Below are 288,358 nucleotides of genomic sequence, written 5' to 3' on the forward strand. Positions count from 1 at the left end.
ATTTTATTCATATATTTTTATATAGTTATATATATATATATATATATATATATATATATATATGCACAGACGTTTAACAATTATATGCATAACATATATATGCAAGACGTTTTAACAATTTATTATTTATACATTTTTAATACATAATTTGGCACATATACTGTTTCTTTTGGCTTCTGCAACATTTTTATCATCTATTTTATATTCTATTGTTTCTTCTCGCAATTCTGTTTCTTCCATGTCTAGAACAATTTGTTCTTGTAATTGCAATTCATCCTCTTTAAGCAAACAAATATTGTGAAGCACGCAGCACGCCAATATATGATCAGATGTAAAATTCATGCGACTTATTGCCAGAACGTGTAACAGACTTCTCCAGCGTTCTTTTAGAAGAGCAAATGTTTGTTTGATTATCATCTTACTGGAAAAATGGCATAAGTTATAATTCTTCTGTTGTTTTGTGAGACTTCCATTATCAGGATACGGAACCATAAGATGTTGATGCAGTCCATAAATAGCATCTCCAATTAGATGTGTGTTATTTGGGAAGTGATTTGAATCATTAATATATTCCTGAAGAGCGTATAAGTGAAAAATATGAGCGTCATGATCCGAACTTACATTTCCCACATGAACATGTGTGAATAATCTTGTGTGATCACAAACAGCCTACAAAAAATGCAACACAAATCGTACTTTGTTAATTTATAAATAGCTATTTTTTATAGTAAATATTAAGTTAATAGTAACAATTTATATAATAAATAATGCAGTCAATAATGTAATCATATTATAAAAGTATTATATATTTACTTGAAGCTGAATTGAATAATGGCTCTTCTGATTCACAGAGGTCTCTGGATTGTTTTTGGATGAAGGAATATTAATATGGGTACCACCTATGACACCAATAGTATCAGGAAAACCACTTGTACAAGAAAAACCATGTACAATATCCCGTATTCTATTTCCTGTAGGCCATACTATATATTTTGTTGCGAGCTCGCGTAATGCTCTGGCAACACGACGCACAGATCTTACAGCTGTGCCTTTACCCACATTAAACCGTTGATTTATAGCACTAAAAAAAAAAATATTATTTCATATATAACTGTCTTAAGATTTAACATTATTTGTAATAATCTAGATATGATTTCAACACTTGCCTATAAGAATCTGTAGTTGCAAAACGCCATAAACTTAATAGAAGCTGCTTATCTGCAGGTACCATTTCATTTCCATCCGTAGTGCGAGTTAGTTTCTCTCCAATCTCATCCAGAATAAATTCAAATGTCGATGGTAGCATCCTGTCATTAAACAAATGCATATTAAATGATACGAACAAAATGATCTTTTCATGAACTTTTAAGTCCTCATTAAAATAGTGTATACATCAAATATACAATAATAATACATACTGGAAGTGAGATTTGAATTGTGCACTGCTAAGTGATGGAATTATGTGTTCAACATAATCTTCAGCCTCAGGATTTTGTCGACAATCTTTTGTTATGGAAACAGTATCCGTAATTCCTAATAAATCTTGTTCCATAATTAATTGTAAAATGCTCGCATTTTCGTCTTCGTAAATGTAGGAAGATGGTTCAAGAAAAGTCTTTACAATGCACATTAATGCAACATCCATTTCCATGTTCAAAAAAATATAATCTGCTTGTCGTTAGTAGAATAAAGGGCGTGGAATAAAGAGAAAGAGAATCTCTTTATTTTGTACAATTCTGAAATTATTGCAAGAACCTTAGAACGTGTATATGTATATATACACTTATTAATTAGCAATATTATCACCTAATAGGAAATGAAAAAAAATTAATACCACATCAAACAGCTGTTAATTGTACGACTGTCAAACCTCACATATGTATATTAAATATTAAATAACCTAGATTCGACGCGGCTCGGAATAATAAAAATTATCCACCAATCATAAGTAGTGAATAATCGATAATCGAGCAATCGAAATCGGAATCGAAGGAAGATCGCAATTTTGAGGCGATATATATTTGCATTTGCACCATCTATAAATTTTATATGTTCTATGACATTGATAAAATATAATAGTGAACTGGCGACAGATGAAATGATAAATACATGAATAATGAGAAATATAGCAGTCGATAATCTCGGATATTTTAGTGCAATTTTTGTGAATTTATCGAAAGTGTTATGTAATTAATCGTACGACAAATAAACATCCATCGCGAATTAACGAGGATCGCAAATCGCACATCGCACTTTTTGCGCACTTCATCCAATTTATTGCAATGGCTACGATAACAAGTTTATCTAACGAAGTGATCAGCATTATCCTGGGAAGTGTCAGTGTCAGCATTAAGGACGTCGTGAGCTTTGCTTCTACATGTAAACATTTTCGCAGCATGATCAATGATGATAATGTACTTTGGCAAGACAAGCTTTATCAAAGGTATTAGTCCTTCTCATCCTTAATATTTTTTGCAACTTTTGCAAAATTTATTGTAAATAATTTTTTTTATATTCTTTGATTTATTTCGATTTATTTGATACAGCACGTGATAAGCTGTATTTTTCATCTTTCGTCGAATGTTGTTAGGCTTATATATGTACAAGGACTCACATTTTCGTTGTATTCAGCAAGTAATATAAGTTGGATTAGATTTAAAAAATGCAAATGGCGAATTATATTGAATAAAATTTTCGTGTAAATTTCTCGTTTAACATGATGGCAAACGAGGATATGAATGTCGGTATTCTTTTTTTATTATAAAACCAGACTATCTGTTTACACATGCAAAAATATTTAATCTCATTGAGCTTAGTCATATATATAATGATAAATGTGCTGTTATTTCCTTGTTAGATTTCCTATTATGATGTAATCTTATAATTATAGCAATGTAGTCTCAATATAAGTAGTATTTCCTTATTGATATTATATTTTATTGTTTAGGCATTAAAAATTGTTGTGCATTAGACAAGAAAATTGTTGTATAATTTTTCTAATTTATTTGAAATATATAATTTTTTCTTATAAAACACAACAATAGAATATTACATACTCAGAGAATTATATAAAGTATCAATCTTTTGTCTTAATTTTAGATGGCCCGACTTGAAAAGAGTCTACAATAAACAGAAATGTGAAGGGCATATAAATTTTAAAAAAGAAGTAAAAGCAAGTATGAAATGCAGGAGAGAATTGTGGTGTTATGTTATGCAAATGTCTGAAATGCACTATTATAAAGATAATCTATCTGACAGTGACATGAAAGATTTTGATTCATTATTCCATCTGGATAAAGGCGCATATCATATGAATTATTATTTTCTCATAGATGAGCTAATGAGTATCCTTGCGCAATCTCCAAGGTAAAATTTAATAAACTGTTCAAATATTTTTGACCAATATCTGGATTTATTGCATAGTTAATATATGTATACTTTTTAGGGAATCTAATTTAACACATAGATATTATGTCAAGAAACTTCTTCGATACCTGCAGCAATGTCGTTTAAAGAGTATATGGCAAGAATTTATAAATTACCCTGATAAACAACAGATTTTAGAACAGGCAGCTACTATTCTAGCTCAATGGTATCAACCTAGAAAACGTGTTTCTTACTCGCGTGTAAAAGCATCATTGGCAAGTATTGCACAGCAGGTATTGGAATGCCTTAAAAAAGAACATCCTGAGCATTCAATATTCTCAACGTCCACTGAGCTGTTTTCCTTTTGGGAAAATAATAATATTGATGATAATCAATGGAATAGTACAGAGGGAAAACAGATTATAGATATTCTTCGAAAGGTTTTATTCGATGAAATGGGTTTTTGTGGATGGCTTTGTGTGCATTCTGCTATCACCAATCAAAAATATAATTTTATAGATTGTGTAAGTTATAGATTATGATACATTAATAATAGTTTAAACTATAAATATATATCTCTATACTTATATTTTTGTAAATATTAATTTTTTTATTGTGATTTTTAATGCATAGGTTTTGGAAAAGAAAAATGGTAATGCAATATCCCTGGCAATAGTATTTCACGGTGTGGCAAGAAGACTCGGTATACGTTGTGATCTAATATCTTTTCCAAGTCACTTCTTTTTAAGTTGGAAGTCAAAATAGTAAGAACAAAATTTTATTTCTCTGGAAACATCTCACTCTTCTCGATTTTACTCATTTTTTATTTTACATATATTCTTATTGCTTACAGCAACACAACAAACCCAGAAGATGAAGAATGCTTCTATATTGACGTTCTGAATCGTGGATCTATTCTAAGCAGGAATGACTGTCCCAAAATTCGTGGTGCTAAAAAGTGTCCTATAGAAAATTTCAATACATACAACAAAACTAGTCCCATAGAGGTTGGCAATTTTTATATATTATATACATATATACAGCTTTTAAATGTAGCAATAGTTAGTAAAAAATAATAGAAATAATAATCAATTGCAGATATTAACAAATATATGCTAGATCAATAAAACATTTCATAGACAATTAGAAAAAATATTTTTTATCTATTGCAAATCTTAGCTTTATTTATATATATATTTTAAGATAATGTTGCGGATGATCAATTATTTGCAAGTGATAAATCGTGACAAAAGGACAGAAATACGTTCATTACTAGAGCTTCAGCATCTGTTAGAACCAGATAACATTGACACGATTGCACAGTTAGGTCGCCACTATATGCAGCATTACATGGATTTATCAGATCTCATAGTTAAATTGAATGAAATACAGGTATATACATGATTTTTTTTTATATATAGATAAAAAAGATTCAAAATTTTTTTTCTTTAATTTTAAAAAAATTTATTTATATCTATTTGCAGAATAACTGTAAGAATAGTAGATGTGCAGAAGTAAGACGCGCCGAAATGATATTGGATAAGTTTAGGAAATATACAAATCATCTGGTAATATATATTATGATTATGATAATCATATCACATTAATATTAATTTGCGCATTAAAAAGTTAAAAAATATTTTTATATAACAAAGAGATATGTAATCTAGAGTTTAATCTTATTATTTTTATATATTTTCGAGTAATTGGCTTGGCACAAATGCATGTGTCGAACAAATATATTAACAAAGTAATTTGATCAATGATTTGTATGAATTATAATCACATTAATTATCTATAATCTTTAAACTCATACAGAAATCAATTTTATATATTGTGACATCTTGAAAGCATTTTATATCAAATCTTATATCAAAGCATTTTATATCTATATAAATATATAAGAGATATTAAATTTTGATATTAATCTGCATTTTCTTCCTAGCCTTACAATAAAATAATAAGACAAAAAAAAAAGCAAAGGAAAAAGGAGATGATGTTTGCAGTTGGAATGATTGTGACATGTCATGATGAAATCAGAGCTCGCTCCTTAACAGGTGTAATTATTGGATGGGACGAAGAATTTAATGTACACGTGGAAATGGAATGGAAGCAATGCATACCTTTATATAATAACTCCAGTACTCTATCGCAACCATTTTACAAAGTTCTTTGTGAAAACAATAAAGCGTATTACGTCATTGAAGGTATAAGCAAATTATTAGAAGCATCTTATATATCTTATGGATATATTTCTATATTATATGTTTGTATATTGTATGATTATGACATTAATTATTTATGATTTCATCTACACATAATGCAAAAAAATGACTATTTTGATTATAGATGCTATAAAGAAGACATCTTTACCGAGTTGGATTGATCACAAAGAAATTGGCCGATATTTTTGTAAATTTGAAGATTTTTACTATGTACCAAACAAAATGTTGGCAGAACATTATCCATGTGATCTGCAAATTAATAATTAAGACTCGATAACTTCTACCAAAATTAATAAGTCATATTCTTAATCTTTATCAAGATACTATTTAGACTTTAGACAAAGACTTTATAAAACATATTGCCCTTTTTGGCTGAATAATTATTATATTGTGTAATTACATCAAGTATCAAAATAATTCATAAACTAATGTGTTCAAAACTGAACTACTGCTATTCGCATTCCACAAATTAAATTTAATAATTAGCAATTGCCAACGATTAGCCAGGCTAATAACTCGTGAGATATTAGAAAATAGTATTTGAAGCTGGCTTATATTTAGCGTCCGGCTATGGGGACTCTCCTTCCGGTTCGGTACGAACAGATAGCTCGTCTTTTGCTATTATTTTTTCTTTTCCGTCGCTCGCGAATTAGAATAGTGATTCGAAGTTTTTTTTGTAAAAATAGTTGTAAATATTCGCACATAATGTGATAAAAAGTGAGACATTTTCTAATTTATTGAAGATGAATTATAGAGTGAGAAAATCTTTAGTTTCATATTTATTTCTTGCGCAAATGGCAAGAAAACGTTATATATGATTTTTTTGTTAAAAATTTAAAACAAAAAATTTATATATTTAATATATTATTTTTTATTTAGTGTCTAAAACTGAAAATTTCTGTGAATTTGAAAACAGTATATCTTAACATAATTGAATATTAGAAGATTAATTGTTTTAAAGAGGGAAAGTTCTAATATATAGATGATAGTTTTAAAACCAAAATTATATAATATTACAAGAAGTTAAATTTATATGTATATATCTTGTATTATCTTGAAGAAGAGAGAAAGATAAACTTGTATATAATTTTAATATATTGTATATTTTATGCACATCAAAATAATAGTTTTTATAAGGATAAAATTATTTGATAAGAAATTTTCTTTCTCTATATATAAACTACACAAATATTTGAAGATTTGAGTTTTCATAAAGTAAATCCAAAATTAAATTTAAAACAAAAAATCTTTATATTATGTAATATAAAATGTAACTAAATATTTTTAATTAAGTAACTAATTTAAATAATAATACGATGAATTTTCACATTCTTTTAGAAACTGCTTTACATTTCCGCAAAATCTGTTAATATTTTTTTTTTTTTATCAATTTACTATATTAATGCGAAACAAATTTGAAACACAATTAACTTGTATGTGCTTTTTTTGCTAATGGAAAAACATATAAATAGGAAAATATTGCACAATATTATAAATAAGATAACTCGATGTATATGCATTTCAATTCTCAATGTATTTTACATATCATTTACATGCATTACATGCAAGGTAAAAATAATTTATAGAAATTGTTATATATGTATATATGCATACGTTATATACATATATTGTGTGAGTAATTATTTATATAAGCACATTCATAATTACAATATTTTTCACTATTTCAGAAAATCTTGACGAATGTGCACATACATCCAATACGTGCTCAGCGATTGTGAGAAAGAAATAATCTTGTTATCGATTATTGATTAATGGAAATAAGATCATTTTGGATAGATATTTGTTTTATAAAAAAGGTAATATTGACAATTGCATAAATCTCTTATAAATTTAACATATATAATATATTCCAGATAAGTTTGCACATTTTTATAATATAATAGATTATTTGCTCAGTTGATTTTTAACAAAAATATAATGAAAAATATCACAGTTTTTAAATTTTAACGTTAAAATATTTTCATTAAGCTACGTCAATCAAGTGATGCTTTAAAATTAAAATTCTATTAAAATAAAATTGATTTATAAACAAAAATTATATACTTATATATTTATATACGTATAAAAATATAACGTTCATATATTAATTTCTTTCTATTCCGATTGGCTCTTTTCTCATGTGTTGTAAGAAATTTATAATTTAAACAAAAATTAACATCTCTGCAACCTTCCACATTTTTTATGCATCTAATCAAATGTTATCAAATTTTATGATTGTAATTAAATATTATCGAATTTTATCATTGTAATAAAATATTGAGTTATGGTATACATACATATATGTATACATATATTTATAAATATATTTATAAATATTTACATATTTAAATAAATATTAATGTTAGCTTATAAATTAACAACTACATAATAATAATCATATTGTAAATATTTACAGGTCTCGAATATCTACAATTATTATTATGTCTAAAATTTCAATTTCTTCATTATGTATACATACATACATATATATATCATGATATGTGCATAAAATCGAGATACGACGTGTGTGCATGTGGGGAGCTGAGCGCTGAGCCTGCCGGTGGGGTGGGGTGGGGTGGGGTGCCGGTGCGCCGCGCGGAGTGGGGGCTGCGTGGTGGGGGCACCGGCGCGCCGGCGCGCGCATCCCCCCACCCTTTACCCCCACTCCGCGCACCGAATTCCTACGGCGCGCGGCGCGGCGCGGCGCGACCGCGGTGACGCATTGACGTAGCGCCACTCGAAGGTCAAAGTCGCGCACATCGACACGCGCTCTAATATTACATATTATATATTCTATGGTTGCGCGACTTGAAATTGGCAACACTGGTGTGCATGTAAATTCGTGTAATAAGATATCGAGTGCTTCTGAAATGCTGTTATGATATTTGACAACATATTATTATAGAAGAAAGAAAATAAATAAAACGGAAGATTTAAAAAAAGGGACGGAGAGAAAGAGTGATATAGAAGAGTATCTTAAAAGAAATAGACAACAAGAGAGAGAAATAATTAAGAAACAGACATTTATAATTTGTTCCTCAGTAATTCCATTCATCTTAACGTATGTTTAACTTGAAGTTTTTGATGCAAACTTATTTTCTATGAGTATAACCTATTAAATGAATATTTACATTAGATTTTGGGTAATTCCTGATTTCAGTATTATGCCAATTTTGCCTGAATTTTCGAAGCATTTAAGCGCTGATTTTATGGTGAATCTAGAGGAAGACAATGACATTGTGTTGAGTTATCATAATTATTTGGTGAGATCATCGGATGCTGCGTTATTGGAGAAAAATGATACATGGCTCAACGATATCGTGATAGGATTTTATTTCGAATATTTGGATCAACAATATAAGAAGGATAATAAGAGACAGTTATTATTTATCGATCCTGGAGTGACTCAGTTATTAAAGATGCAAGCCCCTTCGCAATATGATATATTTCTTGATCCTATTGAAGCAACAAGTTATGACTACATATTCTTTCCTCTGAACGATTGCGATGGAAATGAGCCAGGTGGCTCGCATTGGAGTTTGTTGATATTCTCTCGTATAGACGAGATGTGTTATCATTACGATTCATCAAACAGTATTAACAGAACTACTGCAGAAAAATTTGCTAGGGGTGTAATCAAATATTTTCTTCATAAGCAAGAAAAAAGATACATTGAAATGGATTGTCCACAACAAAATAATGGCTATGATTGTGGTTTATTTGTCTTATGTTTGGCAGATTTAATATCGAGATATATTCTGAAAGGTTTGAAAATAAGTGATTGTGATTGTAGTGTAGTTACAGAAATGGTCTCAAAAAAACGTATGGAGTTATTAGGATTGATTCAGGATTTAAGAAATATATACAATGATGAATAACAGAATCTATTAATATTTCAAGTGTAATTAAGGTAATTATATTTTACTTCTATATAATAAATTTGTTGCTTAGTTAATATTAATCTTTTTTTCATTATCATACTTGACATTTATATATGTGTACTACAATTTGACATACATTGCTAAATGTTAAAAATTTTACTTCTCTATAATGATATAAAAGTGATAATTTATTTATTCTTATCTTAGTTAAATAAAGTAGTTTAGATAAAAAATATATTTTTAGAGAAACAACTATATTTTATGCAAGTGTTTATAATGCACAATATAGTATATCAATATTTTGGATACAAATATGTTAAGAAATTAGAAATTTATAGATAAAATAGAAATATAGTATTGTATTTTAATGTTACATTACAAGCAAAACTTATTTTCATAAATGACTATAATATGACGCATGAATCACCACATCTCGCATAATGTCTTTTAGGGATGCACAGCCTGGAAGAAACATTGGCAAACAAATTTTACTAAATTAAAAAAGAAAACATAAGGTCACAAATTGAGAGATGTTAAAAATTATGCTTTGACTTGCCAGTTAATGCGAATGCTAGATCGATTTCTCTTCTCATAAGTTCAAGAATCTCGCTGGCATCTTTTTCGCCATATGCCAAACTCCAAAGCATCGGTCGGCCAAAGAATACCTGAGAAAAAAAAGGCCGCAGCAATTGATGAATGTAAAAGGTACAAACAAGAAATTTTCTTATTCAGTGATTAAAAAGAAATCATATTTGAAAACAACACGACTCTGATTCATAAATTGAACGAACTGTTCAAATACTTTTACGCAAATTGTTGTAATCTGCCATTCGATAAATTCGTCATACCATTTTTGCGCCCAATGCCAAGGCTTGTAATACGTCGATACCTTAAGTCACTCCATTTGATTTGATCTCCCATGCCTTTGCTTATTTCAGGCAAAACTTTGATCTGCAAATGTGATTATTTTAATAACTTGCTTTGTATACTATATAGTTTTAAATTGTTTAACAAACTCCTCATACTATATAGTTTTAATTGTTTAACAAACTCCTCATAAATTTAATACAATTTTTTCAGCAAGAATTATGAACTGACCGTTGCTGGAACACTGTCTACTTGACGTGCACCATGATTCGAAACAATAATGCCATCGACCTCATTTTCCATGGTAGTGTTGTAGATCTACAACAAGTGGACTAGAATACTATTTGATTTGTTTGGTGCATTAAATATGAAACATGTGAAGAGATCTAACATGACAAGATAAGAAAATTTTTATTAGCAGTGATATAGATATTTTAAGCCATTTCACACATCATTCCAGGACAGGGACGGATTAAATAATAATGCGTTAACGTATTCAATAAGGCCAGAGCCGGTTTTTACGCTATTTATTCATTGTGCTAAATCATTTTCAAAATTTGTAAATCTAAAAAATGTGTGTATATATAAATATTACATACGTTTTTGTGTGCTTATAATAAATTTTATTTAAAATTGAAGTATATATAATAGAAATTGACAATTCTCCTTTAAATATGCGAAGTTAAATTCATCTTGTTTGGTCTTTTTATGAATACTAAATTAAAAATATAATTTAACTTTTGGCAAAATAGTTTGATGAGTAAAAGATATATACATTAATTGCTTTATTTGTACTCTTTAATAGTGAAGTTCTCATTCTATAACTTTTGTGATTTATGTATAATTGTGTATTTTTGCATTTTTTTAGATATTCATTTACATTCGATTCTCTCTATCTGTAACATCTGGAAATACCTCAAGTGACTCGATAACGCGAATTTATTTTTTACATCGAAGCTATTTTTTGTCACCGGAGAGTGGCGTATCGATATAGTAAGAACCAGCGTTTTGAAGCCAGTACGTTCGGCGCGTCTTATCAAATTCAAGGTAACATTTCTGTCGTTACAAATGAAGAGCTGGAACTATTTTATACCATCTGGAGCAGCTTCTGCCACTTCCTCTATACTACTCGTCGATATCGTTGGAAGAATAAAAATCGTTCCTGCTGTCTGAGCGGCTACAAATCGATAAAGCGACGATGTAAACATATTGGTGTGAGAATAGCTTGAAGAATCTAACTGATAAAAATTAGATTTATTAATTTCATTGCATTTGCTTGGTATCTTGTAGAATTTTAATTATTGTAGATTTATTTAATTTTATTTATTAATTTAATTTCTCTTGTTTTCGATTATTTCCGTAACGCTCTGTTGCAGTTGTATACTATGTTATTTGTAAACTAATTCTAGTTATCCAACCGATTTCACTTATATGATTACATCACGCGAGCAATATGCAACATGCACAACGACCTGTTATTACATACATTGTTCGTAACACCTGTTAGATGATCTCTTTCTAATAGAAGAGCAATTATATGTTTCTTTGGCGTATTTATATTGTATAGTATTTATATTCTATTTTTATTGTACAATCATTTTATTCATATACAGGCATTTTGTACAAAAAGATTAGAAGTTTATAAATTCGGTATAATTATTAATCAATTTTTATTCTTCGTCAATTTTCAAATTTTCTCAAATATTAATTATCAAATATAAATATAATATTAGAGAATATATATATATATATATATATATATATATATATAAAATTATTGAAGGATATCTTGGATTTTAAATGTTAGAAAAAAAATGTTTTTAAAAAAATAATCGCGAATTTTATTCAACAAAGCAACAATCATTTAAGTTTTCTTTTCGATAAGAAATATTTTCAACGAATGTGCCTCAGATGAGTAAATGAGCTATATATAATTATTTTCTTAAAATTTATATATATTTTTAATATTTGTATATTTATATATTATCTCGATTGCGATTGATCAACCAAAACCGTTAGTGCAAAAAACGCACCAAAAGAGAACGTGCGCGTATAGAATTGATGGAGAGAACGAGTTTTTTCCTAGAGCACACGCGAGAGAGATCCTTGGAATCCGTGTTAGTGTTGTTAAGTCCAGGCTGGTCTTTTTATCTGTACCATAAAACGTTCATTTTGATTTTAAAAGATTCCCATGATTGAGCCTATGCATATAAAATATTTAACATTTTATAATTATTTACCTGTAATATTTTTTATCTTATTTTATTTTCGCACCTATTGATTATGACACTTTTAATTTCCAAAAACCAATAAGCAGTGTGAAAATAAAGTGAAATAAATAATATTACATGTAAATTATATATATGTATGTAGTTTTATAAGAATTATTTAACATTTTACAATTGATTATTCGCATGTAATATATTTTATTAATAAATAATCAATTGTAAAAAATATTAAATAATTCTTAATGAAAGGGCAAGAATTAAAGGATCCAAAAATATTAAAATACAATACTTCGCGCTCCTTATTAATAAACTTTGAATTAATTTTTTAGAAACAAAGTATACAGGACTTTTGCAACACTTCACCGCATTCCAAGGCGCATGCGCGAAAAAACCGGGCTGGCACCGTTTCCGATCTCCGATCGGCGTCAGTCATCGCGTGGCAGTTGCGCGTGTCGTTTGATTTATCACTTGTGCGCTAATTCTCCTTATCAGAATCTCGCATCCGCCGAGACGCTACAGCCGCGAGAGAGTCGACGAAGAAGAGATTTCGGTCGTCGAGCGGGCAAATGACATCACGTCGCAGCAAGGTCGTTCGCCAGGTACGCGAGGAGAGGCGAGGAGTCGAGGTTAAGTCCTCGTGATGAGACCGGCTAGCGACATGATTCTCTCGCGAAGATGAGACGAAACGTGATCAGCCTAATCAAATTCTTCCTCCTGGCGGTGCTTACGGTGTTCCTGACCATCGTGGTGTTTCGTTATATGCGCTCACCGCCTAACCGTCAGACCTCGACGCCACTTGACGTTTTGGCAGCGGCGGTCAATTCGAGGAGCAATCGAGGAAACGACGAACATCTGGATCAGGTACGGGATCAGGTGGAATTGAATGAAGTCGATCGTAATTTCTCATTAACGGATTTCAATTCTCCCGGAGACAATTGATTTAAAAAATGAATATTTTGTTGAATTTAATTTTCTTAAAAAAAAAAAAAAAAAATGACGGCAGAATAAATTTCGCGTTAATTTTGTCAAGTGAGGAATTGAGAATTGATATGTAACTTTAATTGGTTTTAATTTGCCAGATATAGAAAAAGAAAATAGGTTATCAATTATCGTGTTTTAGATATTGTTGATAATATTATATATAACATCGTTCTCAGATATACGAATTGATATTATATGCTGATTATATGAAGGATTATATTAGATAACATATACGCCGGAAATCCACGTTTCACAACAGTTAGCAAACGAGTTTTGGTTGCATTCCTAGTGGCCAGGAATGTACGAAGGCTATTACGCACCCAAGACAATTGTTTTTTTGTGATGATAAAAATTTCATTTTCTGATGTCTAAAAGTCTAAAGCCGTAATCAGACTAGAGATTGAGATTGGGATTAGATTGAAATTTCATCAATCAGAGCAAAGTTTACAAACTTGAGATTTGTTTTCTTTATTTTGATTGGTTATATTTCAATCTAATCTTAATCTCAATCTCTAGTCTGATTACGGCTTAACATACTTTGCATCATAGATCGTTGTCATTTTTTTAGCTATTGCAGTATTTTTAAATATGAAGAAAAAACTGAGAATTATATATATATTTTTTTATTTTAATCTATAAAATAAACACGCATATTTAACTAGAGAAAATTAGTTTGTTACAAAATAATAGCAATATTATTTTATTTCCAATTATTTCTAATTCGATTTTTACATGTTTCACAGGATGAAAAAATCGATTGGCATGACTATGAGAAGATTAAGGAGGAAGAGGAGCAAACTGGAATGGGAGAACACGGAAGACCAGCGTTCCTTTCCCCATCCCTCGATACACGGAAGGAAAAATTATATCAAGTAAATGGATTCAATGCCGCTCTCAGCGATGAGATCTCGGTAAATCGTTCAGTGCCTGACATCCGCCATCCAGATTGTAGGAAGAAGAAATACCTGAAAAACTTAGATCCGGTCTCTGTGATAGTATCCTTCCACAACGAGCACTTAAGCACGTTGCTACGAACTTGCTGGAGCGTAATTAATCGCTCGCCGCCCTCTCTCCTGGAGGAAATTATATTGGTCGACGATGCCAGCACGAAAGTGCAGTTGAAGAAGAAATTAGACAACTATATTGTGCAATACTTGCCAAAAGTATCGATCGTACGATTAACAAAGCGTTCGGGATTAATCAGAGGCCGATTGGCGGGCGCGAAGGCGGCCAGAGCAAAGGTTCTCGTATTCTTGGACTCGCACAGCGAGGCTAACGTGAATTGGTTACCACCATTGTTGGAACCCATCGCGCAAGATTACAAAACCTGCGTTTGTCCGTTCATCGATGTGATAGCCTACGAGACTTTCGAATACAGAGCGCAGGACGAAGGTGCCCGGGGGGCATTCGATTGGGAGCTGTATTACAAACGACTTCCGCTGCTTTCGGAGGATCTGAAGAAACCCGCGGAACCGTTCAAGAGTCCCATAATGGCGGGTGGTCTGTTCGCCATCAGTGCCAAGTTCTTCTGGGAGTTGGGCGGTTACGACCCAGGCTTGGATATATGGGGCGGTGAACAGTATGAACTCTCCTTCAAGATCTGGCAGTGCGGCGGACAAATGTACGACGCGCCGTGCTCCAGGGTCGGCCACATTTATCGCAAGTTTCCGCCGTTCCCTAATCCCGGCCGCGGCGACTTCCTAGGAAAGAATTACAAGAGGGTTGCCGAGGTGTGGATGGACGAATACGCGGAATACATTTACAATAGACGGCCGCATTTGCGGGCGCTGGATCCGGGAGATTTAGCGGAGCAGAAGGCCCTGCGCGCGAAATTACACTGTAAACCGTTCCACTGGTTCATCGAGAACATAGCCTTCGATCTCGTGGAGGTTTATCCGCCCATCGAGCCGGACGACTTCGCCTACGGAGAGATTAGGAACATGGGCGCGACCGAGTTATGTTTGGATTCGAAAAAGCGGAAGAGGGACGAGCTTATCATGGTGGATACTTGTATCAAGGACGATCCGAAAGTGTTGGGTGAGCAGGAATTCCGACTGACATGGCACAAGGATATCAGACCGAAGGATCGCACAGATTGCTTGGACGTGTCCAGAGGCGAGGAGAAAGCGCCTGTGAGCCTTTATCCTTGCCACGGGAAGCAGGGTAATCAATTGTGGCGCTACGACATCGAAAAGCAGTGGTTGCAGCATGGTTATTCGTCCAGATGCCTGGACACCGACCCGGGCAGCAAGAGAGTGTTCGTGACCGCGTGCGATAAATCGTCGCCCACTCAAAAGTGGCGGATAGAACAAGTTAACATGAAGGCCATTAATAATTGGGAGAACATAGGACCCAAGCTCAAGTGAATTTCTCCTTTCCCTTGTACTGCCATTCTCTTAGACAGGTAGGCCGGATTCCTATTCGTACAGAAAGGAACGATCCCTTTATTACTAGTCATCACACAAATTTCAACTTGAAAAACATATTGCGTTTGTATTGATGATTGATGACGAGCAGGAATCATCACGCGATCAAAATAATTTTGCACGTAGCGTAAAGATTTTCGTTCCTTTAGATATATTAGATTGAATAGTAAGCATTTTTTTTCATATATATCGACAAATCTATACATATCGCATAAGCGCTCTATCGTGCCTTACATTACATAGCCATACGCAGAAATATAATACTTTACTATTATTAAGAATCATAATAATCTTAACATTTAAGTTTTGACTTAAAAAGAATCGCTCAAATTAATATTATGGTAGACGTTATATTCTTTCAAAAAAATGTTGCTTATTAAGCAGGACTGATATATTTCATTTGTATCATAGTTTAAGTTATTGCAGCAAAATTAACAAAGTTTTAGACAGTCTATTGAGAGAAACTGAAAATTTATACAGAATTACAAAGAGTTACAAATTATCACATTATTTTCTCGAAAATTATGAAAAGTATAACAAAAAAGAATTTTTTTCTTTTATCTGTTAAAGTTTTCTAGAACTTATATGTGTGTGATATATAAAATGTGCAACTGAGATCTTTAAGGAGAGCAGAGAAAGTAAGTCTTCCTTTTTTTTTAAATGTTTTAAATTCTCTTCTCGTTAATAGGGGCGGAAGGGAGGGGAAGAGAAGATAGCGGCCTATATACCACACAAAAGATTCCATTAAACTATAAAACTCTTCAAAAGAGAAATTCTTTTTGTTATCTCTAATAGTTTTCGAAAAAATAGCTTGTAATAATACTTCATGTAACTCTCACCATGTATAATAATCATATAATTCTTTACATTACTCAATATATAATATATATATTATAGTCTGTGTATGAACAAGTATTATGAACTATTTTTTTATCTAATTAGATTATTTTAGCCAGAAAGTATATAAGATTGCTTTCTCATAATGCTATCATAAGTAAATTGTAGAATAACATGAAATACGAAATATTTCTTTTTACAATAAAAAGATATTACGTGCAACAAGATATAAAGTAAAACATATAACGTTATATAACGCTTATAACATTAGTTATATATAAGTTCAACTTTTCTTTGAAATATATCTTCAATTGAGTAATGAAACCGACACACTTTATTGTCCCAAAAAAATTCTTTTGTTTTAATTTTATAATAAAATACGTATATAGAAAATCGTGATTGTTATTGAAAGTTATTCTGCAATATACTTAAAACTGATCAAAATATTAAATGGGGCATATAGAGATTGCGTTAGAAATAAACAAGAGCATTTAAAGATTTAGTTAGTTTCTTTACATTCATAAAACTCAATGTATGTACTTGTTTATGTTTGAGCATGGATCGTTGAACGAATGTGAAGTGGTAAATGGATGTTGTATAAAAGAGATATTGTTAACTGTCTGTGATTGTTGGTATATTTGGGCTTTCATTTTTGTGACTATTTTTATAGCATATTTATATATACATATGATTTTCATAGAAAAAAGGTTTGTATTAAACTCATATATATTTTACGATGAATGTAAATACCAATCTGATGATGAGGAAACGAGGATACGCAATAAAGTTATAACTGCAATCAATCAAATTTCGTGCTGGTATTAATACTCAACAAGTATTTTGCAAAGTACATCGATTATCTTCCTTTTTTTAAAGGATAAATTGATAATGGAAAGATAAGAAGCTTTATGTTTAAGAAACTTTTAATTACAGTAGTATTCTGACAAGTAATTTCGATAAATCGTAATATTTTTTTCTGCCATTCTTATAATAAATTATTATCGAATACAATTAATCGTATAATTCATATCAAACTTTATAAAATAATTAACTAATATTACGTGTTTTCTAGTTCATGAACATTCTGTTTATTTTTAATTACAACTTGTCACTTATAATATCATAGAAATAGAGATTTGCAGTCTCATATTGGTCCTATATTAATACTTGAACGAAATATTATATTATTATTTTAATACTTATCGGTATAATGTTAATATTAATTCTAATTTGAATGAAATAAGAAAATTCGCGAAAAGGGGAGGAGACGAAGTTGTGGCATATATTTGTTTAAACTTTACTTTATTACATTCTGTTAGAAATAATACACAAAAGATTCCGCAGGCGGCAGAGATCTCCTTACTGCATACACACGTGCGGGTATATCACCCCTTTCGTAAGTGAAAGCTCCCCGCGAAAAATTGGCAAACCGTCGCCCGCAACCCCCCGTGTGTATATATGTATGTATTTCCGTGTGTATGTGTGTATATATGTGTTTATATATGCGTGTGTATGTGTGCATTTCTCTTTTTATTTGAAATCACCCAGCGACCGCGCGCGCACGCCAGCACGTTGCATCTAATTGAGAATATACACAATCTTAATAATTATACTTCTATTATATTTACATGTATATATATATATATATATATATATATATATGTATATCGAAAGAGAGAGTCTGCGAGGGACCATAAATAATCGCGCGGGTCGGCGGCGGCAGAAGGGTCGCAGGATCGGTTGGCGAGTTGTTTTTACGAGCTCGATAAGACGAGTTTAAATGAAAAATGCCTGCATAAATGCGCCATTTTTTTTTAAAACGGATATGTAGCGCGCAGGACGACCTGAGCGCTTTTGTTCTTTTGGGGGCTTCCAATCTCGCGCATCTTAAACGAGACAAATCTATCTCGTTTTTATTCTCGCCTATCAAACAACACACGGAACTAGAAGGCATCCTCGGTAAGACGTCTAAAGGACCGATAATTCCTGCGATCTTAATATATTGTCGGATCTATTAAATCCTAGTATTTCGAGATACATTTAAATCCTAGTGGTTTTTTTTACACGTCCTTCAGACGTTTTCCGGACGTCTTTTGGAGTTTTGTATTGTTCGCGTATCGTCATCCTGTTGTTCTCAAAAGACAAGGATCTCGATTAAGGATCCAGGAAGTACGTACGCGAAGACAAAATTACGAGCGAAAACGTGAGCCTCGTAGTTTCTTCATCCGGTAATACTCGTTCCGTATTTTTTTTTAATTTGTAAACGCGAAACAGCTAATTTATAACAAAATAACGAAAAGAATTTAATAAAAACACTTGCAAGCGCGAACATTTTTAATTGATTACCTCGTAAACGTCTTTGTGTAAAAAAAAATATCAGAATTTATGAAAATTAGATTGAATATATGTGACGTTAATAATTTTTAAGACAATGTTATTTCGCGATAAAAAATAGATCGGTTTCATTTGATATCTTCCGATTGGCAAAGTATGTGAATAAAAATTTCTTTTAATGCGCCTGCAACATTTTCAAGTCTTCTAAAATTTGTCTCGCTTTGGAAAATCTTGTCATTTTTCTTCGTGTTTCTATTACGCGTATTAAGAGTGTGACATTTCTTTTGTCAAAAATATAATGTATAGACTATTTTTGTCCGCAATATCGAGTCGAAAATACGTCACGTGCGCGAAAATTAATAGATTTTTCTCATTCTTATTTTTTTCGCGATTTCTTTATAATATATTTTTCTCCTTCCCATGTTATGCAAATAATTCGGATGGGAAGTGAGAGTAATTTTCGGAACCGACCGGAAATCGGTGTTCGCGATGCCTGTCAACGTACTCTGTTAATATCCTAAACAACACAGAAGTCCAAAAATCGTCCAAGAGACGTGAAAAACGTCCCAGAAGTGTGATGGACATTTTCCGGCGACTTTGCGACATCTGCGTGTTAATTTTACATTGATCTCATTTTTTTTTTAAGTCTCGATAGCATTTTTTTTCTCTCGCCATCGCACACAGTGTATCCTTAACACATTTACTGTCCATTTATTTTAGCTCTCTTACAGCCTCGCTACTGCATCCTGATCGCGTTACTGATTGACTATTTCCTAATCGAATTACCAATTACACATTCTCACTCTTGATTTTTGTATTTGGCTAAAAAAGGTTTTTATTTCAGAAATTGCATAATAATACATACGTGATCATAAACGTATAGGTAACATTATTATCAGCGATACGTCCATGAATCGTATGCGTCCATACGACAAATTCGTAGGAACGTTCATGTGTGGACAGTAAACACGTTAATAATCCTGCATAATTCCTTACATTTATGTGTACTCGTCCATCTCGCCTATAAGCGCAAAAATGTTCTCTTTATTTGCTAACATCTATCATCCAATCAAGTTCCAATATTATAATGTCACATCCACGAGAGAGGAGGTTTCGAATCTGGCCTCATCTCCTTTTCTTCGTGTCAAAAATCTTATCTAGCATTATTATTAACGTGCCGTCGAAATTGTTCGTCAATTAATTTGTTAATGGCAAGTCTCTTCAATGAGACTCTTGCATCTTAATAATCAATCCTGTATACATGTTATATCGTTTCTCTTATATCTTGCGTCTAATTCTCAGGTTTCGTTTCAGTATTAAATTGAACGGAATGACAATTTCCAGAGTCTCGCTGGGGCAAAGCAAACGCTAAATAACAGTATACGGAAATTCTAGACTCCGTAATGTATAATAGATCATTGTTTTCCTAGCTTTTTATATCGCATTGCGATTAAATTGTGCTATGGGCGAAAGTAACAGCGCAGTGGCATTTACATTAATTCTACTCTGTTTACGCTCGATTCTCGTAAATTTTAACTCTTTCGCCATGACGCGATTCAAAATATCAAAGAGAGTTCCAGACAATAAATTATTTGTCGGTTTAATTTTTTTTATTCGTGTCGCACATTGTTTCTACACTTTTTACTTTACTTCTCTTTCATTCACTCATTCACTCTCTTCAAAAAAACACTGCGTATTTGGTTTCGTGTGAAGAAAGCGTAGAAACTAGAAAGCACAAACATAAGTTATATAATATCTCACGCATTAATAGAACACAATCGTCTCAAAATCAGGGAAATTGAATATTTCAAAATTGATTTCAAAAAACATTAAAATGGAAAAACTTTTGTGGACAAGAAGATATTTTTACATATATTCGAGAATACTATGTGCGAGCGATAATCAGCCAGTCCTTTTTAGAGCTCCTCTCATTTTGAGAATACTGTGTAAATTTGATCGAAGTTTCTGTTTCTACTTAATGAACAAGTCTTTGTTTTATTTTCTTTCGTTCTCAAAGTTTTCAAAGCTAAGTGGCTTGACACTTATTAAATGCGTCGCAGCGAAAGAGATAAATTAATTAATATATTTTTAGTGTCGAAAAGACTCTACGAGCGTATAAAAAGATGTTTACGTAAATGTTAAACGCGCGAATAGAAGTGCGAAAACATATGCTTCTCATATTTAACTTTGGTAAGGATTACGTTTGCGAAACACACAGACTGGCCCAAGGATCATACGTCAGGATCGATATTATGTCAGAGCCTTAAAACCGATATTATTCATCTTCGGTGAATTCGGATCTTTAGCCTGAACGCAGATTCATGACCAACAAATCGCTGTTTGACAAATACTTTTCTATTCATTCCTTAGATGGTAACTAATTAAATAGTTTCGTAAACGATATTGACGATTCGAACGATCGCGCTGGTGCACAAAGTATTTACAGTGGATGATAAAAATGACGTCCCTTCTTCCTTCCTTTAAAATATTTTAACAAAATTTTGTGAAGCATGATGAGAAAGTTTACACAAATTCTGTTCGAATAAATTTTAATGTGTAATTATTTTTCAACAATAGAACGAGATTATAAAAGAGGGAGTGCACTCGATGCATCAGCGCTCGCGATCGTAAAACAAAGTACAGCGTAAATATACATTGACTTGCAAGTAATCGAGGTAGTTTACAAATGACGAGTCACTAGCTCACACGTCAAAGGCAAATGAGAAAATGCGGAGAAGAAATCGCAAATCGAAATCTGCAGAAACGTTCACGGTCTATTGTGTTAATGAAAAAAATTGATGACAATGAGCGACAGAGCGTATAATCTCTTTCCACGGTGTTAGTCTCATTTTATTTTTCTTATTAATCGGAGCTCCGAGAACATCCCACAGATTTATATTAAATGTGTATGAAACTATTAAATCTTCCCTTTCATTTATTCGTAATTTTATTGACTAGAGCGTTATTCGCGCTGAATACAATTAAAATTACCTTTAGAACTAGAACTAAAGAAACGTCGATGAAACTGATATTTTTTCTGTTTATGAGAATTAGCTTTACGAGCATACAATTTAAAGAACGATTTTGGTTTCTACCAGTGCACGCATTTGCCTTTGATTTTTTTTTTTTGACTTCTGTCTGACGACCCTCGTACTCGAAAACATAAAATCGCAATGCGCCGAAATACATAAAGTAATTAATAGCAAATTTCATGGTTCGTCAATTTATATCTGCGAGATGGGATCACGCATATCATAAAACTGGTGCACACACAAACCTCCCTTTTTTTCGTTTCTCTCTTCCCTTTACTTTATTACATACACAAGCATTGTAGGAATAATCGTATATAATTCCGACGAGTTCAAATTTCCAATGTAAAGACGTTTCATTATGTTTGCAAAAATAAGTAGAGGCGATTTTCGCTTTGCATCCTCGTAGCATTCTCGCGAAATCTATATTCAGCGAAATTACACTAATGTTAAATGATGTATGTACGCGGGAAAATGACATTCCGTCGCAATCTCTACTGTCCCCCGTCTCTCTTCCTCCTTTCTTTTTTAGACTACAATGCCGAGCGCTACTTCATCTTGATGGCAGAAACGAGACAATTTCAGCGATCTTATATTACGTATAATGCGCGCTCGGCTATCGCACACAGTTTATGTCTCCCTTATTTCTACCACGCATAAGATAAATGACACTAGTATCATGACACTTCAAGTTTTTGTGAACCATATCTCTCTCAAATTAAAAAAAGAAAAATAGAAATGAAGTATCTTTTATACATGATATTATACGCTTATTATTTAGTGGGGGTAAAATTAAATATTAAATAATTATAGACTACATTTCGTGTTAACAAAAGTGAACTTAGCATACAGTCTGTGTACAAAAACCAGGATTTACAATAGCGTTTCTCTAAATCTCAATGTATATATAATAGGAATATAATAATTTTTTTTTATCACATATAAAAAGCAGTTGTCTGTGTAATGTCTCTATATGTACATGTTTGAGTAAGATTAGGTACCATTATTATTTTTAACCAATAGAAGCTATTATATAATTTGGTACACTGTGTTTAACTCGGTATTCGATAAATACGAACAATAATAATCAATACGTCATTATTTCCTGGTGTCTTGACATAGTCGTTGGTTTTTCGCACGAAATCCTATTATACACACGGCTCGCTTATTCCACGTTACATGTGATTTTATTATTTCTCTTTTTTTCTTCTTTTATATAAGATTATTTTTATATAATATTCTATATATATAACACACACACGTTCCTTTCTTTATTCAATAAGTCAGAGCAATGGCCAGTTCATCAATTCAAAGGTCGTTTTTGTCACTCTCTCTTTTTCTCCGTCTCTATTTCTCATTCTTTCTCGTAGAATATGTTACGTGGTATGCCGGGACGATTTTATCGAAACGCGCTATGATCGTTCTCACAATTTTTGCGAAAAGACCACAGCTCTATCAACGATATAGGTCGTACCATACAACGATACAAATTAATTATTTGTTTGCTCCATATCGTCTTTGCGTCTTATTACTTGCGTCACGCTTTTTCTTTTTCAATTCCTTTTCTCCGTAAAAATTTGTGCTCCGAATGAGGACAGTGTTTTCATTTTATTCTTACGGGACAACTCGATTTAACGTCGTATTTAACGTATTATGCGTCATGATAAACTAGAGTGGCCCGCAGCAACCACGTTTCGGGTTCCGAAATACGTTTCAACGGTCGTATAAATATCTCTCTCATCGATGAATATTATATCGAATCTTACGCAAGTTTCCTGACAAGTTTCTAGCTTCTTTTTCCCTTTCTTTTTTTCATAGTCAACTCAACAAGCGAAGTATAAGCAATCAAATTTGAAGCAACAACTTGATTCTTAAATATCTACCTAAAAGTACAATGGAGTCGCACAATGTCAAAGGCACAACTCTTTCAAATCGGTCGAACTGAAAGAAAGCACAACAGGAGGCATCATTGGCGTATGTTGAAATTTTAGCAGCACGGAAGGCCGCCGGATAAGTGTCTTTCTTCCAGAATGCTCGAGATTATTAAGTACAAGAAGGTTCTTTTATTCTGTTGTTAAAAGATTAAATAGCAAAAGCTATGTTATACATATATCGCACATAGCTATATGCACATAAATACATACATACATACATAAGAATATATGTATATATGTATATATGTATATATACATACATATGTTAGAGCATAGCTTCGCGATAACTGTGCTTTCTCTGAGATAAGATGAGAATATACTAACTCGTTTTTCTCTTTTTTTTTTTTTTTTGTAATTGTATCTTTCGATCATTAAAAAGTTCTATTTCAACTCTTCTTTTTTATTAGTAACAAATTTACATAGGCATACGGAAAATTATGGTTTATATTCTTGTTTTCTAATCGGCAGAGAACGGGATTCCGTAACACTACTCGCTATACATTTATACAATCTTATGATACTCGTTAAGCTTGAATCGACATGCATTAATCGAGGCAAATGAAACTCTTAGCTGTACTATTAGTTTTATCGATCTCTCTTAAAAAGAGAGAGAGAAAGAGCGCGCGCATCTTTATATATTTTTTTCTTTTCTTTGTCAAATTGTCATTTCTAGAATTGGAAGCCAAACAGTTGTCGGGGGACACAAACAGAATGATGAATGACAAACAATGTCAAGATTAAGGAGAAAAAAATTCGTCGAGAATTGATTGCCTCAACCAGCATGCATTAATTCAGTTCTCAGTCGTAATCGTTTCCCATTTCGTTTTCTCATTTGCGATTCGAACATTTATAGCGCGTCATATTATCAAAAAGAACTATCCACAATGAAACTAAGAGATTAGCACGAATTTGTTAAAGATCACTAAAAAAAAAAGACAAACCCTCACTTGTTATATCTGTACATATGCTGCTACTGTTCGCCACCAAGCTTCTGGCGCAGTAATATCTAAGTATTCCGAAATCATTTCACTGAGGCAGCAACTTGGTAGAACATCAGTGTTCAGCGTTCATTATGGATCCTGACTGGTATTTTGTGACGACTCACAGTTCTGCGGATTATGCATTTGAAGCGCTAAGTGGGGCGTGTGTACTGGAGAAGGTCCTGGTTGAGGCTGTTGTTCTTCTTGCATTTGTTGAATTACGGTAAAATCGGGATAACTGCAAAAAGAACGAACAATTGTGAATTTGTGCTTTCATCAAAAAATAATCATATTATTTATAAAAATGATAGCTATTGGATAAAATACAATATCTAATATCTAATTCAATAAAACATTCATCGATAAATTCTAAACTGCAATATGTAAATATTTGTAACGTACAGAGAAATTTAAGTAAGCGATATTTTCTAATTATTACCACTAGAATTATATATATATATATATTTGTTTATTTATTTATTTAGTATATAAAAGATATAGTATGGTTATACAACTTACTCCATAGATGATACTCCAGAAACCCATCCTAAGTCTCTATTGTTACGCCTCTTGACTCGGTATGAACTTTGGAATGAATTTTTAGCAGAAATATTGGAATATTTAAATGAGTTGGGAGTCTGATATGTAAACACACGTTTTTCAGCTTCTTCCGCGCAATCCTCGCTTGTCTCTTCAACTTCTGGTTCCTCGTCCGGACATAATTCGCATGCTCGTTCCAAAGTCTTCCTCGCACTATTGCTACGTTCCAAAACATACCCATTCGCGGAATCATTGGATTGTGCTGGCGGAGACCAATTATTGTACGCATGTGTATAAGGCGCCGTAGAGGCATATGGTCTCTGAAAATAATATATTTATTCAGCATTTATAATTATCTTATTAATATCGTGCATATGTGAATTACTATTTTTAGCTGTTTAGCGGTACACACTTTGTCGAGTTCATCGTGGAGCCAATCTATGGCGTGACTCCATTTTCTCTTCAGTTCCGGACTATGATGTAAAAGCTGATGGGCAGGTCTACATTTACTAAAGAGCTGTACCATGCACTTGATACACTGATAAGCTCTTTTTTGATAATGGTTTTTACTTCTTTGGATTGTTTCGAATAAACCCTCCCGTTCGTCGGGAACTCCTGAAAGATACAGTCTCGATAATAATTATCACGGAACCAACTTCAATGTTTCGCGCGAAAGAACAAACTTACCCTTGAGTGCGTTGTGCACGCGATGCGTCTGCCAGGAATCTTCCATCAATAGTATCGTAAGCAGCAGATCCGTATGATGCCTCAACTCGTGAGTATACGCGAAACCTATTTGCCACAATAATTCACTGAGCACCGTTCGCGACAGGTGTGGATTCTCCCAGCAACAGTATTGCAATAATTTAACCGTGTCCTCCGTCACATTAGCGTCTTCGATCAATTTTTTGATGTAACTGTATTTTCAGGACAGAACAAGAGTAATATAAAGTTGAATAAAAAAAAGGCATATTATTTCCCGCTATTAAAAATACGAATTAATCAATTTCTCACCTAGTACGGACAAACAATATGTCAGCCGCTTGCGGCTGGATGGGCATAAGATACTCCGACTGACAGGCGGGATCTCCGTACGGATTCGGTAAAGGTTCTGCCCGGGTCTGCGTGTGACTCGAGTGCGCTTTCGACGACACATCGCAGCACCGTATCAACATGCTTACCACTTGATGCAGTTTAGTCAATTCGGGATACTGATACTTTATGGTAGGCCCCGGGCCTTCGTCAATGGCGACCAACATGAACGTAACCGGGACATTTAGCTGCAACGAAAAAAAATTACTTGAAATTAGATACGCGCGCGAGAGACGCGATAATATCAATATCAACGATTTATATATCTAATATGTATAATTGTCTTCTTTTTTTACCTTAAGCAATTGCGCCTTCTCGGCGAGACCGAGCGAAGCGTACGCGTGAAAGAGGGAGAAGTAATGAGGAAGATGACGCCCGTGATCTGAAATTTCGCGATGCAGCAACGACAGTACCGCGTGTAACAGATGATCGCTGAGCGTTGCTACCGGATCCAAGAGTATGGCTAATAAAAAAAAATATATTTATGAATTATACAAAAAATGCATGTGGTGTGTATGTATATTATTTTTTATTATAAAATTATTTATAAAATATTTTATAATTATAAATATTTTATAAATAATTTTATAATTAAAAAAAAAATATATATATATATATGTATATATAATTTCTATTTAATTGTTTAGTACTCACTCGGTGCATTTAGGCTGGGCGGAGCACATGGACCATCTTGTAGAGAAACATGTGCAAGGAACACCAAAATCTTGAGAAAAGCAGTGCGTACTTCTGTACTGGGACAACTCAAGAGATATTCACAAAATCTATATAGATAACAAATAATTAATGTTATTAAAACTCAAATGTTTCTCTCTCTCTTTATGTGGATAGATTATGTATTTCGAAAAATCTGTTGAATTACCTATGCGGGTGATTGAACAATACTTCATTGGCGAACCAAGAACGCACTGTTTTACTGCTACGCAAATGATGACATATGATGTCGTACCAATCTGTCGCCGTTCCGCGTAATGTTTTTTTAGTATGAAAGCCCGTATAGAAGAGAAATCTTGATGCTAATTGAACCGACAGCATTGCAAGCTCTTCCGCTTCGGGACTCTAAAAGTATGCGAATATGTTTATTAAATGAGAAAAACCTGTTGAGAAAGTATGTGTGTATCTTATATATGCGTCATGCAACTCACGAGTTTCTCATTTAGATTCTGTCTGTTAATATTATGTGGATTACAGGACACCAATTTCTTGATAAACTGAAAATATTCGGCACTAAATTGATTTCGGTGGTGCATAAATTTTATATTCTGCTTCCGCACGCTGTATTCTATCGCCGATGGCATTTTCATAACTCCTAGTTTCGTATCTGAAAAGAAACGATCGCGATAAACGAGACGCTATATCAGCTGAGATCGATCTTACAAAATTTTATCGATATACTTACACAATGACAATTCATTTACACTCTTCATTAGAGAATTCTCTTCTACATCTAATCTCGTATAAAATAACATGTACGCGTTCCACCATCGCTTCTGTTTGCGATAACTCATTCGCTTGAGCATATGATCAAATACCTCCCCTAAATAATCACCGCCAAAGCATTGAGATTTCATTTCTTCTTCCTCTTCCATTTTACATTCCGTCACGTCGCCGTCATCGAACTTGTACCACTTGGCAGTACCATCATTTAACCTGCAAAATTATTGAATATCAATTATTAAAAATTATTGAAAGAGTTTGTTCGTCGGTCAGTTACACGTACACGTATTGTTAAAATTACCTGTGTAAGATGTAAGAATAGTAATGGCCACCGCTAGCCTGACCGCTGTGAACCACGATACCAGTTAATTGATACTTGGTGCACGTTCCTTTCACAGATTCTTCATAGTCACAATCTATGACCTCTCCCTCCAGTTTAGCTAAACCAGAAACGGTATAGGGTTCCATATCCAGATCTCGCGGAAACTCAAAATAATCGTTGAATTTTATGGCGCATACGCGCTCGAAGTCATACTCGAATCTTTTCAATTGAATCGCCAAAATGGGTGGCAGTTTTTTTACGCACAATCTCTTTACTGTTACGACCTAAAATAAAACCCAAGATATGTAAAATATTTAATCGAGTTGAACTTTGTCTTTAGTTTGTTTTTAAGATGTATAAAAGATCCATTTGTACTTAAAAAATATATAATATTCCCATCGCTGATAAACTATCATCTCTCATTATGTCTCTTTTTGGAAATTATTTTTATTACGATACTTTCAAAGGATCTTTTATAGATTTGTAAGAATGTATTAGTGAAAGAATCATACTTTTTTGTTACACTTATCACAATGGTAAGCGTCTGCACCTTCTAGCAATTCTCCCTTTACGTATTGCTCAAGAGAATCCAATAAATTACTGTGATTCCGTATGTCCACGCTTATCACACTGAACGGTTCTTCTTTGGAATATCTGAAGACAATGTAATGCGGTATTACAGTTTACCGAAGAAAGAAATATGTAAGAACTAAAAAGGTACCTATGAGGGCAACCTTTGCAGATTTTTTGGTCGCTATACGAGCCACCAAGAATCTTGCCCATTATCTGCTCGTGTCCTAAGGCTTTCAACGCTTCGTCTAGACTTTCTACCAGACTCATAAAAAATTCTACCGCGTCTTGCTGTTCTCTAAGATTTACAGGTTCTCCTTGAAGCCTATAAAAATTGAATTCTCTCATTAACTGCTTAGCGCATACATAAAAAAACATTAAAATTTATACATTATTATATAGTAAATATTATATAATATATATTATATTAATTACTAATTATAATATAATTAATTAATAATATATTATATATAATAAATATTATATAATAATATATCATATATATATATATATATATATTAGTATAATTATACATATATGTATATATATATGTAATAGTTATATATTATATAGCAAAACTACATTTCTAGCAGACGTAAATCATTGTGCTAATTTTAACTTGTAAAAATAAAATTGTACTTATTCTTACTTGAAATGCTTCCATAATCCTCTAGGTATGTAATATTGTAATTTGCTATAAGCCAAGTGACCGAATATTGCTTGCACTTGCTTCAAAATACCGATATTATATTCCTTTCTAGATTCATCGGCGCCGCACTTTTCTTCGTTCGTATCATTGTCGTTCGTCTCGATCGTCTGCTCCCCTTCGATCCTCTCCTCGCCCGAGAAATCCTCATTTAAATCAGTCGCCGCGCCTTCCGCCGCCAATAGTCCGACCCTAATGCTCTCCACCATGTACAATTGTTGTAATACTGAATTCATGTAGCAAGTTGCCCCTGCATTCTTCAAGCCTACGAAACCTTTAAGCGGTCTATGACCCACAGGTGGTAGATAATCCCACTCGGCCAAAGGCTCGTCCTTCTCGGAGTAGAACATGTCGGTGAGCATTATGACTAGAAGTTTCATGTTGGGTACACAGCCTACGCAAAGACCTACGAGCAAGTCGAACGCGGCACTAGTCGATTGAGGAGTACTGCAGACCGGACACGCTTGCGATGGGCTCAGTTCGCCGGTGCTGCGTAGCTGCAGCATCAGACGAGACGCAGGGAACACAAAGTCCTCGACCAATTCCTTGATCAGGTTAACCCCGTGCTTTTCGTCGGAGCCGATCTCGTATTTTTGGCTTGGCGGTAAAAAGGCCAGCAGTTCCTTGGTTAGACCGAGGTGACCCTCGAGTAAGGCCTCGTCTACCTGAGTCTCTCCGGTCTCCTTCATGTTATCCCGAACTTTCTTCAACCACGCTATCTCCACGTTTAACAGCGTCTCCGCGGTCGTCAAGGGACAGCCCGACATATGCGCGAAGTTCAGTAACCGGCACAGAAGTTGAAAGTATTCGTGACTCTGCTTCGCGTTCTCCGTAACGATGGTGTTTAAAACGGCGAAGAGAAGAGTTATAGTAACCAGTAACGTTTGATGTCCGCCACTGCACCACGTCGAAATGAGAAAAAATTGCTCGCCGGCGGCAATTCTAATGGCTCTCGACGTACTAAGTAGCACCAGGTCTATCAGGAAAGTGTGCCATATCTTGTCGCGCGATAACGTTTCTAACGCCGATGGATTCAACACAAGGGCGATCGTTAGCACTTCGAGCGCCTCCTTACACACGAGGACGTCGTTGTTATCGGGATTTCTCTGTTCCTTCTGATTAATCTCGTGCATCGAGTGAAGGACGTCGTTCGACGCGTTAATGTTATTCAAGTTACCCGTGGATGCGGCCCACGCTAATCTAATTATGGCACGTATAGTAGCCACATCCGGTAATTCCCAGGAAAGGGCCTGCACGAAAAGCTGCCGACATCGATCGGCCTCCGGCCCGCCGGATAGCATTCGATGGGCCAGATGCTGCGCCAATTTGGCCGCTACGCTTCTCAACATGTATTCGGTACTTTGATTCGGTACACTCTGAAGTGCCTGTTTGAGTACTGTCACTCGACCGCGATTGTTAACGTGATTGTCATGATTCTCCGGAGTACCGCTTTGAACCTCGTCCATCACGCATGCCATCACGTTACCCATCACTGTCAGAAGAAGCTTGCATAATCTCAGCACTGTTAAATACGCAGAGCGTTTTGTAGTCTCGTCCGCATTTGGTAAAAACTTGTTTTTGGTTAGCATATCGAGGATAACGCCCGCTTCGCCGCATTTTATGAAATTATATTGAAATTCAAACGCTCTCTCCGACATGGGGTCGAGAGCAGGCATCAACAAAGTATACAACACCTAAAAATAAAATAAAAAAGAAACGTTAATGACAGTACAGGCGCAAAGGTGTAAAAATAAAATTTGTTTAACGCGCACTCACCTCTAAATTGTATAAAACTTGGCTAGGACTCGCAGTAAAAAATAGAGAATCTACCGTCGTATTCTGCTCGTTACAATGATACTGAGAGGGGTTCTGTAAAGCTTCGTCGTCTATGTAATGACCAAATAACCACTGTAATCTTGTTACAGTGAAGGTATCCGGCGGCACCAATTGTAAGAGATTTCGCGCACCGTCACGCAATTGCGAATGTTGAAGCGTGCAGCCAAGATCTGCCAATTGAAAGAAGAATGTCGCGTATTGCGACCTCTGCGACATGACCTGAGAACGAAATTGCGCAATTAAATAAATAAGAATACAATATATAAGAGATGCGGGGAATGCAATGATTAAATTTTACGTTAATAAACTTACCACACCGGGCAAACTGTTCTCTGCCTCTACATTTGGCCCGTCGTACGGATGATGCGGGGAACTAGTAGAGCTGTCAGAGCTACTATCCGGTGAGCTTGGCATATTGCTATTTACTTGACTGAGCTTCGCAGATAATAACTAAACGAAAAGCAAATATTCATGAATTATACGAATCTTTATGTATATTAAACTTTTTAATAGTCTTCTTATTGATATTCACCATTTTATCTCTCAGTGGAATCTGAGAAAGGAGTTTCCTATCATCGGACTGTTCCAGCGAATCTCCATTAATAAATAAATCGAGTTTCACATTCGTTCCGCTTGCTTTAATCCTACGTAATATCTGACGTCTCAATGAAGCTAACGTGTCATTACTATGCGTGAAGATATCTATGTCGTCGACGTTTCGACCAGGACTCGCAAAACGAATAACAAGTGACAGATGCTTGCCACGAGCTGCTCTGTAATTGAAATAGAATTTGAATATTGCACTTACATCGGTATGTGCGTTTGTAAGAAGAAACAAGTTCTCGTTATTATATACAACTTTACCTGTGCAATGGTAATATTTTTCGTTCCCCTGGAAAAGCTGTATCGCACTCGTTTATATATTCCTGCAAAACTTTCATAACGCGACACATTTTTATGGCTTCCATTTTAATTTTATTTGTCATTTGTTCTTCACGTTCCTCTTTTCCGTCCAAATATACTCTGCTCAAAACAGTCACAGTATCATAATGAGCTTTCAGTCTGTCCATGCATTCCGCTATATACGTTTCATGAAATGCTAAAACAGACGACTGCAGTCGTGGTCCTAAATTAGTATTCACTTCCTTTAAGAGTTCTATGCCCCTGTTTGCAATTTCCTCTGGGCTATTTGTTACTACCTATAGATAAATAAAATTACCATTGTTATGCAAAAGTACATATACAACATGTAAAACAAGACGAAAAAAAATGCAAAAATAAGAGAGATGCAACATTACGTACTCTCCATAAATAATCAGTCCCAATTAAATCCACATCATCCATAAGAAATGTTCTACGTTTCAGCTTCAATTTTCCTTCCTTAGAATTAACAGCTTTAAAAAATCTTTCGTAACATTTAATACCGCTTTCTGTAAGTAATGTCGGATCTAATTGCAGTATATTATTTTGAAAAAAGTCTTTGTTTATTGCTGGATCTAAATCTGGCTCGTCTCCCATAAGCTTAGAGAACCATTTAAAGCACGCCTCGCGATCCGAAACAAATACACCCTGCTCGGCTAAACATTGCCAAATCTGCTCCGCCTGATCGGCGCATAACCATAATTGTCCATCCTGAAAAATCCATGTAATGTTATTCAATGTATTTTTTAACAGAAAAATTCATGCTTATCTCAGTATTCCAAGATCTGGAATGTTTCCTACCTTTAATAGGAAACGCAAGAAATTCAATCTTTCCTGCACTTGCATAATATGATTGTAGCGATCATCAGGCATGAAAGTATTCACGTCGATTTCAGGATTTTCTTTCACCAATTGTCGCACTTTATCCATATAATTTGTTAAACTATTTGTTACAAGTATCACTACTGAATGTTCGCTCTGTAAACGCTCTATTACTTCTTGCCTGTGTAATAACAATAAAGAGTATGTGATCAATGTAATGTAATGTGCAATGTGTATCTACATGTATATTTGTGTATGTGTATATGTACACATACCTGTAATGCAAATGATGACTACGTGTACTATGACCCAAGTTGGGATTTGGTTCATAAAGGCAACATATTTCGCGAATTTGCTTTAATGCAGGGAGGGCCCACTTATCGCCATTTTTCAACTCTTCAACACACTTGTCCAACCAGATTGTCTTTTGCGCGTCTCTTTCTTGCGAACATGAATAATCAAGAATCTTTACGTGAGCATTCAACGCCTGATCCATAATTTCTGTAGGGACTTCATCGGAATGAGCCAAAGTCCAAAAAAGTGTCAACACCTGGCGATAGAAACAGTAAAGTATTTCAAAGTCTCCGAAATATATTTACATGTATATGAACGTATATATATTGAAGATTCGTCTAACCTTGTGTGCCATAACGCCATCCTTATCATCCTCTGCCAGTCTCCTAATCAGTTCTAGTAATTTTTCCCGTTGTTTTTTATTGGCAGTCCTCCAACTTGTCTAAAAAATTGCACATTTGATTGTTAAATTTTATGCGATTTAAATTTTGCGATAGTATTATTACACTATTGTAATAGATACCTGAAAACACTCAAATAAATGGTCAAGTTGTTCAGGACTAAAATCCCAAGCTAATTTGGCTAACAAATCATGAACGTTTTTCACAATCGCCTCGTGTTTACCGGCTTGAGCCGCCCAAACAGCATCCAAATCTTCTAATGTAAGTGCACGTTCTTTTATAATAAAGCGTAAGATCTTCTCCAGCTTTTCTACATATTGCGGCTGATGTAACGAATCTCTGAGTACAATTTCCAAAACGCCATTGTCTTTAATCCATTTCTGTATCACAAATAAATAGTCCTTAAAGATCTTTACAAAATTTATGATATAATTGTCAAATTCATGTGGTATATATATATTTAGTGAAATATTCACATAATACAATACAATACACTTTCTCTTTAACATGATTTAAACATTATATCGAGATATAAATATATATGTATATAATATTGTCGATTTTTAGGCAAAACTTACTGCCATACGCTCTGCTGTAAGCCATTCTTCCTCCTCCACTATTGTATTACGATGCTGGTGATAACTAACACTAGATATTACTTTATTAACTTCATTTAAAGCATTCATCTTCCCATTAAAAGAAGAAATTTGTAAGAGTCTCAATATCATCTTCAGTCTCAGTATTTCCAAGTTCTTTATCATCTCTTCCTGATGAGGTACTCGTGACACCAAGCATTTAGCAGCTTTGATTATGGCTGATATTGCATCGTTTTTTGATTCGTTTTTTGCCTCCTTCTTCAACTCGTCATCGGTTAAATTATTCAAAATAAGAGGTACCATTTCCTATATAACAATATTTTTTGAAACTTATATAAATAACGATTAATGATAAATTAAGAAAAAATACTTACAACAATAGGCATCAAATATTTAACTATCGTGTGAACAGTCAATAGTTCATAACACAAGCCAAAAGGTCTGATTAAAGCATAAATAACTGGCACTGTTAAATTACGTCCACTCTGAAATCTAGAGAGCAAAATTTCAAAGCCGTTGAGACTCCCGAATCTGCAACAGAGATTTATATCAATTTGTATTGAAATAAAACACGTTTGCACACATACACAATATATGTGTGTACATATATATATATATATATATATAAAATACCTGTTTATAAGATCTACTAGCCAACCACGGGGACTTCGCGAATCAGGTGGTGGGCGAGCGTAAAGTTCCTCATCAGGAATATCACTACCAGGAGGAACGGTTTCAGAAACTCTTACTGCATTAAATGTGTGAAATCTAGAAACACAAATTTTGTCGATATATAAGTATAATCATATTAAAACTCATATCTCGTAATCAAGAAAAAAATTAAAATATACACTTACTTATTACTAGGATTAAAAACCATCGCCAGTAAATCAAGTAGAGGAAACCAATCTTCGTCTAATTTCAGGACACATAGTTCCACCAAACGTGCACAATTAGCATTAATACAGTTGTGAATATTTAATTTCCAACTGTTTACTGCATCATCTGTTAATATTTTGGTAAATGAGATTGTGAGACCTTCTCGAAAAAAGCGTTGACACGCTTCGCTTTGTACATCAATTCCTGCAATATAGTAAACACAAATTGCTACATTCTAATACATAGCAAAAAATAAATGCTACTATACAATCTAAAATGTTTAATTACACTAATACAGGAGTACAATCATTTATAATATATGCATATAAACAGATAAACAATTATAGAGAATCATCTTTAAGAAATTTACAATGTATTACCTTTTTTACAAAGTTCGATACTGGCTTGTAACAGGCACTCTAATTCTTGTTCGGGTAGAACTGGTACAACCCATCGTGGACTAGATATCTTTTCATGAAGCATATTAAGTTTGGAAATAGGAAATTCAGGTTCTCCATGAAGTTGATTGCTATCCTCCACTGTAGTGATAGCGTCATTGTTGCATTCTGTTTGTACCACATTCTCAGTGAGTTGGAGTCCCGACATTGTGTCGGCCAATTGTTGCGGGCCTGGTGGACTGTGCATCTATACAGAACAGATTTTTCGTACATTTTACTCGTGTGATGCAATCAAAGCATATTGCAAACCATTTTTTGCCAAATAACTTTATAATCTAAACACATACCTGTGTATTTTGCTGGCTGTCGGGAGGGTCTATGCCAACTCCCTGGCCCCTAGTGGCAATCGTCATTTTACACGTTCTTTGTTACACCTCAATTGTCTCAATATCTCTTGGTCCAATGATTACACCACCAATAACAAGCATCCAACTTATATACTGACATTAAATATAATTGTATCCTAAAGGCCTTGTTTTAATAAACTATACCTACATTATCTGAAACAAAGGAAGAGAGAGGGCACAATCTTAAACACTGTGTTCTTTAGAGTTTGCTGAAAAACAACCAAGAGAGTTTAGCGCAGCTGCGTGCATCAACAATGACAATTATCAAATTCAGTTTACGAGCTCAGGAGCAATAAAAGAATTTATAAATTTCTCAAGCTCTACAATTCTCGACAGTTACATAAGCGTTTATTTTTCGAATAAATCACAACAAAAATTATAGCTCGCAAGGCGATATATATATTCGCGGATAATAATATAAAATATCCTAATTAATAATTATTCTAAACTTTTCAGAGAAACGATCGCGGCTGCGGTCGGCCGACAAATCTACGTGTTGGCTCGCTCCAACCGATGAATAGTTGTGACAATCGGTCGAATGTGCCCGAAAACGCATTCGCGGAAATCGGACCACGCTAGGGCTTCGTTTTTAAGCAACGTAGCGCGATGGGACTTACAGACGGACAGGACAAACGAAATTCTCTCTGTCGCTGCGAGGAAGAGCGAGTAACTTTACATTCTCAGGATCGTGCGATCGCGCAAGATTACGATCTCGAGTCATCACCGCCGCAGAGGAACGAGATGAACGCGCGAGCTGTCAAACGTCAAGGAGTCGACGTCGCCGTCGACGTCGACGATGACGACGACGGGGAGCGGCCGGTGTTCCGAGACGGGATACGAGGCTTCTCCGAGAAGTCGCGCACGACGAACGAGTCTCGACGAGGAACAGGATCCGCACCGGACGACGAGACGAGAAACACCCCAGAGACGAGGTAGTACGGAGTCGAGCGTACGAAAAGGAGCGAACAACGGGGGAGAGAGAGAGACTCGAGACGGCTCGTCGCGATAAATCGTCGTCGAGATCACCCGGAGGACGATCGCGGAGGACGATCGACGACGAGGAGGATTCGCGCGGCTGGCTCTACCTACGCGACTTATTCAGCGATAATCCTCGGCGGTCCAGGCAGCGCCTATTTTCGCTGCACGTTCGCCGCGACCGGGCTAAAACCTCTCCGGACAAAATGGCGACTATCCTAACGATTGGCACTGCCGTATATTAACAAAAGCGCCGACTATTTCGGCCCACGAACCGCCCGAATACGCGGACAGCCTCGATCCGCGGCGACGATCGCACCGCGTCCGGGGAACGATCGGCGCGACGTATCCCTCGTCGCCGGGGAACGCACCTTTACATAGTAAACGTTGTAGAAATTCGTGTGTTGCACTTTTTTGACGTGACGTTACGGAACTCAACTGGCAAATCTGTAAACACGACTGTCGCGGCGCTGCGGTGCCCGTCCGAGACGACTTGGGGGTGACGAGTGACGGCCGCGATTGGATAGTTTCCCTTGGCACCGTCGTCGCCGATGCCCCGCTCGACGGTGATGGCCCAATGCGAGAACCTTTCCGATTCACGCGGCAATTGCGAAATCATTCCCCCGACCGGAAAAAGAAGGTAAGTATAATTTTGAAGGAAAAAGAAAATAAAATATATAATCGCGCATTTTATGCGAGAAATGTAGAATATATACAAGGTAATATAATATATAATATATACATAATATATTATATATACATTGATATATTATATATACATATATATGTACACATATATTGATGTTTATATTCCTACACAACCATTGATTTCTTTAATAATTTATTTCCATAAATTTCATCTCACTATACATAACATTCGCACAATTTTGCTGCTTTTGTCTGTCATAATAAACTCTTATTGTATCGATGATACGCATACACATATTCAGATACATACACACATTGTTACAAGTATACAATCTTATATGGACTTATTTCTCTCATTGTCAGTTGAACAAGCTTCGTCATTTTGAAAAAATGTGCTATGTTTTTTATTTATACTAAATATATATAATTAAACTTATTTATACTTTTTTAAAAATTGCAAAAAAATTTTTCTTGATTTTGTATTGTATATAATTATATAATATAAAAGAATATTTTTTTCTGAATTATCTAAAAAAAAACATATTTTTTCTGAATTATTATCTGAAAAAATTATATTGAATATAATATTGAATATTGAATAGAACATTAAATATAATCAAAACAATAATATTTAGAAAGAAGTTTAAGTATTAAATGCTATTAAAAGTTGATATTTAAAGTATTTTTTTTTTTTTTTAATATTATAGAGACTGATCTCTACATTCAATTCTTATAATTTACGAAAAGTAATATTAGGTAATAGTCTTGTGCAGAATGTTAAGCTCATATTTAAATGCAAAATTTACTACTGCACTCTATAAAAATATTAGATTACTTCAAGTTTTAAAACTAATGCTTCACACGAGAAAAAAATAAAAAAATTATGTAATTCCAATATTCTCACACTTTCTACATTTACTTTTCATATTTCAATCAGAAAAGGTCTGATCAAGTTTTAGTTACAATAGTGAATTGTGTCAATTACACAGTAGACTGCTTTTATTTTGATCATAATTATTAAATTGCACAGTCATTTAAGATTTCTTGCTAAGATTGATAATGAGCACTGCGACTATCTCTATCATTATTAATTTTTAGCAAAATCATACATAACAATAAACATATTTATTTAATAATATCTATTAACTTTCTGTTTATTAAACCTAATATGACCATCTATTCTTATTTATATGTGTGCGAACACAATTCTTGGATGCAGTATCAATTCAATTTATAATTGTCTTGAGAGATTCAAGATTATTTTTATCTTACAGTATCACACATGTGATATAATTTTCTCATTTTTTCAAGTTGTCAGATTGAATAATTTGATTTGCATTCATAAGTGTAAGTCTAATTTCTTGCAACTCTTTTACTTTAAAAAGCATTTGATCGCAATTTCTTTTTTCTTTGCTTGTCGAGTTAATTCTGTTCGACATCTAGATTGTTTATCATAAAGTGAGCTCTTCAAGTTCTTTTAGTAATTCATCTTCTTTCTTGATCTTATCTAATTGATTAATTTCTAATTGTTTTCCCGATTTTAATTGCTCCTTCAATTTAGAAATTTGATCTAATTTCTGTGACATAAATCGAAATTGTTACCATAAGTCTTTATTATCTGATAATAAGAAAGAAAAAAATAGTGCTCTTAATATACTTACGCTTTTCACTTTCTTTATTTTTTTATTCTTTTCAGGATCGTCTGTTAATTCCATTTTTACACTTGTCGTTGCGTTTGTAACTTGTCCATTAACAGTAGAATTATTCGATTCTAATTCTTTTTTAGCCTTTTTCGCTTCCCGATTTTTCTTCATTTTCAATGCAGCTTTCGATGGATTTGCTACAAATAAATTTTAGAGTTAAAAATGAAATATTCAATATGCATTTGCATATACTTACATTCTACAGGTTTAGAAGGTGGCTCTATGTCATCGTGCAATTTGAAAGTGATATTTTGTCCTCTGGCACACGGTGGTCTATATGCTTCTTTCGGTGCTTTAGAAAGAGACATTTTCAATAATTACTATATATTATTATATATATTTTAAAGTTAGATTCTTATATATACTTAGAAAGATATTACTGCTAAAATATTCATAAAAATAATCATTACCTTGCGATTGACTAGGATTAGAGACAATACCCTCGACTGCTTTATAACTTATAGGTTTTTGTTGGAAAATATTTAAAGGGAAATTTTGCCAAGTCACCTCCCATAGTTCCTCTTGGTTGTTCCAAGGTCGTTGATACACTAATGAGCCAGTGTAATGCCAAATCTTAAATCTAATAATGCATGTCTATTAATTGATAGTACATACAATGTATTTAAAACTAAACACAATCTCTTTTTACACGTTTATTTTTACCCATTGCCTATTCTTAATCTAGGTGCTGTAGTTGCTGTCACAAAATGTTCACCATCCGGTGACCACTCAAGTAGTGTAGTATCTGGTGCATCAGTTTTAGCAATAAGTTTTCTGTTAGCGGTATCCCATAATTCAATGCCACCTCTAAGATTGCCAAATCCAGCCAAAAGCAATAGTGCACAGTAGTCAAGGAAATTAATATTATTATTTTCTATTACAAGTATTAAATATGGTTCGATTACTATTCAATTAATACTGATGAAACATATATAGATTTATCAACACATATGAAGTAATAAAAGGATATTGTTGCCATGCGGATTGTAATATATGCTATTCCTATGTAATGTTCCAAATTCAAAGACTGCTTCGCACTTAAGATTAAACAATGTTGCTTTAGCTGGCATAAAACCATATATCACACAGAATTCTGTATTTTTGGGAGACCATTCTACCGCATGTATAGGACCTTCTTTACCTAATTGAAAAGTTTCCATTATAATATTGCTATAAAATTAATTTTAAATATAAATTTTTTTTGCAACAAAAATAATTTTTTTTAAACTTACTGAATGTGACCATAGCAGTATCTCCTTTCGTGCTGAAATAATGTAAAGTCTGTTTTCCATAATATGATGCACCAGTTTTGTCGACCTCAGTACTCGTCATCAATAATGCATTTGTCCCACGTTGATGCCAATAGATATCAACTCTATCTGCCTAAAAACCATAAAGGTGATATTGAATAAAAAGAGAAGACACATAAATAATAATTATATGATTAGAATACATTCAATGATTTACCTGAAAAAAGCTTTTGCTCGCAAGTGCTTCTCCGATCTCAAATTTTGGATATTGAAATAATCTTCCAAAGGAGGGTTGACCAGCCCTTCCTAAGTTATATTAAAAAATCTTTAATTTAAATGCATATTTTTAAAATTCTATAAAGTAACATTAATGTTTTTAATTTAAAGACATACTTAATACACATACTTAATAGTTTTTAAAACACATAAGTAACAAGTCATTAATTATTATAGAAGATACAAAATGTGGAGAGTGCTACAATAGCAATGCACATATAAATTTCAATTTGTTGAATTTACAAAGAAATGTAATTAGCGATAATGTATATGTTAGAATTGTATTGCATTGTATTTTCTGTTCTATTTAATCGTACATTATATATAAGCATATATGATTCAATATAAATATAGATACTATTATTTTGAATTATTTCACATAAATCTAGATAAATTTAAAAACTACTTTGTGCAATTACATATAGCGATATAATTTTTCTGTTTAAAAAAATACTTACAAATTGTATGCTGTATAATAATTAGAAAACTTTCCATAGTAGATCCTCATATTTTGTGTTTTGGAAAATGCCAATATGTATGTGTCTATTATTTTGGGTTTTTTAAATAATATCATAAAACAATATATATGGTCAGAAAATTACTTGAATATCTTCATTTTGTCACTTTTACTATATTTCTATCAAATACATCATATATGCTTTAAAACAAATAAACTGAAATAAAATAGTATTTTGTAAACTGTAGCATAAAGTTAATGTAATTGTACATGTATTACTTCCGAATCATTTCATGTAACAATATTATCCATGTGTTTCATTAAAAAATTCTCATTAAGTATATCAACAGCAAATGCTATCAAATTATATATACAATTTTATTAAAATGTTATATGTATCTTTAAAATGTATAGATATAGCTATTTTTGTATTTCAGTATATTATTGTAATTAGTACTGACTGACTATATATATTGTTATGTAGAAAAAATATTATATTATAATAATAAATATAATTACCAGGCATGTAGCAGAGAATATGATAGGGAGCATTACCAGGTGCTATACTAAATTTGGCAACTTTGCCCGCACTTATCTTGTGCACATATCTATCAAAATTATTATCTTCATATAAAAGAACATTTGCCCCATTCAATAATCCACAGAGTTTTTCATCGCTTGACCACTGTGGTTCCCTATTATTGATATAAACTTGAAATTATTTCTACATCTCATACATATATTTAATGATAACAATGTCAGCAATGTATACAAAATTGATTCCCAGATGGATTACCATTTGGTGTGTCTATATTGTTATTGTAATTACTAAATTCCAACTCTTTAAATTTAATAAGAAAAAAAGTGTTATAATGTAAATCAATTATATGATACATTACCAATTAATCTGTTTCTTCTGCACAAAACTGTGAATTAATTCACCATTTTCAGATTTCCATATGTGAAGATTTTGTGTTCCCTGAGGACTCGTTTGTGTTACTGAAATTATATTACAATATTTTCACTATTACAGGTATAATAAAATTAGCACATTAAAATTTTACCTATAGCTTTCATACATATATATAATTTGAAAATAATTACCAAAAGATGGTTCCCAAGTTGCGAGATACGTGCTACAGGTAGAGAACTGAATAGCGCAGATTTTAGGTCGCGCAATTTCAGCAACAATCTTCCAGGTCTCGCACAGTACAATTTTAACACTAACAGCATTAACCCATGCAAAGTACCGGCCATCTGGACTAAAGAGCATAGCCTTACAATTTCTGCTTTCATCTTTGGGAAATGTTTTGACTGATTCGTAAGATGGTGGACCTTGCGCTAGATTTATACCAGTGGATCCTCTCACTATATATAAATATTAAAAATATATTAGTATCTTTCTCTTCCCATATATATAATGATACAAATAATTGCTACACTGTATACTCTTGCACACATTTGTTGAATAGAATTTAAATATAAAATTGAAGGATTTTTTTATGATAAATGTATGTATCGAGGTGAGAGTGTCCCAACATTTTTTTTTTTAATCTTATTCTCGCGAAACTCACGTCAGCAGTTGGCATTCGGAGAGTAACACGTCAGCAGTTATAGGTTAGAATACGGTATTTCGTATTTTCGTATATTTTATCGCGCGCTTATAATTTGCAAATATTCATTCGAACACATCGCTGTTACCATAAATACGCCCGAATTTATTCGATATTCACGAGACACGTGTCTAACACATATTTATCGCGAAAGAACCGCGCACTATCCGGAACGGAGGATTGTAAGTGGAGATACGCGCATCCTCGAGGAGGCAATTCACCCGGGCGATCGTGCGTTCAATTGACAAGTGACACTCTCGCTCAACGTACACAAATACACGTGAATATCTGGGAGAAAACGCTTACCAGCAACGCAGGGAATCGGCGAAGCCATCTTACCACCGTCACCATGTGGTATCGCGCAGTCGACATTACGTATGTTCGTGCGACCTGAAGTTGGACACACTTCCGGCTCTGATGACAGATCACGCGTGCCCGACTTCAGCCACGTCGATACGGGCGATATCGACCGTATCGACCAGTTGACACTCGAACTCGACCGCGCATCTCTTCGATATGAGATCGATTGACAGCCTTTTTCAAATAATCATATATATCCATTTGTGATCAATCGACAGGATAGCGCGCGATTCTCCATAATAATTTGCACGATAAATATAATTTCACCAACGAGTCGAATTCGCGCGATTCCTTGGCACGATTAATCTATTATACCTTCGATTCGATATATTTTCAGTCCCATTGTGTCCTCTGTCACTTTCATTACAAAAGTCATATTGTACTTTTACGAGAACGAGAGGGGATGAAATAATCTATATTTAGAAACGCGATTGCGAAATATTAAATGTTTTTTTTTTCGCCTGTCACATATATCGCGATAATAAATTTCGTAACGTGACACAGAAAGCTGCGTACACTGCTTTTTTGACTTGAATAATAATATATATATATCATCTGTCTCACTGTCGCTCGGAACACACGTAGAACAAAACACGCGCGCGTCATAAGATCCATCGTGCTACGCACCGTGAACAAAAGCAAACGCACAGTGCTCCGAAATACTTTCTGTGATCAATGCATTGTTTGTACTCGACTGAACGAAATTCGTAGATGTACGCATAAAGATAAAATATCTATGGACGGAGTTATACGCGATCACGCAGATCCATTTGACCACCTGCCGAATTACGTAGGGCATGGCAAGTTCATGCTTCAGGTGAGTGTATTTTATTCATCAGTTTTATTAAACGATTTTATCATACACGTGCTTGCCATTCTCTGTCCGAATGACGGACTTGTCCTCGCGCGAATGCGATGAAAATTATCGTATTTGTTTTATATATTTATCGAGGTTAGGTTCTTCTCGTCACACGCCCCCTTTTTGTCATTTATATGTATATATAAATGGGAAAATCTTCTTAATTTATCTTCTTTTTATGTTATTAAAATTTATTTTTTATTTCTTTCATTTCTTACATATTTTTATCATATATCAATTCACATGAATCGTTCATATCATATTTAAAGCAGCGTGAAACGTTTACTTATTTCATCATCTACTTACAGTTAATTAATCAATTGATTGTATTATAAAATTCTACTTATTATATTAGATTTTATTACATCTCTGTTTCTCTAGTGATGTGGACGAATATGGTTTTGAACGACCACGTGATTTTGATTATGAAACTTATGAAGATTTTATGTCAGAGTACCTTAAGGTTCTGGCAAAAATGGCCAAGAAATGGGGAAAAATTATTGGCGAAGGGAAATCATTACAGCGAAGTATTACTATAAAGAAATATGTTCGTAAAGGCATTCCAGGAGAACATAGAGGATTGGTAATTTATATTATAAAGTTCCATTTATTGTACTTCAAATTTAAACGTTTAAAATAAATTGAGGGTCACTTAATCACAGGTATGGCTCGCTGTGAGTGGTGGAGAAGAAATAAAAAATACGTCGCCAGAACTTTATCAAAAATTATTGCAGTTTCCACATAATACAGAAATTGCTGAAATTATAAAAACTGATCTCCCAAGAACATTTCCAGATAACATATTCTTTAATAATACAGAAAATCAACAGCATCAATTATATAATGTGTTATTGGCATTTGCTCATCAGAATAAAACTGTTGGGTATTGTCAGGTAACATCCAAAATGCAGGCTCTTAAAATATTTTTAATGAATATAATAAATGTACAAGTTTTATAAAGAAAGCTTCAAGCAAGATGTTTGCTAATTATTGTATCTTACTTTGCAATACTTATTATATTTTTTAGGGTTTGAACTATATAGCAGGCTTACTTTTGCTTGTAACAAAAAGTGAAGAGACAGCATTTTGGTTACTAAAAGTGTTAATTGATAAAATCTTACCAGATTATTACACATGCACTATGGATGGTCTAATTACTGATATCGATGTGCTCGCAGAATTAGTAAGGTAAAACATAACAAAACTTTGACTAAAGTATCATCAATAATATTCACATATATATGTGTATATTATTTACACAGGATAAAAATGCCTGATGTTTATCAGCATGTAACAAACTTAGGTTTGCCTTGGGCAGTAATTACAACAAAATGGTTTGTGTGTTTATTCGCAGAGGTCTTACCTATAGAGGTATATTTAATTATTAAAACATTAAATATAATATTTAAAAAATACATGTAACTACATATTTTTAATATATTCGAAATATTTGTATAAAAAAAATTGAAAATGTTAAATAGTTTTGAATTTGCAGACTACTTTACGTATTTGGGATTGTCTCTTTTATGAAGGTACCAAGATTATCTTCCGCGTTGCATTAACGCTTATAAAAAGGAACAGATCTAATTTATTAGCTTGCCAAGACTTTACAACATTAGCTGAATGTTTCAAAGAAATTACAAAAGACAGTATTGTTTTACGATGTCACGAGTTTATGCAGGTATATATAGTTGTATATGGAATGTAGCCCAAATATTGGTAGATCAAATAGGTAGATCAAATTTACTGAGTTTTTTTTTCTTATTTCACAGAGTATTTTTAAAGTACCTGGATCACTGCCTGGTAACACAATAACAAAACTAAGAACAAAAATAACACAACAACGTATAGAACAAAAGCAAGATAAGCTAGGACGATAGTATTATTGATCGAATTTTTCCACATACACCGAAATATTCTAGTCGTTATGTTATTCATTTGCATCTTTTGCAAAATGAAAGCATGTAAAGTTGTATTATATATATTTTGTTATTGCATAATTATTCTATGCCCTATTGCTGTAAATACAATATTTCAAGAAAATTTACTTAGCAATGTAAGAAATTATAAATAATACATCTTCTCAATTACACTAAATTTATTTTCACTTATTACTGTATATAAATATAATTTAAAAAAAAACAAATTATAAAATATTAATATTTTATCGAGAATAATGAAATATAAAGTATAATTGTGATACGAAATATAATGAAAGTTGTATCATTGTGACATGCTTTATTAGCGGAGAGATTACATGGGAATATTAACCAAGTATCTAAAAAGATGATTAGCCTCTTGTAATATTTTATTATAACTAATGCCAAGTTTTATATATACTGCCTTTGTTTACGCATCAACTTTTTGTAAACTTTTTAATCTGGATATTGAAATCTCGAAATTATGTAACAGCAAATCAGTATGCAGCTTCAAAAAAGCTTATTTATTATAGGGAGTAGATAATATACAAGATTAAATATGTTAATGACTATGTACATTAAAATTTGGTTCCTAAAAAATAACATAAAAATCAGATATATTACTGTGTACTACAGATTCTCGTTTTATTGTTTCTCGAGTAAATCCTTTGCTTCGTTAATTTTTGCAGCAATATATGGAGAACCACCGCGATCTGGATGATTTACAGCCATCACTTTTTTAAATTGGTCCTTTACTTTCCCTTTACTAGCTGTAGGTGATACTCCTAAGATTAAACTAGCTTCTCGCCTGGTCATTTTTGGCTCAAAACCACCCTTATAATACTTGTTGTTCGCTAGTGACTGCAAATGTTAAACAGTGTCAACACTTTCATGTACACGCAAATACAACTATAAAATCTGTTAAAAATATATATCATAGACATTCTTACCTGAGAATCTAGCTTCTTCACTGTCTCGGCCATCTTCTGTGATAAATTTGGCATTCTCTTGAGCAAATAACGACCAGCAAAGCCTACAGCAGCTAGGCCAATACCTGCTGCTACAGCAGTACTCGCCTGAAAAAAAATTTTTTTAACATCTTAAATTCAATGTTACAAATATAATAAAATGTATTTTAATAAAGAAACAAAGGTACATGTCAGAAAGAGTAAACTTAACCTTCAATTGTTAACTTTAAAATTATCAGCGTATTAGTATTGAACGTCAATGACATTTAATAGGAATTATATAGCTGCTTTTACAGCGATGTCCTGTTTATTTTACGATAATAATGTTGCATGTTTATTGATATGAAAAAAATGATGAAACACTTATATACCTTCGATAACCTCGGCATTGCATTTATTCGTTACGTTTCTCGATGAATGTTAATAGAAATTATAAATTTACATGTTTACAACATATAGAATACGGATTTTATTCTATTAAATATTTCTTGACGAAATCATCAGAGTTCTTACCATTTTATTCAGAGTTTCAAAACAGCAGATATAATTTTTTTTACGTACACCGAGAGGAAAATTATTTTCGTAACATGTTGCATGCTAATGAGCTACATTCGCTCCATCTATGGCTGTTTTTAAAGACGATCTTATCTTATGATAAGATCATTATACTGCATTATCGATCTTTCATACATTAGATACTACATAGACTTTTTGTTGACATTTTATACAATCTTGTGTGTGTGTGTGTGTGTGTGTGTGTATGTTACATATTATATATATATTATAGCTATACTTTTTTTATGTTTTTTGTTTCTATTTGTTCACTTTTGAGTCTTGCTAAAAAATATAATTAATTATTATTACATTTTAAATATAATAAAGTAAAGTATAGTAAAAAATGTGTACGCCTACGATATAAGCAAAATGCAGAAAATAGAGTTTCTTTTGTACATATACACTTTATAAAAAGTATATAGATGCATTTTTTTTATACATACATATAGCTGAAAAGAGAGAAAGAGACGAAGAACGACATATCTTGCACTTTAGATGAAGAGAAAAATAAATAATGTAAAGAATTGATAGAAATGATTATTTCGTAAATATGCATCGAAAGTTTATGTCACGAGGAGACGTTTCTTTATACATAAAAAATTATATAAAGATATAACGAATACGAGAACTTTATATTCCCGAAAATAAGTATATGGAACTGTCATTGCTCGACATCGTTAAGCTTTTGCATGTCATTTACGTGTTATTTTAAAATCAGCTGTTAAATGTCATTAAAAGTCAAATGGAGAGCACTACGGATTCTCCAATCTTATATATTATATATATATGTTAAGATATGTTAAGTATCAGAGACATACATATGCAAAGATGCGACTATGAAAGGCTACAGAGGTGCGCGACACGAGTTACATTCGTTGTTACATTTACGTGTTTACACGTGTGTAACGAAGTGGTTGCAAAATACACACAAAACGCATGTATAAAGTATAAATATCAGTTGCCGTTGAACCTGATTTCCAGTAAATCCTGAAGAAGGCGAAAGACTTTCAAATACCGTCACAGTTATATCTAATTGCGCGAGACTACTATCTCTATATTTACGCTAACATCCTAACGAGTTGCTTCTTCGTATATTAAATTCGTCTCGCTCTAAACTTATATATATATATTTTTTTTTATCTCGGTGAATCTCGGTTCCGTTCTCTAAAACTTCGTATTATAAATAAAATTGAGAAAAAAACAAGGCATCGCTACGAACATAAAGCTCCGATCATTTTGACCTATATATGAGCGAATATAGAAGGAAGTAGAGAATCCGGCACAGAGAGGAAATCTCTCGCAGAAATCCCTCCCGTCTCTCTTCGTAAACCATAGAGAAAAATGTCGCAATAAAGGTCGTCCGGATTCGTCCCGATTTTTCTCTCCCTCTTCTCTCCGAAACTCAGGTGAGAAAACGTCTACGTCGCAGCAGTTACTCGCCCAACAAGTCACACAACTATGTCCCAACGCTATTGTAAGTGTATTACATCTGCGCCGCGCGAGCTAGCATAGGACATATGCACACACACATACATATATATATATCTATATGTGAATATGTACATATATACGAACACATGTGCACAGAACGAAAAGTAGGTTCTGCGCGAAGCAGAAGATAGCGCATAGAAGTTCGCACGGATGAACAAGCGCACGAATGTGTGTTATGCAAATCGTGATTGCGGGGGGGATGCGCCCGTCGGCGATTTAAAATCATATGTGTGGCAAAACCACGCGCGAATTGACGCAAGAGAGAGCATGCATGTTATGTGCGGGGGAGATGCTCGAAATTAATTATATTGAATACATTTTTTTTGGAGACGCGTTTTACATTCGAATCAACAGGGAAAGGGGGGGGATAGATATTCACGTGCGCTTATATATGCATATGTATCACACTTTATATGGGTGCGCAACAATCCTTCTTATAAGAGCCTGTTTAAGAGCGTTAAATCGACGTTTCTGGACCAGCGAAATTTAATTGTCAATTACAATAAAAGTCATCTATTATTGTTATATTTCTTTTGCATTATCTACGTCGAGGTTTCTCAATCTCTCCTTTCTCCCGCGACACGCTAATTTTTATACACGCTACCGCGATATTATATTATTACGCGCGCCTAGATCTGTGTGCGATGCAGCCGCTTTTAAAGGCTTACATTATAGTTAGGTCGCTCTTGGATTGACATAGGAGAGAATATACATACATATATATACGCACACAAATGCAAATAGTTAGGAGTTGGGTTAGCGTGTCGCGCACGCTCGATACAAGTTGTGTCACACGTCTATTCGAGAATATATACATATTTATATATGAACCGAACGTGTTTATATGTATGGATCGAGGTGTTTTATATACGCGCTGTGTGCGTTTGTGTACGTTTTATGGGCTTTGTCCCACGGAACCTTCCTCGGAGCATAAAACGTTTTTCACTCTTTTGTTTGTCTCTCTCGTGGTGATAGCGCGCGCGCGCGAGAGAGAGTGAGAGTGAAGTTAAATACACCTCGAGGAAGGCGATGAGGAATGGCATCCGCGCATTTAGAGACGGAAGAGAAACAGAAAAGGAAAAAAAAGAAAAACCAACTCCTTGTGGATGGGATACGCGACTCCCCCACGTAGGCGACTCTGTATTTATAGGCCCCGTGTTGCTCCCGTGGTAGATTACATCGCATATGTATACATATACATATATATACATATACATATATATACATATATATATATATATATAATATAATATAATATATATATATGTGCGTGTGTGTTATATGTGTGCACGCGTGATTGCATGCGTATACATATATACATACGAGAGATTCGCGAATCGTGTAACGGGTGTACGTAATAATGCTTTTGCACGCATCGTTACGCGCCGTACGTTAAAATAAACGAATGCTCTAACGACGAAGGGAGACTTCTGGCAATCGTTGTGGGGGTCACGACATTGGTCCATTGTTTCGTTCGTCATATGTGTGCGTTACTTGGTATATCTTCGTCTTTAGGATTAGAGAGAAAGAGAGAGAAAGCTTTCTTTCTCGCGGCTGACAATCTTACATTATCTTATTCCACGCGATAATTCACGCCGATATTTATTATCGATATTTTCAATATTAATGATATTTATTATCGATATTTTCGATATTAATCGATATTCGATATTAATGATGTTCTTACGAGGAATAATTTCATTTTTTTTTTAAAGAAGATAGATTCATCGATTCACGGAAGATAACGAGTACAATGACCTGACGTGAAATTGCATTTTCTCTAATAAAGGATATTTACTTGCATTGCGAAAGTCACGTTTTATCGTGGATCGCGAATAACAACGCGATCGAGCAACGCAAAGTCGACAAACGTAAAATGCATATTTTGATTTAATAAAGCGATCTCGCGATGGATGTTCTTTTAGCCTTGTGTAGTAAAACCATCTCGTGCGATCTACAAAGTCATCGAATATAATGACAATTCGAGCGAAATGAAAATGAGTCTCGAGTATAGATCATTGCTTGAGACAACACGTGATTTTGCAAACACGTGTAATTTTTGTAAATGAATGACGCAAATATTTATTATTTTAAATTCAAAAAATGATATATAAAGAGAGCGCGAATTAAGGGAATCAATTTTTTTTTAAGAATTAAGAATAATGTTAGAGAGATTACATCATGAAATAAAAATGTCATATCGTTCCGCATTCGTGGGTGCAAGGACGATGAAGCAATATGCATTTACGTATTCTTTCGATCAGTATATATGAACGATGAACGATGTCATCATATATGCGCATATAATAATAAAGTCGACGTTTTAGCGGATTTTTTTCTGTTGAAATTAAATATATGTTTGCTAAAATATATATCTTAATTTAATCAGTCTTATTATTGTGTCACAAATTTAAATTTAATTTTATGGCTCCATTCAAAATTCCAGAGAAAATAGAATAGAAATATATATATCGCAAAACTTGCCATCGAAACCTCGCTCTTACAGGTATTGTTACTATATCTCGACACAAAAATGACAGATAATGTAATCAACATAAAGAATAAATATTGCATGTGTTAAACGGAGAAAGAGAGAGAGAGAGAGAGAGAGAGAGAGAGAGAGAGAGAGAGAGAGAGAGAGAGAGAGAGAAACATGTTGATATAATTATACGTATGCATATACTTATATATTAATGATAAATTAGTTTTTATCGAGAGCGCAGAACGCGAGTCGCGATCCAGCGGGGTCGAAGCAACGTGCGCGAGATGAGGCGCCGCGAATCGAGAAGAACAGAACGCAACTGCGCTGCCTTGCGCCGTGCGAATACGCGAACAAGGAGGAGAGGAGGACGAGGAGGGTCGCGAGGTGGTCGAAGTAGGGACCATACGTCAGCATGTTTCGCCTCGCTATCGTACGGAGAATCACGGACAGATCAAACATGGCGATTCAGTCGCTGTTTACGGTGAGAGCAATCGGTTTCTAGCGCCCTGGCGGCGTGTACCAGTGCGGGAGAGAGACTTTCTAAGGGCGGATCGAGCTCGTGCCATCGCGAATTGACGGATTTTCGTGAATATTGTGAGCATGGAGACGTGCGAGGCGGAAACGACGGCGGAGAAAGCGTCGGGCGGCATTTGTGTCGATAGCGAAGTACGTGACGCGAAGGGCGTCATACGCTCCGTAAAAGCGGAGCCAACGCCTGCGGCGTCATCACGCCCACTTGCCAAACGAGTGCCGCCATCTGTCGGCGTGGGCAAGGAACTCAAAGCTGATCGTTCCAGCGGGAATAAGGTAAAGAAATCTTACCGACCGAATGTTGTTTTGAATTTCAATTCACAAATGTATATCAATTTACGAATATAATTAATAACAACAGTTTGCGTTTAGATACAAGTTTGACATAGTGACAATTTGTGCCATAGTCTACAGTTTATGAATATATTTTTTGAAATGTTTTATGTATTTATTTTAATTAGTTTTATATAATTATACTGTTGTTTGTATATGCTTTCTCATCTCGAGCAAATTTATAAATATATTATGAATATGTTATGAAATTATTTAATGATATATAAATAATGTTTTTGTTATGTGTTTTACAGTATAAAACGTCACTCATAAAGAACTATGGAAAATTGGAAAGCGGTAGCGGTAGCGGTGATCAAGACGGCGGTCAACATGAAGATACAGCGGCAAAAAAAAGGAAAACGCGCAGGGGTAAACCCAAGCATAGGAAGTTAAAACCCTATTTGAAACAATTATCTTATCAGCAACAGTTGCGGAGCAGGTGTATCGGTAGAATTGCAAAAACTAATAGGCAACCGCCAGCCCTATATAATACAACGCAATTTCTTATGGATGATCACAGCGACTTACCTGATCTTGAACAAAAATTATCGGAAGCCGCATCGTTGGAAGTACCTGCCATGTTTCAAAAACCACCAGCACCACCGCGTACTCGTGATTCCAGTTTCAGCGTAGATTCCGATGAAGATTATTTTTATTCATCTCCGGAAGATGAAGAGGAGTTTCTGACAAAAGAATTTTCAACTGCATACGAGGCCCTTCATGAAGAAAGATTGAGCACTTTAACTAAAACAGAATTAATACAGGAATACAGGCATTTAGAAGCTAAAATGGATTCATTGACAAAAAGATTACGTAATAAGAGCATTCATCAAATGGAAGAAAGAGATTCGGAAAATAAAAACGTATCTACTACAGATTCTGAGATAGCGAAAAAATTGAAATATTTTCAACAACAGATTAATGATCTGATACAACAAAACGACCAGTTAAGAAGGGAAAATGAAATGTTACGTACTGAAAAAAGATTATGCGCGAGCAGTTCCGAGTCTAGTGTCGACAGTGAAAGCGATAACGACAGTTGTAGCAATAGCAATCAAAGTGGATGTAGTTGCTCTTTTTCAAGCCCAAGAACATCTCCCAAGCATACTTACAAATCTAGATTAGATAATAATATAAGAACAGATAAAAAAAATGATAGCTGCGATACTAGCCAAAGCGAAAGCCCCAGAACATCTATTACACCTACTAATTTCTCTAACAGGCATATGGTTATGAATGAAACCGGTGATTTTCCTACATAGATTCTAATTTCTTTTGAATCAAATTTAAAAACGCGTTTAATTATGTGCAACAAACAGCAAAAAGATCTGTATTTATATGCGATTGATTTGATTAATTAAACATATATTAATATATATTAATAGTATATACTATATATAATATTGTATATAATATTAATATATATTAATATTGTATGGATATTAATATTACGTTCAATATTGTAAAATTATGAATAGTGAAGCATACAGTGTATGCATTTATTCGATACGTGTACCTTAATATTTAAATATGGTGAATTTTTCAGTAAATTTTGTTGTAACAGCATTCTCAATCTTTCTCTTATATCTGCTAAATCTTGTTAAACTATTATTTAATCTTGTTGCAATTTACCGGTTGACACTTTTCTCTTTTAAAACTTGTGTGTACATGCACAGTTATATAGATACATATATATATAACAATACGATAAATGTAGGATTAATAGGAATCTGTAGCGAAACTACTCTCGCATCTGTTTGTCCTATTTTGTTATTTGCTTTAAAAAATATTTACATGTATCATGCATTGCTTCTGTTTCCAATTTCATACACAATGCGCTTTAATACTTTTCAACTTGATTTTTGTTCTTTTGCATACTGCCAATTACAAATGCTAAGTTTATAAATGGACGGTCTACAGACCATCAACTAACACGGACTTATGTACATATATGCACATGAGTACATAAAGCCACAATTCTCTCTTTTAGATTCATTAAAAATATTATATGTATTATATGTAATATATTGAAAATATGTGATGAGAGAATTATATTATAAAAGAAATGTATTAAAAATCTTTGTACAATTGTATAGTTTTAGAAAGTAAGACAAAATGTTAGTTTATGGTCTGAAAATGTAAGATATACAAAATATGTTTTAAATTTCCAAAATTTGTAATAAATCTTAAGTTCTGCTCTGATACACGTATGTTTTTATCCTCAAGTTAGAAACTAGACACAGCTAAATTTTGAATTAAATACGATTACAGCAATATATATATTACAAATATTTCAATTTATTCTACAAGAAAATAATTTTGTATTAATTAAATTATTATATTTATTAAATTTGATTATATTAATCATCAAAGGATTTTAATGAAATGAGAACTTTTCCTGAGAGTTATAAATAAAGAATATAGATTTTGTTATATTTAATATTGAGATACTAAATTGAGAAATTAGAAATAATATTCATATGATATTTGAACTATGTAATAATATTCATATGATAATTTAAAACTTTAATTCTTTTAAATTTCAGTATCAGTTCTATACAGATATATTTCTAAAAATATGTGCAAAAAATATATTTTACATATAATGGCAAATATAATGGATAATATAATGGCAAATAAGAACCAAGAATATGCCGTGTCTATTTTTCCATCTTACAATCACTTATTAAATGGTAGTATTAAAGAAGACTATAACGAAAATGAAAATATGAACATCTTTAGGCGTATACTAGTAAAAAAAAGAAAGCGAGAAGAAACTGAAAGACTAGACTAATTAAATTTCAATAATACCTGACAAGTCGCCACATCATTTGTGCGTAAAGTAGTAAAAATTCATTTTATTTTTACTAATTTCGAGTAAATGAATTGATAAGAAATGAAAAAGTTTCAAGCGCACACGGACGTAGGGTTTTACTTTAGTGTGCGTGTTAGGGTAGCCTCTCCATGAAAACACGCTGTTGCACCCTCATATCTGTTCTTTTCAGCTTGGCTGCACTAATTCAGAGCTTAGCTTTTTCCTTTCAATGTGGAGTAAAAAGATAATTTTGAACTGGAGTAAACAATAGAGTAAAAAAGTAGAGTAAAAAGATAAATTGAACGAACTGGTGCAGCTATTTCAGTTGAAAAGAACAGACCTCTTGTTGCGTTTACTATCTGGCAAATGTGACCAACTTCACGGCGCGATAAATTGAAAAACACACAGACAAACACAAGTGGAAAGGGAGCGCTCGGTTGAAATTTGTGAACGTAGAACGTATGCACGAGAGTATTTATCGGCCAGCAGATCGTATATTATGAAAGCAATGTCTCATCATTATATAGTGACGGCGCACAAACCAACGGCTGTCACTGCCTGCGTGACCGGTAAGTCGTTTATTCTGTTAAAATTACAAGATGAAAGCTAATATCGCTTTTGTGTAATCGTTTCGTTGCACTCTACTTTACAAGGTAATTTTACCTCCCCTACGGATTTGAACCTGATCCTGGCTAAGAATGTACGTTTGGAGATATACCTTGTAACTCCAGAAGGCCTGAGACCTTTAAAAGAGGTCGGCATCTACGGTAAAATAGCAGTCATCAAATTCTTCAGACCGCTGGTAAGGTTAACTTTATGTATGATGATTTCAAAGATTCGCGTATTCACACCGGTTATATGTTTTTTTCTTATATCAAGTCTTGTATCATTTTTTTTTTTACCAATAAGAGACAATAGATAGCATGATTATTTCAATGTTCAATAATTTAATGTGAATTAGATAATTTTTTTAGTTTGTATTTTTTAATATAGGGAGAAAGAGAAAATATAGATAGAAAAATATTATCTCTCTAAAAGAGAGCGAAAGGAAAAATATATAAAATTTATATGTAAAAATTTATTATTATATTATTCAAATTGCACGTAATTGTAGCATTATTTTGAAGCTTATCTTAAAAATTTACTTGACTGTAAGAGAATAAATTGTGTACTATAATATTTATACAATTTCAATTTTCTGAAAGCACGAGAAGAAGGATCTTCTATTTTTATTAACAACAAGTTATAATGCTATGATCTTGGAATGTACGGGCGAAGGAGAAGATATAGAGATCATAACAAAGGCTCATGGGAATGTGGCTGATCGTATTGGAAAAGCTTCGGAAACTGGGATTAAAGCTGTTATTGATCCAAAAGCTCGAGTAATCGGTCTTAGATTATACGATGGTCTGTTTAAGATCATACCCTTGGATAAAGATAATCCAGAATTGAAAGCATCTTCCATTCGTATGGATGAACAGCAAGTGCAAGATGTCAATTTTCTCCATGGATGCATCAATCCTACCTTAATTTTAATTCATCAAGACATTAATGGCAGACATGTGAAAACACATGAAATCAACTTGAGGGAAAAAGAATTTTCAAAGATACCTTGGAGACAGGATAACGTAGAGCGGGAAGCTATGATGGTCATTCCTGTACCTAATCCTATCTGTGGTGCAATCATAATAGGACAGGAGAGTATTTTATATCATGATGGTACTACATATGTCGCTGTAGTACCACCAATTATAAAACAGAGCACAATCACTTGCTACGCCAAAGTCGATAATCAAGGATTAAGATATTTGTTGGGAGATATGGCCGGTCATTTATTTATGTTGTTTCTAGAGTTAGAAAAGAAGCCCGATGGAACGCAAGTGGTGAAAGATTTAAAAGTAGAGTTATTAGGCGAAATCAGTATACCAGAATGTATAACTTATCTGGATAATGGTGTAATATATGTCGGTAGCCGGCTAGGTGATTCCCAATTGATCAAATTAATTACAAAAGCAGATGAAAATGGATCCTACTGCGTACCTATGGAAACTTTCACTAATCTAGCACCTATTGTCGATATGGCTGTTGTAGATTTAGAAAGACAAGGTCAAGGACAGATGGTAACATGCTCGGGCGCTTTTAAAGAAGGTTCCCTTAGAATTATTAGAAACGGTATTGGCATACAAGAACACGCAAGTATCGACCTACCAGGGATTAAAGGTATGTGGGCTCTTAAAGTTGGCGGTGGCAACTTTGATAATACATTGGTGTTGTCGTTTGTCGGGCAAACTAGGATCTTGACTTTAAACGGCGAAGAAGTCGAAGAGACAGATATACCGGGTTTTGTCGCAGATGAACAAACATTTCATACGGGCAACGTCACTAACGATTTATTTATCCAAATAACTCCAACATCAGCTAGATTGATCTCGCACGAAAGCAAAGTAGTCGTCTCCGAATGGGAACCGCAAAATAAACGGACCATCAGTGTGGTAGCCTGCAACGGCACTCAAGTTCTTTGCGCCACAGGAAATGATCTGTTTTATATGGAAATCTCATGCAATCAGATTGTACCCAAAGGATTTGGTACCTTGCAGCACGAAGTAGCATGCTTGGATATCTCCCCTCTGGATGGTCTAAATGAGGCCAAGATCGTCGCTGTTGGACTTTGGACAGACATCTCTGTTCGTATCTTGACTCTGCCCGGTTTGGAGGAGATCAATAAGGAGCTTCTCGGAGGCGAAATTATACCCAGATCCATTTTAATGACTTGTTTCGAAGGCAACACGTACTTACTTTGTGCCCTGGGTGACGGCAGCATGTATTATTTCACTCTGTACAAACAAAGCGGTATGCTTTCGGACAAGAAGAGAGTCACCTTAGGTACGCAACCCACGGTTCTCAGAACTTTCCGATCGCTCTCTACGACGAATGTATTTGCATGCTCAGACAGACCCACTGTAATTTATTCCTCGAATCATAAGCTTGTCTTTAGCAATGTGAATCTCAAGGAGGTGAATCATATGTGTTCTCTGAACGCGGAATCGTATCCAGACAGTCTAGCATTAGCGACAGACAGCACCGTCACGATCGGTACAATCGACGAAATTCAGAAACTGCATATAAGAACGGTTCCGCTCGGGGAGTCACCGAGGAGGATCGCTTATCAGGAGAGCTCTCAGACCTTCGGCGTCATCACGATGCGCGTCGACGTGCAAGAGAGCAGCGGTGTCAGCATCGTCAGGCATTCCGCGTCCACTCAGGCAGCTTCCACGTCCAGCAGCAGTCACATCGCGTCGCACAACAAACCCAGCGGACACACGGCCAGTGAGATCGGCCAGGAGATTGAGGTACACAATCTTCTCATCATCGACCAGCACACCTTCGAAGTTCTACACGCGCACACCCTGATGCCGACAGAGTATGCGTTATCATTGATCTCGACGAGATTGGGCGAGGATCCGACCTCTTACTTTGTCGTCGGGACCGCGTTTATAAATCCTGACGAGACTGAGCCGAAGCTGGGTAGAATATTATTGTACCACTGGAGCGATGGAAAACTCACGCAGGTTGCGGAGAAAGAGATCAAAGGTTCCTGTTATTCTTTAGTAGAATTTAACGGGAAACTTTTGGCGAGTATCAACAGTACAGTACGGCTGTTTGAGTGGACCGCGGAGAAGGAGCTTAGATTAGAATGCAGCCACTTCAACAACATTATAGCGCTTTACTTGAAAACCAAGAGTGACTTTGTCCTAGTAGGTGACCTTATGAGATCCCTCACATTACTTCAGTACAAAACTATGGAAGGTAGTTTCGAGGAGATAGCTAGGGACTACAATCCCAATTGGATGACCTCTATTGAAATATTAGATGACGATACTTTTCTAGGAGCTGAAAATTGTTTCAATCTTTTTATATGTCAAAAAGACAGGTATGTGTGTGATACTATTATGCAAAAACAATTAGATTTGTATTTTTAGCGAGGTAACAAATGTATATTGTTTCTAGTGCCGCAACGTCCGAAGATGAGAGACAACAGATGCAGGAAGTAGGCCAGTTTCATCTAGGTGACATGGTTAATGTCTTCCGGCATGGTTCATTAGTGATGCAGAATTTGGGAGAATCGAGCACGCCTACCCAGGGTTGCGTATTATTCGGAACCGTCAGCGGTGCGATCGGTCTTGTGACGCAAATTCCGTTTGCGTTTTACGAATTCCTGCGCAACTTGGAGGAAAAGTTGACCAGCGTGATAAAAAGCGTAGGCAAAATAGAGCACAATTTCTGGAGGAGTTTCAAGACGGAATTAAAAATTGAGCAATGTGAAGGATTCATAGATGGTGATTTAATAGAATCTTTCCTCGATTTGAGCCACGAAAAAATGACGGAAGTTGCGACGGGCCTTATGGTAATTCAATCACATATTATGTTTCCCCTCTCAAGTGTATATTTACAAATAAATTGTAGATTATAATTTTCAGAAATATCTTAATTCACATTATTTTTTTTCCATAGATTGATGATGGCAGCGGTATGAAGAAGGAATCGACGGTAGACGATCTTGTAAAGATAGTAGAGGATCTCACAAGGATACATTAAATGTACAAGTAAACAATATTACAAGTCTTTGTGAAAAGTATCTGTAAGGACGAGAAGATATATGAAGATATAATAGAAGATAGAAGAGAGAGTCAAAAAACGGCTATTTAAGGGGGAAGGCAAAGGCGTTTATACAGTTATCTTTGTTATCATTGGTAGCATGTAATGACATTAACGGCATTACAAACACCGCAAGTAATAACATAAATCTACTCTTTCGCGGCCCCTACATCCTTTCGTATACATCCGAATATATACATGCAAAACACGTTATCGATGTGTTATTTTAGAGATGCTGTTAAAAACTGTAAACAAAATTCAGATTTCTTCATCGCTAATTTATCGCACGTTTTTTGTAGCATCCTCAATGACAAGCAGTATTTTTGTATTTTTATTTTAGACTGCGCATGCGAGACGTAGACTGTACGATGACAACACGCGTTAATATATATCTTCTCGAAGAGTACTCGAATTTATAGTACACATTTATAACTTTGTAAGATCGAGTGTAAATAATAATAAAAAAAAGACGAGACACTTTAAGATAACGTTCCTTCTCATCGCGCAACAATATACAATCGTCGCTCATTTATTAGCATTGAGTGTGTTTTTCAGCGTTTCCGGATCGAATAACCAGCTGCGTAGATCCTCTACTCCTTGACCCGTCATTCCACTGGTCTCCAACACGGTGATCTTCTGCGTCACTTCCCTTTGCAAACGCGCGTATTGCAACATCAGCAGAGCTTCGTTTCTCATCTGACGATACGAAACATCCATTTTATTCAAAATGAGCGCGACTCTTACGTTTCGCAATCTCGGTTCCACCAGGAAGGAATACAGCAACACACCCGCTGCGCTTATTTGGCAAAGATTACTTGTATCTACCACGTAGATTATTTTATGAATCTAACAACAATATGCAAATGATGTCTCGCAACAATTATTTCATAATTGCATCGTGCAATTATCGGATTACGACACGAGTACCTTGTCGAAGTAATGCTTCCATATCGGTGCTATGTTACCTCCGATTTCTTTGATCACCATGTCGAATTCGCCAGTATCATTTTTTACAGTAAATAAATTTATCCCATTGGTAGGTACAGTACGAGTCGCATCGTCGATCTCGTCTCCTTGGAGACTTTTCATTAGCAGAGTTTTGCCCGATTTAAATGGCCCAAGGCAGAGACACATTTCTTTTTTATATTTAAAGCCTCCGTCTCGATTGTCTCGATTCACTTTTTATGTTAAAACATATCTACGAATCGTCTGACTGTGAATATGCCGCAGTTCTCTCACACTTGTATAGAGGATGACTAACTATTATTGATTTAACAGATTTACCGTCAGAATATAGTTTCACATTTCGACAATCGAATTAAAACAATGCTAATTAAGGCGTGCAGTTGCAAAATTTGTTGAATCAAACAATTAAAAGTGTTTTAATAATGATTCGGGCTTTCTTATTTAAATACTTGGCACTATCAAAAGTTAAAAAATAACATTTCAAAATTATTTAAAAGTTTCAGAATATATTTTCTTTTTATATTTCTTATGATTTTAATTAAATTTGCAATTAAACGCCTCAATTAAAATCACAATTTTATTCATAACTTATAGTTTCAGCACAATATAAAGATTTTCATAGATTCCTTATTAAATCAGTTATATTTACATTTACACAATGTGTGAATATGAACACCATATATATAATATACACTCTCTTTCCTCTAATACGAAAAATATATTAAAATTGCACTTACAATTTTAAGCTTTTATTGCGATATAGTTTTGTTTGACAAAACTAAAAAATTAATTTTTCTATCTATCCCCTCTCCTCGTCTCCCCATTCTTTAAGAGAAAAAAAATCAAGTCTCTCTACATTGCGTCCTATTAAAAATCTTTGCAATGAAAAGTTAATGTTGTCAAATCACTATCTAAGTAATGGCAGTAATTTCCTAACAATATTTTCATAGACAAATAAAAGATGTACGATATGATTTTTATAACTATACATAGTAAATATTGCATATTACACAAGAAATTTTGAGTACATCATACTCATTGCATTAATCATAAAGACATTAATTTCTTTCATTAATAATGTAACGAGACGAGTTTTTTTTTTTTTACTTGCTTCTCCATGTATATAACATATGCACGTATGCACAAAAACATAAATATCATTTTCTTTGATTTCACATTGATTATGGCTTATCGCACATTTTCATACGATTTCTTAAATATATAAACATGTTTACTAATGTCTATTGCAAAAGCTGAAAAAAAAGTTACAGAGTCTGATAGTGTATTTTTTCACACACATCTTAAAAATATGTGTAATAAACTAAAATCGAAGAAAGCGTTGTCAATATTAAACATTAAAATATCTTTTTAAAGGACGTACAGTTTTCTAGGAACGATTAACACAGAGTAATGAACCTTTGTGAATGCTAGAATAATCTTTGTGAAACACAACAATGAACAAGAGTATTTGTATAACAGTTTATATAAATCATCGAGTGCGTGTATATCAATCATGCGTATCAGTCTCCACACATAGCTTTTAAAATGTTTTACGTTTAGTGATCAAAAATTTCATTTTACGCACATTGTAAGTGTCATGACGATTTCAATGAATATTTAAGTAAAGATAAAAGTTTTCTCTCTAATACTTTTGCGCAAGGCATAGTATAATTGCATAGTATAATTTTTATTCTTGCGTTCAGTTCAGTCTAAAATCTTTACAAATATACATTTTACACAAGTTGCGTATACTATAATATCTTTCATACAGCGCAGATAAGTGGTAACAAACAATTTCGCAACAACCAGTACTTTCCCACCATAAATAGTTTTTACATTTTCTGTTTTCACAATAATATCTCTGTATTATAAAAATTATAAAATAAAATTCTCATTTAAGATTTTATATTCTAAATCTAGCATGTATTCATTAAATATATAAGATGTAAATAAAAGCACAATTTAAGAAATGTGATAATGCTATTTATAGTGAAAAAGTTCAAATACACACATTCGTTATGTCATTATATCTTCAGTGCCAAGTGAAGTATCTTGTTTCATCTAATGTTATTCGATCGCTGTGGCCTGTTAACTGGTTAATTAGCCGCAGTTAATATAATTATTTTCGAAGTAGAGAGAATTCCTAGGCGTGCTATATATGATATCTTTTACAATAAGGCACGCACTTGAGTCGGCATTTGCCACGAATGCAAACGCTTGTCTTTACTTCCCGCTATAATCTGAAAGAGAATAAAACTCGAATCAAACTTGAATTGATATTTAGCAGTATCAGCATCTTATCTTTACTCACTCAATTAAAAATGTAATAAAAATAAATATTTTATTGTGTGTGTGATACTAAAAAAAATATATACTTTACAAAAAAGAGAAAGAGAGAAATAATACAAAAATTCAAGCAAAAGTATTAACGAGAGAAATTGTTGTAACAAGTTTAAGTTCTTACATACCTTATTATGTACAACTTCTATACTCAGTAGCATATTTCCTGGGCCAGGTATACTACATACTAATTTGTTGTTCTGTAAACAAATTTAATTGAATATAAATAATGTAGATTGATCAATAATTGTAATCAATTAATTATATTATATTTACAAGCGAGATAACACTTACCCTTGTATCAAAAACGTAAATATTGCCGTCGTAACAGCCTGCGAACAATAATTGCCCGGAAAGCCGCATACATACGATACCGACTCCAGCATCGTATTGAATTGCTTGTTCACCCGTCTGTAATCATATGTTTTTTTTATGAATGACAATTCAATTCAATTTCTATTTCGAAAAACATAAAGATATTATTATGCGTCGTTTACCGTGAAATCGAAAACGTTGATCGATGTGCTACTCGTACCGCAATAGATCAGATTATTATGGCGCATCAGGCTGTAAACCGTGTGATTCTTCTGGCCGCTAATCGTACGAAGGAACAAGCCGTTCTGTGCATCTCGTATAGTTATCGGTTGGCTTCGAGAGGCTACGATGAGAATTCTTCGTGGGCCTTCATTTGTCGCTTTAAGCGCAAGGACGGACTTATCCGAAAACTCTATACTATGTCCTTTAATGCTACTAGTCTGTGTAAAAAAGAAAAATTGTATTTATATTATATATATTATATTATATATATTATTATAAATATATATAAAAACATCTAAATTTAATATGTGTGTTAATATTACGAATAGTTTTTATACAAATATCTCGTATATTCAATGTTCAAATTCCGATTTAGAAATAGTTTTAAATCGATGTAGAATTAAGAGAAAAAGCACGTATTTTTACCTTGATCTGGAAACGCGAAACATGTCCGGATTTAGTTCCAATAAAAATCATTCCCCATGCTTGATCCATGCACTGAATCGGACTGTTTATCTGCACAGGATTCTTTATCAATGCACCCGTCTAAAAAAGAGAGCATTTTTTTTAGTTCTCCATCAAACGCTTGTTCATATCGTTCAAAGCGTTAAGTCTTACCATTATATTGTAACAACGCAAAGTGCCGTCTAAGGAACCGGAATACATAAATTCCTTATTAGCGCCTGCTATATCCGATTTATAAATATGCAGACACGTAACCGCGGATTTGTGACCTTTGTAGATATTCAATATTCCGTTAGACGTCTGGCTATATCTGTATATCTTGCCGTCCTCGCTTGCTGCTAGGAAAGAATTCTCAAAGACCTGGAAAAGAAGAGAGAACAAAAGTTATTTACTTATTTAGCGCTAAGCCTGTCTTATATAGAAATGTACAATCAGATACTCATCAGATTATATACCTTAATATCCAAAATAGGACCTTTGTGGACTGTATACTGCGTTTTCATCGCTTCTTCCTCCTGGTTGTCAATCTCCATCGAAGCGGGATCATCGTCATTACTTTTCTTAATCGGTTTCTCTTCCAAGATTTCAACCTCGGTGCTTTCTTTATCGTAGGATTTCTCCGAAAGAGAGCAAGAATTTTGCTCTCTTTCGGAAACTGCAGCAGGAATCATCGCGATATCTTGATGACACATGACACGTTGCGGATAGGATACATCGCTCGACACGTAAGGATTGATAGCGATTATTCCAAGTTCGTTGAAAATCTCCGAACTAACATTTCCCTTGAGCAGAGTATGTTTACAATCGATCAGTCTTACTTTACAGTTCCTCATTTGCCATTCCGTATGCTTTCTCTTTTTCGCTTCGGTCTTGTTCTTCGAAGAAGCTGCGGATTCCGCGGAGGAACCACGCGATTTCGCCCGATTTTCAGTCTTGATTTCACATTCGGTGTTCGATATCTTTCGACCAGTCACTTTCTGACCAGCACGATTCCTTCTAACGTTGTTCAGGATCTTTTCATCGCGCATCGCCCACGTGATCGCAGGAGATCTGCTCCTGCGTTGCGTTAATTGATCCACTCTCTCGTGGATCACGCTCGATTCTTGTTCGCTGCTGTTCGAGTTGGAGTCGACTTCGTTCATCTTAGTTGGCTTGACATTTTCATTGGTGTACCTGGTGCTTCGACGTACCGGAGGGGTCAAAACGCCGGATTTTCGACGGGACTTTGATGCTTTGTTCATCTCTGCACTCTTCACCTTATCGAACGAAAAGGCGGAAGTAGTCGTGCCCTCCAGACTAGATCTCTGATCCACAGACATGTTGGATTCTTCCGATTTTTCGCTCGCACGATCGATCGAGATGGAACTCCTGGTGTTTTGATCCAGGATCGCCTCGAATACACGCGATCCACTTTCAGAATTATTGCTCCTTTCCTTCTCTTTAATGTTTACGTTCCTCGCATCTCGATAATCTTGCTTCGTGTCGCACGAAGGTTGTTGCTCGGCATCCGATTTCTTCTGCTCCGCGTTGACTTTCTCCACGACGGAATCCGAGTCACATGTTATATTCGTCATTGCTATCTTATCGTTGGATCCTGCACTATCACCTGAATCTTCGTTCTCAGTAGTATCAGAATATTCGGAGCACTTTGCGGTACTCGATTCAGGTACATTTCGGGTATCTTTCACGCCATTGATTGTCTCGTCCTTTTGCAACTCGCACACGTTATTTTGTTTATCACCGTTTACGTTTACTATCGCATGTTTATCCTTCTCGACTATATTCGTTTCGCTCCCCTCTTCTCTTTTCTCTTCTTCTGCGACTTGGACTGACTTGACCCTTGATGAGGAATCCTTAGTCTTCTCGAGTGATTTCTCAGTGTTGGCTGTAAACGCGTTCGTGGTAGAATCGACTAGCTCGGTGCCGATGATGCTGCTGCTGCTCTCCGTGTTTTTAAATTTCTGTAACAATCCTAAATTTAAGTCATCTTTTATCAAAGTCTTAGGTACGGATACCTTAATGTCGAAATTGCGCGAGGCAAAGTTATTAAGATCCTTGGACGGAACACCGGACTCGCAATTCAAGGAATGGCTCTCGATTCGAGTCTCTTCGGGGGTGACGCTGCTGTCAGGCTCCACGTTGCGTTCGTCGTAGAACGGGATCTTGCTCTGATTCACGACTTTAAAAACGTGATTCGATCCTTCAGATACGTCGTTGTTATCTTGCTGCTGTACCGCGGTCTCCTCTAGATTTTCCTTCTCTCGAGAGGGCCAGTCCGAATTGGCATTTGCCTCGGCGTCGACGTAAAACTGATGCTTCTCAGGCTGCGACGAGAGATTCGACGTCGTCGGAATGTCATTGGAAACGCTTTGCGCCTGAGGCTCGTAAAGATCCTCCACTCTGTTCTCCGCCACCGCGTTTATCACCTCGTCCACGTTCTTCAAGACCTGCGGATCTATCTCGGCCATGTTCGCGTCGTCCTCTTTTCTTTGGCTGAGCGTGTCGAGCAAATCCCGCTTCTGTTGCAGCTTCCTGATGTACAGCTTGGACAGGGGCAATTCCTCCTCCTCCATCGTCAAATTATTGACCTTCTTCAGGAAAATGTGCAGCTGTTTCTTCTTCTTCTTCCGCACAATCGCCTTCAACTTTCGCGTCCTGGCCTGTTCCTTCTTGAGTTTCTCGTCCAGCAGAACGAGACCCGTCACGTTCCTGTTCTCGTGCATCTCCGACGCGGTGTTCTGCACGAGAGAGTCCCACGTGCTGTCGTCAGAATATATGGATAGAGACTCTGGTGTTCTACGCATCATCGTCACAGACTGACAATTCATCCTCGCTACCTTGCTCGGTATTAAAAAATCGTTTTTCTTATCAACGTCCACGTGTTCCTGTCTAATAGAATCGTCCGTACGATTTTCCGCAGTTTTATCCAAAGCACAGATCGAAGTAGGCTTCGAAGATTTATCGACAATATCGCACTCGGTCTTCTCAGCGGTTTCCTTAGCGATCTCCTGCACTCGTGCATCATGATTCATCGTAACGTTCGATTCGGACTTCTGTATCGTAGGGTCTTCGTTTGACACAGGTTTCTGAATCGTAGCGTTCGATTCAGGTTTCTGTATCGTCGCGTCTTCAGCTCCAGCGTTCATGACCGAAGAGACGTCCGCTTCTTTGCTTGCAAGAGTCTGCTGTTCCGTTGTCTCGTCGATATCTTTTTTCTCCTCCTCGAGATCTTCCTCCTGTCTGCTGAGTGTCTGTTCTAATCGCGGCGTTTTCTTCCATTTAATCACGGGCATCTTCGTCTTCTGCGTGTAACGCGTGATCTTGTCGTCCTCCAAACTGCGAGACGCGATTATCTTTCTCCGTTTATTAATCGACGATTGTTTCGTCGATGTCGATAGATGCTTCTTTCGTTTGGCACAATTCGTTTTGGCATTTCGCGATAATTGCGTTGGGATTATTCCAACCTGGTCGGAAACCGCGTCGTTTTCCCTATTCACCACGGTACTTTCGGTGGACGAGGTATTATTCAGCAGTATCTCGTGCAATTTCATCTTTTCCGTCATCAACTGGTGCATCTCGATATCAATTTCCAGCATCCTAGCCAAGATCGCTTTCCTCGTGCCGGTAAATTGTTTCTTCAGCTTCCTCGTCAAGCCGTTCCTATTCAGATCGAGCCTCCCGGATCGATACTTCATCTGCCGTTTATCCTTCAATTTATGCAAGATGCCGTTGCGCTTCTTTCGATCTTTATACACGTCGTCTCTCGTTCTTTCTCGCATCTTCTTCTCACTTATCATTGCGTCGAGTTCTTTTATCTTTTTCAACTCCACAACTGGATTATGTTGTATACCACTACTGTGCGGGCACTTGTCCATGGAACACGTTGCAACCTTACTCTGACCAACACTGGTATCCGTCTGAATTCGTTCGTCGTTCAAGGTGCTGTTTTGCGTCGACGATATCGTGTTTACGTTTACGTCTTTAGTGTGAGTGTCTAAAGAATGCGTTTTTGTAGCGTTGTGTATGTCAACATTCCACGTCGGCGCTTGGTAAGTCGAGTTATCTGTTTCGCTTTGTTGTGCCTTCTCCAACATCCCCTGAGCCCCCTCCTTGGTCGACAAATTATTGAGAGACTTCAAAAAGGGGCTCGTCGCAGCCTCCTTCAACGCGGCTTTCGTCGGGACGTTTAATGTCCTTGGCGGTGTATTAGTTACGATCTGCGAACGTTCCACCGACGTTCCTGATAAATCTGAATTGTCCGTCGACGAGATGCGCTTCAAGTCGAATTGATATCGCGCCTCCTCCTCGTCGTGCGATAAATCCGCGATCATCGTTGTTTCTGGGGTGATGGCTGGCGGAATAATATCGTACCTAGCCGGACTCGTTTCTTGATGAACGGAGAAAGTCACCTCGTCCTTGTTGTCGAACGCGGCAGCGCTCTGTAAACGATCGTCCAGGTAAAACATGTCGTTGTCCAGCTGTTCGTCGGAATCGAAACCCGGCAGCTTGTCGCAAGTGATTTTCTCCGTGGATATATTCGTTTCCAAGTATATATTGTGATTATTGAGATGCTCCGTGCTCTGATTTTCCGATAATCTCAGGGCGTCGTCCGAAATCGCCGCGTCGTCTAAAGCATCGGACAAATTGGGATCCGTCGTGGTAGTAAGTTTGCTCGTGAGATCCTTCGTTCCGATTCCATCTTCCTGAATAATCTCCTCCTCATTAATAAACATGGATTCCTTCATCGTTAATTCCGGATCCGCGTATTTCTCCCCTCCTATCAATCGTTTTTCCGCTTCATCGCCGGCATTCATAATATTATTGTCCTCGTGTAACGTAGCGGCGATTATTTCGCCGTACAAAGACTTTTCCACGACTTGTCCCTGTCGATCTTCATCCGCCGTCAAGTCGGATTTGTCATTCTTGTCCGCGCCTGTCTCCTTATTCGAAGCAAGCAAAATATCGCCGAAGGCGATGTCGAAATTCTCGTTGATACTCGTGTCGTTAGCGTAAGGACGCTCCAACGCTTCGTAATTCTCTCGTTCTTTCGTGATCTTCTCTCTCGATGTTTCCTCTTGATTGTCCTCGATACGTGTCGCGCAATTGACATTACAATTATTTAAGGATAACTTGTCCTTCTTAGCGGCATCGGTTTCGCGTAATTCAAGATTGAATAAATTAGGCTGCTCAAAATCCATCATGGTCTCTTGAAGGAAGCCTTTGAACGGGCTACCCACGCTTTCGGGAGAGATGACACCGTTCCCCGCCTTAATTCTCGTGTCTTGCTGCCCTGTAGAATTTTCGTTCGAGGTCGATGACAGTTCAGTCGTGGTTTTCCTAGATGAAGAATCCTCGTCCGCGCTCACAGATTTATACGTGCAGTCCGACGCGACCAGTTGTTCCACATTGTTTATTTTATTCTTATTCATTTCGACATCACTCACCGCATCCGTATTTCTCAATGGTTGATCCTTTTCAGCGTCGTCGATGCTATTTGATCGAGATGTCATATCTGATTCAGAAATGCTGTTTACATAGCGTTCTTCGATCGTATTCGCGCTCTTCGAAAGATCTAGATTATTCGACTCTTCGACTTGAATCTGATCCGCGTAATTTTTCAACGAGAGCTCCGCATCTTTCGTCGCGTTAAATTCTTCACCCGACGTAGAGACGTTCGCTTTTACGTTATCGCTCGAGATATTGATAGAGGCTGCCGGTACAACATCGAGTTCGGAAGTGACATTAGAAATTTCTCCTGCCCTCTGTTCTTCTCCATTCGCCATCTCGAGACTCGCTGCATTATTTGCACTTTCTATGTTACGATCCTCTTCATTTCGCATCGTCTCGGATGAATCGGTGCTTTCGATACTGCCTACGATTTCTCTAGTATTTTCTCCTCTAAATTCTTTCGCATCCTTATCAACGCCGTGCGATAATTCGTTATTGTTATCGATATTTTGCAGTAAAATTGTTGATGTTTTTGTATCTATATAACTATTGTTTACCTTACTTTTGCAAGGACTCGCGGTGCATTCAATTTTCATTTTGTTCATATCACTCGTATCATCGCTTTCCTTCTCTCTCGCATCCTTCGTCCTTGATGTTGTCTTCTTCAAGGGATAAAACTTTGTCGAAACGAGACTGATGGATTTCACCGCTATTGCAGATTTCTTTTTCGTTTTCTTCTGCGCCTTCGTTGTTTCCTTTTTCAGCTTTAACTCTTTGCTTCCTTCCGACCGAATGTTCTTGAATCTTTTAGAATCGGACGGAACTCTGCTTTGCAATTTTTCATCCGCTACGTTTGCTGCAATTTTGAAGCCTTTTTTAGATTTCGATGATATGGTTTTAGTCGTTGTTACAATGTTAGTATTTGCATTAATGATAGTAAGTGTATATTTACCTTTCGATGTATCTCGATCAATTTTCTCGACAGCGTTGCCGGTATCGATGACACAATTCGAATCTCCTTCTATAGGTTTCGATGTTATTTTCGGGATCTTGGATCTCTTCGTCGTTTGTCTCTCTTCTTGCTCGACATTTTTTCCCAATGTCGTCTGCGCGATATCGTTATCCTTACTATTCATCAAGCAGGGAACAACGGCTACTCTTGCCAAAAGTAATCGTGGATCCTGAAGGGAGCCGTCGTGTGTCGTACCAAGTACAGATGTAGATTTGTTGATTGGAACTTCTAGCTCGGCGATCTTCGGTGTGAGGGATAAATCTTGAGTCGACGTTGCAAGATTTTCTTGCCTCTTCGCTTCTCCTTGCTCGTTCATACGACGTTGTATCGTGCGCTCATAATACGTCTTTATGTCGATCTTCTTACAGGCTCCTCGAGACTTTTGACTTGCAGTAGTAACAGAAACACCTGACGCGACAATCGTAGCTTTGTCCGATACGTTAGCAGAAGCTGAGATATCACCTTTCATCTTAATAGCACTGATAAACGATTCATTAGAAGTGCACGTTGTTTCATCCGATTGTCGGAGTATCGTATTTTCGTCAGAATCATTGCGTAATAGATGCTCGCAATTTTTTATATCGCTTGCGAAATTGACAATCGGCGGTGGATCTTCGGTTTCATCCCGATTACAGTCGACGTCGGTTGTTGTTTGATAAGATTTATTCAAATTCTCCGAGCATTCCGTCGAATTAATCGTATCCCAATCCTCTGGTAGAGTCGTAAATATCTTGAAGAAAATCTTGTTATCATTCGTATCGGCATTCGTTTCTGGCATTTGCTTCAATTGTGCCTTGGTCTTCGGTTGCGTCGGAGAAGCCGTTGGTGGTCTGTCTTCAGCGTGCGATTGATTGACAATTGTCAGTGGGATCCCTTGTATTGTCAAAGGAGCAGATTCCAAATTACCGTGAGACTCCGGAGGCGAATACGTTGATTTATTTTCCATAACCACGTGACTTGACGCAAATTCAGCGTCTCTGGTATTTTCTTCTTGACCGATGTCCAATTCTTCTTTGACAATTACTTCTTGCGTAATTTGACTTTCCATAATTTCTTTCTTAATTTCGTTTTCCGTCAGCAATCTTGTTACTTCCTCGTTTTTATCTTTATCCAACGAGTCGGAAGTATTCGTGGTTTTCTTGCTTTGTTGGTGTTTCTTCTTCTTCTTATGATATAATCTTTTGTCTTTTCGCAATTTTTTATGATATTTTCGCGATTTCTTCGACTTCTGTTTCCGTTCCCGCTCTATCTCGGCGTTCACCTCGTCTCTTATCGTTTCATTCAACGACATTTTCTTGGCGACTTTCTCTTTCTCCTTTATCGCCCTCAACAGCTTTGTAACATTTGGTTCCGTGTTGCCACTACCATTGCTGCTGCTGCTGCTGGTACTACTGGTGGTGGTGCTGCTGCTGCTGCTACTACTGCTGCTGCTGCTGTTACTATTATCATTGTCGCGATCGTTATGATACTCCGAGTATCCTACACTATGTCTTCTGTCATCGCTGTGACGTCGCCTAGACTTTTTATGCTTGTCTTTTTCCAAGGTTCTGTGTCTTATAATTGTTATATGTTTCGAGGATTCAGACGAATGACGGCGTCGTTGATAAGATTTTTTAATACGTCCTCTATTTGATAAATTCTTGTTGTTAGTATTAATTTTTTTTGTAAGAGAAGACGAAGGTACTGAGTTTGCTTGCGTTCCATATTTCGCTTCCCACTCTTCTTTGGTAAGATTCCTGTACGCGTCTGGATCTTCCCGTTCCTTCCTCTTCCATCTGTCGCATCTTTCGATCCAGCGCGCGCAGTTCTCCGATTTGTGTTTATCTTCTTCCACGAGCGCGTCTTTCTCCGCGCTCCTCATAATCACGCCGTCATCGAATTTCTTTGCACTTTGTTGACCCGCACTACAATGCTTCCGTTCCTTTACCGCCGCAGGAGTTTGATTTTTCTTGGTCACCTCTGAAAATATATCATCCAGATCATGTTGTAGAGCCGATAATCTACTACTAATACTAGATTTATTAGATACAATAGTACTACAAGTATCGTCTTTCAAATTAAACTCATTACTTCTACTACTAGTATGATGTATCTGCGCATCTCTGTCGTATCCCGCTTTTGTCTGGTAGCTTTTATTTCTTTCGCATTCTTGGCTTATATAGTTTGATGATGCCGGTCTATTTGCGCAGTCTCCGATAAACGATGTCGCGGGACTGAACACATGATCTGCTTCTTCCAAGTGACTGTTCTGGCTACTCGAAGCTGCTGCTGCAGATTCGACATAATTGTCCCGTTGCACATCCAGCTGTAATACTTCGTTCAAGTGATGAATAAATTCTGTAGATAGATCCGTAATAGATACAGTGGCATCCGTCTCCAGCATCGCGTTCAACTGGTTCAAAAACTCCTGCTGATCGTACAGCTTCATCTTTTCATCCTCGACGTGTCTCATCTCCAAGGATAACGTAGACTTCTTTTCTTTGACTAGACGCTTCATTATGACATCAAACTTCCGAAGACTAGTATTATTCACCATGTTGAAGATGTCATTTCTACTCATCTTCAAAAATCGACTGATGATTTTGTTCTTCCAAGATGCTTCCGAGTTAGAGATATCGTTCTTTTCTATACAATTTATTGATTTCTGCGCATTGTTCTTCGACGACGAAATATTAGAATGAGATTTTTCCATAGGAGCATTTTTTTGTATTTTTTTGTGACACGATACTGTACTTTGATTTCCAATTGATTCGGATGACGGTGTGCTTCCTGAATTATTCTCATTCTTCTTCAAATTCTTTCGCTCTTCTTCACTTCGTTTTAATGTACTTTCAAAATTTTTCTTAGAAATTAAAGGCATTTTTTCCGATTCCACGGGTTGTATTATGCCATTTCTTTTCTCACTACTCTCTCGCCATCCAGTTCTAATATTCACTACTTTCGTTTTATTATTTAAATTAAATACTACTTTAGGACGCTCTTGTTCATTCATTAACGACGTCTCAGTAGACCTCGTATTTGTATCTTGTACTATAGTTTCTTCCGATGGTGGATGATCCAACACTCTCGATTCCTGAATTATTTTCTTACTATGTATATCATTTCGTTTTGTTTTCTTCAATGTATTAATTTTGCCTTTTGGTTCTCCTGGAGGCAAAGATATAGATTCTACATCATTAACTGAATTAATTGTGGTATTACTTTCGCAAAGAACTTTAGAATTTGACTTTTTATCTCTCTTTTCCGTTATATTTGTCATTTGTTTTGCAAATTTCAAAGCTTCCTGCATGTCATTTAAACCGTCGTCCTTGTTCGCATTGCAGTCAGAGAGCCGCGAGAGTTCTGGCGAGGAAGATGAAGATGTATAGGTATTATGGGATGTTGTATGCATTTGAAACATTGGATGCGATGAAACATTTGTACCGATGACAGGATTGCCTGATGGCATAGAAAATAATGGAGAAAATTGCATTGTATCAATATGAGGTGGTAGATAAATGTTACTTTGACTGGGCACTTCTAATGGTAATGGTTGAGATCTAAATCCTCCTTTTGAATTTAATTCTGCATGCATTTCTATGTTATTATAGATGGCAGGTACCGGATTTTGGACATTATTCCATGCGGGAAATTCTTTTCCTTGAGACATTGTTGACCTCAGCAAAGGTCTCATATTCGGTGGTGGTGCTGTAAGATCAAATAATGATCTCAATGGTGGCAAATCAGCTGTAGAACGCGAAGGCATAACACGTGGTTGATCCTGTTTTGTAAGTATCGGTGGCGGAGTACTTGGGTCAAAATCAATAGGCAATTTTCTCTGCTCAGTATACCGAGACAGTTTTGGTGGTCCACTATGAAAGGGATTAGTCTTTTTTTTCGACAATTGATTATCCAATGTAACATTATTTAATACTGATACAGTCGTTACTACCGGTTGCAATGATGCTGAACTATTATTATTACAATTATTACTACCTGAACTTATTGTAGGAATCTGGGATTCTAAAACGTCCTTTTGAATTTCTAAATTTGTGGTCATTGGCTCCTGTTCACTTTCCGATACATTTTTGTGTTGCAAAATATCCTGATCTGTCAAATTAGTCGGGAGCGGTATTTGCTGTAAACTTCGCTTCTTAGACACATCTTGTTCTATCACCGTAGCATCTGTTGGATGTTCGTTTCCCTGAGAGATATCCTGTTGTTGATCACAGCAGTCTTGCAAAGTATTAACCACAGATGCATTAAACTGACATTGAAGATCCGAGTCTAATAATCCACTTTCAACATTGTTATCTTCGTGTAAATCCGATTGTTCTAAATTGTGAAAATTATCGACTGATTCATGAAGCCAACTGCCCATTTCTAAATACTCATTCTCATTCGACAAACTTGTCATTTGATTATTAGGTATTGCTTCTAATTGAGATTCATCTTCATTTTTATCTAATATTCCTATATTTCTATTTGCATTATTATTATTATTATTATTAGATACATATTGTGTGTTATCGAGTCTCGAATTGTCAGAATTTACTTTTCCAATGTCTCTCATCGGATCAATGAATGTTGGATCAAGTTCAAGCTCCCCATACTTGAGTGTAGCAACATTTCCATTGTTCTCACAGTCATCCTCGACAATGGTGGACGAAAGCAACTTGTCGTCGTTCCAAACATTAATCATTTCACTGCCGCTGAAATAAGACAGTTTTTGCCTCAGACGATCCGCCGTTTCCGATATCTTCTGCTGTCGCTCCTCTTCAGAACCAAGTAGTGGTGGCTGCGATATAACATCTGTCTGACTATTCTCTATCTGCGGGCTATTCAAACAATCCGGCGAAATAACGACAGCTTCCTCGTAAGCTTCCGGAGGCACAGGCAGTCTATTTGGGGCGGGTAATCGTGCGTTGTAGCTGCCAAAACTCTTTCTCCTGCCGCCCGGTCTGTACTGCGGATTACCACGTGACAAGTGGGGCTGAAAAAATATATTGTTCTGTTGCCAGAGCATGAATGGCGGGAGTCGCCCCGGCCTCGGTGGGCCTACATGTCGGAAGGGTGGAGGTGGGAATCGGGGTCTACCGAACGAACTTGCGATGACACGCGAACCTCGTGGCTTAAAGCCCCTTCCTCGGTTGAAGCTGGTGTAGCTCATCACAGTCTGCCCTGAGATGACGTCTATATACCGTTCTTTTTTTTCTTTTCTTTTTTGGAGCACGTGCAAAAGAAGAACACAGATTAACACCGCACAATCTTGGGCAGGTTAACGAAGCGTACGCGTGTCGTAACAACGCGGCACATCGTCTCTCCCACGACGACAATATACATTTATTATCACACAGTTTATGTATTATTAATTAACGTGATTTTTCGCCTCCCGTGATCCCTTATCTTTCGTGTGGACTCGCGTGTTCCCCGGCTGATCGAGAATCCTCATATTTTTCTACGTATTTCGCTATTAGTTGCATTCGTTGCTAGACTCTACCTCGACGTTAGATCCGACACTGACATTTTACAGCTAACCTCTCACACACAAGTCGCGCCAAGTCGATTCACCGGCAGAATTCTCGCAAGTTCTTTCAACTGCAAAAAAGGATGTTACAATATTAGTAGGACGTTATAATATAATATTAGAGTATGGAGGGGAAGGGAATCGTGAGTATAACTGACGTTTATCTTGCTTTCGCGAAACGATCGAACGACTTCGCGCGGTGCAACAATAAGGGATGAAGATCCGCGAAACACTTACATATGTATATATATACAATGTTATATATCGCGTGCAGCGAGATCAGATGTTTCGTGCTCCAGTTCTGTCGCGAGCTCCCTTCTACGACGATGCGTTATTTTCGTCCCCAATGTCAGGGATACGCTGCACTTTACAACATGAATATCCTGCCTTTCACCTGTCAAACTGTAACAGAAAAACTTTCGAAACGCGCAACGTGGAGCCTTCAATGAATGTTTATATAAACACACGGATATCTCGTCACTCGTGAAGCAACGTGTTGCCACAACACATGGTTGTTATCATCATTATCCGTTACCTCCGACAAGTATCGTCCAACTATTGATACAAGGCGCGCGACTTAAGTTAGTTAAGACTTGGACGATATCCCGTCGAGACTAGACTTGATTTTCACGCTCGATTACGCATTCGCGTTGTACGTCTTTGGCACAGAAACATCAACCAGTCACGTGTCGAACATGAGGAATAGAACAATATGGCATCTCTTATGCTAGATACGTAATTGGTGGATTTTTCTAGCTATGTTTTTTTTTCTTCGCATTCTGTATGAATGAACCTTAATGCTTTCGCGCGAAATATGAAAATTTCCTACACGAAGCAAAGTGCACATATTTTGCATTTTGTTTTATCAATATTTCTGTTATTCTGTTCTTATCATCGACATATCGTGTATATGTCGATGGTTCTTATCGATAACTTGTTTATTGGAAAAACATGACTGTTGAATTTTTAGAATAGGATAAGAAAAATTTACATTCTATTTATATTTTTCTAAATTATACAAACTTTTCTTTTAATATAAAGACAGCGAATCGGATCTATTTTTTATTAAAATTTAAAAAGCGAGTGGACCCAATTAAATATTTATCATTCTTCTACGTATCTATATTTATACATTTTGTTATTAAAAAAAAATTATCGATCACGTGTTTATTCATATCTCTAAATATCCATTTATAGTATATGCTACAAGGTTTTGATATACACGATTTATCAGACATAATTAGCTACAAAATTAAAAATCGTGTTATACTTTCTCTTAAAAAAATTATTTAAATATCCTTATATATATTCCATGAATAGAGAAATGAAGATTTATTCTCGCTTCTCTTTTTCTTTCGCGCCGTAATTCATCACAATTTTATTGTGCAGTAAAATGTACAGTCCATTACAGAAATGTGTACAATTAATATATTGTACAATAGCAGAGATATATCTTTGGATAACAAATTTCTGTGGCAGAAGAATAACATTTCTTGAACACCTTTAAACGCTGTACAGATATCGAAGCAAACGCGATTGATTTGCTGTACCGCACAAGATTGATTAAAGTTTATTGAATTAGTCGATTATGTAGTAGAATTTGTGCAAGAAAATCATTGGTATTTCTCTTAAAAATTGTATAATATTAATAACTGTATTTAACTCGATGCCGCAAAATTCAAATTCTATGAATCTTTTATGTTAAGTTATACAAATAATATTGAATGAAATGCACACATAACTGTTCTTCAAGCTGAATCCAGCTGAAGTTATTATACAATACACGAGGTTAATTACATAGATAAAAAGATAATTATATAAGATAAATATACATTTAGTCTAACTTGCTTTTCTGTAGAAAATAATAAATACATATATTAGTATTGATTCTCTCTTCTCTGTTTTATATTAATATATAGAATCATTGCATTATAAAACATTTTATTTTAAATATACCTCATTTTTAACACTCTGGAAATAATTATATAATTTCTTCGCAAATGGAGAAATGCTCTATAAGATCGTTATATATTATTCCGCACAAATATTAATGTATGTAAACATTTGCACAATATTTTTACATATAGATAGGTATAGAGTATAATTTTATTCTTGTACAAGAAACAATTAACGGGCTTGGTATATTCTGTTTTTAGGCTTCTTTTCTTCTCAAATATATAGATCCAGCCCTTTTCTTTAAGTAAAAGATTATTCAAGCTCATTTCTTGACAAAAACCATCTTTTTATATCTGTTTACTATTCTTCTGCATTCACTAATCTTTTACTCTGCCGAAATCGAACGCAATACAAGAAAATTTTTTGATATTAAGAACAATTGATTTTAAAAAGTTAAATAATGGTAGCAATACTAATGAAGGTATTAAGTACAATATTTATATATATATAAATACAATCAGTAAAAGCATGTACATATATATATATATATGTATATGATGATAATAAATGAATTTTATGTTTATCGTGTGTGTATGTGTGTCTGTGTGCATATATATTTAATTAAATATATCATATTATATAATGCAATGTAGCAATATATAACATGACGTACATTCGGAATAATTTTAAACGACTTTGGAACCATTTTATACGCTTAACAATTTATATACAATACATACACACAGTTTCTCTGTTCTATCTTATTATAAATTAGTGAAAAAATAATGCTGCTTTGGCCATGATCTGCGCATCAGTAATTATTAACTACATTTTCGTTGCTAATACCTACACTTTTGAATGTGTTTCATGAAATAGTCCTCAAAATAGTCAAAAAATTCTAATTATACACAGAGTTTACCATTGCGAAGTGTATATACTTCTAGAAAAATCTCATCTCAAATACCGCGTCGATCATTACCACAATATAATCCCGTATTGTAGTCTGCCCGTTCGTTAATAGTAATAGATAAGATTAATACTTTGATTATTATCACTGCATTACAGAGAGAAAGAGAAGATGTGATTCGTATAAAACAAATAGCCATTGATTATTCAATGAATGGAATAAATTTTACTTTCAATTACAAATTTACTCCTCTCTCTTATAACTCAGTTGAAGATTTGTGGTAATTATATTCGATTTCATATCTCACCATACAAAATATTTAATTCGCTCATATTATAAAACATCAAACACTTTGACTTTGGTATGGAAATAAAATGATTCGGCGATTACAATCTCTTCATATTATTTCGAATAAAATGAAAGAGATTCCACATTATACATTATAAAGCATATAAAAAGTAGATGCATTCATCGAATTATGAATATAATGTTCGAAAATGGAATGGCTCACAGGAATTCATTTATATATACATATATATATAAATGAATTTTATATAATATATAAATGTAAATTAATAACAAGATGATATACGCGCGATAATGGAATGTGTAACTTTTGAGTGTTCTTTTACGAAAAAAAAAATCTAGCTGCCTATCATTTCATTCAAATTATAACAATCATTATTGTTTTGCTTCAAATCAGGCTAAAGCAATTATTAAATTTACATTAGTCCCATGTAACTTTAATGTTTAAGCTAACAAGCTTTATCGCGAATAACATTTAATCGTAAATCCTCCTCCCACATTTATCTCTTGCCAATTAATAATAAAATAGTTGTTCTATGTGTACACTGTGATAAATAAGATAATTACAAGGCCATGTAGCAGTATCGCAGAGCATTCTGACAATGTTAGTATTTCTATGCTTATTTTCAATTTAAGATAGACACCTCTCTTTCCTCCTCCTTCAGACAGAGAATTATAGCTATCGAAGCTATATATCGAAGTAGGATAAATCAATTTTAAGAATGTGCTGTACAATGTAAATAGCTGTCTCTCGACATCGATAAGTCTTTACGAGAAATATACTTAATTATATATCTATGATTTAATAAATTTATCGTATATTCACTTTCCAATAAATTAATATTCACGTTGTAACAAATAAACAACGATCTGTACATTTAATATAAAAATTAAACCTAAGGACGGAGAACAGAAAACGCTAATTGGATATTCAATCTCCACTGTGAATAAAATATGCAATCAGTTGGCAAAAGTTATTGAATTGCCAGGCATTGTTGATATATATATATATATATATATATATATATATATATATTAATTCACTTTACGCGCGAAATACTAACAGTGGAATACCCTATATCGTATAATTATTCCTTATTTTAATTTTTACCCGGTAAGTTCCTTTAAAGTGCTCGGTGAGTCCACCGAAAATCGGTTGCGCGCAGCACAATTTTCACGCCGATACGAATAAAAAAGATCTTTTATTTGTATCTCGGACTATCTGGCGGAGTGGATTGCGTATTAGCTCTCTGTTTTGGTCCAGTTTTAAAGGACATCTTTTTTACGGGTCTCGGTGAAATTCCGTGAAGCGTAGTGCTCTCGGGGGTGTCATTACTAAACCACACTCTGCTTCCATCGGAAACTAGAAACAAATGCAAAGATCATTTTAATTATCATTTTATATAAATTATCAATCGAGAAGCAATCGAGAAAACATAAAATTTTAACTGCTTGTAAGATATTAGGCAGATATATATTAATAGAAAAATTAAGCGTGCAATCGAATAAAAAGAGTATCAGCATTAATGTATCATTATTTTACATTATTATGCTTTCCTCCAAAGCAATATTTAAAAAAATGACATATAAAAACACATATAAACATAAAAAAAGACGTATTTAAACATGCTATCTTGAGTGCTCATAGATTGGAAAGATTACCTCTGAATATATTTTGCAAGACTGCCAAACAAAGAGTGAATTAAGAGAAATGTTAAAGAAAGATTTTGATTAAAATTTTTATAATTCATCATGCGATATATTCAGCAGATTAAATCTCGCAATCCTATTTACTGTTATTGTTATTGCATACACATACATACACACGTACAACAAAGCACATAACATAAAAGTTAGAATCAGGATTATATAAAAAAGAGCAAAAAAAAGATACGTATGTCTTGATTTTACAAGATATTTACTTCCAAACATTAACCCGCAGCATGATTTGCAGATATTTTTACGAACATCACTGTCCGAATCATGATAGGACGATTATAACGTATACTTAACAGATAGATAGAGACGTAGGATACAAATGTCAGATAGAACGTTGTGGAAAAACAGCACGGAAATAATAAAATAACTAATAATACTACCTTGTCCAATGGTGTTACAAGGTGGATGGGGGTTAGTGGACTGAATTAGTCACCTCTATTCGCACGATTGTCACTGCTCGCTGTCGAAGTGCTGCGCAGACCGGAACGTCCTTGATGCGGATCAATAAGCGCTGCCGCGAGGTTTGATGATGCTGTGGATTGCACACTTGTTGTAGAGCCTATAATAGCGAAATATCGGTAAGAACTTTATAAGTTATATCGTAGTAATACGCAGAATTTTAAAGAGATACATATGTTTTCATATATCGATGTGAAAAATGTAATAAAAATGAAATTAAAACTATTAATAAAAATTAGAAAATTAATACAAGTTCTTTTGTATCCTTCACTTTCTCATTTTAATGACATATGTACAGAATGCAAATTTGTACGCACCAGAGACGGACGAAGTTCCGCTGAACGGGCTCGGTGGTTGCACCGGGGAGTAAACATTAGCCGCAAACTCCTCGAACGTTGTAGGTTCTTTGTGATTTCTCATAACGGTATCGATGGATCGTGCTCTTTCCTCGTAACTGAAATTTACATTGAAAAATAATACTCAATTCTGCTCTTTTTTTTTTTTCTCTTATTCGTAATATTGCGATATTGTTATAAACAGATGAACTTACTAATTTTGATATAATGTAAGTGTAGACCGTTTAGCTCTACTCGCGGCCAATGCGGTCGTTCTCACTAAACCTGGCAATACTTTATCCTCCACTACGCACTCATCGAATAGAGGTCCGAAAAACGGAATCTCCGGTTTTCGCGAGATCTGTATTCGATATAGTTTGTTTTGCAACGGATAAATTACTATCAAAACGTCGCAGAACTCTGTGGGTATGATGTCTCTACGATAGTCTCGCCAGTGTTCCGACCAGACTATGTGGATTTCATCATTGCCAAGATGTCGCGTCTGAAAATCGAGCATATTATGCTAATATTCTGGAGAAATATGTTTTCCTTTAATAAATAAATAAATTGCTAAAAGTCTTTACCTTTTGCAATAAACTCTCGGGACTGTCCGACGGCATTCTCGTAGCAACATGGAAGAGAACTTCGGTGAACGACGTAGCGTAGTACGGTGCTGTAACACCGGACGCTTTCCCGGGGACCAGACCGCCGAGGAAACCAGTGTGCGATTCCAGTTCGACCTCCCAAGCGAGTCTCGCGATGAAACTCTCGTACTCCTTACTGGCAGTGACGTTGCTTAGTATGGAGTTCTTGTCTTCCTGACCCTGGCTGACGTAAATCACCGCTATCTTATGCGTCTCTCTGGACCGTTGGCTGTCGAGATTACGGAGCTCGCGTACGAGCTTCTCGTTTTTCGCCAGTAAATGCAATCTCTTGCGCAGCTCCCAACCGGACAGGCCTAGATGCGAGAATAGAAGGCGGCAGTGATGAAACGGCGCTGGAGGTGGGCGGCACGACGGCGGACTAACTGCAGATGCGCTCATACTGAAATTGAAATTTGCGATATATTAAAATTTAACATAATTTAATGTGTCACAAAAAGTGTTCCGATTACGATTGATAATGTAATTCTGCATGGGGCAGAGATGGCAACAGAACACGCAACCTGATGTGTTGACTCCAATTATTCACGTGTTCTTGCTCGGCATTTCTCTGATTCAGAATCGTCGCGATGGTCTCACTTTCAAGATAATGTCCCTGAGGTGGATTAGCAGGTGCATTGAGAGCGATCTCCGGATTAGTCAAGACTTCTGGACTGGTGTGTCCTATGTATTGAAGGAGCTGAAAACATGAAATTATATATTTAATAAAAATCATCGTATTAAATTACGAAAGATAAATTAACTCGATTTACAACTTACATCGTCCAAGTTGTCCATATCGCTCGCGGCGTTCGCAAAAGTCGGCAATATATGAGGCTCACGATGTCTTATCGTATGTCTGGGTGTACAATTGTGGGGTGTGATGACGCTGTTCAAGTCGTCCGTATGTAACTTCGCGTTCCAATCAACTAAAATGAATCGCAAAGAGACGATGTTGTATGTTTTTTTTAATCCAAAAATTAATGTAAATATAAATGCGTATAAATAAATTATTAATTAATTTACCAGGCTTCGCAAATGGCAACGGTAGATCATCCTCGACAAAGGGTTGGCTATACAAGATCGAGCTGTCCCAGGAAGCTTTTCCAGCGAGATCGCGCAACAAAACTCTGACCAAGGAAGGCGCCGTGGTCAAACCGGCTGTGACTCCTCCGCCGGGTGCGTCCAGTGCCGCCAGTTCTACTAGCGACATTATGATCGAATTAGAGAGCATCAAGAGCTGTATATTAGGCGCTTGAAAAATGGCGGATGACAACTCGTCCCCATCGATTCCAGGAACGTCGTCCAGCTCGACGACCAGCGATGAGAGACGCGCCGCTCCGATACCCATCGGAAAGTGTCCCAGATGATTGATTAAGTGCATCATTACCTATATGTATTTAAAATATCGTGTAAATTATACACACATACTTAGTGTAAGCATAGCATAGATTACAACAAGGCTTACCATTTTTGCTGCTAATTGTACAGACTGAATATTTCCTTTATGAGGCGATTTCGAGGAGGACACGTCCAAATTATCCAATGTAATGTTAGGATCAAAATCATCATCGTCCTCTGGATTACTCCTAGTGGTTTTCATGAATTCCTTTCCAATTTTATTTTGCACTATGGCATTTAACACCTATACATAAAAAAAAGATTAAACACGATGTAGAAACCGGACAAATAATTTACAATATATAAGAAAGCATGATTTACTTACTGTAAATAAGGTCATCAGAAGAGGTTTCCCTTGGAACACCTGTAGTAATACTGTCGGTCCTAAGTGCATAGCCCATTCGCCCAAGCAAAATAGCATCGACACTGTCAGTGGTCCGCGTCTTTCTCGCGTTGTCATTCGTCCAAGTGTATCCGACAAGATCTACGTATCAAAAATTCTCGTTACTCTTCTAGTCCAATAAAGTTAAATCTTCCTTAATACAGAATGTAAGCTTAATTTTTGTTTACCTGTATTATCTTAGATGGCACATTAGGATACAATTCTAACAGCACATCGGCTTTATCGCAGAGAAGTAACAGAGAATCGCACGCAACCTGCGCAACCGTAACGTGCGAAGCCTAAAGACAGAAGAAAACAGATAATTATTAAATATCGATCGATTTCTGATAAGTAAAGATTATTATATTTCGTATAATTCATCAACGAGTTAGTGATAAACATATAAAGAGTTCGCTCATTAGCAGATATACAAAGGATACCATTGCAAACTGAAACAGTTTTATTATTTCAGACACACACATAAGAGTAGGCCATGCAGAATCAACGATATCTTCATAAGATGCAGGTATCAGTCCGAAACTGTAGAACATCACATGATAAATGGCCAACACAGTTACATTGAGAAAAAAAATAGCTAGGACTACCTGATCCATTAGAGGAAAACAGAAACCAGCTCTGCGACGCTCCGCTCCTTGCATTTGCTGCCAATGACACTCAATGAAAAAAGTATTCGCTTTCATCTTACTATTACTATTCCAACACCTGCTTAGCTTAGCATAAAGATGTGAAATAAATCTTATTTTTAAACCGATAAACATTTACATATATAAATAGCAGTGATGTGTAAATAGCATCTCACATACTGTTGTTTAATTAATGAGACAATATTCTAGGTGCAAACTGTCAAATAAATTAAATTACAAACTAAAATCGAATAAAAACTTTTCTACGTCATGCTCTATGTATTCAGAGTTCTACAGGCTTTGTTAAAATAAGTGCATTTTTGGCTATTCTTGCGATTTTGTATAATCGTATTACACAAAGACATCTAATAAAAATTTATGATTTAACAAAAACAAAATTGCAACTTACTCTAAGTGCAAGAAGAAGAACTGTGACAGCTTCTGGAACTCTTGGATGTTGCGTTTTGTAGGACAGTTCTTTATATGCAAACATCGCGATACTCGATAGAGCCAGGCATCTCGCAATCCCGGTGGGTTCTCGTCGACAGCTTCGCAAGAGTATCGTTACAATATGCTCCTATAAAATCCAAAATAGACATAAAATTAAATTACATAAAAATCGATCATTTTTGACAAGCAATTTCAATTATGCACAATAATAGAACGTTACTTTTGCTTCTGGACACGTCATAGTTACAATGTCAGGTCCATTCGGTTGTAACATGGGTAGTTTGACCGTTGAAACGGGTAAAGATAACAACGAGCCGATGATAGAAACAGCTTCTCTCCTTGGCGCCTGGAAAAAAAATGTGAAAAGATAAATATTAGATTATTTTTTATTGTAATTTCTTATAATAATAATTATTTCTTATTATAAATAAAATATATTATAAATATAATAAAAGAGAGAAAATAAAATCAAAGTTTAATACCTCGATGTCTTGACTGCTAAGTATCACATTAGCGGCGTGTATGTAGTCCAGAATTAAGAGACTCGATCCAGGTAGATTTAGACTGAATAATCTGGGTCCTGTGTACTTGACGAGTACGTGCAGCACTTTATCGTCATTACTAGCGATTCCATTGTGAACGGCGCGATAGAAGAGCGTAAGATGCTGTTTCGGTAGACTGATATCCAACGGTTGCACAGTTAAAAGACATATGAGACGATATGCGGCCAATTTGCCACTTTCATATTTTTCGGGAAGTTGAATCGCCTACAAAGAATATGTATAGGTAGACATCGATTTCGTTATATCTTTGTGTTATATCTTATAACTTTACATATATATATATATATATATATATATATATATATATATATATATACACCTTGAAGCACCAAGGTGCGATGACAGTTAAAGGTGGGATCAAATCTGGTGCAGGGGGTGTTGCTTGATTATCCCCAGACACACCTTGGTTTAAACGTATCTAAATAGGAATAAATAATGTGCAATTATTTTAATATTACTTAATATTTTAAAGTAGGTAGAGTTCTTTCCCGTACCTTAATTAATGTTTGTGTGAGTTGCACGAGATAATCCATCACTTGACCGTGCAAAACAGGATCTTGAATGTTATTGACATCTCCCAGTGCCGACAGCATACGTCGCCATAAAACGACAGCCACATCTGGTAACCATCCGCGTACTCCTCCGCCTGCCATAACTGATCTTCTTTCAGATGCATCGTTTGTATCTGTGGAATAATAATTAGCGTATCAAAATTTCAGTTATACAAATATATATAAAATCTAGATTTAATCAAATATACCATTAAATTGATAATTTATTGTTTATAGATTATGAAATTGCTATACGTAACAATTAAGTTTTATATTTTCTAAAGTAGTGCGATAAAAAAAATTGTTACAAGCTCAACATATTTAATTCAATGAAGTATGAAACCCCATAAAAAAGCAGAAAACCATATATTATTCGAAAAGCAGAGGCTTCGATAAAGAAATATTTTGATGATGCTTCAGTATCATTCAGAATTTTTGGCTTTGACTGCACGAGTGATAGCGTAATATATTGTTAATTAAAAAAAAAACATTCGATATTAATATGAGATGTTACAAAGTGGTTATTAATGTAAGACAGATATATGTAACAATTTTTTGAGAATATTTGGAAACACTTTATGAAACGAAAACAAACTTGCATACGTTCGTTTGTTTCGCATAAATATTATACATACCGATACTGCTACCATCAATATTCTCTATCTGTATAGGGCTATCTTTGTTGCTGTCGACGCCACTACTAGGTGTCGGCGATGGGCAGCGCGGCGATGATGGTTCGCTATCGACTATAACAATGCTATCCAAAGATTTGGCACGTCTGTTGGGCATCTTCCGACCACTTCCGGTCGCCGATGACGAGCTGCTTGTCAATAACCGCGCCATATCTTGTTCTATCGATAGGGGCAGTACTGCACGTGCGGAAATTGTTCGTACTTAATTAATCAGACAAGAGTAGGACACAGACACTGCGAAGATGTACTCGATAAAAGTTGTTTAGTTAAAATCAATCTTATGAACAGCATGTCACGATTGAATATTAGAACAAGCGAAGACGATGGGCGCTGAAGTTACAAATGTAATAGAGTAAGAATCTGTGAGTAAGAACGATGCGAGATCACTGTTTCGTCTGTCTGCCGGGTCCGTCTTGTTATGGTACCAGAGCAAGTTATTTTTAACTCGGCACGGTCAGCGTCAAAGCGAAAGAAAGAAAGGATCACGGTTATAAATAAACTGCACACACTGTGACACAACAACAGCACAGAGAGCAAAGAGATATAATTCCGTCAAATCTCTCATAATCTCGAAAAATAAAATCAAAAACTAAATGTTATTTCGCGCTTATTTTTACCTACCGGGAATTCCGCTGTGCATCGTATGCGTGCGTTGTCTGTGCAATTTCGTACGAGCCGTCTTGTATATATTGTTGTCGCTCGCGCTGCGCGGTAGCGGACGCACTTTCCTCATGTCGCGCAGCGGATGATCTGATAAAAGGTAAGAGATTCTTTTGTCAAATTTCTCGCACAATGGGAATAAAAGAATAGCATGCATAACATATCGTGCATAATATATACGTGTATTTTCTGTACCTGTGACGCTTTCTTTCGGCACGGCATTGTTCTCTTGATCGACACTGCCCTTTCGAGGTGGCTGCACGCTTCCCGTTGATGCCGCGCGACTTCCGACTCCGCGTCGCTTTTTCGATTTCTGTTCGCTGAGTCTGTCCAAAGGTAAATCGTTCAAATCCAAGTTGTACACGTGTCGCGCCAATACCCTCGTCAGCGTGTCCAGAGTTTTCTGTACGAGTTTATATATATAAAAAAAGAGAAACATTATTTCTCATAAACATGAGTCAGAATTCGCGAGATATTCGTCACACTTACCGCCCACTCTCGAATTAGCTCTTCCCATTGTGTTAACGATGTTAACACTTCTAGAAACTGGTCCCACAGTTGGGTAGAAATAACCACGTTTAAGTTAGCCTTGATCCATGTAACGATTAAAGTCTGGAATATCGCAGGAGCAAGCTTTCCGCCGATAGTTTCTTGATGTTTGCGACGAGACGATTTTTCGCTCAGTACGAGTGATGTAATTTGCAGTAACACTCTGATAGAACCGAGAAATTGAAATGAATCATTGCGAATGAATGTGAATCGCGAAAGAGAAGACGAATAATAAATCGCGAATATACCTGAGTAACTGTTCCCAAGTTGCTGGTTCCAGTCTAGAGTGCATAACAACGTATCGATATACATTCAAGACTCTTTTACAACTGTCCGTTTGTTCCTCGAGTAATATTGGAGACGCATTAGGTCCCGAATTCTCCAAGAAAAATACATTTGACGCTTGAGTGATGAAAATTTGCAAGACATTCTGCAAGCCTGCTCTTATGAATAAATTCTCTCGATGTATAGCGCCGAGGTAAGAGTCGTTTCTTAATCTCGTCTGCCGATAACTTTCGGAAGGACTCTTCTCCGTCTCATTAGCATCCTTTCTCTGACTCTCCTCCGAGTCCCGATCCTTATGACCGTCCAAAGGTTCCAACATAAACGGAGGAATTTCCTATAAAAGTAAGTCGAGATAAAATTATTTATACGCACAAACATTTATACAATTTTAGATAGTAATCGCAAAACTCACATTCATTTGAATCCAATCTTTATAAACGGCGATTGCTTTTCTTATAGCCCCCGCGTGATTAAAATCCAGAAGAAATGCCTGTCTGTACAATTCGTGTACAAAGTTTACGTTATCTCTATTCCCATATAAAACCTCTCTGACTAACATGATCGCCGAAACGGCACTATCTTCCTGACTTTGACTATCTTGCTGGGGCATGGTTAATTCGGGTGACAGTAGATTCGAGTCTGTAGAATTTTGAGTAACAGACACACGACGTAATTCTGACTCGGCATTTTCCTCACTCGGCGTTGTGCTACAGATAAGCAATTTCGATAAGAATTAAAATTATCCATGGAAATATAAGGATATATTGATAAATAAGATTACCTTTGCGAAAGATGGGCAAAAAGTCCATCTTTTCTAGCGACATGTGTGAAACTTGCGATCCATTTGATTACAGCGACTTTACAGAGCACATAGTTATTCTGATTTTGATTCATCGGTTTTCGCATTGTAGGTAATTCCAGATTAGGTTTGTAAAGCGAAAAGTTGTCATCGAATTCCGGACAAATGTGACGAAGATACGTGGCTTTAAAGCGTTCTAATAAAAATTGAAAAGTTTTGTATTGCCGCGTAGATTTATCCCGCCATTCTATTTTCACTACCTGTAATTAACAAACGAATAATTATTAAGCGACAAATAATTAATATTTGTATTAATTATATATAATTATTTAAATATTGGATAAATATTTACAAATTACGGTAATGTGCGTAAAGAATGACAAAACGAGTGATATAAAGTAAATTATATATACCTGAGTAACCATAAATTCAAGTAATGCTTCCAAAAATCTAACAGTCTCATTATCGAGCGGCTTTTCTCCACTTTGCGGTGGTAAAATAGGCCCGCCGTCAACTTGGCTGATGGGACATTGATTAGATCCATTGTCATGAAAAGTACTCTGTCCGAGTTGCGTATCATAGAATTCTCTCTTGTCTCTTTCTTCGGAATTAGCTGCTTTCACGACTTTTTCTTTCTTTCCTTCTGTTTTACGATCGTATTTGTAAGGCGACGCTTGATGCGGTGGAAATCCAGGCACCAAACTGGCGAACATTTGATGTATATGCTCGGGAGCATTTTCGCCAAGGGCCTGATACCATAAAATAAAGTACCTAAAACATTAATCATATACATATAAATATATCGTTTCAAATAAATATATACGTAATATGCTTTGAGAAATCTCAATTGCTATGTACCTTATGGCTTGTCTACGAAGTTTCCAACTATTACCAGGATGCAAGAGCTTCTGCAGAATCCGTGCTAAACTATGACACTGCCATCGTCTATTGAGCAGCTCGGGAAGAAGAGTTAATACTTTTTCCAGAAGCTGCAATACTTGTTCTAATTCCTCCCTGTGTGTCTTATGCACTATAAAGAAAAAAAATAGATGAATCTCTATCTTAAAGCTATACTATATAAAAAGAATATTTGTAGCAAATATCATATAAATAAAACAATCAATGTGAGAATTATTAGTTATTTGCATACATTTTTTTATAACTCGATCATATAAAAATGATAAATTAAAAAAAATAATTGATTGTAATAAAATCTCTTAAACTAGAGTAATATAATATGTGACTTACCGATATGGAAGGAAAGCTCTGGCAGCAGAATGAAAAGAAATGAAAGAGATGATAATAAAGTAATAATATATGAATATCGCGTTTAAAAAAAAAAAATTATAATTTTAAAAGCAATGAGGGGTATGTTATATAGTTAAGAGTTATATGTAATATAATTATGCGATGTATATTGCTTAGTATGTGTGAAACTTTTCAAAGCTATATAGCAGTAAGAGACAGCTTTATTTAGTACTTATATTATTTTAGTATCAGTTTTCAATTTTCAACTTACCGCGTTGCCGAAGATTTGTTTCAGCAGATACGAAACTATCGTACAAGATGAAGTAGACATGGCTGAAGTTACCCTCAAAAAAGCCCTTTGCTTCGTCAGTGTCCACATTTTCTTCAATATAAAAATATGCATATATTATTACGCATGCTGTGTAAATTTTTTGTGTAAAATGTTATAATATTTCAAGACATAATCTATATTAATTGAATAGACATAAAATAAAAAAAGTTTTTCTTTCTTTCATGACACATATGCCTTATACAGAGAAGTGTGGAAATTCTATTACATCATAACTGGTCTTGGACACCCGTGCTTATATAGCAGAGCTTCTTTTCTTTTTCCTTATATGTGTATTATGAGAACAAATGGAAGTGGCATAATTATATATTTTGACATTTCAGACATAATTGAAATAATAAAAATGAAGATAGATAATACAATAGAAATATTTTTTTGTGATATGGAATAAAAATGTTCTAATATCTACAAAAAGACGTACGTAAAACTAATTTAAAACTACAGGCAACTTCTATCAACAGTCCTAGAAATGGAATAAAGAGAAGTATCTAGATATATGGAACTTGTATTTATATAATTCCATATATAAAGATATATGAAACTTGTAACAACAATGTAACTTTAGCCAGAGATGGAGGACATAGAGGTTGGTTAATGTGGTCATGCGGTTTGGTGATTAGATACTGACTATCTTTCATAATATTGTGAGAGACCACAATCCTACTGAATAAATCCTTTTAACTAGGACATGTAACAAGCAAATACGATGTAAAACATATTTATCTGTATTAAACAAAAATAAAGTAACATAAAGTATAACAATAACATGCTAGTTATATTTTACAATAATTTTCTTGCAAAAATCTGAATAGAAAAAATATATTTATTTTTTCTTTTTACTTTTAGAATTATTAATGAAAATATTATATGACGTATATTTTGTATTTGGAAGATGTATATAACACGTATACCTTTTCGATATTAAGTATGAAAAATATATATGCGCAATATATTTTAATGATTGTAAAGATACTTTTGCATTTAGAACGAGAGAAAGAAGCACGTAAAAATTACACAGATTTAAAATTCTTTCAGTGTTACTTAATAATTAATTAAAATACTCTATTTTAACAATATCAATCTATTTTACTGTATTGTCCTTTATTTTTTAAAGATGAATCACATTAATAAGCAAAACTATTTCTCTTTTAGCAACAAAAAAGTAATGTTGTCCACTCTCTCACAGATTCAGATAAGCGTAGAAGGAGTAAGAAGTAGATGAAGTGTCACAAACTTGTCAAAAAGATACGATACAAAGCCAAACGAGTATAAACACTTTCTCGTACGGAAAACAATGTTAGATTCCGCTTTAAGGATTCCGCCAACATGCGTGTGGGAGTAAACTAACTAATGTCAGCTCTGACACATCACACACAAGCATCCTCTCTCAAAACGCTCTCGGGATCGAGACTCGCGAACTTGGAATAAAGTCTCAGGGACTAGAGACCTAGCTTCCTCACCTAGCACGATCTTGAGGTGTTTCAACCGCGTCCCGCTGTCCTTCTTGACATCCTGCACCTTGAGCGTCGACTTCTTGACGTCCACATGAAGTTTCTTGCTGAACATGGTTCAATGCGAGCCGCCGGCGGCCGCGAGGACAGGAACAACCATCGACACGACGGCGTCCAGGAGACGGTCCACATCGATACCTATGCCAATATTAATCGACTAGCGCGCGATCATCCTGCCACTATCAGGCGCCCTGCATGGCTCGGTCCTTATCACGTCGGATCGGCGTCGAATTTCGCACCGCACACACCTCCGATCAGATGTACGTGACGGCCATCTTGAGAGGCTGCGCGTCAGCGATGCGCAGTGAACCGCTCGGGGCAATGACATCATCCGTCATCCAATTTGCACGAGCGGAGAGAGTATCGAGGAAATTCAAATTTTTATAATTATGACGATCGCTGCGGATCTTCGATGACAACGAAATTATCGTAAGATTAATTTTCTTCTTTCTTTTTTCTTTCCTTCAATGTCGAATCCGAGATGAGATTATAATTGAACGCAGTAGTTATTTGCAATATATATGGAACCAACCTCCAATTTTTTCCATTTCGACATTTTTATCGCAAATTGTGCCTGATACATTTAGGCACAATAAAAATCTCGAAATAAAGAAATTTGGTGGTTGGTTCCATATTGCATATATAACTACGTCCTTTTTATAATTATAATTCATCCTGATTTCAATCTAAATAATAAATATAATAATAATAGTTTAAATATAATAATTTAAATAATAAAAATATAATATAATAATCTAAATATTTGCGAACAGAAAACGACATTTGAGACCGAAAAATGTTTGCCCTTTTTATTCGTATTATTTATTAATTCATATAATTAATTAATTAATTAATTCATATCCGCGTAAATTGCGAATCAAAATTTTGAATTTGGCACCGAATTCTATCGAAAGACTGAAAATAATTTATTGGTCGATTGTAACCAGACTCGATAATCGATGTTACTAGATGTTCGATTCACACGAGTGGCTGCACTTGCACGAGCGGAAGTGACGTCGAAGGTGGAGTTATATCAAATTGTACCGTTACATATCGCGCTTTTACACGATTTCAACATGGGTTCGAGAGAAAAGCCAACTTGTATGGAATTTGTATTTGTTAGAGAAGACAGTGAAAGTCGGCAGGAAAAGGTGAAGGCGTTCTGGAAGTTTTTGGACAGCCAGAATTGCTTGCAACCCCATAAAGGTACGAGATAAAATGTATATATAAGAAATTGGGTTATGATATACGCATTCGGCAAGAGCGTGCTTTTATTTTTCATTTTACCGTGATATCTCGCGTAAAATAAGTCTTGTGAAAAATAAGTATTTAATGCGCTACAAGTTATTTGTATCATAAAATGTATTATCATAATAGGAAGGAAGAAATGTGTAAATTAATTTATAATCACGATTTTATATATATACATATATAAACAAAAAATAAATAAAAAATAAATTTAAATAAATAAATTAAATTATTTACATAAATTTATGTATGAAAGCAGAATGAATAAAATTAATCGAGAGTATAAACTAATCAAGAAATATTTCGTTGCAAAGGTACACTGGAGCATGAATCGTCGTCGGAAGCGGAATCGGCAGATTCCAGCTTAGAGGAGGTTATGAAGGAGAAGGAGATTTGGCGCAAAGGATTGAAAGTCTTCCAACAACTCGGCCTGGATAAGACCGCGTTCGCCGCCGATAAAAAGTGCCGGCCCTGTCAAATGCAGAAAACAATTAGGTATGTACGATTTATCGAAATGATTTACTAACAGTTTGAAATCATTTCTTCTTTCGAACGATTGCTAGTTGCGAGGATCTGGCCGATACGGTGACGCAGCCGTACGAGGAATTAAACGCCGACATGAAAGCTTTCGACGAGCGTCAGAAAAATCGTGTCTCGAATCAGTGCGAAGCATCTTATGCCGGAGATAAATTAAATCAATGCAACTCCTATTATGCGAAAACGAAAAAATAATATTTAATTTGTCAATCTTTAATTTTTCGGTTTCAATATTCAAATTCAATTAATCCATAAAAAAATACACGCGTTTATTTATTGGAAATTATCGGTTCCGATGTTCTCATCATTAAAAAAAAAAGTGTTACGAAACTTCAAACGCATCGATGATACGAGAGATAATTTGCAAGATATCTCGATGACATAGAATGCTTCACTGACCGCACGTTTTAAGCTGCTGTCGAAGATAAGCAATACACATCAGTCGGTGTAATCGATGGCAGGAATTACAACGTTTACAATACTCGCGGCACACGAAGGCCAAGCTCCGCTTCGAGTTGTCAGTTGTTTAATGGAATTGGAGCGGGCCGGAATATGGATGAGTAGGGTAGCGCACATCTCTCTCCGGGTATATACCGTGGTGGTGTATCGGATTTCCTTAGTCCTCGGAGGTCGACGTTGTTTCGAGCAAGGTGCGCTGCGCCACAGGAGCTGCTGTGAATGGACCGGCGGATTCTGAATCCTTACGCGACATCTGGCCTCCTCGAACCGACGACATCATCTTCTTATTGTCAGTTGGCCGTACAAGTAAGACACTTTGCGGACTGGAAACCTCGCCGGATCTTTTCGAGGTATTATTTTTACGATTTTTTTTTAAGGATTTGAGATAAATAAATTACATTCGAATTTGTTCGAGGCTCATTTCTTAAAATAGAGTTGTTTGACTCATTGTTGAACTAAATTTTGCAAGTATTATATTTCTTTTAATTAATCACAGCTTAGTTTTTAATTATTATTTTTATAAGATTTCTAATCGTTCATTAAAACTAAATTCTTTTGTTTTGTTTATATATTTTAAATTGAATAATATTTAGAAAAGAATATATATATACGTGCGTATCAATATTTTTAAAAACTATTTAATGAAATTATAAGAAAAACGCGTCTTCTAATCTTATAATTATAAAATTGAACCATGTTATGATCAGAAATCGCATTTATCTTAAAATAGTGCTTGCTTAATTTTCTTAACAAATTTTGTTTTATTTCACTTAATTTTTCTCAATAATTCATATATTTTTTACACACATTGACGACAAATAGCAAAATTTTATCAAATTTGACATGAGTATCTCTTGCAATATCTATATTTTTATTAAAACAAGGAAACATACTTTAATGCCATATATTTGGAAATTAGATCGAAGCGTATCGTAACGACAGCTTCGAGCGAATGCAACCGGAAGTCCGGTTCGGTCAAGCGACTATCGATTCGGTTAGCATTACCTTCCCATGGATAATAATCGCAAGTGATCGTTTGTGCGTCGCAAGGGGAGAGAAAGGGGGAGAGGGACTCTTCCGTTTCGTCTCGATCTTATGTTCTTTTTTTCTCTCGCTCGTGCCATTACACGCGGACCATTTGTCTCCGCCGATGGACGAATGGTCCATTGTTTCGTAAGTTTTTCGATCGGGAACCCCTACGCCGGAAATCGACTATCGAAACCGCACCCGTATGTGTGTGACGCAATGCGTATCCATAATATCTCATAAAAGTGACCCGATAACTATTTCGGGGTCTGGCGAGCAATTCTGTGAAATATCCTCTCATCTCTATCTATCGCCAAGTTCGACGTATGTACATAAATAACGCGATACTGTAAGTACGATATGTTAGGATCTAAATTATGACCGGATATTGGCACACCATCGTTGTTGAGTTTTGGAGCAATTATTTATTGCGCGAGAGCTAAATCGAATGTGTGTCTAGCCATGATTAGCCGAATAATATTCTAAAACGGAGACCTAATTCTCGATGACACGAGTTAAGAGACATATCTAAATATAACGTTCAAGAATTAAGTTTCAAATTATTGATACTCTATAATGTAAGAGCGATAATGACTTTGATCAGAGATTCAATCATATCATTTTAAAGGAAACACGAGAAGAAATATGAGATGCGCATAAAAAATTATTTAATTTATACGCAAGCTGTAAAAAAATATATATTATAATCGTATATAAGAAATATAGAAAAAAATGACACGAAGATGTAAGAAAGATATACAAAGAAATGTAAAAAGAACATCTTAGATATAAAAGTTTCAAGAAATTTTACTATTTTTATTAGATAAAAAAAAGTTTATGCAATGTTTTAGAAATATATTTATAAATATAATTTATGACATAACAGTTGATAAATTACGTAGATTATTACGTAGATTATTTTTTGTTGTATTTAATCAATTGATGACTTTGTAATTATTCCATAGTTTCATGAATGTCATTTCTTATACAGAAAATCGCATAAACTCTCTTATTATCTATAGTGTTACTTTTGCGTTCTTATCTTTTTTTTTACATTCTCTCATCACAGTTTTATAATTTACAGAATTTTCGCAACCGTAACTCCGTTCCACGCAATCCTGATGTCTGACACGTCGCACGAGAGTCGTCACTCGTCCTGGTTTTCGTACCCCTCCCGCGATGATGGAACAGCACCACCTGGAGCATAATGGACATGCCGATGGAAGAAGGAAGGACAGGACACGAACATGCAGAGACAAAAGCAAGCGGTAAAAGGTAAGAGAACGATCGAGAGGTAGTACAAAAGGAGCTGAGAGAATCGGACGGGTGGAGAGATAAAGAGAATAAGAGAGATCGGGGGCGGAGAGAGAGTGAAGGAGAAAAACGAGGAGATTCCCGTTGACGGGGATTCGACGAAGCAGCGATGTTTAATCGGTGTTGGCCCGCATCAGGTTGATCGAAGACCCCCCAACCGGGTGTTGGAGGACGACATGGGCCCCTGACGACGACATAGGGAGGTCCGGAGTAGCGCAAGCGGAACCGGGATGAGGCTGCGCCGTGCCGATCAGACGAACAATGGAGGCGGGATGCTCATTTGTCTGCGGGCATTGTTGTTCACCCGGCCGGAAACACGAGCCTCATACTCTCCTTTTCCCCTCTCTGTCTCCATCTCTCTTTCTCTCCCCCTCGCGTTCGCCATCCGTGCATCCTCCTCGTCAATGTCTCCCTCCCTCCCGTCGTACCTTTTTCCAGTATGAAAGTACCGCGATGATTCCGCCAATCGTGTCGCTCGACGTCCGCAGGTCGATGGTGCAAAAATTCGGGATAACCGTTTCCACCATGTTCAACCGCGAGTCGACGCACAATGTTGAATGTGTCCCGACTCGTCCGCTGACTTATCGATCGGTGAAAGCTCGCATCGGGTCGTCATTTAGAGGAGATTCTTAAGAAGAAGAGATTTCAGCTCTTGTAACGTGGACAAGAACAAAGACAACCGACAATATTGTTCTTTGTCAAGCACCTCTAATACGAGCACCTTTGTGTTGTCTATAGCAACCTAATTTCTCCTTCGAGGTTTTGGCTAGGTAGATCCTACTCAAATTATCGGTTTGCCAAACAGAGTCGTTAATTAGTGACTACTATCCGCTACTCGATAATAATGTATCTGCTAGCTCATTAATTTAAGCAATAATATACATATATCATCATCGATTCGGTGATAAGAGATCATTCGTGCTTTATTAATCGGACTCGATATCGATGATCATAGAGGTGAATTTTGCGAAAAGAAAAAGGAGGTCGGCTAATAAAATGCGCGGACACAAAAAGGCGAACGGGAGCGTGTGCAGTAGGTAGGTTACAAAAATAGAGGGGCAATTTCGCGGACGACCACATCCACTAGCGGTCATCGAAGGAGCCCTCGCTTTTTACGGTCGTTTCGGATCCTTTCAACCGGCAGGAGCCGGCACGAAGAGGAGCAGTCGAAGGATCGCTGGCGAGAAAAGAAAAAAAATGAGGGAGAGAGAGAGAGAGAGAGAGAGAGAGAAAGAAGCTCTTAGCTTGAATGGGCTCTGTCAAATTAACAAATGATTTATGGGGTCGGTGTACCCGACCGGTATACACCATTCTATTAACATCGCATTATTCGATCGACAAATTACACACCGACGGTCTCTCGCGCTTTCGGGCCGGATTCGACACTTTTTATTTGCGGTAACAAATGACCCCGCTGCAATTACGTCGAACGCGTGCATGACAAGTTGGAATCCGCGCTTAAGGTCATTTCAAAAAGTTTAAATATTCTATAAATAAATATTTTTCTCTCTCTTTCTCGCGTTTGTCATTCGCGCATCTTTTTCGTCAACGTCAACCTCTCTCCAGCCACATCATTTTTCCAGTATAAAAGCACTGCAATGATTCCGTCAATCGTGTCGCTTGACATCCGCGGGTCGATGGTGCAAAAATTCGGGATAATCGTTTCCATCATGTTCCCAAACGCGTTTAAAAATTATCGTATTGTAGAATATATGATACTAGAACAACACAAGCATTTAAAGTACTATAACACATTATTTAAAACATGTTATTTTAATTTTTATAACATATTATTATTTTAAAATTTAATTAGCAAATTAACGCTTTAATCAGCTGATTTCTGTCAAAAAATATTAATAAAAAGTTAATTTGCTAATTAAATTTTAAAATAATATGTTAAAAAATTAAAATAGTAATATGTTATAAATAATATCTTATAATACTTTAAACTCGATTAATATTTTTGACAGTTATCAGCTGATTTCTGTCAAAAAATATTAATCGTGAATAAAGTATTATAACATATTATTTACAACATGTTACTATTTTAATATTTTTAACATATTTTTAACATATTATGTTTTAAAATTTAATTATCAAATTAATGCTTTAATCAGCTGATTTCTGTCAAAAATTTTAATAAAGCGTTAATTTGTCAATTAAATTTTTAAATAATAATGTTAAAAATATTAAAATAGTAATATGTTGTAAATAATATGTTATAATACCTTATCCGCGATTAATATTTTTTGACAGAAATCAGCTGATAACTGTCAAAAATACTAATCGAGTTTAAAGAATTATAACATATTATTTAAAACATATTATTATTTTAATTTATTTTAATAAAAGATAAACACTCGATCGACGAGAAGTCAAAGACGGGATGTAATACATTTACCTTGTCCGTGATATTTCTACGTATATTGTATATTTTCATTGAATCTCCCGCTCCCTTAATTGGTCGCGTCCGTAGAGCTTTCCCATTGCGTGTAAAAATTATTAATAATGCATCATATGTTTTCTTCACCATGCGGCACGGTCTATATTTTCCGACAAGTATCGATATCACAAGGTACATACCATCCCTTTCCTCCAGTTATATATGTATGTCTGCGCCACGTAAATTCTCAACGATTAAATATCGCATCGCAATTTTCCATATCACATTATATGGAAAACTGATTTATTATATATAAATTAAACATCGTTAGTATATTATATTAATATTACGGTAACGTATACAGTTTGTGCGCGTTTGTTCGATTCTCACTAATTGCAAGGGTTTCATAATTACATACAAATTTACATATCGCGCGTATATATAGCATAAGATTCGACGTGGCGATTCGAGAAACGCGTCGATTTTTCCGTAACAATTTTTTTTTTAATTCCACGTATCTTTGTCCATCGATCGGGCCCAATGATGCGGACGGTAGCCATTTTGAAGCACGCGGACCCAGTTTCGCGGCTTCCTCGCCGTGATGTGGAAGAATAACGTGGCGAACGTGGGTCTTCAGGGAGTGTGGGGGTGCACTTATGGCTCATTGGGCAGGCGAACAAATTCGTCGCGACGTACTCGTGGATTACGTGAGGGGGCCCGCTGGTCCCCGAACTTCGGCGTGAGAGGACGTTCGCCTTATCTTGGGCATCGGGGCCCCATCGAGAGCTTCCTTCTTAACGGGTGATCGAACACGAGCTACGCGTATACGCCTTGCTCGCAGAGTACACCAGAGAGTTTTGTGTACGCGAGTCCTCTCTCCTGCGGTATCGGCGCTTTTTTTTATCCGCGACATGTGACAACCGGTAACGGGATGAATTTTTATTTTTTGTTACATTTGATACAATGTTACTCTTCGTCGGTTACGCGCGCGCCTGCTCTTAAACATTTATTTCAACGACGCGAGGTGACAAATGCATCATAATGTTCTTCTCTTTTTTTTTAATTTTTATTTTAGATTATTCATCTACAAATATAGAACCAGAGGTTTGTGTAGATAAAAAGTACATTCTTACGTAGAAATAATTTTGTAATGAATTCTTTGAATCCGGAGAGAAATTTGAACACACACAAAAGTACTTCAAATATTATATCTTTTCGCTATAAATTTTCTACGATATTAAATTAAACTAATAATCATCCACGCGATTTTTTACGACTTTCTCTTTAGCTATCGCCAATCATGTAAGAGAAGATTGTCCATTATCAGAGTTCTTCTTATATAGCTACGAAGGCGATCGAGAAATTCCAGGAAAATTCAGATCGAGCTCGTAGACCCTCTCTTTCTTTCTAATTTCTAATTTCATTACGGATTCTCGGACGACCGGGCATAATGGCCTCGTCCCGTCCCATAGGCCATCTGGCACGATCTCTGCGAGTGCGGTAGGATCTATATCTATACGCATATCGAAAGATCGATCAGAAGATCGATCAAGACGGAACGACGTCTATAGCTTCGACAAACTTCGGCGGCGACGAACCCGGTTATAGTTTGCCAAGGCGTGTAATCATGTTACGATCGAATTTACATGGCAAATTGCGCCAACGTAGAAAAAACGATTTCCTTCTGGCGTGGGTATCGGATAGAAATTTTTCTATCGAGGGACGAGTGTTCTGTTGTTTCGAGAAGCCTGTAGCTCCTCTTCTACGAGAAATTTATATTTCGCATAGATCAGAATTCGTTCTCTCTTTCTTTTTTTCTCTCTTCATCTATAGTACCTTTTCGCAATACAATTATCATCGTACATATTTACACAAATTTATTTGAAATCGGATTATTAAATACGTGTTATTAATAATAAAGTATTATTGTTATGTTATTATTACAGTTGGGCGTGTTAATATATAATCGGAGATTATCATTGAATATAATTGAACACAGACTATAGGTACTGAACTATAGGTACTGAAGTGGCATTTGAAATCATATAAACAAAATTATAGAAGTCTTCAAAATTACGAAAAATTTTTTATAGGCATTTTCTCTTATTGACGCTATTATAATTTATCCTTTCTTTGACACGGATGAGACACACTTGTAAAATCCAATTGACATAAAATAGTTTCGAGTGAAACGAACATTGTCAGACCAACGATTCGTAGAATGTGGAATATAGCGCGAATTTGTGCTTCATGGTTTTAATTTTCCGTGGAATGACAAGTATTATACATCTTTTTCGGAGTAAAATAAATTATCTGTATCATTATTCAGATAAAAAATTTATATATATAATGGCAGGACCTGGAATCTCAATAAACAACGACAACGACGATAGTCTTACGCGATATATATTTATAGTGACGCAGCCAGACGGAACGAATTATTCTAATTCGCTTTGTATTCGGACTGACGCGTCTCTCTAGGAAACAGTCATTAGACGTTTAGACGTGCCTAACCGGACCTAGACAATGACTTTATTAGTGATGTGGAGATTATTACGAGAAGAATCATTCACAAACCGCTCCGTGTTAAATTTTCCACGTCTCAAAATTTTTATTTACGTCTCAACATGTCTCTTTTAGAAAAGGATATCAAATTTATCTATACAATTTATAGTTTAATGCAAGAGTGAATTTTTAATTTTTTTGAAATAACAGAAAAATTAGCTAATTATAAAATTAAATCATTAAGCTATATTTACATTAAAATCATTCTATATTATTATACTGTCTATCTCATTATTTATCCGGAACAACAACATGACAAGTATGGTACATACATTTAGCGTTCGCCTTTACGAGCTTCTCATTCATGATTCTAAAGTGGGACATTCGCGTTGAAAAAGGTTCGCGACGTTCGGCCAATTGGCGAATGCGGGACAACATTGTCCACGTCGGTTACATAATGGGCCTCCTCTCGCGCGTCCGTAATAGCGGCGGCCGGGTAGCCCGGGTATTTAGATGAGTTGACTCCAATTGGCGTACCGTGAGAATCCAGTATCTGGTGCGCGGACAGGCCGAAGCAGGGGAGAGAGAAAAAAAATGGGTGAACTTAATCATGCAAATTGCTCGACAAGTTGCGCAACCTCCCGTTCCGTCTTCGCGCACGTCAGTCTTTTTTGTCACTCGTTCGAACTATTGAACAATAACATTTTTAATCGAATTCCATTCGATGTAAAAGTTGACTCTCGCATGATCTCTCTCTTTCGTGACTGATAACCGACGCAGTTAAATGACACGCCTCGAGCGTGTATAGCGCGTGTTTTTATCATTATTATAATTAACCGATTTTGTTTGCGCGCGGTGAACACGATCGCAGTCATTAACCGATACCTTACACTCGTAATTATCTAGTTACATATGCCACGTAAGCGGGATAATGTTCATTATCGCTTTTTATTCATTATCGTTGTAAGCAAACATTGAAATACGTAATAATGTTACAAATAATAGACTGCATTATAAATCCCTCCCTCCTCTCTCTGTCTTCAATATTTTCTCTGTTTCGCTTTCATAAATTAGACTCGAAACGCAAAAGTTTGAGGAAAGAAATATTCTTGAATTTTTGGCGCAGAGAGAAAGCGGATCATAAACACACAAATATTTCTCAAAGTTAAAAATCTTGAAAGTTTGTGAAAAAGATCTAACAAGTAAATCTTGAAATATATCCATATATATTTCAGGAATATAAATTCTCTCTCTTATCGATATACATTTCAATACGCTCGCAAAAATTGACGAGACGCTCTTCGTTCAAACGAAATATATACATTTGCATTTCGGCCAAGTGCAAGCGCGGGCGCTTGAGATGAAATTCCATCGACAGATTTCTGCGAGCAACGGAAGAGCCCGTGGATGATTATGCAGCGTTGCGACGCGGAGAAGAGGAGGAGGACAATGTGCGAGGCTTCGCGCGGCCGTCAATTACGATTAATTAGAGCGGAGACTGACAGCGGACGCGACGACGCACGGGCTACTTAATAACTTTAACTTGTCGCCAACCCTCCGCGCGCGAGACTTCACTTCCTCCGTACGTCAGACGTTTACGACGCGACCGAAGACTTCGCGTGTGCGAAATTCCGCTCGCAAATTACGCATTCATCTTTACATTCGCTGGTAAATATGTAGCAGTGACCGTCAGTTTATTCGCGACACCGAAAAATCATTTTCTCCGATAATTCAGCAATCTCGGCCATTAGTTTTTCAATTTCGACAAATTATATGCTGATTAAGGATACTTTCTTATGTTTACATTAAGTGATGAATATAATAGCCTTCTACGAAATCGCATGAGTAGGATATTATAATATTTATACTATATTTATAGGAATATATTAAAATTCCTATATAAAGAGATATTTATGTATGCAAATAGAGGAGGGGGTTCTGAAGAGGAGGGCTCTAGAGATTCTGAGGCGCCGCAATCTTCTGTATATCGGAATCAATTATTTTTAAAGGGATAATCAAAATAGAATATTTTCTTGTCATTTAATTATTATTATCGATTATTTTAATCTTGGCTAGGATTCGTTTCTATCGGCGAAACGTAGTCAGTATCTTGCGTTATCAGTATCGTGCGAATGGGTAAGGGATTTAATGAAAGTCGATCAATCTATCCTCTTCAAAATGAGTGTAAAATGATAGCTTTCTCTCTCTCTCTCTTTTCCTCCACCCCCGGAAACAATTTACGAATTGCTGAACACTTGAATCGGCCGCTGAAACGACATGCAATTCTTGACAATGCAACACCGGCGCGACGCGCGAAACGTAGCTTCTACGTAATGATATGGTTTTCGGTTTCTGTATTGAAACACGATTCTCTCAGTGGGGTAGGTCACGCCGCGCGAGTGTCGTATACGTGTGCACACGCGTGCAATTCCTTGTAGAAGAACATTCCTTGACTGACATTTCTGAATAAAACCATCTCCGTCGTGGTTCCCGTTTGCTCCGATATGCGATACGACTTTCAAAAAGTGGAGAAAGTGTGTCACTTAAAGTCTGCATTACATTTTTTGGCCTAAATACTTGGCAAAAATTCAATTCCATATTAATAGGATATAATGATTATAGAAAGAGATAGTTCAACTTTCATTTTAATATAGAAAATCTTACTTAAAGTAAGCTTATCTTAAAATAATTCGCATTGTCTAATTATACAAAAAAATCATTTAATTAATAGAAAGGAAAATATCTTTTCATACCTTTTTTATATCGAGATCACAAAAAATCATTGAAAAGCGCTATTATATAATATTAATCGCGTTTATTATTCTCTTTCATACATTAATTCGATAAAAGATATATTTATGCAAAAAACAAAATTAATTATCTGCTATTTATTATCCGTTCGAAGTGAGACGATGTAATCTCCACGCGACAATACCGTTCCTCCATCGTTTCTGCAAGTATTGTAAAGAAATATAATAGAGCGACTGGTATCCGCCAATGAAAAAAAAAAAAAAAAAAGAGGTAGAGATCGTGCCGAGGAGAAGATGCAGATGGGCCGTCAGCCTCTTTTCCGCAGGGGCCCGCAATAAATTCAACGAGAGCCGGTTCGATAAGCATCGAACCATCGAGCATCATGGAAGTGCTAAGTAACTACCGATCGTATCGGAGATACGAGAAAGAGAGAGAGCCCCTTTCGCGCATTATATCCATGCGGAGATGGATGTATTTATTGTGTCCCGGGGTGCGGAACGATCGGCAGGTCGGCGTCCCGAAATCGAAGGGCGACAATGGAGGTGCGAACAGCGTAAACAGTCGCGTTTGACGTTTATGAATCGAATTCCAACACCCCGTTTGTATACAGATGGCGGATAAGGGCGAGAGTCTCATGTCGTAGCTAATACTCTCTTAGCAACCCCTGGAGAGCGGGATGAGCCGCCGAAAATAGTACTCCCTTCTTCCTTATCGACTTTAAGTCTCGTCGAATACTAGAATGGCTTGAAATAATATTTATTACAGAAGATGTTGAAAGCTCATCATGTCTATTTCAACATATATATATATATACTTCAACATATTTATGCATCTGATGCTTGTTATTTTATTGCCTTGACTCGACTAATGCTATTGTATAATGGCATAAATATATAGGCATATTTTTATTACACTTATAGGAAAAATCAAGAAGCAAAAAAAATATCAACTACATATTTTTCTATAAATATTTCATAATGATATATCACGTGTACATTACATTAATTAATTTTGCACGAATAACTTTGATTTAAAAATTATTTTTAAAAAAAGATTGAATTAAAAATGATAAAATCAATTAAAAAATTTAATTTTAATGATTATTTGATTAGCAGCTAACGTTATGGGATCTCTATGTTTTCCCCTCCATGTTTATGCGATGAATCGATGCGTTCGTGCGTTCTATAAAAGATATCCTATTAATTCATCCGATATATTCCAACTGGTTTCGGCGTTTATCCCACAGGAGGATCGCAATTTGTCGTAATGACATTACGTTTGCGTCACCGCGTGGCCTAATCCTATAGACTCCGACCCCATGGAAGCTGTCAATCCCTGCGAGTTGTCTACGGACGAACTCTATTGGACGAATCGTCCGGCCAATCCCTGAACCCTGAACACAAAAATCCGGAGTGTCATTGTACAGAGGGGTTCCCGAGATATATTTAGTGGGCTTCGACATATGTTTAGTGGGCTTGGCGTCTCCATTCCGCTGTAAGGGAATAAATAAGAGGGTGGAACTGGTTTTCGCGCGGATCTGCTATAGACCTACGGCACAAGAATTGCGCAAAACCGGTACATATATATGTAATCTTTAATGATATATGATAAAAAGAATCATTTTCTTTGCATCATTATCGCGTTTTTTACGAATGAAAGAAAAGAGATAATTTTTGCATCGAAATCTGAGCTTAACGAAATTATTACCGGATCTTAATCCTTAATTTACGAGGGTGAGGTTTCTTCGATACGTAAGATCGATAGCATTGTATTTATCGTCAACATTCTCGCAATCGGAAGCAGGTTCAATTATTCGCGAGATTCGGTTACGGAGAGCAATGCGTCGAGGCGCCAAGTCAGGATCCGATGCGAGGGCGGAAAAGGGTGTAAGGTGACACCTCCGGGACAGGTCTGGCTTCCCGTCAAGAGCACGTCCGAGATAATCATATTCATAATTCGCGAATTCGCAGAACCCGCGTCGGAGTTCGCGATGAAGAAAGAACCCCGCCGCCGAAAGATGGCGGATCGCTCCTTTTGTAATACAAAAGTTAAGATATTCGGACAATTGTTGAATGCGTTCCAGGCTAGAAACAGAGTTCTTTGATAAATATGCTATAAATATTTTAGCGCATATATGTCGATATTAAAAAAAGATTAATTTAGCTAGCATATATAGTTGTTGAAAACATGTTTTTTCTTTTAATTTCTCACTATATTGTCTTATCATAAATTTTGATTTATATTTCTAAATGACATATAGATTAAAATTAGAATTTTTGACATATAGAATAAATTTAGAATTTTTGAAAAATAGTTTATTACAAAAGATGTTTTCGAGACAACAGTCGAAAAATTATATCTTGAATTTTTCATAATACAGCTGCTTTATTGCAGCTCTTTTTTTGCTCATCTTCATATCTTATCCTCGTGAATCTATAAAAAATATCAATTTATATCATGAAATTATAACTGCTGTCTTATCACAATATAAATTATACAACTAATTAAAATTTTCGAATAAACAGGATGTTAAGAAATATTACATCACATATATAGTAATTAAACCAAATGATATGTAGGCATATCTTGCATATAAAATGAATGATCAAATAATTATAAATTTTTTGACAATTTTCCATTCTGATAATTTTGCATTTTTTCTTACATCTTTTTATTTATGACTGAACCTTATCGACATCTTCGAAAATTGAATTTAACAATCAAAATATACTTTAAATAAAAAAATGTCTGAGATGTACGCGAGAGAAAGAGGAATAGAGAAGAGAAGGGGAAAGTGGGGACAATCTTTTTGAAGAAAAAAGGCAGAGAACGCGTATACACATACGCACACGTATGTTTTAAAGGGGGCCCGGCATTGCGTGTGAGTCCTTACGCGGACGTGTGGATGTTCCAGACGGGGCCCGGGCGTAATCTGACACCAATGGCCCTCTTCCCCCTTTTTCCACCCGTCCACCTAGTCAGGCCCCCTCGGTCCGTTCGTTCATTCGTTCGCTCGCATCCTCACGTCCCAAACTAAATCATAACCGTATTATGCGGTCCGACAATAGGGCCCCCCCGCTTCTCACCGAGAAACAGCGAGAAGCTGCCTCTAATCCGCCACCGCTTAAACATCTTGTTCATTATCTCTTCGTCTTCCTTTACCTTCGTTTTCTCTCTCGATATGTTGAAACTTTTGCAAAAACTTGTGCTTTTATAATAGCTAAATATTTTTTTTTTTATTGAGATGGGGTAGAAAATATCGTTTTCTTGAATAAAGAATGTCTAATACTGATTAATATTGACGATAATAAAAAAATTTGTACACCGATTTCTTTGTTCTACAATTCTACAATATACAATCTAAACAATAAAAAAATAAATTTTATTTCATCCCCTTGTTAACCGATGTTAATCTTACCGCGAATTATTTTCCTAAAGCGTCTAGCCGTAAAGGATTTTCCACAAGTCTCTCTTATCAACCTGATTTCAATCTCACCTGGGAATTATTTTCGCGATGCGCACGTACATATACCTACATCTGCATCATCTCTACGCCACCCATGAAACGTGTCGCGACACGAAGTACCTATCCACCTACGATTTTCCAGAAAGATCCACCGTCGACCCCCCCAGGGGAGGACGCCGCGATTTATCTCGCTCCCTTTCCTCCCCTGTCCCCCAGGTTCCCTGCTTTCGCTGCGACACTGGCCCTCCGCCCCATCTCGCCTCGCGGCAAAACGTCGGGGACGGAATTTAAATTTCACAAATTAGTCTGTCCATTACACCCTCGGCGTAATCGGGGTCGGCTGATCTCTCCCGTGTGTGGATCTTACGCTCTTCCTTCCTCGCGTCGGTCGCGGACGCGCCACGCGGACGATTCTTGGAAAGCGTGGGTGCCCTCTCTCTCTACCAACCAACCAACCGACCGACCAGGCCAGGATCACGATCTGGACGCCCACAAATCATAACGCGGGTGCAGATCTCGCCGCGAGATCCTCGCCTCGGCTCTTCCTCGAGAAGACGCGATCCCTCTTGTTTCAGCCGCGCGCTGCTTGCGAATCCTTCCTGGATCTCGCCCCGATGATGAAAACGCGCATCATCGTCGTCGTCGTCGTGAATGCACGACACGTCGGGACACACTACTACTCGATTCCGAAAATTTTGATCATCAAAATTGAAGCATATATATATTTGAAAATTAAAAATCTACGCGAGTCTAGAAATACTCATAGATTATAAGAATCTTATGAATCTTATACGGCATTATTTGTCTCAACAGTATAATTATCCATTTTTCTAAAATTACAAAGCAGGCTGTAAAAAATAATATTATTTATCTTCATAGATTGTCACAATGATAATGTAAAGATAAATAACATAAAAATGCGATGCGGCATCAAGACAACGCGATATTTTCTAACGAAGATCCTGCAATATAGATTGAGAAGCGCGATATTAAGACGCAACATTCGACAAAGATCTCTTACTTCCCCAACCAGGTGGGAGTTGTTTCCGGGGCATCGCCGGCCGATCTCGGCAGAATCGTGCTCGCGAAACAACGAACTCGATCGAGACTCGGAAGAAGACCCCGAAGAGGGATCGACACGCGGAGAGGCTCTTCGTGCCCGTTTCTAATGGCCCGGGATTTCCTTACACACAAAAGCCCGCGAGGAGAAGTGAGTGATCGTCGCGAGGCCCGCGAATAAATTACGTGGCAGCCTATGCGGCTGCATAAATTAATTTCAGTCGGTCTGCCCATAAATATTCTCCCCTTCGAAATCGCTCGTCTAAGCTTCGCCTACAAGCGCGCGTTAGCCAACATCGTAATTTACATCGATCGCCCATAAGTGGCGCATTTATTGGATTTATACGCGGCGTCAATAATCCTCGAATTCGCCTCGAACTCGACAATCTCGCGCTCATTTGAAAAGTATCGCGCAATCGAAACTCATTTTTTTTCCGTCATGTAAGAGAAACTTGTACGATGAATTGTATACAAAGAGGAACTTGTTTTAATCACTCTGATTACACAAGCAAGATTTTTTCATTCATAAATGTTTACGAATAATAGACTATTTTAGAGTTACTAGGATTTAATGTAAATTTGTGATATATGAATATACATTTTTTTTCATAAATTATCTGTTTGCGCGTTTTGTAATCTCATTGCTAAATTAAAAAAAAAAACATGCACAATTAATATAACTCTATATTTTATAAACTATTTTCTAGAAGAACTAGAAGAATATTAGAGAACATCTTTTCTAGCTTTCTCAGCTGTTCTGAAAATAAAAATAATTTATCGAGCGACATAAAGATAAAATTATAAAAATATAGCGTGTGATTTGTTACATAAATACAAGTATATCTTTTTTCGACTTGAACGTTCCGGGAACATCATCGTATACTGTTCGGGACTTCGTGGGGTGGCGGATCGCGCACCCATTGTTGCAATTGAGCAGATGCGAGGAAAGGCCGGTGGTACGTTGCAGTTCCTGCCTGAATGCATCGTCATTACCGGCGCGTAATGATCGCATTGTAACAGTATAAAACTTATTATTTTCGCTCTAACGGGGATGCGCCACAGTAGACAGAAAAGAAAAAGAGATATTTGGATATATCACAAGCTTCGCGCCTTTCTGTGTATATGTGTAAAAATACTTTCTACACAGCTATACGTAATTTAAAAATAAATTATCCAAATAATTTAACAATTTCTCAGAATTTCAAAAACGTTATTTTATAGGAAAAAAAAGGGAAACAAAAAAAATGAGTAAGCAATTTTTCCAAGTCGTCACGACAATTCCAATTTTTATATAACGTTATATTTTTGCAAAACAAAAAGATAGCGGCGGAGAAGAGAACATCGTCCTTTGATCTTACAATATCCGAACGAACCCGGAAAGATCGGTGCTACGGATACGAACTGGTAATTATTTCAAAACGACCGTCCTTCGGCTCGCTATTAGGTCTATCAACGATCGCGATGAGACAGATAAGATCTTCCTCCTCTTTGTGCCGATATTTACCAGTGCAGTTCAGATAATATCCTCTTCGATTCTGAAAGAGAGCATCTGGCTTCTCCACGTGACCGGACGTCTCTTTGTGTTCGATTTCTTTCTTATCGTCGAGATGATCGAAGCCCGAGTTCGATCGAATTCACTAGAACGCTAGCTGCAACGCGTTGACATTTCGCTCAGAGATTAAAGTTTTTTACAAATTTAATTAATATTTTTAATTTTTCCCGAGTCATTATATTTCATTGCTTCTCCTAATAATCATGACATAAGAACAAATATGAATATATATGTGCGTATAAAGTAATTTCATGAATAATAAATTAAAGTAATAAATACACAATATGTATACTAAAGAAAATTGCATTGTAAAAAGATGCGCGAGAACGAAATTATTTTTCTGGAAAAAATCTTTTATCAAATATTATTATTTCAGAATAATAAAAGAGAATAATAGAAAAATCATACGTATGTATTGTCTTACAAAATTGAATTATCGTTTAGAAAAAGATCGTAAGTAAGACATTCAACGGAATAAAATTCTTCACGGTTTCCTTGCGTTGATTTCTCATTCGGCTTCCCTCACGATTTTTCTGAATCCGTCAGCGAGGCGGAATAAGAGCAGTCGACGCATGCTCATCGGCCTGTTATAATTTCGGTTCTATTAGTTGCGCGCGACGGGGCCCTAAGCTCCGAAGGGATTTTCGGAGATCGTAAAGTTAAGGACGGACCCCACAGAGGTATATCCCCATACATGTGTATGTGTTTGAATGTGTACACGCGGCGTGATGGAATGGGGGTGAGTGTGCGGGCCCCTGCTGAAGAGGGTCCGCGAGAGAGAACGAAAGGGAAAAAAAGGAAGAGAGAGAGAGAAAGAGAGTATACTGTCAAGTAGCATCTTGACACGGAGCTCACAATGGCTACTTGTTAGCGCGCTGCGCCAACAGCGAGGGGAAAACGATCCAGACACTTGCCTTTTTCACATCGTGCTCTTATCCGCGTTACGATTCTCGTTACGATTGCGCCGATCACGAAAACATAATCTTGGAAAAGAATTTTATTCATCTATAATATCGATTGCATTATCGCGACTTATTTCGACTCTTCGTTAGGGGTTGAAATCAGTATGATTCCGGTGAAATTTTGTATTTTCTTGTTGTAGAATATATGAAGAATTTATCTCTCTTCTCTCTCTCTACGTGCAGGATTTTCGAAAGAACATGATTGCGCGAAGATATGATTCATTAGATGTAATATTCATTTAAATATGTATACGTAAACATCGTCGTGAACGTTGGATTTGGATATAGACGTAAATGAAAACATGGATATATAGATGAACAAAAACGTAAATTTGAATGTAGAATTGTATATGGACGAGAACAAAAACGCGAACTTGAATGTAGACATGAATATAAACAATGTGATAAATGCAGATTTAAACATGGATAAGTGCAAAAATATTATCTTGAATGTAGACGTAAAAGTAAATATTCCAATTTTAAAATACATCGTGTGGTATTCGATTTCGAGACACATTTTACGCTCATTTATTTATTGCCGCTTCTTATAAAGATATTGAAAGATTTTCATATCTAGATTTTATTAATTTTAGAACATTGTCCTGCAATTATCGTTATTTTCGATCAAAAGTACTATCGCAACTACTTACCCCTTCCAGTATTCAGCAGCATCTAATAGTAAGCAAAAGATACAGGATATTGTAAGAGGACGTGTGTGCGTGATGAACGCAGATAACATTTGCATCTCTTATTACTTTAAATAACATCAACTTTACTCGATTACAGTTCGATCGTACATCGTGATCTCTTAACTTATATCTACTTACGCATCATCGTCTCTCCCTTTCTATCTTCCCTCGCATTTACACGCACACATACATACACACATACATACATACACACACACAGCTTACTGATATACACATACACGCTCATGAATAACGACGTACATATTCATTCTCGGCAATTCGTATTAGTTAGTTGTGCAACGTTAGGTTTGTCCGCTAAAATACACGAATGAAAACCGGAGAAGACCAAGATGATGATAATAATGATCATTAATAATAATCGTCCTTGCGTCGCGCGCACGATTCTCCTCTCGTTCACACTCGCTTCCGCTCATTATTTCCGCTCGAGTTGCGTGCGAGTGCGTAATTTGTGCAAGAGTCTCATTACGATTAACTTTTCCTAAAAATTCGTAAAAATTAATTCTTTAACTTTGGTCGAATCGCAGCGTTCGTTTCGTAGAAAATTTCTTAAGTAACTTTCGATCATGATTACTGTTTTGCAAGCAAAAGGGATATCTCGGAAGTAATGACGAAGTACGGAAGTATGGAAGCAAAGCAACTTCCGGAAGAAAAAAAAATTCAGAAATCAGTCGCAAGCTGCCCATTTGTGCATCACAACTTGTGTTGTATATTTTTGAACGACACTTCAAATGTGGAAAAAATAAAACCAGAGTCAGTAATAATTTATTCAGCGTTCATTAGCCGAAGCGTTATAAAACAGCTTATAATTTTATAAATAATTTGTCCGTTTACGAGGGCATAATGCTTGCTGTCTGTGTTGTACGAGGTACTAACGTAAAACTTGATTAAAACTGTTGTGTTTTACGAACGCGAAACTGCAAAAGTGATAAAAAAACTGAAAAAGTGATAGCTTGTATGTTTTATGATTTCGATCGAATCTTATTATCTAATGTAATTTGATAAAACGTACGATATAGCGAGATTGGCTTTAATTTTGAGCTTTTAAAGGCCGACTAACAAATAATTTTCATAAAAAAATTTTTTTTTAATCTTTTCATTTCAAATACTCTAAATAATTTTTAAAAAAATCTTGTCCATCGAATACAAAATTATTTAATTGCGTCGTAAATTCTGTCAAATAGCGGAAGGTTTTGTGTCTTTCTTACTTAGAATCGTTGTTATGTGCATTCGGTTCTTTTTTTCATTTCTTTTCGTTCAGATATATTCTATATTAATCGATTCCTTTTATGAGCCATTAATATTCTCTTTATTGTAACGCGTAATGTGGCACTTTCGAATTGTCGAATAAATATAACGTAGTTTCGTGGACGCGCGATTTATTCCCGTAAAAATGAGAACAAACACGCAGAACACGCAGATGAATGCGAAGGATGCAAAATGAAAATAACGTCGGTAGGTTCTGTGCCATAAGATCGAAGATATTATTTTTTTTTACCCTACGTCTATCTCTTTCCTTTCACCTCGATTTTTATCCCCTACCCTGTTTCGTCCCGAGGACTCTCTCGTAAGGGAAATCCTTTCTCTCCTTGACATCCTAGATAAGAATCTACAAGGCAATGTCGCAGCTAACGGAATATTCAGGACATCAGGCGCGCGAGTTATTTTACGAATGGAAAGTCGACATTTTTAAGATGAATTAAAACGCCACTCTGTATCAGCGCTTTAAAAGCGACTTTATACAAGTCTTAATAATAATTTCTCTATGTCGTTCTACAAAATAAACTTATTTAAAAACATATTAGATGTATTAAAAAATTTTATTTTTTTTTATCACAAGAGAAAATAAGAATCACATCGTTAAAAAAAAAAAATTTGTTTTCCCATTACAAGAGAAAATAAGAATCACATCGTTTAAAAAAAAATTATTTTATTTTTTCATCACAAGAGAAAATAAGAACCACATCGTTAAAAAAGAATCCTTGATGCTCGGGAATAAAAAAAAAATTATTTTGCGAGCAAGAAAGCAATTTAATATATTTCTCGCCTGAATAAAAAATTAATGATTCATCTCAATATGTCGACTTTTCTACCTCTATCACACTCTCGCATAATGTCTTTCTCTCTTTCCTCTTCCCCCTTAAATTCTTTCCTTTTCGCGCAACATTCTCATTCTTTCTCCCTCTCTCATTGTCTTCAGATATATTTTATGTACAGACTGCGAACTGCGAATAAAACTAACTATCTTATATGCTGCGACAAGCATTCACTGTCTACTGGGAGTACCCTAAAGTTTCACACCCATTCCCCAGCTGCTTCTATGCAATTCAATCACTACACGCAATATCACATTTTTTTATCAATAATAATAATTACTCTTGATTTAACATATATCATCTTGCGATATGATTTTTTAATAATAATTATACTTCCTCATTCCGCACAAACCACGCATCTATGGAATGTGAATTGTAGAAATAATAAAACATCTTGTAATTTGAAATATTTTAGCTGGTTTATGTCCCGTTGTTGTTAGAAATTTTCACTGTATCCTTTTGCTAAGAAAATTACTGAATCAGAGTGCTCGAATTATTGAGAAATAACGAAATCCAATCAACTCGGGAACACCCGGTAGGCAGCGAACAAGGACGAGATTAACTTAATAATATGTCGAATGCGTGTGTATTATACATATGTACATACAGAACAAACACAAAATCGTATGATGTAAGAGGAGCGCAGTTGATTACGACTAATTAATTAGTAGGCGGATCAAATCTATGAAATGAGGGAGGCCGGGGGGAGGGGGGCGATAGGGAAAATGAGTTGTATTCTGTCGCTTGTATTCTGCGTGCGTTAAAAAAAAAAAGGAAAAAAAATAAACACTATCTTTGTGCAATTTATTCCGCTCGGACAGAAAAACGAAAAGTACGGCGCCAAGTATACGGAACAGAAAAGCTAGAGGCAGGATTTTTTTGCCCCGTTGTTTACTTATGGAAATAGCGGTAAACACAATCCGGTCTAGCCGGCTTGTCACGGGAGTTTACGAACTGGGAAAGTAAAATGCTAATATGTCTTTTGTGTTATATTTCGTTCGGAAGCGTCATCGCCGCCTCGGTATCCTTTGATATCGATTCTCACGGATATCCTTAGAACGAGATATTATCTTTTCATAGAAAATTAAAGAATTTTTTTATATATAGATAAACTATTTTTTTGCCTAAAAATTAAACGGGTAATTTTGTAATTAAACATATCCTTTTTTTCTTCCTCGAATCTTAATTATTCAATTAAAACATACCAATTCATATTAAAATGCATATTATTTAAGTTATTTAAATAATTTTATAACTCAAAATTATTTATATAACTAGAATAATAAAAAGCTACTTTTTTAAAATAAAAATTAATTATATCTATATTCATGCTTTTATGTATATATCTATAAAAGACTAAAACTTTTTACGGAATTAAAAAAAAATTTTCTGAACACCGAGGCGGATGCGACGGTTTAACAGACAGCTATTTTTGACGCTCTTCATACGCTTTAAAATATTCATCGAGAAAAGCTCACGGAGAATGAAACGATATATCCGTAGAGATCTTTCTCTCCTATTTATCTGAACATTACTGGATCGCCAAGGAATTATTGCCGCTGATAAAAAAAGATATATTTTATATCTTAAAGTTCTTTCATTATTTAATAATTGTGTTAATAATAAATTGAGATCGCTCACTGGGTTCTGTGTTTAATAAGAATTTTTACTAAGTTTTTAAAATTTTGTATCTTTTTATATGTTAAACAAACTTCAATATCGATAAGGCTTTCTTTATCTTTCTTTGATAATAATAATTTATTGACGATCCAAATAATATCACAGTATAAATAATTCAAGAATACCTTGATCGATCGGAAGTCTCACGCCTCGCCGATGTGCATTAAGTCTTCTCCTGGCTCCTTTTGCTTTGGGTGCTTGGGGCCCAAGGTCACAAGGAATGGTACTCGCCCAGCACGAGGCCGCTATGGTAACTCGCGTGCGACGTCGGCATCCCCATGGAGCCCATACCCTGGTAAGCACCCATGCCCATGCCGTTCATCGACATGGTGTTCATGGTGTTGACACTTTGCATAGTGTTGGACAGCATCGTCGAGGGGCCCATCGGGCTCAACCCGCCCATGGAAGGCGCGATCGCGCCCATTTGCATCGACGTCGCCGTGTGCGGCAAGGACTTTTGCAGATCCGCAGAAGTCGGCGTGCCAATTAGATAGTCCTATCGCAGAAAATGACAATTTCGTCTCATTAGAAATTTCCGCGAGAGAATATAAATGGCGATGTCATATAGTTTTGCGAGATGTAAGACATATATGTGTGGGTGTGTTTCTATAAATTCTTAGTAAGAATCTGAAAAATCTTATGTTTTTAGATTCTTGAATAAAGTGTATAAACTTTTAAAAACTTGATATCTTTAAATAATTTGCTTTAATCTTCTTTAGAACAATTTTTAAGAACACGTATGCACGCGCGCGCGGAGAAAGATACGAGAAGCCTTTGTTATTATGTATAATGAACGTAAATTTAAAAAAATTTTTCTCTTACCTGCGGGCTGTAGTACTGCATGTAATCCAGCTGACTCTTCTGCTGAGCGCAGCTGGGCGGTGGTGGTGGCAGGGTCGCGGTGGGATGAACGAGACCGTGGGCGCCGTGGGCGCCGACTTGGATATGATGCTGCAACTGATGGTGGAGGTTCCTCTTGTCGTCGCCGCTCTCGCTGCTCGTATCGTGGTGCATGTGCGGGTGGCTCAAGGACGTGCCGTGACTCTGGTGATACGAGTGCGGGCTGGAGACCGTGACCGGAGGCGGAAGCTGATACATGCCGGAGGTTTGCTGGTGGTCCACCATCTGCTGCTGCTGCTGTTGCTGCTGCTGAACGGCGCAGGAGGACGGCTGTTGCTGTGGCTGCTGTCCGGATTGTCGCTTCGTCTCGTCGCCGCTCTCGCTGCTGGAGTCTCCTAGACCCCCACCGTGAGTCTTGTCCTCCCTCTGCCCACTGAAATCGCAAAGCGGTGTTTGCCTTTTTTTTTAAAAAAAAAGACAGCTGGTCTTTCTTTTTTTTGTTGAAGATTTGTTTTGCATAAATGAAAACGCGTTGTGCGAAGCAAGTTGCGAAGAAAAAGCAGAGGATTGCGACGCAAGCCGGTTTAAACAAATTTTTATGTTAATAATACGTTATCATACATCGCGTTTAAGCTGTTATGCTAATTATATCCTATTATGTTTCGCCGTTATCAAATAATCTTTTTGACGACCGTCTCATATATCTATCCTCTTTTTTTATTCGCGCTCACATCTATGTTTGAAAAATAATTAATTCTTTGCTGTGAAAGAATGAAAATATTATTAAAAATCTTCTAATTATTTCAAACAGAGTTTTGTCTCAGCGAATATAATATCGTGGGTGTATCGAGCAAAAAGACACACAAATATTAATATACGTTCATCATTGTCATCCCTTCTTCTTATTAGCCACACGTTCTCTATCAACCCATTATGAAGACATCCCAGGGGCCCGATTTAATTGCGTTCGCGAGCACGAGCATCGCGTTGAGCCGCCCCATGATAATCCGCCGATCTCGACTGGGGAATCGAAATAATATCGCCTAAGATAACACCGGTACAGGCGCGTAAAGTACTGAGAAAAGGGTATATTCCAGCGACTCTCTCGTACTTGTGAATTAAGGGCGGGCGCAGGGAGGGAGAGTAAAGTTTTAAAAAGATGCGCAAATGGAAAGGAAAAGAGAACGGAAGAAAAAAAGAGCAGAGGAAAAGAGAGAGAGAGAGAGAGAGAGAGAGAGTGAAAAGGCGAGAGAGACGCTCTTGGTGTCTCGTAAACTCAATTTAGCGGCCTGGACCTCCTCGAAGCACGTGGGACCCACGGGTCCGGTCGAGCTTCCCCCCTTCGTTTACCTCTCTTTCTACCTTTTCCACTCTCCCCTTCTTTGTCTATCTCCTTCAGGTACCCAGCAATCGTTAAGCGCTTGTTTTACAAGTCGTTTAGACGCGAGACCGGTGATATCGCACCGTTCAAGGCAAGTGCTGCGATACTTGTCTCTACGGGGTATTTTCGAGAACCGGTCTTTGAGTACGAGAGAGAGAAACTACCGAAATGATAAGAGAACACGGAAGACATCTCGAGCATTGCAATCTCGAAGAGCGTAAAAATATATGACTTCAAATTTCCGGAATACTTTAATTACGTAAAATTGAGATAAAGTAAATATACTCGGATATTATAAGATATTTAAATATAAATATGTGTATATATACATATATATACAGAATTTTCTCTTAGAATTTCACCCTGAAAATCATGGTAATCGTGAGACAATATGGTATGGAAAGAATTTTATGAGAATTTCTCTGATTAATATTTATCACAAAAATAATATCTATTACAATAAAATATAAAACATGTTTGATTAATTTTACTAAACTGCATAGTAAAATAAAACATATTTTATATTTTATTGTGATAAATATTAATCGGAGAAATTCTCATAAAATTCTTTCCGCACCATATTGTCCCATGATTACTATACCATGATTTTCAGGGTAAATTCTAAGAGAAAATTCTCTCTGTGGATAATTTTATATATATTATACATTTTCATTTTTTAGACATTACAACATATTTATTATAATATACAAACGCGAGGATTTTTAAGTCAACATAAATTTAAAAAACTGTTTCCATGAATTCAGATATACTGTATACAAAAATATTATATTTATCAATGAGGTCAGAGGAGAATCGCGACTGTTAGTGTAAAATTTATATTTTTGTCCATCGCAAACTACATGAAAATTAAATTCATCGATATCAATTTTCATATAAAGAGTAACACCTTAATTATTAATTGTATCATGACTTTTTTATCGTCGTATGTGTATAGAGTAAGAAAAAGATATATTCTCTGTATACCAAGGCGACGTCTAGAAGTGCGTTTATCGCACTGATCTTTTTCATACCACCCGTTACGAGATGCTATCTATATGATCGTAATTATGTACTGGTTTCCAATTCCTGCACGCGAGAGATAAAATGTCTAATTAGTCGGGATGTTATTTTTTGTATTCTAGCATTAGGACAAACAAGATTCCCCGGATACACCGAAACAACGTAGGACCGAGTCTATCGCATTGATCTTTTTTCGTACCACCCGTTACATGGTGGAAGAACCTATAACCGGATGGAGGTGTCCCCAGGTATGCCTTATCTGTTCCGTGGATCGCGCAGTAAATTTATCCGCGTTCCGTCGCACGGCCACGAAAAAAAACGGAATCTTTCGGGGTTATTATTATTTTCATTAGGATTTGTGACTCATCGCGTGCAAAAGGCATTTATTTTCAAGCCGTGACACCTACCCCGCGTCTTCGGAGATCGACGCATCTCTGTGCTCTTTTTCTTCTCTCCTTCGGCGAGACTATGTAGGATCGAAAAGATACAGGCCTTTTAAATGTTGGGAGCTTCGACTTGATATGACTCCGAAGGGAATAATTAATAATTATCTCCATGCAATTTATCATTTTGTGATATCTTTTCATCTCTTCTCAATCGCTTTGTCTCTATTATTTTCTTCAATTCTTTACATATAACGATAAGAATTAATCAGCTAAATTTAATCAGGTATCTTGTTATACGTGGAAAATAATCGATCGCGCAAAATATCAGAAAGAATCAGCGTTAATTAATTTCAACGGTCCTTAATTGAAGACCACGTTGTGCAAGCTGCATTTTAATGGAATGCATTGTTTAATTAAATCCAATTATTAATGGAAATAAATTTGATAATTAAAACATTTACGTTAAAATTAGTCAAGTAACATACGAGCTATTTTATATATGTAATTAATGTATATTATATAATTGCGCTATATATAGAAATAATAAATTTTTTATTTCGGACACTGTCTACGTTTTTGTCGCGCGCGCGCGTACACTTAGATCAACGTCAAGGCTCATAAAAAATGTCGGGAATGCGACGAGATTCTATCTACGGACGGTTCTATACGTGAGTTGCCGTAATCCCACGAAAAGTAGACAAATCGATCTTGGTGACCGCCGCGGAATTTTGAAGTAAATCTTATTTACGAACTTGACCGATTAATAAAACTATAACCGCGCCTTCGCCGATCATTATCTTCCTCACGTCCTAAAGTTGAAATCAACGACTTCGGCTATTAAGTCATCAAAGAAAGTAAATCACACAAGTGAAATTTTTTTTATAACGAATTTAAATTATCTACGTAAAATAATATTAATTATACTGTTTTTATAATTGTTCGGTAATTAATTTTATTAATTTATTAATTGTCTAAATTATCGTATCCTATATTTGGCATAATATAATTTAATTTATTGAATATAATTTACTCCATTAATATCCGCGTGTAAATATATTATATTTTTTTGTTTTATACTTTTATTTAACTTTGAGAAAATTGTCTTATAAATCTGTGCTATGCAAACCTCAGAAACGAGCGAATGTGATGCAGCCTCGATCTAGCAAATTATCGCGAGCGGCTTTGTAGAACATGTCTTTAATTGGGTGGCGCAAATCACGTACATATATAAATAATTGAGGAAACGCGACGCCATAGCCGCTCATTCATGACGATCGATTTCAGGTTGAGAAAGGCCTTGTCTACATGTTATATGTATATATATATATAACATATAGACACAGTATTGTGTGTATGTGTATATATATAGGCCGCATTAGCATAATTTCTAATTTAATTTCGCGATAAATTCCTGATCGCACACTCGCCTCGAAATGAGATGCTATCGCGGCACCACTAATTCGCGTGTCTAAGTTTATATCGCCTGGGACCGGTACGAGATCTGATAGCATCTTCCGCCTCTTTTCGTTCTCTCTCTCTTTCTATACCGTGGTTTCCTCATAAAATCGGATTATATCGGTTTTGTCGCCCCTGCGTTGTCGCACACTTTATTCCGGTCTACGTGCGATATCCTCCCGTGGAAACGAGTTTGGGTCAGAGTGCGACCGCAGACTCATAACGAATCCTTTTTCTTTCTCTCCCTCTGAACTTTTGCGTATCATTAATAGTATGCAAGCGAATAGGAATTTCAATTTTTCAAAAACCGAATGTAATATATCGAGAAACTCTTGCAATGTACACCTATACGAGAAAAAATTTTGCTGGACCAACTTCTCTATATCTATAAGTCAGTTTAACTTAGCGTGTCCTTCTATGTAATTTTCAAATTTATTTTTCGCATTCCAAATATCCCACGCAACCGTCGCGTTTCGCTCTCGAAGAGATCGCCAGTCTAGCCTCCGGGATTACTTAACTCGCTGAAGAAGGCAGAAAGGCAAACTTCGGGGTCTGTGGAGAGCAAATTGAAAATCGGTCGACTCGTTTGTCGGCCTCGAAAAATCTCAAGGAACTCAAACGGCGGATTTTCCTGTGGAAACTCCGGAGGCTGGAGGGATCCCGCGCGTCCACTCCTCTCGGCAGGTGAGCACGCCGAGGAAGTTACTGGCAGCTGATTCCATAAGCAGATAGGGAAGAAGAGTTTCCCGGGCCTAAAATAATGGGGAGCAGCGTACCGTGTACACACCGTACGAGTCTCTGTTTGTAAACTATGACTCTCGCTTTCCCTCTACCTGCAGGCTCTCTCGGATCCTGCCCGTGAAAACGTCCGGGCGAATTTCTCGCGCGGACACGAAATTCACCAGCGCAAGAAATAATCCGCCGGGGATTATAATTGATACAATTCCGACAGGTTCGACGATTTCCGGGATTGTAAATGATAAGCGTCACAAACTATCGAATTGTATTTCTGTTACGATGTGTAAATACAAAAGTCAAAAATTTTCCCTCTAAATAAAAATTGATATACCTATTTGCCAAAGAATAGTAATAATAATTAAAATTATATTCCATCATTTTACTTAGAAAAGATTTTATTATGCGACAGATTTACGAAGTTTTCATAGCTTTCAATCTTGATAATCATCTGTAACAATGATTAATGCATAATTTTCGAATCGTACATTTCGCTCAAGTTTTAATCGCGATAATGAAACGCTCGTTTATTACGAAGAGTAGAAATCGAATAAAAAGCACACAAATTAAGCAGAAGAGAATAGTACGCTCATTGATGTACGTCGAAAATTATTTCGATGATAAATGATGCGTGTCACATTATTTTACTTATCATGATTTGATATATGTTGACATAATAAGATAATGCACCGTAAAGTGTGCCAAAGGATCCGCGTTTTCGTGCCAATTGTTATACGCGTCAATTTGAGGTCCACCTAAATTCGGAAATCAACAATACATCGAGCAAGAATGTGCCAGTTTTGCACGAACAGCACATCATGTTATCTCGAGGTAACAGATAATAAATCCTGCGAAATCGCTTGCAATAAACGCTTAATTCTGGCACCGACAACTATTCTAGGAATGCGAAACAAAGTGATTATTTTTATAAACAATTGAAAAATAGAAGAGATGGTTTTATTTTAATATTATAATATTATAGTAAAGTCTCTCTTTTTTTTTATTTCTCTTTCATCGAATTATATTAATAATAATAATAATAATAGCTTAAATGCGAATTTAATCGAGATTTTTATTACACAATATTCAATTTTTAATTCTTAATGTTAATCTTTTCTGATTAATCTTCAAATTAAGATTCTATTAAAGAGAAGACGAAATTATAATTAACGACTAAAATTTCATTATCCACTTGTTTATCGTGAAAACTTAATCCAATAAAAGAGAGGTTTACATCCTCTACGTTTGTTAATGTTTATTATTTATTATTATTACAAATATTATAAATATATAAAATTAATATTTAATTTCTATAAATTCATATTACTATAAAAAAATGTCCACGCCCAGATTAGAAGGAACAATCTTCGTACGGCGTAAAGATTTCGATAAAAAATGAAAGCCCGTTTATTCTCTATTTCTTTTTCTCTATTTGAACACGACCGTGGTGGTCGTCGACTCGGTGGCCGGTGGTTCAGCTCGCTGTTTTCCATAGATCTATCAGAGACGCATCGTTATTTACGGTGGATCGACGAGATCTCCCCGCAGGTAGGAGAGACGCGTCCTTGCGCTCGTATTAGGAAGCCTCCTTCGCGCCGCGGCGTTAAAACGCTTTTGCTGTTTTGGGATTTTTTAATCCGGATTACGCCGAACCTGATGGTACGCCGGTAGTTTTCGATGTACCACGAGTGTGTCACACACGAGCGAATGGAGATCTCTGTCATCATCTCGCCTCGTCAATCCGTCGGTGTCGTGTGTGAACCCCCGTATCCTTTTGCCCCGGGGCAAAACGCGTGAAATGGATTTAATCCCGGAAGAAGACTCAAGGAAGAACACCCAACGCGAGTCCTCGAGATTTTAAGACGCATATTGTCGCGTGTGCAATTGACAAAAAATTGAAAATACTTGCTAATAATTTTATATCAAATATACAAAGTAGGGAAGGAAAAAGAATGTATCAATGCATAATAGAAATCTTATTACGTCTTATTTCTGGGTTAATTTATAGTAGATATTTCATTAACAAGAATTCTTATTTCGAAAAGAGGAAAAAGAAGAGAATAAAATTTAAAATAACTCGATTTTTGAAGAACTTCGAATTGAATGTGTATCTCAATTTGGCCGATTATGCGTGATACGTATTTTACTCTCCTTTACTCTCGAAGGACGCACTCGCGCGCGCCGATCGAAGAGGATGAACGCCCAACCGCAAACCACCACAAAGGATTCGTCTGAGATTGAAAGGCGCCACTGAATGCGCAATGCCCCTCGACCGGCCTTTCGCTGAAGAAATAAAAAAAAAAAGGAAAAGGAAAAACACGCGAGAGCGAGAAAGAAAGAGACGGGGCACGGCCATGCTGGATCGCCATTTTTGGGGACGAAAAAAGGCGGGATAGGGGGAGAGGGAGAGGGACTCGCTTGGTGAAAACCGCTTTGAAGAAGACCATGTCAAATCTGACAGCTCGCGGGAAGGGTCCACATGTGGGCATGTAAGGGCCGAAAGGGCCCGCCTCGTTCCCGCTACCGTTGAAAAAGAGAACTGAACCGCTCAAGTCCCCCCTTCATTTCCTCCCCCTTCCTCAACGAACCCTCGTCTCTTCCTCTTCTTTTTCGGAACCGTGGGGGACAGAGGGGCATTCATTCATGTACGCATTCCCAGAATGCAACGCGCGTGCGAATGTGTCCGATACACATATATATGGGGTCCTGGAAGGGGTCCGCGTGGAGGGACATGGCGGAGAGGACGAGTATTTTCACCACGTGGATTTACAGGACGAAGAAATAATCGAATCAAAGAAATGGTGGAATATAATAATTAATGTTATTATATCAGTAGCAGGATTTTTTTTTAAATGGCAATCTTATTGTTGTAATTTTTTTTCTAATCAGCTGTAGTGTTTTTTTGTATTAAAAATGAAAAAATATATGTACAAGTTTTCGGAAGAGAATGAAAAGTGAGAAGAACACATTGCGAGAGAATATGTTTCTACATAGAATAAATCTCGCTGTAATTGGAGATTAATAATAGAGACAATTACAAAAAAGTATAATAATGTATGATAGTATTAATTCTTCGAAATTTATCTTGAAGAAAAATCGAGATTTATCAAAAAGTTTGTCATTAAAATCAAGTGCGAGATAAGTGTAGAAAAAATTGTATAGAAGCTCTTTGAGAAAATAATAGAAGGAATATAAAAAAATAAAAGATATGAAAAAACTTTGATTTACTCTCTCTTAGAAATTTAATCTACAAGCGAATACATAAATTTCTCTTTTAAAATGCTGTCGACACAGCTTCAGGAAAATAAACGCGTTTTTACATCGTGAAAATTGCATAAGCCAAGTATCTTAGTTCGACCTTGGCGAGGTTGAGCCGCGCCCAATTCTCCCGCATGCGAGTATGACATGAAAGTGACGTGTCGTCGCGGAAAATTGCTCGACGTCTGAACGATTTCCTTGAGTCTGTCTCTCCTCTCTTGCCGCGGTCTTTCGGGAGACCTGTCTGGTTGCACAATCGATGCAAAAATATAAACGAATGCAGAACTACGCGCGGTGGAGTGGAGGATTTAGACCGAGTAGCACCGGCAATCATCGATACAAGAAAATTCTGATAAAGAATCGCGAAATCAAACGCGAAAGTCTTGCAAATGCGTGTCATTAAATTATCTATTAATTACATATTAATATATAAATATTATATATATAAAATTATATAATATATATAATTATATATATTATATATAAGTATATTACAATTTTAATAAAGTATCGATTTTTCCGCGATGCAAGAAACTGACGATATAATCTGTCGTTTTAATTACGAGACGTAATGCGGTCGCGGGAATTAATCAACGTCGAGAATTTGACATTTAGAGATCCAGAAATCTCGGAAGCGGATACGAAAGCGGCGGCGGTACGTACGGCGTTGAAATGGGTTCTCTGGTTACAGACACGGGCAGCGCGCTGCCCAGACACCGTGCCCGCTGTAACCGTAAACCGGGGAATGGTACCAGTATTCGCGCGGCTATTTCGGGGCCACGTCGCGGCGCTACAATCTAAACGAGTGTCTCCTTCCGCTTGACCCGAAAGCATCTTTATTCGCGCGCGAAAATTCACGCGACTAACAAAAACTCGCGTCGTTATTCTTTGATGAGCCGTAATCGATACCAGAAAGGGATACACGTGCTCTTTGGTCAGACGTCAATTTGCTATCGATGTATCATCATGAATCTCTCGCGGGAATTTAATGATAAAAGCTGCCTTCATCCAAATCGCGATATGCGTGTTTATAAATCTGTTACGCGAACAAAATATTATCGAACATGAATTAAATCAGAACGCGATTTTAATTAATGCGCTGAAAAATATATTTTATTATTAAGTGATCGAAATCCTATATTGAGCGTAACGCGATTAGCATGAAATTGAAACATGTCAATTAATGTAACAAATCATGTATATATCAGATCGTATTAAATATTGCGTGCATTATATAAAACTGAATATCGAAAGTCTAATCAATGTCTAATTTATAATTTATGCGATTTGGAAGAAGATTAAGAGTATTAATTGTATTTTTAATTACACAGATCTATAATCCGATATAAAATATTTTTATATTACATATACACATAGCCCGGTCTAACACATCAGAAATATAATATTAAATAAAAAATGTATTTAATATAAATATTAAAGAAACAAAAAATTTGTTTTCTTTAAAAAAAATACCTAGGGTTGAATTTTTCTTGTTTGATATCGATTTAATATCGTTTGAAAGAGAGAAAGTCTCTCCTCGTGACAGTATTTCGAATCTTCGAGTGATTAATGACGACAGACGCGACGGTGGCCAAAGTTAGCCAGTCGGACGCCATGCCGAAAGAGTACGTAGGATGTACGAAGGGCGAGGTAAAGTAGCGCCACCCTCTTTGTGTCACCGGCGAGTCTCTGCTTTTCAGAAGGAGTCAATATTGGCGCAGCCACCCCTGTCTCTAACCCTTATCGGCCACCCCCGCAGCCGTTACGCCCTCTCGTCAGCTATGCTGACTCCCCCATCTGTCCCTTTCCATATCCGGCGAAGGCACACTGTGTCCCTTCCAGAAGAACCCACACAGCCACTTCGATTATTTTTAACCCCCTTGTCCGCGAATCGATACTCGCGGTTAATCAACCGTCCGGATAATCGAAGAAGCGAAATTGTCTCATTAAAGTTTGACGACGTATGAAAACTTAAGCGCAAACTTAACTTTCCATCTTAAGAATCGGGAATGTAGGTATTATATGTGTTATAAATATTATATACCTAGAACGAAAAAGTATGTATATTTGACCAAGTACTATTTGAATATCGTTTAAAAATATTAATAGATATTACCGAAATGTGAACGTAAGAGATTAATCGACATTAATTGGATTAAACATTAATAATAACGATTTTTCATTAAATTTTAAAGCAGCGCACGTTACACAAGTAATAAAATAGTGATTGAAAATTTTATTATATATTCATAAAAATTTTAATAAAATATATATACACATATTGTTCACAATGAGGTGAAGAATATATTAGTAAAATAAACTTTAAATCGTATTAAACATATAAAATCGTATCATATTCCATTTTTATCCCATATTACTGTGTAACTTTGCAAAAAGTGCAACGCGTTACTGATATGCATTTTTACATCATTATATACAGTAAAAGCATCGGGGTTATTGAAATTGAATCCTTACTTTATCATCAAAATTGCAGAAATATAAAATACTGCGAAAAAAAATATCTATTAAAAATATCTCTCGCATACTATTATGATTTTAACTCGAATTTTATTTCTAATTTGCTTACTTTTTCGAGTGATGAAAGATTGACCAAGAAATAATAATTATGATACTAATGACTCCAATATTTTTATACAAATATATGATTGATAATTATTTTATAGATCTGATATTTGTTTGAAATTGAAGAAAATTATAATATATTAAAAATGATGTTATCATCATAATATAATTAAAGATAATATTATAATAATAATGTAAAAAAAAAGGATCTTTCCTTTCTCTCTCTCCCTCTGGATCTTGTGTAAAAAATATTAGACAAGACTGTAATTAAATTTTAGATAAATATATCTGTTAAGAATTGTTTTCTTTTTGCCATATTTAGCATTACAATCGTCCCCATTAATTAACATCTTTCGCAACAGCTTTTGTATATATAGCTCCTGAAATATACAATTTAATCGTTATGCATGCCGCTCTTCTTTGTTCACGCGTAGAATTTTACGACAATGATACGGTGGATCATCGAGTCCAGTTCGCAGAAAACGTCAGAAGAACCGCACACGTCGCCCGATAAAACGTCGCCACAAACAAACGCGGTGAGCAGAGCCGGGGCGCCTTATTCTTCTCTCCCGCGTGTGTTTCGCTTATGCGGCACGAATAAAACGTCCGTCCCTAATCTAATCTAATCTAAAGTGGACAATCTGACGGTACCGGCGGCAAATAAGAGAGACGTTAATCTTCCTGCCAGTAGTTTCCAAGCGGGACACTCCAATCTCGCTGTGTTTACAATTTATGTATTAATCCGTAATTAATAAGCTTGAATTAGGTAGATACCCTTTCTTATACACCGTCCTTTAAATTGTAAATAAATTTATCATCTGTATATGATATTCATGTATCAAAAAACACAGTAAGAAAATTAAAAAAATAATTTATAAATAGTCTTATCATATATGCACGATGTAAAGACGCTCTTCAACGATTGAAGAGTTTCGTTAAATTATTTAAGATTTATGCGTGAAAAAAGTTGTGCGAAAATAATTGAAAGGACGCTAATTTTTGCACGATGTGAGACAATGTTATCCAAGTATATTTCATATAATTTCTATATATTTCATGGCGCGATCGATCGATCGAATCGAGGTCAGCGCAGAGGAGTCATCGATTAGATCGGTCCATAGGAGATAAGACGATTTAAAATTTTAACAACAAATCGATCGCATGAGATAAGATTGTCGGTTGGCTGGAAATAACGTCTCTCCAGCAGAGTGTCTCTCTCCATTTTTCTGTCTGTGTCGGATGAAGGGGGAGAGCGAAGACGAGGGCGCGAGGGCGAGGGCGAGAGTGTACGAGGGTTGGTACATTAGCAATGTTTTGTTGACATTGGAGAACAACGACGAAGCCATTACTGGCTTCTGCCAGCGTGATATAGCCCTTCGATCTATCGAGAAAGCCGGCGGACGGCAAACCCAGCCATCAAAGCGACTGCTATCTCCTATTATCGAAACGCATTATTATATTGTGTAAAATTGTTATTTAAATTTATTTCCCACATTTTAGAGGCTTATAATATATTCCAAAATCTATGAAAAAAACCTATAATATATTTGCTTCGAACAGCTAATTTTACTTCTATTACATTAAATTTTATGATAATAGTTTCGTAGTCTTTATTTATTGTAGGAGTAAAACATGAAAGTACCATTCTGAGAAATCGCGTTTTGATATCTAGCGTGCTTTTACGGTTCGAATATATACTCTCGTGTTTTAATGTCGATAATCTCTCAGCTAAATAATTCGGCTGAAGAATAATAAATCCGTGAAACGATAAATCGGATGAAAGCTTTACGATCATCGAGGAAAGATATCTGTATTTTGCTCTTTATTTATTCCCAGCACTGCATGCGTTATTGTTCTTAGGTCTTTCAGAGCGAGCCCTTCGAAGATCACTGTGGTGTGACTTTCTATCAGCAGGAGTAGCGCGACAGTAATAAAGACGTCGTTTTAAGCGCCGTATATACAAACGCGGCCGCTCTCGGATAGACAGAAAAAGAGAGCGAGAGAAAGAGCAAAAAAATATATATGAGCGCGACCAGCGCGTGCGGCCGAGAGTTTATTTTCGACTGTGAAGAATGAAGGCACAATGCACTCGCGGATGCACCAGCATCCGTTCCCCCTTTCCCTCCTCATCCTATCTATGTTCCTTTTGTTTATCGTTTCGATGATCGAAGCCGACACATTTTAAGTGTCATACAGCACGAAGCAGAAAAAAATGATCCAACGTGGCTTTTATATTTTTTTTTTCAAGCCGAGCAATAAAATCGTTATTCGAACGAGAAAAGAAAATGAAAACAGTTGAATGCTTTTCAATCAAAAGTTTATCCGATCAGTTTTAATTATTTCTTTTATATCCGTCAAGACAACCGATTTTTTTATATCGTTCGAAAGAAAAGCTCGAAGAAGTAATTTTCGCTTCCTAATCAGGAAGCATAATCATGACTTTCTATAAGTAAGAGACCTCTCGAAGAGTACACAAGTACATAAAGTTATATACGTATTCATTGTCGCGTATTTTTTCATTTTAATATTTTTAGCCTAAACCGGGACTAAAAAAATAAGCTTTCAGCGAAGTAGCGAAGTAGCGCAGAAGAAGCTCCCTTCCTCTCCCCGCTGCAACGCGATACCCTGACGTACGTCGGAAAATTTCGAGGAGGCGACGAGGAGAGCAAGCCGGATTATCCGGCAGCGGCGCCGATCATCTTAATCAGCATCAACGCGCGTTATCTCGCGTTTGGGCGATACACGCACGTTCCACCGTCATCGGACACCGAGTACCGAGAACCAGCGACAGCGGTTCCGTTATCATCAGGCAGCGATGCTGTTGCAACTGCAACGACGCTGACGCACCCCGTCGATCGGTGATGATGATGACTCGGCGTCGTGCCTCGTGCGTTTCTCAAAGTGCAGCGGATGCACTTCGCCGCGCGAAGGATGCTGACAACTCTGTATCAGGCTCGGCCGGCGTAAATAATCGCGCTGATAATTATGGGACCGGGGGGAGGAAAGGGGGAGAGGGAGAGAGAAAGAAAACGGCCCTTCCCTCTCTTATCTCGACGTCGCACGATTTTTTTCGGTATGCAAAACATCGCCCCGCGTCCGGGATTTATCTCCATTGACGTCTCATTGTTTAAAGTTTGTTACGACGGGAAGAGATCGCATGGAAATTAAGAGCGAACGGTGTTACGGATGTTTCGAGAATCCACGGTGTTTATATAGGCCAATCTTATCTTTAACGCGATTCGGACCTTATTATATACTTCCGCTCGAGTGTGTCTCGTAATACGTGTCTATAATCAGAATCGACCTATATATCAATTCGTTTGACTGTCATGAATGACAGGAAAGGTCGTGCAATTTTTTTTCTAAAATTGCTATACAGTTATTCATCATTGTAATTATATGCGATAATAAAAGACATAAATAATTTATATGGAAAAGGAATTGATGAGAATTAAATTATAATCCAGGAATTAATGCTGCTAATTCATATTGTTACTCTTAATTATTTTGTTATTATTATAATTACTATCGTTATTGTTATGTATTTATTATTGTTGGCTTTCAATCCTTGCTACGTGGCAGAATTCATGTCGAAAATTAATCTATCCTCTAGATCGCTTTAAATACGTGAAACACTGTTCTTCCTAAACTATACAATAATTAATTCATTATCTTTTGAAATTCGTTTCGCTCTTTTTTTGTATAGTCTGTGTTTCGTCGAGCGTGCGCGTTATATCGCGTCCAAACGAGGTAGTTAAATCGTTCGATAACAGCTCCCTGGGGAAGGACTACGGTCCCGTATTTGACGTTTTTTGCCTACTGCAGACGCCCACGAGACGCCCCTGTCCCGAGGGGGGAAACACCGCCCTTGCATGTGCGAGATCGACTTAATTTCCGACAGCGTGCGTGCGTTAAACAGGCAAATAATTACAGCCTTTTAACCCGAGGAGGCGGTCGCGCATTATCTTTCTTCGTTATAAATATTATATTATAAACAAAGATGAGAGGTTTCACTCTCTAAAATCTTTTCAATTTAATTCTCAGAATTTTCAGAATCGTTTAGTGAGGCTTTTGAAACGCGAAAATCGGAGCAATAAATAATTAACTTGTATGCCTGTGAATCTATAATTAATGTTAGGATGATTGAATCTCTTTTCGTGTTTCGTAAGCGATATTCAAGGGATTTATATTCGTAATAATAACAGTAATTAGAATGTTAATCTATATCTTATGAAATTATTCGGAAAGACTCAATTTTATTCCTATACATATATAAATATATCAAATAAAAAATATAAACATCGAAGAAAATTTTTCGAGTAATTTAATAATAGTAGTTGAAGTATATAATTCTGTATTAATGGATTATATCGATATATTTAGTATATTTTAAAATTAAATATATCCTTGAAAATTAATTCATAGGTGATCGTCGATTAAACAATACGCTTTTCAATCTTTCTACTGGCCTTATGTTAACAGGAGTGTCAGCAAGGAGTGTCTTTATCGAAGGATACATAGATCCGTACGATCGTGGTTACGGCGTTTTCTCGCGAGGGAGGAAGTGGGAAGCACCACCGTGGCAGGGGCCAGCACACGTCATACCATGGGGAACGTATCGAATTTCTTATGGCTTCTGTGTATTCCCATGGACAGAGGCAGGAGGTCAGAGATGCATGTGCGTCTACGAGGTGTTCGCGAATTAACGTACACCCAAGATCAAAACGCGATGACGCATTCGAGATCGTCGGTGAGTTAAAATTCAATTTTTAATATAGTAATTATGGAAAACTTTGTATCCTTGTCGAAACGTAACATCTGTTTTCGATGATCAAAATTTGAAACAAGATTTTAATCCGTGATTCATAAAGATTGTGCTCTACTGTTTAATTACTTTGGTACAAAATTCTTATCTGTGTAAGAAATTATATTATAAACAGAGACAAGGTTTCACTCTCTAAAATCTTTTAGATAAATTCTTGAAATTTTCAGAATCGTTTAGCGAGCCTGATGCGAAAATCGAAGCAATAAATAAATAATTAACTTATATGTCTGTGAATCTATAATTAACGTCAGAATGACTGAAACTCTTTTCGCGTTTCCTAAGAGATCTTCAGCGGATTTATTCGTAATAATAACAGCAATGTCTGTGAATTTGCTTTGCGCAAATTCATCTGATTATTCGTCAACACAAGACGCTATTAATTCCATTAAAATTCGTACCAATAAAATTAAGAACACTTATAGATGTATTCAGAGCGATGGATATTATATCTCAGATAGCTTTGGATATACGTATATGCTCTGATCATTTATTGTATATTAATTACAGAAAATTCTACCCACGCCCTCGTATCACCCCAATATCACAGAAGTATAATATTCATTCAATTACTCGATCGTTGATCTCTTTCGCATTATAACGGATCACTTTAGATCAATCTTAAAAAAATTTAGATAACTCTGATGTTACATTATCTATTATTAATATCAAATTTCTTTATCTCAACTTGATTCATTAGAAAATTAAAATTTCCCTTTTACTTTAAAATGAATGTATTAATTTGCAAAGAAAAGAAAGCGTTGAAAAAAAAAAAACAAGCAAGTTTTGCATTTGTAAATTAAATCTGTTATAAATTAAATTAAATTTAATATATCTTAATATATATATATATATATATAATATTTAAAGCTACACGTCCTGAAAGATTTAAGAACCATTTCGCTCATTTATCAGCTGACCGATAATAGATTCATGTCTCAGAGTGTCTTTCCAATGTTATTCCTACGATTGTCATCATTCACGGTTCAAAGTTACGCGAAAGAATTCGCGGGAGATTAACAGTTCTGTCAGCTTGGCCAGATGACCGAACTGGTAGTTATTTATTTATTAATCGCTCGCGGGAGAAGAGAGAAGGAAAAGAACGGTCGAGCATGCATGCGACACGATGCTACGCGGCGGAAGGCATCACGTTACGTATATAGTTATGGGGTCTCCGCTCGTTTCTAAAATCGGATGTAGAGCAACGACCTTCCAAACAACACGAGGACTAACTCTCCTACCCCGCGGACGTTTCTCCATCTCGCGCAAAGACGAAAATTCCACACGCTAACGTACGTCAATTATACAATTACCCCGATACCCCATTGGATTACTTAAATTGATTTTAATTTAATTTTTTTTATATCAACAAATTTTAGCCGATTATATCAGCTGTACGTCATTACTTTGAGAATCATTCCTGCCCGCGCATGATTTGACATTATTTAATTTGATTTATTTAATAAAATAATTCAACAATAACTTTTAAAATGATCGAATTTTATAATAAAAAAACGCGGACAGAAAAAAGATTCGATCTTCAATGGCTAATTTGTCACTTGCAACGTTTCTCTAATTTGATCCTTTTCTTCTTTAATAAGAAGAGTTAAATCCTATATTATATTATTATTTTTAGCTAATTATATTTTGATGTATATACGACGTGGCTTTCTCCTATAGAGAATTTTGTTCAGTATAAAATACACCTCTCATTTTTTTTCGAAAGGCATAGCATCGCTCCGTTGACGATTTAATTAACTAGAAATTGAAAGCTTTTCAAAGACTCACCTATGCTCGGCGGCGCGATCTCTCTGCCTCCGGTTTTTGAACCAGTTACTGACTTGCGTGGTGGTGAGGCCAGTGCTCTCCGCCAATTCTCGCTTTTCACGCGGTGACGGATACGGATTGGTGGCGTACCAATCCCTCAGAACACTCCTAGACTTTTCCTTGAAGCAGTAAGACGTTTCCTCGCCGTCCCAGATAGTGCGCGGTAGCGGAAACTTACGGCGCACTCGATATTTTCCTGAAAAAAAAAGGGAAAAAAATCCATAAATCTCTTGATAAATCAAGATCAGAAGTCGTTGAATTAATAGGAGTATTAATTTATGTCTCGCTGGCATATTTCATTTTTATCTCAACATTAAGATTCAGAGTATCATAAACAAAAATTCTAATATTTTTTTGATGAATGAGATAGATCGCGATCGCAATTTTACGGGATAAACGGAAGAGGAAGCGGCGACGTGCTATATACTTTTTGATTCTCTTAGCATGTGCGCTTTGTTCTTTAGCTTCTCTTTTTTTTTGGGAGGAGGGACGGATTTGGTTTCTGGGCCGAGCGCAACGGGTTGGCGTCGTCGCCTTCACGCGCCTTCGCTCGCAAATAAGATCGAGCGAGGTAAAATAGGGCCAAGTCTATACCGCTCATTAGCTCGAATTGCACTCGATAATAACTTACTCCGTTCGGCCGTCCGTTAATGTTGAAATCGTGTGTATATACGGCATTCACCTCGCCGCGCGCGCGTGTTATTAATCGCCGCGTGCAATAAACATTAGCGTGAAAATAAACGTGGCGAGCACGCAACGCGAGATTTAAACGCCGCTCGCCGATATTGTTTAAGTTTAATCTGCGATATAATATTCTATGTCGGAAATTGGATATATATAATATATAATACATGTATATCCATTCAAATATATATATATATATATATATATATATATATATATTTCATTATTTATTATCTATTAAATATATATATATTTCGGATAATAGATGACGTTCATAAACTATCATATGAAACAAATTATTGAATAGCGGATTGCATAAAATTATGGAGAAATTCCATTATCACGCAGGGAAGTCATGTAATTATGTTAATGTTTCAGTAGGATATTATCTCATTCGCGTTATATTACTCTTTTCCTATTATATATATACATATATCTTTTTCTCCTATATTATTTCGTGCGATAATATAAGAGAAAGATAATATATATATTTAGTAGTTACGCTATTCGTAAAATTATATAGGTATTATAAATACAATATATAAATTCGTGTTCTGTACAAATTTTATAGTTTAACCATATAGATAAAATATATTTTGACATAATTAATACTAACAAAAATAACTTCAACACATATATATTCGCATATGTAGAAAGTTTGCTGAAAAAATGCGATTTATACGTCTATATTCATATATATACATATATTTTATTTGTGGATTTTCTATTAATTAATCAAATAATCGATCACAAGGCAGCATTGCTTGAGCTTTCAAGAATTCTTTCAGCTATCTGATATTGCATAATTAATCTATTTTTAGAAAATTGTGTTCAATTTATGTCTCTCTCATTATATTATCAGATAATTTTTGATCATGACTAGATCGATCATAGAACATGCAAGTTTTCTCAAGATTTACATTTTTCCATCACAAAAGCCTAACAATTATTGCTAAAAATTTAATCGATCGAATAAATTAATAATTGAATAAATATTATGAAGGGCGATTTGCAATCGCGCATCACTGAGACTGAATATTGCGTTGCGAAATTGTAATCGTGAATTTTAATTTTGACCAATCTAACTCTTCGCACTATGTGCATTATGGAAAATGAGAAAGATCGTTAAAAGATTACTAACCAACTGCGCCGAGGGGCCTGCCACGCAGCCTCTCAGACTCGATGTAGTGAGCCTTGAGCCAGAGGGCCTGCAGCTTCGCATGATTGCTCGGGCTGAAGGTGTGACTCTCCAGAATCCTATAGAGCTCCTTAAATTGACCCCGATGAAAGGCGACGATCGCTTTGGCCTTGAGGACGCTCTCGTGCCGATGCAACCTGGTGCATGCCGGCAGAGACCAAAGAAATCTGCTGAGCCTCTCCACGGAACCCGCCTGCTGGAGAACCTGGACATGCGACACCATCGCCTTGAAGACGATAGACAGGGGGGGCACACTGTTAGTCGGCAAAACTCATCCCGGGTCTCCTCTTATTCTAGTGTATCTTGTATATGTCTCGCATTCACCTCTCTCAGAGCTGAGCGTTTTGTTTTAAGAAAGACGACTCTCGCGGACAGCAATTATCTAGTAGGTTAGTTAGTCAGGATATTCTCGCGTGACTAGGGATTAAGGATTAGGATGAGAACGAAAATACAATTGACAGACTGTGCGTAAGATTATACTTTTTTGAAAATTTCGGAAAAATTAAAGAAATGAATTTTTAAATAAAACTTTTTACAGTCTCATCAAATAAAACTGGTTTATATTTAAAATCCTTTTTCAATCCTTTTTTTGAAACGACGACTATTCCGATTGAATCTTGTTCTACTCTATAGCCTTGGAATAATAACTTTTATCATAGAAGTTTGGAGATCTCTGTGTTAGATCTGTCACATATTCACGGTTCTTTATTTTTTTCAAAATCAAAATCAAAGTTAAATATCGAAGATCACATCAATAAAGAAATTGTTAAATTATTTACTTTGAATTTTGTACACATTTTTTTCGTAAAAAATAGTATATTAACATCTTTTAAATAATATGTTACCTTTTTTATAAAAACGATAAATTTAGAAGAATCATCAGAAAAGATCATAAAAGATTATTACAAGTTATTTTATAATAAGCATTTTCAATACTGATTATAACTTAAGAAGGTAAAATATGAATATCTATTTAGGATTTTAACCAAATGAGATTCAATATTAAATTAGGTTTAAAGTATGAAATACTAAGTTCAAAAGGACTGGATAAAAATCAGGATGCCTATCTCCTATGCTGATATATCATAAATTTCAATTAATCGAATTTCTGCGAGCATGCAAAAATGATTCTCGTGTCTCAGAGCGATTAAAATAAACTGATATGTATTTTCATAAATTATTTGAAATATCCACATGAACATTTTCAGACAGTCGGTAATTTCTTATATAAGATAATATTGGAATCAATAATTACGAGTGAACATTTTTATATTTAGTTTATAGAATCTTCTACAAATATAAATATACGTATATAATAAGATTATAATTCAAAGCTACAGAATTACAAAGATTTTAGTAATAAAATTGGATAGAATAAAAATGTATAAACCTGTTATATTTTTAATTAAAAAAATTGCAATTTAGTAAAACTTGATTACTAATGTAAGTAACGCTACACTTGATATGATTTGACGTTTATTATTCGTATAATTTCTCGAAACAATCACTAATATGAATTTAAACGTTCGCGTAATACAATCTTAAATGGATATACATCGATTTTATTTCGTCGTATAATTCAGATCGTTTCATCAACACAAATTGTGTTATCCTTTGCGGTGACATAAATAACTATCATGAATTCTGCTTGAGAAATGAGTATCTATTTTTGCCGAGATCTATCTTTGCCGATATCTGCATATGTCGTGTCAGTGACGTTTATATTAGATATTATGCGCAGTGTCTAGATATCATCTAGATATCGTCTTATGTATCTTGAATTTACACATAACTGATTTCTAAAAGCGCGATAATATTATATAAAATCGATGCACGTTACTATATAATGCAATATAAACTTTATACGTACAAGAAAATTCTATGCACTCGTAAATTATGTATTATTCGTTTTTCAGTATACAGATTCATCACATATTGCACATCCTTTTATATTTCAATAATATTACGTATTAAATTTTTATATGTAAATCCTATATATTTTTTTGCCTGAAGAAATTTAATTTCTCTATTCTTTACAGTTTACAGTATCTCAAATTACGTCTCTCTCTACTCTTTCGTTCCGTTTCTTTATTCTCTAACAAATTCGTTCCGCAAACAATGCAGAATGTGTGAAATTACTTTACGATTAACCGACTGTCAGAAGTGATGTAAGTTCCTCTCTAGCGCGTGAAAATTAATTGCTGTGAAAGTACTGACACGGAATTAAGACTTCGTCGATCGTACGCGGATGGATCTTTAATCACCGCTTAATTAGCGATATGAGCTCTGTAACACCTGTCATCTTTGTCTGCTCGCCGTCGTCGCCGGATGTCGCCGAATTTTCGCGGTACGGCCGATTAATCTTGGCCGCGTGGCATAATGAGAAACGAGTGTCACGTTACTGAGCAAAGAGAAATGTATGACATAGATCTCGAGATCGGATTTACTAATGCAGCTACCGCGATCAGAAATCGTGCAATTTCATTACACTCTCTTCTATTAGAACTGAATAACTTTGCAGAAATGCGATACGATACGTATTGAAAAATAAGTACACAAAACAAAGACATATTCTAAAACCAGAAATTTTTCCGTTCTCTTCATTTAAAATTTAATAGGTGATCAGATTTATCAAGTGATTAGTGATTATACTGAAAAGTATCATCATATCTTTAATCTTTTCTTGTTGAATCTCGGATATAATTTTTATGTATTAAAATATGTATAGTACGTAATTAATAATTTACATGGATATTCGATGAATATAACTATTTATAATAAAAGATCAATTATTAAGTTTATAATTAAAGAAAAAAAATTAGATTATTCGAATTGAATATATTTAACTATTGTAAAACTGGGATTTAACAAAATCAATGTTCTAGAATAATTTAACCAGAATCAGATGAAAATTATTCAGTCCTATCAAATTCTTCTCTTTTTCTCAAATATGTGATCTCGTCGGGATTCCACATCGAATTAATAAGATCGATTGACATCCGGTGAAACGATTTCCTTTATGGCTCGAAAACGGATCTATCGATGGATAATACCTCGAATAATACAAGACAACTAGCGCCCACGTGTCACAGAAAATATGGCAACAATCACTATATTTTTGTACAGATCGATAGGCGAAAGCGACCCAATTTCGCAGGTCGCGTCTTATGCTAGCCGAGGAAGATGTTCGCATTCTATAAAATTCACTCTCGCCAAATTTCTACGTTATAATCCTTCTGTGCGACGTGGGCAAGGAGTTAAAGTCTAGCCGCATAATTACAGCGCTAGCACACACACGCACACACATACAGAGGGATATGCACGTGCAAAAACGCGTTTGTGCAGTTTGCGATCGATTACTTCCGCGTTTGGTAAATCCATCTTTCTTCGCGTGCAATCGATTATTATCTTCTTAATTCTCACATTCGTTGATTGACATGTGGAAATCGTCGCAATCGTTCATGAATCAAGCACTTTCACCTTCTCATGCTCAATTCAAAAAGCAATTTCTAATAGTACTTTCACGGTATAAAAAGTCCAAAATTAAATAGCTAATAAACAACTCAAAAATCCAGAAGGGACAAAGTTCGAGATATATTTCACCAAAAATTGCTACATTTTTATATGTATAATTATTCCGATCTATATATAACTAATAATATAAAATAAAACATTGAGTTAAAAATCTTGATTGTATTTTTTAAGGTAACTAACACAAATGATTTTAATAAGAATTTATTAAATTCGCGTAAGATATTTTTACTCAAGTTTCCTATTTTATTAATAGCGACGATCTTTGCATATGAATAATTCGAGGCTGCACTTTGGGACAGAATGCAGCTTGATAAATGTGCGACGAAGAATTAATGAGAATTTTGCCAAACGTATGCGAGAAGTGCATTCGAAAATTACTCTCTCTCTCTCTTTCGAACAGGATGAATTAACACGTGGGACGTTTGATATGAGGGACGTAAACGTCGCGCGCAAAACAATTTACTATTACAGTAAAATCGTGCAGATTCCATTAAGCGTGCGACATGCAAGCAAATCTTGGCGCATAACGCTGCACATTGTCGGTGAAATAACGACCGCATTGTCGCGGCGACAATTTCATCATCGCGGCGACATAAAATCTTCGTCTTTCCACATTTTTTAATGACAGTTAACGCGATGACATTCGCATAAATATATGTTATATATATAATTTTATTTAATAAATATTTTACGAAACATCTACGCGATAGCATTCCTCTTCGAGTATTAAATATATATACAATATGATAAAATAAGAAAAAATATAGAGAAAAAAAAAGAAAATGCAAAATTATGATAGATATTTAGAAAGATAATAAAACGAGATGAAGATTATGCTTGAAAAGATGTGTGATCCGAATGTGCAATATTTAAAAAAAAAACTTACAAGGAGAAATGAAGTTTCTGCGATATTTATTGTGTGTTTCTCGTCGTGAATAATGATAAAATTAAATAATCTTCAGTTTGGCGAAAGTTACAAACCGACCGGTGTTATTTCGCCGAGAAAAGTGCAGCGATTGCTAATAATCAAACTCGCCATCACCCGCTCATCAACTATGCGTCGCGAACATATATATTTTCAATTAACATGGTCCTTTTATATTTCTATTCATATAATGCAATAAAATTATATGAGCTATCTTTTTTGCAACATGAATACATTTAGTATACCTATTTCAAATATTTAATGTGACTCAACTACAAATCATCGCGTTACGTTTTAGATTAATATTTACGAGATTCGTATGTTAGCGTAACGCTATTACGAGAAATGTTTACAACCTAGAATTGAATTTTAATTGAATGTCAATGAACCGCAAATATATTTTTTAAACGTGACATATAGTAGCGAACGGCTGATGGCAATAGGCGCGTGTCAAGCAACTTAGAGACCCTCAAGTAATCGAATTTACATTGCGTAAATGTCAAACTCCGCGAATAATTGAATTATATCAAAATAAAAATCTCTCTTTCCAGAGGACGCGATTCCTCTCGCTTGAAAACGCGTTTCCGCTCGAACCTTACCAAAGGGGACTCTCGCGCGAATATATGAACCCGGGGCACGACTTACCTCGCAGACGCACGCGACTTGGTCCTGGGTGAAGCCGAAACTCGGCAGCTGGCCGTTTCCGCTGCCCCCGGCGGAGCTCGCCGGGCTGTCCTGGGGACTGTAGCTAGCCGCCCCGGTCGTGCCGGGGGTGTAAGCGTTCTCCACCGCGCCGCTCGTCGTCGAGTGTCCGGTCAAGGGGGTCGGCGTGCTCTGGGGGCTGTAGTCGCCGGCGGCTGTCCCGAGAACGTCCGTACCGCCGCCACCGCCGGCACCACCGGCCGACGGGCCCATCGCGCCCCCGTTACCAGCGGTGCCACCGTAGGCCATCATGGCTGCGTCATCGCCGGGGTCCACCACGACGACCCCCCGCACCGTGGCACAGCCGTTCTCCACCGTGCTGCTGACCGTGCGATCGTCTTACTTCTTCGTATTCTTCTGTGTCACTTCGGGATATCTGTCAATTTCTTAACCTGACGGCCCCCGCCGCTCGAAGGGGAGCCTCCTGCCCCCTCACTCGCCGCTCATCCTCCGCAGATGATCACCCTTCGCGGAATCACTGCGAATTCATCTGGAACGTCCGGACGAGGACATCGCGATCTTGATCTGCGAGAGTCGATGCGCGAATTTTTTTTTTATATATGAATATTGTAGGATTAAAAGATCGATAATTCTCAGACTGGATTCCAATTATATTTCTTTGGATGGGTCTTGCTGTGATTTTGCGAGATGTCAACGATGGAAGCTGAAGAGCACGTATGATTAGACAAAGTCCACGTAGGGAAATAACGAAAGTAGCTAATCACCAGTTTAATGCGGTGATTCTTAATTATCGTTCTGTACGCGAAATGTACTTTTAAACCACGTTAAATAAATTTGAAACATTAAAAATATAAACTGTGCACTGTACTGTGTGATTCAGAGCGGAAAAGGAAACACTGTGTGAAGTTTCTTTCGTTTGATAAATCGTCGAAATAATCGTATGTCCTTGCAAGACATCGAAACTCGAGTTACAATGTTATACTTTGATGTTTCCGCTGATTGCAGTCACGAGGATCGCGTGAAAATATTTTCACGAATATCCTCGGATCATGGCAGTTGAGGACGTCACGAGGAAAAATAAAAAAAAAGAATCTCCTCGGCGTTATGAAAGAGAACGATTTCTTCCTAATATCAGTCTTGCGATTAACTTCCAGCCGACGGTCGGCAGATTCGCGCTGGATTCACAAGACTTATCTTCGCGAGAATCTCTATTTCTTTCGCCGATCTTCGATCCAACACAGGTCGCACTTAAAAAAATCAGGAAAAAGCGAAACTATTCCAACTTTGTTGATTGCTTCCAAACATTTCTCGCAGATCAGATTCCTCTTTGAGATATTGCTTGACACATTAAAACTTATACAGACAACGAATATATGGATCGCAGATTCCACGATCAAATTAAATCACATCTCAAACGATGATCTTCGCTCTGCCTTTGTCGATTTCAGTTTCTCGTTCCTCTGGCTCGGTCGACTCGGGATCATCCTTCGAAATAAATTTTCAATTTCGCGCACAATCGTTAATTAATCCGCACATTCTTCTGAAGAATTCTTCCGGTCCACAAATTGATCCGACAAGCTTGTCTATCCAATCGCGTTGCTTCTTTTCTCTCGCCGATTTCCTGTGCGCTTTCTTTCGTTTTCGCTGTCGGCACACACAGGTTGCACCGTGAAATCCACGGGCTCGTATTTCCACGGGGCCAGAGACCGCTATTTATAGATGGCTTGGTACACTCGCGAGCGCGCCGCTATTATTAGAGGCGCCTTAACGAGCGTCTCGTACTCCTTGAATCCGAATCGATGCTTCTTCTCTCGAAAATGTCATCAAACCGTCATTCACCATCGAGTTTGCCACCCCCTATCTCGAATGCCCACTCGACAATTTATTGCCGTAGCTTATGTAGTAGAAGCAAATTTTTACGCGCACAAACGGCGCCTTCTTTCCCTCTCTTTCTTTAATACGGATAAGATTCTTCAGCTGCCGAGGTCTCACATCTCGCTCTCTGTCTCGCCGATGAACCGCACTGACGAACTTTCAAGTTAGCGAGCTAAGAATCTAAAAATCTTCCGCCGATCTTCGATGAAGATAGTCTTTCAGTACCGCGCCTTCGCTTAGGGTGTGTCGGAAAATTCCACCAGTTACGATTCACTCGATTGAGATGCCGCTGGTACAGCGGGCGAGTTGAAAAGTATACCTCATCAAGAGAATATACTCTGATCACAAAAAAGAAAAAAAAGACACACCGACGACGCTCGCGCGAAAGGAAAGGTAGTTTTCGCGCGATTCTCTTTCAAGTTTGCCGAACGAACGACTCGGATTCGCGCACAAAGATCGTCTTGCAGAGGCGATTCGGAAGCGATCGCGATTCTAGATCACTCTGGGACGAGAGAGTCAACCTCGAGAGGCGGCGGATCAATGGGCAGTTCTGTCTCTCTCGCAGCCACGCGAGAGAGAGACACTCACCTCACGCGCGCACCAGAAGGGACTGGCGATGCGGCGTGTCGACGAGATGAACCGAGTGCGTCATGCGCATTACAACGTGGATCGGCGGAAGGCGTGGCCACACTGACAGCTGCATGACACAAAATTCTATTGGATGCTGGGCACCATACCGCCACCATACCGTCTTGCTATTGGCCGCGCGCGCACGCCGCTAAATGAGCCTCGTTACGAGTATCCGGCGCGAGCGTGTGTAATGCGTAGAGAGAAAGAGATAGCTAGAGAATGTGTGAGAGAGAGAGAGAATGGAAAAGAGGGGGGGAGAGAGAGAGAGAGAGAGAGAGAGAGAGAGAGAGAGGAGACACGCGAGCGAACTGCATCCAGACTGCGGATCCTTCCGAGGAGCTCGTTAAATTCCGGACTTCTCTGGATGTCTGTTCTTTCTTAATGACGCGCAAGCCAGAACGACGCGATTTTTATGTCGATGTGTTCGTGGCAAATGTTATATCCGCATATAAATCTCTAAATTACGCGTATACGACGTATATGAAAGACTTTTCCATCGGTTCTTATCCGGTTTGTTGTTATCAAGCGATCGGGCTACATCGGGAAGAGTAAAAGAGTATATATTGTTATCGTTGTGCAGGATTGATATTTGCAGTTGTAAAGTTTATTACAACTGAGATTAAATAAACAAAGTAGATGAGAGTAAGAAATGGTACATCATATTTTATGATCTGGCGATTTGAAAGGAAATTATACGATTGTATACACCCAATATCGCAAGAGAGAGAGAGAGAGAGAGAGAGAGAATCTGTCGCGTCAGATTTATCATGTGCAAAATTATGCGAAACGTGCCAGTTATAAAATTAATAACGCCGGCGCGCGATAAAATAATCGCTCGCGAGATAGCGAGATCGCGACGTTATTACGCTGTCAAGAAAGCATCGCCGTACTCGAACGAGCTGTCATTATTATTCATCATGCGAGCGAATTACGAGGAAAAGTGTAAGAAAATAATAAATGGGGGGAACCGCGTTAAAGATCTCGTTTATTAGTCGTTGACTTATTCGCGTTTCGCGAAAGAATGAGAGAGAAAACGGAGAGGGTTGAAAGAGGAGAAAGAGGGGAAGGAAGGCAACGACGGCTTATCCTCCCCGGGGAAAAATCGATTTATAGCACTCGCAGGGTTTATGAACGCCCCCACGGAAGAAAGGTACCGTCGCTTAGAAGCTACTTACAACAGAAGTTGGATAAAGTTTCATGGACAGAGCGCTCGCTTGTATTTTTGCGTTACTTAAGGCACCGTACGCTCGTCGTCGTATATTCGGGCTAGAATAACACGCGTCTCGCGGTCTCCTCGTCTCGTAGCGAAATCGCCGACCTCGTCCGATTTAGCCGTAAAAAAGCGGCAAGGCGATGTCGAGACTCGCGCGCGATTATTTACAATATCTCTCTTGTACGCGGGAAAAAAAAAGTCTGGAAAAAATAGGAGAGAAACGCATGTTGATTCGTGAATCTTTTCTTTTTTTCTGGAGATTCTCTAGATTCTAGAAAAATTGAAATATAAACTGCAAAAATAAATTATTGTATATAAATATTTTTAATAAAATATATTTTAATCTTTCATGTTATTTTTTTTCCAAACTCGAAGTCAAAATAAAAATTTTATCTTGTAGCGCGTGTGCGACAAGTCGGCAGAAAGTGAAGGCAGAAATTATCAAACTTTTTATTACTCCTTGAATTTTCTAGAAAAGAGATACCTCGGTTAATATATATTGCAAAAATGAATAAAATATTCAAATAAGATTTTCTGCGATTTTTTTTGTAGCTATGAGAACAAAATTTTCTAAAGATTCAAAAAGCTCGCAGTTTCATTATTAGAATCAGACATCAATGAATCGCGCAACGTAAAGATTCACGACCTTCCTGCAAGCAGGAAATATCGTTTTATTTTCTCAGACTTAAGCAGCACAGAATTTTCGAAATGTCATGTTAGTGTTCTTTTGAAAAAACAAGCTTAAAATAATGCATATGTGCTACAGTTTTTCATATATCTAGAGCATTCGGCAGAATTGTTTGCTTTATGAATTTTCCTGTGACGAAGGACTTGACGTGGGGTTGATTTTCTTCGACTGTGAAGGGGGCCACGTGTGTCAAGAGGGGAACCCTTGCGTTCTTTCCGTGCCCGTTGCTATCAACAACATTGGAGAACAGAACTTAAGAAAAGATGCGAACGCGTCAGGAAAAGAATCTTTCCATTTCAATTTCGTCGACTTTGACGTTTCCCGTTATAATTTTGCATACATAATAAAGACCGGCATTAATTCGTTATTGCATTGAATGATGCAATCAGCGGCAAAAATTATTAAAAAAGATCTGACTTGGATAAATCATACAGTAATATAGAACTTTGCATTCACTCTCGATGCACCGACGGCAGTGCAGCGCCGACGGATGCAATATGGGATTTCATATAGACTATCTCTATAATCTTATATATATTCTATATATTCCTCGTTAATACTATTAATAAATGTATGCTCGGAATTAAAAACGATATAATTATAATTGTCTACACAATTATATACATCACTTTTGCATCTGACGATTAGTTTAACAACATTCTCGCTCTCATTGTGCAATTTTTATATAATATAATTCACAATATTGTTATTCTGTTTTATATTTATATACGGAATTTAGCTACATATACATATATAGCACGTTGTTCGTCACATAATAATGGATGTCCGTTGCGCGAGACTTCCTTCCTCCGAAAAGCGCAACAATCGATTCTCAAAGGAAAGGAAGCCCGGCATCACGAATTGATACATTTTATTCGGATTGTAGGTACCCCCTGCCACCCGTGGCGCGTCGCCATTCATCCCCGAGACACGGATGCCAGCGGTTTGTGGTCCACGATAAAGTCGTTGATACCATAATGTGATGTCTAAGGGACTCGCCCTAAAGGGTCACCGAATCGACCGGTCGATCTTGCTGATGGGACAAGTTCGCGCCGATCCGTAATCATTTGGATGCACTTATCGTCAATTTACTTCTCGTGTCTGATTGAACACGATGTGAACATCTTTATGAAAAATGAATAAAAAGGGAAACTGAGATAAATCGATATTAAAAAGTATATATCTATATTTATACGTACGAATGTAAGTACGAATGTAAAGAGTAATATATTTCTTATATTCTTTTAACACAAATTCGATTGAATGATATTAGCAGAGCAAAAATTAAAAGAGAGTAGAAACAGAGCTTAAAATAACATAACATGATCAAGTTTTTATAAGAAATATATTAAAGTATTATATATCTTACTTATTTTAAGTATATATATATATATCTTGTGACGAGGGGCAAAGATGTAATATTAATTACGACAGATTAATTAAAGTCTTATGGATCTATTCTGTAAAAATGCTCTAGAACACAGTATCTCTATAAACTATGTAGCACTGTAGAGCAAAAAAAGAACGAGCAAAGAACAATATACCATTTAATTAATTAAAAAATGATAAGAATGAAACAATGTTTTGACATTAGGAAGAAATGTTTTAATAATAAATATAGCAATTTCGAACAGCTAGCGACACGGTAATAAAATGATAAGAATTTTATCATCGTCAAGAATTTAAATTAAAAAAAGTTGATCAAAGCTCAAACTCTCGATTCTTCGCTCAATCATTACAATGTAACATACATCCGATTCGGTTTGCATTCACACGCATTTGCGCGCTTATTACACGCTCGCGATCATTATTTCGGCGTTCCCTCTTCGCATTCTCCCCGTCGACGTGTACGCGGCACGGCGCAGCGCGCATTGACATTGATTCCCTTTGTCGGGGTGCACGAGGGTGACGCGGACGCGAGAAGGACGGTTGCGTAACAATGCGAAAACGCAAGAGAGCATCCGACGAAAAGCTCGTATCACATTCCCATAAGTGGCGGCGGGAATCCCGCAGAGACGTCCTCACCACGTTCTCTCTCCACCCTGTATACGTCCCGCGTTTCAATGTTTCCCCCTTTCCCTTCCCTGCCCTAAGAGTTCGTTCGGCGTGTGTGTGTGTGCTCTTCTTTCTCGCTCTTACGTTAGAGATAAAGGGACAGGCGCCAGGTAGATGCATACGAACGGCACCGCGAGATGCCCCGTGGCGAGGACTGAATAAACTCGTAATTGGGCCTCCTGGCCCATCGCGCCATTCACGCCTCCGTCGCGCTACAAAGACGTTTCGTGAAGAAACGCGCGAGAAATACCCCGGTGAAGTGCGTTGCTCGCACAACGTTCGCGTCCGTCTATCGGACGAATAATTGAATGCGCGTCCGAGTCGGAGAATAATTGAATTGTCGTCTATAACGGAAGGGAGGGTTAAATAATATCAGGGAACAATCGACTTATCTAGGACAAAGAGGCTCGAGCGAGTCGTATCTCAAAACAATTAATTATTTTATATACGATCAGGCGAATCATAATTTTAGCCAAGATATTTTCGCACCTGAATGTAAATTTATTAACGCTATTATATATTCGTAGATGAAAAAAAAAAATACATTTATATTCTTTCGTCACATGAGAGAATTGTGCGCTTACAAGTGTCGCAATGTTTGAAACAAATAAATGCAAATATTTTGGAAGTTTTCGAATTTTGAGGACAAGAAAAGAGAAAAGAAAACGAGACGTAACAAGCATAGATGTATGTTACATGGTATGCAAACTTCGTCTGTATTTTATTTTTTATCAAGTTACCGATACGTTTTTCAAATATATTATTATAAAATGTACAAAATATATAAATTTTTATTTTCTTTGCATATTAAAAACTTTATAAAAATGTAATATATATAAATTTTATATATAAAATTTAATACTAGTAATTACATTATTTAATATTATATTAATATATAATTTATATAATTTACTCTGACCTTTAGGATTCAATTGATTTCGGAAGTCGGTCGACCAACGATCCAATCATAATCGTCCTCTTCCTCGTCGTCATTCTCTATTTCGATATAATTTGGCGATTCATCTCCGTGAATAAAATCGCTGTTATTTGCAGAATAGTTTTGAACCGTTTTACTATGATCCGTAGTTCGCTTGATAGCAAAATCATCCTGATAACTCACTTTTGTGGTAGAGAATGATCGATCAAACATCACATTCAACAGTTTGATATCTCTGTAATTGCATCGTATGAAATAACTTATTATTATAAGCAATAATGGATTATTGATCGCAAATAGTTGCAATATAACATGAATAATTACAATTGTGGATAATCCCAATAGTACAAATTATAAAATAAGAAATTAGAATAAGAGATATTATAGAAGATATTATATATAAAATATCTTTTAATGTGTGCAAAGTTTTTTTTTTATAATATAACTATATTTAATACATATTTAATATAAATTTTTTTATTTTTCTCTCTCTCTCTCTGAGTTTATTGATTTTTTAGATTCTAAAAAGATAGTTAATTATAGAAATAAAATCTAAGCTAAAATACTAACTTGGGGATAATTGAAATCTTGCCATTGATGATATTAGATAGAATGCTCAGCATTTTGTATGCGATAGAATTAGAAAAGATTGGCTTATTCAGCACACTTCTAAATTTTTCATTATTTTTTATTTCTTCTTGTTTATATAGATTAATTACGCTATCCAAGTCCGTTGATTTGTATTTTGTACAGTCCTTCTTTTTCTCTTTTTTCTCTATAACTTTACCCTTTTTACACTCATCTATCTCTTTGTATTCGCGTTCTATTTGTTTTTTTATCGATTCGTCCATAGGCTTCTTATCTGCAAAGAAAAATAAAATTAAAAATAATTTAGGATGAGGCTCCTTTTCTGTGTAGACTGCGATATTATAAAGAGATAATTAAAAATTCAGAGACTTTACCTTTCACGGTAATTGGTGGCTGTTTTTTCGCCGCTTTTTCTTTCGGCTTCTTGTCTGCAAAGAAAAATTAAAATATTGAAATTAATTAAGAATCTGTATAAATACAAAGGGAGGATTAAAAACTTATGATTCGAATTTACACACAGAATATCTACAACATAGAACTTACTTACCTTTTGTAATAGATTCTATCTTTCTGTTAGCACAGTATTCCACGTGACTGCAAGATTTTTGCGTGGGTTCGCAAACTTTAAATTTTTTGTCTTCATCTTTTGCTTTTTTTGACTGACAGGCTTGCGTCTCATCGACAATCGATTTTCTCGACATGCACTTGGCTGGGCCTTTCACACATTTCTTTTTAGTTTCATCTTTTTTCGTGGTCTCGCACTTTCTCTTTTGTTTCTGGCAAGACGGGCCCTGTTTTATATCCTTCTTCTCGTTTTTGCCGCAGCTAGAGTAAAATGCCTTCGTCGTTTTTCTCATGTCCGTATCGAGAACGATATCGGGAATGAAGGTGGAGAAAGATCTATGATCTCGCGAAATGGAGAAAATTGTTTGTTCCGAGTAATGTCGTTTTCCGTCTATCTTGCCGCAGTTTTTATCACCTCTGCTTCGCGAAGAAATTCTTTTCTGACAGCTCTCGGATCGTTTTTGATCATTCCCGGTGCACTTTGATTGTTTTTTCTTATCGAATTTCGATTCACGGCAATCATTCTTCCTTTTCGCTGAATTCTTGCAAACCACCAGCGGAGGTTTCTCGCAATCTTTGCGTCGTGTGCACGATTTCGATCGTTGTCCTGACGATCCACATATCGGAGAATTAAAGGTAGCATATTTTAGACAAGAAATTGTGTGTGCCAAATAAAATAATATAAAAGAAATATAAACACGTGCAATATATAAATAAAAATGAGGAAAAATAGAAAAAAAGGAGAAATATGTACAAATAGATATACCGACTTCATATTAAAGTCGAATAATGAAATAAGAGCAATATAATAATTTCTATCTATTACTCTGCGCGAATCCGAGATATTAATATAAAATATTCTACGTACGCGATGCATCGTGTAAAAATTAAGTTTGAATATTAAAGCAACTACAGTATATACCGTAACGTAAGTAGATAATAAAATAATTATGCCTTTAATTATGCGCTTTACTTTGACTGCATTTCGTATCAATGTCCTGTTTCTGCGAACAACTAGGATCCCTTTTCGCGGCTCGTTCTTTCGCGTCGCGTTTTCGGCGAGCCTTTTCCGGACACTGTTCCCTCTCCCAATTGCATCGTCGTTGTATCCGCACTTCGGGACATGTGTGATGTACGCACGATTCGCATTCGCTCTCCTGACGTTTTTCACACGTACCATTGCGAGATGAGACCCGACCGCACGCCTCTTTTCGTCGCGAACGCGTTTTCTCGCACCTCTTCTCGCTTTTATCTCGATCCTTCCGAGAACACGAGTCCTCGACTTTGTATCTCGATTTTTGTTGCGATTTAGATCCGTCATTCTCTTCGGAGGATTTTTTCGAAGCGTCGCAAGAAAATGATTGCAGTTTCATCAGGGATACGCGATCTGTGATCAGTGATCATTGATTTTTCAAATCTTTGATATTAATTACATGTATTATAATATAAGATATACTTATTTTTATTAGACATCTACTTTTCCTCTTAATTATATACTATATAGAAAAAAAAATTAAATTTTCGAAAAAAATTGGATTGCATATACACATGGATTTGGAAAAATTACTTAAATTATAAGTTTCAGAGAAATAAATTATTATCTAAGATTTTAAAGAACCTAATAGATATGTTTCTCGCGTACTTTTCAAGCGAATGATTGATAGATTCGCGCTAAACATATCTTTCCTCGAAGTTTCGATTTTTCGAACAGAACTCTGGATCACGGTGCAACTTTTCGAGGAGAAATTACGACGTGATACGGAAGATGGACACGATGAAAGATTTCGAGACCCTTGATTCTCCGTACTTCCGAAACAAGTCAATCCATGAAATTGAGATGATCCATAGCGTGTACTTTGTTCTCGTTGCAGCGCTCGAGTATCAGAAGCGAAGACATCGTCGCGGTTTATGTCATTTTCGATCCCGGGGGATATTTTCCACGTGTGATATTTGCGACAAGGACATGGTTGCTTCATGGAAGACCATTTCAACGGAATATTGCGCGGTATCTCTATAGCATGTAAACTATGTAATATTTCTCGTTACATCAAGTGTCATTTAAATTTGTACAGTGTCTTTATACCTATTTCTGCGGATAATATTGCGGATGTTTTCGTAGTATCTTTTGTGCATCTCTTCGTTGTGTTCGACTGCTCAAGTATTTCAAATGAAGATGATAATGTTTTGGAGATGATCGCAGGCGTTTGCAAGATGCACCGAGTAATTTGCGATTGCTGCTGAAGTCGAGCCGTTGTATTCGAAACAGAATCCTTGTGCGTGTAATCTTGCAATTCCCGAGATTGCGACGATATATCATATTCTTGTGAATATTGATCGTCCGGTGATTTAAACCGGTCTCGCGATTGCTGCTGCTTGATGTCCGATGTTTTCGATTCCGATTTCACAGGAGGCAGAGCATCCATGTTTCTCGCAGCAATAACAGCCGACAAATTATCAGTCCGTACTTGCTCGATCGTATCATCAAATGTAGGTTCTTGACTTTCTTGAAGCGTGGAAACTATCTTTGAAGCGCAACCACCGTAGATTTTATTGTTAGTCACGTTTCTGTCGCCATGTATAAAGTCGTAATCATCAGCTGGCTTATCATCCAGCAATGCTTTCGGACACTTCTTCGTATTCGTTTCGAAATTTAAAAAATGCATGGGCGACCGAGTGCCGAGAATTATCGCCGCGATGTCAGATGAAGTCATCTGCGTCGTAAAGATGGATTCCACACCGTTGGAAAGTTTGGATGAATTGATGATCTTGCTTTCACGAGCATTTTTTTCCTCGCGAGAGAGGTTGAATAAATTCCATAAACGGCGTTTAATTATGCTCGTAGGTACGTGTATTTCATGCTAATTTATATTTCGAGAATAAAAATATTTATTATCAAGTCTAAAAATGCATATATTGAATATTTTCACATAATTAAAATTTGTAGGCTGATTTGAAAATTGCGAAATTTTATACATAATGTTATTCTCAATACATATAATGTATTCAATTAAATTTTAAAAATGAATACAAATTGCATAAAAACTTGTTGAGATGTTATATTAATTATAATATCTCTTTCTTTCTCTCTCCCTCTTTCTCTTTAATATTTTTGTCATATATTATTTATAATCAAACAATTAATTTTTACTAAGTGGCGAGGTTGACAAAACTTGATAGATACCTGCAGGCATTTAGCGGACAGCATATGTGATAGATCTTGCAATGCCAATATCTTAAATCCATTCATGCTTGTTTAATCATATAAATTTAATTAAAATGGTGTAAAAGTCCACTTGAAATTTTAAGGAATTGAAATATCGGGAAATTTTATTGCAGATGTCACGAATAGTCTGAAGCTTCAGCAGATCGTTCAAAAAGTGATATTGCATCCGACAATCGACGATCGATCGATCTCGCGGATATCAAACAATATATGTCGACAAAGTAATAAAATATAACATTCAAGTATAAGTAAAAAATACATATAATTCTTATGAAATAAATAACAATAATAATAATAATAATTTCGTATATATCTTTAATGATCAGAGGACCACGATGATATCGTTTAACAAATATATCAGAGTTACAGAATTTTCTGACGATGAAACTGCATTATTCGCTCTCGCACCTTTGATCGAAAAATCTTATTACGCGGGAAAATCTGATCGGACATCGGACGAATGGGTGTAATATAATATCTGCATTTGCTGCAATTTTTATTGTAATGTAATGCAATGCTCGCCGCGCGAACGAGTTTAATGATCAGCGAACGTGACTCTACGCTTGCTGGCGGTCGCTTTTCTTCTTCCACGAGCCTTGACCTTCTTGGGAAACGCGAACTTCAAAGCCTCGTCAGAATGTTCCTCCCTTGCGAATCCATCGCCATCTTTCGCGCTATCGTCGGAGGCGGTCTGTTGCAGCGAACTCCAAAATTCACTCTACATATCCAAATACTATTATAAATGCAAAATTTATTGCAAAATTATGTAATTTTTTTATTATAAATTTTAATTTATAAATTTTAAAATTCTACCCTTATCGTAACAACGCAATCTTTTTCTTTTATCGCTTAAGGAAAAAAATTGCTCCTCGCATTAATGAGTTTTTATGTTCACCTGGCATTGAGATTCGACAATTGATTGGTTCTGACTCTGTTTGGATGAGGGGAATCGCGCGGTACACGAACTTCTATCCAACAGAATTCGCTCCTCACCGTTCTCCATTGATCGAAAATCGAGCGAAACGGATCTCGTAACTTTGTCTCGTTATTGTCGCGAGCATGAATCTACGAGAGGGGGATAAAAAAGTTATTCGAAAGATTCTTTGCATTTTTGACATTTAACTTAAATCAGATAAATTTCATCAAACGAGACGTAAAATTAATTACCGATGTAACGTTCTTGAGAGTGGAAAGCGATCTCCTTGATCTCTTAAAAATAGGGAGCAACTTTCGTAATGCGTAGATCTTATTTTTGTTCATGTCCGTTTTCGATATAATGTATAATTTATGATTCTTTTCTCAGAAAATTTTTTTCACTTTTTATAACCAAAAAATACTTCTCCACTGCGTTTCACATTGCAAAACAGATCACGATCGAAATTTCGAGATGTAAATTTCTATTATTTGTATCTCTAATATAAAATATGATACATTTATGTATATGAAGTATTTGCATTCGTAAAAATTCGTAAAACACAACCATAATTTTCAAAGAGACGTGCAAATTTCATTTGCGTATATTTTCTGCAATTATTTACGCGCATTTTTATATTCGTCTATCTGTACTCTAATTAATAACAGAGAATAATATATATATATATATATATATATGTATATATATCATATTGCATGCGCATTATCGCGTGTACGCTGTCATTTATGAAGAGTAGAACACCGCAATCACGTTGCACAATACCGCCCATCCAAAGCCAGAAGCGTAGATCCACGAAAGCGTTACTTAATCCGTGTAAGGGTGTTGCAGAACTTGGAACTTGGTCTACGTCGTTTCCGACCGCATTAACGAGCCAAGTTCTCGCCGTTGACGGCTGATACTCACGGCGAGTAATTTAAGCGCGCACTTTGTTGCAGGCGGTGCAACATAGTTAATGAGTAGAATTGGCGAAGCACAGTTCGCCAAAGCGTTAGGACGAAAGCATGAAGTTGCACGGGAACAAAGTTATGTATATCAAAACGGGAATTTGAAAAACGACCGTGTTCGCTCACCGCGTATTTTCACCACACATAGTTTTTTAAAAAACAAACATATATTGCAATTTCAAAATTAATTAGTAAAATTAAAATAAGCAACGCAATTTCTATTCAATCACTAATTCATTTATAATCTATAATCGATATTAATAATTCATCAAGATTCAACAAATTGTAACGATGTTAATGCAAAAGATATATCGCTGAATAAAGAAATTGTACTCTTTATTCGCTGCTGAAGAAAAATAATCAAATCGAATCAGAGAATTTATTCGCATATTTCAACAATAACTCGCGCGGTACCTAATCAATTTTACTTAATGAACCGGCCGCGCGCGCGCGCGCGCAAGACGAGTACATGTCTCCGCAAAGAGAGACGCCTCGAGTTCGATTAATTCGAAACAAAGTTAAAGTCAGGTGACGTGTCCAGCCGACAACGCGAGCGAACGGGCGCAATCGAGCGAGTGCAGAGCGGGTAACGTAATACGGAGTCGGGCTACCTGTGAGCGATCTGACAGCAAGCCCGAAACAAAATCGGTCGGCGCATCCGATCGTCCGCATACAGCTGGGTTTATATACGAGGCAAAATTAAATTACGAATAAATTTCAAACATATCATGCCGGAGCGTTACATAAATAGGGTTGAAGAATAATAATGTAATCCGGTATACACAGGAGCACCACGTGCACTCGTGCAATTAAATGACGAGTATATCAATAACGTAATTACTAATTAACATAAATAATATATGACAGTAAATGAATATTTTGTTATTTGTATTATTACATGAAGAGATTATAATAAATATTATAAATAATATTAATTGTCAGCATGTATTCTGAATTGCACAATATAAATATTACAGTAATTGGTTGTAAAGAATTCAAAAATGTTCTCCAATCCGTAATGCGCATAATTTGTTTTTATATTCAACGATGAAGAAATTCTCAGTTATATAATTTCGCTGACTCTAGAACCAATCTCATCAGGATAGCTTATTAGAGAATTCAAGATTTTTCAATTGCCAGAGTATTACTTTGTTTTACGCATCTTAGAGGTAGTGCATATATTACGTAACACGATTACGCAATGTCTCAACCGAGGAAAGCCGAGTTTCTCTCTCATTGGAGCATGCTCTGTGGAAGAGACAAACGTCAGCGGCGAACAGATCGATTATTCGCGTCCATGGAAACCACGGATGGACCAATGCGAAGAGGCTAACTCTCCTTTTTGGACAGGCGCACCTGCCTTTCCTATGCGGTCGACCAATCGTATCATAATTTATTTATTCGTAAAACTTGTAATATTTCAAATATATATCAAATATGATTAATATTTAATTTTTGTATAATATCGCGAATCTCTTATTCAAATTAATTATGCGTTCTATCATTGACTCTTGTAATTTAATTGCTATTTTGTAGAAAATGCATTTCAACTAAAAATATCGTTAAATATGCGACTTGGCTACTTGTGATTAATTAAACTATGAATATAAAATTTAAAAAATATATAGGTATGTGTGTTAAAAAATTATGAATTTGGCAGTAATATCCACTGGTACCTTAATGAAAAATAAATTGAATTGTCTTACGCTGCAATAGGTCTAAAAGTGATAAAAACAAGATTGACATTAAATCAGTTTACGTATCATGGAAGAAGGAAAGATAGCGGACCCATTTCTGGCATCCTCAAACTTCGACGATAGACTTTCTTATTGTTTGCATAACTCATAAATCTCGATATTAAACATAGGTAGAGGATGCATCGTGATCAATAAAGATACTACGTATCTACTACTCGTGGGCGTGAGTATCGGAGCCATACTCGGGAGCGCGATAAATCTTGCGATTCACGACTTCCGATTTTTACATCCTCGAGGATTCATCGCGGAGAAACACGGTGATTAACCCTTGAACTCTTCATCTCAATTGAAATTGCGTCCAATCTCGTACGCGTTAACAATGTACGTGCGCGAGGACAATTGCACATTTATGAAAAAAATGTGCATTCATAATTTATAACACTCCAAATATATACATATATAAAACTACAATAAATTTAATAAAATATTCCTAAAATAATAAAGGGAATAATTTTGAATTATTAAATAAAATATAATTATAAAGATAATATTGTAATTCTTTTTTTTTGTATATTTTATGTAAAATTATTATTTTACCGAACACACACACATTCGATACCGTCAATCTGTAACTGTAATACTGTCGACAAATTATGCAAGGTTGTATATTTTTAAATATTATAACATACTCTATATAAAACTGCGTATAATAAAATAAAATATGTGATATAAAATAATAAACCGAAAAAAAGGAATAATCTCGAATAAAACATATATAATCACGAGTTTATATATTGTGCTTTTTTTACATAATATTTCACGTAAAATCGTAATTTCCCCGAGCGCCGAATAAAATTCGGCGTATAATTATATATCGTCACCTCTCAATCATTATCCTTGTTATATACATAATGCGTATTATGTATATGCAATATATTGTATCTATATATTCGCCTTTTCGAATCCGCGACAAACGCGCGATGCTACTGCATTCGCGTTTAGAGTTGAAAATAATGGCAAAGTCGTTTGAGTTTGATCTTATGACTAAATATGCGCGGCTATCAAACACACACGTGCACATATACGTGCATATATATGCGCACAACGTACAAACGTATCGCATTACCTATGGAGCAACGCCCATTATCAGTTTCGGATGGCAGAGAGCGTGCACGCGAAATCAACTAGCACGCATCAGCGCGATATGCCGCGAATATGCGTGTGCGTGATTGACATCCGAACGACACGTCGCGGTCGCATCGTCGCGCCGGCGTAGTTTACGAAAATCGCCTCGCACAGCAACAACACGGTTTATATTAGCCGAAAACAAACGGCCGTCACGTGTATTTCGACGCCGCGATCGGAAAATCAAATTTGGCGATTTGTATCGATTTTCTGCTCCCAATCGCAGGGCTTTCGTGTCTCTTTTCGGTATTTACAAGCCATTCCGAATTAATCGGAAACTTGAAAGTCCATAAATAAAGTTCTATTCTCTTGAGAAAAATTGATAAGATAAAATAAATATAATTATATAAAAGAAAAAAAAAAAGATTTATAAAAATATAGAAAAATATTATACTCAATGTAGAGAGAATTTTCGCTCTGCTCCTTTGTGTTATGTAATAATAAAAATATAGAAAACACTATTGCAATGTAAAATTTGCGCCCTGCTCTCTTGCTGAATCAGTGAAAATGTCACTGACAATACACTGATTCTATTTAAGAGAGTTATTGCATTTGTTCGAATATTTGATTCTTTGGTCTTTAAGATTCATGCACCTTTTTCCTGTACATCTCGCGATTTATAATTTCCTGACGATCTAACATATGACAAAAATTTTCTTCAACTCAAAGAGATAACATCAACAATATCAGTCGTTTGCGATTTATTGTATTTAGCAAATTGCGCGATTTACAAGACACGACCGAGGGAGTCCTCCGGTGGAATCTGACGGTGAAGGAAAAGAGAGGCGACGAAGAGAACGCCCCGTGTCGATCGTATCGGGGCCCCGAATCTCGGAATTCGAATTTGTCGTCTTATCTGCAGATTCCATCGTAATTGCTTATCTACGAGGTGCCTGCACGCACCGGGACCGGGACCATATCCACTTACTTTATATCTCGCCCCATACGAAACACGCGCGGTCCTCTCACGTGTTCGCCCGTCATCCGACTTCGGGACGTTTATCGTCGCGTATACACGTCGTGCTCTACGTGCCCTTTTTCCACTCGTCGGGGAATTCCGGTGGCGCCTCCCCTTGCTGGTCGGAAATTGATATCTTTCATCGTTATCACATACGAGATAACGTTGTAAAATTTAATTTAATCCGGGATTCGTTCTAAATATAGCTAAGAGATTTAATTATTTTTTTTTAATTTAGAATAACCAAAATATTTTATTTACTAGAATCAAAAAGAAAATTGTAAGTAAATCTATCGCGCATCAAAAGTCTTTTCATATAAACAGAGCTCAACAAGGTTTTTTATAGTCTTTCAATTAGCTGCCCTATATTGCGATTAAAACGCGAAAGTCAACAAAGTCGCGGAGGGAAGACAGGATCGAGGTTCCGCCAAGGAAATCCAAAGGTGGAGTCGCAGGTAGACTTGCACGGTAATGTCTACGAGTGTCTGGCACGAGGCAGAGTATAGTAAGGCTGGCCTGGCTTCGTAGCATGATCGGACGTAGTTAGTTCGGAACCGAGCGGCACGCATCCCAAACTTTGATTAAACGAGTCGCAGGGTCTCGCGGCCCGACTCATTTGTCTGCCGTCTGCCCCCTTCCTCCATCTCTCCAAGTCTTCTTCCACCTTCTCCTCTCTCTTTCTCTTTTACCTGGCTTCTGCTCAACGTTACCAAGAATCGCAAGCATTCTTGGAAATTCAGCCAGCCAGCCTTACTGGCTCGAATATCTATAATGTTTTCTCGAAACAATCGTTTCTGCCGTTTATCGTCGTGAAAATCAGTGACGAGCGAGAAGTGCGTACTTTCTTGTATATTGATAATAAATTATCGAAGACATACAGGATGGTCCATGTAAAGCATTACAAGCTGTTTTTCTCGAAAATTATTAGGGATATAGCGACAACATTCTTCTTCAGTGTTAAGCTCGTTGAGATCCATCGCGGGACAAATAGGGTACAGCCGCCGGACCCTTGAAGAAACGGGGAGAGAAGGGGGTCAGGGAAATGTTTCTCATTTTTTAAAACGGAACCGCGTGTCTGCTTTTTCTTACATAAATTGATTCTCTCCTACGTATGAAAGTACCAAGATCAGATTATCGAAAAGTGTGAATACTTTAATAGTTATATCTCATATCTTATCTCGAGTTATCTCATATCTTATCCTGATATATAAATTTGAAACAACTAGTAAAATATTCACTTTTCTGTGATCTCATTTTTACACGCGGAATGATGAAAAGAATCGATTTATGCAAGAAAAAACATAAGGTTTCATTCAAAAATAAATGAAAAGGTTGCTCTCTCCTGCCTTCCTGAATGATCTGGCAACGATACCCGCACTTGTCTATGAAAAATAAAGGTCCGATGAAATTTAAAATAAAAAAAAATTGCTTTCGACATCTCTAATAGCTTTCGAGAATACAGCTCGTTGAAGACATCTTATGGCTCAATTCTCCTCTCGTATATAAATGACAATATAATATTTCATAAATTAATTTTTGAACAAAATACCTAAAAGAGTTCTTTTGTTATCTCGTTATTTTCGCACAAGCGGTAAAATTTCCCCGGTAAAAAAAATTTACTTTAATATATTTTACAGTAGTAGCAAAAACAACTTGTTTTATAAGTTGCATCGCAATATGATTTTAAAATAGTCTTATTTCCTTAGTGTTACTTTGTAAGTTTAGGGTCAACCTGGGTTAACGTCAGCTCTCTCTCTATCTCTTTGTCAACGTAGAACCGTATACCGCTGCTGTACAGTCGCGAATGCATCGAATCGTCGCCGATTCGTCGCGCGTACGGCAAAACTGATTACCGTTATCGGCACTGGGCGTCAACGCGGTTCCATAAACGGATAATGGTACGCCACCTCCTCGGTCCTATTCCCTTTGGAACATCCGTATGGAAGCCGTCTGCGGGCCGCGGATGGGGCAGATATCGTATTACTAACGTCATCGTTGGCGAAGCACTCGGAAGAGAGGGTGAGAGGAGAGAGGAGAGGTGAAGGGGGGCTCGAAACGGATGGTAGGAACCCATGCAGACCACACAGACGGTTTCCACGGGTGCGAACTACCGTGCTGGATCCCTCGATCTTAACTCTATCGCCTGGCGATCGAACGCAGACGCGACAGGCATCGCGCTAACTTGAAATGGAACCTCTCTCGCGAGCAATTTCTCCGTAACTTAATAAAAGATTCCTCAGAGAAAATAAGGGCCACTTTGTCGTCTCTTGAGAGGATAGAGTGAATTCGTCTTAAAATCACTGACGTTACATACATGACATATGTCTCTTCTTAATATAATATAAATATTAATATAATATTCTCTTTTCACAATCGCGTGGATTAACATGATATACGAGAAGCGAAATGCTATAAGTGCCTAATGTTTTATTCGAGAAGAAAAAAAATTGTATTTTAGGTATGACTGAAGAGCCATTAAAATATTACAAATTATGACACATTAATGATGCTAGCGAACAAAGTTATTCTTAACCAGTCAGGCAATGTCTGCAATCGGCATTGCGCGACGTTTAATTCGCGCATTACATAATACATACATGACAGTAGAACGAATGGAACGAGTCAGTTTTATCTTCCTTTACGCATCACTCGTCGTTCATCGCGCATACGGAATAAAGAGCGCCGAATTCTGGCGATGCACACTGATGCATCGCTTGGTGCATCGCGTCAAGTGTGTATGCATATATGTATGTGTGTGTATGTGTGTGTGTGTGGGTGTCACGGGGTGGCCACCTGTCTAGCAAGGTATGCACCGATAGCATCACCGGAGAGAGAACCGAACGAACGAACAAACGCCCAGCGCTAAGCAAAGACAAGGGCGGTAACTCAGCCCGACAAATTATAGAGTGGCCAGACAGCGCGTCTCTGTCTCTCGTTCCATCTCGTTTTGTTTCTCTCTCCTCTGTCTCATTTGAATTTTTTATCCTTTCTCTGCGCCAGCGCCTGCTCGGATGCAGGCCCCCCCAGATTTTTTCACACCCTTGGGAAAATCTATTAGCATCAATGGATAAGCAATCTTGTCCCCCCGTTTCTGACAACACTAGAAAGGCAATTTCTTTCTCTTTACTGTAAATTGAGATTCTGTTGACTTTATAGATAACTGTGTTATATTAAATATATTTGCGTGATAAAGTCTACTTTAAACGATTTATAATTCGCGCACGATAGACTTTCAAATCTATTTGTCATTTTATGTGTCATATGTGTATTTCGATATGTATGTACTGAATATAAATTTTGTACACCTTTTATTAATTTTAAAAAGTAATTATTATAATTATTTTTTAAATATATCTTGGATATTCGAGGAAAAGTATATAATGAGATCTCTTTCGCGAGATCTCTGTTTTTTTTTATTATAGCATGTCTTGTAAATTAAAAGCACGCTTATGTATCATGACATAACTTAAACTTTATTTATTTTAGACGATCTATTTTTATCCGAATTTTATTTTTAATAAGTGGAAAATATATTTAATAAGAAAATTTTATTTCTTAAACCTATATAATATAAAAAAGTGTATCATATATTTTTCCAATTATCCAATACATTTGATAGAAACTTCTCTTACAAATAAGAATCATAAAATATATGGCAAATCGACGTTAATCAAAACGAAAATTACGTAAATTTTGTATCGAGCGATCCTGTCGTCCCTGCGCGTACACGCATGAAATTCGCTGCACGCTCTAGTCCCTGCGACTTAGCGACTTAACGAGGCGTACCTCGTCATGTAAATTACAAATAATAAATATCCGGTCGGTGGTCTCTTATCGAGTCTGACAGATCGGAGATTTCGGCGATCGAGGAAAGGAAAGGGGAGCCCCCTCGCGCTGCAATGTGGGCGGGCCTCCCCCTATAGCCCCTTCTGCGTGGCCCCCCATGGGTATAAAAAAAAAAAAGAAAAAAAAAAATACCTTGCTTCTCGTTCGGGAACCTTAACCCATCGCACTCGTGTGTCGCCTGCACGCGATGTGCCAGAAGTCCTCTCGCGTGAATGCATCGCGAAACTCGATAATGGAGCGATTTTTTGTTGTCAAACGCGGTAATTTCACGGATCGAAGAATACACACGTGCGATCGTCCCGAAATTAATTGAAAAGTAACAGACCTTTATATCGCAATTATTAATTTTTTAAATTATTTATTTGCTAAAAAAAATTCTAAATATACATTATATACATTAATAAAATTTCAAGATAAAAATTCAAGATAAAATTCAAGATAAAAACATGTAAGTACCTGTAAAATCGCAAAGTTACGCACGTTTGATTTTATAACGTTAGTCTGATTGATTGTATTGTCTGTAGATCTAGCTTTTTATAAAACGATCGCGCATTCGCGCGCGCGACAAGCTGCGTACCCGGTTTAAAAGAAGGTCGGCCCGTTTGCGGGACATCCTGTGGAGGAAAAATGTGCCGATACAGTTCCCCGACAGACGGTAGGTTAAGTAAGAGAGTTGCCACACATAGGGGCTCGCGGTGGTAATTCAATCCCCCTGGACGTAGGTAGGTGCGTACTTATGTACGTGCGAGCGTGTACGTTATAAGACCGGCCACACACCGGTGCAAAAGGACGAGGACAGCGGGGGGGAATAGAGAAAAGTGTCTCGACGTCGATACGGTGATCTAAAATGAAGGACGGATGTTGGCGACGGGGCTAATTGGAAAAAAAAAGGGAGGCAGGACTTATGTAGATTTTTTGTTGATCTGTCAAACTAGTGCAAATAATAATGCTGATTGCGGCAAGAGCTATAATTGAATCGAATAATTAACGTTCTGCATTTTAAAATAAAAATACTAAGGTTTTGTTAGATTTGTTTGATGCGCGATTATTCAAAGCTTACTTATTCCAGCCTAATTAAGGCTCTTATGCTAAAAGGATTCAGATTAAGATACTTATTAAACTATCGGAATAAATAAATGCATCGGGCATAAGAGAATCATGAAACCGAGGAAATATCTTAACATTGAAGTGTCAAAAGTGTCTCCTTTCCTCACACGTCTTTCTTATCAAATATAATAGATTCCTTTTTTCAAATAAAAAAAAAAAAGTTTCTAAAACCCGAGATATATCGCGAATGCGTCGAGAAAAATAATCCAAGTCTAGGCAAAGAAATATACTGAATATAGAGTAAGAGAAATCACCTTGTTCTAATTAAAAGAGGAAAAAAAGAGATATCAAGCGAAAGACAGGGTGGAGAGGGAAAGCTTGTGCGGAACGATAAAGGGGAAAAGGGGAGAGGAGAGATATAGAAGAGAAATACGAAGGAAGCTCGCCTTGCATGGCGGCCTCGACGAGTACCGACCGACTCCCACCGGCTGGCTGCACCATCACCGTCGTCTCCACCTTCTTCGCCCCACCTTCTATCTACCTATCCATGCCGCGTATCCTGCACCTTCAGGGTGGCGTCACGCTCTCTCTCAAGACGCTTCCGGTGTTAAATTACCCCGTGCTTCTCTCCCTCTCTCTCTTTCCTTCTGTCTCACTAACTTTTTCCACTTCTCCCCCGCTGTATCCTTCCTACGATCCGCGTCTCTCCGCTCTGTCAGTGGGATTATATCCCTTTCCCGAAAGGTGCGTGACTTTTGAAATTTGCGCGATGACAGATCGGACGCACGTTTGAAAAGTGTTTGTCTCATTTTTCACGTATAAATGAATTTTTGCATACGAAAGAGCATAAAGAGACTTTCTCGGAAATCTTTACCTTTTTTTTATTTTTTGAAATATTTACAGGGAATAATGAATGAAGAGTAAAGTAAATTTATAATTTGTAAAATTTATTTTAGATATAAAACTTCATATCTAACGTAAACCTTATTAAATTATGAATTTGCCTTTATTCTCAACTCTCGTAATTTTCAACTTAAATGATAACCGAACATGAGTTCAAGTTTATAATCATCGTTAAGCCGTAATCAGACTAGAGATTGAGATTGGGATTAGATTAAAATTTCATCAAGCAAAGTTTACAAACTTGAGATTTGTTTTCTTTATTCTGATTGGTTATATTTCAATCTAATCTTAATCTCAATCTTTAGTCTGATTACGGCTTTAAGACTCATCTCTGATGAGCATTGTATATATCTAAATCTAATATATACAAGTATAAGAAAGAGAGAAGATTATATAAGCTAAAGAAGAAGATTCGAGAGAGATAGCGAAATTCAAAACGAAATGTCAAACGTCCTAAAATAAAAATTTTAGCTACATAGATTTGATTTAATTAGACATTTGTATTAGATGTCTAAATTAAATACCTGCACATTCGCATCTAATTACCGCATATTAATACAGCATATCTCTCTCGCATCATCGATTCCTCACAACTCGTCTGTTAAGCGAGTGATCTGCGGCAGCCTAACAAGTATCTCCATTCTCGGAAACTTTCGGCTTCGCGATGTTTCTGCCCTTGACTTATCGATTCGCGCGTACACACACACATATACACACGCAGCCCTTTTATATATAATTACTTCAGTAGATAATTAAAACGGTCCCTCTCTTCAGCGCTTCACCGCGCGCGCTTCGGTAATACGTCGGAGGGTGTATAATCGATACCGACATCGAGGGGTGTCCATAACGGGAAACAACCACCCTTTCCGACAATACGCGTATCGTCCCCCTAAATATACATACATCTTCCTTCCGTAAACAACCACAGGGGTAACCTAAATGCGTGTAGCGATGATTTTCATTCGTATAATAAACGCGCACGCGCTTGCGTCATATAGACAATTAATTATGCGATAATCGTTATTACTGTTGTTGTAAATCGACTATAACATAATAACGTAATCGTTATTTTGACTGATAAGATATGCATAATGGATACGGATTACATGAAACCAGATGCATTTTTTTCACGCGTATATATTTTTAATTTCTACACATTTTCGTTAATAATTTTTTTTGTAACACACACGCTACGGTCGAAACAAATCCTAAAATTGTCGGAAATTCTACGCTCAGCCTGTTTTTATTTCGAATAACATTCATCTCTCTACGCGAGTTGAGAAGATAATGATTTTGCAGCTAATAATTTTATCTCCGAATGAGATTATTCCGATATAATGTCCAGCAGAGGGAGGACAGAGTTAGGCTAGCTCCTGAAGCTTAAGTTTCATTAAGTTCTCACACAGATCCGCACTTTGGGCAAAAAAGAAAGCGGGGGATGTCAAAAATCGGTGTCGAGAGCGTCGGACGGTAGACGCGAGGACACACGGACGAACGGACGGACGTTGTCGATGATGGCAAACTCGCGGAGGCACCGGAGGAAGATGAGGTCGGAGGTAACCCGACACCCGGCCGCAGCCTCGGTAACGTGAGAGCCCCTTTACCCGCCTCTGTCCCTCTTTCTGCCACCACCCCCTTCTGCCTAACCGGCTCGTCCTCTCGGTGTGCGGACTCTCATCCGCGAATCCACCGGAGTGCTCGCGCACAGAGAGACAAATCTCCTTTTTCTCCGTCGCGCATACCGCACACGCTCGTCGACGACGGGGAAGAAGCGGGTGGCTGGTCCGCGCGAGACGGAGGAGGACTCAATTATGTCCGCGTGGGATGAACATCACTCGCTCTTTCTCCCGCGCGGATGCGACGCGATGCACTTTTCGCGAATTACCGTCTCCGTTCTTATTAAGCTCCTCGCGCCGCGAAAAGAGTAAGGTGGACTCCCGATGTCTTTCTTTCCGGGCCCGGAGAGTTTCGACTTTTATTATAATGAAACTATGGCGTGGAATTTCGCACGTCGCGACTTTAATTACTCTTTGGCTCTTAAAATTAATATGCCATAATAATAATTAAGTGCAAAAGATTCTATCTTTCGCGCGTAAAAATTGCATTAAAATATTCGAGTGATGGGATGATACATTTCTAAATTTAATTCAAAATTATTTGAATATTTTCATTATACACGATCGCATCGTTTTTATTATTTTTAAATAAATAAAAACAATTTATTTTCCCTCTCTCCTGTCTCCCTCTCTCTCTATTTTCCTTATTGCAGATAGGAAATCTTAAAAAAAAAAAGATTAGCAAGCAGTCTCTGTTTATCAGTCTGTCGTGCATCGACGATTATGATCGACAGGCTTTCTCCAAACCTATTATCGGCCCGTCGCCTCTAGCCACGTGTTGATCCACGTGCATGTCCAGACAATCCGCGTGCACTGTATTCTCATAGATCATACCGCGCTGGAGGTTGTAAAAGGATGATAAATAGACGCGAGGGTGTCGCGTGCGTAACGAGATCACGGTACCGAGAAAATATCTCGTGCAAGAAAGGTAATCTTCTCGCCACCCATAATCCTCCTCGATTAGCCATCTTGTTCTAGCAACTATATATTATAATATAACTCCGCTCTCCCTTATCCTCTTCCTTTAAGTTAGGTCAAATCGAGATAAGAATTTGAATTGATAAAATATGAATAACAATAGCAAAACAATATAGAATTATTCTATAATAATCGAGGATGCAAGATTTAAATAAATTGTTTAATGAAAGATTAAGTATGTGAAACACTTTTCAAACTAACTGTTTGATGTTTCTGGGAATATAAGTCTAAGTCTAAAGTTATTCTTGTAAATTATTACTGTTTCTCGATTCGAGGTAATATTAATGTTGACGCGCGAGAACGCGATGGACGAGATTGAAAGGATAGTCGTGCGAGAGAATCATGCACTCGGTGTGAGAATAACAAGACTAATTTGTCGAGACACAATAATGAGGGGGTCATTAAAACGACGAGCGGATTGAGCGCGTGTCGGTGCCTGTACCACGTGGCTTCCTCCTTCGCTAGTACCCTTCCTTCCATTCACCGAGTATCAGTGGTATCTAAAACCCAAATCGCCCATGATGGGCCGCCGACACGTGCTTCTCGCGTCGATCACGTGCCGCGAATTTCCTATTATACGCTGTCCAACTTCCCCGTTAGACACCTTCTTTTACGATCTGAACACGAAAGAGTACATCATTCTTGATGTATCTTATACATCCTATATATTTCGATGTCTTGCATCTAGCAATCAGAATAAAATAACTTTGAGCTTTTTAATTATACAAAATGTTTGAACGAGAGACTATAGACGTAATACATTAAGCAACTGTATATAAAGATTCATTTTGAGGAAAAATTATTTTTATAATGCTAATCATATGTTAAGTTATAAATATACATATAAAATTTGTTGTGAGATTAACTTTTTTTTCTTTTTATGAATGAGACCATTCAGTTCCATTATTAAATCCCTCCCATATATATAAATGTAAATGCCTTGGTAAATGCGCTTCCAAATTTAATAGACATTCACGATATAACATACACGGTTCAGATATATTCTGCAATTTAATGGGTACTTATAAGAGATAACTTCGTTCCTTTTTTGCGATGCGTTAATTTATTTTTAAGTGTCGATCGCGCTATTAATATCTTGTACACTCATTAAGTCTCTTGGTATACCTATATCTCTCTTTATATATTTCTGTGATGAAATAGAATAATCGAGGCATACGAGGAATTTACGAGAGAGACTTGCAAAATCTTCCCCCGCGGAGGGCAAAATCGTAATCTAAAATCCAATTTCCCGGGTGGCGTCGCGGCGCGCATTTACGAGTCGGTGCACTTATGGTCGCGTGACTTTGGGGGACCAGCACGCCGCCGCTGGCATCCAGCAATGCATCGGTAATGAAACGAGGTGGGCAGGACGCAATAGTCATAAATAGCCGGCTACCTACTTACTCGGGGGCGCGAGAAGGAGGTGTGGTGGAGGCCCTTCTTTTGCTCCTGTCGGCCCGCCGGTTGCGCTGTTATTGCCGGTCATCCCGTTGAGAACCATTAATCCAGTGCAATAGAATTGTTCGCGATGTGTTTTTCTCATTACGCGTGTAAATTAACAATTAGGCAATATGGCTCTTTCCAACACTTATTCATTATTTTTGTTGCTAGCTACAGCGTCGAATTATTAAAAGCTTTCGTCATATCAGTAGTATAAATAAATCAACATACAAATTTAGATGAACAAAATTTCTATTCAAGAACGCATATGAGATTATATTTAATGTTAATATATATATTGATATTTCATTATCTTGCCCTCTTTGTAATTATATGCATTAACGAATTAACAATTAATCTTCAAGGAAAGATATTAACTTGTCCACCTTTTCTCTTTCTTCTTAAATATTTCAATAATAAAAGTCGTATAAAATTTCAATTCGCTTCTAAAGAAGCGCTCGAACAATTTTATTAGCTGCTGTTCGATCGGACAGATTAAAAATTCCGTACAATGTATACTTAATCGTGATTCGCATCAAAGGACGAGTTTGTGAAAAAGAGAGAGAGAGAGAGAGAGAGATTCGCGGGACGCAGAAATCATCGATCTCAGACTGGTGGATATCGGGGACAGACACGACGAAGAAGAGAAGGATCGGTCCGCGAAATTGCATGTTCGAGCAGCGGGACGACCGGACGACGTTCACGGTACCGTACGTTCGTGGTACCAAGTGCGCTCTGCTCCGGTAACCGGAGAACCAGAGCCAGGTATCGGTTACGGAAAACTTCCGTGCACGCATTAATAACGTCGCACGTCCTCTCCTACGATGGTCGCGGTGTTCGTAGATACGCGACAGGTTCGCGATAGATCTGGGTCGCGCGCGTTTAACCCTCATCCCGACTTAATTGCTATTTAGCGTCCTAAAATCCTCATTTATCGCGAGATTTTCAGATATTCAATTCGCAGAATAAATTGACAGATTTGAATGATTTCGTAATTAATTCAGATACTGTATTATAGATTGGAGATTAGCTAGAAGTTGAGAATGAAGTAACTCTAGAATAGATTTCACATAAAAATTGTGGACTGATTTTTTTTCTTGTGCTCTTCGATTAAGAAAAAAATTAATGACGATGAGCTAGACAAGGTAGACATGAAATATAAGACGGAGGAACAAAGTATGAGTGTGTTTTCACTGAAAATTAATGAAACATTCATTGATCTTCGGTGAAATCTTGTGTCGTTGCTTTAAATTTTAAAGTGACTATTTCAGTTTAAGAGAGTACAAAGAAAAGATGGATAATAGATTAAGTAAATACGTGAGAAATGTACAGCGCCGGCGTGAGAAAAAGAATGTGACGTATAGTACACCTCGGGGTCCTGAAAGGCGTCTCTTCTGAAACACCAACAACGCGCGCCTGCTTATATTATTGCCTGCATACATATTTATGCGCGAAGGTGGAGGAGGTTGAGAAAGGTCGACGATGGAGGAGGAAGGAGTTGCTTGAGTTAGTTATTACCGAATCAATTACTCGCTCGTATTTATAGGGTGTGTAGCGCGTGTTTCTTTTCTGTTTCTCTCTCCTTCGTATTCCCTCGCGAACTTCGCGGAGGCGAAGACGAAGAGAAAGAAAGAGAGAGAAAGATATTATGCCGAGATACGACCGGAAATTCACGGGGGCTTCTCGAAATATACGGTGTTGACGACGTTGTGCGCGACACGATCGATCGATCGCGTGAGATCCGCTTTGGTGCGCGACTTATTAAATCTTCGACGGAGATGGGGTAACTCTTATTTTCTCGTATATCGCTTAATGTGTAGTAGTACAGTACCATGCTTGTTACAAAATGATTTATCATCATTGTTAAGGTTTTATTTTCATCTGATTTAATGCCAGCTTCATCAATGTCAATTGATACCTTTCATAAATTAAATCGTAAATATATGTTTATTACTTACTCTATTTTTATAGATTTATATATATATAATAATTTTTATATTTATAAATATCATAGAAAATAAATTATATTTGTATGTTTAATAATTTAATTATATATCATCCATCGTATTGCAAGAAAAGATCTCATCTATTTTTGTTTTTCTTACTCCTGATATTGTTGTATAAAGAGAGTTTATAATTTCTGTTTTGCTTAAAAAATTCCTAATATATTTCCCGACGATTGTCCCGATTTTTTGGGAGGCTAGAGTATATAAGTTAAACGAATACTTTAGACTACAAATGCAAATTGGATGCACGAGTTCGACTAAAGTGGCCGGCGGACTTCTAGCATCTCGCACCTTCATCGATGCTTATCTCTTATCCGGCGCGAGGCGGGTTCGCCAAAAAGGGAGGTCTCCCTACAGCACTACGCCCTTCGTTTGTAATTAGAGAGATACGAGACACTCGGTTATTATCTGTCGAGCGTGGCGGCAATATGGCGAACGGCGGCATGTATACACCCGCCAACATGCATCCCCTTTCAACCCCTGCGTACAAGTCCTAATATATTTCGAAACCCTGCCGAGGATTGTGTTGCGCGAACTGAAATATTCCGCGTCATAAATTTCGTGAGTATCTGCAAAAATCCGCGACGTAGTCCGGCAGAGTTTCCATTATCGAGATACACGTGAAATTGATGGATATCTACCGCAATGTCTATTACAATGTCTGCTACATATAGTATAGTCTCTCCAATTCTCCAGTTTTCGTATCGTAAGATTTATTTAATTATTTACACTATTTCTCTAATTGTGTTAATTATTTTAGTTCTAATTGTGAAAAAATATTGAATTCTTTCCATAAAATATTGTGACTGCAAACTTTTTTGTGTATTAAAAGTATAAAAATGAAGAGATATTCAATTTATTATTTAATTGATATTCAAGATATATTACTAAAATAGTCATAAAAGAAGAACAGAATATAATCATCTTTTACATTTTTTTGTATCTTTATATATACTTTCAATATTGTATATATAATATAATCTAATATATATTATATAATATAAAAAATACATGGCTTGCAAATAGTTTATCAAAAATATTCGTATTTCACGATTCATGTTAGGAGCAGAAAAAAATATGCTCTTAAACACTTATATTTATTAAAAAGATGAATAAGAAAAAATACATATCAATAAGTATAATTTTTAGAGAAGTATAGAGACAATCACATATTCTTAAATGCGATATAACATTAAAGAATAAATGTAGACAAAAGTAAAGTTATCCTTTTTGTTACTGTTGTAACTTTTTCTCCCATGTATTGATATATTTTAGAAAAAAATGGTTAGGCAGATTAATCCTGAATATATTTCTACACAAGTTCAGATCTGCAAAAACTTTGCGCGTTGTTTTATTTTATTTTCCGCACTCTCGTTGCAAAATAAAATACAATGCCTATCGGCTGTAAGGCAACTGTATGTAAACAATCAGCCGGCGGCTTGTTTTACAACTAACAAAATTTGTGAATATTTCGATCCAATCGTAAAATTGGAAGATTTTACAGGAATTCGCGGTATATATAAACTTATAGTAATAATATATAAACTTATAGTAATAATATACGTGTCAAATGTTTAAAATTAACAATGGTCTAATGAGATCGCGCCCTCCCTCAAAAAATATCGAAACTCGAACTATCATTGAACATGATCGCTTTTTGCGATCAATTAATCGCTACAGAGATCAATTGTATAATTAATATACGTAAATAAAATATTTAATTACAAAGAGCCGCTAATAAATATGCGAATCAATTAAATTTGCGACATGACATTGCTATGTTACTTGAACATATTATAAATAATTGAAATGTGTTAAACATACACGGTAAAATTATATTTATAAAAGTTTATTTTCCTCTCTCTTTATTTTATTATATTTTAACAATAAGAGAAAATAACAAGATATTGAGATTCTGCAAATAGATGAGATAATATAATGTAGTAAAAAAAAGTAAAAAAAAAGACATTAAACCAGGCAGATAGTCAGTGCATAATCAAATGGATATATTGCATATAGCGAAACAAGAACAAAGATCATTAATATCGAGTAGCAAAGGTTGGATACTTTTAACGAGGGAATATCGATTACCGAAAACGTCAGACACGAGTTACGACTAAGTTTAATTACTATCCTGCGAATAATTAAGTGAATCTCTGTTTCCCTCCTACTTTCCATTCTGACCCGTTTCTATCTCTCATATTCATACAATCTTTCAGGCGCGATATATCATATAATAGACAGTATAAGAGATATTAATATAAGAAAATAATTCGCGGTTATAAGGAAAATTTTTTCTGCATTTTTCTGAATAAATTCGATGCAGATCATTAATATATTTTTAATTGTATATTAATGAATTTTTGAATATACATATTAATATGTATATATATTCTGTCAAAAGTACTAATATTTTCATTGAATTGCAATCAGTCGTTTATAATATATTTAAATAGAGTAAACTAGTTGTGCACTCCGCACTTTATCCAACATCAAATTAAACGCAATGCGAAATTCCATATAAAATTCCATGTTGGAAACTCCAGGCGTACGACGAGGCCGTATAAGTCCATACACTGAATGAGGTTCGTACCTATAGACAGCCTTGGCGAGGGAAATCGCGGGAGAATAACCGGGAGCAGAGGGAGAGAAAGAGACGAAGAGCTCGGGGCGAAAAGGTAGTGTGGGGTCTAGGTGTTAAAACACGGTAATTAACAACGAGGAACGCGGAGAACCGACGAGGACGAGAGAAAGAGAGAGAGACCACTGATCTCTCCGGTGGCTACCAAGATTTACTGCCAAATGGCCGCGTATTTATGAACTACGCCTGTTGGTTGCAGGCACACCCGCACGCGCTCTCCTGTGTTGGGCTCGGCTCGTAGCGGATGCGCTCGCGAGGGTCGGCGAGAGTGGAGTGCTAACCGGCCATCGATCATCTTTCGTGGATAGTTAGGAGCCATGAAACATTCATGCGCAATCGACCACCCATCGCAGCCGCGGTTTTCGTGTCCGGAGCTGCAACGGGCGTGCAACCATGTCGCAATGCGGTTTGAGAATTGCACTCGCCTAGAGATGTCAGATTAGAGGGGAATCAAGCGACGCAAAATCTATGGGCGATATAGGAATGTTGCAACGCGACAGAGAGACGAAGAATTAAAAATTGCATTGATAAACTGACATAAAATGACGTCTATTTTAACATATACCTTTTTATTTTCACGTATATTTTTTATTAATATATATAGATTAATTTAATTAATAATATCATCAATTTGTAGTGATTTTACGTATAGAGGAAAAATGTTAAAACATTTTATTCTTGGATTCTAAAGCGCCTAACTCTGAAAGTTAAAAATCAAAATTTATACTCAAAAATATTTACTACAGACTGTTTTGTATCAGATATTGTTTTGTATCAGATGTATCACAGTTTTGATAACATTGTTTCAAACTTTTTTTTTGGAGCAAATACTCTTTCTAAAAATAAATGAAAAAATTGATTCCCAAAATCTAACCCATAGAAACATGATAGTGTAACTCACAGTGAAAAAGATAAAAACAAAAATAACAGATTTAGAAAAATCTACAAATATGCTGAAAAATGTAATATCGAAAAAAATATTCTGCTGCTGATTAGAATAGACAATAAATCAAAGAAAGTCACAAGAACTTTTAAAAACTTCAAGAACTCTCGAGACAAATTGATTTAGCATATAAATAAATGTAGAAATTATAAGCTCTTGCTATGATAATGACCCAAATCAAATTTCATATTAATTCTAGTAAAACACACGAGAAAAATGTCGATTTTTATTAAGAATAAAAAAAATTTTGCTATCTTTTCTTTATATATTAAATTTATCATTTCTAATCTCATTTTTAATTTCATTGAAAATAAAAATTAGGTATTTTGTTTTTGTTCTCTTCGCGCATACGCGTTTTTTAATTTAATTCAGAAAATCGACTTTGCGAAAAAATGAGAGATTAGCGCGATCGAGATGCATCGCGTCGTCGATCGAGGAAGGAAGCGGGATCGAGCGATCGCGTATCTCTCGAGCGAGCGGAGGTTTCCTCGCGCGCGAGTACGACGGCATTTTCCGAGGGCTGGCTGCTTTATTATCGGCGCGCGGCATTAAATCTCCAGGGCCCCACACCCGCAACAGACCCCGCGATGCTCCTCGTCGGAGAGCCTTCTCCTGGCGTGGCAGCCGAGCCGTTGCCGGCCATAATACATTATGCCTACCTAAGGCTGTTAGTGGCAGACTCGTGCTGGCGCGCGTTAAGTTATTAGAGAATCAATTACTCCTCCGCTATTGTTTATGACGGGCCCCGAGGGCCCGAGACGCGCCCCTCGCTCGTTCTCTTCGCCTTGTCTCCCCCCTTGCCACTTACCTCCACCGACGTGATACTTTGCCAGTTTAACATTCATACCACTCTTCCACTTCCATTAAAGGGCGCATTTTTTTCCCTCCCTGCCGATACGCGGCTGCCGTTATTACGGCGTGCTTGATTAAATGTTCATTGACGTATATATATGTATATATAATCTATGTGCGTACATCTTCTAATATATATTCGACTTTCAACATTTTCAACGTTATACTATTTTATCATGTAACATTATACGTAAATATTTAAAATAATTTAGTTTGCTTGTTTCTCGTTGAAAGATTCTCTTTTCTTGTACAAACGTTTTGATTTAAATATATTATCATTCGCGTTTTTGAGTTTATTTTTCATCTCTATGTATGTATATTCATGGATATCATTCTCTGTGGCTGCTTATAACATTATACATTCTGTTCAAGGTGTCAAACGGCACGATCCGCCCCTGAACACAATCCAATCGATCCTCGTTCATTACAAGAACATCCATTTAGCGTTGACTCTTCGAAGCAGCGACAGAGAATATAAACGAGCACTGTTTAGTACGCCAGAGGTGCGTCGACATGAACAGAAACTACTCTTAATTTATGTTCGTTGTCGCTATAAGCACTGCGCATTACCTTGTTATACAAACTATTCTTTCCTAGATTAAAATTTTTTGTTTTTCTGCTCTCTGTATTTACATCAAATTTCTCAATAGTGCTAAAATTATATTATTGCAAAAATAAATTAATCACGCGGAAAGATTTCTTCAGAATAAATTACGACTTGCGCGCGATTATCATGAAATATAAATGATTAATATTGGAATAATTTTTGTAATTAAAACAATTATACATATACACTGCTTCCTTTAAAGGTAAAGTAACGAGTTCGTAGCTCGGGTGGCTCGCAACGGAAGGGAAAATTTTGCGGATGGGAAGTAAAAAAAGGGACGCTCTCGTGGGGCGTGGGGATACCGCATGGCGGCACGAAGCGGCCTGTCATTAGGCCCGATATATCTCATGCCGGCAACAACACATCGCAAACAAGAAATGACATCGAGATTTCTCTCTCTCTCTCTTTCTTTCTTCCTCTCTTGCTGCCATTAACGCGTCTGCGCGTACCTGCAACTTCGAACGCCTCCTCCGGCCAATACGATGACCAGTTATGTCTCGACAATTCGTGAGAAATCCCACGACACCACCTTTCCTGCTTGGCTGACGGTTTTTGCAAGGGATACAATTAGAAATATCTTATTTGCGAAAATGCATCTGTTCTCTGCGGGACAAGATGCAATTCCGATGGTTCAATTTTATGAATTTCGACGTTATATTAAATATAAGACTGTCTTTTATTATAGATAAAAATTGTTAATTCTTAAGATAGTTAAGGAGATACTTGTCAGATTTCTATAATTAGAAAAATCTACAAATATGTCGAAAAATGTAATATCGATAAAAATATTCTGCTGCTGTTTAGAATAGACGCAATACATTAAAGAAAGTCGTAAGAAAGGAACTTTTAAAAATTTCAAGAACTCTCGATACAAATTGATTTAGCATATAAACGAATGACAAATGCAGAAATTATAAGCTTACCATAATAATGAGTCAAGCAAATCAAATTTCATATTTATTCTAGTAAAGCACAGTTCTTAATTATTGACAAATAGAAGTATATCGATTTTTATTATGAACAAAAATTTTGGTATCTATTTTTATATTAAATTCATCATTTTCAATCTCATTTTTAATTTCGTTGAAAAAATAAAAATTAGATACTTTTTATTCTCTTCACACATACGCGTTTTTTAAATTTAATTCAGAAATACAATTAGAAAATATCTTATTTGCAAAAATGCATCTCTGTTCTCTGTGGAACAAGATGCAATTCCGATGGTTCAATTTTATGAATTTTGACGTTACATTAAATATAAGACTGTCTTTTTATTATAGATAAAAATTGTTAATTGTTAAGACAAATAAGGAGATACTTGTCAGATTTCTATAATTTTTAAGATTCAAATATTGCAGTAATATAAAAATAATCGAGAATTAAATACATCACTGCAGATTCAAAATTGTTATATATTATTTTTTTTTCTTTCTTCTGTTGAAAATTATTTTTGCAGAAAAAAGAGAAGAGAGAGAAAAGCATTATTTTGACGCGCGGAACGAATTATTTATTCCGAGAGAACAGGTAATTTACAATTACGCACGTAACTCCGGGCGTTTTGTGTCTGATCATTATTATACGAGCCCCATCGTTTTCGCGAAGCCAATAGTGTGCCCCTCGGGTCTTCCGTCTGCCCGTTCGCGAATCAATTTTTTCCCTCCGCGAGTGTGGACGCATGTATGAAATTAAAAAAGGAACTCGTGCGCGAGCGGGAAGGGAAAAAAAGGAGTACCTGGCAAGTAATTTGATCCGTGCAGCACACGTGCGCCTTGCAGTTTTTGCAAAGACGCTTAATAGAACGATGGGGCTGCGAGATTGCGACCCGCTTGATGGCTTTATGTCTTCCGTATCCAGGGATGCAAATCATCTCGGAATTGTCACACATTACGAGCGTATTACAGTGATCCGATGGAAGGATAATCTTAATAAGAGCGCGCAGCAAACTGCAGGTATCCGAGTAGGCGTCCCTCGATCGGCGGATCATCTTTAAACCGCCGGTAATCATCTCGCTCGTTCATCTCGTCGCTCTTAAATAACATCGGACCGATTCAGTTGAAACTACATCTTCTCTCTATACACCGTCGAATTTCAGGAATGCAATAAAACTTGCACGTAAACTTTAAATTTCTACAATTTGACCGGATAATATTTCCAAACGTGACGATTTTTCAGGTTGTAATTTCAGAAACTAATAATAATTTTAATAAGTGTAAATACATTAATTTTTTGTATAATTATGCAATATTGATATTGATTATGATGTACCAGAAATATCCATATAATGTCATAAGTTTTCATATATATCTAATTGTTTAAATTTAATTAAAATTTGCGCATATACTTTTATAAAGATGAAAGAAAAAAGTATTAAAAAATACATATTAAAGAATTCATTCGAATGTGCAAGTTTAATTATTATCGCGTTAAGAGAATTAAATCTATCTTCTTTCAAACAATAAAGTAAACAAAATTTTAATATATAATTAAAACGATAAATACATATTGAATAGTTTCAAATAAAATTGTGACGCATTCGCAGAAAAAATCATTAATGATGTCTCGTTTCACGGTAGTTTTTAGCAAAAATGATGCTCGCGAGAAGTCATTTCGACTGAATCGACCTGACGTGTATCCTGGGCCACGAGGGTCACGAGGGGAGGCCCGTTTGGGTCCAGTGGGATGTGATCTTATTATACCGCGGAGCGATGATGACCGTGTTTAGGTGTTGGCTTGCCAGATTTAAGAATACACCTCGAGCCTGGACGATTATGGTAACGAGGCCTCTTTAGTCACGTTGACGTGCACCTTATTCGCGAATAAGGCGCGATATCCCGTGCATGCACGGCGACCTATGCCGGTTCGCCTCCTTATTGAAACTTTGCGGTTGTAAGCCACGATAGCGAGTTGTTAGACGAAGAATTGTCAAGGAGCGTTAACGCGCGCAATGAACGGTATCGCGTGATTTTTCATTACTTTATTGCAAATTATTTAGATCGTATTATGCAAAAATGAAAACTCAATCTGAATTATTTCAGATAAAGTAAGATATATAATGCACACAATTTGTTATGAAACGAACATAGCTATATGTGTATAGTCTATTCTTTTTACTTTTATTTTTGTATAACATTATCCATTTTTGATAGTTTTTGCTAAACATATAATCATCTTTCGTTTATATATGTCGTGTGTGTGAAAAGATTATTTCTCATTTATATTTTAAATGTGATATATATATATTTTGTATCACATATTTGTAATATATTTTAATTCATTAGCTACAAATAATATATTACAAGTAATATATTATTTAGTAATATAAAATCTAAAAAATATAAATTTTAAAGTTTTATATTTTAGAAATGTATAAAATTTTAGAAGATATTTTTCAAGACTTATTCAAATAATAATTATTTAATTTCGTTATATGTTAATATTTATATCAATTTTTCCATATCATCCCTAGATTTAATTAAATAGTAATATTTAGATAGTTAAGAAATTATAAAAAAAAAAGAATTAATTTTTATGCCAACGTGCACTATATAGTGAATTAATGACTTCATATTTATCGAAAAAACTCGTCGGAATGTCACACATTACGAGCGTATTACAGTGATTCGCGAGATAACCATAACAGGATCCTAAAAGTGCAGGGTATATATCGAGGCTAAGAGAGCGTCGAACGCAAAATCATCTTTTAAACTGCCGATAATTTCTTAGATCGCTCTTGCTGTTTTTCTTTCCCGAAGGTGGGGTAAGATACACAAGTGTATCGCGTGCGAAATTCATTGCAACGATAATCTCGTATCAAGCGAGCGCATCTCGATCTTTGATGCTCGCGGCCCGGTCGTGTGATCGTTGAAATTTGCCAAGTCTGCGATTTTATAGCCGATACTCGCAAAATCGGCGAATATTTTTTAAACCCGCAAAATATCGTCCGCAATATTTTATTTCTCATAATAAATAATCGTTAAAAGTTAATCATTTTATAAAATTATATTAATTTATTTTTACCACCGAATGAGAAAAGTCAATAAATAGCGGAAAGCATTGTAAACAACCAGATTCACAAATATTATTGCAATTTTGTACGAAGAGAGCTGTGTGACAAATAATTTAATTTTCCAGTTTAAGCTTTCTCATTTGTTGCAAAAACATCATGCAGATATTAAATCGCGAATTATGCGCGCGATTGACGTTATTACGCGATATAAAATTACATTTTATTTTCAAATATATATAATTACGGATAATTAAAATATAATCAACTGTTAATAGAAAATGAAAAATTTCTCTCTTTATTTTTACATTTGTCTTCATATTAATATTGCCCGTTTTATATTGATAACTCAGCATACCATGTATCGTTTAAAACGGCTTAAATTTTCTCAATTAACTGTGAAAGATTATTAAAAATTCGACATTTTTAATTAATAAAATATTGATTACAATTCAGCCGAAGAATCCGTCATTAAAATTAAGACGCAGGGATGTCGCACACTTCATATAAACCTCACCTCATCTTTTTTGTCATCAATAAAATCAAACCCTTCGATTTTTTTTCTATACAGACACGGGAGGGTTAACAACCTAGCGGGAACGAGGAGAACGAGTAGAGAACAGAGAAAATAAGCAGACATCGAGGGAGGAAGATCGAGCAACAAGATCTCACGAGGTATCTCGATAAATCCCCTTCGCTGGACAAATAACGACAAGGCTCATTACTATAAACACGTCTCGCGCGCGGTCTCTGCGTGTGGCGCGTCGTGTTGCCGCGCTCTCTCCACGGCCATTTATTTTTATATCTGCGCGTGTGTCTACCTTGTTCGTTATTATATTATCTGGCGCGTCTCCGTCCCAATCGCGCACAAAAGGAGACGCCTCGCCAGCTTTCATACACTCTCATTACCGCTATAGAAATGTTAGAAAAAAAAAAAAAAACAATTTCTCACTCACCGATACGTGCAATAGCGGAGGTGTAGTACACAGCACCGTTGATCTGAAAACAAAATATTCAAATTATATTAATTATATTAAATATACATAATACATTAATATACATACATGTGTGTGTGATGATTTAAAAGGATGTTTTAAAAGTTTGAAAACAGTCGTACATCTCATAAACAATGCAGTTAGCAAAAAATGTTTCAATTTTTAATTTTGCATACCTCACAGTTGTCCCGATGTTGCCCGATGCCTCCCCGGGCCTCCTCCTCCTCTCTTGGTTGACCATCATCGCTCCTTCGTAGCACTCACTCGCGACACTCGCGAAATCACGTATAATTATGATCGCCCGAAACTTTACACGGCACTCCCGACGCACGCGTATTTTGCGTACACTGAGAAAACATATAATCGAAAACACGAAGCAACGATTCGTTCGGTACAGGTATTATTGCTGATAAGCTGCGTACGAAGTTGACTGCGAGAACCTGTGATAACAAATAAAATACATATGTATATATTAGAGCAGTCTTATCTCAACATCTGTAGATATAGATATCCGGTTGTCTTTATTTTAGCTTAATTAATGTTTTCTTGCTTTTAGAAGGCAGAACTCTTTTTAGAACTCATGCAGAACTATAGATTTTTTTAATCCTGATAATTATTGAGGAACATGCCATAAAACAAAGTGAGACGCTGCGTATATGTCATAATTCTTTAAACTCGATTAATATTTTTGACAGTTATCAGCTGATTTCTGTCAAAAAACATTAATCGTAGATAAGGCATTATAACATATTATTTACAACATATTACTATTTACATTTTTATAATATATTATTTTAAAATTTAATTAGCAAATTAAGGCTTTATTAATATTTTTTGACAAAAATCAGCTGATTAAAGCGTTGACAGAAATCAGCTGATTAAAGCGTTAACTTGCTAATTAAATTTTAAAATAATAATGTTATAAAAATTAAAATATTAATATGTTTTAAATAAAATATGTTATAATTCTTTAAACTCGATTTAAATTGTTAACAGCTATCAGCTGATTTCTGTCAAAAAATATTAATCGCGGATATAATATATTATTTACAACATATTACTATTTTACATTTTATAATATATTATTATTTTAAAATTTAATTAACAAATTTTCACTTTATTAATATTTTTTCATAGAAATCAGCTGATTAAAGCGCGCGCTTGTGTTGTTCTAATATCGAAAAAACATTGCATCGATCAAAAATTTACACGTGTAGAATTCGCTTCGATTCTTTTGTTTGCAGTTATACTTCGATTAAAGGCGAGAAATTTTTTACGCACAGCATAATAATTCTAACTCTCGCCATTTGTTTTTACAAGAATATGTACATCTTTTGAATCCCTTTCTAAAAAAGGCAGTCGATTCTCGACTCGAAGTATTGTTGCCTCTTTTCCGCAATGCTGATTGACTCTCTGTCGATTCGCGTTGTGTTTTATATTTGTAGTATCGAAAGGCTGTCATCGCGAGAGTGAGCAGTTAGCAGTTTGACAGTTAATCCAAAATAAAAGAAAATAAAATAATAATATGTTTTAAATAATATGTTATAATACTTTAAACTTGATTAATATTTTTGACAATTATCAGCTGATAATTGTCAAAAATACTAACCGAGAGATTATTTATTTATCTTCGCGATAATGATTCAAATTTTATATTGTATAATAATGAATATAAAATATCCTAGATTTTATATTTTCAAGTACTTAGAATATTTAATAATAAATATAATAATTTTTAATAATTTAATAATATTAAATATTATCGGTAAAATTCTTTTTATTCTTATTTTAATTCTTGCAAATTGTTTGATATCTAAATTTACCTTCTTTTTATTTTTATACTTATTACATATTAAAAGAATTAATGTCCCAAATTAATCGTAATATTATATGTATATAAATATATATTATATATATCACAAATTCATTATCTTGAAATAAATGAATTAAGATAAATTGTATATATAAATTTTTGAATGTGTATCATAATAGAGATTTTTTCAACGTGCATATGTTATAAACATAAAAAATAAAAAATGTTTAATAGTTATTTTATAACACATTTCAATTAATTTAATAGAACGTGCGTTAATAATTAAATTATATCTATTTTTATAATGCGCTAATTTTATTTTTTCTCCAAATTTATTTATGCAAGTTTATCAATAACTTCAATAAAGTTATTAAAAATAAAGTTTAGTTTTAATAAAACAAAGTAAAATAATATTTAATAAATATTTTGTCGCGAAACAAAGAATATAATAAATTATTTAGAAGATTTAATCAATGATATTCATAAATATTAAAATACATTACAATAAACTGTAAATTATATTTACCCTATCGTTGCTCCGTCGTTGCCCGATGCCTCCCCGGGCCTCCTTCTCGTAGAAGCTTCGAAACACTTGCACTCGCGTTACTTTTTTTCGTTCGCGACGAGCGGCGACGCCCGGATTTTACATTACATTACATTTCGACGCGTTTCGGTAAAACGCGAGAATCGCGAGAGCTTATTCGCGCGCGAATAAAACCGATGCTCTGTATCGCGTCGCCACTTATTTCAAGGCCTACTTATCGGAAGGCCTCATCGAACGACGATGATGCGGCGACTACTTCACGACGCACTTAGGAGTCGCCGATATTCCAAGAAATGGGCACTACATTTCACTATGTTTTATATATCAACGACGTAGAAATCGGATCGACAACGCCGAAAAACTCCGGAAATTCGCGTCGAAAGCGCAACGGTAATTCGATCCGCCCATGTGCATAGTAGACTCGCTCATGAAATGGCGTCGCTTCGCGTAACGGATTCGCCCGTGCAATCGCGATCCGATGTCGTACACGATTTCGCGACGCGATCGGATTTGCACGATAATTAAACACGCAAAAACACTAAACTCACACTTGTACTGTCGCGGGTCGACGATGAGCGCGCAAACGTTGATCGCGAACAACCGAAAATGCACCTAAGGTTTGTGCCAGTTATGGGACGTGCAGCACGCAAAGGTCGCGAAGTCGTAATGGCGGCGGTCGCGGCGTACGTGCGACGTGCGAGCACGGAGCTCGGCTCGGCTCGGCTCGGCTCGGCTCGGCTCGGCTCGGCTCCGCTCGGCTTGGCTCGGCGGTCCGGGCAACTCCGACTTTACGACCTGTTACATATTATTTTAATTTTTATAACATATTATTTAAAAAATTAATTAGCAAATAAACTCCTTAGTCAGCTGATTACTGACAAAAAATATTAATAAGGTGTTAATTTGTTAATTAAATTTTAAAATAATAATGTGTTATAAAATGTAAAATAGTAATATATGTTGTAAATAATATGTTATAATGCCGTATCTGCGATTAATATTTTTTGATAGAAATCAGCTGATAACTGTCAAAAATATTAATCGAGTTTAAAGAATTATAACATATTATTTAAAACATATTATTATTTTAATTTGTATAACATATTTTTATTTTAAAAATTAATTAGCAACTTAACGCTTTATTCAATTGATTTCTGTTAAAAAATATTAATAAAGCATTAATTTGCTAATTTAATTTTAAAATAATAAAATGTTATAAAATGTAAAATAGTAATATGTTGTAAATAATATGTTATAATACCTTAAACTAATAATATTTTTTGACAAAAATCAGCTTACTGTCAAAAAATATTAATCGAGTTTTAAGTATTATAACATATTATTTACAACATATTACTATGACATTCTCTCTTAATACATTAACCAGCTGATTTTTGCCAAAAAATATTAATAAAACGTTAATTAACTAATTCAATTTTAAAATAATGAAATGTTATAAAATGTAAATTAGTAATATGTTGTTAATAATATATTATAATGCCTTATCTGCGAGAAATCAGCTGATAACTGTCAAAAATATTAATCGGATTATAAGAATTATGACATCATATTATTTAAAACATTATTTTAAAATTAATTAGCAAATTTTTTGCTTTATTAATATTTTTTGACAGAAATCAGCTGATTAAAGCGCACGCTTGTGTTGTTCTAATATCGAAAAAACATTGCATCGATCAAAAATTTACACGTGTAGAATTCGCTTCGATTCTTTTGTTTGCAGTTACCTTCGATTAAATGCAAGAAATTTTTTACGCACAGTATAATAATTCTAACTCTTGCCATTTGTTTTTACAAGAATATGTGCATCTTTTGAATGCTAATATTAAAAGCAATTATTACAGTTAATATAATATTTACAATAAGCGATAATTTTAATTTTTTTTATTAAAATGTAATGATTGTGAGTAGAGAGAGAGAGAAATATATACATATAAAAAAAAATATATATTGTGTATAATTTCCACTTTTTTAATACTATGCGTTATCATGTTTGCTTATCATGCTTGAATAAAAAACGCGACGTCATTAATCGATCATTGTTTATGTGGTAGGTAGTATAAACTGAAACCCTGGCACCACCAAGATCGATACAATGTGTCTGCCCAATCGATACGTCAATTAATTTTCGAAAGAAGGCTGCTCTCGACTAATTTAAATGACGAACCATGTGGGGCCGCCGACCGTGTAACAGCGCACCTGGTGATTTTCTCCTTATCAAACTCACGTTTTTATCCATTATTATTATTGCGAACACATTATGTAATAAGACGTGTAATAAAATATGTTAATTTAATTTTTATATAATGTATATCTAAATGCATATATAAATAAATGTGTGTATATGCATATATATTTATCTATTATATTTGTATATAATATTTTATTTTATAACATAGCATAGATAAAGATTCAAAATTTATACTTTATTGCATGTCTTGTTGCGTCATGACATGATAATGCAATAATAATATATTTATTTATATTTATATATTTATATCAGATTAAATATCAGATCTAAAAATATCAGTTCCATAATTATAAATGCAAATACGTGTGTAAAAAATTATTTTATAATAGAGATACAAGTTTATTAAATATATATTATGGGTACACTGAAAAAAAATTATTAATATGACTAAACCTTTTGACTTAAATAATATTTTGTTAACTAAACATATAAAAATATTTAATCTAAATATAACATATTAAATCTAACAAAACGTGTATTTGACTTAAATATTAATATATGTTCAATTAACAAAATAGTAATTTAATCGAACGGTTTGCTCAAGTTAACAATCTTTTTTTCAGTGTATGTATCTCTCTCTCTCTCACACATAAAAAATACAGAAATATAATATTCATCTTTTTTAAAGTTTTAATCAAACTGCTAAATCCTTTTTTAGATTTTTATTTCGTTGTGTCCGTTTCGACGCAACATGCTTTGCAGCAAAAAAAAGAATATAAACGCGAAGCATAAGACAGATGTGCACGGTGTCCCACCTGTGCGACTTCGTGGCACAATACGAAGCCGTTTGCTATCTCGGATCTGTATCATCTTAGATTTTAATTAGGGTGTTTGCACCTACCAAACAATTATTCTCGGCCACGTTATATGCGCACATCCCCCTTTCCACCAGCGCCTTAATTCTTCCTTCGCGTTTTTCACGCCCCGGCGTACGTGCCCCTCGGAACCGCGCGTGTGGAGAGAAAGTACCCGCTCTCCGAGAACGAGAGGGGCCCGAGCGTCTCATGTAATTTTCATCGAGTGGGTGGATACCCATTATTCCGCATTACAGGGTCCTTACGAGAGGTAAGATCGTGCCGGTCGTGCGGATCGAGCGGAACGATCGAGGCGCGCATTAACGACGCGAGAACTCGCGCGATTTTACGTACAAATTTGCGCGAAGCCGCGACAATACATGACAATCGATAATATTTTGAATTGTCTTATCTCCGCAGGAGATATCTGCTCAGGCTTGATTCGCTAAAAAAATCTTTGATGTTAGATAATTTGTTATTTATAAATTAAAATAATTTTTACATTTTTAAACGCACGTGAAAGAAATAAGTTTGCAACTCCTTCTCTTTTATAAAATAAAAATTTTAAATAGAATCTTATATTTTAAAAAGATTTTGAAAAATAAATTTATATAATTTATATCTAATTTCGCACGCATTCTTATGTGTGAATTTTTGAGTAGTTTATTGTAGGAAAATTTATTTTAAATCGATGTCGAGTTTAGATCGAACGTCATGTATTAAATAGATTCGTCTGTCGATCGGAGAAAAAAAGGAAACTTGCGACGTTTACGATGTGAATATTTTCTCGCGGGATAAGGATTTTAACGCCAATAATGCTATATCGCTTGTAACATCTTTTTATTTCTTAATATCGGATCATTAGCGAGGAGCATTAGCGGACGGGGTTTCCGAGAGAGAAAGAGCGAGTTAACGATAACAGATTGTACAACAGGGCGCGATGTTTGCGAGCATTATTGACGCCACTTGTACATCGTTACCGGTGTACGTGACGTATCGGCCAAGTATCAGAGAGGTCCGCACCATCCACCATATCATTATGACGCCTCGCAGGCAGAACTATCGATCCCGATCGATGATATTAATAGTCGCTAACTACAGTCCTTCGAGCCGCCCGTTCTTATACAAGCTCTACAGCAAGTTTCAGTATAAAAGACGCTTCCCTCGATGATCGTCGCGCGAGCGTTTGTTTATTTTGTTTTTGCTGCTATTCGGTTCGCTGATTGTTTTCCGTTGCTCGTCAAGGATAAACATAATATTCACGAGCGCACGAAATTGTTGAAAGCTTTGTTGACACAATAAAACTTGATTTTGCATTATTTGATAATTATTGTTTGCTAAATCATTAGCAGTTCGTAAACATGACTGCGGTTTATCAAGAATAAAATTGCATCATTACGAATTTATAGAGACAATAGAATCTTAAGATGTTGCAATGCTTTTTCGACAAACTTCGAATGAGTTCTAAATTTTCGTATTTAACGAGCTTGAAATTTTGCCCCTATATTTAATCTCAATTTTCTTGCATTTATGAATTCTAAAGAATTTCGATATATTTAATTCTGAATTATAAGCTCTTTTTATTCAAATTATATATAAACGAATAGATGCTTACTTAAAAATTTCGAAAAGGAGTTTTCGATATAATTATAAAAAAATATTTAATTTAATAAATTAAATAAATATATTTAATTAATTAATTTCGAGAAAGTAATCTGACTGCATGTGTTTAAAATAAAAAGTAGATGTTAAACTGAAATTGAAAAAATTGAGATCGAAGTAGAAGAAAAATTTCATCTCGGATTGTTAGTACACAATGTATATGTAGTTTAAAAATCACTTACAATTATGCAATTGTCGATGATAGCGATGATAGCCGATGATGATAGGCGATAATTTGATGATAGCGTCGACAAATTCTCAATTCAGCTTCGAATCTCTCGTAGTCCTCGTCATACTGGCAGCATGAGCAGAATTTAAACAGTAATCTGCTTTTTGTCATCAAAAGAAGAATCAGAACCAGAAGTAGTCCTCGTCTCTGCATTCTCGCAAACACCTGTAATGAATTATAATATTACTAATAAATAAAAATATTAGCTCCCCCCCCTCTCACTCTCTCTCGAGCAATATCTTGATGCCGTTATTCTTTCTAACCAAAATCAAGTAACAATCTATTCGGAGAATCTTCGAGAAAGAAACAAGGAAATAACCTATAACAATTACATTTGTGATGCATCGTGCATTGTTCTATCGTAATCGATTACAGTATGTCCGGTAATATTATACTCGTAATAAATAAAAATATTAGATCTCTTCCTCTCTCTCTCTCTCTCTCTCTCTCTCTCTCTCTCGCTCGTTCGCTCTCGAGCAATATTTCGATGCCGTTATTCTTTCTAACCAAAATCAAATAACAATCTATTCGGAGAATCTTCGAGAAAGAAACAAAAGGATATAACAATCACCATATTTGTAGTCCATCGTGTTTACATTGTTCCATCGTGATCGATTACAATATATCCGGCAAAACAACAATGGAATCAAAACCGACGTCCGTGAATACTCGATTAACAAAAACCGACGAACTTCCAACCGACATTTCGCAATTACGCACGGCCAACATTAGATCTCTTCTTCCCCCACTCCCTTCCTCTTTCTCTCTCTCGAGCAATATCTCAATGCCGTTACTCTTTCTAACGCACATCAAATAACAAAATCTATTCGAAGAATCTTTGAGAAAGAAACAAAGCTATAATAATATTACCAATTTGTGATCCATCGTGTTGGTCCAGCGTGATTGATTACAGTACGCCCGGCAAAACGACAATGGAATCAAAACGGAGGTCCGCGAATACTCGATCAACAAACCGACGAACTTCCAACCGACATTTCGCAATTACGCGCGGCCAACCTATCCCGCCAAAATGTACAAGCATATACTACGTTACAATATAGATATCTGTATGCATACATACACTACACGAGTTCTAGGGAATTTGCAAGCTGATTCTTGCGAGAGGTACTTCCGGTACGTGCCACTACTCCGGACGCCATGTTGGAATGTGGGTTGACATCACGGCCGCGAGAGGACGCGCATGCGCGGCTGCGCGTCACTGCTGCGCGCAAGTCTCCCGGAAGATAATAAACAAAAAGAACGATGGGGAATCGTCTCCCATGAATGAATGTATCGCGTTGGGTCCGTGCGGGTTGTTTGAGCGTTTTGCTTTAACGAAATACCATCACAGGGGTGAGTTATTACAGGGAAGAAGAAGCGTATCGATTTTCGCCGCTCGCGAAAATCGCGATTCGGAATTCGGACGCGAGTTCGGCGAGACGGCGAGAGTCTCTCGTCGCGGTTTTCGAGGTTAAGTCGGCCGTAAACGCGCGTTTAGCCTTGGCCGCGTGCGAACGACCTCGATTGCGATCGGAAACGCTCGCGAAATTGTCCTTCTCCCTTCGTATTCGCGTTACATAATTGCTCGTCCGTTTGTTCGCGCGACACATGCCGTATCCCCGAGATCCGCGTTCTGTCATAACGTGCTATTACGACCGCTATCGGTATTGCGCCATATTGATAGCAAAGTGTTTTTAATTCCGCTAATTCGTGTTTCTCTTCGTATTTTACAATCGCGCGGATCGTGAAGTAGAAATTCTCGAAACGCGGGATCTCGAACGACGAGGACTGTACATACGATATGTGCGACAAGTTGTACCGATTCGAAAAATAATTTCGAAATCTTTGAGATTCTTTCGTCCGTAGAATCGTATCTGCATGTAAATGACTCTGAGAAACAAGTCAATCGCTGCTCTTGTATTTGTCGTAAATATCACTGACATTCAAGAGTCTTGTACGGGAAAGAAATGGCATTTTGATAGCACAGAAAGAAAGTTACTTGTATAGAGTTCTTATGGTCGAATCAATTAATTTTCAGCTGCAAAATGACAGAGGGTGGTGTGCCTAGAATGAAGCGCAATGGTACGCGACTTTTTAAGAACCCTCCACAGCCGCATATGTGCATACAAGATTATATACAGGTAATATATCATAATAACAGTACAATTGTTGTAAGAGAATGTTGTTTATATAACTTGAAGGAATTGATAACATGAATATTATATAAATGTCAATCTTTTTTTTATCTAGGGCACTACTGCACCATGTTATGTAAATGTACTGTCTTGGGATAAAATTGCGATGCCTCGCAGACCTTCACTGCCCGTGCCGCTCTATGGAGGTATGAGAGTGCCGCCACCTCGCACAAAAACAGAGGCTATTGTGTTTGCTGTAATGGCCAATCCAGAAGTCCTACGAATGAGTGGCAAGAATGCTCAGGATCCAAAGGTAAATAATGTTCTTTAATAGAATTATTTACAGAATAATAAAATCTTATAAAAATTTTATTACAATTATTTTTTATTATTCTTCATGAGTAATCCACTTATCGCATGTGTTTTTATTTCCTAACAGAAGCGTATGAGCTTTATTGAGCTACTACTAGACTTCGTAGAAGCAATGAACGGAGGAGTGTTCTTCAATCGTCATTATACAATTCTAAAAGATCGAGATATCACGGGCGAGTTAAAAGATGTTTGGAATGTTGTGTTAACTATTCGTGATAGCGAGCAGCGTCCACCTCAACAGGAAACCTGGATCGATGCTCAACCCTCTGTATCACAGTATCCTCAGTATCCGGAACAACAACAACAGCAGCAGCAAGAGTACGCATCACAACCGCCGCTGTATCTTTCGAACAGTATGTTACGATCCACTTATGGCAAAACTATTAGTAATGAAAATATGCATTACGACAATTATGGTCTTCAGCCTCAGAGTCCGGTAATTCCCAAGAACGAGCCGATTTTTATATCCGGCCCTATTTTGTCGAAGCAGTATCACAATAAAGTTCCTCAAGTTCTCTCACTTGATCATTACAATTACCAGGAACACGGCAGAGAAGATCAAATCATGCAAAATATTATTACGGCGCATCAGTTTCAACCTAGACAAGCATGGCCACAATACGTGAATGCTAAATATATACATCCGAATTCGAATCTGGCATACGGACCGGCCGTAAATACTCCTCCAGTGATTAATTCTTCGAGTCTGATCAAGTCTTTTCAGCCATATGATGCTTATCAACAACAACAGCAGCCGTCGCCGCATATGGATAACGCGATGCACGTTGATATTCGGAGGATGCAGCAGCAACAACAGCAACCACAAATGCACTTGAATACTGTACAACCGCAGCACGAGCAGCCTGGATCGTTCAATGTACAAAATAATGCGCATAGAACGGGTAGACCGCACATGGGAGTAATTCAGAAGAACAACGTTACTAAGAGGCAAAATTCACCTATGCCTACTTCTTGTACAAATTGCCAAACGAAGGAAGATCAATCCTTCACAAAGCCGAAAAGTCCTGTTAAGGTTCTTCAAAGAGAAACACTGACGGAACGGCAAGATATAACTAATCATATGGAGAACAATAAAGTTACAGGAGAAAAAGCAGAGGAACCGAAGACTGTTTTAATGACAGATCTAAATGAGGATCTTAGAAAGGATAATGAAGTCATGGCTGCGGATACGTCGAAAAAAGAAGATATCTATATTCCGGAAACGATGTGTACCATTAGTGACCCGCCATGCGAGGAGAAGAATTCTGTACAAATAGATAAGCCTTCAGAAACGAAAGAGACAAAAGTGCCAGTAGTATCACAATCAGCTGTTCAAAAGAATCCTAATAAATTTGTCAGGAACAATGCGCAAACGCGAAAAATGATGAAAAATGATAAGCATAATTCTCTTGCGTCGGAGAGTCCGAAGCGTTCGCAGCCAACGATGAACAGCATTATCAAGAGCGTATTCAAGATTAACCCGACCGGATCTGGCGAAGAGACATCCAACAAGAGAAAAGTGAACGGCCAAACAAAGACGGTTAATGGTAAAGCGACGTGCGAGAACAAAGAGCAGGGGCAGATCCCTGCCCCATACACGATATTAAAGAAAGAAGCTCAGGAGGAAATAGTGAGCGAGATTGCTCAGATATCCATTCAAGACTGCAAAGACGCGACCGAGGTCGGTCCCGTGCTCTCGTGATAGCCTGGTCTACAGCTGGTGCGCAGCTGTGCCGTCACGCGATCGAGAGCTTTGATGTAAATAGATAGAATATTATTCGATAGAGAAGTCACGAGGAAACAAAAGATACTGAGAGGGATGAGGAAGAGAGGAGGAGACACGCCTTTGACGATCGAAACATTTACAGAAGAGATATTTCGAGTCCTTCCACTCGGAATTTACGCGTCTTCCTTTGAGGGAAAATTGACGGATATCATCGCGCAAATAGCTAATATTATGGACTTTAATAGTGTGTGCGTAATTCTACAAATGCGGCGAATCGTTGTCACAGTGCCGTTGAATTTTTCGATAATCGGTATCTGAAAATACTGTCATCTACAAAAGACACTTCGATAGTCGATATTTTAATTCTTGGCGATCCACAACTTTTCAATTGTCGCACAACATACTTTGAAGTTTTTTTTATTACTATCGAGTTTATGCTTCTTGAAAGATTGGAATAAACTCAGAGTTCGAAATACAGCAAGATAGCAAAGTGGACGATTAAGAATTAATCAGTAGGCTGTGAAAACTGTTGCGAATACAGCGTTTATGATCATATTAGAGTAACAGTATTAGAGTAAAATCAACATGTCTATTTATCAGCTATCGTCGACTATGGAAATGTCAGAAAAGTCATTCGTTTGGGTACAATTTGAATTTTAATGTACAGTTTGATTAATCACTTTTTACAATGTATGGCCATATTTAAAATGTAGATCATTTTCTTCTACTTTGTTTTTTAGTAGCAATTCAGTATAATTCGATTATTATTTTCGTAATATCCTTGTAGCTATTACTACAAAGATATTGCGAAGTTCTAAAATATTGGAAAACATTGTTGCAGTGGAATTTATTAGATTTTTGTTTATTTGTTTAATTAGTCAATGAAATGTAACATTCAGTTTTCCTTCTATTCTAGATTTTATATAGAAATAAGTGTTGTCTTATATAAAATGATGATACATAATTCGTTAAATGTTTAAGTTTTGATTTAAAACAGATATATACATATATACATATATATGTATATATATATATATATATATAGAGTGAATGACTAAATGAATATGTTAGTAAATGAGTGAGCGTATGTATGCGTGTGTGTTTGAAAGTACATGTATATGTATGTAACACTCTGAACAAAACTAAATGATTTGTTTGGTATTATTGTACCCACTACGGCGACGAATGCGATCACTTGAGAGTACGAGCTCACGTTTGCTAATCGAATTCCGTCTATCTAATAATCGATCTGCTTCCAATATCTCGCGGCAAAAGGGAGTCGGATAAACAAAGAGTGATATTAAAATACTTTTAAGTGTACGAGGTATTCTGGGACACTGCCTAGAGAGAGCGTCGTCCCTATGCACGAAAATGAATTGACATTTACTTTGGATTTGAATAAGCGCCAAAGCTGGGTAAAACATAGAAGCGCAATAGTCGAGTGAATGAATGAATACATTTATGTGTTATTTAGAACAACGATCTCCGAGTGTTGTGCAACGCGAGATTGATCTTGATAAATAGTCACAGATGTACGCGAAATCATTTCTATGATATTGATCATCTTCGCTGATTAACGCATCACGTGATAGTTCATTGAATTGCTAATAGCTATTCAGAGATTTGCTCTGTGATTTAAATGTGTGGATCAGTGTTTTACCCAGCTTCGTTAAATATACAGCGACGTTGTCGACAGTCTATCATTAGAAAGAGATGGTAGATTTAAGCCGGAGTAACTATTGCAAAACGAGTGTTGCCGTAGATTAAGGAAAATAGCATTTTATTTTAGAATGTATAATCTGATCATCTCTCGTACTTATCTTCTTGCAAAGCAATCAGAGACGTTTCTATCGAAATTCGTATAACTTCTCCTTTCGGAGCGTACAGTCAGCGAGGGTTGTTCCTTAATTTTATTTCATTATCATTGGCTATCAAAAGATATATCAAATCTTCTAAGAGAAATAAATAATAAAAATATATTTTACTTTATATTTATATATTATATAATATATAATTTAATTCGAAAAATTGACATTTTAATATTACATTTTATCGAATTAAATAAATCGGACAATGACTCGCTGACCACGTTCGTATACAAAAAATTGCTTCTATCTATTTCTAATTTCTCAATTGCAGATTGATTGCATTTCAGTTCCTTCGACGTCATTCATCTTTCTGTTTGAACGATCGCCAATACTCAGAGCCAATTACGCGATTTACAGAAGTCGGAAAAAAATCTGCCATCATAAACTCGCCGTAATCTTATAATTGAAAGAATGTATCGTATAGTAACCGATCTGAGGAAATACGCTCCTCGATTGGATACTCTGCCAATTTTATCAGCCTAAGATGAGAGATATGCGTCACATACAGCCTGATCGAGACTAATCGGTCAATTATTGCGCCTATAGACATAATCGCCCAATTAGCCCTCGATTAGTCACGACTGGGTCACGCACATTATTTTCCTATTTAATGCGTTAAGCGATGTCTAAACGCACATTAGCGACCTTGTCCTTAAAAGTTGAACAAAAACTGCAGTTTTAGCGAAACATAATGTTTAAAGCATTAAGTAGCCAACTAATGCTAACAGTCTTCTAAGCATAAAAATAGTGTTTGGCCTCCAGTTGTAGACGATATATCGTCATTATATTCTAACAGTTTCCACAATAGCTGCCACGATAAGAGTTGGCGGATAAAGCTGCCATTTTTAAATTGAAATAGTTGGAAAGAGTCGATTTTTAATCGCGCAAATGTACTATGCATAAATCATGTGTAATAATCAATTGTTGAATCTAATTATCAATCGATGAAGTCGACTTTATTCTTCTTTTTTTCCTGAACTTTATAGCTCAGAACGAGCCTTCCTTCACGATCTATTTTATTTCTGAAAATTTTATGACAAAAACAAGCGATATTTATATTTAATGAGATTTGTCAATCGCTTTTATCATCGTCACCCCGAAGTCGGCTTCATTAAAATATATTTTTATACTTCGTAGTGCGAATTTTCAGCTGATAATCTAACACTAACTATTTAAGAATTGTGAAATTATATTCTCAGAAACATTATTTTTTTACGAACACCAAAGGTTATAAATATGCGTAAATGTAAAATTCTTTTACCATGCAGTAAAATTAAACGCTGTATTAATTTTTTTTTTAATTTTATTGTAAATGTTATCTAGTTTGTGAGTTTTTTTTAATTTTTCTTTGCACATCTTTAATTTCTGATTTATTATAATTCGAATATACAGACATTACATACTTTCGTAACTTTTATTCTAAAGGAAAGCACAATTTTACTGCGTTCTCATATAAAGAAAAAACTATTTTTAAAACGTTCTAATTATTAAAGAAAATTGTAAAAGTAATTATATTTTTAGAAAAATACTTTGCGTCATTTACAAATTAGCAAGTTAATGGCATTTGGAAACGGCATTTTTGTAAAAGACATTCTCTTCGTGGCAATTTTATCGTTCTCTGAATATTCTAGGTGTATCACCAGCTAATATAGTTTTAAGAGACCCGATTCGGATTACTACAGGGAGACTCTTTGCAACTATTTAAATTTGCGAACCGCACTTTTATCAGGATTCTCGTGTCGCATGTTTCGATATTTTAAAATGTACTTGCGAACTGTTTGAACAGAGAACCGCCTACTCTCGACTTTTATTTCCGAACGTTAGTCATGTTTGTTCAACGTATGTTCTCAAGGTGCTTCGTTAGTAACGTTAAAGAGATCTCAGCTCGCGATTAGTTATTTTGTTATTTATATATGATAGCAAAGGAAAGGACCATAATTCGCAAAGAGACAATGCATACAATTATAAAAAACGAAGAGAAAAGATGAAACATGCCGCATAAAATGTGATGCAAAAATACCTCTATTATTGTGGAAAATTGCGATTTTACAATCGGCTGAATTCTCCTAGAAACGGTGTGGGAATAAGGCTGTGTAATTATTATATTGCGACCTCTGAGTCCCTTCTATATATAATATAGATATTGTTTTATTTAGTACACACTAAGCGTCCCCTCATAAGCGACTCGTTGATTAAGTTGAGCAAGCGAATCGATATGTTATATCGCGCTCAATTTTTACACAATTGAATATATAAAATTCTAAATAGAATAATCATATAGACTTTGGAGAAATCATAGATTCAATGATGATGCAATCTCACGAATTTATGAGACGCGATACATTTTTGATCGTATTTCCCTTCCTCTCCCCAAGTATGCAAATGGACTTTATTAAAATTCAAAACATTCACATTCACATACTCTGGCGAAAAGCAAAGCTTCGTCAATGAAGAATATGTTTTAAACAAAAGAATGAAATTTTCTCATATGAATTTATTAGTTAGAATACGACATAATGAGTTCTGACTATATATAATTTTGATTCTGTTAATTATACTTAACTATAAAAATAAGCATCAAATGTTACACATTGTTTTTCTTTTTTTCAATTTTCTTTTTTACTTGATGGCGCTTAGTGTGTTGGCGGACATTTATTTATAAGTTTATTTAGATGAATTAAATTTGCGTATCTCTTGCAATGCGGATCTTTAATAACGATACTGAAACAGCGTGATTTTAAGTGCTTCTTTTAAGTCTTCAGGAAAAGTAGCGCATTCAAATGCCGACACGAATTTCGTCAGTTTTATGACTTTATCACGGCATTTTTCTTTTAATTAATTACAATTCTACAGCGGCTTGGCCCGTTTTTCTGCCAAAACGTTCTCGACGCCGCTCCTCTAATTATTGTTAATAACATGTATTCAGTATTTGTGTTATTTTAGATTCTTATTATTATTGCCAGGTACATATATTACGGTTTATTATACCATTATTGCCACGAACATTGTACTCTATTATTATTCTATAATATATGGTTTTTCCAAAATATTTTTAGTATTATTGCTATTTATATACTCGCTTTATTGTTTAATTTCCGTTTGATTTTAACGTAAACCAATTAATTTTCTCAACATTGACTTTGTAATTTATTTTCTTATTTTCTATTCTAATATAAATTTAGGAGCGATTTTTCTTTACCGAAAACATCAACGAGAAACGTTACCTTTTAATTTTCAACATTTTTGCAGTTAGTCAAAATTAAAATTTATTAATGAAGTTTATTGAGAATTTCTTGTTCAAAAATTTATTAAAAATAATATATAAATATTAAGGTTGTGTGTTACTCAATATTACATTAGATCAAACTCATGCATATTTTTTGGAATAAAAGATAAATATAGCAGTTCATTTCTCTTAAGCAATGATACATATTTTTTTATTATCAATTTTTTGTGATTTTACTGGCAATAATTTTATTCCATGTATTAAAAATTGATTGTAATTTGTGCATACATATTTATTCTCTGTAAATGTACACAAATATATATATATATATATATGGCCTAACTTATTAATATTCGATATAAAATATTATAAACTTTGCTTGCGATGAAAATATTTTTCGACCGATTTTTTCGAAGATAACACATTTATATTTTATAATCTTAGTTTATAATCATGCTTTTCATAATCTTATTTCTTCTACATTTCTTAAAAATGTTAAAATGAACAGGAAGACAGTCGAAAGCAATAAAAATACTGTAGCTCGACTTGTAATGATCTACGCTTTCACTAGCATGAGGAGGGACTATTTCGATACTTGGTTTTGCGATGTGTAGAAAGACTCTACGCAGGAAGAACCAAGGTGGGAGGACTTTCCTCTTCCGTTTATGCCAAACGAGCCGTGCTATAACTCTCACTTGCTAAACGCTATTCCCACGAGACGAAGTCGATTTCCGTCGACCACCTATCGACGTTGATCAATTTACGACAGTGACGCGGGCTTTTCCGGTGTGAAACGGCGATTTGCGCGAATAATAATTCCAGTGGACTTTGATGTCCACTGGAATTATTATTCGCGCAAATCGCCGTTTCACACCGGAAAAGCCCGCGTCACTGTCGTAAATTGATCAACGTCGATAGGTGGTCGACGGAAATCGACTTCGTCTCGTGGGAATAGCAAAGTGCTAAGATTCAGTCAAGATTCCCTTTCAGCGATATTGAAAGCGACGAAATTTAAGCGCGGAACTCAATTCGCGAGTGCATTCGCGCAACGCTTACATCCGATTAGAATCGATGATTAGGAACATCTTCCGTATTTCCTTGATGTGAAAGCGACGTGATATCACGTGTCACTCTTACCTCGTGCATTCGCAAATAGATTTGGATGGACATGCATTATGTAACGTAAAATAAACAAAGTTTTATTTGCAAGTTGCGTGCGAGTTGTGCTAAATGATCCAATAGACTGTGCTAAATGTCCTAATGAACTTCTCCATTTCGATTTTCTTCGTACTCATAAATTTAAAAAAATCAAACTTTAAATTTTTGCCGCACAATCGGATTATAAATTATAATATATAAATTATATTTCCTTTTTTTTTTTTTTTTTAAGAGAAGAGTAGTTTTTGAGGTCAAACACACATCAGACGTGGATTGTTTGGAAAATTCATAAAAGAAGAAGAATTTTAATGCACTTTTTTTCGGAATCATGCAAACCATTCGACCTTGCACAAGAATACGCTGTTCTTCAGGTAGAACAGCATCCATTACCAAGTGCATGTGGAAGGGAAAGAGAAAGTGGAAGGGGTTCCTTTCTCCAGAAGACACACGACTGGAAACCGACTTCTGTAAGAGAGCTCGTCCATGTAACACAGAATCTAAATGCAGTTAGTACAACATAGACTTGCAGAGAATACATCTCGTGATAACCTTTACACTTATAAGTGAATCAGTATTATCTAGTTCTAATGTGCTCTGATGACAAGACAAAGGCGATCAAGATGACTGAAAATTTACCGGATAACGTTTCTGTGGAAGGTCAGTTATTTTGCATGAAAAAAATGGTTTTTGGTTCGATTGCGATAGAAAAAGATTTATCAAGATCTCATTAAAAATAACTTGATAAATTTATATGATTATAAATAAAAAAATTTAGATTGTATCAATTCTTTTATCACATTATACAGGATATCTTAAAGTTATTGACGTTTTAATTTCAATGTGATTCGCGATTTCTTTGACTAATTCTATTTTGCTTCAACTAAAACATTTTTTTATCAAATTTTTAATTAATAAGATATTTTAAATTTATATATATATATATATATATATATAAATTTAAAATATCTTATTAATTAAAAATTTGATAAAAAAATGTTTTAGTTGAAGCAAAATAGAATTAGTCAAAGAAATCGCGAATCACATTGAAATTAAAACGTCAATAACTTTATATATATATATAAACCAAAAAATATATATAATAAATTTTAATTGTAAATCGACGAATATATTTACAAATATATATGTGTATGCAATATCAAACTATTAAAAGAAATACATAAAATATACATAAGCAATTATAATCAAGTATAAATGAAAAGGATATATAAATTAAAAGTGACATATTTTGCGAAAATATATATATATATATATGTCTGGTCATCAAGAATCAGCCATTCTCCTTCAAGGTTGTACGCAGTAGACCATGCAAAAAGATGTAGAGAAATTATTTTTTTTTCTCTTCCATATATTTGCGATGAAGCATTATGTAAGACTTTCGAATCGTGTGCTAAATTATATGAATGTGATCGAATAAATATCGAAATTATTATATAATAAAAGTTTTTCTTAGAGAAAGCAATTAAAAAATATCAAATCTTAAAATATACTAAATAATTTTCAAACGGTGCATTATTTAATTCGTATTACTAATTGCAAAAAGTAATGAAAATTATACATTATTTCTTTTTTTTTATTTGATTAGAAATAACAGATAACTATTAAAACATTTATGAAAAATATACACGAATTAATACAACTCATCGCTTATATAATAGGATGAGTTACTTATTTACAATATACAAAAATGGTTAACGACAAAATATGCAACGCAACAAGAATTTATGCAAATAAGATTTTCCTTTGGTTTTTATCTCGCATTAATGAGATAAGCACAGCTTATTTAATAAAAGTACGAATAGAATGCAACTTAATTTGCTAGAATATTTCTTGCTGTATTAAAATTACGAAATGCTAAAAGAAATCGCATGCTTATATTAAAGTGTGAACATCGAAAATAAATGGACAAACAAGTTTGTATCCTTTTAACAGTTTGCAGATTGTTGTCGATGAGCTCTAATTCTTCCAATTAGATCCGCAAAAATTTTAATTAAGGTTAATTATTTTAAATTAGAAGCTAGAAGAAAGATATTTAATAAATATTATTGTATACATGTAACATTTATTATATTTTAATGTCGTTCTATGAAAAAAATCTACAAAATATTTGGCTTCTTTTAAAAATGCATAAAATAAAATACAAAAATCAGTACTTAATGCTATAGTGTATATCTTGTGAATTTTGAATCAATCTTTTTATAGAAATATCATTTAGATTTTATAAATATTTTTAATAAATGTTTCACAAAAATATTTGGTTTAATTAGTATATCTTATGCATGTTTATATTTTCAGTTTCTATTTGCGTATAATATAAAACGCACATTCATTGTAATTTTATTGTATTTTTTGTTTATAAGTTTATAAATCCTATGTTTGTCAAGTTACAAAAATGTTTTAATAATATTAGTTTCATTCTTATTTATTGTCATGCAATGCGAATGTTTGAAAATTAAAATGAGGAAGCACACATCTTTATCTTTATATTCTTATTTCAAAAAAATATTCTATGGGTAAAATACAATAGAACACATTCGAAGAATAGAATATTTGCATAGTCGTAAAGTTTCCGTTTAAAAAATGAAAGTTTAAACTTCAAAGAAAAATCTCCATGTCAATGTACTATTTAATAATAATATTACATAAATTTACATAAAGATATTCCGATTGATGTCGATTTTTAGACTTTCACCAACTTCCAGCATCTTAATACTCAATAATAATATTGTTTTAAATTTGCATGAAATTTATATGCATGTTTCTCCATCTTTCTCTTTCTTAAAACTTTTATCAAATGTTTACACTTTCGTGCAAATATGCAATACAAGAGATGGATTTTCGGTTCGCCTTAAAATATTACAAGTCGACAATGTGTCGCCGCGGACCCTATGCGGCGCATCCTTATATTATGTATATTAAATAAAAGAATTTGTAGGCTGGTGTCTGCTTGGTACCAAACTATTCTGGATACAATGTACTATTAAAATATACGACAGATAAATTTTTGGCTCGCCTTACAATATTGAAAGTCGACACTACGTCGCCGAGGACCCTATGCGGCGCATTTTTAAATTATGTATATTACTATATATTTAGAGAAGCCAAAAATTCATCGCTTGTATATTTCGATAGTACATTGTTTACAGAATTTGATACCAAGCCGACACCAGCGTACAAATTCTTTTATTTAATATACATAATATAAGGATGCGCCGCATAGGGTTCGTGGCGACATAGTGTCGACTTTTAATATTTTAAGACTAGCCAAAAATCCATCTCTTGGAACATTAATGCTTTTCTTGAATTATTTATCTTTTATCTTGGATTAATCTTGCACTTTGAACATTTCATCAAAAAGATTTTTTTTTGTTCATCTAGTTCGATTTTTAATTATACATTAAGACATATATTATTATCATTGTTTTTGCATAATTACGTTTGCTACTTTAAATTATTGTCTGACAATTAATCGTATCTTGTTATACATACATAATTGCATAGGACATGCGCGTTAAGTTAGATTGTTAAAATTCTGAGTTTTTTCAATTCTATTCACGTACACATGCACATATGTCAACGTTGATTTCGGCATTTTTACATGCGAAACGTGTTCAGTCGACTTGTGCGATCGCAATCGCACAACATCATTACATGCATCCTCTTGTTCCGCTAAGCGTGGCTTTGGAAATACCCTATTATGTATTCACACAATGGGTAATTTCAGCAGAAATTCCTTTTAGGACGTCACCTTGATCAAATAATATTTTTTAGTTTAATTTCTTATTTAAAAACATTGGCAAAATTTACAATACTTAAATTATTTAATTCGAATACGAGAGATACCTATACATGATTATGAAGTTATAATTAGGAACTAATAATAAGACATGTTGCTGTATCAAAATTCTGTTATGATCTATATAATTTGTGTGCTACAATGATAAAATAAAAGGAAATGTATATTAAATTTAAAAAATAGATATGAAAAGAACATAAAATGGAACACATGCGTGACTTAAAAATACTTCACGTTAAAACATATAAATAAAATATTTCGAAATATGATAATTTTTTGCTAAAATTATTTTATTAAAAAGCATAATTTTTTCGATAAATTTTCAGACGTAGTGGAGAAACGATTGCATATCATTCTTAAAGAAGGTGTTGAGACTCTGGTGAACTACGAATCTTTAAAACCAGAATTGCCATCGTTCTACGATGAGAAAAAATTCCGACTTGGTCAGCAAGCCTTCTATAATAATGTCTTCTCGATGATGATCGCGAAACTTTGCGGTCTGGTATCTCTCTTGGCCATTTCGACCATACTTAACGTAGTTAGGTTCACCAAAAAAAGCGGTACTCCTTGTTTGGCGTATCGTAGGTATGCGTCGACAGTCCTTCACACATTTATATGGCACGAAAAGGATCCTCATGGCAAGCCCAACGAGTAAGATTTGAATAAGTGTCACAATATAAGAGAAGCAACAAAGAGTACATTATAAAAATAAAAGTAACACAAAATTATTTAATTCGAATACGAGAGATACCTATACATGATTATGAAGTTATAAATTATTAGAAATGAAAACAGTTGATACGATAAATTTGTATGAACATAAATCTACATTATTAACTTTTATAAAATTTTTCTAAGATTATTTGTATAATTAGTTTTATATAAATTAGCAGAATTAATAATAAATAATAAGTAATTAAAATTTTTAAAGAGAGAACTATCTACCTTGACAAATTCAAAATTATATAAAAGTATAAATTTATATGAGAGATTTTCAATCTACATAACAAATTATGTATTTAAATAATCAAGTTTGAATTAAACTTTGAATGTTGGTATAATGTTTTCTTGAATATATGTATATATATAATTTGTACATATATAATCTCAAATAATATATATGTGAATATAATAATCATATATTTTTTCGGTCATTTTTTAAACATTATATGTATTATATGATATATCTATTTATTTATACATTTATTTATTTATATATTTATTTTTATAAACATACGCTATGCAGTATCATGAACTTATTGTAGATTCTTGGAGTCCTTGAAAATCGTGAGGAGAAAGCACTGTGTTGCATTCCGACAAAGCACTGAGGCTGGCATTCATAAACCAACGCAACTAGATATGGCACTCGCTCAATTCGGATTTATCGGATACACTATGACAAGCGGGGAATATTTAGGAATAAAAACTACTTCCGAAGAAATGGAAGGTGTAGTGCATCTATGGAGAGTCATCGGAAGCATGCTCGGGATGGACGACAAGTCAGTATCTCTACTTATTATGTCTTTTATTGCATACAATAGATAGAATATTGAACATGTAAGCAGAGGTGGATAATTGTCAAAAATTTCGCTTTTTTAAACGTTCCACGAAATATTACAAATATAATAATATTTATAAATTATACATATAAAGAAAATTACGAGACATATATTACAAAAATATTTAATATTTTCCAAAATTTCTTACTTCTTTTTATAATCTATAATATATATAATATATAATTTCTATCATGTATGTACATTTATGTGATGTTCACAAACATCTTTGTTCTTCTAGATTCAATCTCTGCGCGGGAACGGTTGAGGAAACTCGCGCTCTTTGCCAAAGGTTGTTGGAAGACGTGTTTATACCCTCTCTGGCAAAAAAGAATGAACACTTTGATGAAATGGGTAACGCGATGCTGCAGAGTCTCTGGCCCATCAACTTTAATATCGAACCATTAGCGTTCATGACATTCACACTTTATCTGGCCTCTTCGACTGCGCGTAACAATAATCACTTTATCGAAATAGGTAGCTTGTCAAACTCAAATAAATGTATGAAATTTTTTAATTTCACAAAAAAATGACAGAATTAAAAAAATAAAATATATAACAAATAAAAATTCACTAAAATATATACAGCAAACTCTTAATCAGGAAAGTTTTTTTGTGATCGAAATATAAATAATATTGATTTTGAGTTTAAGAAACGATAAATCTAATATATATGATAAATACAATATATTATTTATATGATGAATTTATATTATTTATAAGATAAAATATATATTTTCAGATACTTCGACTATGCCGTTTTACAGCTGGTACTTGTTCAATCTGCAACACTTTGTGCTGAAATATTTAATGCGACCCAGTGCCTGGTGGTCCTCATTTTTCCGCGCAATTTTTAATTTTTTAATGCGTTTATCAATTTTCTTCTTGGAAAAATATCCCTTTCTTGCGTTTTGGGTCTTTGGGAAAAAGTACGCCGATGTCAAAATCTTTCATTATCATTTTGATTGATATTTAATCAACGAAATAACAAGAGAGATAATATCGGCTTTATAAAATTATACCAAAATTACGAAACTCAATGTAAAAAAACTATGTTAAGATGTGTACACAATTAATTAATTAATTTATTGCTATATACGTATATGGAGCAATGATATATCGAGAAAAATGAGATTTTCTATATGAAAAAGGAAACGAAAGAATTCATCGAACATATTCTTGGAAAAAAAACTATTGCGGTCTTTAAAAGCTGACATAAAAGGGAAATCCGACAATGTATGTATGTAATTAGACTTGTGTAATTATAATAATTACAGTTAACAATATAATTATAGTAATTATAGTATATATCACTAAGGTAAACCTATATTGAGATCTAATTGCGTACTCTGTATAAAATTAAAAAATATTCAAAACAATATTAGTTACATTCAATTATATACATTAATTAGAATAGTTTTCAAATAACATAAATATTTAACATGTATATTTTTATGTTATTTAAATCATAAACCATGTTGCTTTATATTTTTCAATTTTCCCCTTTCTAAAAAAGGCATGTTATTGACTTTGTTGTCGTTTTTCTGCGATGCTGATTGGCTCTCTGTCGATTCGCGTTGTGTGTTATATTCGTAGCATCGAAAGGCTGTCATTACGAGGGTTAGCAGTGAGCAGTTTGACAGTTAGTCCAAAATAAAATAAAATAAAATAAAATAATAATATGTTTTAAATAATATGTTATAATACTTTAAACTTGATTAATATTTTTGACATTCGCGTTGTGTGTTATATTTGAAGCATGAAGAGGCTGTCATCGTGAGGGTTAGCAGTTAGCAGTTTGACAGTTAGTCCAAAATAAAATTAAATAAAATAATGACATGTTTTAAATAATATGTTATAATACTTTAAATTTTGATTAATATTTTCGCGGACAAGAGGCAACAATACTTGCGAGAATCGACTTAATATGTCTTTTTTAGAAACAGACTAGAATAACACAAGCGCGCGTTATGCCATTCCTCGATTTTATTAAAAAAAGTATGATGTATTTATATAAAGTTTGTTTAAACTTCATTAATATTTTTTTACAGAAATCAGATGATTAAAGCATTACATTGCCAATTAAATTTTAAAATAAAAATATGTTATAAAAATTAAAATAATATATAATTCCTTAAACTCGATTAATATTTTTTGACAGAAATCAGCTGATAGCTGTTATAAATATTAATCGAGTTTAAGGAATTATATATTACATTATTTAAAACATATTATTTTAATGTTATAACATATTCTTATTTTAAAAATTAATTAGCAAATTAACGTTTTAATCAGCTGATTTCTGTAACAAAAATATTAATCGAGGATAAGATATTGCAACATATTATTTACAATATATTGCTATTTTAATTTTTATAACATATTACTATTTTAAAATTTAATTACCTTACTATATTAATATTTTCTAATATATTTATTTAATTAAGAAGTAGTATATTTATTAAGTTAAGAATAGAAGTGAGACATGAATACAAATTTACAATTAAGGTTTCGTAGATATAATTTTTAAAACAAAAATTATTTTCTTAATTAGAGTCACAAATATATTTCGTCCGACAATTTTCGATAATCTTGATATAATTCGAATTCCGAATGCGCAGTAGAAATGAGTTTCGACATATATTACCGCGATATATGCACGCAGTCACGCATAGTTCGTAATAATGTGCATACAATGTACTGTTAAAATGTATATAAGATTAATTTTTTGCACGTTTTGAAATTACGAAAATTAAAATTTTTAAGCCGCAAATCCCATACGGCGCAGATTTATATAACGTATATTAGACCAAAAAGGTAGTACGCTGGTATACTTATGGTACAATGATAATCTGCAAACAATACACTATTGAAATATATATACGATGAATTTTTGGCTCGCCTTAAAATATTAGAAATCGATACTTTTTTAAAGTTGACCCTTTGCGACGCAATCTTATTCTATGTATATCAAGTTAAAACATTAGTACGCTGGTGTCTGTTTGGTACTAAAAGATTCTGTAATCAATGTACTATTAAAATGTATAATCGATGAAATTTTGGCTCGTCTTAAAATATTAGAAATTGATACATTTTTGCCGCTGACCCTATGCGACGCATCCCTATTTTATGTATATCATATTAAAAAATTTGTACGCTGGTGCCTGCATGGTACCAAAAGATTCTGTAATCAATGTACTATTAAAATGTATAATCGATGAATTTCTGGCTCGTCTTAAAATATTAGAAATTAATACTTTTTTGCGGCTGACCCTATGCGACGCATACTTATTATATGCATATCATATTAAAAAATTTGTACGCTGGTGTCTGCATGGTACCAAAAGATTCTGCAATCAATGTACTATTAAAATGTATAATCGATGAATTTTTGGCTCGTCAAAGAATATTAGAAATCGATACTTTTTTACCGCTGACCTTATGCGACGCAATTTTATTAAAAATGAAATTATTACATAATGAAGCAAGAGTCAAATTCTTAATGAAAATGCATTCAAAGTCTTTCAAATAAGTAATTAAGATGATTGAAATAATCTTAGATCTCAGTTAATTAAATTATATAAATATTCAGATGGAACCAATATCGTAAAAATGAAATTATTACATAATGAAGCAAGTGTCAAATTCTTAATGAAAATGCATTCAAAGACTTTCAAATAAGTAATTAAGATGATTGAAATAATCTTAGATATCAGTTATTTAAATTATATAAATATTTAAATAGAACCGATATCGTAAGAATAAATTTATTACATAATAAAGCAAGAGTCAAATTCTTAATGAAAATGCATTCAATGTCTTTCAAATATATAATTAAAATGATTAAATTTATCAAACATCTAATTTAATTAAATTATATAAATATTAAGATGGGACCAATATCGTAAAAACGAAATTATTACATAATGAAGAAAGAGCCAAATTCTTAATGAAAATGCATTCAATGTCTCTCAAATAGGTAATTAAGATGATTGAAATAATCTTAGATCTCAGTTATTTAAATTATATAAATATTTAAATAGAACCAATATCTTAAAAATAAATTTATTACATAATGAAGCAAGAGTCAAATTCTTAATGAAAATGCATTCAATGTCTTTCAAATAAGTAATTAAAATGATTGAAATAATCTTAGATCTCAGTTAATTAAATTATATAAATATTCAGATGGGACCAATAGCGTAAAAACGAAATTATTACATAATGAAGAAAGAGTCAAATTCTTAATGAAAATGCATTCAATGTCTTTCAAACAAGTAATTAAGATGATTGTAATAATCCTAGATCTCGGTTATTAAAGTTATATAAATATTTAAATAGTACCAATATCGTAAAAATTAATTTATTACATAATGAAGCAAGAGTCAAATTCTTAATGAAAATGCATTCAATGTCTTTCAAATAAATAATTAAGATGATTGAAATAATCTTAGATCTCAGTTATTTAAATTATATAAATATTTAAATAGACCCAATATCGTAAAAATAAATTTATTACATAATAAAGCACGAGTCAAATTCTAAATGAAAATGCATTCAATGTCTTTCAAATAAATAATTAAGATGATTGAAATAATCTTAGATCTCAGTTATTTAAATTATATAAATATTTAAATAGAACCAATATCGTAAAAATAAATTTATTACATAATAAAGCAAGAGTCAAATTCTTAATGAAAATGCATTCAATGTCTTTCAAATATATAATTAAAATGATTAAATTTATCAAACATCTAATTTAATTAAATTATATAAATATTCACATGGGACCAATATCGTAAAAACGAAATTATTACATAATGAAGAAAGAGCCAAATTCTTAATGAAAATGCATTCAATGTCTCTCAAATAAGTAATTAAGATGATTGAAATAATCTTAGATCTCAGTTATTTAAATTATATAAATATTTAAATAGAACCAATATCGTAAAAATGAATTTATTTCATAATAAAGCACGAGTCAAATTCTAAATGAAAATGCATTCAATGGCTTTCAAATAAGTAATTAAGATGATTGAAATAATCTTAGATCTCAGTTATTTAAATTATATAAATATTTAAATAGAACCAATATCGTAAAAATAAATTTATTACATAATGAAGCAACAGTCAAATTCTTAATGAATATGCATTCAATGTCTTTCAAATAAGTAATTAAGATGATAGAAATAATCTTAGATCTCAGTTAATTATATTATATAAATATTCAGATGGGACCAATATCGTAAAAATGAAATTATTAGATAATGAAGCAAGAGTCAAATTCTAAATGAAAATGCATTCAATGTCTTTCAAATAAGTAATTAAGATGATTGAAATAATCTTAGATCTCAGTTAATTAAATTATATAAGTATTCAGATGGGACCAATATCGTAACATTGAAATTATTACATAATGAAGCAAGAGTCAAATTCTTAATGAAAATGCATTCAATGTCTTTCAAATAAGTAATTAAGATGATTGAAATAATCTTAGATCTCAGTTAATTAAATTATATAAATATTCAGATGGGACCAATATCGTAAAAATGAAATAATTACATAATGAAGCAAGAATCAAATTCTTAATGAAAATGCATTCAATGTCTTTCCAATAAGTAATTAAGGTGATTGAAATAATCTTAGATCTCAGTTATTTAAATTATATAAATATTTAAATAAAACCAATATCGTAAAAATAAATTTATTACATAATAAAGCACGAGTCAAATTCTAAATAAAAATGCATTCAATGTCTTTCAAATAAGTAATTAAGATGATTTAAATAATCTTAGATCTCAGTTAATTAAATTATATAAATATTCAGATGGGACCAATATCGTAAGAATAAATTTATTACATAATAAAGTAATAGTCAAATTCTTAATGAAAATGCATTCAATGTCTTTCAAATATATAATTAAAATGATTAAATTTATCAAACATCTAATTTAATTAAATTATATAAATATTAAGATGGGACCAATATCGTAAAAACGAAATTATTACATAATGAAGAAAGAGCCAAATTCTTAATGAAAATGCATTCAATGTCTCTCAAATAGGTAATTAAGATGATTGAAATAATCTTAGATCTCAGTTATTTAAATTATATAAATATTTAAATAGAACCAATATCTTAAAAATAAATTTATTACATAATGAAGCAAGAGTCAAATTCTTAATGAAAATGCATTCAATGTCTTTCAAATAAGTAATTAAAATGATTGAAATAATCTTAGATCTCAGTTAATTAAATTATATAAATATTCAGATGGGACCAATAGCGTAAAAACGAAATTATTACATAATGAAGAAAGAGTCAAATTCTTAATGAAAATGCATTCAATGTCTTTCAAACAAGTAATTAAGATGATTGTAATAATCCTAGATCTCGGTTATTAAAGTTATATAAATATTTAAATAGTACCAATATCGTAAAAATTAATTTATTACATAATGAAGCAAGAGTCAAATTCTTAATGAAAATGCATTCAATGTCTTTCAAATAAATAATTAAGATGATTGAAATAATCTTAGATCTCAGTTATTTAAATTATATAAATATTTAAATAGACCCAATATCGTAAAAATAAATTTATTACATAATAAAGCACGAGTCAAATTCTAAATGAAAATGCATTCAATGTCTTTCAAATAAATAATTAAGATGATTGAAATAATCTTAGATCTCAGTTATTTAAATTATATAAATATTTAAATAGAACCAATATCGTAAAAATAAATTTATTACATAATAAAGCAAGAGTCAAATTCTTAATGAAAATGCATTCAATGTCTTTCAAATATATAATTAAAATGATTAAATTTATCAAACATCTAATTTAATTAAATTATATAAATATTCACATGGGACCAATATCGTAAAAACGAAATTATTACATAATGAAGAAAGAGCCAAATTCTTAATGAAAATGCATTCAATGTCTCTCAAATAAGTAATTAAGATGATTGAAATAATCTTAGATCTCAGTTATTTAAATTATATAAATATTTAAATAGAACCAATATCGTAAAAATGAATTTATTTCATAATAAAGCACGAGTCAAATTCTAAATGAAAATGCATTCAATGGCTTTCAAATAAGTAATTAAGACGATTGAAATAATCTTAGATCTCAGTTATTTAAATTATATAAATATTTAAATAGAACCAATATCGTAAAAATAAATTTATTACATAATGAAGCAACAGTCAAATTCTTAATGAATATGCATTCAATGTCTTTCAAATAAGTAATTAAGATGATAGAAATAATCTTAGATCTCAGTTAATTATATTATATAAATATTCAGATGGGACCAATATCGTAAAAATGAAATTATTAGATAATGAAGCAAGAGTCAAATTCTAAATGAAAATGCATTCAATGTCTTTCAAATAAGTAATTAAGATGATTGAAATAATCTTAGATCTCAGTTAATTAAATTATATAAGTATTCAGATGGGACCAATATCGTAACATTGAAATTATTACATAATGAAGCAAGAGTCAAATTCTTAATGAAAATGCATTCAATGTCTTTCAAATAAGTAATTAAGATGATTGAAATAATCTTAGATCTCAGTTAATTAAATTATATAAATATTCAGATGGGACCAATATCGTAAAAATGAAATAATTACATAATGAAGCAAGAATCAAATTCTTAATGAAAATGCATTCAATGTCTTTCCAATAAGTAATTAAGGTGATTGAAATAATCTTAGATCTCAGTTATTTAAATTATATAAATATTTAAATAAAACCAATATCGTAAAAATAAATTTATTACATAATAAAGCACGAGTCAAATTCTAAATAAAAATGCATTCAATGTCTTTCAAATAAGTAATTAAGATGATTTAAATAATCTTAGATCTCAGTTAATTAAATTATATAAATATTCAGATGGGACCAATATCGTAAGAATAAATTTATTACATAATAAAGTAATAGTCAAATTCTTAATGAAAATGCATTCAATGTCTTTCAAATATATAATTAAAATGATTAAATTTATCAAACATCTAATTTAATTAAATTATATAAATATTCAGATGGGACCAATATCATAAAAATGAAATTATTACATAATGAAGCAAGAGTCAAATTCTTAATGAAAATGCATTCAATGTCTTTCAAATAAGTAATGAAGATGATTGAAATAATCTTAGATCTCAGTTATTTAAATTATATAAATATTTAAATAGAACCAATATCGTAAAAATAAATTTATTACATAATGAAGCAACAGTAAAATTCTTAATGAATATGCATTCAATGTCTTTCAAATAAGTAATTAAGATGATTGAAATAATCTTAGATCTCAGTTAATTAAATTATATAAATATTCAGATGGGACCAATATCGTAAAATTGAAATTATTACATAATGAAACAAGAGTCAAGTTCTTAATGAAAATGCATTCAAAGTCTTTCAAATAAGTAATTAAGATGATTGAAATAATCTTAGATCTCAGTTAATTAAATTATATAAATATTCAGATGGGACCAATATCGTAAAAATGAAATAATTACATAATGATGCAAGAGTCAAATTCTTAATGAAAATGCATTCAATGTATTTCAAATATGTAATTAAGATGATTGAAATAATCTTAGATCTCAGTTATTTAAATTATATAAATATTTAAATAGAACCAATTTCGTAAAAATAAATTTATTACATAATGAAGCAAGAGTCAAATTCTTAATGAAAATGCATTCAATGTCTTTCAAATATATAATTAAAATGATTAAATTTATCAAACATCTAATTTAATTAAATTATATAAATATTCAGATGGGACCAATATCGTAAAAACGAAATTATTACATAATGAAGAAAGAGCCAAATTCTTAATGAAAATGCATTCAATGTCTTTCAAATAAGTAATTAAGATGATTAAAATAATCTTAGATCTCAGTTAATTAAATTATATAAATATTCAGATGGGACCAATATCGTAAAAATGAAATAATTACATAATGAAGCAAGAGTCAAATTCTCAATGAAAATGCATTCAATGTCTTTCAAATAAGTAATTAAGATGATTAAAATAATCTTAGATCTCATTTAATTAAATTATATAAATATTCAGATGGGACCAATATCGTAAAATTGAAATTATTACATAATGAAACAAGAGTCAAGTTCTTAATGAAAATGCATTCAAAGTCTTTCAAATAAGTAATTAAGATGATTGAAATAATCTTAGATCTCAGTTAATTAAATTATATAAATATTCAGATGGGACCAATATCGTAACATTGAAATTATTACATAATGAAGCAAGAGTCAAATTCTTAATGAAAATGCATTCAAAGTCTTTCAAATAAGTAATTAAGATGATTGAAATAATCTTAGATCTCAGTTAATTAAATTATATAAATATTCAGATGGGACCAATATCGTAAGAACAAATTTATTACATAATAAAGCACGAGTCAAATTCTAAATGAAAATGCATTCAATGTCTTTCCAATAAGTAATTAAGATGATTGAAATAATCTTAGATCTCAGTTATTTAAATTATATAAATATTTAAAAGAACCAATATCGTAAAAATAAATTTATTACTTAATGAAGCACGAATCAAATTCGAAATGAAAATGCATTCAATGTCTTTCAAATATGTAATTAAAATGATTAAATTTATCAAACATCTAATTTAATTAAATTATATAAATATTCAGATGGGACCAATATCGTAAAAATGAAATAATTACATAATAAAGCAAGAGTCAAATTCTTAATGAAAATGCATTCAATGTCTTTCAAATAAGTAATTAAGATGATTGAAATAATCATAGATCTCAGTTAATTAAATTATATAAATATTCAAATGGGACCAATATCGTAAATATGACATGATTACATAATGAAGCAAGAGTCAAATTCTTAATGAAAATGCATTCAATGTCTTTCCAATAAGTAATTAAGGTGATTGAAATAATCTTAGATCTCAGTTATTTAAATTATATAAATATTTAAATAAAACCAATATCGTAAAAATAAATTTATTACATAATAAAGCACGAGTCAAATTCTAAATGAAAATGCATTCAATGTTTTTCAAATAATAATTAAAATGATCTGAACATCTGCTCTTAAAAATGCGATTATATATATATTTGAATAATTTTAATTCATAATTTTTAGTTTTTTATATAGTTATACAAATATAATATAATAATTATATATATTGTTATCATTAAGTATACATTAATCTATTTTACTTTGTGTTACATCGAAAAAAAATTTATTATAATTTCTTTCAATATTATTGTTGAATTTAATGTGAAAAAATTATCGTTATAAAAATATATGTTCACAATTTTTTATTTAAATATTTATATCAGATAAAATTAATTTCATAAAAATGTGATAATATGATGTAAATAATATGTTATAATATTTTAAACTCGAATATTTTATGACAGAAATCAGCTGATAACTGTCAAAAAGAATTATGACATTATTTAAAACATATATTATTATTTTAATTTTTATAACATATTATTAGTTTAAAATTTAAATAAATCTATAATTTGCTAATTAAAATTTAAAATAATAATAGGTTATAAAAATAAAAATAATAATATATGTTGTAAATAATATGTTATAATGCCTTAGCTGCGATTAATATTTTTTGACAGAAATCAGCTGATAGTTTTCAAAAATAACAATCGAATTTTAAGTATTATATTATATTATTTAATACATATTATTATTTTAATTTTTGTAACATATTATTATTTTAAAATTTAATTAACAAATTTTCGCTTAATTAATATTTTTTGACAGAAATCAGCTGATTAATGTGTTAATTTGTTTATTAATTTTTTAAATAATATGTTTTAAATAATATGTTATAATATTTTTGACAGTTATCAGCTGATTTCTATCAAAAAATATTAATCAAGAAGTAGGTATTGTAACATATTATTTACAACATAATACTATTTTAATTATATTACTATTAAATATATTACTATTTTTACCATATTATTATTTTAAAATTTAATTATCAAATTAATGCTTTAATCAGCTGATTTCTGTGAAAAAATTTAATCAAGTTTATACAAACTTTATTTTATTTTTTTTTAAATATTCTTTTTAACAAAAAATCGAAGAATGGCGCGCGCGTAGCGCGCGATTGTGTTGTTCTAGTAACTAGTATATAAAATCGAAGAATGCGCGTAGCGCGCACTTGTTTTTTTCCTGTGTTTAAAAAAAGACGTGTCATAACTTGAAGTTATGATAATTAAATCGCGACATTAAACAATCAAAAAAATTAATCATTGCATCTAATAATTAAAACTTGTTAAAAAAGATGAAGAAAGAAAGAGCGCATTTAAATATATGTGAAAACATGAATAAAATAATTCTCACTTCGATAATAGAAAATATTTAAAAAAGACTATATAAATTATCTTTTTTTTTTAAATTGAAATATTCATCCTAATTAATTGTGTGTTTATTCATTTTGAGGTAACGGATAGTAACTATCTACAATCTACAGTCTACAATCTACATTCTAAATCTACATCTCTACAATCAAATATTTATGAAACCGTTACCTCGTAATAAAATAATAATTTATCACTTACCAATCGATGTTCAACAGCAGAGGAGATAACTGCATCGAAGCTACGTTGATCTGTAACATACAAATAGAATATAAATTATAACAGCGTTTTAAATAATTATTATCTAATTAGTATTTTAATATCTAATTAATATTTTACACATTAAATTTTATATTCGACGCGTACAATAATCAGTAGATAGGTATATATAATTGAATAATTTTATAAATTTTGTAAAGATTATTTTTTTAAATATAAAAAACTTTTATAATATTTATACATATAGAGTTATTTCTCTCTAATTTTCCTTTATTTAAAGTATTCAATATATAAATAGAATTATATAATATCTATGCGTAAAAAAATACGTGATTTATAACAAGTCAAATATTATACATATACATCATATTATATAAATATTATATAAATAATAAACACTCACCACAAAGTTGCTCCGCCGGTGCCTGATGCCTCCTAGTCCTGCTCCTCCTCTCAGGTCAGATTGATCAGGATTGTCCAATAATTCAAGTCAAAGTCTGCTGATTGATGATAACGCGCGATACTTTGAACGACACTCCCGCACTTAAACGCGCGATACTTTGAACGACACTCCCGCACTTGAACGCGAGACACTACCGTCCGATTGTGTCTTATTGTTAGACCGTCGTGTTGCCGATCATATCGCTCAATTTTATGGCGATGTCAAGCACACCATATGTGCTTCATTAGTAATAACTGTCATTTCTTAATAATTACTATTCTATAATATCGATAACATCCCCCTTTAATGAAAATTATAATAAATTAATATTATATATAAAAGGAATTTTGTACGTTCTTTGTTATGAATCCGCGAAAATTCGATAATCAATTTTAATATATTCGCGGTTTGCAGTTTATTTCCGAATTACACGATAGCGCAATCGATGAATCACAAAAGTAAAAAAAAATAAAATAAAATAACATAATTCGTACTAAAAATTTTAAGATATTATCATGAATTTTTCTGCAAATTTTATATCACTATTACTTTTTCTTTTAGTCCAAAATTATTATATATTCTCAAAATATCCGCAAAATATCTGATATGTTATATATTTTAAAATATAACTTTATTTTAACTAATGTAAACTCAAATGATCAAACAACATAAATGAATGGATTACAAAATATATAATATAAAATCTGTACATTATAATAATAAGTAATTATAATTATTTAATCATTTAAAATTTATAATCACACATAATTAATATAATTGTTAGTATGTTCTTTTAAAATAAATTAGATTGAATATATTATGTATTACTATATAAAATGTTTCTTTTCCTTTTCTTAAACTGTAATTCTTAAACTGTATTCATAATCTTTATTATACTTTTAATCTTTAATAACCCATTCATTTTAAGGTAACGGAACTATCTACAAAATCTACAGTCTATACACAAGCTACAATCTAGATCTACACATTTCCACACAATCTAATCTCTACAAAACCGTTACCTTTTGTAATAAAATAATTTTTCACTCACCGGTCGATGCACAATAGCGGAGTTAACAGCATTGAAGCTACGTTGATCTGTAACATATAAATAAAATTCAAATTATAGAACTGCTCAAAATAATTAATACTTAAAAAAATTATTATTTTGTATGCATTAAATTTTATATTCGATGCATACAAATAATAAACAGCAATATAATTAAAAAATTTTATAAATTTTTTTTAATAATAATTGAATTAATAATAAATACTTACACAATAGTTGCTCCGCTGGTGCCCGACGTCTCTCCCAGACCTCCTCCTCCTCTCAGATTGTCAAGATCATCAGTCGTCAGTTACGTTGATCTGTAACATACAATTAAAATTCAAATTGTAGTAACGCCAAAAATAATTAATATTTTAGAAAATTATTACTGTACGCATTGGATTTTATTTTCCATGCCTACAATAGAGAGCAAGTAGAAATATAGTTGAATAATTTTATAAATTTTTATTTAATTTATAATTTTTATTTAATTTACAATTATTAAATTTTTATTTAATTTATAATTATTTTTTATTTGATTTATAATAATTTTATTATTTTATTTTATTTTATTTTATAAATTTTTATTTAGTAATTGAACTAAATAAAGTCAATAAATACTCACTCCATGATTGTTCGACTGGTGCCCAATGTCTCCCAGACCTCCTCCTCTCAGATTATCAAGAGAGTCAGTTATGTTGATCTGTAACATATAAATAAAATTCAAATTGTAGCAGCACACAAAATATATAAATATTCAGATGGGACCAATATCGTAAATATGATTTTATTACATAATGAAGCAAGAGTCAAATTCTGAATGAAAATGCATTCAATGTTATTCAAATAAGTAATTAAAATGATTAACCTTATCACACATCTAATTTAATTAAATTATATAAATATTCAGATGGGACCAATATCGTAAAAATGAAATTATTACATAATGAAGCAAGAGTCAAATTCTTAATAAAAATGCATTCAATGTCTTTCAAATAAGTAATTAAGATGATTGAAATAATCTTAGATCTCAGTTAATTAAATTATATAAATATTTAAATAGAACCAATATCGTAAAAATAAATGTATTACATAATAAAGCACGAGTTAAATTCTAAATGAAAATGCATTCAATGTCTTTCAAATAAGTAATTAAAATGATTAAATTTATCAAACATCTAATTTAATTAAATTATATAAATATTCAGATGGGACCAATATAGTAAAAATGAAATTATTATATAATGAAGCAAGAGTCAAATTCTTAATAAAAATGCATTCAATGTCTTTCAAATAAGTAATTAAGATGATTGAAATAATCTTAGATCTCAGTTAATTAAATTATATAAATATTTAAATAGAACCAACATCGTAAAAATGAATTTATTACATAATAAAGCACGAGTTAAATTCTAAATGAAAATGCATTCAATGTCTTTCAAATATATAATTAAAATAATTAAATTGATCAAACATCTAATTTAATTAAATTATATAAATATTCAGATGGGATCAATATCGTAAAAATGAAATTATTACATAATGAAGCAAGAGTCAAATTCTTAATGAAAATGCATTCAATGTCTTTCAAATAAGTAATTAAGATAATTAAACTTATCACATCTAATTTAATTTAATTATATAAATATTCAGATGGAACCAATATAGTAAATATGAAATTATTACATAATAAAGGAAGAGTCAAATTCTTAATGAAAATGCATTCAAAGTCTTTCAAATAAGTAATTAAAATGATTAAACTTTTCACACATCTCATTTAATTAAATTCCATAGAATCGTTTTCATTAGAGACTTTTTAGAAGTCATTAAAATATTCATGAGATTGTTAATAATTGAAAATATATATAATGTATAATTTAAATTCCTTTCTGAGCTAATTTAAAAAATAGATTTTTTTAACCAATGTTATATTATTGCGTTTTTTGAAAAAGAAAAAAAAAAAAAAGAATAACTTTAAGATATTTATGAAATTTTTAATGCGAGTGCTTATCGAAAATATTATAAATTTAAATATATGTATATATGTATAATGTAAATTTATTTCTGAGCTAATCTCAAAAATCAATTTATATCCTAAACAATATTATGTTATTATTATATTAGCGGTTTTTATGTGCTTGCTAATATATATTTCAAATAAATGGCGATGATATAAATCCGATGATAGGTATAATTAGTTAAATAAAATAAATTTACTCACCGGTCGTTGAAACGCGGTTATATTTTCGTTGATTGTTGCGTCGCTTCGGAAAGTCGTTCCTATAAATAATATTATATTATTATTATATGAGCGATTTTCATATGCTAGCTATATATTTCAGGTAAATGACAATGATATAATCAGGTAAATAAAGTCAATTTGCTCACCAGTCGTTGAAACGCTGCCATATTCTCGTTGATTGTTGTGTCGTTTCGGAAATCGTTCGCCGAGATGCATTTCCATCGACCAGGCATTACAGATTTCGATTTCCCGCATTAAATAATACGATAGAACGATCACCCGTTACTTTGTACGGCATTCTCGACACCGATTGCACGCACTACGCACCGGATTGCATAAATAACAACGGATAAATAACGACGATATATAACCATCCGCCACTTTCGATATTCGCGATATGTAGTGAAGTAGTACGCTGTGACGTAGTACATCGTGACGTAATGCAACACTTTATGCGGCGCGAACTTCGCGCGGTTCGCGCGCGAAACAATCATCTGAAAACGATAAATTATGTATTGATTAAATATCTCACATATACAAAATATAGTTTTCCCAAAGCACAAAAGCTTGAACGCGATGCGATTCGTACAAATAAATGACGCCAAATGATACATACCTCTTAAAAAATAGAATGTTCAATGAGATCGATCGATTCGGAGAAAAAACGGCTAAGCGGCGTAGCCCGGCGGATGCAGACTGTCGTAGGTTGATTAACCGTGATCGCATGAGTTAATTAATACTTCCTGCTAATTGCCCGTGGCACGATTCAATACTCCCAACATTCGTTTGTACGCGGAATTCAATCTTAACGGGAAAAACGCGTGAAAAATGCGGAGCCGATTGAGCGCGATACCGTGACAAGCGTGAGGACGCGAGGGACGAAGGACGTGACGTAGTAACTACGTAAGTCGACACTCAGCGCGCCGCGCGCCAAATTCAAAAACCATTATAGGCTGTAACTTTTGTACTTGAACCATCGTCTAAATTATTACTGTGTATTCAAATTTATATTATATACGATTCAATATTTCGATTTGGTAATCACTGTGATTGTAATTACAAGTGTGTCATTTATACGTGTGTGTACGGAACCTGACATATATACATATTAATTTCAAATTTCGAAGCCTGATTAAAGATTAAACGCGATTGCATGTATTAAGTAATATTTCGATGATCGTCCATCAATATTTCATGCAATTCTGAATATCGCTTATTCAAGTTTAACATCGCGTAATAAAATAACATAATGTGATATGCTCGTTAGCAATTAACCAGACTGTACTTATACTTAATATCTAATTTGTAGGCTGGTATTCTGATGGTACCATTATAATGGGCAGACAATGTACTATTAAAATATAGGAAAGAATAATTTTTGGCGCGTCTTAAAATATTGAAAATTAAAATTTTAAACCGCGAATCCCATATGGCACGGTTTCATTTTAAGTATATTAGATCAAAAAGTTTGTAGGCTGTTATGCTGATGGTACCATCATAATGTGCAATCAATACACTGTTGAAATATATACACGATTAATTTTTGGCTCGTTTTAAAATATTGGAAATTATTACTTTTTTGACGCGGACCCTGTGCGACGCATACTTATTTTATGTTTATCGTATTAAAAAATTTGTACGCTGGTGTCTGCTTGGTAGCAAATAATTCTGTAATCAATGTACTATTAAAATGTATAATCGATGAATTTTTGGCTCGTCTTAAAATATTAGAAACTCATACTTTTTTGACGCGGACCCTGTGCGACGCATCCTTATTTTATGTTTATCGTATTAAAAAATTTGTACGCTGGTGTCTGCATGGTACCAAAAGATTCTGTAATCAATGTACTATTAAAATGTATAATCGATGAATTTTTGGCTCGTCTTAAAATATTAGAAACTCATACTTTTTTGACGCGGACCCTGTGCGACGCATCCTTATTTTATGTTTATCGTATTAAAAAATTTGTACGCTGGTGTCTGCATGGTACCAAAAGATTCTGTAATCAATGTACTATTTAAATGTATAATCGATGAATTTTTGGCTCGTCTCAAAATATTAGAAATCGATACTTTTTTACCGCTGACCCTAGTCGACGCACCCTTAATTTATGTATAGCACATGAAAAAGTTTGTACGCTGTTGTCTGCTTGGTACCAAAAGATTCTGTAATCAATGTACTATTAAAATGTATAATCGATGAATTTTTGGCTCGTCTTAAAATATTAGAAATTGATACTTTTTTGACGCGGACCCTGTGCGACGCATCCTTATTTTATGTTTATCGTATTAAAAAATTTGTACGCTGGTGTCTGCATGGTACCAAAAGATTCTGTAATCAATGTACTATTTAAATGTATAATCGATGAATTTTTGGCTCGTCTCAAAATATTAGAAATCGATACTTTTTTACCGCTGACCCTATGCGACGCACACTTAATTTATGTATAGCACATGAAAAAGTTTGTACGCTGTTGTCTGCTTGGTACCAAAAGATTCTGTAATCAATGTATTATTAAAATGTATAATCGATGAATTTTTGGCTCGTCTTAAAATATTAGAAACTCATACTTTTTTGACGCGGACCCTGTGCGACGCATCCTTATTTTATGTTTATCATATTAAAAAATTTGTACGCTGGTGTCTGCTTGGTACCAAATAATTCTGTAATCAATGTACTATTAAAATGTATAATCGATGAATTTTTGGCTCGTCTTAAAATATTAGAAATCGATACTTTTTTACCGCTGACCCTATGCGACGCGCCGTTAATTTAAGTATAGCACAAGAAAAAGTTTGTACGCTGTTGTCTGCTTGGTACCAAAAGATTCTGTAATCAATGTACTATTAAAATGTATAATCGATGAATTTTTGGCTCGTCTTAAAATATTTGAAATCGATACTTTTTTACCGCTGACCCTATGCGACGCACCCTTAATTTATGTATAGCAAATGAAAAAGTTTGTACGCTGTTGTCTGCTTGGTACCAAAAGATTCTGTAATCAATGTATTATTAAAATGTATAATCGATGAATTTTTGGCTCGTCTTAAAATATTAGAAACTCATACTTTTTTGACGCGGACCCTGTGCGACGCATCCTTAATTTATGTTTATCATATTAAAAAATTTGTACGCTGGTGTCTGCTTGGTACCAAATAATTCTGTAATTAATGTACTATTAAAATGTATAATCGATGAATTTTTGGCTCGTCTTAAAATATTAGAAATCGATACTTTTTTACCGCTGACCCTATGCGACGCACGCTTAATTTATGTATAGCACATGAAAAAGTTTGTACGCTGTTGTCTGCTTGGTACCAAAAGATTCTGTAATCAATGTATTATTAAAATGTATAATAGATGAATTTTTGGCTCGTCTTAAAATATTAGAAACTCATACTTTTTTGACGCGGACCCTGTGCGACGCGCCGTTAATTTAAGTATAGCACAAGAAAAAGTTTGTACGCTGTTGTCTGCTTGGTACCAAAAGATTCTGTAATCAATGTATTATTAAAATGTATAATCGATGAATTTTTGGCTCGTTTTAAAATATTAGAAAATCATACTTTTTTGACGCGGACCCTGTGCGACGCATCCTTATTTTATGGTTATCGTATTAAAAAATTTGTACGCTGGTGTCTGCATGGTACCAAAAGATTCTGTAATCAATGTACTATTTAAATGTATAATCGATGAATTTTTGGCTCGTCTCAAAATATTAGAAATCGATACTTTTTTACCGCTGACCCTCTGCGACGCACACTTAATTTATATATAGCACATGAAAAAGTTTGTACGCTGTTGTCTGCTTGGTACCAAAAGATTCTGTAATCAATGTATTATTAAAATGTATAATAGATGAATTTTTGGCTCGTCTTAAAATATTAGAAACTCATACTTTTTTGACGCGGACCCTGTGCGACGCATCCTTATTTTATGTTTATCATATTAAAAAATTTGTACACTGGTGTCTGCTTGGTACCAAATAATTCTGTAATCAATGTACTATTAAAATGTATAATCGATTAATTTTTGGCTCGTCTTAAAATATTAGAAATCGATACTTTTTTGACGCGGACCCTGTGCGACGCATCCTTATTTTATGTTTATCGTATTAAAAAATTTGTACGCTGGTGTCTGCATGGTACCAAAAGATTCTGTAATCAATGTACTATTTAAATGTATAATCGATGAATTTTTGGCTCGTCTCAAAATATTAGAAATCGATACTTTTTTACCGCTGACCCTCTGCGACGCACACTTAATTTATATATAGCACATGAAAAAGTTTGTACGCTGTTGTCTGCTTGGTACCAAAAGATTCTGTAATCAATGTATTATTAAAATGTATAATCGAAGAATTTTTGGCTCGTCTTAAAATATTAGAAACTCATACTTTTTTGACGCGGACCCTGTGCGACGCATCCTTATTTTATGTTTATCATATTAAAAAATTTGTACGCTGGTGTCTGCTTGGTACCAAATAATTCTGTAATTAATGTACTATTAAAATGTATAATCGATGAATTTTTGGCTCGTCTTAAAATATTAGAAATCGATACTTTTTTACCGCTGACCCGATGCGACGCACGCTTAATTTATGTATAGCACATGAAAAAGTTTGTACGCTGTTGTCTGCTTGGTACCAAAAGATTCTGTAATCAATGTATTATTAAAATGTATAATAGATGAATTTTTGGCTCGTCTAAAAATATTAGAAACTCATACTTTTTTGACGCGGACCCTGTGCGACGCATCCTTATTTTATGTTTATCATATTAAAAAATTTGTACGCTGGTGTCTGCTTGGTACCAAATAATTCTGTAATCAATGTACTATTAAAATGTATAATCGATTAATTTTTGGCTCGTCTTAAAATATTAGAAATCGATACTTTTTTGACGCGGACCCTGTGCGACGCATCCTTATTTTATGTTTATCGTATTAAAAAATTTGTACGCTGGTGTCTGCATGGTACCAAAAGATTCTGTAATCAATGTACTATTTAAATGTATAATCGATGAATTTTTGGCTCGTCTCAAAATATTAGAAATCGATACTTTTTTACCGCTGACCCTATGCGACGCACACTTAATTTATGTATAGCACATGAAAAAGTTTGTACGCTGTTGTCTGCTTGGTACCAAAAGATTCTGTAATCAATGTATTATTAAAATGTATAATCGATGAATTTTTGGCTCGTCTTAAAATATTAGAAACTCATACTTTTTTGACGCGGACCCTGTGCGACGCATCCTTATTTTATGTTTATCATATTAAAAAATTTGTACGCTGGTGTCTGCTTGGTACCAAATAATTCTGTAATCAATGTACTATTAAAATGTATAATCGATGAATTTTTGGCTCGTCTTAAAATATTAGAAATCGATACTTTTTTACCGCTGACCCTATGCGACGCGCCGTTAATTTAAGTATAGCACAAGAAAAAGTTTGTACGCTGTTGTCTGCTTGGTACCAAAAGATTCTGTAATCAATGTACTATTTAAATGTATAATCGATGAATTTTTGGCTCGTCTCAAAATATTAGAAATCGATACTTTTTTACCGCTGACGCTCTGCGACGCACACTTAATTTATATATAGCACATGAAAAAGTTTGTACGCTGTTGTCTGCTTGGTACCAAAAGATTCTGTAATCAATGTATTATTAAAATGTATAATCGATGAATTTTTGGCTCGTCTTAAAATATTAGAAACTCATACTTTTTTGACGCGGACCCTGTGCGACGCATCCTTAATTTATGTTTATCATATTAAAAAATTTGTACGCTGGTGTCTGCTTGGTACCAAATAATTCTGTAATTAATGTACTATTAAAATGTATAATCGATGAATTTTTGGCTCGTCTTAAAATATTAGAAATCGATACTTTTTTACCGCTGACCCTATGCGACGCACGCTTAATTTATGTATAGCACATGAAAAAGTTTGTACGCTGTTGTCTGCTTGGTACCAAAAGATTCTGTAATCAATGTATTATTAAAATGTATAATAGATGAATTTTTGGCTCGTCTTAAAATATTAGAAACTCATACTTTTTTGACGCGGACCCTGTGCGACGCATCCTTATTTTATGTTTATCGTATTAAAAAATTTGTACGCTGGTGTCTGCATGGTACCAAAAGATTCTGTAATCAATGTACTATTTAAATGTATAATCGATGAATTTTTGGCTCGTCTCAAAATATTAGAAATCGATACTTTTTTACCGCTGACCCTCTGCGACGCACACTTAATTTATATATAGCACATGAAAAAGTTTGTACGCTGTTGTCTGCTTGGTACCAAAAGATTCTGTAATCAATGTATTATTAAAATGTATAATCGAAGAATTTTTGGCTCGTCTTAAAATATTAGAAACTCATACTTTTTTGACGCGGACCCTGTGCGACGCATCCTTATTTTATGTTTATCATATTAAAAAATTTGTACGCTGGTGTCTGCTTGGTACCAAATAATTCTGTAATTAATGTACTATTAAAATGTATAATCGATGAATTTTTGGCTCGTCTTAAAATATTAGAAATCGATACTTTTTTACCGCTGACCCTATGCGACCCACGCTTAATTTATGTATAGCACATGAAAAAGTTTGTACGCTGTTGTCTGCTTGGTACCAAAAGATTCTGTAATCAATGTATTATTAAAATGTATAATAGATGAATTTTTGGCTCGTCTAAAAATATTAGAAACTCATACTTTTTTGACGCGGACCCTGTGCGACGCATCCTTATTTTATGTTTATCATATTAAAAAATTTGTACGCTGGTGTCTGCTTGGTACCAAATAATTCTGTAATCAATGTACTATTAAAATGTATAATCGATTAATTTTTGGCTCGTCTTAAAATATTAGAAATCGATACTTTTTTGACGCGGACCCTGTGCGACACATCCTTATTTTATGTTTATCGTATTAAAAAATTTGTACGCTGGTGTCTGCATGGTACCAAAAGATTCTGTAATGAATGTACTATTTAAATGTATAATCGATGAATTTTTGGCTCGTCTCAAAATATTAGAAATCGATACTTTTTTACCGCTGACCCTATGCGACGCACAATTAATTTATGTATAGCTCATGAAAAAGTTTGTACGCTGTTGTCTGCTTGGTACCAAAAGATTCTGTAATCAATGTACTATTAAAATGTATAATCGATGAATTTTTGGCTCGTATTAAAATATTAGAAGTTGATACTTTTTTGACGCGGACCCTGTGCGACGCATCCTTATTTTATGTTTATCGTTTTAAAAAATTTGTACGCTGGTGTCTGCATGGTACCAAAAGATTCTGTAATCAATGTACTATTAAAATGTATAATCGATGAATTTTTGGCTCGTCTTAAAATATTTGAAATCGATACTTTTTTACCGCTGACCCTATGCGACGCACCCTTAATTTATGTATAGCAAATGAAAAAGTTTGTACGCTGTTGTCTGCTTGGTACCAAAAGATTCTGTAATCAATGTACTATTTAAATGTATAATCGATGAATTTTTGGCTCGTCTCAAAATATTAGAAATCGATACTTTTTTACCGCTGACCCTAGTCGACGCACCCTTAATTTATGTATAGCACATGAAAAAGTTTGTACGCTGTTGTCTGCTTGGTACCAAAAGATTCTGTAATCAATGTACTATTAAAATGTATAATCGATGAATTTTTGGCTCGTCTTAAAATATTAGAAATTGATACTTTTTTGACGCGGACCCTGTGCGACGCATCCTTATTTTATGTTTATCGTATTAAAAAATTTGTACGCTGGTGTCTGCATGGTACCAAAAGATTCTGTAATCAATGTACTATTTAAATGTATAATCGATGAATTTTTGGCTCGTCTCAAAATATTAGAAATCGATACTTTTTTACCGCTGACCCTATGCGACGCACACTTAATTTATGTATAGCACATGAAAAAGTTTGTACGCTGTTGTCTGCTTGGTACCAAAAGATTCTGTAATCAATGTATTATTAAAATGTATAATCGATGAATTTTTGGCTCGTCTTAAAATATTAGAAACTCATACTTTTTTGACGCGGACCCTGTGCGACGCATCCTTATTTTATGTTTATCATATTAAAAAATTTGTACGCTGGTGTCTGCTTGGTACCAAATAATTCTGTAATCAATGTACTATTAAAATGTATAATCGATGAATTTTTGGCTCGTCTTAAAATATTAGAAATCGATACTTTTTTACCGCTGACCCTATGCGACGCGCCGTTAATTTAAGTATAGCACAAGAAAAAGTTTGTACGCTGTTGTCTGCTTGGTACCAAAAGATTCTGTAATCAATGTACTATTAAAATGTATAATCGATGAATTTTTGGCTCGTCTTAAAATATTTGAAATCGATACTTTTTTACCGCTGACCCTATGCGACGCACCCTTAATTTATGTATAGCAAATGAAAAAGTTTGTACGCTGTTGTCTGCTTGGTACCAAAAGATTCTGTAATCAATGTATTATTAAAATGTATAATCGATGAATTTTTGGCTCGTCTTAAAATATTAGAAACTCATACTTTTTTGACGCGGACCCTGTGCGACGCATCCTTAATTTATGTTTATCATATTAAAAAATTTGTACGCTGGTGTCTGCTTGGTACCAAATAATTCTGTAATTAATGTACTATTAAAATGTATAATCGATGAATTTTTGGCTCGTCTTAAAATATTAGAAATCGATACTTTTTTACCGCTGACCCTATGCGACGCACGCTTAATTTATGTATAGCACATGAAAAAGTTTGTACGCTGTTGTCTGCTTGGTACCAAAAGATTCTGTAATCAATGTATTATTAAAATGTATAATAGATGAATTTTTGGCTCGTCTTAAAATATTAGAAACTCATACTTTTTTGACGCGGACCCTGTGCGACGCGCCGTTAATTTAAGTATAGCACAAGAAAAAGTTTGTACGCTGTTGTCTGCTTGGTACCAAAAGATTCTGTAATCAATGTATTATTAAAATGTATAATCGATGAATTTTTGGCTCGTTTTAAAATATTAGAAAATCATACTTTTTTGACGCGGACCCTGTGCGACGCATCCTTATTTTATGGTTATCGTATTAAAAAATTTGTACGCTGGTGTCTGCATGGTACCAAAAGATTCTGTAATCAATGTACTATTTAAATGTATAATCGATGAATTTTTGGCTCGTCTCAAAATATTAGAAATCGATACTTTTTTACCGCTGACCCTCTGCGACGCACACTTAATTTATATATAGCACATGAAAAAGTTTGTACGCTGTTGTCTGCTTGGTACCAAAAGATTCTGTAATCAATGTATTATTAAAATGTATAATAGATGAATTTTTGGCTCGTCTTAAAATATTAGAAACTCATACTTTTTTGACGCGGACCCTGTGCGACGCATCCTTATTTTATGTTTATCATATTAAAAAATTTGTACACTGGTGTCTGCTTGGTACCAAATAATTCTGTAATCAATGTACTATTAAAATGTATAATCGATTAATTTTTGGCTCGTCTTAAAATATTAGAAATCGATACTTTTTTGACGCGGACCCTGTGCGACGCATCCTTATTTTATGTTTATCGTATTAAAAAATTTGTACGCTGGTGTCTGCATGGTACCAAAAGATTCTGTAATCAATGTACTATTTAAATGTATAATCGATGAATTTTTGGCTCGTCTCAAAATATTAGAAATCGATACTTTTTTACCGCTGACCCTCTGCGACGCACACTTAATTTATATATAGCACATGAAAAAGTTTGTACGCTGTTGTCTGCTTGGTACCAAAAGATTCTGTAATCAATGTATTATTAAAATGTATAATCGAAGAATTTTTGGCTCGTCTTAAAATATTAGAAACTCATACTTTTTTGACGCGGACCCTGTGCGACGCATCCTTAATTTATGTTTATCATATTAAAAAATTTGTACGCTGGTGTCTGCTTGGTACCAAATAATTCTGTAATTAATGTACTATTAAAATGTATAATCGATGAATTTTTGGCTCGTCTTAAAATATTAGAAATCGATACTTTTTTACCGCTGACCCTATGCGACGCACGCTTAATTTATGTATAGCACATGAAAAAGTTTGTACGCTGTTGTCTGCTTGGTACCAAAAGATTCTGTAATCAATGTATTATTAAAATGTATAATAGATGAATTTTTGGCTCGTCTAAAAATATTAGAAACTCATACTTTTTTGACGCGGACCCTGTGCGACGCATACTTATTTTATGTTTATCATATTAAAAAATTTGTACGCTGGTGTCTGCTTGGTACCAAATAATTCTGTAATCAATGTACTATTAAAATGTATAATCGATGAATTTTTGGCTCGTCTTAAAATATTAGAAATCGATACTTTTTTGACGCGGACCCTGTGCGACGCATCCTTATTTTATGTTTATCGTATTAAAAAATTTGTACGCTGGTGTCTGCATGGTACCAAAAGATTCTGTAATCAATGTACTATTTAAATGTATAATCGATGAATTTTTGGCTCGTCTCAAAATATTAGAAATCGATACTTTTTTACCGCTGACCCTCTGCGAAGCACACTTAATTTATATATAGCACATGAAAAAGTTTGTACGCTGTTGTCTGCTTGGTACCAAAAGATTCTGTAATCAATGTATTATTAAAATGTATAATCGATGAATTTTTGGCTCGTCTTAAAATATTAGAAACTCATACTTTTTTGACGCGGACCCTGTGCGACGCATCCTTATTTTATGTTTATCATATTAAAAAATTTGTACGCTGGTGTCTGCTTGGTACCAAATAATTCTGTAATTAATGTACTATTAAAATGTATAATCGATGAATTTTTGGCTCGTCTTAAAATATTAGAAATCGATACTTTTTTACCGCTGACCCTATGCGACGCACGCTTAATTTATGTATAGCACATGAAAAAGTTTGTACGCTGTTGTCTGCTTGGTACCAAAAGATTCTGTAATCAATGTATTATTAAAATGTATAATAGATGAATTTTTGGCTCGTCTTAAAATATTAGAAACTCATACTTTTTTGACGCGGACCCTGTGCGACGCATCCTTATTTTATGTTTATCGTATTAAAAAATTTGTACGCTGGTGTCTGCATGGTACCAAAAGATTCTGTAATCAATGTACTATTTAAATGTATAATCGATGAATTTTTGGCTCGTCTCAAAATATTAGAAATCGATACTTTTTTACCGCTGACCCTCTGCGACGCACACTTAATTTATATATAGCACATGAAAAATTTGTACGCTGTTGTCTGCTTGGTACCAAAAGATTCTGTAATCAATGTATTATTAAAATGTATAATCGAAGAATTTTTGGCTCGTCTTAAAATATTAGAAACTCATACTTTTTTGACGCGGACCCTGTGCGACGCATCCTTATTTTATGTTTATCATATTAAAAAATTTGTACGCTGGTGTCTGCTTGGTACCAAATAATTCTGTAATTAATGTACTATTAAAATGTATAATCGATGAATTTTTGGCTCGTCTTAAAATATTAGAAATCGATACTTTTTTACCGCTGACCCTATGCGACCCACGCTTAATTTATGTATAGCACATGAAAAAGTTTGTACGCTGTTGTCTGCTTGGTACCAAAAGATTCTGTAATCAATGTATTATTAAAATGTATAATAGATGAATTTTTGGCTCGTCTAAAAATATTAGAAACTCATACTTTTTTGACGCGGACCCTGTGCGACGCATCCTTATTTTATGTTTATCATATTAAAAAATTTGTACGCTGGTGTCTGCTTGGTACCAAATAATTCTGTAATCAATGTACTATTAAAATGTATAATCGATTAATTTTTGGCTCGTCTTAAAATATTAGAAATCGATACTTTTTTGACGCGGACCCTGTGCGACACATCCTTATTTTATGTTTATCGTATTAAAAAATTTGTACGCTGGTGTCTGCATGGTACCAAAAGATTCTGTAATGAATGTACTATTTAAATGTATAATCGATGAATTTTTGGCTCGTCTCAAAATATTAGAAATCGATACTTTTTTACCGCTGACCCTATGCGACGCACAATTAATTTATGTATAGCTCATGAAAAAGTTTGTACGCTGTTGTCTGCTTGGTACCAAAAGATTCTGTAATCAATGTACTATTAAAATGTATTATCGATGAATTTTTGGCTCGTATTAAAATATTAGAAGTTGATACTTTTTTGACGCGGACCCTGTGCGACGCATCCTTATTTTATGTTTATCGTTTTAAAAAATTTGTACGCTGGTGTCTGCATGGTACCAAAAGATTCTGTAATCAATGTACTATTAAAATGTATAATCGATGAATTTTTGGCTCGTCTTAAAATATTTGAAATCGATACTTTTTTACCGCTGACCCTATGCGACGCACCCTTAATTTATGTATAGCAAATGAAAAAGTTTGTACGCTGTTGTCTGCTTGGTACCAAAAGATTCTGTAATCAATGTACCATTAAAATGTATAATCGATGAATTTTTGGCTCGTCTTAAAATATTAGAAACTCATACTTTTTTGACGCGGACCCTGTGCGACGCATTCTTATTTTATGTTTATCGTATTAAAAAATTTGTACGCTGGTGTCTGCATGGTACCAAAAGATTCTGTAATCAATGTACTATTTAAATGTATAATCGATGAATTTTTGGCTCGTCTCAAAATATTAGAAATCGATACTTTTTTACCGCTGACCCTAGTCGACGCACACTTAATTTATGTATAGCACATGAAAAAGTTTGTACGCTGTTGTCTGCTTGGTACCAAAAGATTCTGTAATCAATGTACTATTAAAATGTATAATCGATGAATTTTTGGCTCGTCTTAAAATATTAGAAATTGATACTTTTTTGACGCGGACCCTGTGCGACGCATCCTTATTTTATGTTTATCGTAGTAAAAAATTTGTACGCTGGTGTCTGCATGGTACCAAAAGATTCTGTAATCAATGTACTATTTAAATGTATAATAGATGAATTTTTGGCTCGTCTCAAAATATTAGAAATCGATAATTTTTTACCGCTGACCCTATGCGACGCACACTTAATTTATGTATAGCACATGAAAAAGATTGTACGCTGTTGTCTGCTTGGTACCAAAAGATTCTGTAATCAATGTATTATTAAAATGTATAATCGATGAATTTTTGGCTCGTCTTAAAATATTAGAAACTCATACTTTTTTGACGCGGACCCTGTGCGACGCATCCTTATTTTATGTTTATCATATTAAAAAATTTGTACGCTGGTGTCTGCTTGGTACCAAATAATTCTGCAATCAATGTACTATTAAAATGTATAATCGATGAATTTTTGGCTCGTCTTAAAATATTAGAAATCGATACTTTTTTACCGCTGACCCTATGCGACGCGCCGTTAATTTAAGTATAGCACAAGAAAAAGTTTGTACGCTGTTGTCTGCTTGGTACCAAAAGATTCTGTAATCAATGTATTATTAAAATGTATAATCGAAGAATTTTTGGCTCGTCTTAAAATATTAGAAACTCATACTTTTTTGACGCGGACCCTGTGCGACGCATCCTTAATTTATGTTTATCATATTAAAAAATTTGTACGCTGGTGTCTGCTTGGTACCAAATAATTCTGTAATTAATGTACTATTAAAATGTATAATCGATGAATTTTTGGCTCGTCTTAAAATATTAGAAATCGATACTTTTTTACCGCTGACCCTATGCGACGCACGCTTAATTTATGTATAGCACATGAAAAAGTTTGTACGCTGTTGTCTGCTTGGTACCAAAAGATTCTGTAATCAATGTATTATTAAAATGTATAATAGATGAATTTTTGGCTCGTCTAAAAATATTAGAAACTCATACTTTTTTGACGCGGACCCTGTGCGACGCATACTTATTTTATGTTTATCATATTAAAAAATTTGTACGCTGGTGTCTGCTTGGTACCAAATAATTCTGTAATCAATGTACTATTAAAATGTATAATCGATGAATTTTTGGCTCGTCTTAAAATATTAGAAATCGATACTTTTTTGACGCGGACCCTGTGCGACGCATCCTTATTTTATGTTTATCGTATTAAAAAATTTGTACGCTGGTGTCTGCATGGTACCAAAAGATTCTGTAATCAATGTACTATTTAAATGTATAATCGATGAATTTTTGGCTCGTCTCAAAATATTAGAAATCGATACTTTTTTACCGCTGACCCTCTGCGAAGCACACTTAATTTATATATAGCACATGAAAAAGTTTGTACGCTGTTGTCTGCTTGGTACCAAAAGATTCTGTAATCAATGTATTATTAAAATGTATAATCGATGAATTTTTGGCTCGTCTTAAAATATTAGAAACTCATACTTTTTTGACGCGGACCCTGTGCGACGCATCCTTATTTTATGTTTATCATATTAAAAAATTTGTACGCTGGTGTCTGCTTGGTACCAAATAATTCTGTAATTAATGTACTATTAAAATGTATAATCGATGAATTTTTGGCTCGTCTTAAAATATTAGAAATCGATACTTTTTTACCGCTGACCCTATGCGACGCACGCTTAATTTATGTATAGCACATGAAAAAGTTTGTACGCTGTTGTCTGCTTGGTACCAAAAGATTCTGTAATCAATGTATTATTAAAATGTATAATAGATGAATTTTTGGCTCGTCTAAAAATATTAGAAACTCATACTTTTTTGACGCGGACCCTGTGCGACGCATACTTATTTTATGTTTATCATATTAAAAAATTTGTACGCTGGTGTCTGCTTGGTACCAAATAATTCTGTAATCAATGTACTATTAAAATGTATAATCGATGAATTTTTGGCTCGTCTTAAAATATTAGAAACTCATACTTTTTTGACGCGGACCCTGTGCGACGCATCCTTATTTTATGTTTATCATATTAAAAAATTTGTACGCTGGTGTCTGCTTGGTACCAAATAATTCTGTAATCAATGTACTATTAAAATGTATAATCGATGAATTTTTGGCTCGTCTTAAAATATTAGAAATCAATACTTTTTTGACGCGGACCCTGTGCGACGCATCCTTATTTTATGTTTATCGTATTAAAAAATTTGTACGCTGGTGTCTGCTTGGTACCAAATAATTCTGTAATCAATGTACTATTAATATGTATAATCGATGAATTTTTGGCTCGTCGTAAAATATTAGAAAATCATACTTTTTTGACGCGGACCCTGTGCGACGCATCCTTATTTTATGTTTATCGTATTAAAAAATTTGTACGCTGGTGTCTGCATGGTACCAAAAGATTCTGTAATCAATGTACTATTTAAATGTATAATCGATGAATTTTTGGCTCGTCTCAAAATATTAGAAATCGATACATTTTTACCGCTGACCCTATGCGACGCACACTTAATTTATGTATAGCACATGAAAAAGTTTGTACGCTGTTGTCTGCTTGGTACCAAAAGATTCTGTAATCAATGTAATATTAAAATGTATAATCGATGAATTTTTGGCTCGTCTTAAAATATTAGAAGTTGATACTTTTTTGACGCGGACCCTGTGCGACGCATCCTTATTTTATGTTTATCGTATTAAAAAATTTGTTCGCTGGTTTCTGCATGGTACCAAAAGATTCTGTAATCAATGTACTATTAAAATGTATAATCGATGAATTTTTGGCTCGTCTTAAAATATTTGAAATCGATACATTTGACCGCTGACCCTATGCGACGCACCCTTAATTTATGTATAGCAAATGAAAAAGTTTGTACGCTGTTGTCTGCTTGGTACCAAAAGATTCTGTAATCAATGTACTATTATAATGTATAATCGATGAATTTTTGGCTCGTATTAAAATATTAGAAATCGATACTTTTTTACCGCTGACCCTATGCGACGCACCCTTAATTTAAGTATAGCACATGAAAAAGTTTGTACGCTGTTGTCTGCTTGGTACCAAAAGATTCTGTAATCAATGTATTATTAAAATGTATAATCGATGAATTTTTGGCTCGTCTTAAAATATTAGAAACTCATACTTTTTTGACGCGGACCCTGTGCGCCGCATCCTTATTTTATGTTTATCGTATTAAAAAATTTGTACGCTGGTGTCTGCATGGTACCAAAAGATTCTGTAATCAATGTACTATTAAAATGTATAATCGATGAATTTTTGGCTCGTCTTAAAATATTTGAAATCGATACTTTTTTACCGCTGACCCTATGCGACGCACCCTTAATTTATGTATAGCAAATGAAAAAGTTTGTACGCTGTTGTCTGCTTGGTACCAAAAGATTCTGTAATCAATGTATTATTAAAATGTATAATCGATGAATTTTTGGCTCGTCTTAAAATATTAGAAACTCATACTTTTTTGACGCGGACCCTGTGCGACGCATCCTTATTTTATGTTTATCATATTAAAAAATTTGTACGCTGGTGTCCGCTTGGTACCAAATAATTCTGTAATCAATGTACTATTAAAATGTATAATCGATGAATTTTTGGCTCGTCTTAAAATATTAGAAATCGATACTTTTTTACCGCTGACCCTATGCGACGCGCCGTTAATTTAAGTATAGCACAAGAAAAAGTTTGTACGCTGTTGTCTGCTTGGTACCAAAAGATTCTGTAATCAATGTATTATTAAAATGTATAATCGATGAATTTTTGGCTCGTCTTAAAATATTAGAAAATCATACTTTTTTGACGCGGACCCTGTGCGACGCATCCTTAATTTATGTTTATCATATTAAAAAATTTGTACGCTGGTGTCTGCTTGGTACCAAAAGATTCTGTAATCAATGTACTATTAAAATGTATAATCGATGAATATTTGGCTCGTCTTAAAATATTTGAAATCGATACTTTTTTACCGCTGACCCTATGCGACGCACCCTTAATTTATGTATAGCAAATGAAAAAGTTTGTACGCTGTTGTCTGCTTGGTACCAAAAGATTCTGTAATCAATGTATTATTAAAATGTATAATCGATGAATTTTTGGCTCGTCTTAAAATATTAGAAACTCATACTTTTTTGACGCGGACCCTGTGCGACGCATCCTTATTTTATGTTTATCATATTAAAAAATTTGTACGCTGGTGTCTGCTTGTTACCAAATAATTCTGTAATCAATGTACTATTAAAATGTATAATCGATGAATTTTTGGCTCGTCTTAAAATATTAGAAATCGATACTTTTTTACCGCTGACCCTATGCGACGCGCCGTTAATTTAAGTATAGCACAAGAAAAAGTTTGTACGCTGTTGTCTGCTTGGTACCAAAAGATTCTGTAATCAATGTATTATTAAAATGTATAATCGATGAATTTTTGGCTCGTCTTAAAATATTAGAAAATCATACTTTTTTGACGCGGACCCTGTGCGACGCATCCTTAATTTATGTTTATCATATTAAAAAATTTGTACGCTGGTGTCTGCTTGGTACCAAATAATTCTGTAATTAATGTACTATTAAAATGTATAATCGATGAATTTTTGGCTCGTCTTAAAATATTAGAAATCGATACTTTTTTACCGCTGACCCTATGCGACGCACGCTTAATTTATGTATAGCACATGAAAAAGTTTGTACGCTGTTGTCTGCTTGGTACCAAAAGATTCTGTAATCAATGTATTATTAAAATGTATAATCGATGAATTTTTGGCTCGTCTTAAAATATTAGAAACTCATACTTTTTTGACGCGGACCCTGTGCGACGCGCCGTTAATTTAAGTATAGCACAAGAAAAAGTTTGTACGCTGTTGTCTGCTTGGTACCAAAAGATTCTGTAATCAATGTATTATTAAAATGTATAATCGAAGAATTTTTGGCTCGTCTTAAAATATTAGAAACTCATACTTTTTTGACGCGGACCCTGTGCGACGCATCCTTATTTTATGTTTATCATATTAAAAAATTTGTACGCTGGTGTCTGCTTGGTACCAAATAATTCTGTAATTAATGTACTATTAAAATGTATAATCGATGAATTTTTGGCTCGTCTTAAAATATTAGAAATCGATACTTTTTTACCGCTGACCCTATGCGACGCACGCTTAATTTATGTATAGCACATGAAAAAGTTTGTACGCTGTTGTCTGCTTGGTACCAAAAGATTCTGTAATCAATGTATTATTAAAATGTATAATAGATGAATTTTTGGCTCGTCTAAAAATATTAGAAACTCATACTTTTTTGACGCGGACCCTGTGCGACGCATCCTTATTTTATGTTTATCATATTAAAAAATTTGTACGCTGGTGTCTGCTTGGTACCAAATAATTCTGTAATCAATGTACTATTAAAATGTATAATCGATTAATTTTTGGCTCGTCTTAAAATATTAGAAACTCATACTTTTTTGACGCGGACCCTGTGCGACGCATCCTTATTTTATGTTTATCGTATTAAAAAATTTGTACGCTGGTGTCTGCATGGTACCAAAAGATTCTGTAATCAATGTACTATTTAAATGTATAATCGATGAATTTTTGGCTCGTCTCAAAATATTAGAAATCGATACTTTTTTACCGCTGACCCTCTGCGACGCACACTTAATTTATATATAGCACATGAAAAAGTTTGTACGCTGTTGTCTGCTTGGTACCAAAAGATTCTGTAATCAATGTATTATTAAAATGTATAATCGAAGAATTTTTGGCTCGTCTTAAAATATTAGAAACTCATACTTTTTTGACGCGGACCCTGTGCGACGCATCCTTATTTTATGTTTATCATATTAAAAAATTTGTACGCTGGTGTCTGCTTGGTACCAAATAATTCTGTAATTAATGTACTATTAAAATGTATAATCGATGAATTTTTGGCTCGTCTTAAAATATTAGAAATCGATACTTTTTTACCGCTGACCCTATGCGACCCACGCTTAATTTATGTATAGCACATGAAAAAGTTTGTACGCTGTTGTCTGCTTGGTACCAAAAGATTCTGTAATCAATGTATTATTAAAATGTATAATAGATGAATTTTTGGCTCGTCTAAAAATATTAGAAACTCATACTTTTTTGACGCGGACCCTGTGCGACGCATCCTTATTTTATGTTTATCATATTAAAAAATTTGTACGCTGGTGTCTGCTTGGTACCAAATAATTCTGTAATCAATGTACTATTAAAATGTATAATCGATTAATTTTTGGCTCGTCTTAAAATATTAGAAATCGATACTTTTTTGACGCGGACCCTGTGCGACACATCCTTATTTTATGTTTATCGTATTAAAAAATTTGTACGCTGGTGTCTGCATGGTACCAAAAGATTCTGTAATGAATGTACTATTTAAATGTATAATCGATGAATTTTTGGCTCGTCTCAAAATATTAGAAATCGATACTTTTTTACCGCTGACCCTATGCGACGCACAATTAATTTATGTATAGCTCATGAAAAAGTTTGTACGCTGTTGTCTGCTTGGTACCAAAAGATTCTGTAATCAATGTACTATTAAAATGTATAATCGATGAATTTTTGGCTCGTATTAAAATATTAGAAGTTGATACTTTTTTGACGCGGACCCTGTGCGACGCATCCTTATTTTATGTTTATCGTTTTAAAAAATTTGTACGCTGGTGTCTGCATGGTACCAAAAGATTCTGTAATCAATGTACTATTAAAATGTATAATCGATGAATTTTTGGCTCGTCTTAAAATATTTGAAATCGATACTTTTTTACCGCTGACCCTATGCGACGCACCCTTAATTTATGTATAGCAAATGAAAAAGTTTGTACGCTGTTGTCTGCTTGGTACCAAAAGATTCTGTAATCAATGTACTATTAAAATGTATAATCGATGAATTTTTGGCTCGTCTTAAAATATTAGAAACTCATACTTTTTTGACGCGGACCCTGTGCGACGCATTCTTATTTTATGTTTATCGTATTAAAAAATTTGTACGCTGGTGTCTGCATGGTACCAAAAGATTCTGTAATCAATGTACTATTTAAATGTATAATCGATGAATTTTTGGCTCGTCTCAAAATATTAGAAATCGATACTTTTTTACCGCTGACCCTAGTCGACGCACACTTAATTTATGTATAGCACATGAAAAAGTTTGTACGCTGTTGTCTGCTTGGTACCAAAAGATTCTGTAATCAATGTACTATTAAAATGTATAATCGATGAATTTTTGGCTCGTCTTAAAATATTAGAAATTGATACTTTTTTGACGCGGACCCTGTGCGACGCATCCTTATTTTATGTTTATCGTATTAAAAAATTTGTACGCTGGTGTCTGCATGGTACCAAAAGATTCTGTAATCAATGTACTATTTAAATGTATAATCGATGAATTTTTGGCTCGTCTCAAAATATTAGAAATCGATAATTTTTTACCGCTGAACCTATGCGACGCACACTTAATTTATGTATAGCACATGAAAAAGATTGTACGCTGTTGTCTGCTTGGTACCAAAAGATTCTGTAATCAATGTATTATTAAAATGTATAATCGATGAATTTTTGGCTCGTCTTAAAATATTAGAAACTCATACTTTTTTGACGCGGACCCTGTGCGACGCATCCTTATTTTATGTTTATCATATTAAAAAATTTGTACGCTGGTGTCTGCTTGGTACCAAATAATTCTGCAATCAATGTACTATTAAAATGTATAATCGATGAATTTTTGGCTCGTCTTAAAATATTAGAAATCCATACTTTTTTACCGCTGACCCTATGCGACGCACACTTAATTTATGTATAGCACATGAAAAAGTTTGTACGCTGTTGTCTGCTTGGTACCAAAAGATTCTGTAATCAATGTATTATTAAAATGTATAATCGATGAATTTTTGGCTCGTCTTAAAATATTAGAAACTCATACTTTTTTGACGCGGACCCTGTGCGACGCATCCTTATTTTATGTTTATCATATTAAAAAATTTGTACGCTGGTGTCTGCTTGGTACCAAATAATTCTGTAATCAATGTACTATTAAAATGTATAATCGATGAATTTTTGGCTCGTCTTAAAATATTAGAAATCGATACTTTTTTACCGCTGACCCTATGCGACGCGCCGTTAATTTAAGTATAGCACAAGAAAAAGTTTGTACGCTGTTGTCTGCTTGGTACCAAAAGATTCTGTAATCAATGTACTATTTAAATGTATAATCGATGAATTTTTGGCTCGTCTCAAAATATTAGAAATCGATACTTTTTTACCGCTGACGCTCTGCGACGCACACTTAATTTATATATAGCACATGAAAAAGTTTGTACGCTGTTGTCTGCTTGGTACCAAAAGATTCTGTAATCAATGTATTATTAAAATGTATAATCGATGAATTTTTGGCTCGTCTTAAAATATTAGAAACTCATACTTTTTTGACGCGGACCCTGTGCGACGCATCCTTAATTTATGTTTATCATATTAAAAAATTTGTACGCTGGTGTCTGCTTGGTACCAAATAATTCTGTAATTAATGTACTATTAAAATGTATAATCGATGAATTTTTGGCTCGTCTTAAAATATTAGAAATCGATACTTTTTTACCGCTGACCCTATGCGACGCACGCTTAATTTATGTATAGCACATGAAAAAGTTTGTACGCTGTTGTCTGCTTGGTACCAAAAGATTCTGTAATCAATGTATTATTAAAATGTATAATAGATGAATTTTTGGCTCGTCTTAAAATATTAGAAACTCATACTTTTTTGACGCGGACCCTGTGCGACGCGCCGTTAATTTAAGTATAGCACAAGAAAAAGTTTGTACGCTGTTGTCTGCTTGGTACCAAAAGATTCTGTAATCAATGTATTATTAAAATGTATAATCGATGAATTTTTGGCTCGTTTTAAAATATTAGAAAATCATACTTTTTTGACGCGGACCCTGTGCGACGCATCCTTATTTTATGTTTATCGTATTAAAAAATTTGTACGCTGGTGTCTGCATGGTACCAAAAGATTCTGTAATCAATGTACTATTTAAATGTATAATCGATGACTTTTTGGCTCGTCTCAAAATATTAGAAATCGATACTTTTTTACCGCTGACCCTCTGCGACGCACACTTAATTTATATATAGCACATGAAAAAGTTTGTACGCTGTTGTCTGCTTGGTACCAAAAGATTCTGTAATCAATGTATTATTAAAATGTATAATCGAAGAATTTTTGGCTCGTCTTAAAATATTAGAAACTCATACTTTTTTGACGCGGACCCTGTGCGACGCATCCTTATTTTATGTTTATCATATTAAAAAATTTGTACGCTGGTGTCTGCTTGGTACCAAATAATTCTGTAATTAATGTACTATTAAAATGTATAATCGATGAATTTTTGGCTCGTCTTAAAATATTAGAAATCGATACTTTTTTACCGCTGACCCTATGCGACGCACGCTTAATTTATGTATAGCACATGAAAAAGTTTGTACGCTGTTGTCTGCTTGGTACCAAAAGATTCTGTAATCAATGTATTATTAAAATGTATAATAGATGAATTTTTGGCTCGTCTTAAAATATTAGAAACTCATACTTTTTTGACGCGGACCCTGTGCGACGCATCCTTATTTTATGTTTATCATATTAAAAAATTTGTACGCTGGTGTCTACTTGGTACCAAATAATTCTGTAATCAATGTACTATTAAAATGTATAATCGATGAATTTTTGGCTCGTCTCAAAATATTAGAAATCGATACATTTTTACCGCTGACCCTATGCGACGCACACTTAATTTATGTATAGCACATGAAAAAGTTTGTACGCTGTTGTCTGCTTGGTACCAAAAGATTCTGTAATCAATGTACTATTAAAATGTATAATCGATGAATTTTTGGCTCGTCTTAAAATATTAGAAGTTGATACTTTTTTGACGCGGACCCTGTGCGACGCATCCTTATTTTATGTTTATCGTATTAAAAAATTTGTTCGCTGGTTTCTGCATGGTACCAAAAGATTCTGTAATCAATGTACTATTAAAATGTATAATCGATGAATTTTTGGCTCGTCTTAAAATATTTGAAATCGATACATTTTTACCGCTGACCCTATGCGACGCACCCTTAATTTATGTATAGCAAATGAAAAAGTTTGTACGCTGTTGTCTGCTTGGTACCAAAAGATTCTGTAATCAATGTACTATTATAATGTATAATCGATGAATTTTTGGCTCGTCTTAAAATATTAGAAATCGATACTTTTTTACCGCTGACCCTATGCGACGCACCCTTAATTTAAGTATAGCACATGAAAAAGTTTGTACGCTGTTGTCTGCTTGGTACCAAAAGATTCTGTAATCAATGTATTATTAAAATGTATAATCGATGAATTTTTGGCTCGTCTTAAAATATTAGAAACTCATACTTTTTTGACGCGGACCCTGTGCGCCGCATCCTTATTTTATGTTTATCGTATTAAAAAATTTGTACGCTGGTGTCTGCATGGTATCAAAAGATTCTGTAATCAATGTAATATTAAAATGTATAATCGATGAATTTTTGGCTCGTCTTAAAATATTAGAAATCGAGACTTTTTTACCGCTGATCCTATGCGACGCAACCTTATTTTATGTATATCAAGTTAAAAAATTTGTACGCTGGTGTCTGTTTGGTACCAAATGATTCTGCAATCAATGTACTATTAAAATGTACAATCGATGAATTTTTGGCTCGTCTTAAAATATTAGAAATCGATACTTTTTTACCGCTGACCCTATGCGACGCATCCTTAATTTATGTATAGCAAATGAAAAAGTTTGTACGCTGTTGTCTGCTTGGTACCAGAAGATTCTGTAATCAATGTACTATTAAAATGTATAAACGATGAATTTTTGGCTCGGCTTAAAATATTAGAAATTAATACTTTTTTGACGCGGACCCTGTGCGACGCATCCTTATTTTATGTTTATCGTATTAAAAAATTTGTACGCTGGTGTCTGCATGGTATCAAAAGATTCTGTAATCAATGTAATATTAAAATGTATAATCGATGAATTTTTGGCTCGTCTTAAAATATTAGATATCGAGACTTTTTTACCGCTGACCCTATGCGACGCAATCTTATTTTATGTATATCAAGTTAATAAATTTGTACGCTGGTGTCTGTTTGGTACCAAATGATTCTGTAATCAAAGTACTATTAAAATGTATAATCGATGAATTTTTGGCTCGTCTTAAAATATTAGAAATTAATACTTTTTTGACGCGGACCCTGTGCGACGCATCCTTATTTTATGTTTATTGTATTAAAAAATTTGTACGCTGGTGTCTGCATGGTACCAAAAGTTTCTGTAATCAATGTACTATTAAAATGTATAATCGATGAATTTTTGGCTCATCTTAAAATATTGGAAATCGATACTTTTTACCGCTGACCCTATGCGACGCAACTTTATTTTATGTATATCAAGTTAAAAAATTTGTACGCTGGTGTCTGTTTGGTACCAAATGATTCTGTAATCAATGTACTATTAAAATGTATAATCGATGAATTTTTGTCTCGTCTTAAAATATTAGAAATCGATACTCTTTTTACGCTGACCCCATGCAACGCAACCTTATTTTATGTATATCAAGTTAAAAAATTTGTACGCTGGTGTCTGCTTGTTACCAAATAATTCTGTAATCAATGTACTATTAAAATGTATAATCGATTAATTTTTGGCTCGCATTCATTTTACGTATATTAGATCAAAAAGTTTGTAGGCTGGTATGCTGATGGTACCATTATATTGTGCAGATAATGTAGTGTTGAAATATATAAAAGAATAATTTTTGGCTCGTTTTAAAATATTGGAAATTAAAATTTTTAAGCCGATGATCTCATACGGCGCACAATTATATTACGTATATTATATCAAAAAGTTTGTAGGCTGGTATGCTGATGGTACCATCATATTGTGCAGATAATGTACTGTTGAAATATATAAAAGAATAATTTTTGGCTCGTTTTAAAATTTTGGAAATTAAAATTTTTAGGCCGATGATCTCATACGGCGTGGATTTATTTTACGTATATTGGATCAAAAAGTTTGTAGGCTGGTATGCTGATGGTACCATCATATTGTGCAGATAATGTACTGTAGAAATATATAAAATACGGCGCAAATTCTATAACGAAGAATTATACTATGTGTATTAAACGAAAAAATTTGTACGCTCGAATCTGTTTGATATAAAAGTAATCTGCATAAAATGTACTATTAAAAAAACAAGCGATGAATTCTATGCTTTTTTTGAATAGTTAAAGATGAAACTTTATAGCCGCTAACCCTACACTGCGCGGACTTATATTATGTATATTATATAAAATAATTTGCATTCTCGTATTTATTTAATTTAAAGAGCCAATAATTTATCGCTTGTTTTTTTCAATAGTACGTTGTTTGCAGATTATTTTTATACCAAATAGATACGAGCGTGCAAATTCTTTTATTTGATATACATAATAAAAGTTTGCGCCATATTGGATCCGCTGCTACAAAGTATCGATTTTTAATATTCAAAATTTATTGCTTGTATATTTTGATAGTACATTGTATTATATATATAAAAGTTATATGCAAATAATGAAATATATTATTCGAGTTTTAAGTAGTAAATATATTATTTGTAATATTATTTATAACATTTTTAATTTTTATAACATATTTTTATTTTAAATTTTAATTAGCAAATTAACGCTTTAATTATCTGATTTCTGTCAAAAAATGTTAATCAAATTTAAACATATTTTATATAAAAATATCATTTTTTTTTATATAAAATCTAGAAATGGCGCTCGCGTAGCGCGCGCTTGTGTTGTTCTAGTCTTATTAAAATTAACAAACAAAATTATTTTATTACCATACAATGTATATAGTGTGTATCATGTTTATACTTCTTAATGCAATATTTTTAAATTAAACAATCATATTTTTATGTTATGCAGTATGTTTTATAAGTGAAAAGAAGGAAATTTGTCTCTATGCGTGCATAAAATATATGTTTAAAAAAAATGTGATCTATTAATAAGAAGAAAAAAATTAATTTTTCAAAATTTTCTATTTTGCAATGTCGTCATAGTTTGTAAGTCTTCAATACGAAAAAATTTTTCATCTCTAATCAATCAATCGCAATAAAAATTCTACGTGGAGACTTCTAAAAATTATGATTACAAGATTAATGAGATTATTAAGATTAAGATTAATGATTATAAAGTTAATATTAAAAACTAAACTAATTAAAACTATAGCTAAGTTTTAGTTATATAAGTTATTAAAGTTTTTAGCACATATATTGCATTTTGAATATCAAAATCTCGAAATATCGATATCAATTTAATGAAAACAATGATTATTACGTTAGACGCATTTCACGTTGTACGTTTTATATTTTACAATAACCATATAATCATAATTATAACGACCATAAATTTTTCTTTTAAATTTCGGGAAATTATCCCATTTTATCGCACGATGCCTGCTGGTAAGTTTTCTTCACCATAGAAGATTAAATTATCTTCAATAATTCCAAAATTGATGCTGATTTTTTTTCAATCGCTAAGCTGATATTATCCAACACTAAACGCATTAAAAGTATTTGGCTAAGCTATTAAATGAGTAATATTATAAATAAGATCGAATTTATATATATATCTCTTATAAACGACAGATTTTGGATAAATTATTTAATTTATGTAAAATATAAAGTTTTCCTTCCTTTTCAATATTATATAATCTGCATATAATAATTAATATTATAATGAGATAATAATGATTGAGATGATGTTAACGAATAATTCAAAGAACATTTCTGAGTTTTGTCAAGTTTATTATTTATATTATTATTTATTAGATTAAATCATATTAATTCATAGTCATACATTTGCAAACGTAACTCATTTAAATCCCACGATATTTATAGTTCCGCAGTAGGTCCAATTGTATCTCGTCAAAAGAATTTTTCTGTTTGCATACCTCTTCCGGTGTATATACGACAACGATGATTAATGAACGGTGCGCAAAACAACTGCGATGCACGTCGACAACAATTCGACATCGCGAAATGTTATGCGTAAAAACATTATTATTAAATAGCAAAGGCCAGATTGTAACTGATGATCTATACTTATATTGATGCAAATATAGTTGAATAATATATATAAAAAATTAGAGAGTATTTGCACATAAATATTGGTTTCTATATAAAAATGTACAAAATGTAAAATATTTTACGTAATCCCACAAATTTTAAAAAGTGTGACGAGAACAAATTATTAAAATTATTTATAATAATATATAAAACTATTTAGTACTGCAAAAAACGCATTTATAAACATATTTAATTAACTTGATTAATTATTATACGTATATGTAATACAAAATTATCGCATATGAAATAATATTACTCATTGTCCAACATTTTTAAGCACGTTTTATCCTATTTTATACAATGTATGTGATGCAGTTAAAGAGAAAATATAGTAAAATTGACTATAAAATGAAATAGGCACAGCTTCATTTGAATGACGGGAGATAATCGCAGGCCAATTTATCGCAAAAATACAAGTTGCACCTGCGAATGGCACGTAAAATTCGGTTATGGTGTGGCATACACACTGGCCGTCTTCGAGGCGAAACGTCTTCTCGTAATCGCTTTGGAGATATTCGCAGAGTGGCAGGTGATCCAGTTCGCAGGTGGTTTCCAGCCGATCGCTCTCACCTTGGCGGAGATGACTCTGGGATTACCATGTGCCCTTTTAACAGTACGCACTATACGCAGGTAACGTTTATCTATTCAATAACGAATATAAATGAGTAAGGAAAAATTCAAGGAATATAAGACATGTATTATTTCCTCTTTTAATATCATCTTTGACTTATTTAATACTTTGACTTATTTATAATAATATTTCATTTATGACAAATCACTTATGTGTATATCTCGCGGAAACATAATTATATATAAGAAAGATAATTATATTAATAATAATTAATTATATTCTCATGATTAATTTTTTTAGTATTTTTTGATGTGCAATTTGCGTGATAACGGATATTCTTGCAGACGCAATTTACCGAGTTTTCGTCTAAAGGCTAAGCTAATGCTAAAGTGTCTTTTGATAATAATGATTGTGTGTACCGCTATAAACACAGCGACCTTAGCCTCAATAGGATATCATGTCAGTGTGAAGCAGAAAACGCTGGTCGACGTCTTCAACACATCCATGCGCCTGTATGTCAGCGTAGCATCGTACAAGTACGCGATCGACGAGATCCAATTCGTCTTACAATGTTGTGGTCATACCTCTTATACTGACTGGTTTCTTTTCGACTGGCAGGTAATCTTTTCAAATATTTCTCTCTGTTTCTCTGCTTCGATCGCGGCTATCGAAGATTCGCAGAACGACGATAAATAATCCATCCGTTTTATTGGTTCCTTCTATCATGATAGTTTGATATATAATTTGCCATGTAATATTGTTTTTTTCTTATTTAATATCTTTAAGAATTTCAAATTATTAGATAAAATTTATAATATTTTTATATTAATTTATATTATACGAAATATCTACATTGTTTTTTCTATTTATATTGAGCAATATTTTGTAATTTATATGACATTTTCTACCGATATGTTTTCGATAATAAATTTTTTAACACAAATTTTAACAGAAGAAAATATATATATTATATATGATAAATTTAAGTGACATTATTTTCGATAAAAGAAAGTGGATTACGCGTCTCGAGAAGAAATGGCAGATCAAAGCAGAATCTCGGACGAGGATTATAGAGATCTTGGAGTCCCTTTCAGCTGCTGTAATTTACACGTTGTGGCACCTTGTATGCACATGCAGATAACAGATGACAAAACGATAAACGTGAACGGCTGCGCGGAAGTCATCAGCCCTATACTTTTTAGAATCGTCATAGTCGCTTACATCATGACTAGCACTTTAATCATTACACAAGTGTTGCTGATCTTTTTAATTACTAGAGTGCGTTATCTTGCTTAATCTTATCTGCATCAAATGCTTTCAAAAGACTTCATAAGACAAAGATTTCATAAGATAATAGCTTAATAAGTATTGATGCATCTTAAATTCTTGAAGGAAAGATTTATTTTGTATTTTAAATAGTAAATTCATAATATTATGTTAAAGAAGAAATTTGTAAACTTGAAATTAAACGTAAAAATGTATATTTCACAATAGAATTAATTCATGATCTGTGGATTTAACTTTAAATTAATATATCTTGATCATCGAATTAATACATTTGTAACACACAAGGAGAATAATTATTATACCAGTTTTACAAGTTTGTAATGTTTTTTAGAATCACTCTGTATTAAGCGAAATACTTTTTTAATGTTTTAAACATGAATGCTGAATTATTGTCACAGATGGTCTGCAGATTCGTACCTGTTCAAACGTCCTCTCCGCAGATAAGATGTACCGCTGCGCCATTCACCATTATAAACACACTTCCAAGGACTTACGCGCAACGATTTTCTTCGGTTAAGAAATCCATCTGGCGTGAAAGAACGATGCATCGTCGCCCATCGTCCACGAATGACGTTTGCATCAAGGAAAACAAGAAACTTAGATTGCCTAGACGCAGTTGTTCCATTTTGAATTACAGAAATTGGTGAGAGAAAAGTTCTTTTAACATAAAATTAGAGTTACTGTTATAACTCTAGTTATATGAAATTTTTACTAACTATAGATAAAACTTTCTTTAATCGTTTTTGGAATGCGATTACTTGTTATATTTCTTTTACATCAAATATTTCTCTGAATATTTCAATCGCGATTAATTTCAATATCGAATTAACTATTTTTAAAGAATTATAATAACTTGACAAGATTCGATGAATATTTTTGGATAAAAAATTTTGCAATAACAATATAATATATAATGAAAACAAAATATTAGATTAAAAAGATTTTGTAGTGAGAATTATTCTAAACAGAAATTATATGTAACTTTAATTTTTTAATTATGTGATACAAAATTGTGATTATAAATATGAAAGTGACGAAACTATACTTTGTTCAGCAATACTTGGGACGTGGCAAAGATTAAACCAAGCATTCATGAAGAACATAAAATATCCGTGGAATGTCTTCGCAACAAACGCACATGTTGAAACTTCTGTATTAATGATTGATAGATTCCACATGGTCATTATAACGACGGCTATTTCTAATAAACTGCGCATTAACATTGATAAAATACTAATTACAGTGATTGGAGGTAAGTCGTGTCACTATGTAGACATACATACAATGAACGATCTGAGGGTTTTCTTTTTAAAATTAAAGATTTATTGACCTACATAATATGGAAGCTCAGTCTTACAAACATCAAACGTAACATGTGACTTCGTCATTAACCTTATTTAAGTGCTTGTAACTCAAACGCATATCTGTTTGTTCAAACAAGGATATCTTTTTTATATTTTCTATAATATTTATGATAATTTCATTTCAATCATATTTAACATTAATTACTTAAAATATCTAATTAATAATATCTTATCGCGATTATTTTAATGCGTTTTGAAATTTTTTTATTACAAATTTATTTCATTTAAAACATATACAATTATTACTTTCGAATTTTTGTGATTATATATCACTTCTTTATCTTTCTTTTAATGTTCAATAATTAAAATTCTTTGATCATTACTTTGAATATATTAATTTTTATATTACAAATTTCTCGATAAGCATACATTTTTACTAATTATCATATCTAAAAGACATCAAAATTTTGAAGTAAAAAATTACGAAAAAAAGTAAAAATTACATTTAAAAATTGATTAACTTTGTGTATAAATAATGTATAATGAATATCTTTAGAAGCTTCATGAAGGAATTAAACTGGATGCAAATACATCAATATGAAACTTAAATAACGGATAATATGAAAATAACAACAAGACAAGGTTGTTTCATCAAGCAACAATCTTTTTTCGTACCATACATATTTTAAAGAAACAAACAGATAGATAAGCTATATGTCGATCTCGCATAAAGATTGCCCTCCTTGCTCGGTTATTATTACATGTAAGTAAAACGGATTTAAAAATATATTAAATGGTAATAATATGTGAGTGCAATTTTCATATCACACAACTATATAATAATAGAATTATAAATATTTAAAAAAGTAGATAAAACAAACATGGATAACGAAGGTACTTGCATAAGTTAAATACGTTTTTATCAAAGAAATTTACAAAACAAGTAATTCTTTAAAAGTAATTCGCACGATATAATTATTTAAAAACTTCCATTACACGGTATCAATATAATATTATCAAAGCGAATATAATCAGATACATATCATTCAACAATATAGTTTGAGAAAGACCGCTTTCGTCGGCGATGCGATAATCTCGCACAATTAATCGTCATCTTTCATGCAAATATAATTACCAGATTTCATAATGTAGAATCAGCTTTGTGTCGCCAGATTCGCTCAAAGGAAATAAACACAAAGAGATGACAAATAATCTGGTTATGTATATATGTATTAAGTAGATTTTTCGCGCGCGGATTTCGTCACGCGTCCTCGGCGAGCTTCGGGTCAGGTGGGACGCGCTCGGGAGCGCTCGGAGCCGCTCGGAGCCGCTCGGAGCCGCTCGGAGCCGTTCGGCCTCGGCGGCTCGGCGCTTGAATAAGTCGCGCAAGCGGCGCAAGTTCGGCAGTTCACGAACAGCCGCGCGATGCGATGGTACAGTTCGGTTCTCACGTATATTAGTTTCGAATTTAGTGCCTGAGTGATCGCTTCCGACCGCCATTTCGCCGTCGTAGCATGTGCTCACTAGTCCGGAGCCACGTATACTACTTACCGTATCGTCAATCGTGCAATAAACTCGTCTCTTACGGCTACCGTTAGACGGACAGCCATATTTTCGCGATTCACGCTTTTCACGCGTGACGGAGAATAAGCACGCCCGTTATTTTCATTTGACCTTATCGCGCGCGTTTGAGAGCGGTCGGATGATCGTGTGTGCAGTGATAGCATGATCTTCTCTTGGATATTCTAGTGTGTTTGCTGTAGCGAGCCCCTATACCGGGTGGCCGAGTCGATCGTACGCGAAGTTTAGTGGCTTGTTACTTCCTTCGCTGTCGGCATCTCGCTAACGGCTGCGATAAAAAGAGAGAGAGAGAGAGAAAGTCGAGACGCGTGAGTCAGTACGAGAGCGTCGTAGGCAAAGGGAGAAGAGAGAGAGCATTCGGCGTTTGAAAGGGATCGAGCGATTTCCGCAAAAGGACGACGACAGTTGTCAGGATGAGCTGCTGCACCAGCGCGCCTATGGTTACGCACACTTGCGAGACTCTTCTCAGCAAGTGCGAAATCCCGATCATCGATCTCGCTCATATGGGTGAGTGTGAATAAAGATTTTTTTTTTAATTCCTACGTTTTCCGATCGTTTCGCGCAGTTTTGGCGAGAAACACCGACATGTGCGCGCAACGTGTTTGCGTGCTCCAACAACTGTAAAACTATTTATGACTCGGTTTTGCCCGGAACGACGTTTCGATATTTTTGTTTACGAAGGATAAAACGGTTTTCAGTTATAAAAGCGACGCGATCGCGGAATGCAAAACTGGCTTCGGCCTCGGTATGCGAAACGTCTCGTTGCCGGGTGTCGCAAGTCGGTCATAGGTCGTCTCCCCGATGACGAAATTAACATAGCGTGGCAAAACTAAACTGTGGCGTGCCTCGAAATTCACGCTGGCAGCGAGTATAGAACACATGTAGCGCTTTTGACATTTGACAATTGGAAATCTGTGCGAGAAATCGCGCCTATTATTGTTTCTCTCGACAAAACTCTATATACTTTTGATCGCAACCTTAAATATCAATTCGGCCAAAAATATACTATTATATATATTAATAGCCAGTATAATGATACTTGATACTTGATAGTAACATATTGGTGACAAAAACGTTAGAGACATAAGATTAACACCATTACCTAATTGAAATCACTTAAGTGTGCGTGTGTCTGTGCATATAACAGTATTTTCTATTAATATCCCGACCTTGTACTCTGAAATAGCCTTACTTTTTTATTGTTATTTAATTACGAGTTTTCCATTTGTACTTTGAAACCAGAAATACATGTATATGTTTCGCATTGTGAAAAAATTGTCTTATCGTAGCATTGAAAAGAGGTATCTATCGTTGAACATTGTGATTCAACTGTATTTTATATTTATCATAGTCACTATCTATCGAGTGATTCAATTATTGGCATATCGCGTATATCGTACTTGCACTGTGATAAAAAGAACTTAGATTTTCGATCGAATTTGAACTTTGCAGTTTGAACGGTATATATATATTTGCGTGAATATAAAATCGTTTTTTTTTATAACACAGTAAAAACACCGATAATTGTCTCAGGTCGTAAACAATGCGTTTCACATACAAGCGTAATAGAAAAATGGCATTTATTTATTGCCACGTTTAATAAAAATTCCAGCCAATCCATATTTATGACATTAACTCCTTTAAGCACAAATTATCCATCACAGACTCATATATTCGCGATATTTTTTTTTTACATAATCTCCAAATTATTCTCATTGTCAGACTTGAATATTTTTCTTAAAGATATATTATTTTATCATTTTATAAGACTTAATTTCGAAATATTATTCGAATGATATATTTAACAATTAACGAGAAATAGATATCGAAAATTTCTCGTAAATAAATATTTTTCTTAAAGATATATTATTTTATCATTTTATAAGACTTAATTTCGAAATATTATTCGAATGATACATTTAACAATTAACGAGAAATAGATGTCGAAAATTTCTCGTGTAAATAAATCTTAATGGATGAATAACATTAGCATTTTTTATCAGTCTCTCGAATATTTTTACCAATCTTATTTACAATATGTCTTGTCTGCAATGCATCATCAGCCGACTCGGTCGAGCGAATTTTCAAATTGCGATTAATAACCGGTACCATTTCGCATTTCGGGGCAATCGGCAGTAATAGGACACCCTGTATAAACGTTCCAAGGCGCCAAGGGAGGGGCCCTTCTTTGTGAGAGGGGCTCTGACCTCAACGGATCGTCGGATCCGCGGTAGGCGCCTCCGGCTGGCTGGTTTGTCTGGCTAGGTGCCTGGCCTCGTTGCCAACCAGCTATAAAACCGTCGTCTTTCTTTCGCGAATCCTCGAAATTCCGCACGACTCCAACACCATCGGATTTGCGACGTGGTGCACCATCCTTTCGGAGTCGGGCAATCTCGCTCGTTTTAGTCCTCCCTGGATTTTGTCTTCGCGAACTTTTTTCATTCCACGTTAAATTCGACCGATCTGATCGAGACGAATAAAACGCGCTTTCTTGTATTTTTTTCAATTATGTTGTGCAGAAATTAATTACGACACAAACGTATCGATTTATCGACTGATCTGAAAGTCCATCTACGACGTTTTCCGCGAAAACAACGTTGATTACATTAATTTATATGATAAAAATATATTATGCTAAACATCCTGTGATTAAAAATATGATCTTGTTTAGCTCGAGTAATTATTGCGCAAGAATTTATAATGCAATATAATGTTATTTTCCCACCAGTCATTAATTCGTCTTTCGTTTTTGCATGCTTTTACGTATATCGACGTGCTTTCTTTCAAGACACCTGTACGTTAAATATTTTTATTAAACAGCGAGAGTCCTTGGGCGCGAAAAATCATTCTTTTTTTCCTCGTCACGAGTTGCCTTTAATGGACGGAGTAGTGATTGTATACGAAAGTAGCATATAAAATCGCATACACGCACACAGTTGAGTAAACACGCGATGAGTCGACTCGGGGTCTACTCATTAAGCGCCATTTCGCGAAGCGAGAATGTTAAAAGGCAACATAGCGATTACTTCAGTAATTCTCCCAGTGTTTCTAAAATTTTCGATTATTTTTATTATAAAAAAAAATGAAATGTAAGTACTTATTTTTTTCAAAATAATATAATTCAGAAAAAGTGTTCTTAATAATATATAAATCAAAGGGTCAATTACACTTTTAAATACCGTTGTATACGTGTAGCTCTTGAAATTCTAAGTCGGTCACTGTAATGGGTTCTAACCGGATATGTCTGACCTAAAAGTAATGGCCTACTTTTGCCTAATATGCGTCAAATTTCAGACGTGACGTTATACATTAAGATTAGCGCGATTCCTATATCATTATTAAATTATATAAGAATAAAGCTGAAACAAATCATATATCTGTCGTAATGCCTGTTTGCCATTTAAAGATCATGTGTTTTACCCAATCGACACTTATGCACTACATTGATCACCTATAATTTAACGTAATTACGTACATTTTATAGATATTATATTTAAATATATCAAACAAGAATCGCGCATTTCTTTTTCGTTCGTACACTGAGAAAATTTTATCTTAGAATTTACCCTGAAACTCATGGTAATCACAATATGGTAATCACAGTATGGAAAGAGTTTTATGAGAATATTTCTTTGATTAATATTTATCACAATAAAAATAATAATATCTATCACAACAAAATTTAAATAATATGTTTGATTAGTTTTACTATGCAGTTTAGTAAAATTAATCAAATTACCATGATTTTCAGGGTAAATTCTAACAAGAGAAAATTCTCTCTGTGTATATAATATATTCCGAGTATATAAATTTTACACGGTATAAGAAATTGGAGCTATTTATTTATTTCGACTGCTAAAATTAATGCTCGCTCCATTTTTTCCTTCCCATCGTTTATATAATTATGCATCGTTGCGCGCGAGCACATTTTTATTTTTTGTAGCGAAAGTCCGATACCGATATTGGTTTTTTATGTTATCGGCACGTGCTCTATCGTCCGCGAGTTATTTGCACGCGCGAGTCAAAAGTCTCACGCTAATGATGACTCGCATGCAAAAAAAAAAGTGGAACACCCGCACGCGCGTGCACTCGTGTCAGCTTTTAAATGCGCGCACGTGCGCCCGCGGTGGCTTAAATAGCGGCAAATGTATAACACAAAGCGTAACGTGCGCGCACGCCAATGAAATATTTCGCATACGCGACGGTGTTAAATAATGTGATTCGAGTGCACGCTGAACGAGTTAAAAAGATATAATGATCCGCGTGTTAGAGTCGATTGCGTGTGAGAGAAAAGCGTCAGCGAAATCATCTCGATATCTGTACGCCCGCGATTTCTCGTCGACGCGCATCTTTTCGCGCCACGCTCCATTTTTCCACGTTTACGCTCTTCGGATTGTGCATTTTTTTTATTTTGAATGTTGAAAATCTCTATCTCGATCTTTAATTATTAATAATAATTTATGGATTATAATAATTAAGATTCTCTTTATCCTTTTTTTATTTTACTTTTGATATTATTTTTTCTACAATCTATTTTAATAATAATATATACTTTTGTCTAATTAATTTCACTTTATTCCATTTTATTTTATTTTGCTGAATGCTTTAATATAGAAAATATCAGAATATCTTTATATGGGGAGAGAGGAAGGTTTTCGCTTTTCTTTATCTCTCTTTGTCTCTATCTATATGCTGATAATCGCACACATTGTCACGTGTATTCATACGTCCAGGGTAATGACCATGCCAGCTGGATGTTTGCGAAATTTTTGATGTGATAAGCAAAACCCGAAGTCTGCGAAATTTACGATGACAGTTGTGGCAAGTAGAAATACGAGACAACGAGGACGCGAAAATGTGTACGATGGAAATTGCGGGATTGTATAGCTACAAGCCGCGTGTAAGATTGCAAGATTGGTTTGTTTCATATCTAGATGTCAGACGAATATATGCATATGTGCACATTAAACGTGAGACGGATTCGAGATATCTGTGAGAACGCGACTGTTCTATATCATCGAAAATGTCAATGAAGCAAATGTAAATAAATGAGATGTAAAAACATATGAGAAACATTCGCGTGATTTAATTTTATATTAAATTCTAATTTTTTTAAGTTTTATGAAAAATTAAAGACGCCGTAAAATATGGACGTTTCGCGATTTTTTCTTTTGTAAATTATACTCTCGTAATTCATTGAATTTGAAACTTATACTTAAATGTGAATCTTAAAATAAAATCGGCGAAGAAATGATATGCGAAAATTGCAAAACATCCTATTGCATTTACGTGATGATGACGTAGAAATTTCCACATTGATATCGTCGAATTGATAAGGCTACATTGAAAAATATCAAACGATTTCGCCTCGTTTCGCAAGTAAGAAGTTAAAAGTCGCACAAATGTTAATCTATATTTAATGATGAAAATTCTGATGGAACTTACACCGCAGTAAATAACACGAATGGGAAGAATTGCGAATAGAAAGAGAAATTTTTCGATTGGTTTAAAATAAAATTTTTCGAAATAAAATTTTTCAAAAAATAAAAAAAAAATATGTACATAAAATCGCGTATATATAAAATCACGTGTATAAAAACGTAAATCCACGCGATTACGATGCATCATATACGTCGAATAAGACATTATCGGGTCTCGGGATCTTTCCTTATCTCACCTCCGCTATATCTGAAACTGTTTTTCCTCTCGCCTATGGAGATAAATCAATGTGGCTTTTTCACGCGCACGCGGGAAACTTCCACGGATTTTCCGATGGCGTAGATCGAAATTCACAGAAGCAAAGATAAAATACGTTTATGTATTCTTCATGAATTTATTCATTCTTTTTTCATCACATCACGAGCTCATGCAATCGAAAATTAGACGTGATGTAACATAATCAGATACAAAACATAACACACACTGATTAAGCCTCTTAATTTAACTATATGTGTATTCTGTTTCGTACATATATGTATGCATATTTTTCTCTCTGTTCTGCAAATATGTTTTACACGATATACGACATAATAAATTAGAATTCTGTATCTCCGAATTTTGTCGCAAATTATAGATCGTTTAAAGTGGCGTTAAGGGAATTCTACACTGAGAGAATTTTCTCTTAGAATTTACCCTGAAAATCATGATAATCGTGGAACAATTGGAAAGAATTTTATGAGAATTTCTCTGATTAATATTTATCACAATAAAAATAATATCTATTACAATCAAACATATTTTATATTTTATTATAATAGATATTATTTTTATTGTGATAAATATTAATCAGAGAAATTCTCATAAAATTCTTTCCATACTATATTGTGCTACGATTTACATGATTTTCAGGGTAAATTCTAAGATAAAATTCTCTCTGTATAGGAAGCTATGTTAATATATTATATTAGACAAATCAATTAATATACGTATAGTGGAATGAAGTCAAGTAATCTAGTAGTAGTGGCGCTCTATGGACCGAATACGACTTGATCAACTCTGTCTATCAATAAAGATATATATTCGCGATGGGTATGTAATGTGTCGCATTTGCTAGTAGACTATATATATTGCGCACTTCTTCAGAGTCGATGTCCGGTAACGGTGTATTCGATCGTTACATGCTAGGCGAAAGTATCGGGGGGAGTCTGTCGCTACCAGGAGAAACTCTAAGAAATATTTTCTCTTATTCGATTGTATACGTACACCCTAGAAACAAACGTCTTTACAGCATCTTCAGCAGCATCGAAACTGTATGTCTACGATGTATCTGCTGCGTAGCAGGATGTACACGAGCAAGTGTACGTTAAAAATTTGTTTCACGTTGTTAAACGTCAGCTTAGTACACCCTTGTACTTTCCCCTCTTTCATGTCATTAACCCCTGGAAGCGCATATTCTTTCTCCCTCCTCGTGAGACTGCTTTCGGCTATATTTTTAGCCGTTTCGCGTATCAGCTGATATTTTGAAGTCAAATTAAATTGAAGTAAATTAAATTTCTTGGACAATTCTATTTTAAATATTATAAAAGGTTAAATGGCGTAATTATATATTGAAACAATAATTAATAATAATTGTAATTTTTAGTTTTCTTTTTTTTTTTAGAGAGAAAATATCGGATAGTACTGAATTTTTCTATTACCTGCTCAAAATAAGAAGAAATATCAATCCGAGCGATATTTGATTATTTATCAAAAGATTAATATTTATTTAAAGCGCGAAGATAAACTGATCTCACAGAGAGTATCATTCAAAACGTTTAACAAAGGAGAGAGAGAGAAGCGTGCTTTCACAAATAAAGTATCAAGATAATTCTTTGAATCTTATCCCCAGTATAGATCATGAATAATCCGATAATCTTTTGTTGCGATGTATATATTTTCACCACGTGGCGAGATGGATCATCGTATTAAATTTTTTTTAGCACAACAAAGAGAAAGATAAATAGATCAGGTGGACATTTAAATATCACCAACTGCTTGTTGCAACTTTCGATCGACAGATTGGACACATTCCAGATCTCGTTATTATAAATCGATGTTTTTTAAAATAGTTTTACGATATTAATACGGTTTGTCTGTCGGCTTTGTCGGCTCTTTCATTTGTCTCACAAGATGATTTTGGCATAGTGCCCGTAACTGATGTATATGCATACCTCGAGGAAACGAAAGTCTTCTGAAGAACTTTCTGTCGTCATCATGACGTCGCGATACCACCAAAATAGCAAACAAAGTAGAAAGAGTCTTGCTGACGTTCATGAAGTACGTCAGAATATTTATTAAAATATATTGCCTGCACAATAATTTTGTTGACAATAATTGCAAAGTAATTTAAGCACGAAAGAAAATTGCATCCAAAATAAAGACCCACAAAATGATATTATTATATTTAAAAGAGAATAAAATTATTTAAGAAAAATTAAACTATATGCGTTGCAGAGTTAAAGATGACGTTTCTTTGCTCATCATCTATATCTATATCTATATTGTCAACATTTATATAAATTAGAAAAAAATTTCCAATTTTCTTTCGCGCAATTTTAATTAATTAATCGATTAAAGAGAATATTAACGAAGAATTATAAATGAATAAGTTGAGTTCATGTCGATCTAATTGTAACCCTGCAGGAGCTTAAAGATGATTATGCCGAGGATGCATAACCGGAAACAAAAGTTAATCCGAGTGAATACTAGCCGAGGGCAAACATTCGTAATAATCGTCAGCGCGATAAAAGCGCGTGCAGAGTATATCTGCAGTTTATTTCTCTTCTCATCGCTCATGGACGGATCTTCTTACGACACGAGAGGTTCGGGGACGATGGCTTTCTCGAGAATCATGACCTCGCGTTATGATTCCAAGGCTTGTGTATGCGCCGCTAGCCATTTTTGATTTTCACTTATTTAAATCAACGATATGCAATCACGATGCAGTGATTTTACGTTAATTTCTTCCTACTATTTTTAATCAATTTTTGATTAATGCATAGTAAATTGAAATTGTTTCTCGTGAATACATACACAAGAAATAATCAGTATTTTTTATTTCGATACATAATGGTAATTATGTAAGTATATTAAATGAGAAAACACGTTTTAGCATACATGCATTTTAGTATGCATTATAACGATATGATAGCACGAGTGCGATTTGCACAGCCATATTTTCTATTTTATTATTTCTAAAAAGTAAGAAATAAAAAATTACACACGGTATAATTATAATCGCGCACGAGTTATCGCTACAATTCCGGGTATATAACGTATGAATATTATTTATAAATATGACAGAAAGATGAGCCGGTTTTGTTTTTTTTACTTTACTATCATGATATCTCGGTCTCTCAACGTCAATGAACGCTCATTGAGCAAAAGGCACATAATCGATCATCAGTGCACCCGATATCGGTGTCGCGTATCGCTCAGAGGGAGAAGAGGAGAGAAATTTAATACTAAATACTCTAACGCTTATTCCTTAATTCGCAAATAGACGTAATCAGCGCATTTGTAATCTTCCGTGAAACCTGATGAGCCTTCTTAGGCATTTACATACAACGGTGTTAAATTGATAAATTAATCAAGCCAATGATTTCGTATGTGTAATAAATAAATGTTGACATCATCCTGCTTTTTTAAAGAAATGTCAGACTGATCGATCGATCGATTGATATTTTCGAAAATTGAATCAATGTCATAACAATTTTTTTTAAATGGAAAATAACCGGCAAATGAAAACAATACCCAGACAACATCACGTCTAAAAACGCGGGACATAAGACGTCTTAAAGATAACTTGAAGAAGTCTTAAAGACATTATAATATGATGTCTAGAAGACATCTTAGGGTCGATTGTTTCAACTTCTTGGTAAGTTTTATTCGACAGATAGCATATTTTCGTCTCTTTTCAGATAAGTTCTAAAAAAGAGACGAAGATATGCTACTTGTCGGGTAAAACTTATTACCAAGAAGTTGGAACAACCGGCCCTTAATGACGTATTTTGTCCCGATTTTAGACGTTTTGTTGTCTGGGATAGTTTCTTTTTGTGTTCTTCTCATTTTCCCTCTTTTTCTCGCCTCGTGCTATATTCACTAGGCGTTTTCTTTCACGATTTCAGGCACGGAGAGATGCCCTCAGAAGGGTGTCGTGAAGCAGGTGGCCTCGAAACTACTAAGGGCGCTGTCCGAGAAAGGATTGGCCTTGCTCGTCAATCATGGCATTCCAGAGTGCAAGGTACGAGAACGAAGGGCTGCCTTACGCGCGAAAATGATTAAGTCGCGAGGCTTCCTTTGATTGATCAGGCGCCGGGTCTTGCCCGGTCTTGCCGATTTCCATCACACGCAAATCTGGTCGATATCACGCGCTGTCGCAATTTACTGTCGTGACGAATAAATTCGACACATCGATTGAAAGGGTCAATTAAACTATCGGCGTCTTCACAACGTTAAAATGCAATGAAATTATAGAGAAAAAATTGCGGTTATAAAATAATCTTTTAACGAATCTAAAAATTACGAAGTGTTTAAGATTTTTAGTTAAGATTTTTTTAAAGAAATTTTCGTCGCATTAAAAATTACGTAATTGTATACTTTGATCCTAATTTTTAGTCTTTTATCTTAATTGAAATCTAGAAAAATAAGTGAAAATAACTAAAGTCTGACGAGAAATAATGAACGCGGTGTATTTTAAAGTTTTAAATTGTCTGCATGTGCATTTTTATAAGTAAGAGAAAATGTGTGATAGCTGCAGAGAGGCATTGTAATTCCGAATTCAATAACATTATTAATAATTTTTTTCTTTAAATATTAAGAGTTTCTATAAATAAACTGTAAAATTTTACACTGATAATCGTTTCTTCTCTTTCTTGTTATCGAAGGTGCTTCGATATCTTGAGTACGTTGCGACCAGAGAATAATCGGCGTTTTTTTTTCAAGGGCCCACGATAAATACTATGTACGTTGCTCGCGATGACCTTGTCATTTGTGTGCTCGCTATCGGAAACTTGCGGGTGATACCGCAATACAGTGTGTTGCAGTTTCGCGCAATAATCCGACTTATGACTTACGTATTTACGACCGGGAACATGTCTCTCGATGAATAACAGGACTACGTGTCGATATACCAAATTATTCTCGCCTGTGTCAGAAAACATGTGTACGAAACAGATATGTACCGTTGATATATCCGAATGCAAATAAGACGATTTTTTTCAAGGATACTTACATAAAAGAGTTGCAAATGTGAAGCTGTGCGAAATCTTAATTTAGTCTTTGAGCACTAATTAGCGTAAACCAGAAGGTTCATTAAAACATGAATAATCGTTTATCACAAAGTAAATGTATATACATGATGACGATTCTGATCTTCATTAAATTTAACAGATGTATATACCTATTCGTTGATTAATTTGGGGACTTGATTTTTATCAATCGAAAGTGTTTAAATTATATTAATAATATATAGTGTGAAGAGTTTTTAATAATTTTTTAAAATATATGAAACAAGTAAAGAATTAAATTTTGTTGGACGAAATTAATTTGGTTTTAAAAAATAATCTTCTAATCGGAATAACGATATGAAGTATTCGTTAAAGATCCTTTTAAGGGAGGAAGACATTTTCTTAATCTCGTTTTATCTTAAAAAAACACGATTCGTCGCGTACGTTTGATAATTTTCACCGAATTGTCTGTATAATTCGCGATGGAAAAGATAAATTAAGAGATTTACAATGACAGCTTGAACAATAATATGCGGTGGAATATGCTGGAATAAGGCCTGTCATATGACAATGATATACTTTGTTCTGCATCGGTTTCCATTTCCAGCATTGAAATAGCTCGCGGATAAGCAATATACACACGTAAACACATACGACACACGCATCGCTCGTACATGCAACAATACGATTATTTCGCGGAATTAGAAGATCATTCTCGGTTTTTTTCCTTCGTGGTTCTTTTCTAACATTACATAACGGAAGCTCGTAATATTACAACATTGATGGTGCTAGAATACACATCGCGTGTACTCGATCATCTTCGTAAAGCTATGACTAATTGTAAGAAAATTGTCGCGACGTCAAACGTGACATTTGGCATTCGACCCATACGTCAGCGTGTGAATTCATGAATCATATTGTCCTCTTATTCAAAGACTCCTTTCTAGAAAATTACCTTGTAATTCATCAGCAAACGTATAGTGTTATAGAGCTCTGTAGAGTGATATAAGAATTTTATCTTTAATGTGTGTATAATATAAAATACATAAGTATTTAATATTTGAAAAATTGTAAAAACGCAATTAAGAGAGAAAAACAGAGAGATCCCCAAGGAAATTTTCATTACGAGACTATCGATTCGCGATTATTCAAACAATCTCACTTTAAACTGAATACAAATTAAAGATAAAATTATTTGTATGAAAAAAATAAAAATTAAAAAACGTCTTACTCTGTTTACAGATATTATTTCCTGCCAATTATTTCATACTAAATGTTTGTACAATTGTAATGACGGGTAAGCATATGGCAAATTAAGACTTGCGCGATATATTTTTTTTTCACGAAAATGTTTCTTTAATGCGATGTTTTTTTTCTGGTTTATTCCCGATTGGTCGATGCAAGCGAAATTTATTAGATAAAATATCTGTTTCGTCATTCATAAAACTGTTTATTATCGAGTATTACTGGAATTATCTATATATCTTTACAATACTTCCATATGTTACACAATATTCGAATGAGTGTAATTCGAAATATGAAAGATGCGATTATGAATATCGAGATATACGAGATACGCGAATCTCTATTCTCTCGGGGAATCATAATTTTTGTTGAAAGCAAGGTTTTCTTATCATCACAACATTCATTTTTGCGTTGCATTTTCTATAACAGATTTGACGCGCACGAAAAAACTTCATATATTGTTACTCGCTTCTCCAAAAGATCTTATTAAAATTCTATGATCCATATATTTACAGATGAAGGCAGCTTACAGAGCCCTAGATACATTTTGCGAGCTACCGTACGAAACCCGAGCAAAATACGAGCGCGTTTCGCCGGATAATCACGGCTATGTTAAACCAGGCACGGAGAAGTAAGTTGGAAGATTGTATTTTCAAATAATTTTCGTAATTCACTGTAATTCAGTTTGTGATGAATGTTCTAGTAACCGAATGCGATTTGAAATCCGATAGTATGTACAAGAAAGAATATATATCATTTGAATTTAATATTCATAATAAAAGTCTTAAAAATATTTGGAATAATTATATTAATTACACGCTGCTGAAATATAAATCATTTAATAGATTTAAGCATATAATAGAAAATAGAATTATGATATGTATATAATGTTATCTGTATTTTAAATATTTTTTTAAAGTGCTTATTTTCTTTTTAGATTTTTTTGTAATTTGTACATGTTGTTTCAAACGATAAGTATAAGTTTTCACATTTTCACGTTCAGTTTTGTATTTAAATCTAATTAATTATTTTACGTGATTAGATTTACAGACGAGATGGAAATGGAATTTCGCCATGCATTCAATTTGGCCGGATATGAACTAACCCTGCCGGAGGATGAGGTTCATGGATTTAGATCAGCAGTAGAGGAACTGGCACGCGATTTCAAGCAATTGGCTTCCATGCTTCTTACTGTAATAATTATTGACCTGTTCTTGTCATTATATTTCATTCTCTCGTAAATTTAATATATTCCTGGATTCGTACTTGATTATATTATATTTTTTTCCGTGAATTTTATATCTCTTCTCTCTCATTATAAATTTAATATTCTTACAATTAGACTCACTCTCTTATTTTATCTTTTCTAGAGAAGTATTTCTCTACTTTATCGCTATCATTCTGTTCATTTTTTTCGCGATCGACGAAGAGTCGTTCCGCGCTCTTGACCTTTGGACGGAAGTACATTGTAATTCTCAAGGATTTTTCACGACTCGCGCGTCGATAAATAAAATCTAATCTGTACAGGGAAACCAATAAATATTGAAAAATCCCGTTTCACGTTTACAGGCTCTGTCTGTGGGTTTGGAACAGTCCCACGACTTCCTGCTGTCCAAACACGAGCATATGCTCGGCCCTGGCAACGAGTCTACCCTACGTCTCCTCTATTATCCGCCACTCGGTGCACCGGTACAAGGACTAACCCGATGCGGCGCCCATTGCGACTATGGCACTTTCACTTTGTTGGCGCAAGTATGCAGATTGCAGCATATTGCACGCTTGAAGCTCGATACCTAGCCATTTTATCGTTAGAGACGATGATTACACGATCGTAAATCATATTCTACAAAATATTCTTTACACACGGCACTTCACACCTTACGTCTAAAAAGTGTCGTAAATTATACGTATCTTTATAATTTCGTCAAAACTGACAGAGATATCTCGGCACGTTTGTTCGCATGCGACGCGCAATCACTTTGTGATAAGCGGCTCTACACCGCTAAAATATGAAAATATTCTGGAGAGGAATAGATCTATCAGGCACGTGCGTGTTAAAAGATAACGTATAATTATTAAATATTAAAACAAAGTTATTTGCACTCGTGATGATACTAATGATTCATAAGCAGTATATGTAATATTATAAAGATCACGATTAAGAAATATCAACTGTCAAATCAATATAAAAAGTAATGTTATATTATATACAGCATATAATATGTATATATACAGCTTGCTACTAATTATCATCATTAATTTACGTCTGGTAATTAATTTTTTACAATAAAATATTTTTCAAGGATTGCGAAGGCGGCCTCGAAATACAAACTCCACATGGGGAACGATGGGCTAGAGTGGGCCATCTCCCAGGCGCCATATTGGTAAACACTGGCGAACTACTGGCGCATTGGACTAATGAGCAACTTCCAGCGCTTAGACATCGCGTCGTTATGCCGGAACATTGCGGCCGCGGTCGTCATTCCATCGCCTTCTTCGTACACCCGAATAACAATGTTCCCATCGAACCGTTAGAAACAAAGATCACCACAGCCAGCCAGGAAACGATCCCTTGCCGACTTCAAAAGAAGAAGCGCAGCGTTCTCACGGCGTATCAGCATCTTCAACGACGATTTCGCGAAACGTACGCGTCTTAATATACTCTACGCGACTTTCCGAGTCGACTATCCTGTTAAGACGATCTATATTGCCGACCCAAAATCGAAAAGTATATTTTTTACAGGATCGCTGAAGCAAAGTTGAAACTTTGCGGAAATTCAGAAAAAATTTTATCTTAAGAACAGTGAAATTAAGATTAAGCTTGCAGGTTACCTTTTAAAATTTGACCAACTATGTGTCTTCCTGCATATCGCTTGATGCATATTATAAAAGGAAAAACAAAATGTTTAAAGAACGCGCATAATGTTCATTCCACTTAACGTAAGTAGAGCAAGATTGATACTTTTAGTTCTGACGAATTTTAACGGTATAGCTTATCCGTCTTAATTTCACACACAATATGTATTCAAGAATTTGGTATCTCTCCCACAAAGCAAACTTACGATAGACTGTATGTGTAAAAGATGTAAAAAGAATGTGAAAGAAAAGATTGCGATTCTCTCAGGCAATAATAAATAAAAATTTGTACTTAATTTAAAAATATCTCTATCGTCCTCATAATGGATAAGCAAGGCGACGAATGTGGGAGTATATGATCATGTTTTACCTGATTTAGCTTGAGAATTATTTAAAATCCAGGATCCCAATCAGTTTCTTGCGATTTCTGGCCTATCTGATAACAAACTAGAACGTCCCCAGTTTTAAAAGACAATGTGGAATCTTCGAATCTCAAACCGCATTCTACACTAGTCTTGATAGTTTCTGTTTCAGTTTTCATATGTCTCATTGATGCCAATTTCCCTAAAAAATAATATCATTTGTCTTTCTCTTTTTTTTTCTTCGCTGTCTCTTATAATTTTCAGTATTGTTTCTTACCAGTATAAAGAGTCTCCTGTTCACGTATTAACCGATACATAGCATCTCTTTTTAAGTTGCCTTTGACACATCGACAGCCCGCGACCTTTACTTTTTTCTTCTTCTCTGTGATCTCGAACTCTTGCAGTACATTCGCTTCTCCTAGAAAGATCGAACAATTAAAATAAATTTACGATAATTATTAATGCTTCTCTCGTACCTATCACTTCTTCGGTGTCAAGCGGTGGTAGTTTAGCGTTTATTTCCTTCTTAATATCGTCAATAAGTTTATATATCACATTATATGGACGAATCGATGTCTTTTTTTTATCAGCTTCTTCTTTCAAGTCTTTCATAATGTTCACATTAAAAGGATATATGATGGCTATAAAGATTTCATATGATGTTGAGATTTATAGAAGAAATGTCAATCGATTCTTCATGAGATTCTTATATTCTTACCGCCGAACGCGTCTGCTATTTGTAAATCTGTCTCTGTAACAGGTCCGACGCCGTAATGGACGACGCTCAATCGACACTTGTCGTCGCTTCCATACGTATTAAAAACGTCTAATATAGCTTCTACGGAGCCGGCGACGTCGCCCTTTACGATAATATTAACTGTAGGTATTCCGTCATCGGGTTTATCTACTTTAATAGGAGCTGATAACTTTGAATATCTTCCGCGCGCTCTTCTTTTTTCACGAAGTACCAAATATTCCTACAATCGGGTAGTAAAATAAATAACGCGACATCCTTGTTATAATATAATATAATTTTGTTATATTATAGAAACTTACTTTCAGATGTTCTTCGTGCTTCTTGTCCGCTGCAATTTTATGCTCTTCCGTCAGCTGCGTAGCTTTTTGCGCTTCCCTATATCGTATTACCATATGTACTCTCTTCTCGTTCTCGACTTCTAGTACCTCATCTCCGGCAACAGGCAAATCTTTCCAGCCAATAATTTGCACCGCTTCGGACAACTTAGCTTCCGTAACTGGATTTCCGGAATGATCGAACATGGCTCTCACTTTAGCCCATGCTAATCCACTCACTATTGTTGAATAAAAAGATAAACATATATATTATACATGTTATAAATTTTCGAATATTATATATTCAAGGATACAGAATGTTTCACACGTTATCAGTTTTAAATTTGTCCTAAAGTGTATTAGATATTTAAAAAAAAAAAAAAAAAAGCACAAAAAAATTTGTTCTTGATAATATTTCATTTTTTGCAAGATAGAATTAATTTTTTTTCTTATAAATTTTTTCTGCCTTTTATACTACTTTTTTTTAATTGAAACATCCTGGCTCTTACCAAGAAGCGCGCCCTTCCTTAGAGTGCCGCGTTGAATTAAAGCTGTCGCTAATTTGCCGCGATAAAGATCGATGGAGCATTCGATTATGACAGCTTCAACTAGCCCTGTCGGATCACCCTTTAACTCCATGATCTCGGCTTGTAACGCTATAGCCTCTGTCAGGGTATCTATATTGGTTCCATGTAACGCCGAAATATTAATGCACTGAATGTCCCCACCTAACGCCTCTACCTGAATTCCTTGTTGCGCGAGCATATTTTGCGTTCTCATCTGAAATTAACATTACAAACTATATTGTTCTGCTTCTCGTTCTGTATCAATCAACAATAACTTACGATATCGGCCTCGGGTTTATCGATTTTGTTAATAGCCACAATAATTGGAACATTAGCGGCCTTCGCCATTTGTATACTTTCTATGGTTTGTTCCATCACACCATCGTCCGCCGCTACAACTAGTACCACAATGTCGGTTACCTGTGCGCCTCTCATTCGCATAAGATTAAATGCAGCGTGTCCAGGAGTATCCAAAAACGTAACAATTTCTCCCGCTTTCAACGTTACTGTCGATTACATAATAAAAATAAAGAAATTTTATTATATAATTAATAATTATTACATATAATACATAACAAATTTAACACTTAACAACAAAATCATATTTACCATTGAAGGCTCCGATATGTTGAGTAATACCACCAAATTCTGTTTCCACAACAGACGTATTACGTAACGTATCTAGCAATGTAGTTTTGCCATGATCAACATGACCCATAATTGTTACTACTGGATGACGTTTTATCAGCACAGATTTATCCGGTGGAGGCCTGAGATGAGAATAAGATATAAACAATACAATGCAGCTACTCTTTCATTCTACAATAAATTAATTCCATTCTAATTTTATTATTCAATACCGTTTAACGGCATTGTAATCCTTTGTATCTTTTTCTGCTGTGTTATCTGGTTTAGAAATGATCCTAAATTTTGCTCCAAGTTTCCGTACAATGCTGTACAGTACATTCTTATCTTCTATAGCTGTATTTTTATTGTAACGTCCTACTGGATCGGACGTAAAAATTGCTTCAAAAATATCATCTATGTCCCTTTTTGCAGATGTTGCCAGCTCCGATACTGTTATTCTGTTCCATACATCCACAACTGGCAATTTCTTTTTTGGTTTCAACTGCTTGAAACTATTAAACTCCTATAGACATACTCCACTTTAATATAATATATATATATTAAAAGAAATTGAATAGTTATATATATAGAAAAAATTGGAGACTTACCTTCTCTTTCTTCTTGAAGTATTGCGGTGTCGTATGATAATGTTGGCATTGCGTGCATGTAAGAAATAGAGTGGGCAGGATGTATTTCCTTGCATTATCACTTCTGACAAGTTCGCAAAGTTGTTGTTTCAGGAAACTGAAAATTTTATATAATATAAAATTATTACAAGAAATATATATTTTTTATCAATCTAGAATTCTTCCTATAATTTATACAAATTATTGCATCTCGATTTTTATATTTCAGAAAAAAGGAGATAATTAAATTGACTATATTATAGTATATACAATTAAGTAGGTTATGTTTCTAATTTTTAAAGAAACTTGTATTTTCTTACAATATTCACTTGTATTAAATAGATTTCGCAGCAAATCTTTGAAAATGTGATTTTGATCATCATGACATCGTCTCTCCAGAGGGAAAAATAAATACCTGAACTCCGAACACGTCCTGATCAAGGAAGCAGCCATGTTTACGATTACGCAATCAGCTTAGCCAACCTTGATGAATCGAAACGCGAAATTCACTAGCGGTGACAGGTGGTGCTAAAATCAGCTGTGTTCAGAAAACAACAATTTATTGAAGCACGAATCTGATTGGCAGATCTAGACCACCAATCACAGACGATTTCTATTCTCTCGCGCAACACATCATTTTGCGAACGCAATCGTTAAAACACACACACGTGATCCTCGATAGCGTCTCGCGCTGTGCGTGAATTTCTAAAAATCATCGTCAGTGAGGAATAATTCATAAAGGAATATCTCTACATCGATTACGCGTAGTTATATAATCAACGTGCGCGCGGTAAGCAATGTTTTCGTCGTTGAATCGCAAATATAGCCGAAAGAATAGACAAAAAGGCTCCTCGATGCAATTGCGAAAAAAAATATCGCATGTCATTGTGTAAAAAAGAACGTAATCGCGCCGTCAAACGTTCGTTTCGCGATCGGCAGATGTCACGTGCAGTCCGAATTAGATTGACAATTAATGATCTAGCTCTGTGTTAGGACCGCGATGCATCATCGCCAACGCGTTTTCTCGTCGCTAACGTCACGTGCGGTGATTCGCGTCACGGCGTCCGGAGCGTGACGTTGTCTCTCTCTTTCTCTCTTTCACCGGCTCGTCGTGTGTGAAGTCCGCTTCGACGAAGCATTCACGTCGTTCGAATCTCGAGTGAAACGCGGGTGTGATCCGACTCGACAGGAAACTTGTGACAGCCCACGTGGCCCGTCTACAGCTGACAGCGGCTGTACGAGGATAGACGTTCGTCAGGCGAATCATTCTGTACTTCGATCAGTAGTGGACGATATCGTCGACGAACAGGTCGTGGCTAAGCTCAGCCTCTTCGACGAGACTGAGCTCTTGGACCAAGAAACAAACTGTAGTTTTTTCCCCGCGACATCGATGCTTTCCACCGAGGTGAGTGTCCGATTTTCTCCATCCTTTTTAGTCTTTGGATCTTTGTGATTAGATGCATATGTTAATTATATATACAGTGTACAGTGTTCGCTCAAGAGGGAGAGGGAGAAAGAGAGAAAGTGTAGAGGCCGCGAAAATTTTTTTCGAAACGTCTTGCGGTGAAAAGAAAGGAAAATTATTCGCGCTAAATCGACAATAGATCTGCTTTTTTTCCAACTGCCTCTTCTCCCTTCCAACGCTTGATATCTATTTCGAGTTCAGAAGGTCTAATATAACACGACTGTAAAAAACAAACGTGCATAATCTGTAACGTCTTGTCGCGAGATATCGCGAATTGCATTAAAATACGTGACTAATACGTAGAATTTGTCATTTATAGTATCTGTATTTTTCACGAAAGATTAAAATAAAAATAGCGTTTCGATCATTATTTCTCCTCTTTTGCGCAGTGCAAATATTAACTCTTCGCAACTCTTAAAAAATAAATCGGTGAACGTCTATTCCCCCAGTTTATATATAATTATTAATCTATTTTTGTGTTATGTGTTATGTAACGTGTCGCTCTCTAGGTTTCCGTAATAGTCGGACCCGTTAAACGCAATTCATACGTGGCAAAAATATGGATCCGTTTATTGAAGAAATAAATTATATCTCATCTTTTGTTTGTTTGAAATTTTTCTGTATCGGCAAAATTTGTTAATATATTAATTATTTATGTATATAACGAAAGTATCCACTTGTCACTTCATGTTATTTAAAGCACCGTATATAAATATAAAACAAAAATTTTCGATATCGTAGAATAAACTAATTAACAGAGATATATTTGTTTCTCTATTAAAGGACGCGAATCGTTACTAAAATATTAATTCCTACGTAATTTTTACAGAGGAAATTAGTAAAGGAAGAAACGAATAATTTTGCGTATTCTAAATATCGTTTAGAAAGTGAAAATATTTATACGGGCGTGATACGGATCTCTCTTTTATTGACGTGAAATCGTGCCGCTGCGATTCGTCGGCCTGTAAACGCTGCATAAAAGCCGCAGTAATCCTTGAAATAGAACGTGGACGTGATCGATTATTTTATTTCGATAAAGGCCGCAGAGTTTCATTCGTCGCGCCATTCACTTTATTTCGACTGTTTTCTTGCTATCGCTCGTTACGATCACGTTGACGTTCTATTACGATTACCCCAAGTCACAATGAGATTCCGCATTCTAAGCGACTTCCTCAGTTGGACGCTGTCGAAATTATCGAGTATTTACGTAATAAGTCTTCTAAACGCTGAAATTCCTTCGATCACTTTTGATTATGGACTTGAAAAAATCTTATTCTTAAAAAAAAAAGAAGCTTGTAAAGATATTTTTCTCGAAAGATATTTGGAAAAGAGTTTAGAATCGCAGATAAAAACTCTTTCAGAACATAATGAAATAAATAGATGAATTCATTTTTCCTATGTTATATTTATCTATAAATAGTTTTTATTTAAAAATAAATATATACATATATGAATATGTATATATATATATATATATATATATATATATATATATATATGAATATTATACACACATATATTTATTACATTTTTAAATTACAGTTATGTGTAAAAATAATTGTTGTAATTTGAAGATTTACCACATTATTCTGCATGTGTTTTCTAATTGATCATATTTATTGTTAGGAGTTTTAGTTGAATTTCAATTTATAATTTGTAAAGGGCTTTTTCTCAGACTTTTTTTTATAATTATATAAATTTTACAAATATGTTAAAATGAATAAAATTCGTATAACACAAATTGCATGATAAAAACAATTTTTCGAACTTTATTTTCCTCTGTTTTTTGACAGAATGTATATAATTTCTTGTTTTTTTTTGACAGAATGTATATAATTTACAATAATTTACAGTAATTTAAAGTAATCATCATCGTTCTGTTATTTCACAATTTATATAATTTCTATCTGTTTAAATGTTTCTTATTTATATATGCATTCATGAAAATTGCATATCGTATACCGTAATTTCGCCTTCTGTATGCTTCTTTTACGACTTTTTTTGTATCGTTCGAAAGAATGAAGTGTCGTGGTGCGTTTGGGGACCTGCAGTTTTGTTTTGAAATCTTTTTACGCAATTCTGCGTATTTATTCCAAGGTGCGCCACAAAATTACGGTTCGTATCCGGCTTCCGCGTATATATAAGGACGAAATACACGCAAAGTTAACAACCGCATACGGCACGCTTAAAGCACTCGATAATTGTGCGAATAATGATCGAGGTCGCACCACTTTGTGGATTGTCCGTGAAAAATACGTAAAAATAGATTCTTATTGTTAGCTTTATTTGCGAGACAATGCATTAATGTAATTGCAAAATAAAAAAAAATCATAATCTATATAAAATAAACAGAATTTAACGTCTCCGTGAGAAAGAGATTCAATTAATTTTATTTCTAAAATTCGATATGTATTCTTATATTAAAAAAAATTAACTTTTCTCTCGATTTTGACATAGTTTATTGTACAACGGATCGTAATACAATGTATTCCGCGATTCGGAATTTAGGTAAAATAAATCGTCGCGAGAAGAAATGAATTTTGAGACTCGTCCAAGTTCGTGCTGAAAATAAGGAACAATAGTTTCAGGAGACAAAACTGACCTAGGTTCAGCGTACGACAGCGCTTCGTCCAATCGATACGTCCTCGACCTCGGCTAATATATCTCTTTCTTATTTGCCGAAGAATTGGACGAGCATTTCTGAGAAAATAAGATGTTTGCCGAAAAATAACGACGATGCGTCATAAGGCTGACATCGTTTTCTAAATACAATAAATTTTTTAAATGGAGATTAAAATCAGAAAGCTTTTGTGGACGGTAAATTTTCATTGTATATATCAGAGTCGAGTACAATTTTATCTCCGATAAGACACTCCGCGATAATGAAAATCACTTAAACATTTGTGAAAGAAATATTTCTTTGTAATGGGACAATTTGGAATGTTGTAATTAGGTGACAGTCGTGTGACGAGCTGGAGATAAATTTGATGGACAGAATGGCTCGTTACGGTAGCGAGAGATCCATGCATTCCTTGCAGCCGATGCATCCGGGTCACTCAACTTACGCTGGCGCCTCGACGTCTCCGACGACGCCGACGTCTCCGACGACAACAACGTGCGCTATCACTCTGACCAAGGTCACTACCAACTCTATCCACGTGCCTGACGGATCACCTGACAGTCCTAGTAAGTCAATGGAAAGGTGAAAGTCCGTGAAAACTTTTCATTAGTCGATCGAAAATATGCTTCCTCGAAACGATTAAGGATTAATCTCTTCAGAAATGTCTCGATTTCACATTTAATAGATATTTCGAACATTTAAAATTATCGGTATTTCATTTAATTTATGAAATTATGAAAAGAAGTGAATTTCTCCAATTAAGTAATTATCTTTTACTATCAATATACTAATGTTATTTTTACATATTTTATTATACATTCTTATTTGTGTTTCTATTTGTTTGTTTACTTTCGCAATTTATATTATGTACAAATCTACATTTAAATTATTTATCTTTTTTTCATAAGAATTCATTAATTATTTTTTCATTTATATCTACTATGTTTTTAAATAGTCCCAGTAAATAATTTTTATAATGAAGGCTGAAATCATTTCGAGAAAATTTAGAAATTTCGTGTAAAATTTTTCTAGTTTTATATATTAAAAAACTGCAACTGTTCATTATCGTCGTGAATTTATCAATGATACAATGAAGAATAAAAGTCTCTCCATAGAAAATTTAAATAAAAAATTTTTAATTATTGATTTGATATTTAATTTCGGAATGCGGCTTTGAACACGTTAATTAAAAGCTACCGTACCTTTATAAATCACAAGTACATAGAGAATAGAGGTGAGAAATTCACACATAATTAATGCATTCCGATTTCATTGTGGTTCAGTTTCCGACCTACATTCATTGAAAAAGAAAAAGAATCTATTTTACACAATTAAAAAAATTTAGCTCAGATTGTTTAATTTCTCTTATCGAAATTTTTTTTATTGCACAATATTAGATCTCAAAGCAACGACGAGTAGTATCTTCCTCCGTGAACGACGTTCACCCTCGCGCAAACGCCACAAGTTTTATTTTTTGCAACTTAATTATTAATGGAATGATCACGCATGTGGAGTAGCTGCCACCTCGCCGCCGTCATCGCTGGACTCCCGTATACCGAGGCCATCGCCGTCGGCTCTGCGTCGCGCCGCGAGCTTGCGCGTGCGCGGCGAACGGATACTACCACCACATCATCCGCGAGCCACCATCGCCGCGGCCCTGATCGGCCACCAACACCATCACCGTCGTCAGAACCACCTCCTGCAGTCGTTGCAGCAGCATCAGCATCCGGATCATCGTATCTTTCCGGTCATCACGGAGAATGGAACCGACTCGCCGCGACAACGATCCCTCGTGAGTAGAAGATCGCGTTATCTCTCATCGAATCGGGAAACGCTGTCAAAATATCGTCGCACACTAGACGTAGATCGGTCGCTCTCGATCGTACTTCTAGAAGGACTTCTCTCCAAGTTAGGTTTGACGTTTACAATAGGACTGTAAGACCATGCAGCGATGATTCTCGCGAAAGAAAAACGAGACCAGAAGAGGCACGAATGATGACGATGATTCTACAATTCGCGTTCAAAATTGAACAACGTTTCCCGAGACCGATCTGCGCACTTTGCTCGACGCGCAAGTAAACGTGCACTGAATATTTTATCCCGAACATTCGATATTTGCGTCTTTTGTCCTTTGCACAATGCAATAGAATGCGTACTTATTGTTAGAGTGCGTACTTTTTTCCCAAGATCCGCCGAAGGTACTCGACAAGTCTAGCGCGAAGGAATTGATCTTCTGGCTTTTGCATGCGATTATACGTCAGAGTCCGTATGGAGACCTTTACCTTTATTCGCTGACCGTAACGTTGAGGATAGAGAGATTCCGTTGATTCAACACGCGACTAATTTGCACGGTAGGTCACAATAAATCGGTTCCCCTCGCGTGACCAGATATATTCCGGACGTCTGTCATTATCCTAGGCGAGCGGTATAAATATAAGAAATAATCCAACAGGTAGGCACCTCGCGTTGTAAATCCACCCACTTATCGAATTTTAGTAAGTCGAACTGACGTATATATAAGCCGTTATACCTTATCTTTTTTTAATCCTTTAAAAAGTTTGAAGATAACTGAGAAGCATTAGAGCGCTAATTTGTTAACACTTTTAAAAGCTCTATATTTTATCGAATAATTTATTTCATAAATTCCGAATTATATCAACGTAATGTCTTTTTGAATAGCTTATTTACATATTTCTTGAAACCACCACTAATTCTTTCTCACTGGATTGTATGCTGTCAAAATTCACTTAACAGTAATACACATTGTCTGCTCCGCTTTTAAATTAATCGCGCTAACGGACTCGGTTAATTGAATGATGTACCGTTCAGAGTCTCTCACTGACACCGGTGAGGCCGCGGCCATGTCACGCGGCCTCTGGAGGAACGACGACGGGACTTGTCAACGACGACAGCGATGTCGAGAGCGTGAAGAGTTACAGTAGCGCTTGCAGCACGGCGAGCGCCTGCGAGCACGCTTCCTTCGCGTTGAACGGCACCACCTGGTCCGGTCGATCGCGAAAATATGTCGTGCACTGCTCGAATCACGTCGGCGACAACGAACAGTATCTCACGCCTACTCAGAGAGCGGCCAGACAAGTCAGGAAGTTTCAGGTAATTAGGCTTAACAGTAAGATACATTTGCAATTATTGTATTCGTAGCTTTTTGTTTCGCTGATTATAGGCTACTTCATTAGTTCTGCTGATATTAAGTATGATACTAGATGTATCTCTTTAGATTAATAATATCTCATTTGATTCTTGAGGATTATAATTTTCATAAATCTCTCATTAATGCCAAATTTATAATTAAAATTCAGTTAATTTAAAATTATGTGGCTGTTTGCATCTCTTATCTTGATCGATGTGTTTTTATATAGGCTCTGTTGAAAGAGGCGCGTAAAGAGATCGAGGAGAAGGACCGAGAGCTCTTGCGTTTGACGAAGGAGGTGGTGGAATTGAGACTGTACAAGGCCTCTCTGAACAGTCCGGATGAACGAACGGATAGCAGCGACGCTCTCACCGTCCGTGAGAACAATCCCTTCTCGCCAGAATCGCCGAGCAAGGATCTTCCGGATGAGAGCGTCGCGGAGAAGCCCGTCACTAGCCCGGAAACGCCGGAGAAGCGTTTACACACGGATCTTCCCCCATCGTTGGCCGATTCCGGACACTTTGAAGATGGTTCCGTCCATTCGAAAGACTCCGTCTGCCTGCCTGAGCCGCAGCCGGAGATCAGAACGACTAATGTGGCACAATCTAGTGATATTGTTCCCGATACGATTTCTATAACGCCGACGAGCATCGAGCGAGACGAGGAAAGACGTCGATTGGTTAGTCATTACGAGAATAGAATCGAAGATATGCATAGGCGGCACGTTGATGAGCTGCAGGAAGTCAAGCAGAAGCACAATGATAAGGTAAAGGTAATCTTTCGTTTGGTAAATATTTTTTTCTTATTTTTTCACATGAATTAAAAAAAAAAATATATATATATCAATTTCACGCGGTATTGATTAAAAAAATGTATTACCCAGGTGGAAAGTTTGTTGAATCAACTGTCTGAGGTCAACACACGTTATTGCGAAATGCGGCCAGCCTTGGATATCGCGGAGGCTCGTGCGCGTGAATCAGAAGCGGAATTGGAGGCTGTGAAGACTGAGCTTAATGAACAGAAAACGCTCTTAAGCGAACAGGAGGAAAGAAATAAGCAAATGTACCTGAAAATGTATGCCAAAGGTCAAGAAGCCGCGCGCATTGAACAAGCTGATCAGGTACGACATGAAATATCGTAGGATATATGTGAGAAATAGTGAGAAATAAGTTTGAAGAATTGTTTGAATATCTTTCGTAAACTTACAGATACTTGTGCAAGCGCATCAATCACCGCCTAAAGTCACCGTCGCGGAACTTCTTCAACAGCTAACCGTCACACAAGCTGAATTAGAAAATATTAAGGTAAGAGATGATTTATTTGCCATCTTAAACCATTCTTAAAACTTGACAAATTTTTAGTAGTAGGATAACATAACAATGGTTGCGGTTTGGTCAAAATTTTTTTTTGTATATTCTGTGCAAGATTATTTAAAAAATGGGCATTAATTTGAAATATACAGAATTAAACGTTTTAGACATTAATTATTATCAATACAATTTTTTCAGCGAGAATTTTCATTGTTTTCGTTTTGTCATTAACGAGCTTTCATAATGCATCGCAACATTTGCACTACAATGAGTTCCTTATTAGTTTGACATTTGCATTTTCTCTCGCTTAATCATTAGTATCTTGTTTTGCAATAGATGTGCGTTTTCTACTTAAAGTATAACAATCGAAACTCGCGTAATGATCTTATCGATTTTCTCACATTTGCAAAAGAGCGAGATTTTTTCGCGATCTTAATCATGCTAACGCAATAACACGCCTAATTGATCCTCGAACATGTTTTTTTTTTTTTACACAGTTTAATCAGCTTTTACATTCGTTTCTCAGAGACGCATCGTTTATTAATTTTTTTCATATTTATCACATACTTATTTATATAAGGCGTGATACATCACATTTCGAGCATCCTCGTAGTTCACGATACTCTTATACTAACGATGTGCCACTTTTTTTGGTCGCCGCTCACAATCCAGGACACAAGCTACTCGCCTGAACCTCACATTTCAGCCGAACATAGCCAAAGTTTATTAAGCGCTCAGGAGGCTGTTTCTCTCTGGGTCCTTGGCACACGTAAGGTCTGTATCTTAATTCGATTGCCACGTGACGGAATTCTCGTCCACTTTTTATCGCCCGTAAATGTAGCATTTCTTCATACATATAATATGCACCGATCTTTTATCAGTGTATCTATTATTATATCAAGAACTGATGTTCCGACACAAACGTAATGGTTCCCTCTTACATAAATTTCTTATAAAAATTCTTAAGAAATTGAAAATAAATAGAATTAATTAGTACAGTAATAGTATAGTCAGTAATTATCATTGACTGTTTTTAATGGCTCATATTATTTAACTTGTTAAGAAATACAAGTATTATCTCAGAATTATCGTCGCTCATTCATAAGTGACATTAACTTCAAGAATGTATCTTATACACAAGTTGACGAGTCAGTTCTTGATATGGGCGTGTGGAAAAAGAACACAATTGCGCTCGTATCTCTCTTTTTCTTTTACAATCGCGTTAGTGAATGCTTTGCTGCAACAATTGCATGCGGATTATGAGGCACAAATGTAGATGGTTTATACTTCTATACTGGTTGCTCTTAGATCGGGCGATATTATCCAGTGCACCTGGAAGAAACAGCCTTCTTATACCTTCGGTCAATGTAAGTTTGCACGTGCTTATGGCCAATGCACGCTTCCACTATTGCGTACAGGATGTGTATCATACTACCTTTTCGAATTAATTATTTTGATTCCAATTGACATTTTAAAATTAATGTTATGCTTTTTGATGTAAAAATTAAGACACATGCGTAATTTTCGATTATATATACGTATTATTAATCTCTTGATATTTCTTGAAAATGAAAAGTACGAATGTGTCTGGATTTAAAACTGATTCAAAACATATAATTATACGTATAAACGGTTGTACATTTTCATTGTGTTTCTTTACATGTCGCGATATTATTCTAGTTTCATTATTTAACAAGTATGTCATTCTGTTTTGATTTAGGCAATGTATCGGCGTATTGTAGAGGCGAAAAGCAATCAGGGTTCTCTCGATCCAGAAATTACCCTGCAGTTCCTAAAATCGGCGATCTATTATTTTCTGACGGATAAGGAGAATCATCACGGTCACTTAAATGCTATTGAAAGTATCCTGGGCTTCACGGACGCAGAGAAACATAACATCGATAGACTCTATCGATCGGCGAGGAAGTAGCGCTTTTTAAAAATTCTTCTAAATATTAAGAAGCAATATTATCGCTGTTGACGAGTGGTGTTACATTACCAGATTTAATACCCGAACATTTTTATTTGATTTGTTGACAAATCAAGCTTTTTAACATCAACATTTTGGTATGTGTATCTGAAAGATTTGTATCAACTTATTTATTTATTTCTTAAGGATATTTTTTAGTTAGTAAAGTAAAGGAAAACAAATTTATCGTGGAAATTAATTTTTAAATTATTTCATAGCGAGAAAGCAAATTATGTTTTTACAATGACAATTTTCACTCTTCCCAGTTTGCGGAATTCAAGTGTAAAGTTTATACAGATCTTTCACAGATATATCCTACTACCATATTTTCTTATTAATTGTTTTTTATATTACAAAACAAAAGATCTAAAGAAAAACAGCACTTGATCTTGACAGTATGAAGCAAATATAAATCAAAAATATCGGGAAATCTAACAATAAGTATGACAATTTTGTTAAATATTTTAAAACTCTCGCACATATGTTATATTTTTATTATATGTTAGCTGACAATTTGGGACAAACTAAATTGCTTTTATTTTTTAATTTAATTTAATTTTTTAATATATATTAAAAATTCTGGGATTTACAAACGTAAATTATATACATACGCGACTTAGACTGAATTTATTTACGGCTGTATGTAACATCAACGCTCTGCAATGGCCATGTATTACAAATTTAATATTACGCGTATCACTCGTGCAATTTACATGCTCTAAACTTGTGCGTAAGTATATTCTAATTATACTTGAAAGAAAATATATTGTCTAGTTATTGCTAAAATCACGTTTTACTCTTTCAATGATATAATTAACGCATGCATTGTGTATATCATAATAAGTATTCCAAAATTGAGCAAGAAATATGTGATACAGATGAAAGAAATGACTAAGAAAGAGCTTGAAGTCGGATTTCAAGAATTTATATAATTATTTGAAATGCATGTGCCCATGTACGAGTACGAAAGTTGAATATATCTTTCTCGTTATTACGTCGTGATCCCCGAGAACATAGATAAATAAATTTATTTATATATTTACTTGTTATAAATAAAATGAATATATATATATCTATATACAAGTACATATATATTCAGGATGAATCGGAGTTTCTGTCCATCCTTGAAACTTTCAAGTACGTGCAAGGATATCATTTTAATCCTTTGCAGTCTCGAGCCCCTTGGTATATACAAAGAGCTTTGTAGGAATATTCTAGCTTGAGACCATAAAGGGTTAAAATAATTTAGAGAGATTATATAAAAGTACGTATGCCTGTGTGCGTAGTAACTCTGGATCATCCTGTATATACTTATATATCAAAGTCTGGTGATATGACGTCCAGATAAGGTAACAATATGGAGACTGAAGGATATATCTTGCCTTTTTATCTGCTTGTAACTTCAAGTTAAGTAGATCTCGTGAAAAGATATTCAAGTGCAACTATTAGTAAATGACTCAATAAGCACAATTCCTAATAGCTTGTTATAATTACAATTATTAATTTCTTTTACAAGATACTTTCATGTATTTAAATTAAAACCAAAGAGAAGTCTGTCAATTATTGTGCATGAATATTTGATTGTGATTATAATTTATATTTGTGGCACCAACCATTTGATTTAAAGTTTTCTTGATAGTTGAAATTCTCTTTTGGTGTTTTTAACAATAAGAATATTGTAGTCAAATACAAATAATTTTCTTTTTATATTTTTATCTTTTCAATTTTTGATATTAGTCTGTAAATAAAAATAAAAATTTCTCTAGCTAGAATTTTTCTAATTTTGACATAATTAGCTTAAAAAAAAAACGTGTATCTAAGGTGCCAATAATAGAAGTGTGAATATTCATACCACATATAAATTGCTTCTTGAAGCTACATTCTCCTACACTAAATGTTTTATAAATCGAGATATAGAAATATTACCGGTAATATATCAAAACGTCCAAGAAATTATGTTAAGAAATCTGATTTCATATAGTGTAAGCAGTCATATTTCTAATTTTGAAAAATCTTTATTGTATATAAAGATTAATTTTATAATAAAGTTCCTTTTGCAAATGTTACGATGCTTCAGGCCTAAGTAAGCTTGATTTTAATAAAACTCCAATATGTCATTCCATCGATATTACTGATAATGATAATGCAAAAGATAAGTCTTAAAATGTTAGATTAGCACTTCACATTTTTTAAATAGGAATTTAAAAAATGCGATTTTATTCCGATACAGTGTTTTTTCCGTGAGTTTAAAATTTACGTACAGTGCAATAAACTCAATCTATATTTTTACTTTTTACTCTTGTTCCTTATTTTTATACATTGCAGTGAGAAACATTATAATCTTCTTAATTTAGCCTTGCATTCGTCGGTGTTTTGATTGTATTGTAAGCAAAATGTGAAAAATTAAAATAAAAATTTAAATATATATTAATATATACTATTTATTTATTTTTTCAAAACTACGCGAGCTTACTAAATAATTATATATATAGAATCTTTGGAAGTTTGAAGGCATAATTAAGGTGTAGTAGATTAGGCGTTTAGATATACTACATGATAAGTGATTTTTGTTAAAATGTTTTATGATACAATCGCAAAATACAAGGTATGCACATTACTTTTTCCCAGCTATAATGATACCATCGTATTTCTGTTGGAACCATTTCATTGCGTCTTCTTTGGTAAGCCTGTGTTGGAAACCGACTTTACCAGTTTTCCTTCGTCTATGTGCTACATTAAATCCTATAAATCAAATTCAATAACTTACATTTCATATTTGTATATAAAGCGTACAAAACTTTTAATTTCTTTATTAATTTTATGTAAATATTTTATTGTTTAAGTGTAGCCTCAATTAAGTAACACACCCAGTAAAGTGAAGTGGGTATGAGTTGCAAATATGAAGCATTTCCTTTAGCACATGTTTAATATAATTATAGACGTCACATAAAAAACAGAGATATCTATATATGATACCAAATAATGTGCTAATATTCAAGATTAAAAATATTTAAAGTTGTATTAATTGCTAACCTGGACGTCCAAGAACAACGTAGAAGTCTAAGCCATAGATACCAATACTGGGATCGTATTTGATTCCCAGATCAATATGTTCTTGAATACCGAAACCAAAGTTTCCGGTGCCGGAGAAATTTTCTTTTTTTAATTCATATTCACGCACCTGTAATGAAATAATACCAATAATATTAAAATATAAAATTCTAATAATATTAAAATCATAATATAAACAAAAAGAATATAGACAAAGATTCTTCAATTCACCTTTAAACCACGTTCAAGAATCTCTTCAGCTTTTGCACCACGTACAGTACAATGCACAGCTATTTTTTCATTACGACGGATACCAAAAGATCGTACTGTGTATCTCGCTTTAGAGAATACAGGTTGCTGGCCAGTCAGCTGCTCCAAGACCTAAGAAATAAGAAAAACCAACTTTAATAATTGAATATACCAAAGACTTATGTATCAAAGATAATTCAATTAAAATAAGAAATGACATAGGCTTATAAAACTCACCTTGGCAGCCCGTGTCAGTCTATCACCAGACTCTCCTACGCAAATGTTCAAGCAAAGCTTGCGAATTCGTACTTCGCGCATTACATTCTTGGACGCATCCTTCGGCTCCTTCTTCGCTTTTTTGTCGGTCTTTTTTACGACCTTCTTTTCGGATACTTTCTTTACATCCTACGAATAAGTAATATAGTTTATTACATGAAATTTATTATACTGGTCGTGGACTAGTATTCTTCTGTCCATCTAATATCGATATAAAACGTATATTTCAGTAAATCATTGATATGTATGTGAGAATTAAATAGAATCGATATTAATTAAGTGAAAATTTTGTGGAGAATGAATAAATGAAGGAATTTATTGTTAAATAAACTTAATAACAGCAGTAACAATAGGTTATATACGAGCCAATGTTCGATCAAAAACAAGCGTGCGATCTCATCCACCTGTCAGCGACGACTTCTAAAATATCGTCGTTTTTGTACAAAAATGACTATTATCGACGATTTATTAATAACATCAGCTATTTCTGTGTTAAGATAATATTTAACAGAACTGAACGATGTAAGAGATACAATCGGAAGAAAATAAGCATTTTCGAGGCAAAGAACACCACTCACCGCCATGATGAAGAGAAAGGGATACTCATGCAACACGCTCTTACGACGAAAACGTCAACTTAACGGCATCAGGTTTGCCAATGGTATTCCGTTTCCGGTTAAAAAATGTCCCTAGATTATAAAAAAAATTTATTCCTCTCTGCAAAATAAAAACAGAAAAAAATATATTCAATATTTAATAAAAAATTACTATTTATTTAGCAGTTTGTTTATTATGCATATCGTTTATATAAAAAAAATTTGTCTAATAAGCTGTCTAAATATATCTTCTTTTCTTTTTTAATAAATAATACAATATTTTTGTGAATGTTTGAATATATATATATATATATATATATATATATATGGAATCTTTATATATGTAAAATTAGAATCCCTTTCTAAAAAAAGGCATGTTATTGACATTGTTGTCGCTTTTCTGCGATACTAATTGGCTGTCTCGATTCGCGTTGTGCATTTACTGCATTATTATATTCATAGCATCGAGCAGCTGTCATCGCGAGAGTTAGCAGTGTGTTTGACAGTTTGTCCAAAATAAAATAAAATAAAATAAAATAATTTTTTATGTTTTAAATAATATGTTATAATACTTTAAACTCGATTAATATTTTTGATAGTTATCAGTTGATTTCTGTTAATAATATTAATCGCGGATAAAGTATTATAACATATATTATATTACTTAAAATATATTATTATTTTAATTATAATAATGTATTGTAAATAAAATAATATGTTATAATATATAGTTATAATATATGTATATATACTTTATCCGCGATTAATATTTTTTAACGCAGAAATCAGCTAATAATTGTCAAAAATATTAATCGAATTTAAAGTATTAAAACATATTATTATTTTATTTTATTTTATTTTGGACAAACTGTCAAACTGCTAACCCTCGCAATGACAGCCTTTCGATGTTATGAATATAATTTACAATGCAAATTGAGGCAGCTAATCAACATCGCAAAAAAGAGGCAACTTTTAGGCAGCTTGCCAATACAGAATTATGCGCGATTCCATTTTAAAATCAATGGACTATTTTATCTCAATTTAGCGTCAATATCTTATAAATGATTAATTTAACACTGCTATATCTTTTCGCGTATATATATGTATATTTTATTATTGAGTATATTGTTGACTTAATATGTATATTTATTACACCATTATTTTATATCACTGTTTCGCATTTAACCCTTTAATCATGATGTCCAAATTAATTAATATTGCTTATTATTTATTATTATAAATTTTAACTTGTCATATTTTATCGATTTATACTCTTTTTATTGACCTATACTACTTACATTTATTACATTATTTTATGTCACCATTTTGTATTTCACTTTTTAATTTATGATGTCAAAATTAATTAATATTGCTTATTATTTATTGTTATATGTATTGATTGATAGTGTTTTTATTAACTTATGTTACTTTCATTGATCTACACTACTTTCATTGACCTATACCACTTATATTTATTACATCATTATTTTATATCACTGTTTTGGATTTAATCCCTTAATTATAATGTTTCAAATTAATTAATTTTGCTTATTATTATAAATATTAACTTTTAATATTTTATTAATTTATACTACTTTTATTGACCTATACTACTTACATTTACTACATTATTTTATGTCACCGTTTTACATTTAATTTTTTAATTTATGTACACATTTATATATATGTATATACATTTATGTACATATTTATATATATATATATATATATACATTTATGTACACATTTATATTTTTATTGCATTTGTATTTAGATTATTTTAAGCATATCAATCATATTATTTCCAAGATCATCTTGTTAAAAACTTTATAATTATATATAGAATGTTCTATAACTTAATTGCGCAAACTTTTACTTTTTCGAAAAAAAATAATATAATTATTCTTTACATTATTTTTTAATTATTTTAATTATTATTCTTATTTTTATCTGTTTAAATAATGCATAAAATATATAAAATAATAATAATGTAAAAATATATAACAAATAATATAAAGTAATAATGTAAAAAAATATATATATATATGTATAACTATAGAACAGACTGCACTATCTCTGCAGTAATATGTGTCATTTATGTCCGAAAAATCGTCTGAGTTAAAAGGGGAATATAATTTGCAAAGAGGTAGTGTCGATAGTGCAGCAATAAATATATTCGAAAAATCATCCGCGTTAATAGGAGAATATAATTTGCAAAGAGGTAGTGTCGATAGTGCGGCAATAAATGTCTTTTAATATGTCCGAAAAATCGTCTGAGTTAATAGGAATACATGTTATGCAAAGAGGTTGTTCGAATTAACGTCGGTAATGAAGGTTGGTAAATTATCGACGTTATTATCGATAAATTATCAACCTTTATTACCGACGTTACTTCGATCTACCTCTTTGCATAATATGTATTCCTATTAACTCAGACGATTTTTCGGACCTGAAGACACATATTGCTACACTATACCTCTTCGCAAAATATGTTCCCCTATTAACTCAGACGATTTTTCGAGCGCAATTATATTATTGCTCGTTAATTATTTATCTCTTCGCAAAATATAATCTATTAATTTGAATTATCGAAGATATTAAAAGACTCGTATTATTGCACGTTAATTGCATTAATAATTATCTGTAAATTAATAACAAAAATATATGAAAATTAATTTTTCTCGCAGATTCTGCCACTGAATAAGCGCAAGAGTCCTGAGATTATAAATCAAATAAATAAATAAAAATCGCTAATCGACAAGCCGTTAAATGAAAAATAGAATTAGTAAGAAATTAGTAGAATTAATGATGTTTTATTATTATTAAATGTATATTTTTCTGTTTTCTGTACAATTTATTGTAATCACGGTCTTGCATAAATAAAAATAAATTAAATTATATATTACAATAAAAAAATATAAATAATAAAAATAAATAATAGATATATATATTTATATTATAAATAAAATATAAAATACATTATTATATTATTTTTTACGTATTATTAATCAATAATAATTTTAATAAATCGTGTATTCTATTTCTCGCGCATGCGCGTGGAATTTATATTACATATTCATATATATATTGAATTTTAGAAAATATATTTATTAAATATAAAATATTTATTTCGAGTAATATTTAATAAATAAAATATTTATTTCAGGTAACAATATATTTTCTAATATAAAATAATCAGAAATATCAGAATGGAATTATAAAAAATTAGTCACTCGCATTATATTTTCTAAAATTCTAGAATAATAATCTTAGAAAAAAAATATTTAATTTTGAAAACAAGCAATAGAAATATTTTTCTTCTAATATATAATATTTTATATAATATTTATATAATATTATATATATAATATAATATAATTTTATATTTATGATCACACTTATATTTTGTATTTCTTAGATATTATATGTATCTGTTTTGCTTGGATTCCAACTAAGATAATCGAGTTGAGTTGCAGCCTGATACTCCTTCACTAAATATTCTACGACTTCTCGCGAATTATCCAATTCGTCAAGATTGTCTTCAAACATTTTTTCTTTACCAAATTGTTCCAGAAACGCTTCTCGCTTACGCAATTTGTCATATTGTTGTAAGACTCCGTCAAAAGGCTAAAAAATATATACATATATATATATATATTATGTTTATCAGCATTAAGTTTCAATCAATATTGCAAATCACATATTGTGATCAATTTTAATGGCTGTGTAATATTGGATGGGAATAAAATACTCACTGACGATATATTAGTATGATTAGCTAACATCAAACAAGAAACGCGATGTGTACTTTGTATATAAGGAGATTTTTTTGAAAGAGCTACTTGTATACTAGCTGGACCCCAAGGAATAAACTGTGTAAGTTTTCGTTCTCTAATCCTTTGTAAAGATTTATGCACTTGTGTTGGATCTACTTCACCCTAAAATATATTATTAAATATATTTTTTAATTATATCTTTTAATATATTATA

At 34.4% G+C, this 288,358-nt stretch overlaps 26 protein-coding genes and 1 long non-coding RNA gene across 50 annotated transcripts in view; 13 read left to right on the forward strand and 14 right to left on the reverse strand.

The window, feature by feature from the left end:
* Positions 1-2,048: 2,048 nt before the first annotated feature.
* Positions 2,049-6,036, forward strand: LOC145936157 (F-box only protein 21). Its single transcript, XM_083038058.1, has 9 exons — positions 2,049-2,443; positions 3,100-3,366; positions 3,446-3,890; positions 4,000-4,130; positions 4,220-4,373; positions 4,570-4,758; positions 4,851-4,934; positions 5,312-5,573; positions 5,716-6,036. Exons 1-9 carry the CDS (start codon positions 2,283-2,285, stop codon positions 5,856-5,858), a joined length of 1,836 nt encoding a protein of 611 aa, XP_082894184.1. The 5' UTR covers positions 2,049-2,282; the 3' UTR covers positions 5,859-6,036.
* Positions 6,037-8,292: 2,256 nt separating this feature from the next.
* Positions 8,293-10,977, forward strand: LOC145936665 (sentrin-specific protease 8). Its single transcript, XM_083039083.1, has 4 exons — positions 8,293-8,652; positions 8,752-9,501; positions 9,924-10,177; positions 10,553-10,977. Exon 2 carries the CDS (start codon positions 8,756-8,758, stop codon positions 9,467-9,469), a length of 714 nt encoding a protein of 237 aa, XP_082895209.1. The 5' UTR covers positions 8,293-8,652; positions 8,752-8,755; the 3' UTR covers positions 9,470-9,501; positions 9,924-10,177; positions 10,553-10,977.
* Positions 10,006-11,547, reverse strand: Hao (Hydroxyacid oxidase). Its single transcript, XM_083037931.1, is given in 7 exon segments — positions 10,006-10,137; positions 10,321-10,375; positions 10,377-10,423; positions 10,571-10,657; positions 10,731-10,790; positions 10,793-10,904; positions 11,255-11,547. Coding segments are annotated over 7 exon segments (786 nt in total).
* A 1,136-nt stretch (positions 11,548-12,683) lies between these two features.
* Positions 12,684-17,637, forward strand: LOC145936664 (N-acetylgalactosaminyltransferase 6). The gene is made up of 2 exons (XM_083039082.1): positions 12,684-13,428; positions 14,292-17,637. Exons 1-2 carry the CDS (start codon positions 13,243-13,245, stop codon positions 15,912-15,914), a joined length of 1,809 nt encoding a protein of 602 aa, XP_082895208.1. The 5' UTR covers positions 12,684-13,242; the 3' UTR covers positions 15,915-17,637.
* A 459-nt stretch (positions 17,638-18,096) lies between these two features.
* Positions 18,097-37,812, reverse strand: Faf (ubiquitin carboxyl-terminal hydrolase-like faf). 2 transcript variants are annotated; one of them, XM_083039080.1, is made up of 30 exons: positions 37,674-37,812; positions 36,268-36,480; positions 35,903-36,167; positions 35,501-35,726; positions 35,277-35,411; positions 35,018-35,174; positions 34,626-34,949; positions 34,170-34,427; positions 33,990-34,088; positions 33,628-33,902; positions 33,332-33,533; positions 32,912-33,241; positions 32,474-32,808; positions 32,142-32,382; positions 31,922-32,059; positions 31,550-31,828; positions 29,717-31,467; positions 29,219-29,392; positions 29,010-29,151; positions 28,477-28,781; positions 28,138-28,388; positions 27,884-28,059; positions 27,601-27,797; positions 27,375-27,502; positions 27,017-27,183; positions 26,643-26,908; positions 26,316-26,545; positions 26,041-26,243; positions 25,608-25,948; positions 18,097-25,326 (listed from the first exon to the last, which is right to left on the reverse strand). In XM_083039080.1, exons 2-30 carry the CDS (start codon positions 36,331-36,333, stop codon positions 25,179-25,181), a joined length of 7,809 nt encoding a protein of 2,602 aa, XP_082895206.1. In that variant the 5' UTR covers positions 36,334-36,480; positions 37,674-37,812; the 3' UTR covers positions 18,097-25,178. The 2 variants fall into 2 exon arrangements, with proteins under 2 accessions (XP_082895206.1, XP_082895207.1); XM_083039081.1 differs by lacking the exon at positions 37,674-37,812 and adding an exon at positions 37,417-37,619.
* A 314-nt stretch (positions 37,813-38,126) lies between these two features.
* On the reverse strand, positions 38,127-43,684 carry Eif2a (eukaryotic translation initiation factor 2A). Its single transcript, XM_083038560.1, has 12 exons — positions 43,556-43,684; positions 42,741-43,004; positions 42,536-42,635; positions 42,156-42,331; positions 41,121-41,209; positions 40,886-41,036; positions 40,624-40,794; positions 40,317-40,491; positions 40,064-40,233; positions 39,850-39,945; positions 39,612-39,790; positions 38,127-39,527 (listed from the first exon to the last, which is right to left on the reverse strand). Exons 1-12 carry the CDS (start codon positions 43,581-43,583, stop codon positions 39,402-39,404), a joined length of 1,725 nt encoding a protein of 574 aa, XP_082894686.1. The 5' UTR covers positions 43,584-43,684; the 3' UTR covers positions 38,127-39,401.
* A 298-nt stretch (positions 43,685-43,982) lies between these two features.
* Positions 43,983-46,739, forward strand: LOC145936379 (growth hormone-regulated TBC protein 1-A). The gene is made up of 7 exons (XM_083038562.1): positions 43,983-44,426; positions 44,850-45,051; positions 45,131-45,361; positions 45,496-45,656; positions 45,731-45,839; positions 45,964-46,149; positions 46,241-46,739. Exons 1-7 carry the CDS (start codon positions 44,407-44,409, stop codon positions 46,346-46,348), a joined length of 1,017 nt encoding a protein of 338 aa, XP_082894688.1. The 5' UTR covers positions 43,983-44,406; the 3' UTR covers positions 46,349-46,739.
* Positions 46,740-46,884: 145 nt separating this feature from the next.
* Positions 46,885-53,412, reverse strand: LOC145936380 (mitochondrial import inner membrane translocase subunit TIM14). 3 transcript variants are annotated; one of them, XM_083038563.1, is made up of 3 exons: positions 53,276-53,412; positions 47,338-47,463; positions 46,885-47,248 (listed from the first exon to the last, which is right to left on the reverse strand). In XM_083038563.1, exons 1-3 carry the CDS (start codon positions 53,306-53,308, stop codon positions 47,033-47,035), a joined length of 375 nt encoding a protein of 124 aa, XP_082894689.1. In that variant the 5' UTR covers positions 53,309-53,412; the 3' UTR covers positions 46,885-47,032. The 3 variants fall into 3 exon arrangements, with proteins under 3 accessions (XP_082894689.1, XP_082894691.1, XP_082894690.1); XM_083038565.1 differs by lacking the exon at positions 53,276-53,412 and adding an exon at positions 47,869-47,983; XM_083038564.1 differs by lacking the exon at positions 53,276-53,412 and adding an exon at positions 47,727-47,862.
* Positions 52,012-55,007, forward strand: LOC145936378 (uncharacterized). Its single transcript, XM_083038561.1, has 2 exons — positions 52,012-52,690; positions 53,002-55,007. Exons 1-2 carry the CDS (start codon positions 52,484-52,486, stop codon positions 54,007-54,009), a joined length of 1,215 nt encoding a protein of 404 aa, XP_082894687.1. The 5' UTR covers positions 52,012-52,483; the 3' UTR covers positions 54,010-55,007.
* A 693-nt stretch (positions 55,008-55,700) lies between these two features.
* Positions 55,701-60,215, forward strand: Pic (DNA damage-binding protein pic). Its single transcript, XM_083038559.1, has 5 exons — positions 55,701-56,131; positions 56,216-56,364; positions 56,768-59,493; positions 59,571-59,967; positions 60,075-60,215. Exons 1-5 carry the CDS (start codon positions 56,062-56,064, stop codon positions 60,156-60,158), a joined length of 3,426 nt encoding a protein of 1,141 aa, XP_082894685.1. The 5' UTR covers positions 55,701-56,061; the 3' UTR covers positions 60,159-60,215.
* A 528-nt stretch (positions 60,216-60,743) lies between these two features.
* On the reverse strand, positions 60,744-61,352 carry LOC145936382 (ADP-ribosylation factor-like protein 16). The gene is made up of 2 exons (XM_083038566.1): positions 61,146-61,352; positions 60,744-61,064 (listed from the first exon to the last, which is right to left on the reverse strand). The coding sequence occupies exons 1-2, from the start codon at positions 61,350-61,352 to the stop codon at positions 60,744-60,746; spliced, it is 528 nt and encodes a 175-aa protein (XP_082894692.1).
* A 481-nt stretch (positions 61,353-61,833) lies between these two features.
* On the reverse strand, positions 61,834-77,180 carry LOC145936375 (uncharacterized). 5 transcript variants are annotated; one of them, XM_083038556.1, is made up of 10 exons: positions 77,028-77,180; positions 76,730-76,894; positions 70,927-76,563; positions 64,982-70,845; positions 64,680-64,886; positions 64,488-64,607; positions 64,022-64,279; positions 63,819-63,935; positions 63,653-63,724; positions 61,834-63,424 (listed from the first exon to the last, which is right to left on the reverse strand). In XM_083038556.1, exons 3-10 carry the CDS (start codon positions 76,133-76,135, stop codon positions 63,353-63,355), a joined length of 11,919 nt encoding a protein of 3,972 aa, XP_082894682.1. In that variant the 5' UTR covers positions 76,136-76,563; positions 76,730-76,894; positions 77,028-77,180; the 3' UTR covers positions 61,834-63,352. The 5 variants fall into 5 exon arrangements, with proteins under 5 accessions (XP_082894682.1, XP_082894684.1, XP_082894680.1 ...); XM_083038558.1 differs by having other exon boundaries at positions 70,927-72,945; positions 73,057-76,563; positions 76,730-77,180; XM_083038554.1 differs by having other exon boundaries at positions 76,730-76,908; positions 77,028-77,179.
* Positions 77,181-78,501: 1,321 nt separating this feature from the next.
* Positions 78,502-93,119, reverse strand: LOC145935886 (putative Rho GTPase-activating protein CG5521). Of its 5 annotated transcripts, none has more exons than XM_083037648.1 (28): positions 92,789-93,119; positions 91,251-91,361; positions 90,980-90,997; positions 90,590-90,761; positions 90,145-90,502; positions 89,714-89,991; positions 89,345-89,639; positions 88,896-89,266; positions 88,588-88,810; positions 88,294-88,501; positions 88,060-88,188; positions 87,382-87,615; positions 86,690-86,880; positions 86,515-86,613; positions 86,115-86,399; positions 85,853-85,978; positions 85,592-85,759; positions 84,727-84,837; positions 84,482-84,640; positions 84,224-84,400; positions 83,782-84,145; positions 83,536-83,684; positions 83,280-83,455; positions 82,699-83,158; positions 82,330-82,616; positions 82,097-82,233; positions 81,754-81,879; positions 78,502-80,964 (listed from the first exon to the last, which is right to left on the reverse strand). In XM_083037648.1, exons 1-28 carry the CDS (start codon positions 92,892-92,894, stop codon positions 80,804-80,806), a joined length of 5,679 nt encoding a protein of 1,892 aa, XP_082893774.1. In that variant the 5' UTR covers positions 92,895-93,119; the 3' UTR covers positions 78,502-80,803. The 5 variants fall into 5 exon arrangements, with proteins under 5 accessions (XP_082893774.1, XP_082893772.1, XP_082893773.1 ...); XM_083037646.1 differs by having other exon boundaries at positions 83,229-83,455; XM_083037649.1 differs by having other exon boundaries at positions 80,825-80,964; positions 81,701-81,879; positions 83,229-83,455.
* A 58-nt stretch (positions 93,120-93,177) lies between these two features.
* On the forward strand, positions 93,178-97,296 carry LOC145935929 (uncharacterized). The gene is made up of 5 exons (XM_083037731.1): positions 93,178-93,268; positions 93,809-94,045; positions 94,402-94,582; positions 94,651-95,433; positions 97,194-97,296. Exons 2-4 carry the CDS (start codon positions 93,916-93,918, stop codon positions 94,817-94,819), a joined length of 480 nt encoding a protein of 159 aa, XP_082893857.1. The 5' UTR covers positions 93,178-93,268; positions 93,809-93,915; the 3' UTR covers positions 94,820-95,433; positions 97,194-97,296.
* Positions 97,217-144,431, reverse strand: So (SIX homeobox 1 protein sine oculis). Of its 5 annotated transcripts, none has more exons than XR_014425307.1 (6): positions 141,878-144,431; positions 136,717-136,999; positions 134,853-135,087; positions 117,407-117,857; positions 116,710-117,080; positions 97,217-97,306 (listed from the first exon to the last, which is right to left on the reverse strand). XR_014425307.1 is itself a non-coding variant. In XM_083037729.1 (5 exons), the coding sequence occupies exons 1-5, from the start codon at positions 142,184-142,186 to the stop codon at positions 116,796-116,798; spliced, it is 1,563 nt and encodes a 520-aa protein (XP_082893855.1). In that variant the 5' UTR covers positions 142,187-144,431; the 3' UTR covers positions 112,850-116,795. The 5 variants fall into 5 exon arrangements, 2 of the variants coding, with proteins under 2 accessions (XP_082893855.1, XP_082893856.1); XR_014425305.1 differs by lacking the exon at positions 97,217-97,306 and adding an exon at positions 106,062-106,455; XR_014425306.1 differs by lacking the exon at positions 97,217-97,306 and adding an exon at positions 111,617-111,723.
* On the forward strand, positions 127,100-133,046 carry LOC145935930 (uncharacterized). Of its 2 annotated transcripts, none has more exons than XM_083037732.1 (2): positions 127,100-127,284; positions 132,725-133,046. In XM_083037732.1, the coding sequence occupies exons 1-2, from the start codon at positions 127,229-127,231 to the stop codon at positions 132,999-133,001; spliced, it is 333 nt and encodes a 110-aa protein (XP_082893858.1). In that variant the 5' UTR covers positions 127,100-127,228; the 3' UTR covers positions 133,002-133,046. The 2 variants fall into 2 exon arrangements, 1 of the variants encoding a protein (XP_082893858.1); XR_014425308.1 differs by lacking the exon at positions 127,100-127,284 and adding an exon at positions 128,638-128,778.
* A 2,549-nt stretch (positions 144,432-146,980) lies between the features above and the next one.
* On the reverse strand, positions 146,981-153,197 carry LOC145936057 (uncharacterized). The gene is made up of 8 exons (XM_083037935.1): positions 152,529-153,197; positions 152,054-152,456; positions 151,405-151,840; positions 150,429-151,137; positions 150,256-150,309; positions 149,864-150,155; positions 149,276-149,528; positions 146,981-147,425 (listed from the first exon to the last, which is right to left on the reverse strand). Exons 1-7 carry the CDS (start codon positions 153,154-153,156, stop codon positions 149,285-149,287), a joined length of 2,766 nt encoding a protein of 921 aa, XP_082894061.1. The 5' UTR covers positions 153,157-153,197; the 3' UTR covers positions 146,981-147,425; positions 149,276-149,284.
* Positions 153,198-153,901: 704 nt separating this feature from the next.
* LOC145936275 (uncharacterized) lies at positions 153,902-189,262 on the reverse strand. Its single transcript, XM_083038324.1, has 7 exons — positions 189,146-189,262; positions 188,528-188,739; positions 183,603-184,415; positions 181,440-181,703; positions 181,225-181,267; positions 154,564-154,733; positions 153,902-154,386 (listed from the first exon to the last, which is right to left on the reverse strand). Exons 4-7 carry the CDS (start codon positions 181,505-181,507, stop codon positions 154,290-154,292), a joined length of 378 nt encoding a protein of 125 aa, XP_082894450.1. The 5' UTR covers positions 181,508-181,703; positions 183,603-184,415; positions 188,528-188,739; positions 189,146-189,262; the 3' UTR covers positions 153,902-154,289.
* Positions 189,263-189,820: 558 nt separating this feature from the next.
* Positions 189,821-198,061, forward strand: LOC145936135 (uncharacterized). The gene is made up of 4 exons (XM_083038032.1): positions 189,821-189,927; positions 190,613-190,715; positions 190,825-191,022; positions 191,149-198,061. Exons 2-4 carry the CDS (start codon positions 190,620-190,622, stop codon positions 192,781-192,783), a joined length of 1,929 nt encoding a protein of 642 aa, XP_082894158.1. The 5' UTR covers positions 189,821-189,927; positions 190,613-190,619; the 3' UTR covers positions 192,784-198,061.
* Positions 198,062-198,809: 748 nt separating this feature from the next.
* Positions 198,810-206,602, forward strand: LOC145936272 (uncharacterized). 2 transcript variants are annotated; one of them, XM_083038318.1, is made up of 6 exons: positions 198,810-199,078; positions 199,292-199,716; positions 203,200-203,524; positions 204,139-204,372; positions 204,671-204,906; positions 205,172-206,602. In XM_083038318.1, exons 2-6 carry the CDS (start codon positions 199,647-199,649, stop codon positions 205,396-205,398), a joined length of 1,092 nt encoding a protein of 363 aa, XP_082894444.1. In that variant the 5' UTR covers positions 198,810-199,078; positions 199,292-199,646; the 3' UTR covers positions 205,399-206,602. The 2 variants fall into 2 exon arrangements, with proteins under 2 accessions (XP_082894444.1, XP_082894445.1); XM_083038319.1 differs by having other exon boundaries at positions 199,431-199,716.
* A 10,741-nt stretch (positions 206,603-217,343) lies between these two features.
* LOC145936412 (uncharacterized) lies at positions 217,344-218,239 on the reverse strand. The gene is made up of 3 exons (XR_014425387.1): positions 218,180-218,239; positions 217,785-217,874; positions 217,344-217,604 (listed from the first exon to the last, which is right to left on the reverse strand). It is a non-coding gene; the product is annotated as an uncharacterized LOC145936412 (long non-coding RNA).
* A 29,016-nt stretch (positions 218,240-247,255) lies between these two features.
* On the forward strand, positions 247,256-249,885 carry LOC145936058 (uncharacterized). The gene is made up of 5 exons (XM_083037936.1): positions 247,256-247,512; positions 247,798-248,071; positions 248,462-248,731; positions 249,139-249,383; positions 249,795-249,885. The coding sequence occupies exons 1-5, from the start codon at positions 247,256-247,258 to the stop codon at positions 249,883-249,885; spliced, it is 1,137 nt and encodes a 378-aa protein (XP_082894062.1).
* Positions 249,886-251,459: 1,574 nt separating this feature from the next.
* Positions 251,460-266,736, forward strand: LOC145935797 (uncharacterized). Its single transcript, XM_083037410.1, has 6 exons — positions 251,460-252,132; positions 261,231-261,346; positions 264,092-264,207; positions 264,619-264,769; positions 265,146-265,328; positions 265,880-266,736. Exons 1-6 carry the CDS (start codon positions 252,039-252,041, stop codon positions 266,231-266,233), a joined length of 1,014 nt encoding a protein of 337 aa, XP_082893536.1. The 5' UTR covers positions 251,460-252,038; the 3' UTR covers positions 266,234-266,736.
* A 75-nt stretch (positions 266,737-266,811) lies between these two features.
* Positions 266,812-270,173, reverse strand: Mif2 (mitochondrial translation initiation factor 2). The gene is made up of 11 exons (XM_083037409.1): positions 270,100-270,173; positions 269,667-269,802; positions 269,292-269,581; positions 269,041-269,201; positions 268,711-268,937; positions 268,375-268,645; positions 267,851-268,104; positions 267,513-267,771; positions 267,271-267,435; positions 267,072-267,212; positions 266,812-266,996 (listed from the first exon to the last, which is right to left on the reverse strand). Exons 1-11 carry the CDS (start codon positions 270,135-270,137, stop codon positions 266,824-266,826), a joined length of 2,115 nt encoding a protein of 704 aa, XP_082893535.1. The 5' UTR covers positions 270,138-270,173; the 3' UTR covers positions 266,812-266,823.
* Positions 270,174-270,345: 172 nt separating this feature from the next.
* Qtc (GRIP domain-containing protein quick-to-court) lies at positions 270,346-282,262 on the forward strand. Of its 7 annotated transcripts, XM_083037493.1 has the most exons (10): positions 270,346-271,089; positions 274,103-274,335; positions 275,284-275,561; positions 276,599-276,880; positions 277,147-277,689; positions 277,801-278,037; positions 278,126-278,221; positions 278,900-279,001; positions 279,536-279,594; positions 279,948-280,104. In XM_083037493.1, exons 2-10 carry the CDS (start codon positions 274,137-274,139, stop codon positions 279,967-279,969), a joined length of 1,818 nt encoding a protein of 605 aa, XP_082893619.1. In that variant the 5' UTR covers positions 270,346-271,089; positions 274,103-274,136; the 3' UTR covers positions 279,970-280,104. The 7 variants fall into 7 exon arrangements, 6 of the variants coding, with proteins under 6 accessions (XP_082893619.1, XP_082893614.1, XP_082893616.1 ...); XR_014425288.1 differs by having other exon boundaries at positions 278,900-279,594; positions 279,948-279,962; XM_083037488.1 differs by lacking the exon at positions 279,536-279,594 and having other exon boundaries at positions 279,948-282,262.
* A 495-nt stretch (positions 282,263-282,757) lies between these two features.
* Positions 282,758-284,372, reverse strand: Rpl11 (ribosomal protein L11). The gene is made up of 5 exons (XM_083037495.1): positions 284,351-284,372; positions 283,734-283,901; positions 283,479-283,628; positions 283,230-283,377; positions 282,758-282,938 (listed from the first exon to the last, which is right to left on the reverse strand). Exons 1-5 carry the CDS (start codon positions 284,354-284,356, stop codon positions 282,811-282,813), a joined length of 600 nt encoding a protein of 199 aa, XP_082893621.1. The 5' UTR covers positions 284,357-284,372; the 3' UTR covers positions 282,758-282,810.
* Positions 284,373-287,566: 3,194 nt separating this feature from the next.
* Positions 287,567-288,358, reverse strand: part of LOC145936216 (tubulin gamma-2 chain-like) — a 3,405-nt gene continuing 2,613 nt past the window's right edge. The window contains exons 7-8 of the mRNA XM_083038176.1: positions 288,124-288,306; positions 287,567-287,995 (exon numbers count right to left, since the gene is read on the reverse strand). Of these exons, the coding sequence (XP_082894302.1) occupies positions 287,783-287,995; positions 288,124-288,306 (396 nt within the window). The 3' untranslated portion in view covers positions 287,567-287,782. The remainder of the gene's footprint in view (positions 287,996-288,123; positions 288,307-288,358) is intronic.

This window comes from Prenolepis imparis, unplaced genomic scaffold, assembly GCF_030444845.1.
Source record: "Prenolepis imparis isolate NDT839.2.m4 unplaced genomic scaffold, iyPreImpa1.0 SCAF_5, whole genome shotgun sequence".
NCBI lineage: Eukaryota > Metazoa > Arthropoda > Insecta > Hymenoptera > Formicidae > Prenolepis > Prenolepis imparis.

Bases quoted from the DNA above. Each gene is read 5' to 3' on its own strand.
- LOC145936157 (XM_083038058.1), top strand. From the start codon at position 2,283: ATGGCTACGATAACAAGTTTATCTAACGAAGTGATCAGCATTATCCTG. The intron at 2,444-3,099 runs GTATTAGTCCTT...TCTTAATTTTAG, and splicing joins CAAGACAAGCTTTATCAAAG to ATGGCCCGACTTGAAAAGAG. The intron at 4,759-4,850 runs GTATATACATGA...ATCTATTTGCAG, and splicing joins TTAAATTGAATGAAATACAG to AATAACTGTAAGAATAGTAG.
- LOC145936665 (XM_083039083.1), top strand. From the start codon at position 8,756: ATGCCAATTTTGCCTGAATTTTCGAAGCATTTAAGCGCTGATTTTATG.
- LOC145936664 (XM_083039082.1), top strand. From the start codon at position 13,243: ATGAGACGAAACGTGATCAGCCTAATCAAATTCTTCCTCCTGGCGGTG. The intron at 13,429-14,291 runs GTACGGGATCAG...CATGTTTCACAG, and splicing joins ACGACGAACATCTGGATCAG to GATGAAAAAATCGATTGGCA.
- Faf (XM_083039080.1), bottom strand. From the start codon at position 36,333: ATGACGATTGCCACTAGGGGCCAGGGAGTTGGCATAGACCCTCCCGAC. The intron at 26,244-26,315 runs GTAAGTTTGTTC...TGTATCTTTCAG, and splicing joins CGTGCACAACGCACTCAAGG to GAGTTCCCGACGAACGGGAG. The intron at 25,327-25,607 runs GTAAGTTGTATA...TTCTTTTTGCAG, and splicing joins TCTGGAGTATCATCTATGGA to TTATCCCGATTTTACCGTAA.
- Eif2a (XM_083038560.1), bottom strand. From the start codon at position 43,583: ATGGCTTCGCCGATTCCCTGCGTTGCTG. The intron at 42,636-42,740 runs GTAATTATTTTC...ATATAATTTCAG, and splicing joins AACTTGGGAACCATCTTTTG to TAACACAAACGAGTCCTCAG. The intron at 40,492-40,623 runs ATATCCTTTTAT...ACTACTGTGCAC, and splicing joins TTACAATCCGCATGGCAACA to TATTGCTTTTGGCTGGATTT.
- LOC145936379 (XM_083038562.1), top strand. From the start codon at position 44,407: ATGGCAAGTTCATGCTTCAG. The intron at 44,427-44,849 runs GTGAGTGTATTT...CTGTTTCTCTAG, and splicing joins ATGGCAAGTTCATGCTTCAG to TGATGTGGACGAATATGGTT. The intron at 45,840-45,963 runs GTATATTTAATT...TTGAATTTGCAG, and splicing joins CAGAGGTCTTACCTATAGAG to ACTACTTTACGTATTTGGGA.
- LOC145936378 (XM_083038561.1), top strand. From the start codon at position 52,484: ATGGAGACGTGCGAGGCGGAAACGACGGCGGAGAAAGCGTCGGGCGGC. The intron at 52,691-53,001 runs GTAAAGAAATCT...TGTGTTTTACAG, and splicing joins ATCGTTCCAGCGGGAATAAG to TATAAAACGTCACTCATAAA.
- LOC145936380 (XM_083038563.1), bottom strand. From the start codon at position 53,308: ATGCGGCTTCCGATAATTTTTGTTCAAGATCAG. The intron at 47,464-53,275 runs GTAAGTCGCTGT...ATTTTTTTTCAG, and splicing joins TAATTTTTGTTCAAGATCAG to GCGAGTACTGCTGTAGCAGC. The intron at 47,249-47,337 runs GTAAGAATGTCT...TAACATTTGCAG, and splicing joins TGAAGAAGCTAGATTCTCAG to TCACTAGCGAACAACAAGTA.
- Pic (XM_083038559.1), top strand. From the start codon at position 56,062: ATGAAAGCAATGTCTCATCATTATATAGTGACGGCGCACAAACCAACG. The intron at 56,132-56,215 runs GTAAGTCGTTTA...CTACTTTACAAG, and splicing joins TGTCACTGCCTGCGTGACCG to GTAATTTTACCTCCCCTACG. The intron at 59,494-59,570 runs GTATGTGTGTGA...TATTGTTTCTAG, and splicing joins TTTATATGTCAAAAAGACAG to TGCCGCAACGTCCGAAGATG.
- LOC145936382 (XM_083038566.1), bottom strand. From the start codon at position 61,352: ATGTGTCTCTGCCTTGGGCCATTTAAATCGGGCAAAACTCTGCTAATG. The intron at 61,065-61,145 runs GTACTCGTGTCG...TATTGTTGTTAG, and splicing joins GGAAGCATTACTTCGACAAG to ATTCATAAAATAATCTACGT.
- LOC145936375 (XM_083038556.1), bottom strand. From the start codon at position 76,135: ATGAGCTACACCAGCTTCAACCGAGGAAGGGGCTTTAAGCCACGAGGT. The intron at 70,846-70,926 runs GTAAATATACAC...AATCTAAAAAAG, and splicing joins TGATCGAGATACATCGAAAG to GCTTCAAAATTGCAGCAAAC. The intron at 64,887-64,981 runs GTATATAATCTG...CTTCTTTTCCAG, and splicing joins GTCCTATTTTGGATATTAAG to GTCTTTGAGAATTCTTTCCT.
- LOC145935886 (XM_083037646.1), bottom strand. From the start codon at position 92,894: ATGTTCAGCAAGAAACTTCATGTGGACGTCAAGAAGTCGACGCTCAAG. The intron at 88,189-88,293 runs GTACAGAAAATA...ACCTTTTATCAG, and splicing joins GCCGAAAGAAAGCGTCACAG to ATCATCCGCTGCGCGACATG. The intron at 83,159-83,228 runs GTAATCGGAACA...TTTCAATTTCAG, and splicing joins GCAGAATTACATTATCAATC to TATGAGCGCATCTGCAGTTA.
- LOC145935929 (XM_083037731.1), top strand. From the start codon at position 93,916: ATGGGTTCGAGAGAAAAGCCAACTTGTATGGAATTTGTATTTGTTAGA. The intron at 94,046-94,401 runs GTACGAGATAAA...TTCGTTGCAAAG, and splicing joins TTGCTTGCAACCCCATAAAG to GTACACTGGAGCATGAATCG. The intron at 94,583-94,650 runs GTATGTACGATT...AACGATTGCTAG, and splicing joins CAAATGCAGAAAACAATTAG to TTGCGAGGATCTGGCCGATA.
- LOC145935930 (XM_083037732.1), top strand. From the start codon at position 127,229: ATGACGACAGACGCGACGGTGGCCAAAGTTAGCCAGTCGGACGCCATG. The intron at 127,285-132,724 runs GTACGTAGGATG...TTATGTTAACAG, and splicing joins TCGGACGCCATGCCGAAAGA to GAGTGTCAGCAAGGAGTGTC.
- So (XM_083037729.1), bottom strand. From the start codon at position 142,186: ATGATGGCCTACGGTGGCACCGCTGGTAACGGGGGCGCGATGGGCCCG. The intron at 135,088-136,716 runs GTTAGTAATCTT...TTTTTTTTTCAG, and splicing joins CAGGCCCCTCGGCGCAGTTG to GAAAATATCGAGTGCGCCGT. The intron at 117,858-134,852 runs GTGAGTCTTTGA...TTGCGATTTCAG, and splicing joins GATCGCGCCGCCGAGCATAG to TGGGCAGAGGGAGGACAAGA.
- LOC145936057 (XM_083037935.1), bottom strand. From the start codon at position 153,156: ATGACTTCATCTGACATCGCGGCGATAATTCTCGGCACTCGGTCGCCC. The intron at 151,138-151,404 runs TAAAGGCATAAT...GCACGTGTTTAT, and splicing joins GTCAAAGTAAAGCGCATAAT to ATTTCTTTTATATTATTTTA. The intron at 149,529-149,863 runs GTTAGTATTTTA...ATGCAATTACAG, and splicing joins AAGATTTCAATTATCCCCAA to AGATATCAAACTGTTGAATG.
- LOC145936275 (XM_083038324.1), bottom strand. From the start codon at position 181,507: ATGATGGTCAACCAAGAGAGGAGGAGGAGGCCCGGGGAGGCATCGGGC. The intron at 181,268-181,439 runs GTATGCAAAATT...TTTTGTTTTCAG, and splicing joins AACATCGGGACAACTGTGAG to ATCAACGGTGCTGTGTACTA. The intron at 154,734-181,224 runs GTGAGTGAGAAA...CCCCTCTCGTAG, and splicing joins CTCCGCTATTGCACGTATCG to ATTCATGCTCGCGACAATAA.
- LOC145936135 (XM_083038032.1), top strand. From the start codon at position 190,620: ATGACAGAGGGTGGTGTGCCTAGAATGAAGCGCAATGGTACGCGACTT. The intron at 190,716-190,824 runs GTAATATATCAT...TTTTTTATCTAG, and splicing joins GCATACAAGATTATATACAG to GGCACTACTGCACCATGTTA. The intron at 191,023-191,148 runs GTAAATAATGTT...ATTTCCTAACAG, and splicing joins AGAATGCTCAGGATCCAAAG to AAGCGTATGAGCTTTATTGA.
- LOC145936272 (XM_083038318.1), top strand. From the start codon at position 199,647: ATGTGCTCTGATGACAAGACAAAGGCGATCAAGATGACTGAAAATTTA. The intron at 203,525-204,138 runs GTAAGATTTGAA...AACTTATTGTAG, and splicing joins CCTCATGGCAAGCCCAACGA to ATTCTTGGAGTCCTTGAAAA. The intron at 204,373-204,670 runs GTCAGTATCTCT...TTGTTCTTCTAG, and splicing joins ATGCTCGGGATGGACGACAA to ATTCAATCTCTGCGCGGGAA.
- LOC145936058 (XM_083037936.1), top strand. From the start codon at position 247,256: ATGACGGGAGATAATCGCAGGCCAATTTATCGCAAAAATACAAGTTGC. The intron at 248,732-249,138 runs GTGCGTTATCTT...TTATTGTCACAG, and splicing joins TGATCTTTTTAATTACTAGA to ATGGTCTGCAGATTCGTACC. The intron at 249,384-249,794 runs GTGAGAGAAAAG...TACTTTGTTCAG, and splicing joins ATTTTGAATTACAGAAATTG to CAATACTTGGGACGTGGCAA.
- LOC145935797 (XM_083037410.1), top strand. From the start codon at position 252,039: ATGAGCTGCTGCACCAGCGCGCCTATGGTTACGCACACTTGCGAGACT. The intron at 264,770-265,145 runs GTAATAATTATT...TCACGTTTACAG, and splicing joins TGGCTTCCATGCTTCTTACT to GCTCTGTCTGTGGGTTTGGA. The intron at 265,329-265,879 runs GTATGCAGATTG...ATATTTTTCAAG, and splicing joins CTTTCACTTTGTTGGCGCAA to GATTGCGAAGGCGGCCTCGA.
- Mif2 (XM_083037409.1), bottom strand. From the start codon at position 270,137: ATGGCTGCTTCCTTGATCAGGACGTGTTCGGAGTTCAG. The intron at 269,803-270,099 runs GTATTTATTTTT...TAAAATTTTCAG, and splicing joins AGGACGTGTTCGGAGTTCAG to TTTCCTGAAACAACAACTTT. The intron at 269,202-269,291 runs GTATTGAATAAT...TTCTCATCTCAG, and splicing joins GATTACAATGCCGTTAAACG to GCCTCCACCGGATAAATCTG.
- Qtc (XM_083037488.1), top strand. From the start codon at position 274,137: ATGGACAGAATGGCTCGTTACGGTAGCGAGAGATCCATGCATTCCTTG. The intron at 276,881-277,146 runs GTAATTAGGCTT...GTTTTTATATAG, and splicing joins GACAAGTCAGGAAGTTTCAG to GCTCTGTTGAAAGAGGCGCG. The intron at 278,038-278,125 runs GTACGACATGAA...GTAAACTTACAG, and splicing joins GCATTGAACAAGCTGATCAG to ATACTTGTGCAAGCGCATCA.
- Rpl11 (XM_083037495.1), bottom strand. The intron at 283,629-283,733 runs GTGAGTTTTATA...CTTATTTCTTAG, and splicing joins GACTGACACGGGCTGCCAAG to GTCTTGGAGCAGCTGACTGG. The intron at 282,939-283,229 runs GTTAGCAATTAA...TTTGATTTATAG, and splicing joins CGTTGTTCTTGGACGTCCAG to GATTTAATGTAGCACATAGA.